Here is a 288,358-nt window from a genome sequence, read left to right as displayed (position 1 = left end):
ATGGAATTAAATTTCATATTTTTCTTGCATTTTCCTTCCAGACGGCCAAGGGCACCTGCAGAGGGGGAATGGAGAGGTAATTGCAACCCCTTGATTTCAAATTTTATGAAAGTAGAAATATATTATAAAATATTATACAGTCTCATCAAGTTCAATGCCGTAGCAAAGGGGTAGCGGGAGACGGTCCTGAGCGCCGAACGATCTAAGTGAGAAAAGTTTTAAAACAGAATGCTATGGCGGCCCGTGATATTATTTGCTATTAATGTTGGTTTGTTACGAGTTGGATGAATTGATTATGTAATACGTCGCTCCATGTGAAAAGAAAATATTGTAGATGGAAATTTTACATGCCATATGTATGTACATTCGGAATGCATTTATCATGCACTTTCTTTCTTTCAAAAACAGTTTGGGTGCTTGTTTTCCATTATTAACTAACAATCCTCTGTTTCAACACAAATGCGTGAGAACCGACTTCTACCCCCTTTTTGCATGATTTATGAAGATAATAATGCCTTTCATGCTACTTTATTACTATTATTGTGATTGTTGTTGTTGGCACGTTTATCCAAGTACTTGCCCCCGCCCCCCACCCCAAACGAGGGTAACGGCAATGCCCCTGGCTGGCTACGACCCTGGTGTTCGCAGTAGAAGAGTGTGTTGTTCGACTCGCGACCTCAGCGTCGAACGTGACATGTTTCAGTCCTGCCCTATATCACTATATACACGTATATTGGTTGTTTACGACATATACTTATGGATCCTGTGCCACGGAAAACCTATTTCAATGTGTGTGTGTGGGGGGGGGGTAGCAACAATCGTCGTAAATCTCATTTCATTGGTGATGTGGCTTACGAAGCTTTGAGTTCCCTTTTTTAAGTAGTGAAAATCTATTGCAGTTGGCAACACTGCAGAACGGTGTGGGTCCGGTGCAGTTTCTACTCGAAGTAACTACGTCACGCAGAGGGAGGGGCCTGCAGTTGATGGAAAGAACTAAGCCAAGCGTCAGGTTAACCTCGCAGCAGGCTTTATGTATCAATCCGCGCGAGAACTGAGCTCAGAATCTTCCGTGCCAGTCTTTCCTCAACCGCCGAGCTGCTTACATCGGAGGCACTGAGAAAATCTACAGTATTGCCAACCGCACAACACATCAAAACCCGCATGCATGTCAAGTGGATTGTATTTTTGCTTCTCTTTGTCTCCTGAAACATAACATTTTAAAAGTACTTTCTGCGCATATATTATTTAATAAATGTGTCATTAATATAAGAGCGAAACAACTTCTAAACATGAGAGCATGTGTGTATATTTCGAGCACGCAAAAATAAAAATAAACAAAGATAAAAGTATACAACGATAGGCCCCTCTTGAATTTAATGACAAATTATTGTTTTTGGTTTAGAAAGAAATAGATTTATGAAAAACTTGGTTGCTTCGTTCGCAATACATCCGTTACTGTAAGACACACGCACTTCAAGTTGTACCACCAAAAAAGCATCATTTGTTATTGGTGATATATACAATCCGGTGCATTGTCTGTCGCTATTACTCTGGTTTCAATTTATGAATCACTTCACTAAACCAGGATTCAAATCTTGGTCTGTCTATTTGTTGCTGATAATCACCCTTCCTTTTCTTTGCGCGGAACAGTAAATATGCGCCTTCAACAAAGCTTTCATTGCCGCCAGTAAATGAAACAATAAGCCTCCCCCTTCCCCTCATCGTCGGTTTCTTCAGCCCTGGCGGTGGTTTTGCATGGTGGTATCCTTCCATGGTTTATTCCCTCTTCCCCCACTCACCGAGTTGAAGGACGTCTCGTCCAAATAATAAACATGTTTCTTCTCACTGCGATATATTTTAATACCGCGGAGATTTTTTTATCGTCAAACAACAAACAATCGTTTCCTCTTGCTAAACTCAAACCGCAAATCATTCAACACCCGTGATACAATTCGTGTGCACATTGACGGCAAATCACCTCACGCCCTGTTTTACTTTGATCTTGTTGCCGCAAGGAGGATTATGCATTTAAAACAACTTGCTTGACTTTGAAGAACATTTCCTTTCGGATGAAGCCCAAAATAACATTCGGGTAAAACCGCGCGCTGAACAGGAGATTCAGCTATTCTCGCCGCTCTACAATCAACATAGGGTTAAAATAGTGGGAGGTGCAACACTGGTATCGGCGATTTCACACGCTCTGCAACGCATTCAGTCTCGCTCGACTCGCTCTAAAGTTTCAATGTCTCTTCAACGCATTACAGATTCGAGTTGGCGAATCTGCGGTTCTAAGTTCGTCTGCACAGTGATTGCAACCAATTAAGTCCATACCTGCTAATCAACGTATTATTTTGTCTGTATATTACAAATTAAATAACTGTTTTCTTGCAAGTATGCAGTTGTGTCGGAATAGAACCCGTCTCAGTGGAACTATATTCTTGCGCGCACGTTTGGATCTACATATGCTAAAACCTGCTGCAAGGTTGACCTGACGCAGGGCTTAACTGAGACCTACTAGGTATCGTAAGACTGCGGGTACCCGGCGGGTCTACAATGCCTGCCAGGAACGATCTGGGCAGGTGGCCAGACAAGCTGCTCAAGCGAGGGTGTTGCGCAGGTTGCATGGTATTTTAGGAGCGATGTCTCGAGAACGGGTCTGCTCCAGGTCTTGTGCAGGCCTCTGGCTATCCTTCCTTCAGACGTCCATGTCCCAACATTATTATACTTTCACCTAGAAACTTAGTGTAGAGGAATCTTATACTCTTAAAGAAAACAATGAATTTTCAAGCTGATTGAAATTCAAAGTAACTACGGGTACAGTGGCGCAACCACAGGGGGGGGGGGCAATGGGCCTTTCCCCTCCACAACCTTGGATGGAAATCAATTCTATGGGAGCAAACATTGAGGTAAAAGAAAGCAAGGTTAGTAGAATCTAAGAGTAGCAGGACAACAGGATACTGAAGATGAAATTAGTTTTCACGTCTATCTTGCATTATTTCTTCCAGATGGTCAAGAGCTCCTGCAGAGGGTGACACAAAGGGAAATTGCCCCCTCGATATCAAATTTTATACAAATAAAAATACATTTCGTAAAATGTTCTTGTTCGCTTCGCTCGGAATATCTACTTTTCTTACAGCCATGTCAAGTTCAGAGCCGTAGCTAGGGAGCGGCCGGAGTTGGCCCTGGGAGCCGAACGATCCAAATGAAATAAAATGTAAAAGAGAATGTCATGGCACCCCATGATGTTTTTTTCTATTAAATCAATATCATTTACAGTTTTCAAAAATTTGGATTTAAAAATTTTCTTGCTCGCTTCGCTCGCAATTTTGTTATTTTCTGTAATCCATTGTAAATTACCAGAGAGAGAAAAGTTATAACTACTAAGTACTTCAGACTATTGCTACTAAACAGTTTTGTCTCATATGCATGAACACAATTGTTTGGATGAAAAGGAGCGCGACGTATTTCAGATACAATTTATTTATTCGTTATGGTGCCTCTATGTTGCTGAATTTTTTTATATATATACCCATCAATGCAATGAAACTAAAACGGTGAGATAAAATGAGGTTTTTCTTTCCCGACTGAACTTTCATCAAGGTTTTGCCCCCCCCCCCCCAATCAGAGGGTCTGCGCACGCCTATGCACTGGCCATGAGTCCAGGGTGTATTACGTGGAATTGAGGTTGACATTTGAGTGTCTTTGAGAAGGGTCACCCCTTACACCCCCCTTTAAAAACGTACTACTACTACTACCTTGGAAAACAGAAAATTCCAGCAGCGTGTTACCAGAATAGATGCCTACAAGGAAAAGACGGGAAATTGTTAAGAATAAGTTGAGAATGTAAATAAGTAAGCATAATGTAATATATATATATATATATATATATATATATATATATATATATATATATGTATATACATACACACACACACACACAGAGTAAGTCTGTAACGTCGTATCGACCTCATAAATAGAAAAGGATTAATGAAAGAAATCTTTTCATGATGTGTTCGAACAGGAGAATATATTATATTTATCTATTTGGATTTGCGTATATATTTGCCAAAATATTATCTATAAACTTGATTTCAAGATTACTTCTCCTATCTGCTAATCACCTGAGGTTCAATCTATAGCGTATATTTTCACAGTCATAATAGAGACGAAAAAATTTAAATTGAAAATAAATAAATCTAACTAGCGTTTTCTGTAGAGTGGCAAATTCTAACATTGGTAGGTATAACTTTTAGTTTGAATAACATTACAATTATAGATATACATGTACAATATACACTTTAGATGTGACCATGAACGCATTATGTTGCTCAGAATAGCTCTAGCTATTTTAACAGCTTGTAAAACATGCAAGCTCATATTTACACGAGTCAAATATTACTCCTAAGTCTCTTACATAGCCGATTTCGATTTCGAAATTATTCATAACATATTAGGAAAAATCTGGTTAGATTTTCTAACAAACGTTAAATGTTTAGATTTATCTTTGTATCATATGAACGGGAATGGATTAATCACTTAGGCTATTAATTGGTGGCTGAACTTGAAAAATGAAAATATATCTTCCATAAAAAGAATAATAGTATATTCACGTTAAGGGGAGTTGTCATCATAACACGCTACGAAGCCCGAGGTCCCAGGTTCGAACCCTGGTCAAGCATGGATGTCTCGTTATGTTTGTCTAATCGCCATTTCATCAGAAATGACAGAAATGGATAGAAAGAAATAATATCCACGTTATGTTAAAAAGAATACGAATTCTTCAAACATGGCTTTACTTTTAAGGAGTGAAATTACAGTGGTGCAAGTGCAAAGGTGTGAATTGCTTCGTTGAACTTTAATTTCAAGAACATCGCGATGGTTAATTTGCCTGCGTCTCAATGTACAGTCACGCAGTAAAAATGACACCTAAAGTTGAAGGGAAGCAAGCATTTGAGGATCTGGGTATCCAATTTTTATTGCCGGTGACTACTCACACGGTGTATTTTCAACGAGGAGCTTGCAACAGTGCGTCGTTCACGAGACGTTGCAACGTAGCAATAGCATTACGATAAGCGCAATGATAATCGGAACTCATAACAAACGACGACACTGATTTCTTAGAATTTGCGATAGCTCGATCAAGGTAATACGTGCCACCCCACCCCTCATTGCACGAACACGATTGCTTCAAAACAATGCGATGACATCATTCCAAGCACTGACGAGTAATGACATTCGTGCAGTAGCTCTGCAACGTTGAATAAAGATGTGTTTGTATTCAAGGTACACGCAAGGAACAAGTTCTTAATTTGGTGTTTGTAATAAGCTGGATTGTTGCCGCAGGTGTGAAAAAAAGACCAGTGAGTTGTAGCAATATTACAGACATTGGCGGAAAGAAACGTCAGTAATTGAACGGAAGGAGTGAAGAATTATTGTGATCTGCAAGGAATAATGATCAGTGTCCCTAAAATCAGGTATTCAAAACAACAATTTTTATGTTATTTCCATTCAAATGTTCAGTGGCGACGTCGTGAAAATACAATTATCGAAGTTTGACAGATCGGGAAATTTTAGAACTGTGTAGACACATTCATTATACCTATAAAACGCGAATTTATTTTCTTGTTTTTTGTATCGATTAATGTATATACTAAGTAGCGGGCGAAATCACAAAAAAGAGACCGCATTTTCTCATCATAGGCGTGCGCACATCTTCTAATTGGAGGGGAGGGGGCAAAAGCCTTGATAAAAGTTTAATCGGAGTATGAAAAATTACAATCCCTTTACTTTCCGTCTCTTTGTTTCAAAACTCAATTTAATATAACACATTTTCATACATCAGATTCAAAATAATGTATGAGAAATTTATTCTACAGCCAGATAAGGTAACCCAACTGATGAAGAAAGCAAGTGTAAGAGTGTTAATAACACGCTGGGAAAAGAAGTGTGATAGTCCTTTCTACCTCGTTGCTTGGAATTTTAATCAACTTGAAAATTATTCATTTTTAAGATTACAGTATTGTTTAATAACGTCAATAACATCCCTATGCACTACCTTAAATTTCTTAATTGAAGATATTAAGGGGGCAACTGCCCTCTTGTCCCCCGTCCCTTGTGCACGCCTCTGATCGTCGTTAATGTGAAGGTTGAAATAAAGTTGTCAAATTGAAAAGTACGCTTTATACGCTTAGTCTTTTGCACCACTTTCGTGAGCATAGGCGTAACTTGGCGGGGCCAAGGTGGACACTTGCCCCTCCAAATTGCAGTAGTATTTAAATTTACCATTTAATAGTACTTTTGTTAACCATCTCAGACTTAAGAAGCAAAGTAATTAGTAATGTTTAAGTAGAATTTCGCAAAGGGACTCTATTTTTATGAAATAGAAAACTTTTTGATTCTGTCTCCCCCTCAAAGTTTAGCCCCACGTTTGATTCTTCTCCCCCCCACTCAAGGTTAAGCTCCAAGTTTGATTCTGCCCCCTCAAAGTTAGGTCCCAAGTTACGCCTCTGTTCGTGAGTTTTTAAGTCCGCTTTATGCACAGAAAGGCTAATCGGGACTTGGCCTACAGTTTAAGGTGGAACTGGGATCCTAAACAATATGTGCCTCCACCGGCTCCTGGTAAACAAGGTCTAGCATTGTGCAGGGGCAAAAGTGGAAATATGTGGGGGCAAGTGTCCCCCACACCCACTAAACGCCACCATCCTGGTAGCCTTGCATCAATGTTATAATGATTAATAATAATTACTATAATGACAGAAAAGTGCATTGAATTTAGGATTCAAAAATGAAGATAATAAATACTGTTATAAAACTAAAACTACCAAATATTTCAGCGCAAACAGTAGACCTCTGGAGCGTACCTCTTTCTCCACAACAAACGTATTCATTTTTGCAAGGACAAAACTGGGTTTTTTTTTTCCAAATTTGTTATTTTCGAAGCTTTTTATATGTTCATATTCAAAGATTTCATGGTTCGAGGAGGGCCATAGCCCCCCCTGACCCCTCCCCTGGGTACGGGCCTGATATCGAAACGGGGAAGGACAAAGAACATCTCCTAGCTTCATCCGTAGTTTCCGCTGCTGACGAGTATCGTAAAAATGACCCGTTTTGAAAGTACTAATGACTATCACATAGTCAACCTAATTCGTGTAATTTTGATGACTGAGTTTTTAAAAATATATACTTCTGTTCCACACAACTGCAATTTATAATCATATTTATGCAAGACAAACTATTCAAAGTTAAAGTTGAAAGTTATATATTTCATGTTCCACACATTCATAATCGCGGCTATTTGCTGAGATGATGTGATTAGCACCACTCTCCGGCAGCTTTTACCCCTCCCCGGGTACCCATTTGTCAGAGCCTATTTTAGAAACCTAAAAGCACTCTTTTCACAACCTAAAAATCCTAGGTCTAACATATATTTATTTGGCATCGGATCGAATACTGGGGTGAGATTTTTACGTATCTGATGGAAATCATCCGAAATAGGCGAACTTGATAAGGCATGTTTTGACATATTTTACCAATTTCGCGTTTTCACAACATATTTCTATAATTTTCTCGCAATATGACACATTTCTGCATAATTTCGTAATTGTTTTGCATATAGTCGGTTATTTTATAATTTATTCTTCATAACTTTAGAGGAACGGATAGTTTATAATATGTGATGGTCCTGTGAATCCGCACAATATAATTATATGTTTATTGAAATTATTAATTTCACATTATAGAAATTACTTTAGGTATTAACGGTTCAAAAATGTATAATAATTACTTTGTACAACGTTAATTATGTTTTATGTTATTTATTGCGCTATACGCTGTATAAACGAGACATTTGGAATTCTAACGTTGCTATAGCAACGAGAATCAATAGTCATTATGTAGCAATGGATATAATGGAATTGGAAATAGATAATAGTGAACTGCATGTTGGTCAGTTATTTCACTAATAACTAATATATACAGGGTGTTGCAAAATACCTGTTACAACGCTTGGGAGGTGATTCGACAAGTAAAAACAAGGAAAAAATGCCATGTGAAAAAATGTCGAAATCGGCACCGTTTTCGAGTGACAGGCGTGCGAAAATCGCCTCACACCATGTTTATGGCACAATAACTCAAGAAGGAAGAAAGATATCAATGTCGGAATAAAATAATACAAACAAAATCGTACGTGGCGAATACAATGGTGCATCAATTGAGGCCCAGTGTAAATTGCGCAAGGGGACTCTCAAAGAAAGTGGAGAATCCCCTGATGGAAAATACAAGAAATTTACTACTATCTTCTACATAATGTTGAGATCGGAATGTAGCCAGTAAAATATGGCGACGTATGTCCACATGTCTCACTACTTCTGGGACACCATCCCAAATGGAAAAAAATACGGGAAAATCATAAAAAAACGTTTTCAATCCCATAATGTTGACACACTACTTTGCAGTACGAAAAACGAAAGTTAAACAATGGCCGCATGTCGTCAGGCTGTACATACGTATACTACAAGAGAGCTCCCCAAAGAAAGTGGATAATCCTCGAAGGAATGAAGACGGAGAATGGCGAGAAAACGCACACAATGGCATGTAACATTTCCAGGCACAGCACATCTGGAAGGGATTCCACTGAGAAGCGCACAGCCTCTGCACATGCAGATCGACGGTATGAAGTACAGCGATATCCAGCATCTTCACTCGCACCTTTCCTAAAGGACACTATGCGGTGCTGATAGGGGCTCACAAACACCGGTATACTCAGAGACTTTGTTGAAAATGTCCGCCATTGACTTGAAGACAAAGATGACATCGGCGAAGCACTGATTGTCTGGTACGCGCAAATTCCTCTTTCATGTCAACAATTGTCCCAGCATCGGCACTAACACGAGCAACGAGATCCTCAGCACTTTCCACGGGGGTTTCATACACGAGCCTTTTCATTTCTCCCCACACAAAGAAATCCAGTGGTGTGAGGTCGGGGGAACGAGGTGGCTACTGTAAAGGTCCACCCCTGCCAATCCAACGATCGCCGAAAATACCGTTGAGTAAGGCCCTGGCTCCCCGGTCGAAACGTGCGGGGGCGCCGTCGTGTTGAAACCAGATACGTTGTCTACCTGCCAGTGGCACGTTTTCCAAAAGTTCAGGCAATGCGTCATGTAGAAACAACCGATAATTCCCACCACACAAAGTAGAGGGCAAAATGTACGGGCCTATCAAGTGGTCACCTACTACGCCACACCACACATTCACTGCGAACCTATGTTGATGATGGCGCACAATGATTGCATGCGGATTGTCCATATCCCAGACGTGGCTGTTGTGGCTATTGAACATGCCGTCCCTGGTGAATATTGCCTCATCGGTCCACAAAACTCTTGTTGGGAAATCTGGAATGGCAAGAGTTTGTTGCACGTACCATTGGCAGAAATCCAAGCGTAGAGAAAAGTACGTGGGCAGTATGTAGTGCACCTTATGCAATTTTTTATGGGTGCAACCCCTCCTCTTGAAGAACGCGGAACACATTGCTATGGTGGGTTTGTTGAGTACGAGCAATGACACGTGTGCTGGTGTCAGGACGGACTCGTATCGCGTCCAACACGTCCTCTTCAAATTGCACAGTGCGGGGTCTTCCACAATCCCACCTACGGGCTAGTAGAGATCCAGTTTCACGCAGTCGAGCATCAAGTCTTTGAAAGAGTGCATGTTCTGGTAACCGCCTATTGGGAAAACGTTCGTGATACGAACGCCGTGCTTCACGGCTGTTTCGGTTTGCCTACCCATAAACGAGATGCATATCAGCAAGTTAGTGGGTAGAATACTCCACCATTGTCCTGTTCGAGAACTGCCCAGCAACAGGGGCACTGTCCCTCCGAGTGACGGATCACAACTACCGTGATTAGCACCCCGGTAATGTCACACAGGTGTCCACGCAGTTGTTGCAAACCGAGAAAGAACACGGAAATACGTACTCTACGTACAATATTCCTTGGCGCAATTCATCCATACACACACGCCAGACTAAACTCCACGCTGCGAGACGCAGAACAGACAGGAAAAACAACGGTCGACTACACTCTCTACGTAGTATCCACCAACACTAATACGTAACAGGTGACCTACACTCACAGCGCCTCTAGTGGGGCTTTCTGTATCAATTAGTTGAAATCAATCTGAGCGTAATTTGATGGCATAGCGTCATTTTCGAGTGAATTTCCTATTTCCCGAGTGTGGGACGGTGTCCCAGCAGTAGTGAGACATGTGGACATACGTCGTCATTTTTTACTGCCTACATTCCGATCTCAACATTATGTAGCAGATAGTAGTAAATTTCCTGTATTTTCCATCAGGGGATTCTCCACTTTCTTTGAGAGTCCCCTTGCGCAATTTACACTGGGCCTCAATTGATGCACCATTGTATTCGTCAGGCACGACTTTCTTTGTATTCTTTTAATCCGACATTGATATCTTTCTTCCTTCTTGAGTTATTGTGCTTTACACATAGTGTGAGGCGATTTTCGCACGCCTGTCACTCGAAAACGGTGCCGATTTCGACATTTTTTCACATGGCATTTTTTCCTTGTTTTTACTTGTCGAATCACCTCCCAAGCGTTGTAACAGGTATTTTGCAACACCCTGTATACCCATAAACCCATAGAAGTTGTATCTTCACCTTCGCGTTTCAGTTCGACTTATTTATGAACGAAATTGAATCGTGCAAATGATCCGGATTTCGTGAGAAGCACAGCACAGCCACTGCTCTTGCTAAAGTTGTGGATGATATTCTCTATGCCATTGACAAACAGCAAGTCACTATTTTAGTACTTCTGGATCTCAGTAAGGCTTTTGACACTGTGCAGCATGATTTATTATTAGCCAAACTTAAATATTACAAGTTTTCTCCTTCAACATTAAACTGGTTTCAAACATATCTATTTAACAGACGTCAAAGGGTCGTATTACATAATTCACCATCTCACGTGTCTCAACCTATAACGCTGAAAGCAGGCGTGCCGCAAGGATCGATATTAGGCCCCCTCCTCTTCACCCTTTACACTACAGATTTGCAGCAAGTCATAAAATTCTTCACTCCACATTTTTACGCAGACGATACCCAGTTATATTTCTCAGATCATTACGCTTCGTTGGAACATAAGCTTCAGTCACTAAATTCTGACTTGAACATCGTCAGTAACTGGTGTGTATCTAACGGTCTTAAAATAAATCCAGAAAAATCCACTTTCATAATCATTGGTTCTAATTATTCAAGGTCGTTAATTAAAAATATTAAGATCGAGCTCAAAATAAACAATTTGCCCATTGTCAGGAATAACACTGCTAAAAATCTTGGTCTGATTTTTGACGAAATTTTTGATTGGACAGAACATGTAAAGACGCAATGTAGGAAAGCTTATGGAACACTTAGGAATCTGAATCGTTTCCGTGACTTCCTCCCTGCGGAATGCAAGCTAAGACTCATCCAAGCGTTAATCTACCCATTGTTCGACTATTGTGATAATGTTTACGGTCCTCAACTCTCGCAAAAGCTCAGTAAAAAATTACAAATGGTGCAAAATGCCTGCTTCCGATACATTTTTCAAGCAAAAAGATCCGATCATATTCTTCCATTCTTAAATAATAATCAGGTTCTTACCATGGCAAACAGAAGGAAGTTGCACTATCTCTGTTTTATACGCCGCATACTGACAGAAGGTAAACCACAGTACCTGTTTGAGAAGATGCATTCCCGTAGCGAAATCCATCAGTATGTTACCCGTAAGCGGAACAACTTCGATTTACCCCATCACTCTACCACGGCCTACAAATCATCTTTCTCCTTTTCGGCTCCCAAAGCATGGAATGCATTGCCTGAAAATATCGCTAGTGTAAATAACCCATTATATTTCAAAGGTAAAATAAAAGATCTGCTGCTAATGGAACAATGGCAGAGTCGGGGCACATACTGAAGGTATCAAGTCACTCACTAAATGGAATTGTATTATTGTATTATTATTACTATTGTCTTTTGTATTTCTAGTTTTTGTATGCAACTAATTCCTATGTATTTTTTTCTTTCTTAATTTTTTATTTTTTATTTGTATTATTATTATTATTTTTTACGTTTAGCTTACTGCTCCATAAGTTTATAATAATCTCATATGTATTATCATATTGACAAGGGTTAGGTGGCAGAGCAGCCGTTGGCTGAACCTCGCCCGCTGAATAAAGAAAATTTATTATTATTATTATTATTATTATTGACTAGTGAACGTCACAGTATAATTGGCGTTCCAGTATTGTGGAACGTTATCAGCACGATCTTGACTGATGTGTTTTACTCAGTGATCAGAACACTACATTTTATAAGTAGCTTCGCTACAACTACAGCTACTCTTCCAAAATGTAGCTTCACTACAGCTACAACTACATTTACCAAAAAGTAGCTCGCTACGCTACTCCTGTTCGCTACTTCGCTACTTTTGTGCTACTTCTGTATTAAAAACTTAAACAACTATATGGCTATTCAAAAGAAGCCCTAGTATGATAGTTCTACGTACTGAAAAATAGATTCCGTTATTTATTAACAAGATTCCCTTCATTCTATAATTTTTATAGTAGTGTTACTTCATTTACATATTTTTAATAAAGTGTTTGAGAATAAAGTACCTTTGTAAGTGGCATATCAATTCAAAAAACTAGGTCTTACACGTATCCGTGATGTTCTTATTGTCATTTGAAAAATATTTGTGACATACTTCTTTTTAAAATTAATTGGAAGAATATCACATGTATCGAAATTAACTAGAACGTGTTGCACAAAATGAGAATAAGATAAAAATGTGATATTTAGCCATTTAATCTTCTTAACTTAAACAGAATGTTATTTGGGGGATGGCGGATATTTGCTCGAACCTTGAGGATAGCTGTGGGATGCTTCTAATGGTACAAGTTTTTCTGTTGGAAATGCATCTCCGAAGACACAGTGGAAATCGTAATTGTCACCTTGTATTCAAAGGGCCCCAGGTTCGATACCCGGCGGAGGGCACATGGTGGTTCGTATCAGTCTCGATCAGCTGATTTGTGCATAAAGTGGACTCAAAACAAACACTAGGAAAGACCTCTAGTTGGGAAGATGGGATCCTCCTGCTCCTCCATTCCCCACTCTCTGTTCGTCATTCTTCCCCATTCTCACAATTAGCCAAAAGTGGCAGAAAACGGCCTTAGATAAGAAAATAAATAAACAAACAATGCATCCTCATTGCCATGATTAGAAAAAGTTACAGAAAAGGGACGCAAAAGTAGGAAAAATACATAAATTTCAAAACTGTGTATTTTAACAAAAAAAAATGTCATTTCTGCAGGAAAGTCAATAACTTGTACGTTTTTTTTACAATATGATAAAATATATTGAGGATACTGATGTGTAAACCCGAGTGTTCTAACATATTGTAATTTTAAAATTTGCGAACAAACATTATGACCAAAATAATTGTAATTCCAGAAACACTATCGTTCTTGTAACAATAATTTCTTGCCGGTGTGATCCTATACACTGACAATGATCAATGCTGTTAACCATTGATTGCTGGCACTATTGCTTTGTGAGATTAGTAGAAAATGGATCGCCCGTTTTTGCACTGTAAGTTGTGTTTTACACAGTAATTATCGATATTTTGCTGTCTGTTACGCCATCGATATCCACAGGATTTGTTCCAGGGGTGGCACAAACGGAGCACTTTTTCCTGGCGGTGTAGCAAATGCGGCATGATTCTCCCCAAAATAGCGATGCAGCTAAAATAAATAGCTATTAGCCGGAATATATGCATATATGCCAGTTAGTTATCTGGATATTAGAATTATTCAGATGCTAATGAAATAAATTACGCAGAATTTATAATCTGCGATATAAAGATATTTGTAATCTAGATTATCTGTATTTGCATGTAATGGACTTTGTCTTTTTGAGTCTCTTGCAAAAGTAAGCAATATTATCATTTATTTTTGACTCCGTTGCCACATTCAAAAATTACCTCAAAATGCTGAGAAAAATGTAGCTGTAGCGAAATTTTCGCGACAACTACAGGATCGTAGTTGATCGCCCAAATGATGCAGAAGCTGTTGATATTTTAATCAATCAGTTGGCCACATCTATTGAACAAACTATATTAGCTGCTACATTAGATAAAATGGATGATGTAATTGCGTTACTAAACAGGTTGGATTTAGTGAATTCAAGATAGAACAAGAGTCTTAATATTCAAGATAATGTACGTGAAAAAAATTCCAACATGATGGGAATAATTCAAAAAGTTTTACTGACAATAATAGTACAAGGGCAAAACTGAGAGTTCAAGGTGTTGCTAAACATTCATCGGTTACGAACTGTGATCAATATATTGAACATGAATGTTCAAGACGTTATGTTGTAAGACCTAACAACAGTGTTAATTTTGTTTCTTCTAGCGATGAGAATAAAGGAATTAAGCTTCCACGTACAGATGTTTCATCTGTTGCTGAAACCCAACAATCAAACTCCAGCCAGAAGACGATGATATTTAATAGAAATAATAATTTTGGGAAACCTAACCTAACTAACAGACCATATAATCGTTACAGACGTAATGGTGCAGGAACTCAAAATTTCCGGCAAAATACAAGTCCACAAAGCTCTCGATACTTCAACAATAATGGTAGATTTATGGGCAACAGTTTCAATGCCAGAAACGAGCAAGAACAACAGCAATTTACACTGCGTCCTAACTCTCAGGTCTATAACGATAATTTCCACTCATTCCAACCATGCAGTGTATGTGCCAATTGCGGATAATCGTCGTCTCAGTTGTCAACGGGAAACAGTCGCAATGTAATTGCAGTGGCGAATACTCAATTGAGTGAAAATGATCCATCTTTCGATCCAAGAGAAACTTCTTGTAAACAGTTCATTTCTTCTGCCCCTGAAGCAACATTAAACGAACGTTGCGGGTGAACGTGGACCAGTTTGCTCGCACTAATGTAAAGCAGGGTCCGTCTAAATCATATCGTAGTGATAATATAGGCACAACTTGTCAGTATGCTGTATTAAGTAATTCCGTTTCATCTGAAGTTGAGCATTGTTATCCGCTTTCAATATTTTTTCAATTAGATTGGTACGAAGAAGAACCTACTTGGAGTTTAAATGATACTGGTATACCTAATCCTATTACTGATCAACCTCTGATCACAGGAACAGTTTGTGGTATTGCCATACAATGTGTCATCGACAGTGGAAACCAGTGTAATTTGGTCAGTTATGAATTATGGTGTAGTATATAAGCAATTATCCCAACTGCCAAACTGGATGCAGTGGATCAACTTAAGTTGTTGCCATTTGCAGGACATCAGAAGTTTCGTGTTGCTGGTCGGAAGATTATAAGTATTTCAATCAACTCGGAAGTTTTTTCTTTGGAGATGTTTGTATTGAAAGAACTGCATGCTGAATTAATTCTTGGAATACCATTTTTAAGGCAATACAAAGCTGTACTCGATTTTAGAATAAATGAAATTAGTTTGTTGACTTCTACTGGTTCTGAATTGGTTCAGCCATTTAACTCTAGCAAGAGCACAACTGGTGAGGATCACTGCCAGATGCAAGAGGTTACTATAGTCAAAGAAGCAGAAAATTCACTTGTAGTTTCTTTAGAACAGATCACAACGAAGGTGCGATCGTGTGAATCATTCAACAGGGAGCAACAGTCTCAGCTTGAGAATCTAATAATGGAATATCATAGTTTGTTTTCTGATCGCTTCTGCCTCAGTGGTCGAGCTTGCATTTGATTGCATGTATTCTCATCAATGCCACTTACGCTCCAATATTGGAAAAATACCTGTCATTAAGTGTAATGTAATCTCGCGGGCTTCCTCAGTCACGCCGCTTCCGGCCCAGTGGGCGTCCAGCTTAACACCTTCGGAACAGTGAGAGATACTCGTTGCTTGTTTCAAAAGAAAGTACTAGACTTAACTGCGTTTTAATGGCTGAAGAGAAGAAGGCATAACACTTTTTGAAATTACATTCAATTACATACAATCAAAACACAACTTTTTTACTTATTTCTGTGTCGGTTTCAATTAGTAGAGGAGTCATTCCATGCCAAATCAACACAGATATGTGCAATTTTCAACCTCACCATCTCCGATTTTCATGAAATTTGGGGAGTTAAAACTATGCATGGATATTAGTAACTATGAAATTTTTTAGTTTCATTTGTCTTGTAATTGTTAAATTATTCAATGTCAAAGTTAGCAGAAAATGACCTTTTTGAGCCCGCTTAGTTATACTAAATGTGCTGCAACTCCGCCCCTATTTCGCCTAGGAAGCTCAAATAAAGCTTATTGTACAGGGAATTGAACAAGCTTTCCAGTGATATTTAACAAGCCTACCTTTGGATAAAAATATAATTTTGTCACGTGACCTTGACTTTTGACCTTGAATATCTCAAAACATGTCATCACCAAAAATCGTAAAAAAATATATGTGGTCCCTTATGTCATACTCTAAAACATATCAAAAAATCATTCTGCGACTGCAAAGGGATCAGAAGATACAAAATAATATGTGTAACTATGTGACTGATAAAAGCCTCATTACATGAACTATGACGAGTCAAAAGTCCTTTAACACCACCTACAAAATGTAAAGGAGTTATCCTGGTCATGAAAGAAATAGGTTAGGCACAGGGAGATCTCTAGCTGTGTGTGTCAAGCACAGGTCCGGCATATTGTTGACCGCCATATTGAATTCAACGCAAAAATTTCAAAGGAAAAGGGGTGATGTGATATATCAAATCAGGCTAGAATTTCACGAGAAATGAAGTAGCGAAGGTTTTTCCAACATATCTTTAGCCAGCAAAAAGTTATACGCATATCTTTTACTTACGATATATGCACATTATAATGTTGTCATATTCCTGTGAGCACACTCGTTGACGTCTCTCACACTCAAATAGAACATTTGGCAATGTAGCAGCAGCAGGTGAAACATCATCGCAAGCAGCAACTATGTCTTCTCTCAGATGGTCAATATCACGGACTTTAAGTGCATGCACCATTCTCTTCAAATGTTTCTGAAGGTAAAAGTCCTCCTAAGATGTTAGATGTGGGGAATGTGCAGGCCTTTTAATAGATCCCAGTCTGCCCATCAATCTACCTAGGAATTTAACATGAAGAAATTGCCAAAATGTCCACATAGTGTGGTCACACTCTGTTCTGTTTCAAAACTCTGGAAAAGTGCCATATCCCATAAGCAAGGATGAAAAACCTGTACACTTTACAAGTCCAAGAAGCCCTCACCATTTATGGTTCCGTTGTTGAATATGGACCAACCATTTCCGTTCTCCATACACTATACCACATCATTAGCTTACCAGCAACAACCATTCAACTGGGATATGTCTACTATAGATTATCAAATCACAGGTATTCCATATTTTTTTTATTAACTTCACCGTGAACATAAAAATTAGCCTCGTCACTGAAGAATTTTTCATTCCAATGGAAGTGTCACGTAATTGTTTGAGATACTTTTCCCAATATTCTTCACTATTCAACTATTTGGTGAATGTCGCTGATTAAAATCATATGCAATAGTGCGTATACTTCTTTCTCTTCGGAGATGTCAGCGTGATCTCGATGAGTTCCTAACACGTCACGAGCATTCTAATGCTTTGTTTTTAACACCTCGAAAAGGAGAAAGTGGTTACAAGCATGCAGTAATAACTTTTTGCTGGCTAGAGATAAGTTGGAAAAACCTTCGCTACTTCATTTCTCGTGAAATTCTAGCCTGATTTGATATATCACATCACCCCTTTTCCTTTGAAATTTTTGCGTTGAATTCAATATGGCGGTCAACAATATGCCGGACCTGTGCTTGACACACACAGCTAGAGATCTCCCTGTGTCTAACCTATTTCTTTCATGACCAGGATAACTCCTTTACATTTTGTAGGTGGTGTTAAAGGACTTTTGACTCGTCATAGTTCATGTAATGAGGCTTTTATCAGTCACATAGTTACACATATTATTTTGTATCTTCTGATTCCATTGCAGTCGCAGAATGATTTTTTGATATGTTTTAGAGTATGACATAAGGGACCACATATATTTTTTTTACGATTTTTGGTGATGACATGTTTTGAGATATTCAAGGTCAAAGGTGAAGGTCACGTGACAAAATTATATTTTTATCCAAAGGTAGGCTTGTTAAATATCACTGGAAAGCTTGTTCAATTCCCTGTACAATAAGCTTTACTTGAGCTTCCTAGGCGAAATAGGGGCGGAGTTGCAGCACATTTAGTATAACTAAGCGGGCTCAAAAAGGTCATTTTCTGCTAACTTTGACCTTGAATAATTTAACAATTACAAGACAAATGAAACTAAAAATTTTCATAGTTATTAATATCCATGCATAGTTTCAACTCCCCAAATTTCATGAAAATCGGAGATGGTCAGGTTGGGGCTGTGTTGATTTCGCATGGAATGACTCAGAGGGACCTTCCTGGTGGTGTAGGGGTAACGGTGTCGTATTGTAGCCAAGGCGAGCCTCGGTGTAGGCACATTGCTTCAGATCATATTCTCAACTGTGGGCCGAGTATCAATTACTCAATCTCAACATCATAAAGTAGACTTAGAACCGAAAATAAAATAAACCAAAATAAGAACCAGGATGGGACAATTTTGTCGCCAAAAGACCCGAGTACTAAACCTATCCGGTGGAGGCACATTGCGCAGTGGTTCGGATCCCACTTTAAACTGTAGGTCCAGTTCCGATTAGCCTTTCTGTGTATAAAGTGAACTTAAAACAGCAATTCAATTCTACTGAACCTGGTCCTGATTACAGGTTTTTTTAAAAGTTGACGACGAACATATAACTTTGGTTTTAATGAAGACAGGTAGTCGCCTTTTATGTCATTCTAAAAATCTTCGATGATTGATTGATTTGCTTTATTTCACTTCGCTTTTGTGCCACTTTTGGCTAATTTGCGAAGATGGGCATGAGTGAGGAAATTGATGAATGGACACTCACCTACATCCATGCCCAGGTCAGGATTCGAACCCGGGACCCCTGGCATCGTAGCGCGATGTGCTAACCACTCCGCCACGGGGGCCGGCAAGGCAAAAGTATTGGATGAAACTGTCATTCTGTGTGTTCTATTTTTGATGACCTTGAAATACAATCTCCGATGTTGAGTACCAAAAATCACGTGAACTTCGATTTTCATGAACTTTATACGAACAGTGAGTGTACTAGTTAGGCCTATGTGAACCTTGAATAAACTTTTAAGACTGTAAAGTTCTTTTGGCCGTTTCATGTTCTAGCAACACAGAATCGTCGAAGCATTCAACTCTTATCACGTTTTCCAAACTCTTCTTAGAATGTCTCCTCCTTAACCACGCCCCGCAGCCAGTCTTCATAACGACACAAATTCAAATAATGTAAGTAATAATTGCAGTATTATATGCCACGACAATAATTTACAGCATCATTAAACTCTCCCTTTTGTGCCCTTGCAAGTTATAACTCAGCAAGCAGCTTCGGGTAACGACAACAATTTACGTACGATTCTTGGACCAAGATGATAAACACTAGATGCTTTCCAAGAAATCTAAATGTAAGCGACGCAGTATCTGAATCTATAAATGCTTTCCTCAAACTGCTGTCAACCGCCTCCCGTCCCCGGCCTCTTTGACAGCACAAATCGGGCTAAATTCTAGGAAGTGAATGCAGCCATTGCACGAACATTTTTTGTAACACTCAACGCAAAACAGGAGTGGAATGTTCCAGCGTGATACGGTAGGTAGAGTTTGTCGGATCGGACCAATGAAGAGTTGATTATTTGTGAGTACGTAATATAATAGTTTGGATTAGTTTGCGTTTTAAGTCCACTTTATGCACAGATAGGCTAATCGTGCAATGTGCATCCCTTAATTACAAGGCGAGAACGTTACCACTACGCCATCGGGAAGTGTAAATGTAATAGTGATACTTTACTGAACTGATACTACTGTTACAAACAACAAGTCAAAATAAGACTCTTTTAAGTAGGACGTATTCACCACGTTTCATGAGAGTAATTTGAATGTTCTTATCTGAATTGTATCCTTTTCATTGCTTCATAGCTTCTTACGCACAATTTTCTATGTATCGAGCGAATCACAAAATTCTTGTACCAGGCCTTTAGATCAGTGGTTTTCAACCTTCTTCAGTCCGGGACCCAGCTTGAAGGATATTACGCTTCTTGGGACCCATAAGCATGGGCGCCGGCAGAATTACTTGTAGGGGTGTGCACCCAGTTTATAATCCTACTTTTGCTAACATCGAGTACTTTAAGAAGCCCTCGTTTACGCTTGCTGAAACAAATTACACATACTTCATTCTAGAGAAATAAATATGTAATTTTAAATACTAATTTACTCTAGTCTAATATCTAACTTAACTCCGGTTATGTTTCACCGAGATGCCGGTAAAAAGCAATGGTAGAACGCGAATAACAGAAATGTAGAGTTTACGTACAGTCACGGACACTGCTGTGTTGTAACGATTTCATTGAAAATCAATGCATTCATTACAACCCAGAACTGTCCGTGACTGTACAACATGAGTTGAATTTAAATTGTTAAAACAATATGTTCTAATAATTTAAATGTAATAGGTTTTTAAGACACACGAAATAAATTTTCAAGCCCGACTTCCCGACCCACCAACCGCCCCCTCGGACCCAGCAGTGGGTCGCGCCCCATGGGTTGAGAAACTATGCTGTAGAGTTGATTATGTAGTAGGAGGTTGGCGCAGGCTGAGCCATCGAGATTTCGGGGGGGGGGGATTTTTCCCTTCAAATAAAATAAAATTCAACATTTATATATTCTTCCAAAATATATGTAAAAATTTTACACCTTAAATGCACCATATTTAATCCATTAGATGAAGAATAGAAAGTATTTAAGAATATAATCGAAGAGAGGGGGGAGAGAAATATCCAACTATTACAACATATTAGGCCTTAATTGGCCCGTGGGTTCTAGGGAGCGGGATTCTGAATTAAACATTCGGGGGATAGTATCCAACTCTATGTCTCAGATTATGGCGGGTATTTTAGTTAGAGGGGGATTGAGCATTAAATTGAGGTAGACTGGGACAATTTTCGAAAATTCTGACTGTAGGAAGCATTTTTGAGGAAAAGCTGATTACGAATATTTTGTTTGCCACTTTCGATTTTGGTGTAATATGCTTCAAATCGCTAAAAAACAAAATGGCGGCCATATGAAATGCGTTCCTATTAACGTTTGAAGGAGCAGAAACAAAATAGTGATCTTGGTGTCAAACATTATGTTTTTGGGTATGCTGAATCCAAATATTATGTTTTCTAATCTGAAATTTTAAGCTGTTTGTTCCAAATCGCTAAAAAACAAAATGGCTGCTACGTGCATCCATGCAATGTTTCGTATCCATACTTTTGAACTATGGATAAAACAGTGTAACAGTAGGTTTTTAATACAGAAAAAAAGTATAGAACATTTCTGAAGTAAAGATGCAAAATGATAATATTATTCAAAGCATAAGACCATATTGAAATATTAACAGCACCAGTGTTAGATAAATCCCCACGTTATCCTTATTCAACCTTATTTTTCCTTCAAAAATAGTATAACATTTTTCTAGTCACGGATATTCATGCACTCCTTAGTGCCAGTATCCGCACATTTGCAAACTGCAGTACATACAAGCTGGCCTTTCCTATAGGAACATGTAGCGGATATACAACCACCCAAACATCCACAGGTGACAATGTCGTATCAGGGTTGTGGAATTGGTGGCAGCGATTGAAGTTTTGGAACGAGCTGTCCATCAACCATTTTTCATCCCAAGATAGTAGGTGGTGGAACACAGGTTTTGGTATGATCGACTGCCTCCACACCATGACTTGATAGTGGACCCGTTGTACATGAAACCGTAGAACATCGGTAGTGGGGCGGAAGGTGGGGGGGGGGGGGGGAAGGGCCGTGTTTGTGGTGTTTTTCCTTTGCTGAACAGCTTTACTCTGGCTTCATCACAGCTGCTTGCATCCGGTACATCATACAACTTGCATATGAACTTCTCTGCCATGTGTGCTGTTTCTTGTTTCAATTCGTCAACACCAAGATTTAGTAGATCATTATTATTAGTGTTAAATATTTTCCATGGTGTCTTCTTACTGATCCCAGCAATGTAGGATACTGTGTCGCATCCTGTTATGGCGTGGAATGAGATGAGAGTTTCGAAGACAGGATCCGTAAATGAAAGCTTCTGCCTGACTTCATGTCCTGGATTTTTTTTTATGTTCCTGCTCGCAACCACAATTTCGTACATTTCTTGTGAAATAACGCTACCAATTGCACTAATACATCTGCATCACGTGCTGAGACAACAATGTTATCAGCACCAGAATTAAGACAGTGAACTGCAATGCGCGTGTCCGCCTCTTCGTGGTTTGCCTGCAATCCTTCAATAGACAAATCACGATTGTTTGTTCGTACGTCATCCTCCTTGTGAAATCCTCCGGAAACCAGGAGCATTGTTGATCAAATGATTAGAGAGAAAACAGGCCAAATCTTTTTTATTCTCCGAGTTAGCAAGAAAGTCACTGAATTTGTTGGGGATTGGCATGGATCCATTTTCTATTACTCTCCTTGCTAAATGAGCATGTTTCAAGCGCCTATCCCTTGTTCCAGCCTTGATTGAAGTTGCGTTAAACCGATCAAAGGTGACATCAATCCTCTTAAAGCTTCTTCCCATAGAAAGAACAAGGTTAAGAAATACATCTGCCAGTTGACCAAAGTTTAAAAACCCCTGCAGGCTTTCCAAGTGCAACAACTAATGCTTGACCATCTATTATAAGGCATGACGCAGACGGAATTGATATATATCAGGTGGACAAATGCCATCCTTGGTCATCAAGTCAGCTAGAATGGCTTTGTTTCCTGTTCTCAGACTTCCGTTTGTGTTGGCAAGGGAGATTGGAATTGGCATTAGTTCATGGCACAAAATGCGATTTAGATCCACATTACGACCTGCCTCATAGGCAGTTACGAGGCGCTGGAGAATATTTCTGTCAGTTTTCAAAATGGTTTCCTTGCCACTTACTACAAATTTAACTTCATAGAGGGACTTAAAGGTCTTTGCATTTGACTTATGTAGAGGATCACTTAACTTGTGTGTGACTTTTACCAGGGGCCATCATCCTTTCCTTCACGAAGGTGTCTAGCTTTACCTGGCCCAGTGTTTCAGCTTTGAGGAGAGTATCTTGAATATCTGAAGTAGCTAAATCCTTTGTTTGTGGCAATGTTCTGGAGGAACTGATATCTTAAGATGATGGCTCACAGGTGCAGGTCTTTTCAAATTTATAAGTGGATCCATGGTTCTATGTTTCTATCATTCTGAAATAAAGTAAAAAAAGAAATATATGTATATTATAGGTTTAGTCATTTTTGCGGTTCTTTTGTGTAAAAAAGAGGAAAAAACTACAACAATTTTCAAAAAAGTCAGATTAGAAAATATAATATTCAGGATTCAGCATACCCAAAAACATAATGTTTGACACCAAGATCACTATTTTGTTTCTGCACCTTCAAAAGTTAATAGGAATTCATTTCGTATGGCCGCCATTTTGTTTTTTTAGCGATTTGTAGCACATAGCTTAACCTTTCAGATTAGAAAACATAATATTTGGATTCAGCATACCCAAAAACATAATGTTTGACACCAAGATCACTATTTTCTTTTTGCTCCTTCAAAAGTTATTTGGATCTCATTTGATATGCCCGCCATTTTGTTTTTTTTAGCGATTTGGTGCACATAGCTTAAAATTTCAGATTAGAAAAAATAATATTTGGATTCAGCATACCAAAAAACATAATGTTTGACACCGAGATCACTATTTTCTTTCTGCTCCTTCAAAAGTTATTTGGAGCTCATTTCGTATGGTCGCCATTTTGTTTTTTAGCGATTTGAAGCACATAACATCAAAATCGAGAGTGGCTAACAAAATATTCGGAATCTTCACATCAAATACATTCAGAAAATGTTGTTTGCCCGCTTTACCTCAAAAATGCTTCCTACACTTTTTACAGCCACATTTCTGAGAATTTGCACCAGGCTAAGGAGGGTATCCAATTCTTGTGTATAACTATTGTCTTACATTGTTGCGGAAATTCTGGTGTGGAGACTGAGAATTAATATTTTGGAGAAGGTAATATCCACTCTTCAATCAACAGTAAGTCTAAAATTCGCATGGACATTTTGGTGGTAGGATTGAGCAGAGGCGCAAACTTTAGATAAATTTGGGGGGGGGGCCAAGATCGACATAAATAATTCTTTATATATATATGTAAATATACATAAAATGTGTCCTTCTATGTGAATTGGGGGGGTCAGAAATTGTCTTGCCCCCAAAATCGGCGCCTATGGGATTGAGTATAAAATTTAAAGGGGGAGGTAGGAAGCTCTTGATAAATTGTTAAATCTTAGAGTGCCAATGGATTTCTGTAGTGGAGAGAGAGAGTTTGAACATTAAATTTTGGAGACTGTATTTAGAGATATAGTATCCATACGTTTTCGACCCCGAACGTGCAAAAAAGAAGCTGTAAAAGACTAAATATCTCGGGATCCTAAGAAAGTATTGACAGCCCATTAAATGAAAATTCTTGAAAGCCTGCAAGGAAATTGATGTAAAAATTTCGATATTCATTACTAATATCACTTCTTAAAATATAATGCTTAGTGTTGGTATACTGCTTAATTGAAAGCAGATGCATCATTTGGAACAAAAATATATCGAATCCGCATTTCTAACTTCTTGTCACAAGAAAAATTTACTTTAACAAGTTAAATTTGCACTGAAGATAGAATCTACGTAATTATTGTTATGGATTACTAAAATAATTATATTTACCCCAAGAAAACGCGTCTTAAGAATTTCTAGCTAGGGTTCTGTAATGTCTCGTGAAACAATTAATGAATCGGTCATGGCTAGAGCATGTTATTTGGTTTGCCAGGGTTGAATTTTCTACCTGTATCTTAAGTTGTGTAACAATTTGTGTTAAATACTCAAATTGTGAGTTTATAAACCCACTCACAAACACTTTTTATATTAAAAACTAAATATGCTGACCAAGGCAATAATTTATTTTATTATAAAACATAAACATAACGTTTCAACCTTCTAGCAAGAGCTTCTTCAGACTCTGTACCAAGTACAAATGTAACAAGATACAAGAATAGGACGATATATATACACAAACATCCTCCAGACTATTAGAAAGTTGTTCTGGAACATTCTAGCAGGTGGCTTTCCCTTGTCAACTGTACTTTCACGTAAAAGGCTAAAAATATTTATTTCCATTTAGAATGTGGTTGGACTCTTTTTATCTCACGATTTTTTTCCTTCATTCTTCTCTCCTCTTCTTTCCACTCTTTCTAACACCTTCCATTCTTTGTTTAACTTCAGTCCCCCATTCCAGTTCATTGTGTCTTCTTCACCTTTCTTCTCTATTTCCTTAGCCTCCTGCCATTTTCTCACTAGTATTCACTTCTCCCTTCCTATCTGCTTAGCCTCATCCCACTCTATGTCATGTCCTGTTTCTCTCGTGTGTTTAAATATCGCATTTCTCTCTCTCTTAAGTCGTACATCATCCCTATGTTGTTTCAACCTGTCTTTCAGCCTTTTTTCGTTTCTCCTATGTACACACTCTGACATTCTTTACATTTCACTTCGTAGATAATCCCTTCCTCTTCCTCTTCTCTGTTTTCCGTTTTCTTGTTTTCATTCTTCGCTATTCTTAAGATGCTTTTCCCTCCCTTCCTGTAAGTTTTAATGCCCGCTTTCCTAAGCACTTTGCATATATTTTCTGTGGTCTTCTCCATACTCCTTATTTCAAACCTCCTCTCTTTTTCTTTTTCTTCCTCTTTTTTCTTTCTCTTCGAATTCTCCCCTGCCACTTTTCTTCCTTCTTCTGTTTATGTCCAGTTTATCCTCCTTCTCATAGCCATTCTTTTCCAGCTGTTTCCATAGGCTATTTATTTTGCCTTGTTTTTCACATTCTTTCGTGCATATTTTCTCATTCTGTCCTCCATATTCTTTATAAAATTTATTTTTGTCACCTCACATCACTTCTTTTGTGGCAGAATACCCCTGCTGTACACTTCTTCTGATGCCAAGCGATTTCAATTTCTTGTCCTCTCTTCCATTTCATCAATATATCTAGGTAGCTTAACTTGTCTTCTTCTTCTATTTCGAGTTCCAATAATATCCCTCTTTCTTCATCTTGTATTTCTTTGGCAAAAATGTCGAGCTGCCTCTTCGTTCCCTTCAATATGCCAAAACAATCGTCCACATATCTGCAAAAACAGAATTATTTTATATACGAGGGCCACTATTTATATTTTGAGCCTTGGCAACACTGATTGAAGTTAGGCGCGATTTGACGTTTGCGCGGAATTGTCTGGCATTATTGACCATATCGTACTTCAAATGTTTTATCAATAGCTTCATTTGTGTTGTTTATGTTGCCTTGGAGATTGCGCGACAACAATAAAATGGAATTAACTCGTGAACATTTTCGTGCGATGATTTTTTACGATTTCGACGTGGATTATCAAGACAAGAGTGCATCCATCAACTTACTTCCACATTTGGCGATGAAGCCCCATCCTTTGCCACTGTGAAACGCTGGTATAACGAATTTAATCGTGGCCGCCATTCGCTCACCGACGAGATTCGCAAAGGTCGTCCAAAATCAGTTGTTGTTCAAGAAAACATTGATGCTGTGCAAAACATAATACTGCAAGATCGTCATGTGACATAATGTGAGATTGAGGCAACCATAGGCATTAGTTCCACCGACATATATAAAATATTACATGATCATTTAGCTGTGAGAAAGGTATGTTCTCGTTGGATCCCACACAATTTGACAAAAACTCAAAAAGACGCTCGCGTCAATTGGTGCAAACAATGCTCAATAAATACAATCGTGGTGCTTCAAAAGACGTATATAAGATTGTAACAGGTGACGAATCATGGATATATGCAAATGAGCCGGAACGTAAACAGCAGTTGTCTGTATGGGTGTTTCAAGATGAACCCAATCCAACAAAAGTTGTTCGCGCTCGAAGCACATCGAAACAAATGGTCGCCTATTTTTTAGGGAAAACTGGTCATGTGGCAACTGTGCCTTTACAGGAACGTAGAACGGTCAACTCTGAATGGTACACAACAATTAGAGGCCTGCACAAGACCTGGAGCAGACCCGTTCGCGAGACATCGCACCTGAAATACCATGCAACCTGCGCAACACCCTCGCTTGAGCAGCTTGTATGCCCACCTGCCCAGATCGTTCCTGGCAGGTATTGTAGACCCGCCGGGTACCCGCAGTCTTACGATACCTAGTAGGTCTCAGTTCGTTCTTTCCATCAACTGCAGACCCCTCCCTCTGCATGACGTAGTTGCTTCGAGTAGAAACTGCACCGGGCCCACACCGTTCTGCAGTGTTGCCAACTGCAATAGATTTTCACTACTTAAAAAAGGGAACTCAAAGCTTCGTAAGCCACATCACCAATGAAATGAGATTTACGAATGTTGTTACTCCCCCCCCCCACACATTCAAATAGGTTTTCCGTGGCACAGGATCCATAAGTATATGTCGCAAACAACCAATATACGTATATATAGTGATATAGGGCAGGACTGAAACATGTCACGTTCGACGCTGAGGTTGCGAGTCGAACAACACACTGTTCTACTGCGAACACCAGGGCCGTAGCCAGCCAGGGGCATTGCCGTTACCCTCGTTGGGGGGGGGGGGCAAGTACTTGGATAAACATAACAACAACAACAATTACAATAATAGTAATAAAGTAGCATGAAAGGCATTATTATCCTCATAAATCACGCAAAAAGGGGGCAGAAGTCGGTTCTCACGCATTTGTGTTGAACCAGAGGATTAGAAATATTTTTTTCAACACATCAATTTCACATTAGCTAATAATGGAAAACAAGCACACACACTATTTTTGAAAGAAAGAAAGTGCATGATAAATGCATTCCGAATGTATGTACATACATATGTCATGTAAAATTTCCATCTACAATATTTTTTTTTTCACATGGAGCGACGTATTACATAATCAATTCATCCAACTCGTAACAAACCAACATTAATAGCAAATAATATCACGGCCCGCCAAAGCATTCTCTGTTTTAAAACTTTTCTCACTTCGATCGTTCTGCGCTCAGGGCCGACTCCCGCTACCCCTTTGCTACGGCATTGAACTTGATGAGACTGTATAATATTTTATGATATATTTCTACTTTCATAAAATTTGAAATCAAGGGGTTGCAATTACCCCTCCATTCGCCACCTGCAGGTGCCCTTGGCCGTCTGGAATGAAAATGCAAGAAAAATATGAAAATTAATTCCATCTTGAGTACAGTAGTAATGGCAGCACTATGTTCCTACGCGTCAGCAAAAATTCGATGCGGATGGTGTTATGTTACATCCGGTGGTAGCGGGGTACGAGCGATTTTATTGTTGAGTCAGCAGAACGTGACTGTTGACATTGAAGACATCGGAAGCGGTGGGGGGAGGGGGGTCAATGGATTTGTCACGTTGTTTCTTGATGTATGCTAACCTAACACGTGCGTATGTTTGTGTGTGTGTGGAGGAAATGCGCGCGCAACCATTGCGTATGATTCAAAGACATGAAGAAATGATTTAAAGATGGCGCCGAAGGTGCTTTACCCCGAAAGCTTAGCGGCTAAGGTTATTGCTCTGTAAAACAAGAGGCATCGAGGGTTCGATTCCTGGTAGAGTCAATATTGATTGATTGATAGATTGAGTTAGTTTTTTAAGTCCGTTTTATGCACGGCAAAACTAATCAGGATTGGAGCTACAGTTGAAAAGTGGTGATTCGGACCACTATGTGCCTCCACCGAGTATCGAATCTGGGACCCCTTGATTACAAGTCGACGATGTCAATATTGAATGGTCTCGATTAGCCTGGGTGTAAATAAAGGCAACAAAATGTTTGAGTTCGAAAATCGAGTTGGGTTAGTGGTTAATGTTGTCATCTGGCAATGAAGAGGTCGCGGGTTCGATTCTCTAGGTAGTTAAATTAGGCCAATTGTTTAGTCCCGCCATTATAGGTCCCCGATTAGTCCATCTGTGCATAAATAGTGTTTGAATAAAATCAATATGGCGGCCTTGGGTTAGTGGTTAATGTTGTCGCCTGGTAATGAAGAGGTCGCGGGTTCGATTCTCTAGGTAGTTAAATGAAGCCAATTATTTTGTCCCGCCATTATAGGTCCCGATTAGTCCATCTGCGCATAAATAGTATTTGAATAAAATCAAAATGGCGGCCGCGTTTTGTGTTTAGCGGCGGCGGCGGCGACCGGGGCGCGGCGCGGCGCGGGTCCCCGATTAGTCCATCTGTGCATAAATAGTGTTTGAATAAAATCAATATGGCGGCCTTGGGTTAGTGGTTAATGTTGTCGCCTGGTAATGAAGAGGTCGCGGGTTCGATTCTCTAGGTAGTTAAATGAAGTCAATTATTTTGTCCCGCCATTATAGGTCCCGATTAGTCCATCTGTGCATAAATAGTATTTGAATAAAATCAAAATGGTGGCCGCGTTTTGTGTTTAGCGGCGGCGGCGGCGACCGGGGCGCGGCGCGGCGCGGGGCGGGGCGGCGCGGCGCGGGGGGGGTGTTTTTTTTTCCGCGAGATGTTTCAACCAAGTGGTTGAGGGTTCGATTCCCAATGTTGGTGAAAATTGGATATTCAAGTGTATTTGTGTAAAAGTTCCGATTAGCTTTTTTTGTGCACAAAGAGAAAATGAACTAATTGGAAATAGGATGTTTATGCTGTAATGAAAAGGTCCCGGGTTCGATTCACAATGTCAAATTGGCTGATAATGATGTTTTTTTTTTTAAAAAAAAAGAAGTGTGTTGAGTCCCCATTAGTATTTAGGCAGGAACAGATATTAAAAATCAAAACAAAATGCCTTTTGATTACAACGCAAAGACTTTACCGCTAATGTATAAAGATAAATTAGAATCTGTTGTTTTGCCGTGTGGGGCCCCAGTACCGATTAGCTTAAATGCATAAAGAGTAAGTAAAATAAGCAAGATGGCCGTCACTATTGTTTTGTGATCAAAGAGGAGTCACAGGTTCGATTCAATCAAAGGAGGCAAGATTCTATGTTTCAATTCCATGTAAAAGTCTAAAGTTATGTTTCGATTAACCTCAATGCATAAAGAGGAATTAAACAAAAACAAGCAAAATGGCGACAGATGTGATAAAAGAAAAATTGAATTAGTTTTTTATAGTGACAAGAAAAAATAGCGAATCATTGTTAGAAATAGAATGAAAATAAAGATACTTGCCTTTGCGTGTCCAGCGCTGTGCAGAAAAGCTCTCATGCTTTATCTCCGACAAGTCCACAATACACATTTTTTTTTATTGTATAGTTAATTATTAATGTTGTTATTAACACAGATTCTTACCAGTGTGAAGAAAAGCTCTCATGCTTTATCTCCGACAAATTCACAATACACACTTTTTCATTATATAGTTAATTATTATTGTTGTTATTAACACCGAGTTTTACCAGTGTGAAGAAAAGCTCTCATGCTTTATCTTCGACAAGTCCACAATACACACTTTTTCATTATATAGTTAATTATTAATGTTGTTATTAACGATTGTTACCAGTAAAAATATAAACCATGAGGATTTTTAAAAGGGTGATAAGTGAAAAAAGCCAAGACATATATTTTATCCCTGTTTATTACCAATATTTACAAAATTCAAAAGAGCCGCACACACACACACACACACACACATACATATGTAAAATGTTTATATTGTGTCACCAGTTTATCAGCATGTTATTTAACAAGTTTTTATTCTTCAAGTTTGTTCACTCACCCACATAAGGAATTGTGTCACTATCATATCCATTTTCGGCTGCAACCACTGAATTAAAATGTTTCACTATTTTTTCCACAAGCATGTTCTCGCAAAAAACAAACACTTCTTTGGAAAGTCTTTTTCCGTCGATGTTTTGTATAGACAAAGGCTCAGGTTTTGTACATCCATGTAGATGGGAAAGCACAAACTTCTCCTTATTACATGCATGGACAGGGGAAATATCTGTGCAACCGAAACATTGTTCGCGAAGGTCGAGAATGCAAGATTCCACACAGTTTCCAAAATATGATTTCAGATACGGCGACACTGTTTCACACATAACTTTCGCATGCTCGATGCACACAAATATCTTCATAAAGTTCCGCCACGAACTTTCTGCGATGAACACTATCTCCAGGGAACCGTAAGCTGGTTTCTTCCTTATAATGATCTGACGGCGATTGTACAGTGTGGTTATCAGCAATTCATGTTGCTCACTTAGTGGGTAGGAAACACGAGGCTGCTCACCTGGAATAGCGATGTAATTGTCGATTACTGGAAACAATTCCTGAAGAGTGTGCCACTCCTGCAACTGTAGTTCAACACCGGCCGCCCCGCTTCTGTGTAGCCTGACCACAGGTTGGAAATCCAGATGAGAGGAAAGTCCGATTGAGATAACTTTTGTTTTCGAAGCATTCAAATAGTAGATGTGATCGAATAATATCGACTGGCGTATAAGACTAGTTACTTGTTTTTGTTCTTCAGGTAAATGCTGATCGCTCTCTTTCTGAAGAACCCCTTTGAAATTAGTGTACGGTTGAAATCTTTTTTTCAACGGCATCGAAATAGAGGATTCCATGACTAAGAACTGCGAGATACTGCATGTCGCAGCGTGCAGGTATACATTTGAAGAAATGCGTGGGTGTGTTTTTGAGACGCATGCGCGCGTAGCAAACCAAGCATGTGCTGGACAAAAAAGGTGGAGGGGGCGGGGCATTACAAAGATCAATGGTGAGAGAAAAATCAGCAGAATATCATAAACGTCATATTGAGGAAATATTGGATAACAAATATTAATTAATTTAATTAAAGCATCAACCGCATTGTCGATCTGAAATTAGGTTTATAGACAGGGGGCAAAATGGAAAATATCGACGATGTTCTAGTATTGGATTGTTTCTGTATTTCCATCGGTATAATCCTCCACCACATTTGAAGCATACTGTTTTATCCTCTTTTTGAATGTAAAATAATCCTGCTTCGGACAGAGCTTCTACAAACGGGAATTCTTTTGATTGCCAGTTTCTGAAAGAGGACAATCTAGCATTGAAAGATCCCATCTCTGGATATTGCGTCATTGTTCTGTAAAGACACAAAACAAGATAAATATTATAAGTAAGCTGTTGTAAACTGTAACGCTACAAAATTATTAATATACTATTAGGACTATATGTAACTTGTATAAAATTTCAAACAGTATTTACTGTCAATATTTTCTAGTATACGTACCGAGTATTATAAATTTAATTTACGAGTCAGCAAATAAGTTGTTATAATATTGTCGTTTTTTATCGGTACTGGGAATAAAATTTGAAATTTATGCATGGGTTTACCAGAGGCTCTATGGAATAAATACAGAAAACAGTAATGCCCACAGTACACAGACCCGTAACTTTGTATCTGATGAGTGTTGTACGTATAGAATTTAGAGTTATTTTCCAAAAATCGCAAATGGTTATGCACATGTGGAGGTTTTCCGTAACTATCAAAAAATTCCCCCCCGGGAGTTACTGTCTATGTAAATTGCTACCCAGTGCTTCCCGGGGCTATCTTTGGGATCTGTATTTACAATCAACGCTGCTGGTAGTTCCACATGTACAGGTAATTCATTAGCTGCGAAAACCCCAACATGATGATTGTCAAAGGCTCTATTTGATATTAACCCGTGAAGCAAATTTAAAGTCGACAGCATTGCTGGACACTAAATAGTAATATTGTGCAACTCACCTTGTTATACAATTAATCCAGATGAATATCTCTTTGATTATTAATTTCCATGAGAGCGTCAAATTCAGAGTAGATAACACAAGTCACAGTAGATTCCAAAGCCGATTTGAAGTGGACTTCCAAGCTAACAGCCCCTTGCCGTTGAAGACTGCAGTGGGATATGGCACTTGCAGCTGCGTCTGGTGTTATATCGAAAACAAGTAATGCGTATCCCTGGGGGTATTCCTCACGCGATATATTGTTTCCTTCATCCATATAGTGTATCCCTGTTCCAGAGAATAATGTGTGATATGCTGTTATGTACTTGTTGTTTTCAAAGTCTGGTTGAAGTGGTTTGCCGGGAATTTGGACTCCATCAACATATAAAGTAAAGAAGTTGTAATTGAAATGTTGAAAATTGAATGGGTTTGTAGACAGTGTGCCGTTGAATGCATCGTTGGTAACAAACCCCACAACTAATCGTTTCGGAAGACGTCCAAGTATCACATTGTCAATTGTTTTTGAAACAATATCTTTTGGAATAGTTACAGCTTTAAGTTGTACTCTTGTTAGAGGGTATTTTGCTGTATGTTTTTGCAATATGCGATTGTGACTAAGTTTGATGGATGAACTGACCGATACTTTTCTCACATATAGTGTAGCATCCAGAATTTCCACTTTGCCTTCACTGTCATCTAATCCCATCAAGCAGAAAGTGTTTTTCGAAGGAATCAGTTTTATTCGCATTTCCACTCCATTGATCAAAAATTTCTCTTGATTGAAAATATCAGAATGCAAGTAACCAAACATATCAAATGTTTTACTCTGTTTTGTTAGTTGGTTACGTTTTGTAAAGCCTTTGTTGTCTTCCGAAACGTTATCAAAAGCGCCTGCTGTATCCTTGTACCACAATGCACTTTGGAGATGAGATGATTTTGCAGATATGTCATAGTTCAGTGCTTTTTCAAAATAAGACCTGTATGGGTGCATGTGAGATGGAAACGAGATGAGTTTGTTATTTAAGTAGATTTGTACTTCGCTGAACATTGCATTGAGAAAATCATTGACAGGTCCAATTGTTTTATCTGTGGGTAGCAATAACTGACCATTCGCTTTTACAATTCTGGCATCTATATTCAACATTGTGTGTGCTAAATCCATATAATCATCACCATGTCCAGGTATTACAAACTCGGTGGGGGCATTATCTGCCAGGGAACTAACAGGTTTGTATCCGATGGTGTGGTGTTCTAAGATGCTTGTCTGAGTAGGTTTTACCGAGAAAATATCCAATTCACTTTTAAAACACTCACATGATTTCTCCCTAATTAGCGCCATATCTAATCAAAAATATCTGATGTTATTTGAATTTTCTTACGGTTGCGTTTGGTTGTTTTCTTGGTGTTTGTATTGGCACTGGATCTCTTCTTTCTCTGAGCGATCCTTCCAGTTCGCTGTCCCGAAGCAGAGTGATTCCTTTTGAAATGTTTATGCCCCTGATAACCTGAACCAATCATTTCCTTGAGCTTTGTTTCAGCTTTTCTTTTAAGATTTGATCTGGCATCCGAAATTCTGGATTGTAGTGACTGTTTTAGGGGTGTTTTGTCTACAACATCACCTATCACATTTACCCCTGTTTTTAACATTTCTTTCCCTACAGCTTTCGCTCCTTTTTTGATAAGAGGCAAAGCTGACCGAAAAAGTCCTCCAAGAAAACTTCCAATGCCATGTCCTTTTTGATAGGCAGCACCGTAATATATGTTACCTACACCAGATCCAGCTTGTTGATGGTAGTATTGAAAATATGGGTCATTCATAATCAGAGCTTTTCACCACAACGTCTAAAATGAAGTTTCAAACACACTAGTCCGAAGGAGAATGGGATGTGTGCACCAGTGCTATCCCTTAAGTCAATTTCTATTTGTTCGAAATTATGTTTCTGCACTGGGATGTAATGTGGTGAATCGAAAATTTGCACACCATCACTTCCAAAAGTATGTTCCATAGGATTAATGTTTATAATACGTAATAGAGGGGCGACAGCATCTCCCACCATATGTGATTCCGCAATATCTGTGTAAATATACATCTGGGAAAAAATTTCTCTCACAACATTTGGAGGCGAGCGTCCAATTTTTACTTCTGATAGATCATCGGTCGGTTTAAAACCTAATATCCGTGCCAGTTGAGGTGACAATCGTACATTTATGTTTCTCTGCATGGTAGATATATCAACAGTCACATGTTTGTACGCAGAATGATTTCGGAGACTAAAATTTAATGTTTCAGAATATTTATTGATTTCTGCAACAATGCTGTTTATAGATGCGTAATAGCCTTCGGATATTCGAAGTTCGTTCCATTTGACATCATCCATAGATTTATATTGAATATAGTTGTTAAATCTTGTAATGTTTAGTATTGAATAAGGATAATGCACTTCTACCAATGCCATCTCCCATTTGTTGGTGTCCAACTCCACACGGTTCTGAAGCTTTGTGGTGTAATTAGTTAGAGTATTACTTGGGAAATATTTCATGGAACTGTTACTAGGCAAAGTAAGGTAGAAAGCGTTTGCTTTTCTCATGATGTGTTATGAAGGTTATTTGTACCACTGATGAGAATACCTACAAAAATTTATGCCTCTCTCTCTCTTTTTTTGACTCCAAAAACGATGCGCTAATCCAACTGTCAAATAATCTGGAGTAACCTTTCCAATGAACTAACAACTTTTTACTGGCTCCTTTACCTTTGGTCGCAAGGATTTTATCAATTTCATGCATATCCGGTAAGCGGACCAATTGCAACTCTTCCGTATAAAATGTTCCATCGATTTTATGTCCTTGTAGATCTTTTAATTCATACACTTGAGGATTTCTTTTCAAAATACGTTCCACCACAAATATTTCTCTTGTCCAATTTTCCATGTAACCTTTGTCAAAGCGTTTTTTGGTTTTTGTTATTCTCACTGTATCTCCTATTTTGAATGGCATCTTCAATGACAATAGTGGAGATGAATCAGATTTGAGTTTTTTGTCATACATATTGTGCCATACTTTCAAAACCTTCTCAGGAGTAACATCTGCTGGTGCCATTTTAATACTCGAGTGAATTTTATGATTATAAGCTTTCAAAAGCTTTGGGAGTACATTAACATAACAGCTGGTTCTTTGCTTAGTAAAATACTTCCACATGCGTTCCTTTAAAGTTCTGTTGAATCTTTCAACAATACTAGCTTTAATATCAGGATTCTTTGTTGTAAAATAAATTACATTTTGTTTTTTGAGATATTCCTGCACAATACTGTTGGTAAACTCACGGCCTTTGTCAGTTTGTAATTTCAAAGGTTTTCTTTTGCTTTGTTTGAAAATTTGCTGGAAAGCCTTTTTTATACATACACCAGTTTTATTTTTTACAGGGACAGCCCAAGCATGCCTGCTAAAAATATCGATAACTGTGAGTATATATCTGTACCCTTTGTTGTGATTCCGCAAACTCTGCATGTCATTCAAGTCAGCCTGCCATTGGTCATCGATATTATGCACAAAATAAAAGTTTCTCGGAAATCGACGCTTTACAGGTCTATGCAAAGTGTATGCAGTTTGCTTTGTCAACCAATGTTTGATTGTTGACAATGCTATGGATTTTTTTACAGCTTTCCATAGTGTTGAAGCTGTAGAATAGGATGCTGGATGAGATGGATTGTACCAGATATTCTCTAATATTTTTTCGCTCATGGTTTGTATCTTGACCAAACTGGAACAGTACGTTTACGTTTGTGCCCTGGAAATGATGATACAAAAGAAATTGGTTCCTTTTCTTCTTCTTCTTCTTCTGCTTCTGTTAATTCTTGTGCCTCTTCTTGGTTAGCTCCGGACAGCGGAACATGGCGTCCGGGGTTGCCAAAAACAATCTGTTGAATAAACTCCTGTCTCCGGGGGTTGCCTATATATTCTTGAGGAATATTAGATAACGCCAGAGCTCTATTGAATAGTTGCCACCCAACAGGATTGCTTGTTTTTCGTGGTCGAATTATATCCGATACTAGATCGACAATATTTGAGCCTTCAATTTTATTATTGTTAATAAAAACTGCCCCATATTTATCCCAATCAATATTACTATTATGTAAAAGACGTTCATACAACAGTTCGGCTTTTCTACGATACATGCTAGGTGTAGCAGCTAGAATTTCTTCTTTCATATCAGTCAACTTCTCAGTAGATTCTGTAATCGGTAGCGACACAGGTTCTCTTTGTTTTCGAGTAATAGACAGAAATTTTTGGAGCACAATACTGTAACGATTCCATTTTTCATCATCCGAAAGACCTTTGAGATTCAAAATTACTTGCATATCCTGATCCAATTGCGATAAGGATATAGACGGTGCAGACATAACAGGATGTCTCATGTTATCCATAAATTCTTGAGGTATTATAACCATTTTTTTGGCATGCTCCATGTTCAGATTTTTTTTTCACTTAAATAAACTTGATAACACACCTCCTATTAAAGGGGCTAATAACGCAGGTAAAAATCCTCCGTGTTGCACTAGTATCTGTTTCTTCTGCTTTGTAGAGTGTCCTTTGGCAGAGAGATTACGTATCACCTTCTTGTACCGGCTCAATCTTGTTTTCTGAGGTGTTGAAAGAGGAACATTCCCTTTTAGAACATTGTAACAACACTCACAGATTGAATTAACTAAGGAAGAATCAGCAGCTTGTAATATCGCTGTGCGAAGAGCTGGTTTAGCATCCGACAAAACTTGGAGCACTTTAGCGTGTTTCACTCTTGGAGCCATGATGACAGAATAAACGACTAGTGATTATGCTTGCTTTTTTTGTAGGAATATATACATAATTGATATCATCGTCGGGAAATATCCGGGACCGAAAACGTACTTCTTCCGGAGTGTTCTGCTTCAGATCAAACAGCAAATATCCATGGGGTTCAGCGGTGGCATTGTAATATGCATCTTTTATAAAATTTGGATTCTCCGGGTATACTTGTCTAGATAAATAATTAATTTGGGCTCTGTCTCTTGGATTTTTGAAGCATACAATATAATGACTATTTAAAGATATATCCCTATTCCCTTTTCCCTGATGGAATAGATTTTGAGTGATAAAGAAAAGACTAATATCACGATGATGACACCCTTTTGTAAATAAATCTGTGACTCTTTGATCGCATTCCCTCATCTGATCATCGATAATAATAAGATGAGGTCCAGAATTTGGCACAAATTGGTCAATATTAGGCATTCCTTCCCGAAATTGTACAAAACCAGGGAAATCATTGTATGCAGATTGCCATTCCCCGTAGCACACCAAAATATTGTTGAATTTTACATTTACCATTTGGGGTAAACACTGGAGAAAATGCTTCACAAAATATGTCTTTCCACATCCTGATGGACCAGCCAATATTGCAGAGAACGGGTGTTTCCACAAGCACTCCATTTCTCAAACTGTGAAGAATGTTTTAAATTACATATAATATAAAAGTCGAATGTTATGAATATTTTTCTAGTTGTTAGATTTTACTGATATGTTGTATCTTCAAATTACATATATATATATTATATTGGATTGTATTATATATATATATACACTTCATCAATAAATAAATATGCGTGTGTGTCTGTATATATAGATATATATACACACACACACATACAGACAATTTTCTTATAGTACAAAATTCATTTTACAACAGCACAACAAATGCCAGATAGCATTGTACGCATGCGCGTTTGTAAACCCCGCCTACATATTCCGAGCATCAGCGTTGTGTTAGATAGCTCTCCATTGTTTCAACAACGATAAACAGCTTGGTGGCCCAGATCAAATTGGTTCTGGAATCTACTGTGACGTGTACCGTCTACTTTGAAGTATAAAAAGGTGAGTTGCACAATATTACTATTTAGTGTCCAGCAATGCTGTCGACTTTAAATTTGCTTCACGGGTTAATATCAAATAGAGCCTTTGACAATCATCATGTTGGGGTTTTCGCAGCTAATGAATTATCTGTACATGTGGAACTACCAGCAGCGTTGATTGTAAATACAGATCCCAAAGATAGCCCCGGGAAGCACTGGGTAGCAATTTACATAGACAGTAACTCCCGGGGGGGAATTTTTTGATAGTTACGGAAAACCTCCACATGTGCATAACCATTTGCGATTTTTGGAAAATAACTCTAAATTCTATACGTACAACACTCATCAGATACAAAGTTACGGGTCTGTGTACTGTGGGCATTACTGTTTTCTGTATTTATTCCATAGAGCCTCTGGTAAACCCATGCATAAATTTCAAATTTTATTCCCAGTACCGATAAAAAACGACAATATTATAACAACTTATTTGCTGACTCGTAAATTAAATTTATAATACTCGGTACGTATACTAGAAAATATTGACAGTAAATACTGTTTGAAATTTTATACAAGTTACATATAGTCCTAATATTATATTAATAATTTTGTAGCGTTACAGTTTACAACAGCTTACTTATAATATTTATCTTGTTTTGTGTCTTTACAGAACAATGACGCAATATCCAGAGATGGGATCTTTCAATGCTAGATTGTCCTCTTTCAGAAACTGGCAATCAAAAGAATTCCCGTTTGTAGAAGCTCTGTCCGAAGCAGGATTATTTTACATTCAAAAAGAGGATAAAACAGTATGCTTCAAATGTGGTGGAGGATTATACCGATGGAAATACAGAAACAATCCAATACTAGAACATCGTCGATATTTTCCATTTTGCCCCCTGTCTATAAACCTAATTTCAGATCGACAATGCGGTTGATGCTTTAATTAAATTAATTAATATTTGTTATCCAATATTTCCTCAATATGACGTTTATGATATTCTGCTGATTTTTCTCTCACCATTGATCTTTGTAATGCCCCGCCCCCTCCACCTTTTTTGTCCAGCACATGCTTGGTTTGCTACGCGCGCATGCGTCTCAAAAACACACCCACGCATTTCTTCAAATGTATACCTGCACGCTGCGACATGCAGTATCTCGCAGTTCTTAGTCATGGAATCCTCTATTTCGATGCCGTTGAAAAAAAGATTTCAACCGTACACTAATTTCAAAGGGGTTCTTCAGAAAGAGAGCGATCAGCATTTACCTGAAGAACAAAAACAAGTAACTAGTCTTATACGCCAGTCGATATTATTCGATCACATCTACTATTTGAATGCTTCGAAAACAAAAGTTATCTCAATCGGACTTTCCTCTCATCTGGATTTCCAACCTGTGGTCAGGCTACACAGAAGCGGGGCGGCCGGTGTTGAACTACAGTTGCAGGAGTGGCACACTCTTCAGGAATTGTTTCCAGTAATCGACAATTACATCGCTATTCCAGGTGAGCAGCCTCGTGTTTCCTACCCACTAAGTGAGCAACATGAATTGCTGATAACCACACTGTACAATCGCCGTCAGATCATTATAAGGAAGAAACCAGCTTACGGTTCCCTGGAGATAGTGTTCATCGCAGAAAGTTCGTGGCGGAACTTTATGAAGATATTTGTGTGCATCGAGCATGCGAAAGTTATGTGTGAAACAGTGTCGCCGTATCTGAAATCATATTTTGGAAACTGTGTGGAATCTTGCATTCTCGACCTTCGCGAACAATGTTTCGGTTGCACAGATATTTCCCCTGTCCATGCATGTAATAAGGAGAAGTTTGTGCTTTCCCATCTACATGGATGTACAAAACCTGAGCCTTTGTCTATACAAAACATCGACGGAAAAAGACTTTCCAAAGAAGTGTTTGTTTTTTGCGAGAACATGCTTGTGGAAAAAATAGTGAAACATTTTAATTCAGTGGTTGCAGCCGAAAATGGATATGATAGTGACACAATTCCTTATGTGGGTGAGTGAACAAACTTGAAGAATAAAAACTTGTTAAATAACATGCTGATAAACTGGTGACACAATATAAACATTTTACATATGTATGTGTGTGTGTGTGTGTGTGTGTGCGGCTCTTTTGAATTTTGTAAATATTGGTAATAAACAGGGATAAAATATATGTCTTGGCTTTTTTCACTTATCACCCTTTTAAAAATCCTCATGGTTTATATTTTTACTGGTAACAATCGTTAATAACAACATTAATAATTAACTATATAATGAAAAAGTGTGTATTGTGGACTTGTCGAAGATAAAGCATGAGAGCTTTTCTTCACACTGGTAAAACTCGGTGTTAATAACAACAATAATAATTAACTATATAATGAAAAAGTGTGTATTGTGAATTTGTCGGAGATAAAGCATGAGAGCTTTTCTTCACACTGGTAAGAATCTGTGTTAATAACAACATTAATAATTAACTATACAATAAAAAAAAATGTGTATTGTGGACTTGTCGGAGATAAAGCATGAGAGCTTTTCTGCACAGCGCTGGACACGCAAAGGCAAGTATCTTTATTTTCATTCTATTTCTAACAATGATTCGCTATTTTTTCTTGTCACTATAAAAAACTAATTCAATTTTTCTTTTATCACATCTGTCGCCATTTTGCTTGTTTTTGTTTAATTCCTCTTTATGCATTGAGGTTAATCGAAACATAACTTTAGACTTTTACATGGAATTGAAACATAGAATCTTGCCTCCTTTGATTGAATCGAACCTGTGACTCCTCTTTGATCACAAAACAATAGTGACGGCCATCTTGCTTATTTTACTTACTCTTTATGCATTTAAGCTAATCGGTACTGGGGCCCCACACGGCAAAACAACAGATTCTAATTTATCTTTATACATTAGCGGTAAAGTCTTTGCGTTGTAATCAAAAGGCATTTTGTTTTGATTTTTAATATCTGTTCCTGCCTAAATACTAATGGGGACTCAACACACTTCTTTTTTTTTAAAAAAAAAAAAACATCATTATCAGCCAATTTGACATTGTGAATCGAACCCGGGACCTTTTCATTACAGCATAAACATCCTATTTCCAATTAGTTCATTTTCTCTTTGTGCACAAAAAAAGCTAATCGGAACTTTTAAACAAATACACTTGAATATCCAATTTTCACCAACATTGGGAATCGAACCCTCAACCACTTGGTTGAAACATCTCGCGGAAAAAAAAACACCCCCCGCGCCGCGCCGCCCCGCCCCGCGCCGCGCCGCGCCCCGGTCGCCGCCGCCGCCGCTAAACACAAAACGCGGCCGCCATTTTGATTTTATTCAAATACTATTTATGCACAGATGGACTAATCGGGACCTATAATGGCGGGACAAAATAATTGACTTCATTTAACTACCTAGAGAATCGAACCCGCGACCTCTTCATTACCAGGCGACAACATTAACCACTAACCCAAGGCCGCCATATTGATTTTATTCAAACACTATTTATGCACAGATGGACTAATCGGGGACCCGCGCCGCGCCGCGCCCCGGTCGCCGCCGCCGCCGCTAAACACAAAACGCGGCCGCCATTTTGATTTTATTCAAATACTATTTATGCGCAGATGGACTAATCGGGACCTATAATGGCGGGACAAAATAATTGGCTTCATTTAACTACCTAGAGAATCGAACCCGCGACCTCTTCATTACCAGGCGACAACATTAACCACTAACCCAAGGCCGCCATATTGATTTTATTCAAACACTATTTATGCACAGATGGACTAATCGGGGACCTATAATGGCGGGACTAAACAATTGGCCTAATTTAACTACCTAGAGAATCGAACCCGCGACCTCTTCATTGCCAGATGACAACATTAACCACTAACCCAACTCGATTTTCGAACTCAAACATTTTGTTGCCTTTATTTACACCCAGGCTAATCGAGACCATTCAATATTGACATCGTCGACTTGTAATCAAGGGGTCCCAGATTCGATACTCGGTGGAGGCACATAGTGGTCCGAATCACCACTTTTCAACTGTAGCTCCAATCCTGATTAGTTTTGCCGTGCATAAAACGGACTTAAAAAACTAACTCAATCTATCAATCAATCAATATTGACTCTACCAGGAATCGAACCCTCGATGCCTCTTGTTTTACAGAGCAATAACCTTAGCCGCTAAGCTTTCGGGGTAAAGCACCTTCGGCGCCATCTTTAAATCATTTCTTCATGTCTTTGAATCATACGCAATGGTTGCGCGCGCATTTCCTCCACACACACACAAACATACGCACGTGTTAGGTTAGCATACATCAAGAAACAACGTGACAAATCCATTGACCCCCCTCCCCCCACCGCTTCCGATGTCTTCAATGTCAACAGTCACGTTCTGCTGACTCAACAATAAAATCGCTCGTACCCCGCTACCACCGGATGTAACATAACACCATCCGCATCGAATTTTTGCTGACGCGTAGGAACATAGTGCTGCCATTACTACTAGTACCCTTTAGCCCTGCTACTCTTAAATTCTGCTAGCCTGTTTTTTCTTGTACTTTAATGTTTGACCCTCACCCTGACCCCCTCCGCTAGACTTAATTTCCGTCCAAGGTTGTGAGCAATGCACCCTGCCCCCTCTGGTTACGCCACTGCGTGCCTGGTTAAGGCACCATGCAATGAAAAACAATTAGCTTTCAGTGAGGAGATTTTTGTTTGCTCGATCATTCATTTAGATAAATGAAGCTGTAATATTGCGTGCATCTCCTGGCAATAAGATAAAAACTGCTTACGCTGAACTGAAATCGCTAAGTATATAAATTCTCCTTGGAGGAGAGAGCTTCTCTTAGGACTTCGTAGGATTTAGTAGCTACGTAAGTAGGAAACACTGGCTGCAGCCGTCCACGTGGTGATGAAACACCTGGAGCGCCACGCTGCCGGAGGGCTGTTTCCTTCCAGTAGGTTTTGCAGGCGCCCGGGTCTTGTTAAATGCCCAGTTACCTTGTAAGCGCAGAGTGCCTTGAAGACGAGGAACCCGGATAAAGACGCAAGTCGACTCATTGCCGTGGGCAGGCGAGCAGGTATACCTGTCCTCGCGGGCAAGCGGGCAGTGGGTAGGTAAAAGGCAGACTATGCAGGCCTCTAACAACAGTTTGTTTGCCAGAGGTTTTCGGTCAAATACGGAAAACAAACGAACGCCGTCGGATCATTCTTCATCAAGACAATGCCAGCTGTCACACACATCTCGTCTAACAACCGACTTTATGAACAGTCAAAAAATCGAATTGATGGGTCATCCGCCGTACAGTCCTGATTTGGCACCCAATGACTTCTTCTTGTTCCCGAATGTCAAGGATAAATTGCGTGGACAACGATTTTCGTCGGCGGAAGACGCCGTTGATGCGTTCAAAAACCATATTATGGAGGTGTCTCAAGAAGATTGGAAAAACTGCTTTGACAAATGGTTCGAACGAATGCAAAAGTGTATTGACCATAAAGGAGAATACTTCGAAAAACAATAAAGCAGTTTTCAATGCCTAATTCCTGTTTTTTTCATTGTTAGGCTCAAAATATAAATGGTGACCCTCGTATATATATATATATATATATATATATATATATATATATATATATATATATTTACATATTTTAAATTACTACATTTAACCAATCAGTGTGCTAGTTTTAAGTTTTTTTTCGGAAATCGAACAATTAAAATATATGGACAGTTTAACATGGTAATCCAGACTTCAATTATTACATATTCATCCAAAGTATTTGGGGGGGATTATGATGAACTATTTTAAGGGCGGTCTTGTGTGATGGACACTCTGCTTAGGGAGGAGGGGCAGATCAAGGACAGTGTTCAGTAAAGCTAAGAAAAAGTTATTTTCGGTAGACACGCTGTCGTAATTAAATACTTTGTGAGGATTACGATATGGTTTGAGGGTGCGAATGATTTGATTTTTGGGGGGGGACGCATGACATGATTTTTTTTGGCGGGGGATGCGCCATTGGTCTTAGGGGGAATGAGCACCCCTGCTTTTCGTCAACTGTATCTCGCATCGTTTTTTTCGTCCAATAAAAAATCAATTCTGTATCTATTTGACATTAATTTCCTTGCTCGGGCTGTTATTTTTATACAAATTTTGGTGATATTAATAACTAACTATCTAACTCTAGCCTTCCTAAACCCGAAGGTTCATGGCTGCAGCAACACAGGCCTTCCATCTCTCCCTATCTTGAGCAAGATCTATATACTCTTTTCCATCCCTACCGATTTCCTTTAGGTCCATCTCAACGTTGTCCCTCCATCTTCGTCTTGGCCTTCCTACAGGTCTCTTACCATCAGGTTTCCCAACAAGGATCCTGCAAACTCTTCTTTCTTCTCCAATTTGTGCCACATGGCCTGCCCATCTAAGTCTTCTTGATGTAATCATTCTAATAATATCGGGACATGAATACAAATTATGTAACCTTCTCCACTCACCTGTTTCCTCATCCCTTTCAGGTTGAAATATTTTTCTAAGGATTTTATTTTCAAATACTCTTAATTTATGTTCCTCTTTTAATATAATGGACCAAGTTCCCCATCTATATAATACTACAGGCAAAATTACTGTTTTGTATATTTTAACTTTTAGTTTTCGCAGATATTATACGAGAAGATAAAAGTTTATGAAGAGAAAAGTAACACGCATTTCCTGAATTAAGCCTGCTTTTTATTTCCCCTTTAATATAATTTTCATTTGTTAATATTATTGAATTTGAAAACTGGTTCAAACGAGATGTTATCAATAATTAGATATTGATTATTGCCTAACACTTGGTAATATCCACATGAATGTTGCACGGAGTGTATATATTTTTTAGTGCTACATTTTTTAAAAAAATCTTTCTCTTACATTTATTTATCTTTTCTTACAGATACGGAGACAACATGAATGAGCGCAAGTCCGAAAGAAACCTGGCATGTCTTTACTGCGTGTCGGTTGTCCTTGCAATTGCAACGTGGGTCACAGCAGACATTAGCTTTCGGTACTGGAGGAACAACACTTCGTGTGCCTACAATTCGGCTTGCAGCTGTTTCCTGTACGTGGGCGAAACGTCACTATGCCACTTCGTTATCTTCGCTACCATATCAGTTCTTATCATTTCATTAACTTTTGGTACCTACCATGTTTTCAAGTTCTTCCAACGAGATAAACATACAAGGCAAATTCGCATCGACGATAGACTAGCAAGTAACTTTGATTTCCTTTGCTTGCAAAATCGAAACGATCAGGCAATGACTGTTCGTATTCACAGCATACATCGAGCTGTGCCTTGGAAATCTCTGACTTTCTTGAACATTGTCGTTGGCATTCTGGTGCTTCTGACAGCTTCAATTTTCACGGAAGGATATTTCGAAAACTGCAAGTTGTATCGCCAAGTGCTGATCAAGAAGAAACCTCATTATGAAGAACTGATGAAAGAACAATTTCCGTGCAGTATGGTGCATCACCTTGTGGACCACATTCAAGATAAAGAGTATACAAGCTCTTACTTGAACATGACTTTGTGTTTGCAAATAGCACTGACTACGAACTGGTTGAACTTCATTATCTGGTTTCTTACTTCATTGTATAGCATCATTCTTACAAGAAGATACAATCAAAGTTGTAAGCAAGCTTGTTCTTCTTGGCCTGTCCAACAGTGATAAGCTATTCCGTTTCGTTACACAATACAATTTACTGGTAACATAATTGATTTCCCTTTGTACCAGCACAAACATATATATTTATTTATTCATTCCATTAACGACAAATGGAAATGTATTGTAAGGAGAAAAAATATTCACCAGTGTCAGTGTGAAAGAACATTTCTGATTTGGGGGGTTACAGATTTCCCCTCATACATACCCTAAGCATACACACATACATAAAGGAAGGACCATCACACGACTGAGCTTCGCATCCCTCCCCCTCCTCATCCACACACACACATATTTGGTTATTTTATATTTGCCGGTTCTGCATGTCACCACTAGCAAAATGCTGTGGCATATTTTGGAAATCGACGTTGTCGAAACTTCGATAAAGCTTCTGAAAAAAATGAAGCTAAAAACTACGTTCCGGGGTTGTCTGATTCTCAATTCTCATTTCCTTTCCAATGAGCTGACAACGAGCTTTCTGCAGTATCTCACGCATTCGAAAGTTGCATAGATATCTGTGAACTTTTCAGATAGAAATCACAAATAGTATGTCATAAAATATAATATGTAAAAAAATGTAAATAATCTTACTTGTAGCGAAAGTATACACATTTTGTAGATCGAAGGAAAATCCAATCTTGGGATTTTTTTTATCTTTAGCGCCAAAGATACAAGTGATTTAGCTTTCGATTGAAAGGTTTACAATAGATAATTTTAAAATATTTTCCGACAGCACATATCAAGTCATCTGATTCAGCATCACAATGTTATACTGTAACTGTACGTTTGTTTTGGGTAATTGTGACGCTTTCCGCTCCTAAGTTAAAATGCTTCCACCAGTAGCATTCTGCACTTGTCAAACAATTTACAATTTGATTGATGATTTTAGAAGGGTTGCAGAAAACCCTCAGCAACTCCCAGAAATTGAAGAGGGTGCAGTGTCACCCAGTTCCTGCGTCACTGCAATGCCATTCTGCTTTCATTCAAACGAAATAGTTAGATTACTAATGTACGAGCAGTAGTTGTGAAACTCATACCTGACTTCATTTCATAAATGAAGGTTCATTCTCGATGTAGATAATCTTGCCAAAGAGCAATAATGAAATATTACATGTTTCATGTGAATGAATGCAAAAAACTTTAACGTTCAGTGTTTCTATATGTAGCCTGCTCAAGTTTATTTATTCTGTGCTATCACCTAAAAATTTTCTATTATTCCTTATCAGACCAATTGTGTACCATTGTGATAACAACAATATGTCATTAAATGTCGTTGATAAAGTGTAAGAGAAAGACATATCCGTATTACTTTAGCTAGTGTGTAATGTTTCACCCCAGTGTATCATATTTTAAGTGTTTAAATAGTAGCATCCTTTCCTCGAAGTAATAATATAAGAAATATGTTGCCTCTATCATAAGAAGCTCTTATTATCTTATCTCAGTTGTACTGGTAACCAGGGGCTACCCACAATCAACCTGCCTATCTTGGACACTTAAAGGTTTGGTGAGATGTGTCTAATTTGGAAGAACTAGTATTTGAGGAAAATCACTTCGTGAGAAGTGTGTGTTTAGGTACTAGTGCAAAAGAAAAGTGATTTATCTTAGAAAGTTAACTGAAAGTGCGTGTTATTCCAATGCACTACCTCTTAAGCTGAGGAAATAAAACTTCTTGGAAGGTAGGTAAGTTCTATTTAATTTTCAAGTGCAAGATAACGCATCTAGTGAAATTCAGAAACTTCTTAAATAGCATGCTTTTTTACGTATAAATCAATGCTTATCTAGTTCGAATTATCAAGACCACATGTAGAAGTAAAGGGGGTGGCAATTGGAGATTTTGCCACAGGTTGTAGTGGAGAAAGAAAATCTAAAGTACTTCTGTACAAAACACACTTCACAGATTTGCTTTAAAGGTGTCCGGATTCAAAAATCAATTTACGATTAGACACTAAAACTTTAGCTTCAGTCCTGATGAAACTTATCTGGGTATATGCTGTAGACTCAAATTATTCGTTAGATTGTTGTCTATCATTTTCTCTCAATATCCTACAAAATGGAAGTTTTTCTACGTATTTTAAGGGGAACACTAAGTTTTAAGTAAACTCATTTGCCAATTTTACGTAAACTCATTCTCAGCCAACAGGTCACCAGCAGCGCTTGAAATGGACCGGAACGGCGTTCCCGTTCGTGAATATCTCGAACCTTCCCGTTCCGTCTCGTCAGAAACGGCAACGGACCGTTCCGGTTCTTTTAATTTTTTAGACATTTCACTACATTTCCTTTTCAGTGTGAACTAAACTGAAAATACTCTTTAATAAATAATGTTATTAACTCTAACATTGTATACACATTCATAATATGAGAGAGAGAGAGAGAAACGAAAGATACAAAAAATAGAGAAGAGAAAAAGAAAATAGGGGGAGAGAGAGAGGGAAAGAATAATAGAGGAATGATAAAATAGAGAAACAGAAGAGAAAGAGACAAGTGAGACAAACAGAGAAAGAAAGAACATTGAAAAGTGAGAGAGAAAGACAAGAGAAATTTAGAAGAAAAACAGACAGAAGGGGAGAGAAGGAAGATAAATAACAGAAGATCGTTAGATCTTTTTAACCTCACATATTTTGATTCATTTGAAATTTGGCATACAGGAAAATATGCAAAGTTTTAGATCCATATCTTTTGTATTTCTGAAATTACAGGTGTGCAAAATGTGCGATTTTGACTATTTTTTTCGTCGTCTTGTTAACTTTAAATTGCAATATTTCGGCAATCAGGGTATCTAAAGAAGTGTTTCAAACGGCGTTGGAAACATCTCTTTCACACGAGATATTGCATGTCTGTCAGGATAAAAAAAAACAATTGAAGATGGTGTAAAGAAAACTTAGGTAGCCACTTTCTCAAAAAAAGTGTCTTCTTTTTCTTCAAAAAAAATTGTGTCATACATACACTATTACTCAATAAGTATACAAAATTTAAAAATGGGACGCCAAAATGGGATCCGGAGTTATGTTAGATTTAGGTTAGTGTAGAGTAGGTTAGATAATGTATGATAATTGAGAACATATTTTGATATTTACATTCCCAGTACTTAGAAATACATGGTGATTCAAAAGTTCAGTCTCATAGTCAACTCCATTTTTAGCGCACATAGTGAAAAATTGAAAGAGGGAAAGTTTTTTTTTCTTTGCCCTGACATAGGCATGCTATCTCTGGTGTAAAAGAGTTCTTCAAGACATTTCCAATATGGTCTGAAAATCGCACGTTATGCACCCCTGTAACTTTGGAAATACAAAAGATATGAATCTGTAACTTTACATATTTTCCTAACTCAGATGGCTCTTTCAGTATGTTCAAATTAATCGAAACATGTAAGGTTGAGCGTTGAGGACTTGTTGATTTGACATGGGATGACCTTATAATTTGAGAGTTTGACTGTTCATGACCTGAAACTTTGAGAAAAATTTAGTCCTCTGAGAAGTACGACTGAAAACACGTATAGGGTCAATCCATATGAATTCATACAACCTGGTTGCTTGACCATTTTTAAAAAAGTTTATTTTTTGTGGGGTGTGAGCCTCATATATTGACAGTTCAGAACCACTCTTATTTTATTTTTACTATCACCGATTTGAAGATGGCGGGCATTTTTTTTATCATGGCGCGCGTCATTTTCTCCATTCGTAAGCAACAGCGGCAACTTTTTTTTCTCAGCTCTCGTAAGTCCTACGACAATGAGACAAAATCTGTGATGTTAAGCACATTATAGGCTACAATTATATTTATGTGTAATTTTCTAAATATTGTTCCTTCATAATAAATTTGAAGGTCAAAATTGTATATTTTAATCGCTCAAAATGACATTTTCGGACATTTTCGGACATTTTTTTTGGGGGGGGGAAGGCAGTTTCTTTGACACTTGAATTTTTTTTTGCAAGTACCTGTGTACCAATAGAGTATGTCAAAATTATTTGAAGCTTGAGACTTCAATATTTGTTTTTCTACAGGGTCATAAACATGTATTTTTTGTTAAAAGAATCCAAGTTCAGGGTTAAATATCTCTGGTGGGCAGTTGTTTAAAAATCTGAAATTTGTACACAATACAGTACTTCATGATAAGTAACTTCAGTAAAAATTTTGAGTTTGAGATTTAATTGGTTTAAGAGATACAAAACTCGTGAAAAATTCAACATTTTGCATTAAATATGGCATGTCTAATTTCATTTCTTATTAACATTTTGTGTTGAAATTCTGCAAACTGTAATTTGGAATGTCAATGAACAACATTACAATCCTGAAATGGCTCTGCAATAAAGTATATATACGAGGGCGTGCTGAAAAGTAACGCTTCCTATATTTTTATTTTCTTTGTTACCTTGTAAACGCCTTTTTGGATTTTGAGCAACCATACATTGCACTTATAAGACTTTCCGGCTTCTCAATTGAAGGTTTCAAACTTCTATCTGAACTATTGCGAGGAAAATGGCAGCATGTAACCATGCAATGTCGGTGAATCGCCTGAAGTAGCGTTCAGTGATCGAGTTTCTAAACGCAGAAAATGTGCTACAAATTGACATTCATCTGAGACTGAGGGCACTTTATGGGGATGAATGTGTAGACATCAGTACTGTGCAATCGTGGGCTGTTCATGCTCGTCAAGATAACCCCAGCTGAAGAAATCTCAGCTATGTGAGAGAATGGAATGTAAGGCCGCGAAATGCAACTGATGGAGGTCATCGGAATCGTGTTCAGCTGGGATTATCTTGACGAGTATGAACAGCCCACGATTGCACAGTACTGATGTCTACACATTCATCCCCATAAAGTGCCCTCAGTCTCAGATGAATGTCAATTTGTAGCACATTTTCTGCGTTTAGAAACTCGATCACTGAACGCTACTTCAGGCGATTCACCGTCATTGCAGTGTCACATGCTGCCATTTTCCTCGCAATAGTTCAGATAGAAGTTTGAAACCTTCAACTGAGAAGCCGGAAAGTCTTATAAGTGCAATGTATGGTTGCTCAAAATAACAAAATGCGTTTACAAGGTAACAAAGAAAATAAAAATATAGGAAGCGTTACTTTTCAGCACGCCCTCGTATATATACTTTATTGCAGAGCCATTTCAGGATTGTAATGTTGTTCATTGACATTCCAAATTACAGTTTGCAGAATTTCAACACAAAATGTTAATAAGAAATGAAATTAGACATGCCATATTTAATGCAAAATGTTGAATTATTCACGAGTTTTGTATCTCTTAAACCAATTAAATCTCAAACTCAAAATTTTTACTGAAGTTACTTATCATGAAGTACTGTATTGTGTACAAATTTCAGATTTTTAAACAACTTCCCACCAGAGATATTTAACCCTAAACTTGGAATTTTTTAACATAAAATACATGTTTATGACCCTGTAGAAAAACAAATATTAAAGTCTCAAGCTTCAAATAATTTTGACATACTCTATTGGTACACAGGTACTTGCACAAAAAATTCAAGTGTCAAACAAACTGCCTTCCCCCCCCCCCCAAAAAAAAATGTCCGAAAATGTCATTTTGAGCGATTAAAATACACAATTTTGACCTTCAAATTTATTATGAAGGAACAATATTTAGAAAATTACACATAAATGTAATTGTTGCCTATAATGTGCTTAACATCACAGATTTTGTCTCATTGTCGTAGGACTTACCAGAGCTGAGAAAAAAAGTTGCCGCTGTTGCTTACGAATGGAGAAAATGACGCGCGCCATGATAAAAAAATGCCCGCCATCTTCAAATCGGTGATAGTAAAAATAAAATAAGAGTGGTTCTGAACTGTCAATATATGAGGCTCACACCCCACAAAAAATAAACTTTTTTAAAAATGGTCAAGCAACCAGGTTGTATGAATTCATATGGATTGACCCTATAGTAAGAAGTGTATTATTTAGTGCTGATTACAAGTTTGGGAATTTTAAATGTAAGAAATAATGACATATCATCATTTAAAAAAACTTAAAATGTTGAAATTTTACATTACTTGCTAACATGTGCATTGTATACTGCGAATGATTTGTGTCGTTTTCCCTCATGGTGGTCTGGTAACCCTACCTCCGTCCCACACAAGGTATTTAAATTGTCTTAGTTTATGTCGTCCCTCTGCCTATTGATAATGAAAATGATGAAGGGACACTAATTAAGGAACACCCTTTCTGGGTCCGGGACTCGAACCCGGAACCTGGGCGTTGCGAACTTCATACGACGTGCAACAACATACGATTGCTACTATATTTTACACTAAGAGAGATTTCACACCGAAGCGACACGTTCAAGACTGGACCTACAGTTCAAATGGGGTTCCTCACTACTATGTGCCTCTACCGGTTATTGAACCCAGAATCAATTGAGTACAATGCGACGACTTTACCGCTTCGTCATCCAAATTTATTTATTTGTTAAGAAGCCTAGCCTAAACGTAATCGAACTATTACTCTTTATGCTTATGCCAGAAATTATTTATCAATATTTAATATCAAGAGCACATGTTAAATCATGTATAAAATTTTAAATACTGGAAAGGTATTTACGAGGAAAGTTATTCGGATCGGGGCATCGACTTTTAAAAAAACAATTTACCGAGTCAGTATCTCACAAAGGTTGATTTATCCAGGCTGGAAAGGAAAGCGAAAAGTCAAGTGTATACATTTTGAGGTTATACCGCGTTTGTTACAACCTGTCCCTTTTCCCGCGCTAGGGATCGCTCGGCAGTTTCGGTGCCAATGAGAAACGAGGAAAAAATCGTCTGCTGGGCAGCGAGAAGCGAATGGAAGCCAGAAGAGAGGCGCTTACGTAGACGCTGTTGCGACGTTGCGTATTTTAATTGGCTGCCTGGCTTTGACTTTCCCCAGCACGGAGAAAAGGGAGCGATCAGCTAGCGCGGGAACCGGGACAGGTTGTAACAAACGCGGTATAGTGCACATGATTACTTCATTTTGTCACGGGCAGCATGCCTCTCCCTAGTTTAAATAACTTGCATTAAGTTTACAACTTGATTTACATGTAGCAATGTCTCTTCTTACATTTTCTTCTGGTGACTAAGCCCCACGACAGGTTACGTTTGCAGCAACTTTTCTCATATATAGACCCAAACGTGAGCGCAGAATATAGTTCCTCTGCAATACTGCCGATTTTCTCACTGTCTGCGATATGAACAGCTCGGCGGTTGAAGCAAGACTTGCACGGGAGATTCTGAGCGCCATTCTCGCATGGATTGATACATAAAACCTGCTGCAAAGTTAACCTGTCACGGGGCTTAATAAACTGATTTCTGATTTCCATGGTCCTAGATAATGGGTACGTTTTCGCACACTCCCAACTGTATTAACACAACACTTACATATAAGGATATTACTGGAGATCCAATCGAGTTGCACGGAACAATGAAAACTCCATTCGACCGTGTTTAAAGTTTGCGCTCATTCGGTCAACCCGTCTCTACGCCTGCAACGAGCTGCGCGACCCTTACCATGTCAATGTCACGTGACTCTGAGGAACTTGAACCTTATACGCGTCCTAGCAGCGGGAAAGTCTCCCCAATACTACACTCTATTCCGGTAATTTCTGGAGCGAGCGAACGAAAACAAGTCTGAGCAAGTAGTGACTCGAGAGGTATCGGCCAATGAACCCGTGAAAGGGGGTGGGGGTTGGGGGTGACTGCGCCTACCAGCCATTTGTAGATGCGCGCAATGCTTCCCTCCGTCACGTCAACTAGTAGTCCCCCCTTCTATACCGATATGCGCGGCCTAGTTCTACATATTCCCGGGATAGAGTAGTGCGTACTCTCTGGTATAACGTCTGCTTGTTTACCTTCTAGCTGGAATCACGTAAGTAGAGGCATGCAGCTAGGGCGTCCGCAGAGGAGAGGCTTTCTCCCCTTCAGATACCTGCAAAAACATGGAATAGTGAAATTGAAAGATGGAAAAACGGATGAGAGGTGAAAGACACCAGATTAAGTGGCCTCTGATTGTGCATCGCGAAAAAGCACAAAACGACAAAGACTTGATCAACAAAGTGATTGATGTTTATGGAACAGAACGAATCTTAATTTGTGCCTAAACAGTCAGAACTTGACCACAAGGCTAAGGTATTTTCAATTCTATTCCAATTCTGTGATTTGTAAAATAATAATAATGAAGCCGACCTCCTTGACGGAGTGGTTAGCACAGCTCGATAGGATGCCAGAGGTCACGGGTTCAAATCCCGGCCTGGGCATTCTATGCGAGTGTTCCTTCATCAATTTCATCACATCACTCATCCTCATCTATGCAATTAGCCAAGTGGCAGAAAAACACAAACCAAATCAATATGATAAAATTGATGAACATCCACAAAGAGCATCCATGCGCAAGCCAGGATTCGTCGTAGCACATTGTGCTGTCAACTCTGCCACGGAGGTGGGCTAGAAAGAGTACAGAAGAGGTAGCAGTCACAAACAGGTGGGGAAATGAAACTGGAATTAATATCTATCGCAGAATATGCGGAGGATGCACCGCCTCCGGTGAAAGAAAATATGATTATCTAGGCATTCAGGAACACGATACAGCCAGGAAAAATTGTAATTTTCAAATACAGGGCAATTGACATCCCGGGAAAGAATGCCATGGAATGCAGTACATATTAAATAACGGATAACTGGCACCCACGTTTTAGAAGTTCCAATTTGGATCTCACTTTAAACTCTAGATCCATGCTTGATTAGCTTATCTCTGTAGAAAGTATTAAAGACTACTACTCGTTGTATTAATAACAATGAATCATCAGCAGCAATGGTATTCTACGTCTAGTACCACTTATATGGAAAATCTGGAATCAAATATATATCACCCCAAGGTCCGTAGACCGCTAGTTTCCCCCGCTCTTGAAGGTCTGGTCATAACTCGCCTTCTTTTCAGCACCCATGTTTACATCCCCGGCAGGGTCTCTGTGACGTCATCAGGATGAGACTTCGAGTGTCTGCTATCTCCAACACTGTAAAGAATTCAACGCTCTTGTTTCTAAGAGAAAAACATATATTGAAGAGCATCGCAACACAACTTAACACAGAATACATAGTAGTGTAAAATGCCCTATTACTGGGGCGAGAAAGTATGAGCCCCCTCAGGCAGATTTGGCTACACTTAAAACTAGCTCAAGATGTGCATATGAGCTTATTGCTCAAGTGTGGTACTCTGTCTAACCCAAGACTTTTGTAAAAATGCCCTCGGGAATTTCCCGTGAAAGTATGACCCCCCTCAGATTGATTTGCCTACACTTACAAAAGCTGAATCTGTGAGATTGTTGTCCATAAGCTTGTTAAAAATATGGCCTTCTTGATATTGTTTTTGCTACACTTAAAACTAAGCCAAGATGCTCATAAGAGCTTATTGCCTCTAGTGTAATACTTGACAGTCAGTTCAGAGTATTAATATGTTAACACGAATATTTTAATTGGGCACCAGGCCCAACTTGCATATCTAGTACTAAGACAATGCATTTTGCAGAAGCCTTCTAGAACTGTTCTGTGACTCTCTCATTTCTTACATCATAAACATATGATTTTTCACCTATAAGAATAACACTACATATGGTGTCATCAGGGAGTGTATCATGGAATTCACAGATAATTTTAATGTTTGTCCTGTCATTAACCACAACTTGTTTCCTTTTTGAGGTGTTGATGACAAACATGGGTCTCTGTGCTTTGAATTCATCTGGTGTGTAATACATGTCAGTATTGCCAGTAGTGACCCTTTTGTATGCTGTAAATGCTTCATATAATTTGAGGAAATCATCCTTGGACATGTTTAAATTATAATTTTCTCTAGGAAACACCTCATTTCTTCCATTTTTAAGATATATCTTAGTAGTGTAAGTTAGTTGTTTCAAAGCCATACTTTGTAGGTATGCATTTGTAGCCTCTTTTTTTTTATCAATTGAATATCAGTTTTTGACATATTTTGACAATTTTTTGTCGATGTTTTAGCGTTTAGCGATGTTTTAGCAAAATTTCCCTTTTTTTCCCACTCATACTTGGTAGGTATGCATTTGTATCCTCTTTTTTTATCAATTGAATATCAGTTTTTGACATATTTTGACAAATTTTTGTCGATGTTTTAGCGTTTAGCGATGTTTTAGTAAAATTTCCCTTTTTCCCACTCTTACTTGGTAGGTATATCACGATCTTACGTGATATAACTTAACCTATCTTTTTTTTATATTACGTGCTAAACTACACGAGAGCCTCTACGTGCTTTGACCTACTTTAGAGTAGCCCCAAATGGAGAGTTCACAAACCGAAAGTGGAGCTCGGAGTGGGGTTCGGTGAAGCTCGCCTTAATGGTTTTCTCTTGTAAGGCATAAGCTCCATTTTCTCGCAGTGTTGCCAACACCTCACTCGATCACGATCTTACGTGATATAACTTAACCTATCTTACGATTTTTTTTTACGATCTTCAGTGATATAACTTAACCTATCATTTTTTTTATTTGCACACCAAACTGTAGTAGACCCAAATGGAGAGAGTTCACCAACCGAAATTGGGGCTCGGTGGGGCTCGACTTAATGGTTTGCTCTTGTAAGACACAAGCCTTATTTTCTCGCAGTGTTGCCAACATCTTACTCGATCACGATCTTACGTGATATAACTTAACATATCTTACGATTTTTTTTACGATCTTCAGTGACCTATTATTTTTTTTTATTTGCACACCGAACTAACTTACATTATATTTTATATAACCTTGTTGATTTTTTTTTTTAGTATGTGGCAATTTTTTTTAGGATTTTTTTTTTTAAAACTGCTCCGTGACCCTCTCGTTCTTCACGTCGTGGACGAAGGACTTCTCTGCGACCAGGATGACGCTGCATAGAGTATCGGCAGGCAGCGCGTCGTGGAACTCGCAGACGATCTTGATGTTGGTGCGATCGTTGACCACCACCTGCTTCCTCTTCGTCGTGTTGATGACGAACATCGGCCTGCGTGCTTTGAATTCACTGGGCGCGTAGTACATGTCGACGTTTCCCTCGGTCACGCGCTTGTAAGCCGTGTAAGCTTCGTAAAGTTTGAGGTAATCGTCTTTGGTCATGTCGAGGTTGTAACTTTCGCGCGGGAACACTTCGTTCCTACCGTTCTTGAGATAAACGTTCTTGATCTTGCAGTCGTCGAACTTGCTGGAATCTTTTTCCTGATTGTTGTCCCTCCCGGTCTGAAAGAGCACTACGACGAAATCTAGCATGTCGAACTGTATGTTGTTGAACTGAGTCGTCACGTCGAATTCCATGTGACTTCCGGACGCCAACTTTTGCACGCACTGGTAACCGTGAAAGTGAATCGGTACCTGCGGACTTTTCAAGATCTCCGCTTTGTACTTGAGGGCGTAGTTCGTCTCGTATTCCACGATCGGCATTCTCAACTCCATGCTCCGGATGAAGCATTTGGCTGCTTCGGGTAAAGTGTTGGCTATCGGCGTGCCGTCGGCGTTCAAGTTGGTGTATCGCATCAGTGCGTCGTTGTCGTTGGCCGCTCTTCGAAAAGTGACGCGCAATCCTCCCTTCCACATGATCTCCTTGTAGTCCGAGAAGAAACCGGGCAGCAGACGCATGGGAAAGAGCACCGTGTGACTTCTCGCCGATATTTTGGTCCCCGCTTCGAACCCCCCGGCCTGATAGTACGCTGCGTCCGTTTTGGATAATTTCAATGTTCCCACCGCCGTCGACGTGATGCCTGGATAATCTATTCTGTCGATGACGGTACCGTGTTTCCTCACCTCCACCTGCGAGAACAGGTGAGGCACGAAGTTGTCCACGAGTATCAAATTTGCATTGGGCGGAAACGCGTCTCCGCTTTCCTTCTTCACCACGTCGAATTGAAGGTAGAGGTCCGCTCTGTGAGGATGAACGAACCCGTCGCCTACGTCCACGTCGTATTCGATCTCCCGGTTCGCTTCGTTCAAATTGGCGAACATAGGTTCTATTCATACTTTTTCTCACGTATAGGCGTACGTGATGAATCCGCAAACAGATTTGTCCTAAGTCTTATCGTTTCCAAGATAACCCCACTTCCGGTCGCCATTTTCGATTTCCGAATATAGGTTCTATTCATACTTTTTCTCACGTATAGGTGTACATGATGAATCCCCAAACAGATTTGTCCTAAGTCTTACCGTTTCCAAGATAACCCCACTTCCGGTCGCCATTTTCGATTTCCGAACATAGGTTCTATTCATAATTTTTCTCACGTATAGGCGTACGTGATGAATCCCCAAACAGATTTTTTCTAAGTCTTACCGTTTCCAAGATAACCCTACTTCCGGTCGCCATTTTCGATTTCCGAACATAGGTTCTATTCATACTTTTACTCACGTATAGGTGTACGTGTTGAATCCCCAAACAGATTTTTCTTAAGTCTTACCGTTTCCAAGATAATCCCACTTCCGGTCGCCATTTTCGATTTCCGAACATAGGTTCTATTCATACTTTTTCTCACGTATAGGTGTACATGATGAATCTCCAAACAGATTTTTCCTAAGTCTTACCGTTTCCAAGATAACCCCACTTCCGGTCGCCATTTTCGTTTTCCGAGCATAGGTTCTATTCATACTTTTTCTCACGTATAGGCGTACGTGACGAATCCGCAAACAGATTTTTCCTAAGTCTTACCGTTTCCAAGATAACCCCACTTCCGGTCGCCATTTTGGATTTCCGAACATAGGTTCTATTCACACTCTTTCTCACGTATAGGTGTACATGATGAATCCGCAAACAGATTTTTTGCTAAGTCATGAATTGGAGGGTTCTATGACAACCTATATTAATTCTCGTAAGAGAACAGAACGTGTCCTACGGGGCAAGTTAAGGGGCATGTGCATGGCCAAAGGGGAAGTTCCTTTGCGCGCTCAAGCATGATTTAATTTTATTATATTTTCAGATTGACCACAAAACAAGGTGTTGACAGGCAGTGTATATATATATTGTAAGAAGGTGTTTCATTATCAACCTCCACTTCTTGCAGTACATCCTGGACACAGCGTTGCAGGTTAACAAAGGATTTTTGGTCAGTATATTTTTTTTTCTTTCTTAAAACTGTTCGGTTACTCGCTCGTTCCTGACATCATACACAAAAGTTTTCTCCGCGATGAGGATGACGCTACACAGAGTGTCGGCAGGCAAGACATCGTGGAACTCGCACACAATCTTGATGTTGGTGCGATCGTTAACAACCACCTGCTTTCTTTTAGATGTGTTGATGACGAACATGGGTCTGCGAGCTATGAACTCGTTTGGATTGTAGTACACGTCCACGTTACCGGAAGTCACTCGTTTGTAAGCTGTGTACGCCTCGTACAGTTTCAGGTAGTCCTCTTCTGCGATGTTTAGGTTGTAGTTCTCACGTGGGAAAACTTCGTTCCTGCCATTTTTGAGGTAAATGTTCTTAATCTTGCAGTTGTCGAACTGGCTTGAATTTTTCTCCTGATTGTTACCCCTTCCTGTCTGGAAGAGTACGGCTGCAAACTCGGGCATGTCGTACCGAATGTTGTTGAATTGCGTGGTTACGTCAAATTCGAAATGATTGCCGGAAGCAGGTTTTTGCACACACTGGTAGCCGTAAAACTGAATGGACACTTGAGGATTCTTCAGGATGTCGGCTTTGTACTTGAGAGCGTAGTTTGATCCGTATTCTACCACTGGCACGCGCAGCTCCATGGACCTTACAAGACACTTGGCAGCGTCGGGTAGTGTGTTGGGAAGCAAGGTAGTCCCGTCCGGGCCCAAAGTGCTGTATCGCATCAGTGCGTCGTTGTCGTTGGCAGCTCTGCGAAAAGTGACGCGCAAACCACCCTTCCACATGATCTCCGTGTAGTCCGAGAAGAAACCGGGCAGCAGACGCATGGGAAACAGTACTGTGTGACTTTGAGTTTTGATTTTTGTACCTGCTTCGAATCCCCCTGCCTGGTAGTATGCTGCATCGGTCTTGGAGAGTTTCAGTGTTCCCACAGCTGTAGAGGTAATCCCGGGGTAGTCAACCCTATCGATGACGGTGCCGTGCTTTCTAACTTCCACCTGCGAGAATAAGTACGGCACAAAATTATCTACGAGTCTTAGGTTTGCGTTGGCAAGAAATGCTTCGCCGTTGTCTCTCTTCACTACATCAAACTTGATATACAAATCAGCTCTGTGAGGGTGAATGAATCCATCCCCGACGTCCACATCGTATTCTATCTCTCGATTCGCTTCGTTAAGGTTGGCAAACGTGCGACGGTTGGGAGGGAAGGATTGCAACTCGTAACTTTCGATTTGTTCCATGATGGTTATTTATTATATGTTAATCTCCACGACGGCAGTGGTCGCGGCTCCTGCAAAATCAACCACCTCCCCCTTCTCGTTTGTCACTGCTAATTCTATGTTGTCTATGCGATTACGAGATACAGGAAAGTATATCGGTGGGGAGGGTGTGTAGATAATTGGCTCCATGAACTCAGAGTTTGGTTTGAACGTAGCGATAATACCTGTCTGCTTGTGACTCCCTGGGATGCCGTCAGAGGATTTGGTGATCATACCTTGATCATTTTTTACAGAGCAGTTCGGGTAGGTTGTTATTTATAGACCCCACCCCAATTTTTGTTTTGTGTTCATGGCGATGGTCGTACCTAATGCGGCGACCCGTTCACCCAGCGAGGCGTCTCTGCTGACGAGTCTCCCGAAAGCTGCGTGCTCTAACTTTCTGTCAGCATCATGACGTACATCGAGATCGGTATTGATATTGTAGGCAATATCATAATCCTTGCATGCAGCATCCAGGGGATTCACACCCTTGTCGCCTCTCTCCAGTCGCTGATTAAGTTTGGTACCCGGACCGCAGTACTGGTAACCTGGCAAGTGTATCTCGAAGGGTAGCTTGTTGATGATGTCGTTTACGAGACCTCGACCTTCGGCCACGTTCCAAAATTTCGGAGGTAGGGTGTTGATGATTTAGATGAGGTACCCTATGCCTTTGTCGTCATTCACAATAAAGTTGGCAAGCTTGGAGCTAACCATGTCCACAATTCCTACCTTCTCGTTGCGAAAGTTGCTGTTGCCTGCATTCTCCTCTCCTGCAATAACCAACAACCTGTCTATGAGCTTGCGCACGTCGTCCACCCACACAAACTCTTTGGGCAGGGTGTTGTAGAGTTTGACGCCGCTGCCTGTTTTGACCTGGTTCCATATCGGCTTGATGAGGTTCTTGTATTTTTCGCCGCTGCTGGATTTGACGCGATTCTGCGTAGCGTCGTTGTTTTGGTACAAGGCATCCGTCATGATCAAAATTTCCTTGTAACTTTGGTAATCTTCGTCTGTGTAATCTCTTGGCTGCTTTTTGGTGATGAGTTCCCACAGTCCCACCGTGCCGGGATACCTGTTCCAGCTGTTTTTCTCACCCAAATTGAATTTCACGTCGTCACCCTCGAACGTGACTTTCGATTTTCCGATCTTCCAAACCACGCCCTCGTTGAGTTCCATGGTTGGGTACAATCCGAAAACCTCGTCTTTCTCGAATTTCCCGGTGCTTAGATAATCCCTCGCCAACGGTCCCAGCTCGACTACATTTTCCGAAGAGGTGCTGCCTAGGGCCTGACGTTTCGGTGGCGGCGCAAGTTCGTACGAGGTAGTGTGAATGCTGGATATGGGTGTTGGTATGGTATAATTTCGAGCAGTGAGTGGTACGAGCTCGTTGATCAGCTCTTTGTTTTGCTCGGTGACATCTTTGATTTCTTTACCCAGCCCGCTGATGGCATCGATGATAGGCTGGTCCTGTTGCTTTTTCTGTTCGTAAATTCCACGATTCTCGGATTTCCAACCCTTGAAGCGTTTTGACAGGTAGTCGCGCAGCTTCAAGTTGTCGTCTGCAAGTTTACGCTTCATTTTTTTATGTAGTTATTTATAATACGTCAAGACGTTTCTTGTAACGTTGCAACGTTTAGAACTAAAAAACGCTTCAAGGGTTGGAAATCCGAGAATCGTGGAATTTACGAACAGAAAAAGCAACAGGACCAGCCTATCATCGATGCCATCAGCGGGCTGGGTAAAGAAATCAAAGATGTCACCGAGCAAAACAAAGAGCTGATCAACGAGCTCGTACCACTCACTGCTCGAAATTATACCATACCAACACCCATATCCAGCATTCACACTACCTCGTACGAACTTGCGCCGCCACCGAAACGTCAGGCCCTAGGCAGCACCTCTTCGGAAAATGTAGTCGAGCTGGGACCGTTGGCGAGGGATTATCTAAGCACCGGGAAATTCGAGAAAGACGAGGTTTTCGGATTGTACCCAACCATGGAACTCAACGAGGGCGTGGTTTGGAAGATCGGAAAATCGAAAGTCACGTTCGAGGGTGACGACGTGAAATTCAATTTGGGTGAGAAAAACAGCTGGAACAGGTATCCCGGCACGGTGGGACTGTGGGAACTCATCACCAAAAAGCAGCCAAGAGATTACACAGACGAAGATTACCAAAGTTACAAGGAAATTTTGATCATGACGGATGCCTTGTACCAAAACAACGACGCTACGCAGAATCGCGTCAAATCCAGCAGCGGCGAAAAATACAAGAACCTCATCAAGCCGATATGGAACCAGGTCAAAACAGGCAGCGGCGTCAAACTCTACAACACCCTGCCCAAAGAGTTTGTGTGGGTGGACGACGTGCGCAAGCTCATAGACAGGTTGTTGGTTATTGCAGGAGAGGAGAATGCAGGCAACAGCAACTTTCGCAACGAGAAGGTAGGAATTGTGGACATGGTTAGCTCCAAGCTTGCCAACTTTATTGTGAATGACGACAAAGGCATAGGGTACCTCATCTAAATCATCAATACCCTACCTCCGAAATTTTGGAACGTGGCCGAAGGTCGAGGTCTCGTAAACGACATCATCAACAAGCTACCCTTCGAGATACAATTGCCAGGTTACCAGTACTGCGGTCCGGGTACCAAACTTAATCAGCGACTGGAGGGAGGCGACAAGGGTGTGAATCCCCTGGATGCTGCATGCAAGGATTATGATATTGCCTACAATATCAATACCGATCTCGATGTACGTCATGATGCTGACAGAAAGTTAGAGCACGCAGCTTTCGGGAGACTCGTCAGCAGAGACGCCTCGCTGGGTGAACGGGTCGCCGCATTAGGTACGACCATCGCCATGAACACAAAACAAAAATTGGGGTGGGGTCTATAAATAACAACCTACCCGAACTGCTCTGTAAAAAATGATCAAGGTATGATCACCAAATCCTCTGACGGCATCCCAGGGAGTCACAAGCAGACAGGTATTATCGCTACGTTCAAACCAAACTCTGAGTTCATGGAGCCAATTATCTACACACCCTCCCCACCGATATACTTTCCTGTATCTCGTAATCGCATAGACAACATAGAATTAGCAGTGACAAACGAGAAGGGGGAGGTGGTTGATTTTGCAGGAGCCGCGACCACTGCCGTCGTGGAGATTAACATATAATAAATAACCATCATGGAACAAATCGAAAGTTACGAGTTGCAGTCCTTCCCTCCCAACCGTCGCACGTTTGCCAACCTTAACGAAGCGAATCGAGAGATAGAATACGATGTGGACGTCGGGGATGGATTCATTCACCCTCACAGAGCTGATTTGTATATCAAGTTTGATGTAGTGAAGAGAGACAACGGCGAAGCATTTCTTGCCAACGCAAACCTAAGACTCGTAGATAATTTTGTGCCGTACTTATTCTCGCAGGTGGAAGTTAGAAAGCACGACACCGTCATCGATAGGGTTGACTACCCCGGGATTACCTCTACAGCTGTGGGAACACTGAAACTCTCCAAGACCGATGCAGCATACTACCAGGCAGGGGGATTCGAAGCAGGTACAAAAATCAAAACTCAAAGTCACACAGTACTGTTTCCCATGCGTCTGCTGCCCGGTTTCTTCTCGGACTACACGGAGATCATGTGGAAGGGTGGTTTGCGCGTCACTTTTCGCAGAGCTGCCAACGACAACGACGCACTGATGCGATACAGCACTTTGGGCCCGGACGGGACTACCTTGCTTCCCAACACACTACCCGACGCTGCCAAGTGTCTTGTAAGGTCCATGGAGCTGCGCGTGCCAGTGGTAGAATACGGATCAAACTACGCTCTCAAGTACAAAGCCGACATCCTGAAGAATCCTCAAGTGTCCATTCAGTTTTACGGCTACCAGTGTGTGCAAAAACCTGCTTCCGGCAATCATTTCGAATTTGACGTAACCACGCAATTCAACAACATTCGGTACGACATGCCCGAGTTTGCAGCCGTACTCTTCCAGACAGGAAGGGGTAACAATCAGGAGAAAAATTCAAGCCAGTTCGACAACTGCAAGATTAAGAACATTTACCTCAAAAATGGCAGGAACGAAGTTTTCCCACGTGAGAACTACAACCTAAACATCGCAGAAGAGGACTACCTGAAACTGTACGAGGCGTACACAGCTTACAAACGAGTGACTTCCGGTAACGTGGACGTGTACTACAATCCAAACGAGTTCATAGCTCGCAGACCCATGTTCGTCATCAACACATCTAAAAGAAAGCAGGTGGTTGTTAACGATCGCACCAACATCAAGATTGTGTGCGAGTTCCACGATGTCTTGCCTGCCGACACTCTGTGTAGCGTCATCCTCATCGCGGAGAAAACTTTTGTGTATGATGTCAGGAACGAGCGAGTAACCGAACAGTTTTAAGAAAGAAAAAAAAATATACTGACCAAAAATCCTTTGTTAACCTGCAACGCTGTGTCCAGGATGTACTGCAAGAAGTGGAGGTTGATAATGAAACATCTTCTTACAATATATATATACACTGCCTGTCAACACCTTGTTTTGTGGTCAATCTGAAAATATAATAAAATTAAATCATGCTTGAGCGCGCAAAGGAACTTCCCCTTTGGCCATGCACATGCCCCTTAACTTGCCCCGTAGGACACGTTCTGTTCTCTTACGAGAATTAATATAGGTTGTCATAGAACCCTCCAATTCATGACTTAGCAAAAAATCTGTTTGCGGATTCATCATGTACACCTATACGTGAGAAAGAGTGTGAATAGAACCTATGTTCGGAAATCCAAAATGGCGACCGGAAGTGGGGTTATCTTGGAAACGGCAAGACTTAGGAAAAATCTGCTTGCGGATTCGTCACGTACGCCTATACGTGAGAAAAAGTATGAATAGAACCTATGCTCGGAAAACGAAAATGGCGACCGGAAGTGGGGTTATCTTGGAAACGGTAAGACTTAGGAAAAATCTGTTTGGAGATTCATCATGTACACCTATACGTGAGAAAAAGTATGAATAGAACCTATGTTCGGAAATCGAAAATGGCGACCGGAAGTGGGATTATCTTGGAAACGGTAAGACTTTTTTATTTTTCGTAAAAAAAAACAAATATATATATATATATAGGCTGGTCCTGTTGCTTTTTCTGTTCGTAAATTCCACGATTCTCGGATGTGCGGGACGTTGAGATATAGTAGCTAAGGAAATAGGAGGACTAATAATAGGGACGGAACATGTCTTAGGAGGAGATGGGGTTTGCCGGTGACAACATGAACAGCAAGAAGTGTGACGTTTTAGACGTAAGTACATGTAAGTAATGCAAATACAAAGAAGCAGGAGAGCTATGAAAATTAAGAAGAGATAGGAGGTTGTATGTGCAGGAGATTTTACAAGGTCATGAGGGGTAAGTGCACGAGCCTTAGAAGTAAAACATAAGAAAAGGGGAATGTGGAGAAGTTTAAATTGGTATATGACACCTACAGTGAGACATGTGAGCCAGACAAAAATTATAATGATAGGAAAATCCGCATGTCTGTAAAGTGGAGTTATAGGAGGGATGTCAAGAACTTTATATTGGGAGAGGTTAAGGTGAGGGATATGAAATGTCCATTGTTTATGATAAAGAGCCGTTGCATTCACAAGTGGGGAAATTTTATAATGGGTGTCGAGTAGAAAATTGGGATTGTTAGTCCAGGCAGCAGGAAGGATATGAATGGTTCGGTGGATTGTTGAATGATCGAAACCGCAAGGAAAGATAGCATGAATTTTGATATCGGGGGTGATAAGTACATCTGTACGGCAAGCCACGTGTAACAATACTGCACCGGGTTCATGAAAAGTGGTAAGATTATAATGTAAAGTGGAGCCATTAGCATAAAAAAAGGTGATGGTAGGAGGAGGATTAATTATTGCATAAACATTTAAATCTAATTTGACCACATCAGTGAGGTGGGATTCGTGACATGTGTAGGTACACCCATTCATCGTATCAGCCACGGTTGTTGCTTGTATCAATTTGGAAAAACAGAAATTGAGCCCATCGTGTCTTCCTGTGTGAGAAGGCAGAAGGCACAATTTCTGTGTATGGACCTGACAATTTTCAAGGTCTGTACCACTAATAGTGACAACATTATGAGAATCATCAATGGCGATATACGATGGATTATGTGACACTACGCATGTTAAATTTTGATATGAAAAGGGGACAGGGATTGCTAAATAAAGTGTATATTTCTTCTGAGTGGAAGTGATAGGCACTTTCAACTCAATATTGACAGCATCAGCAGAAATTCTGCATTGGGACAGTGGTATCTGATAATACATGTCAATAAGTGTGAGAGGAATCGCTATATCAAATCCAGTAGGAAGAATATTTTTTTGAATCTTTTTCAAGTCTCGGTGCAGTGTTGTTTTAGATACAACATGTTCAGAGAGAAAATGATGTTTACAATTGCTAATGGTATTCTCATATTCAAAAAGGGTGAAAAATTGGCTAAGCTGCAAGGTTAGGGTCATAAATTCGATGAGATATGCCTGTGCTTGATGTGCATCTTTGATTGTTAAATTTTTGAGTTTATTAATCAATGCTTCCTGATTTCTAGCCAAACTATCAGAGTGGGTAGCATATTCAGTAAAAACATCCTCAATCTGATGTTGGAAAGAGTGAATTTCACCAGTTAAATTTTGATAGAAAATATGATTAGCTTGCAGTTGTAATTTAATGTTAGATATCGTTTGTTTTACTTCATGAGCATTTTGGAATAGGGGTTCTAGTTGCTTAGTAGTGGCAAAATCACAACAATAGTTAGCAATGCTACTGATAAAGCCAAGGAGTGCACGCTTTTGTCTAACTACGGAAGTGTTGGGGGTGGGTCGTGTGAAGAGGGAAAGGTGTGAAAAAAGGTGTGAATGAAAATTTTGGAGTTGGACCGCAAGTTTACATTGGTTGGAATCTTCTTCACCTTTATTGCACATGGCATTATGTAGTGTTGATGGGAAGTGTTGGGGTTTAGGCATTTGTAATTTCACATTGTAGTAGATGGGGATGGTATAATGATAAGGGATGGTTCCTGGTAGTTCTTTCAGATAAATTCCCGAGATAATTTTCACATGTTCAGTCGCCGTGGTGACCGAAAAAATTAGGGAAAAAAGGGAAAGTAGTAACATTACTGCCATTGTCGGTAGTGAACCCTGAAAGGGACAAAGAGACAATTTTAAAACTGAGTTTGCATAAAAAAAAATATGTATTAAGCATGAGATTTGTGATGGAAAACAAAATTGTTTTCCGAGTAAGCTACTCAAATAAAAAGGTAAAAGATCACTAATGAAAAATTAAAAAAGAGAAGGATTAACAAATTGTAATGCAAGAGATTCTCGAGACTGAATAGTTTATAATATAAACTTCTGCATTTTTATTTGTTTGTATTTTATTACCATTTGTTTACGTTTTGCGCTCCGCGATGTATTTGCTCGAGCCGAAGCGATTACTAAATCGTCAGCTGTGCGAGATTCGTCTACGGGTAGGTCGCGCATGCGCAGATACTTGTGCGAGTTGTTTTTTTTCTTACAATCTGCTTGCTGCAGACAGAAAAAAATCGCGAGTGGAAAATTCACGTACTCAACCAGTAGTCAGTTGAGAGACTACGTTCCTGATTGGCCGTTTTTACTTTCTACTTCTTTATTATTATTACTTTGTGGAATATTAAAAGTTTATTTTAGTCTTCGAACTTGCTTTAAAGTTAATTCCCGACTCTTTTATGTGTACAGTGTTGAGGAGGAGGGAACAGGAAGAAGAGGGTACTACGTGAATCAAAATGGCGGAACTTCCGTTTTTACATGTGCTCGTTCTTGTGTGCGGCTTGGTGAAAAAATCACGTTGCGAAAACAAAAATTGCGAAAATACAAGTATTATATTGACATGTGGGTGCGAAAAGATTATTTATAAGGTGTGAATGGACTGTGCAACGGTGAAAAATGGAAAAATTGAATATTTAAGTGACAGACTCGTCCGAGTCAAGGTGTCTTGGTTTCAAACGGTGAATCGTGATAGCATCGGTTTTCAGTTTGCCACGACCATCGGTGTATTCCACCAAATAGGAATTGGCGTCGTTTTGTGAAATTATTTTCCCGTGAAATTTGTAGGAGGAGGAAAATGCCTTGGGTACGTGGGGATGAGGGGTAGTGTCCAAAATATACACTAATTGTCCAGGGGAGTAGGTTGTTTGTTGTGTCTTTTTGTCGGCACATTGTTTTTGCTGCTCAAATCGCTTTGCTAAATGTTTGTGTGCTAGTTCTCGAGCGGCTTGGAGTTGTTCTATTCTCTGTTCATTAGAGTGGATAGTGGTGTTGGGATTAGTAGGGAGAACAGCATCTGCAATTAACCTAGGGTGTTGTCCAAATAGCAAAAAATAGGGGGAGTTGTTCATGCCAAGATGTGTACTTACATTGTGGGCATGGGTCGCGCTAGCCAAAAGTTCATGCCATTTACCTTGTTTTTGTACCACATAAGTTTTCATGATGGATTTCAAGTAGTGAAAAGATGATTCGACTACACCATTTCTGAAGTGGGCAGCGGTATCAACAAATTTTAATGTGACACCAGTAATTTTGGATAATTCCTGTATTAATTTGCTACAGTTGGGGGAGCTCCTGTCAAGCATAATCGTCTTTGGAAGACCAAAAATGAGAAAAACATGCGAGACAAGGGCGTTAGCTATTGAGTTGGCATCATGGTTGGGGAGGGTTGTAGTTATGGCAAATCTGGTACAATTGTCAACAACGGATAGAAAATATTTGTGTCCTGTGTCAGAGGTTGAAGTCAGTGGTCCACACACGTCAATATGTATTTGGCTAAAGGGATGACTAGCGGGTGGGCTCGTTTGCAGTGTATGTTGTACGGCTCCGTGAGCTCTTTTTGCTACTTGACATTCAGTGCATTTGCGTACTGCAGCGTACACATATTTCTTTAGATTAGGCCAATAGTAGCGTAAAGAGAGATGGGAGTATGTTTTAGCAGCACCTTGATGTGCGGCCATCATTTTGTTACAGTGAATTAATTGAAACACTTCTTTTCTTAGTTTTTGGGGAATACATAACTGTCTTCTATAACCTGGTGAGAATTTAGTGTTCCTATAAAGGATTCCGTTGTCAAGAACAAATGAGTAGGCTGTTTTCTCTAATTTGTGATCGGCATCTGGGTGGTTTTCATGAATTTTGATTAATGCTTGTAAGTATGGGTCCTCTCTTTGTGCCGTACCTATGTCAAAGTCATCGGATTGTAACATGAAGACTTGATTTAGTATGTCCTCCTCGTCTGTGTCAAGTGAAGTGTCTTGTGCTGTGTTGTTGGGCAAGGAAGGGGCTGGGTCTACAGGATTCCTCGATAATGCATCAGCAATACCATTCTGTGATGATGGGATATGGTGGATTTGAAAGTCGAACTCTTGGAAGAAGAGTGATCTTCGAGCAAGGACCCCGGACAACTGTTTTGTTGTTCTAAGGTAAGACAATGCATGGTTATCTGTGAAAACTATAAAGGGTGTGTTGATTAAGAAGAATTTGAATGATTTTAGGACATAAAAGGCTGCTGCAATTTCAAGAGAAAAGACATCTGCTTTTTTCTCAGTGTCTGTAAGGTGTCTGCTGCAGAAAGCTATCGGATGCAGTATTCCATCAGTATCTTTCTGCATAAGACAACCGCCCATACCCTGGTATGACGCGTCGATGTATACGCATGAAGTCTGCTTTGGGTCATAAGGTCTAAGAATGGGTTCGGAAATAATTTTGTCTTTTAATGCCTCAAAGCTTTTCTGATGCTCTTCATGCCAATGAAAGTTTACTTTCTTTTTGAGTAATTTGAACAGACATTCTGCGGGTTCCGCAAACCCTTGTACATAGCGTCTGATGAAATTGCATATGCCTAGGAAAGATTTCAAATTCTTCTTAGATTTAGGTGGAGGGAATTCTTTGATTGCACGCAGGATGTGATCAGAAATTTTAAATCCCTTTTGCGACACGAGATGGCCTAAGACTGGAATTTCCTCAAAGCAAAATTTACATTTATTTGGCCCTAGTTTCAAATTGGCTGCACGTAATTTAGCAAAGACTTTATGTAAAACTTGTAGCATTGCGTCAACTGAGTTTGTGTAGCAAATTATGTCATCCGTATATGCTGATATCTCGGAACTATCTATGCCAGATAGAGCCATAGACATTACATTGTTCATGACCTGACTACTTGTCTTCAATCCCATTGGCAGTACTTCATACTCGTAATTTCCACAATTACTAATTGCAAAAGAGGTAATTTTCTTCGACCTTTCTGTTAATTTTACCTGAAAAAATGCCGATTTAAGGTCAAGGGTTGTGTAATATTTCTTGCCTGCCATGTCTGCTAAAATGTTGTCAATGTTAGGTGTTGGGAGAGAAGAGGGCTGAATAATTTTATTCAGTGCCCGAAGGTCAGACACCACGCGGAACGAATTGTCTCGCTTGCGCACTAAGAGAACTGGGTGTCGGAATGGACTACCTTCTGACCTGCGAATGATGCCATCTTGTAAGAGCTTGTGAAGCTCAATTTTCATTTGCTCTTTAAGATTCAAAGGGATGGGGTATTGTCTCATATAAGGAGGGTGATTGTTGCCAATGTCAATGTCGTACTCATAAATTGGGGTTGTGGTGAGTTTATCGCCTTTCCAAGCTAAAACATCAGCATAATCAAATACTAACTGTATGATTTTCTGTTTGTCTGCTTCTGATAAGTCAGGGTTAATACTGATGCAAGATGGGTCAAATTTTTTCTGACTTTCCTTCAGTCTTGTGTTGTCTGTATTGTCTTCTGTGCATGCGTATGTCGTGGTAGTCATATCAGTGTTGGATGTGTCTGTCATGTCTACTAGAATGTCACATGGGGTTGCTTGGCCAAGTGGGGTGTTGGATTTGAGTGTGACTGGTTTCTCTGAGGGGTTATGAATTAGTAACAGAGGGGAAGAAGTGTTAAGGAGAGCATGGGGTATGAGGATATTGTATGTAAGGAGTGTTTCCTGAGAGGGTGTGAGTAGGATATTGTGGGGGAGGGGGGGAGTGATGGAAACTGGAACATATGTTCGGGTTCTAGGTTTTAGGGTTACATTTTCTGGGATTGTTACTAAACTGTGTTGGTTGCTAGTAGGGTGTAGTTTAGAAAAAATTACATCAGGGATGGTGTAGGTGTGTGATTTTGTGGGAAGGTTATAGTTCGGAATATGGCCTAAGCGTCTAAGAGTTAACAGGTTAGTACTAAGTGAAATGTCACAATTTTGTGTCTTCAAGAAGTCATTGCCAAGGAGAGGAGGTAATTCTTTGGATTGCACAACCCTAAAAGGGTGGGAGTACCTATATCTTCCTATGTGAAGGGGGAGTATTACAATTTCTGAGATAGGAAGTCTGTTGCCAGTGACGCCTTTAATAATGCTGTGCATTTGAATTTTCTTTGCATTAGGTGGAATTAAATGCTGAGGACAAATACTAATCTGGCTTGCGTTGTCAATCATAATTTCTAGGGGGTGATTATTTACATGAGCGTGAATGAAGAATAGGTTGTTTTTTTCAAGGATAGGAACTGTGTCAAATTTTGTCTTGCGTGTGGATCCGTCCCATCGATTCACACGGTTTTTCAGTTTAAATCGCCCTTGTTTTCATTGTTTGGATTATAAAAACAGTCCCTGGTAGAATGATTTGACCGGAAACAGATCTGGCATTGTGAAAACTGTGAATTTTGTCGCCCCCCGGCTGAATTGTTATTTCCACCTCGAGATCTGAAATTACGTCTCATGCCGCGAGTAGAACCTCTGCGATTACCATTCCCCTGGCCGTAAAAAGTAGGCCGGGTCTGAAATTGATTACTGTTATTTGATTGTATTTGATCTGCCAGGTTCTGGACAGTGTGACACAACGCTTCAACTTTATTTTCTAATGTCAAGGTTTGCAATTGGTTCGTGACTGAATCTAGTTGGTTCGCTGTTGAACCGCCAGATGGCAAAATTGCGTTGCAAGACTGGGAAACGGCCGCGCTGGGAGAACTAGCAGACTGCGTGTTTGGAGTTTGACTTGAGGGGAGGGAAGGAGAGGCTGTGGGCGTGGTTTGGACCTGCCACGAGTTGGTCGGGAGAGCTGCTGTTACTTGATAAGGTTGCTGCGAAAGAAAGTTGTATGGAGCTTGAGAGATCTGCGGGAGGGGGGTAGGGGGGGAATACGTCACGAATGACGAAGCAGGCTGAGGTGTGGGGAAAGGATGCGTGTTGCTGACCTGAGGTTGCGTACAGCTGGGAAACTGAGGGGAGGCTGTTGCGTAAATGGAATGCATGTACTTAGCGGCATCTATCAGTTTCATCGCTTCACTTTGTTCCTCATTGCGTCTAGCTTGAATCAGCATGTCTTGCCTTTCTTGATTCTGCAGATGTGCAATAAGAGAACTTGTGTCGGTGAACTCTTTGTCTCCTATCGCAGCGATGTGTTTAGATCGAAGTCCCGACACAACATAGGAAAGGATTTGGGGATTCGTCGCTTGCGGGAAGAATTGAAGGACGAGATTTTTCTTGCGAATTACATAATCATGAATGGGCTGGTTAATTTCCTGCTTTGTCTCTAATAAAATTTGGATGGGCATGCTGACTAAGTGACTGCCTTTAAATAATGAAATTAATTCTTTTTTGATTTGCGGAAAGGTGAGGGTGTTGAAGTTTGGCTGCTTCTTGAGATCGTTCAAAAATGTGAGCGCTATGTCTGCGAGGAACAATGGCAACATTTCGCGTTTTTTATTTTCCTCCCACACCAAAGCGCCCGCAATACTGTCGAACTTTTCAAAAAACTGCTCAACTTCTTGAGGGTTTTTTCCTGTGAAGGGGGCGGGGTATAAGCCATGGGGTATATTTACGGACATTCTTGACGGGGATGGATTGATAGTGGTAGGATTGATGGTGGTAGGGGTGTTAGTTTTAGGTGTACTGGTTTGGGGTTCTGGGTGTTTCTTTTTTCGTTTGGGAGTTTCTAGACCACCTAGAAACTGTGGATAATCGGGATGTTGAGCCTTGGATCTGGTTATTCGGGGGGAAGGAGCGGGGGAATTAATAGCGGAGGCTAAGGAGAGAATCTGATCAAGAGAACGGTCTAGCTCTTCGTGAAGAATAATTTGGGATTCGTTCATGCGAATTTAGGGAGGGGGAATTTTTATGCACTTATTCACAAGAAATGAAAGATAGTGAGCGGAAGAAAAAAAAATTACAAGTGGGGAGTTTATAATACGAAGTGTATTATCGAAAAAGAAGAATTTCTAGGGTTGCTGCTGTGTGCGGCGGGGATTTTAGATTATGGGGTTTTGAGTGACGTAAAAAAAAAAATTAAAATTTTATGGAAATCCACGGAGTGGAGCCGGCTATCTCCACCATGTAGCGTGACGTCGGGTAAGGTACGGGATCGAGTCACGCCGGGACGTAGCTCAGATAAATACAATAGGTCTTAAGTTTGACTTGGCTAACCACCTCTACCCTTAAGGAGGCTGATGAAGGATTGTTGGGAGCCTGTGTTGTTGAACGCTACTCACCCCTTGCTGTTGGTCTGGCCCTCGGCTTCTGGCGTCGGCGACGGTGACAGGTGTCCGCTGGAGAGATCGAAGATGACGATAAGAGACGGCAGGCAATTCGGCGACTTGTTTTATTCTTGCAGATTCTTCGGTTGGCTTAATCCGGACTGCTATGGACTTCTCGCTTGTTGCCGCCTCGTGCTGTCGCGATCTCTCAGCAGGCCGTCGTCCTCTTCTCGTCGATCAGTTTGGTGGTGATATTGGAGCGAAGTGAGAGATCGATTTACTGTCTCCAGCGGTTTTATACATTGGATTTGAGTCATAGGTTGGTGGACTTTGCACCTCCACTGTGCACCTGGGGTATCCCTGGATGCAGATGGAAATTTACAGTGGAGGTGCACTCACCGCTGGCGAGGGCCGTTGCCTTGCTGACTGTGCAGAGCCGAGTGGAAAATTCTTGTTGCTCGGCTCTGCATCCGGTGGAATGTGGGATGAATGAGCGTTCAACTTGCGAGCTTCTGAGCGATGTTTGAGGCAAATTAATGTTTCGACTTTTATGCTCCCAATTCCTTCATCAATATATATATATATATACAAAGAATTTTATTTCCTAAACAGTATACAATATATGGTTACATAGAACGATTATTTTTTTTTTTTATGTATACGGATAAAAGTAGTCAAGCTACTTTCGGAGGTATGTGCTTATGCCCTGGTACCTGAAAATTAACCCAGGGCGTCAGTTCCGTGAATTTTTTACGGATTCCCCCGCTTTTCTTTGATTCATCCTTGATTTCCATTATTTTTTTTTAATTACAATAATTCACTGTGACATTGGCAAGAACGTCCCAGTGTGAAGAACCAAATTTGTTCGGTTTTCCTGAACAAAGTTGGTTTCACATCATTCTACAAGGTAAGAAGATTAAGATAAAGGTTAGAAATAGTAGGAAGTAAATAAGTGTTAGTGTTTAACATTAATATTATTTATGATCACAGATACGATATTACATAAGTGTGTAATTGGGTGGGTAATGTTTTCTTAGGATAAGTTTTATTGTGTGTCGTGTGCATTAGTGTTGATGGATGAGATGAGGAATGGACATTAACACGATTCTATGAATGTTAAGCAGGGTCTATGTTCTAGTATGTTATGTTTGAGATAGTGAGAGTATTATTGGCTTTGAGATGTACGTATTAATAGTAGGAAGAGATATGAAAGAACGAGTGGTACCTGATGCAAGGAGACTTGCGGGAGACCAGCAAGAGTTGGTCGGACTGGGATGAACATCGGTACGACGGTTGGTACCCGGGACATCATCAGGAAGGGAAGAAGTAGGGAGGGATTTCCTGGGAAGTATCGGGTACATTAGTACGTTCGGTAGTGGAAATATAGAGAATTGTCAAGAATCAGTGAGAGAAGGTTGCAGTGTGTTTAGTAACGAGAATAAAGAAGGGGGTGTAAGATTACAATTTAAGAAAGAAACGAAAAAGAAGAATCTTGGTTAAATTCGGTTGGTTCCTAGGTCGAGTCCTTGCAGTGTTATCCTTTGCCTTTCTCCGGGGAGACGTAACCTTTTTTCGTTTTGGCGTATCACTGTCTTCTGTATTAGTGTCTCCTTCTTGATGTTCCTGTGGGAGGTTCTGCTTCATTATCCTCTTGGTGATCTTAGTCCTAAGGAGGGATGTCCTGTTGTTGAGTTTGTCGAAGGTGGATTCTTTGTGATCTTCTGGGGGGTATATTACATTCCGGAGGTAGGGGTTGAATGGGGAGGTGAGTGATGCCGGATTTGAAGAGGGAATGTTCCTCTTTCGACACCAGGTTTGTTAAGTTGTTTAGTGACGTAAAGTGCTCGGGATTTCTTATTAACTGGTACGTGTTGAAGTTTGGTAGCTTTTGTCTTAAATCTTCGATTTGTTTGTTTGATGTCTGGCAAAAGAAGGCTTTATGTTCCGGTGTGTCCGTCTCGGTTTTACATTTCAGGCATTTATCAGTCTGTCTGAGGTTGTGCTTATTTAGGTGTTGACCGTAGGGACCGTGTCCCGTTAGGAAATGTATGAGACCTCTCGTGGGATGGAAATGGTCCATCGAAAGTCGTTCTTTTATCTTTGGAAGGAAGCTGTGAAGTCTCCTTCCTTGCGTGGCTTGTGTCCATTCCTGTTGCCAGACGCTAAACAAGTGGTTGTAAATTTCTGGTACCGTGGCAGGGCGTATTCCAATTAGTTTATAGATTTCGTCCTCTTGTCCATTTCTAAAGTAATACTTTGATGCTCTAGTTTTAATAACGATTTCAATAGGCTGTAGGCCCGCAATCATGAGAAGAGCCAGGGTTGAGGTTGTTCTGAATGCACCCGTTAGGCGAAGTATCACTTTGCGTTGTGAAGATCTCAATCTGTTTTTAATGTACTGTTTACTGGTTTCCATGGCCCACAGGGGCGAGCCATAGGAAATAATAGAATTATATATGGTAATGAGATATGTTTTTATGTGTGATAGTGGAAGGTTGTAGTTTGCTGAACTCAATGTGGCTAGACTGTTTATAGTTGTTTCGGCCTGGGTTGTTGCCAGGGCTATGTGTCTGTTAAAAAACATCTTCTCTTGAAGAGTAATGCCAAGGTATTTAGCTTCTCTTACTCTTTTTAAATTTCTTTCTCTGAGTTTGATTTGAGGGTTTCTTTGTAACTTCCCCTTAAGGATAATATAATGAGTCTTTTCCGAAGCTATTTTGAGTTTAGCATGATCACACCAATTGGAAAACATATTGATTGCAGTGGATGCTTTATCTTCGATTTCCCTTCTTGAGTTACCGGAAGTGAGCATGATAATGTCATCCGCATAAGCTATGATCTGGTCTATGTCTGGATGGTCTTGTAGTTTCATAAGCGCAGGCTCCAAGTTAGTATTCCAAAGCTCGGGTCCCAGAATGGAACCCTGAGGACAACCTTTTGACGTGATCTTACTCATTTGTAGATCCGGATATTTGATGCTAATTTTTCTGTTAGAGAAATAACTTTTCAGAAGTAGGAAGAGTGTACCTGGGCAGTTCATATTTTTAAGTGTTTGAAAAAGGCTGGGCCACCACAAGTTGTCAAATGCCCCGGCGATGTCCACCATGATTCCAACCATGTACTTGTTTGGAGTGTTTTGTGTTGTAGACGATAGAAGGCGTAATGCATCGTCAGTGCATTTACCTTTCGTGAACCCAAATTGTATCCCTGATATGGGTTTGAGCAGGCGAAATTCTTTGAGTCTTTTTAGGATAAGTTTCTCGAAGAGTTTTCCCAAAACGTTGAGAAGGCATATTGGTCTGTATGAATTGACCCTGGTTTCATCTTTATTTGGATGTTTCTTGATGATTATTAAGTTTGCTTCCTTCCAGGTTTCTGGGAATATCTTCTGAACAAGGCACTCATTAAATAGTTGAGTAATGTAAGGCGTAAGTACTTGGGTGATTTCTTGTATTATTTCCACAGGAATTCCGTCTGGTCCCGGGGACTTCTTCATTTTCATGCTGCTTATTTCGTTTTCTACTTCCTGGGTAGTGAAAGGTAATATTGGTGATTCTGGATATGGCTGGTGATAGATTTTTCTTGTATCCTTATTTTCCTCGCTGTCGTTTTCAGGTTTGTCGTCTGGTATGAGATTCTTCATTAAGAAGTTGATGGTTTCTTCCAAGTCCTTTGTCATATTCGTGTTGTTCTCGTCATTAATTAAGGTGGAAATGGTTTGCGGTTTTTTTATTTTGCCGGTAGCGATTTTATACGGGGTACCCCATTTATTTAATTCCAGACGTTTTTCGATGAAGATATTCCATTGTTGTGTCTTATAATTTAGTAGCTCGGTTTCGTATTGCTTTTTTTTGGCACGGTAAATCTGGAGGTTGGCATTTCTGTATTGTGCGATGATGGATTTTTGATATAGTTTCCTGGCTTTTGCATTTGTTTCTTAAGGTTGGTTAATTTCTTTGGCCATGGCTTCCTCTTCATTTTCCTTTGGTTATTTCTGGGTGATGAATTTTCAATTGCTTGTCTGATGTTTGCAGAGAGTTCCTCTGCGAGCGTGTTGAGTGATTTTTGTTGGTCCAATTGTTCAGGGATAATGAGCTTTTCTAGGAATTTTTGATGATCGATTTTTCTCCAGTTCAATATGTTCTCCTGGTTTGTCTGTTCAAGCTGATGTTGCCTGTAGATTAAGTCGAATAGTATTATGTTGTGGTCGCTTGTTGTGGCGAGATCTATAACTTTCCAGTTTTGGACATCGCCCAAGGCCCTTGCATTCGTGAGTGTTAGATCAATGTTGCTTGAGGCGCCCGCCCTTCCCCTGTAGGTGGGGGGATTATCTGGCTGATTTTCGACTTGCAGGTTGTGCTCAGAAATGAATTCCTCCATGGCTACCCCCTTGGTGTCGGTTTCTTGGCTGTACCACCACGGAGAGGAGGAGTTCGTGTCAGCTGTGATTATGATCTTGTAGTTTTTGTACGCATTGCAGATCAGATCGATTTTTTCCAAATATGGGTCTATGTCATGGCTGAATTGAAAATAACTATTTATTAGGATCCAAGAACCATGCTCGGAAGATATTTGAGCGCAATTTATGTGTGTGTCACAAAATTGTGCTATTTTGGTGATTGTTAGATTTCTGTTTAGGTTAATTATTGCTGCCATGGTTTGATTGCGGTCCTGAATTGTGTGAACGTTGAGTGGAATGTAGGGAATTTTGTTTTTGGATGTGTATGGTTCTTGCATGAGAATTATGTCAATGTATTGCTCTTTGCAGTAATTGATTGTTTCAAGTGTTGCAAGCTTGCTTCTTCTGGTGTTGATCTGTGCAACGCGTATCTTGTCGTTATCTATGAGTGCCGTACTAATTGGTGGCATCGGGGCCATTCGTTTGTAGCTATGAACTCCATTCTCCCGTGTGCCCTTACAAAGTCCGCGTAAACATCGTCAAGTACCAGGGACTCTCCGCGACGTCCGAAAGCTGTCTCGGTTAGCCGGAGCAGCTCCTCTGTGTCGGTAGGAAGGTTGTAAGTTTTTAACGTTATCCTGTCCACTGCTTCTGGTATGGGGAAGGTAATAGTGTTGCCCTTGCTATGCTTCTTCCTGACTAGTAGTCTCAGTGCAGTAATGAGAATATCTCTCTTCTAGGCGTGAAAGTTTCAAGTTGTGTTCGAAGTTTCTATATATTAGGTACGGATCCGAGGGATGGGATGAGTGTTCTGGCGAGGGTGATGGAGGTTCCGAGTCAGTATCGAGATCGGTGTCATATAAGTCAAGTGTGTCTTCTGCAGTGAGTTCAATTTTCTTGAATGTGAGAGGGGTGTGAGATGATGTGTCAGATGTAGGTGTTCGTGTCAGAGCGGGTTTTATTACCTCAATTGGGGCAGAAGGTGTTGGAAAAGGGTCGTTGAGGATGGAATGGGTGTTTGTAGTGAATTTTATATTCTCCGATAGGTTGGACGGTTCAGTAGAGAGGTCGAGAAGGGTTGGGGGATTGAAGTATGTGCTATATGGGTACATGAAGGGGGGAGCTTCTGGGTTTAGCGTGGAAGAGTTTACTAAATCGATTGCTTTTTTTAGTCGGTATGCTGCCGCTCTTTTAGCGTTTCTTTTTCTTCTACTTGGTGGATTTCTTTTCCGTTTTGTTTTAGGGGTGTTCTCCATAGTCTGTCTTGTCCACTAGTCTTTGCCACATGAGGGTGTATGTTGGGCAGTCTTTGTTGTCTTTACTATTGCATGTTTTGTTCCTGTTTTTACATGGAATGCATGTTTTCGGTTGGTTTTTTTTATCACAGTGTTGGCGTTCATGATTCTCATTTCCACAATGGGTGCACAAGGGTTTGTTTTTGCAGTATTTTACTACGTGGCCCAGATCTCCACATTTCAGGCAACGTGCAACCACGATATAATCTTTGATGAAAAGAGATAGGAACGGTAAATATACGTTTTCTGTGCGAAGAAGGATTTTTCTAATTTTACTTGTGGTTTGTAAAACTAGATGTACTGTGTTGCTGTTACGGGGTCCTGTTTTAAATCTCACATTGAAATCATTTGTGTATTCTTCATATGGAATTGATTCTTGGAGATTAAGGCTGTAAAATTCTGTGTAAAATTCCTCTGGGTCTTTATTGGCCGGAACGTCATATATGATCAGAAGTGGATCCTTTTTTCGAGGGTTTTCTACTTTGATGTTGTGTTTAGGAAGATCTTTATTATTAATTAATTTCTCGGCTCCTTCTCTGGAAGCTGTTTCCACTATCACCATTTGATTTGTGGTTCTTATGCTTTTGATTTTGATATTTTCCCTCACTGGATTTACTGTGGTGGTCAAGATTTCCTGTATCTTCTTAGCATTCATTTTCCTGTCTTTGTCGGACATAAAGACAGTGTGCTTTACGGTAGATGTGGCTTTCTGTATTTGTTGTTGTTTGTCAGTTTTTTTTGTTGATACAACCTGGGAGTATAATACGTCTTCTCTAGGGGTTGCAGATTGGACATGGTGATTTCTATCTTGAAGGATTTTATTTACGGCGTTGAGTGATTTGTTCTCCGACACTGTTTCTTCATGTACTTGTTCTAATTTGCTCATCAGTTCTAAGAGGATGGATTTTCTTTCTTCTGATATGTTTTTATCTTTAGCGACGAGGGTAGTAATTTCTAATACCAGTTTTCTGTGCATCTCTAGCTTGATAGTCTGAGAAACGGGAACACTGTCTATTGAAGATACGCCAGTCGCATTGGAGTTTGATGTCTGAACGTTGGTGCCTGGTGTCTGGGAGGAAGGGGTGGCTGAGGGGCTGAAGGGGTTTGCAGGTGACGGGTTGAATGACTTTTTCCAGTGGTCCTGGGGCTGTTGTAGGGGCGAATCAGGCTTCCTTTTTGTCAGAGGTGAAGGTGGGGGGGAATGACGGACAGGGCCACCCTGTTCGAAACCAAAGTGAGTGTTTTGCTTGGGGGTAGAATTTTTGTTTTTGGGTGTGGCGCCACCGGTAGGAGCCATGAGGAGCACCAACAGTAGTCCAAGTTGTGCGCACTGAAGAAATCTGGATTAAAGAAGCCAATAGACGGAGAGCGGCCGTTAACTGCAATCGCACGGTCACAAACACAGGTTGCCCGGTGCTACGAGAACTCACGCGTATTGTATAGTATTGGAATGGACTTCATACTCTCGAGTGACGTCACGCTATGTGAATGTCCTTTGTAACAGCTGAGTGAGTGAGAATGACGTCGCGCCCCGGCAATGCACAGACCCCTCTAGCCGAGAATTACGCCGTGTCGTGGCAGTTGTATTTGTCAAATAAAACTGGAACTACTGTATTGAATTCGGTTCTGGGGGTCTCAGAATGTCAATCAGGCTTCTCATAAAACTACTATGTTTATTAACCAAGCTAACTGAGTTCGGGTTGTCTGTGTCTGGTTGTTATTTATACCACTGACATCCGTTAGGCTTAACTGACGTGGCTCCGTAAGGATAGCATGGGGATGTTTGTTTCGCAACAGTTATTTTGCTTAAGGGTGAATTCACTTTTAGTTTATTTTCAGATCAAGATTGGTCCTTCTTACGTGAGCGTTTGGGGGTGAGCAAAGCAAACTACTCCTTGGGTGAGCTGCAGGGGGTGTCTTTTGCGTTCATCTGCGGGCAACAGTATTCTCCATAAGAAATATATGGAGAGTCCACACGATTACTATTTTGGCAGTGTTTGAGAAAGTACTTACCGGAACAGATTGTGGGGGTATCCTGCGACCCAAGGCACAATTTACACTACCGCATGCTCCCTCACTTACACTAACACTCACTAATTACCACATATTTTGTCGATTTTTTACGGAGCACTTTTACGCATGAAGAAGTCTGCTTGCCACCCGCACACGAACGGTAAGACTTAAGACAAATCTGTTTGGGGATTCAACACGTACACCTATACGTGAGTAAAAGTATGAATAGAACCTATGTTCGGAAATCGAAAATGGCGACCGGAAGTAGGGTTATCTTGGAAACGGTAAGACTTAGAAAAAATCTGTTTGGGGATTCATCACGTACGCCTATACGTGAGAAAAAGTATGAATAGAACCTATGTTCGGAAATCGAAAATGGCGACCGGAAGTGGGGTTATCTTGGAAACGGTAAGACTTAGGACAAATCTGTTTGGGGATTCATCATGTACACCTATACGTGAGAAAAAGTATGAATAGAACCTATATTCGGAAATCGAAAATGGCGACCGGAAGTGGGGTTATCTTGGAAACGATAAGACTTTGGACAAATCTGTTTGCGGATTCATCACGTACGCCTATACGTGAGAAAAAGTATGAATAGAACCTATGTTCGCCAATTTGAACGAAGCGAACCGGGAGATCGAATACGACGTGGACGTAGGCGACGGGTTCGTTCATCCTCACAGAGCGGACCTCTACCTTCAATTCGACGTGGTGAAGAAGGAAAGCGGAGACGCGTTTCCGCCCAATGCAAATTTGATACTCGTGGACAACTTCGTGCCTCACCTGTTCTCGCAGGTGGAGGTGAGGAAACACGGTACCGTCATCGACAGAATAGATTATCCAGGCATCACGTCGACGGCGGTGGGAACATTGAAATTATCCAAAACGGACGCAGCGTACTATCAGGCCGGGGGGTTCGAAGCGGGGACCAAAATATCGGCGAGAAGTCACACGGTGCTCTTTCCCATGCGTCTGCTGCCCGGTTTCTTCTCGGACTACAAGGAGATCATGTGGAAGGGAGGATTGCGCGTCACTTTTCGAAGAGCGGCCAACGACAACGACGCACTGATGCGATACACCAACTTGAACGCCGACGGCACGCCGATAGCCAACACTTTACCCGAAGCAGCCAAATGCGTCATCCGGAGCATGGAGTTGAGAATGCCGATCGTGGAATACGAGACGAACTACGCCCTCAAGTACAAAGCGGAGATCTTGAAAAGTCCGCAGGTACCGATTCACTTTCACGGTTACCAGTGCGTGCAAAAGTTGGCGTCCGGAAGTCACATGGAATTCGACGTGACGACTCAGTTCAACAACATACAGTTCGACATGCTAGATTTCGTCGTAGTGCTCTTTCAGACCGGGAGGGACAATAATCAGGAAAAAGATTCCAGCAAGTTCGACGACTGCAAGATCAAGAACGTTTATCTCAAGAACGGTAGGAACGAAGTGTTCCCGCGCGAAAATTACAACCTCGACATGACCAAAGACGATTACCTCAAACTTTACGAAGCTTACACGGCTTACAAGCGCGTGACCGAGGAAAACGTCGACATGTACTACGCGCCCAGTGAATTCAAAGCACGCAGGCCGATGTTCGTCAACACGACGAAGAGGAAGCAGGTGGTGGTCAACGATCGCACCAACATCAAGATCGTCTGCGAGTTCCACGACGCGCTGCCTGCCGATACTCTATGCAGCGTCATCCTGGTCGCAGAGAAGTCCTTCGTCCACGACGTGAAGAACGAGAGGGTCACGGAGCAGTTTTAAAAAAAAAAAATCCTAAAAAAAATTGCCACATACTAAAAAAAAATCAACAAGGTTATATAAAATATAATGTAAGTTAGTTCGGTGTGCAAATAAAAAAAATAATAGGTCACTGAAGATCGTAAAAAAAAATCGTAAGATAGGTTAAGTTATATCACGTAAGATCGTGATCGAGTAAGATGTTGGCAACACTGCGAGAAAATAAGGCTTGTGTCTTACAAGAGCAAACCATTAAGTCGAGCCCCACCGAGCCCCAATTTCGGTTGGTGAACTCTCTCCATTTGGGTCTACTACAGTTTGGTGTGCAAATAAAAAAAATGATAGGTTAAGTTATATCACTGAAGATCGTAAAAAAAAAAATCGTAAGATAGGTTAAGTTATATCACGTAAGATCGTGATCGAGTGAGGTGTTGGCAACACTGCGAGAAAATGGGGCTTATGCCTTACAAGAGAAAACCATTAAGGCGAGCTCCACCGAACCCCACTCCGAGCTCCACTTTCGGTTTGTGAACTCTCCATTTGGGTCTACTCTAAAGTAGGTCAAAGCACGTAGAGGCTCTCGTGTAGTTTAGCACGTAATAAAAAAAAGATAGGTTAAGTTATATCACGTAAGATCGTGATATACCTACCAAGTAAGAGTGGGAAAAAAGGGAAATTTTACTAAAACATCGCTAAACGCTAAAACATCGACAAAAATTTGTCAAAATATGTCAAAAACTGATATTCAATTGATAAAAAAAGAGGATACAAATGCATACCTACCAAGTATGAGTGGGAAAAAAAGGGAAATTTTGCTAAAACATCGCTAAACGCTAAAACATCGACAAAAAATTGTCAAAATTTGTCAAAAACTGATATTCAATTGATAAAAAAAAGAGGCTACAAATGCATACCTACAAAGTATGGCTTTGAAACAATACACTTACACTACTTATGTTCTTGATGTTGCAGCTATCAAACTTACTTGAATTTTTTTCCTGATTATTGTGTCTTCCAGTCTGAAACAGTACCACCACAAAATCTGGCATGTCATATTGTATACTGGAGAATGAGTTTGTAGCATCAAATTCATAATAGCTACCAGTGGCAGGTTTCTGCACACATTGATATGTATAAAATTGTAAAGGCACCTGTGGATTTTTTAGGATATCTGCTTTGTATTTAAGAGCATAACTGGCTTCGTATTCAACAACTGGAATTCTTAGCTCCATAATCTGAATAAGGCACTTGCCTTCATCAGGTAGGGTATTAGGCAGAGCTTCCCCAGTAGAGTTTATTGTACTGTACCTCATCAAAGCATTATTATCATTGGCAGCTCTTCTAAATGTAATTCTTAAACCACCCTTCCACATAATATCTTTGTAATCTGAGAAGAATCCTGGCAACAGGCGCATGGGGAACAGCACTGTGTGGCTTTTAGATATAATTTTATCACCAGCCTCAAATCCACCTATTTTGTAGTAAGAAGCCTCGGTCTTGGATAATTTTAGTGTGGCCAAAGCTGTAGAGGTAATACCAGGGTAATCTACTCTGTTTATAACAACACCATGTTTTCTGATCTCAATTTCAGAGAACAGATGTGGCACAAAATTGTCTACCAATCTTATGTTTGAGTTAGCCGGATAATCTGTACCATCGAGCTTTACAACATCAAACTTGATGTATAGATCTGCTCTGTGGGGGTGTATAAAGCCATCTCCTACATCAAGATCAACCTCAATCTCTGTGTTATGTTGATTTAAATTTGCAAAGGTCCTCCTGTTTGGGGGGAATGATTGTAGCTCATAACTCTCAATATTTTCCATTTTTTTGTATGTATTTTTATTTAAATATTAATTTCTATGATTGCAGTTGTTGTGCCTCCAGCAAAATCAACTAATTCTTCTTTTTCATTAGTGACCATCAACTCAATGTAATCTATTCTATTATGGCACACAGGAAAATATAATGTTGGTGATGGAGTGTAGATGATCGGTTCCATAAATTCAGAGTTAGGTTTGAATGTTGCAATGATGCCAGTTTGTTTGTGAGTGCCTATGCCATCTGATTTGGTGATCATACCCTCGGCCACATTACAGTGAATATGGCTAAGAATTTAGGTATATTAATAGCAGTGTGTTTGATGGCTGGTTCAAGTTTTGTGTTGTTCTCAAAGCCTAACAGCTCTCCTATAGTACCCAGATCCACTGTTTCTGTAGCAGACACAATCTCTACTCTGTGAGTGACAGAATTTTGAGTTAACACTATACCTCTGGGTAACTGAGCATTTAGAGTAGATAGATTATATTGCCCTGGAGTGATGACAATTTTTTGATCACCAACTGCAATCTTGTTGTTGTGGTGTGTAATATTGGGGATCAAGTACATGCCATAAAATGCTCTGAGAGCTATTGTTTTGGGATATACTATATCATCATGTAATCTGAGTTTCAATATTGAATTTTGGCTGGTGAGATGGAATACTCCCATGATGTTTCAGATACCACAAGGCTTTTTGAAAATCTTCACTTGATGGTTTATTTATTTGAGACAGATATCTAAGAACAGATAAACACAGATGTCCACAATTAACATCTTTGAAATTTTGAACACGGGCATTATTGTAATAAAGATTAGTTGATTTTAGATATTTTACTAAATTTTCAGGTGGAACACCTCCAAATGAATCAAACACAAATGCCTCATCTTTTAAATATTTAAGATAACAAATCCAGTGAGTGCCCTGATTTTTGTACTTATCCAAATTAACTATGGCACACTCTTTGTTGAGTGGTTGTTCTAGTAAAGAATCAGACATGTACACACCTCTAAAATTTTTGATGCCCAGTGGCTTGATTAAAGCTTCAATATCTTGGTTTGTAAGCGGCTCTTGTTTTTTTAAACTTATTCATGGCTTTCTTAAGACCTTTGCCTTGTTTTTCCATGGCCAGATTATGGCGCTTCAATTCATCTAATTCTGCCTTATTCTTTTTGGCATTAATTACTGTTTTTGCTATAGCAGCTGATCCCCCAGCCAAGCTCCCCACAGCCCCCAAAGCTGCTGAAATAGCTGGGATACTAAATATAAATCCACCTATATGTGATTTTTTTCTAGATTGCTGTAATTTTTTTAATTGAGGGGTACTAAGTAATAATTTCATACCATGGCCCTTGGCAAGACAAGAATTTTTTTCTTGCGCTGCTTTTTTGTTAGAAGACTATCAATAGTTTTAAGAGATTTAAGACCTGCATAAGGTATCTGATACATAACACCCTTGGCCTTCATCCTAGGTTTATTATATACATATTCTGGGTTTACATAGCTTAATTAAGTGGCTTAAATTTATTTAATTTATCACAACCCCCACCCCAGTTTTTGTTTGGTGTTCATAGCTATGGTGGTCCCCAATGCTGCTATTCTTTCACTTAAAGAAGCATCTTTGCTTACAAATCTACCAAATGCAGCTTCTTCTAATTTCTTGTCTGCAACATGTCGCCTATCAAGATCAGAATGTGTGTTGTATGCTATGTCATGGTCTCTACAAGCAGCATCTAGAGGATTAACACCAGGGTCACCTCTGTTTAATCTATGGTCCAATTTTGTACCGGGACCACAATACTGATAGCCTGGAATGTGTAGTTCAAATGGCAGCTTGTTTATGATGTCATTAACCAGCCCCCGACCCTCAGAGATATTCCAAAATTTGGGGGTAGAGTATTAATAATTTTTATAAGATATCCAATCCCCTTAGTGTCATTCACTATAAAATTAGACAATTTGGTGCTTATCATGTCCATAATTCCAACCTTTTCATTGTAAAAATTGTGGTTGCCAGCATTTTCCTCCCCAGCTATCACCAGCAACCTATCTCCAAGTTTCCTGACATCATCAACCCACACAAATTCTTTAGGCAGGGTGTTGTAATGTTTGATTCCACTACCAGTCTTGATCTGTGACCATATGGGCTTGATTAAGTTGTTGTATTTTGCTCCACTGCTAGACTTGACTCTTTTTTGTGTGGGATCATTGTCTGGTATAGAGCATCTGATTTTATTAATATTTCTTTGTAGTGCTCATAATCTTGATCTGTATAGCTGCCAGGTCTCTTCCGAGTCATCAGTTCCCACAATCCAGGTGTTCCAGGATACTTAACAAAACCACCTCTTTCTCCAAGATGAGATTCTGAATATACAATTAGATCATCTCCCATAAATGTTACTCTAAAATTGCCAATTCTATGTATGATGCTACCATCACACTCTGTGTCAGCATATAAGCCAAAGACCTCATCTTTGTTGTCTTTAGGTGTGCTTAAATATTTTTGAGCAAGAAGACCCAATTCAATAGGATCCTGAGTAGCTTCAATTCTTCGAGGAGCAACAGGACTAGGTGTATGAATACTAGAAAGTGGGGTGATTGGATAATCTAATATGTTCCTAGCAGCTACAGGTACAAGCTCTGTGATCAAATTTTGATTTTGCTCTGTAACAGTTTTGATATTTTTACCTAATTCACTAATAGCATCAATAATAGGCTGTTCTGTTTGCTTGTGTTGTTCATAGATTCCTCGGTTCTCTGATTTCCATCCCTTAAATCTTTTTACAAGATAATCTCTTAATTTAAGATCATCAATAATTGGCCTTTTCATGGTTATTTATATATGTTTCAATGTCTAGAAAATTGTTGATTTTATTTCTGTATTTACCACTATTGGGTTTCCTTGTCATATCAATTGTGACAAACCCATAGCTGTCCTGGTTCCAGCACCTACTGCAAAACTTGGAAAAATCACTGTAGCTCAAGTCACCACCTACATATTCATCATGTATGTGTTTCAGGTTGGTATGATCTTGATGAAACACACGTATAAAATTGCTGTTGTCTCGGATCAGCTGCTTGGGTATTTTAGAAAAAGACTGTGCTAGGTAGAAGCAATCTATGTTTTTGTGCCGCCCCTGTGTAAAAAAATTTCTAACCTTGTTTTGATTATCCAGTATAATGTCATCAAACACAACAACAGAATTATCCAGACATTCATGGAGTGGCTTAACATCTGATTCAAAAGTGGCAATATCCAGTCCATCATATAGCTTCATCAGCTGCTGATATTTTAATTGTTCCAAACTCTTAGAGAAGACATACAAGTGCCTGTTTTTCCAGTCTAACCAGTTGGGTGCCAATAAAAAATTATCAATCATTAGTGTAGTTTTACCACAAGCCGATGGGCCAACAATAAGACATCTAATATTATCAGGCAGCAGCTTGCCATTTCTCTTAATCTGCTGTTCAGGATCTGGTAGTCTCTTTATAACATCCCAGGTGTTCATAGTATCACTTTGTCTGCCTCGATCCAGCTGTGTTCTGGGAGACCTAGCCATTTCACCAGTATCTTGTTGCCTTTTCTGCGGATGATTTTTCTATGAGATATGTGTCAGGCTGTTTAGTTTTGCTGAGTTCTTCTTCATAAAACCTGCCTTTGAGAATTTCTCCTCGGTGGTCTTTTATTATATATGTGTTACGGGTCCCAGGTTTAACTTGAACCACTGTAAATAATTCAGTGCTCCAGTTTCTGGTAAAGCCTCTTTTGAATATGTGCTTATATTTGCTGATTCTTACTTGATCACCTACCTTGTATTTGGCTTTTCTTGTTGTTGGCTGGTATCTAGGATAATAAACAGTACTGATCAATTTTTCCTCATCAGATGAAGTTACCTCAGAGGGCTTCATGTTGATTGTGGAATGGACCGAGTTGTTATATCTATCTAAAAGTTCTGGTAGGATACTGAGCCATTTATAATTACCTTGAAGGGTAAATTGTTTATACATATGATTTTTTAGGGTTTTGTTGAATCTTTCTACAATAGAGGCCTTGAGATCACTGTAACTCGAGTAATGTTGTATTGACTGGCTTTTAATAAATTGTTGGAACACCGAATTATAGAATTCTTTGCCATTATCTGTTTGTAGATAGCGCGGTGATCTTCCACTCTGATTGATGATTGTCCTGAAGGCTTCTGTAATACATGCTCCAGTCTTGGATTTGAGTGGCACAGCCCAGGCATATTTTGAAAATGTGTCTATGACAGTGAGTAGATACTTGTAGCCCTTGTTGATCTTGTCTAAGTTTTTCAGCTGTCCACTTGCCATCTCAACCAAGTCACACTGCCATAAATCATCTATGCCTTTTGTGACTACTGGCAGTCTCTTATAATTATGTCTGGCTTGTCTGTGTAATTCATCAACAATAATTTGTCTAGACATAGTATGTAAACAAGAATATTGCAACTATAGGGTGTTCAGCAGCTGATACTACAGGATTTTCTAAATATAATTTGTCTCCCATTTGTATATTAAATTCAAGAGAACCATCATCTTCAGCATAAGATGTTTCTAATGTATTGGGGTCTGTAAAATCCTCTAACTCTACACTGGTGACCTTTGGTTTGTTGTCAGCATTAGTTATTGATAAGGTAGGGTAGTGGTGTGCCTGTGGTTGTAGCCAATATTTGATCTTGATTGGTCTAAGTGTGCCCCCAACAAAAAACTGGTAATAAAATTGTGCAGGGGACAGCATATATATTTTGCCACCTGGTGTAAATGGTGAATCATATTCTTTGTTGGGGATACTGTACAATTCAAGAATTACTGTATGTTTAGGATTCTCGATTAGGCCAGTTATTTCTTTTTCTGCTGTAAGCAATCTACTTGTTACAGATTCAAGGTGCTCATTGATAGTCCTAACAATCTCATCGTGCCCTGGTTTAATTCTTATGTCTACAGCAAGTTTCTTGTATTGTTGGACAATCTCTTGAAGCTGTGTGGCAAAAACAGACAGAGCATTTGCTTGGTTGGATTCCATGGTCCCTAGCTGTTGCTTGATATTAGCTACAATTTGCTGTAAATTTTCCACGACTGCCAATTTTGAATTTTGAACTGTAAGATCATGAACTTGTCTTCTGATATCCTCAAACAAGGCATAAAGTTCATTAATATGTTGATTAGTTGGTAGAGTGGCCACTGTCTGAGTAAGTTGTTTGATCTCTGTCTGGATATTCTTGATATCTTCTGATTTCAATATGCGATTCACAGCTCTCTTAATATTTTTAAGTTCCTGTGATGTAGGCAGATTTGATACAGTATTTTGCAAAGATTCAAGTGCCAATTTCACACCATTTAATTCAGAAGCATCAGCCACACTTCGCATAGCATCTTGAAGCAGGGCTATGTCTGCCTGAGTAGGTGTTGATTGTTGTAAAATTTCAAGTTTTGTTTGGATATCATCAATCAAGTGATGAAAATGAGATAGCTCAGATTCAGTGTTGAGGTTTTCAAGTTTTGTGATCTGTTGCTGGACACTGACAAGGGTGTCTACAATACCAGGCAGGCGAGATTCTGGAGATTCTTGTACATTTGTCAGATCACCTTGTACTGCTGCTATTGTACCCTCAAGATGGGTTATGGTACTCTGAATTTTCCAAAATCTTCATATGTCTCAAGTTGCAGCTTGATGTTGGCAACACTACGAGTTATAGCACTCAGAGCATCCATCAGAAGATGGTAGGTTGTTCATAAAATTTTCAAGTGTCTCAATTTTTTCTTTAACCTCGGCTATGGCATTGTTCAAGGGGTCCAGATTAGGTATCTGTAGTGATTGAATCTGTTCCTTTAGAGTGGAAATTACTAGATCAAAATCTTCTTGTGACTTTAAGCTTTTGACAATTGTTTGGAGCTGTGTCTGGACATTATTAATCTGTTCTTCTAATTGTTGTTTCAATTGCTCAGAGTTGGTAGCCTGAGTCTTAAATTTGGCTTGAAGAGCTGCTACAGCCTCCTCTAAATTTTGAAAATTATCTAATGTGGCCAAGTTAGTATATTTTTGAAGCAGCAATTTGAGTTCTGAGTCAATTTTAAGAAGAGGGTCCATGCATTGTGATTGTAAATTTGTAATTTCTAGTTGAAGACTGGCATTGAGTGTGGTTTGTAAAGCTTGTAAATCACTTCTTATTTTTTTGACTCTGACATCAAGCATCAGAATCTCATCACTGTGATCTTCATGCCTTGTATGGCCAAATATATCATTAGGCATTTTTGTTTTAGTGGTTATTTATTATAAAATATCTAATTCTTAATTCTATAAAAAAGGTATAAGCTTGTCATAGGATCCCGGGACCTCAATATATAAACAATCACCAGCAGAAACAGTATATACAGTGCCAGAAATCATGTTTGAGTGCTTAATTCTATAAATATTTCTCCCTATTGAAACCTTGACATTACCCTCGGGGGTTGTAATAAATTGTAATTGACCACCTACAGGTAATTGGTAATGATTTAAATTATTGTTAAATATGTATAATATTTTACCTGTTCTATCATCAACATCTGTAAGTATGCTGTTCAGATGAATAATTAACAAACCACTTAGTTTAGATATCATAGATTGTATATCAGAAGAGGGTGCTGGTGTTGGCAGGTCCATAATAGCCTGTTTTTTGAACCCAAATAAGTTCATTGGCATGTTTATTTCTTTCAAATCATGCTCTGTAATTGGGCATTGATTACCACTTTTCAAATCACAATGCCCCCATGGTAGAGTACAGAAGCGTGCGGTAAGGAAAGGCGGGGCAAGCGCCGCTTGCGTTGTTTTTTAAAACACTTTTGATATTTAAAGTTCGTGTTTTTCAATGCCTCTATACACATTAGAATGGAATTTATTTACTATAAGATATTTACATTGCAGAATTTTCATGTCCTCTATTTTCTGTTCTTTTGGCTTGAAACATAAACCGGCTACACCCTTGACGACGTTGGGCGATGCGGCACGATTGGCCGCGTTTAGAAGAAGAGGACTGCTCGCCTTTCTCCCCGCTTTTCGAGTGACTTATGCAGTTCTTGCATGGACACTGTCCATCCCCGTTTACGAAGAAAAAAGGCCGAGGGCAAGCAACACCAAGACCGCATCTGTCTTTGGCAAGGATGGTGGAAAGAATTCGTCCACACGGCCACAAGTGTTGCTAACTTCCACAATTTTCTGTGCATCTGTAGCACCACCTAACACGGTACGATTTTCATGTTTGATACTCTATAGTAATGAACAAATTACATTATGAAGTTAGCCAGTGATCACAAGTCGTATGCTATTTATAAGAAATGAAATCACAGCCGGTACTTGAACATATTCGTCATGTGGTCGGTTACTCGGAAATATGGAGGGTATGTAACACTGCAGGTAGGGTGAAAAATGAAGGTTAATTTAGAAGCGTGGGTGCTGCTGTTGCGTGTTGTTTTTTACTGTGATATTGTGCTGTTCTTTTCTGTTCTTTGTGTCATGTTTTTGTACCTGGTGTAAAAGTACATTGAAAATTTCCGCCAGGGTTGACATACCAGAAGAGTCATCAATTTGCAGTGCTGCAGGTAAGGCCTTGATTAGGGACCTTCTTTCAAAACCATTCAGTTCGAGAACATATGGTGTAAACTTGGAGCTTGTGATTGTGAGTCGAGCGACCGTGTCCTGAACTGTGCACAACCAAACCAACTAAGAAAGATGGGAAAGTTTTCATTAGGCAGTTTAAAACATCTCAGTACAACAATATTATGTGGTCAGTGGCGTGCCCAAGAGGGGGTTGGTGGGGGTTATAACCCCCCCTTTGGCTCAATATTCCTAAAAAAAGAACGTCAATGGTAGGAAAATATGACAAAATGAGGGCGGACTACCAAGAAAAAGTATACGTAACCCCTCCCTTTCGAAAATCCTGGGCACGCCACTGTATGTGGTAGCAATGATTTTAATAAATTATTTTGTTGGCCATGTGTTTTGTTCAATACAAATTTAGGAACAAGCTACAGTGACTTGAGCAATTTTTATAATGCAGTGCAAAGACATGAACGTTCCCAGAATCACATCTGCGCGTGCATCCAACTGAAGACAAGTCATGATTCATAATTCTAGCCAAGTAAGAAACCGAATCCCGTCCGTTTATTTAAGATCGAAACTTTATGCTAATAGGATGTTTATTATTTTTAGGGTTAAAAAAGAACGTAATTTAATTTACAGTTACCCTCAAATATCAAGTAAATCACTATTTTCTTCATGGTTGAAATTTACAAGTTTATATCGAGAGGCTTTTTTCTTCTTTATAAACCTGCAGCGAAGATTTGATTTTACGGTATGTAAAATCAAGCCCGATACTTCACCATTATGCACATTATTGTAGATAGGGATGTGTGTAGGCTTATATTATATTTGAAATTGTTATAATTAACCAAAACGAAAAATTAACCCATCGCTTGCCTATCACGAAAGGTCACGGCACGCCCCTGGTAGAGTATGTATGCCACATGACAAAATACATCTCTTATCATCATGTGGGTCCAGAGCAATTTCTCTTACAATATTGGTAGTCAACAAATGATCCACACTCTGAATTCTGCATTCTGATGTTCTGATTAAACTCTGGATTTTGAGACAATCTTCATAATCTTTAAATTGGAGCTCTTTGTCCACAGTTACTCTGCCAATGCCCTTGGCTTTTTTGGCAACAGCACCACTACATGTTTCAAAACTGTACATCTTGGCCCTTAACCCAGCAAATGCCACAATAACATCACTAAGTGTCTCATCTTTTAACTTGCCAGGCAACTTTTTGTTGTGGGGTTGAATTTTTGTATGTTCACTAGTATCAAAATATTCAAGCAATGCAGGCTGTGATATATCTTGATAAACATCTTTTGTCTGAATATCAAGAATAAAGCTATCTGTGTCCATGTATATCAGTTTTACACAATCACCATAAATAGGCTTCAGCACATCATAATAGAGCTCTAGCATGTGTAATTTGGCCAATTCCAATATCACAGCCCCTACATAAATAGGCTTATCAAACTTAATCTTTGTTTTTTTCATGTTGAAGAGTGCCATATTCTCATCATAAATTATTCTGTAGTTGAAATTAGGCTTTGCTATCAATTTTTTGCTCCGGCTGGGGTCAGTAATTAATTTAACATCAGTATGTTTTCTGACATTTTCTATGGTTTTGCCATACACTGAATTTACCATCAATTTAAACAAGGTCTTATCAAATTGGCTCATTGCAGATGTTCGAAGCTCTGTGTTTGTATCAATATATGGCTTCAACCATCTTGAGCGCCTGAACCTCAAAACTTTGCTAACTTTGGTCACTTGAACACCATGATTCATTAGGAACTGGAGGTTTTTGTAATATATGACATAATCCTGTTTTGGCTCTAGAGTCATCATGAGTTTCGTCTGTTTAGAGCCAGGTGAACACTTAACCTCAGGAATTGGGGGCAGATCAGTAAATTCGTTGTGTAAATCATCAGGAATTGTCAGATCAACTTCTAAGAACAGGCCATAGTTACTGTCATCAAAATCCTGAAGATCTTCAATATTGAAATCTTCAACCCACTCAAGCCCTGCATATGGCAATTTATCCATCATAGCATAACCATACAGGCTGTTGGCATCTACATACAGTATATAATTTGATGGCAGTGCTGGATCATAATTGGGAATATACTTGTTATTTGCTCTGGCATATCTCTGAGAACATTGCACCATGCCTCCTCTTATACATTGTTCCATAAACAGATACATATCCTGATCTTGGATCAGATCCAATTGCATTTTAGTGTTTAAAAACATTGCAGACCATGCTAGGCCTGGAGCACTGTAGAAATACATTGGATCCAGCTTATAATTTTCCATCGAAGATTTTCTAAATGCCTGAAGTATATCAGCTAAGAGAGTCACATCAAGTTTTAAATATGCCTTATGATAATCACCAAATGTCTGGCATTTTAAATTGTTCCACATCAACTGGGCATGGTGATAATCATCATCAGTAATTCCAGATGCCCTGAGTTTACTGTAGAATGCTTGTTGTGGTGGCAGAGAATACTCATCAAATTTAGAAAAATCTGTAACATAGTCATATGGATATACACCCTTCCGCCTAATTAATTTCAGGTCCTGATTTGGAAACAAAGCACATGTGATTTTGTATTGATCATCAGATAATTGACTGGCCAGTGTAGCCAGGCTAGCCGACAGAATTCTGTAGGAATCAAGAAATCTTAAGTGAATGGGAACACCATTAACTTTAATTATCTTGCTAATAGCTATATATTTCTCATCATTTTCTGCTAAAATATTTAAATTCTGCTTGTCAAACCCCTCGTACCTGATCAGATGATGAAAATCATAATTAGATGCACCATGGCAAAATATAGGGACAAATTTTGGTCTCTGGATCTTAATATTACAGCTATTACAGAGGGCCATTTTGAATTTACCATCTGTATGAGAATGGTGATGCACCTTGATATTTGTATCTGAAAATTCAGAATCACATACCGGGCATTTTTCTGCATTGTTGAAATCTTCAATCTGATCCTCTGTTAAAGGCAACATAGGTTTTGATTTTAATAAGACATTAGATGCTATGTCATGGCATTTATTTTCTATTCTATGTGCAAATTCTTTGATGGCATCTGGTCCCATGTATAAATATTCTTCACTAACAACACCATCCTGTACAACAACAAAAACTAGAAGGCTCATGTAACTGGTATGATGTAATTGAAGATTCATCAGGATCTGGGCTGCATAATGCAAGGGGTTTGAGGTTTGATTCAAAATCACAGACTATATATGCTGGGTGTTCCAACAAGGCTTCAAATTTTTTGAATTTGGCATTTTCATTTGGCTTAGGCATAACCATATGAACAGGTTTATGGTTGCCACAGTATTTCAGATGCTCAATTAACTTGTTTTTAGCAATTTCTGCATTTTTTCCCGAACCCCATTTATTATTTTTTGACCATCAAATACAGTCAAACATCTTCTGCACAACTTGAATATTGTATTGGATTTGCCTTGTTGTTTTCTGACTAAAGCTTCAAGACTGTGTATCAGAGTGTAATGATATGTGCCATCCCCTTCAATTAGGAGCAGATCAATCGGAACAGCAGAATCATTATTAAGTGTACTGATTCTGAGAGGTGCTATCAAGCAATTGCCACGGCCAGTAGAACAAATAAAAACATTAATAGATAATTGTTTACCATTGATATCCCTGGCCTTTTTTTCAAATTTATCAATATTCTGAACAGACATTGGATATTCTAAGCCCTCCATGGCATCATCAAAATTGTGTTCATGTTGTTTATAATAACTTATTCTCTCAGGATTCCTTAAAACTGGATACAAAGCAGCTAAAATACACCACGGAAAACATTTCTCATCATTATTTTCTATGTTAACCACAGCTTTCTTGTTTTTAATATTGGCAGGTAATGGCAGATATGTAGATCCTTGTAATGGGCTGAATTCAGAAATATTAACATAGAGCTTGTGTGGAGTTCCGCATAGGCTCCATCCTGATTCTTTTGCAGCAAATTCAGAGTGTTTAATATTCAATTTATCTATCAAACTGCTTATTATTTTGTCTAAATTTGTATTTGAATATATAGCTACAGTTTCTGTTATGTGGGGCTGTGTAAATTTTGTGCCATTTGGTTTCTTATATTGTGTATACAATTTGAGGGACAGCTTATAAGAGCCATTTTGTGCATTTAGAATTGCCTGCACATCAGAATTTACACTGTTCAAAAAATTCTTAATGTCACATCTTGGCTCTGATACAAAACGGTGATCCCTTAGTTGGCCAGCAAAACTGCTATGGATGGGTTCATAGCGTGGCTGCTTTGCCGGTCTAGAACTAACAGGTGTTTCAAGCTTCCTTTTCAGACCAGATGTAGATGGTTGTGGGGGCAATATTGATGACTGTGCAGAACAAGTACCCATATGTTTATATGTGAAGTATTCCATGCTATATTTTCTATGGCATTTTGGGCATATTTTTGTGGGAGTTCTGCATTTGTCTGGATTACAATTCTTTTGGTGCTTGATGCAATAGAAATAAACCAGAAGTAGGCCACAAGTGGGCCGGAAGTGGACCGGAAGTGACCGGAAGTAAATATGTGTGGGTGTGGGTGGGTGTAGATGTAGCTAATAAGATTACACTTTACAGAGTGTTACACCAAAAGCAACAAGCTCTTATGAGCATCTTGGCTTAGTTTTAAGTGTAGCAAAAACAATATCAAGAAGGCCATATTTTTAACAAGCTTATGGACAACAATCTCACAGATTCAGCTTTTGTAAGTGTAGGCAAATCAATCTGAGGGGGGTCATACTTTCACGGGAAATTCCCGAGGGCATTTTTACAGAAGTCTTGGGTTAGACAGAGTACCACACTTGAGCAATAAGCTCATATGCACATCTTGAGCTAGTTTCAAGTGTAGCCAAATCTGCCTGAGGGGGCTCATACTTTCTCGCCCCAGTAATAGGGTATTTTACAGTACTATACATGAATGTGATGGTGCATAGAAAAAATTATAAGTGAGCAAAATCATAAATTTACTCACGGTTAGTGCTGGAAAGAATTGGAAAAAGAGCAGTACTGGATCCATTGTTTTTGCTTGATGGTATTTTTCCTTTTAATTTTTGGATCCTGCTGTTCAAATATAGAATTCGGAAAAAAATAATGTTCTTCCTTGACAAAACATGAAGTACTTTCTGTTGTTTTGTATATACGATTCTTTTCGTTTTGTATTGAACGAAGGACGTATTGAGAGGGGTCCGGACCTCTCCCCCGAAAGACTTATCAAGTACTAAAATTAGATAATGAAAAATATATTCGTTTAGCCTTTGTTGTATAATTTCCTCTGAACTTATTGGAAGCCATGGATTATATTGGGATATCACACGGCTTTGAAGGACATTACAAAGAAGATTAATATACATTACTACTCAATATGCATAAAATATTAATCAGAAACTTACTTTAATCAGAGCAGGAAGGATGTATTTAGGGGGTCCGGACCCCTCCCCAGCCGAAAGACTAAATAAGTGTGAAAATTAAATAATGAAAATATACTAGTTTAGCCTTTGTTGTATAATATCCTCTGAACTTATTGGAAGACAATATTTGGATCATACGACTTCGAAGGACAGGAAGGACGTATTTAGGGGGTCCGGACCTCCCTTCCCACCCGAAAGACTTAGGCCTATTAAGTACGAAAATTAAGCAATGAAAATATTAGCATTTGTTGCATAATCGATGGTTATTAATTCCCTTTGAACTTTTTAGAAGACAAGGATTATATTAGGATCGTACGGCATTGAATTACATTACAAGGAAAATTTATGTACATTATTACTCAAAATAAGATGCATAAAATATTAATCAGAAACTTACTTTTCTCCAACTGCATGTAACATCATTTTTGTTATTTGATAAATATTCACTTGCATTTATGTAAATTATTCCGATCTTAAGGTAAGCTACGTAATGAATATGCGCTGTTATATCTCTATTCTTATACAGTCTTTTTATTTATTCGTATAATAATAATAATATAATATTAATTTATGTATTGTAATTAGCATAAATTTGGTTTAATATAATTATTTTAATTAAAACATTATTATTATTATTATTATTCCTGAGACACTTGGTTTGGATCCCCCGAAACATATTTCTAGATACGTGTCTGTATTAAACAGACGAATCATAGGAGTAATCAAGATTCTTGTTCTCGATCTGACAGACACACTTACTGAGTACATTTTTCCTAGCAATCTTGCCTTCACACTAAGGATGGCCAAAAAATATCCAGATTCCGAAAAATCTAAAATCTCGATTCGGAAATTTTACTATCTGAATTTCGGGGATAGAGGTTTATATATAAGCACTTTTCATTTTTCAGGTCAAATTTATTAACAAAAATCTCAATGTGCTGCACTTTAAGTATCGCTTTTATCCCCCAGAGTATCCTCCAAGTACCCACTTTATACGATGCTGGCTGGGCGCCAGAGCAGCTTGAACATGTGCAAAAAATCCCGGTTCTCCCACCGGGGATCGAACCCAAGTCTCCAGAATGGTAGTCAGATCATAAACTCCATAAAAAGAAAAAGTTCGCATTTGGCAACCCCAACTTCACACGTCTTGCAAGAACACTGTTATCGTCACTAAGCTAGTGTAACTGGGATTATCATTGTAGGAACGGCGTCTTTCTTCAGAATCTTCTTTGCTGTAATTCCTACTAATTCGGATTATAAATCACATTCGTAACACACTGGTATAAAAAGAAAAATAGCAACCTGAAATTTGTCTTTCGATAGCATTTGCTCGGAACTTCTCATCGGACGGAAATATGCAGTAAGCAATATGGGAATTTTTCGTGTTTTATATATATATTTATGCGCTTGCAGCACAGTGAGACATTATTTATTGTCACCAGTGGCGTATGCTGGTTATAACGAGTGAATAATCTCAGACTCTTGATCCTCAAACTCCAAAAGTTTTCGTGCAATTTATGTCAGGATCCATATTGGATTTAGGAATATTGTGTCGGAATGTTTGTCTTATTGCTACGACCACAATCAATTAATTCTCGTTATTGCAGTTTAATATACGTGTAGAATTTCAAATAATAAAACAAGACAGTATTATAAAGCTATAAAGAAACAACCTGTGAAATATAAAATGAAAGACTTGCACTATACCGCGTTTGGTAGAACCTGTCCCGCTTCCCGCGCTAGGGAGCGCTCAACAGTTACGGTGCCAATGAGAAAAGAGGAAAAATTCGTCTGCTGGGCAGCGAGGAGCGAATGAAAGCCAGAAGAGAGGCGCTTACGTAGACGCTGTTGCGACGTTGCGTATTTTAATTGGCTGCCTGGCTTTGACTTTCCCCAGCACCGAGAAAAGACAGGGAGCAACTAGCGCGGGAAGCGGGACAGGTTGTAACAAACGCGGTATAGTGAAATAAAAACCCGCAATATTAATTTAAGTGCAAAATTCAACTTACTCCAGGACCTGATTACTTGTGCCGTATCACATCCAAAGCACGCTATTTGTCCAGTTGCACATCAATACGTGTCTGTGAGAAAGATTGCAGCTTAACAAAGGAAGTTATGTGACTTTTGGATTTTTCATGTTTGGCACAAGCGTTGCAAAGATTACAGTATCCGCCACGAGTCCATACATTCTTTTCAGCCCCGAAAAGAAAGCACGGTCAACAAAAAGGCAAAGCTTATTAACACTTATACTTCCTGTCAACCATGGTGTTTTGTCATAATTTGCTTGCGAAAATGCCTCACATATTCCCGATTTTTGTCTTTGTGTGTAGAAATAAGTCTGGCCTACCTGTATTAACAATTTGCAACTTCTCCTGAAAAGATCGTGTTCCAAAAGGTTTCACCAGCAAATCTTGTATCACATCCATTACCCTTTAACACAGCACTATCACAACAAACACTAACTCCTAAATAAATAATAAACACTAAGCACAGAACGAAGCCAATGACCGAACGCATTAAGGCTGTGTCCAAAAGGTACAAAGTACATACTTGAAGTACAGTCTTGACGGAAGTGACGTCACCTAGTGCAGTTCGAAAGCGCCAAGCAAACGAGTGTACAAGACCAGAGGACGCAGCACACGAGCGGTGCACACTTGCGATCTGTGCTTGCTTTTCATTTGTTAAAAAAATGGACGTCTGCAGGGCGATTCACGAAAATGACTACAAAATCGAGTCTACAACGAAGTAGTAGTTTTTAGTAGTAAAAGATGTAGTAAAGTGCGATTCACGAAACCGTCTACTAAGAATCGACTACATCTTTAATTGTCTACAGCGCACGGCTACAAGGAAAGTGGTGAACTTGGCGAAACTAAGCAATATCTATGGAAATAATCGATATTTTAATCGATTGTTGTGCTATTTCCTTGACATTATCGATGCATGTCGTACTTCGAGATTCCGAGAGTTGTTTGTTTACGCAGAATGCACAGAAAACTAGTTTAGTTTGATAAAACTGCGAAGTAATCGTAATGTACGCGTAGCCGCAAGTAATTTGTATAAAGTGAAAATACTCGTTGAATTAAAGCAATTGTGTGTAAATACACGAAATTTAATAACAGATGCTATGTTTTACCTTACCTTCTACTGTATGTCACTGTTGAAACATATGCGGCAGAACTAAGGAATAATATTTTGGCAACACTTTACTATACCGGAGACGGATTTCTTCAAATTTACAGGAGAAAGTACTTACGCAAATCATTTTCTGTAGCGTTGTTGATTTTCGGGAATGTAGTTTTGATCCATTTTAATGCGAAAGCATGTGGTTTTCTACGAAAATCTATTTCCGACGCGCTATTGCTGCTGCCGCCATTTGCTTTCTGCACGAGAGCACAATACGCTCTCGTATTTTCCGTATATGCTAAATTGAACGAAAGGAGTGCTAATTGAACCTAACCTAACCTAGTAGGCATACCTCGTCCCCGTGTTGGTTCGTGAGGCTATCGTGAATTTTTGGGGCTGCCAGTGAAAGTTTGTGGGAAATAAGGAACAATAGTAAGGACTCGTTTTTGTAATAAATAGACATTATTTTCGTTAGAAATTCATTATTTCACCTAAAGAAATGTTCCGCAATGCACGTTAGCAATGTAAAAAATTGCGAAATAAAACATTGATAGGTGTCTCCGGTACAGTTTATTTTAATTCGCGTTTTGTGCCTCTTGGCTAATTTGCGAAGATGGAATGAGTGATGAAATAGATGAATGGACATTCACAAACAACCAAGCCCGACCGGGATTCGAACCCGGGACCCTTGGTGTCGCAGCACGATGTGCTAACCACTCGGCCACAGGATCGGGCAGCTGATTTTTCATGCTTTGCCATTATTCGTAGCAGGAACGTCTACGTTTTCTTAACCTGTTCAAACCCATTAAGATTAACGTTGCCAGTTTCGTACGAACTGTTTCTCTTTACTCAACTTTATGCACAAATAGCCCTGCTGAGCAGCCATCATCTTATGCTAAGCACATTACATACACATTAAAAATAATACTAAAGAAATGATTTACACTTTTAGTGTCTCTTCTGTACTGTTTTCAGTACATCAACAGGTGTTTTGAAACATCTACTGTGTGTAGATTTTCAAGCAGATATGAAAAGAAATCGTTTATCATGAGGAATGACAATTTATATTTACAGCCAATATGTTAAAGAAATGGTAGGCGAGTTGTCCATAACAGTTTTTATTTGGTCTGTTCTACACAATGTAAAATTTAAATGAAAATGTAAAAAAAGTGGAGGACAATATGTGTTTCACTTCAACAGAATTCCATTCTTTAAAGCAACATATGATGTGGAATGAAAAAAATGAAAAGATATGAACTATTTGCCTATTATTTTTTCTCTTTGCTGTACATTAGATCTACTGTAGGTGTTTGGTAGAAAACCATTCAGTTTCAGTAGATTTCCAAGAAAACAGTAGAGTACAATTGATAACAGTTGTAAATAGAAATTCCCAGCTAATCGGGCCACTATGTACCTCCACTGAGTATCGAACCTAGTAAAGTAGAATCCGAACAATTGGAATCACTAGCGAAAATTAAGTTCAAGGTTCACGGATTACAAATATCACTAATTATTAGAACTAACTTTTGAATGTTTTTGTGCTCAAACATTGTTCATGCCTTGAACTTGGCCAAACTTTTAATTGATGAATAAAATATTGTCATGTTACATGCTACATTTGTACATATGAATTTGATTTCTGACTGAATGCACATACTACGGAAACATAAAAGATAGGCCTACATGTTACTTCTTTTTTCTTTAAGGACGATTTTCATGTCCCATGTTATACTGTATGGAATTCTCAGCAGCAGTCATTAATTGTTTGTTGCCAAGAAGATGGACTAGTACTGCCACCACCTGGCAAAAAAACAACAACATACATTTGCATTATCAATAAGCAGCTAGTGACAGCAACTTGGAGTATGGTAAAAGCACCAAACCATGACGTACCTAACCTACTCACACCTGCATCTGAGATCAGAAATAAATCAAACTTAACCAGCCTAACCTTTTCAGATGTTTGTTTTTGCTATCAGATGCATATGCTAGTAGGTTTGGTGTTTTTAGCATGTAACACCAAGCTGCTGTTAGCTGCTCATGTAATATCTATGTATAAGACAATCACTCACATCACATTTGCTTACACCTCAAATTTACAGAAATTTCATTCAATGAGAATGTCAAGAAATTCTTAAAAGTTACACACATCACAATTTAATACACTCCAGAATATACCTTGCATTCCTGTTGATAACAAAAAAAGAAATGTTGACATTTGTAACAATTTGGATTAGAAATCACGGAACGACTTGAGATGACCGGACCCCTCTCCGATTTTCTTCACATTTGGCATACTCACTAATTGAGGCCTCCTAATCACGAATCTGAAGTTAAAATTTGTCGGAAACGTCTAGAAATAGCAAAATAAGCGAAAATAAGGCGTTAGTTTTCGGAATGGAAACTGTCGATTTTCAAGAATTTTTTTTGTTTCACAAACAAATATATATATATTCCTGATACTACCACGACACCAAATTTTAACTATGTTTGCCTAACCTAACTGAACTAACCTAACCATGCGCCAATGGTTCGCAATTATTTCCAATTTCTAGATCCTGATACTACCACGACACCAAATTTTAACTATGTTTGCCTAACCTAACCGAAACTAACCTAATCACGTGCCAATGGTTCGTGAGGCTAGCGTCAATGGTTCGCAATTTCTAGACGTGACCGACAAATTTTAACTTCAGATTCGTGTTTAGGAGGCCTCAATTAGTGAGTATGTCAAATATGAAGAAAATCGGAGAGGGGTCCGGTCATCTCAAGTCATACCTAAAATCACACAATAATGAAAGAACCAACCATATGGGATTATAGATTTAAAATTAAAATGCTCTGTTCACATATTTTTTTAACCTATTTATTGATTTATTTATTGCATTGGTCTTCTGCTACTTTTGGCTAATCATGAAGATGGGGATGAGGAATGACATGTTTAAATTGACGAAAGGACACTCACAATAACATCCATGTCCTGGGAAGGATTTGAACCCTTAACTCCTGGCATCATAGCAAACTTTGCTAACCTCGATAACAGTTCGTTATATCGGAGACACATTTCTTCATTTTTACAGAAGAAACTACTTACAACGTTCATCGAGGTATTTTCTTTCATCCTGGAATCTATTTGACCGGGAAATCATGTATTTTTCAAGAGAAACATCTCAGCGACGCACAAGTGCCATTGCTTTCGCTACGTGAACTGGATGCTACATACGTTTGATGATGTAACCCCCTGTCCCCTGTCAGTTTCCAACCCCCCCTTTTTTAACTATGCTTGCCTAACCTAACCTTATCAGAAATGGTTAGTGGGGCTATCCGTCAGCTACCCATGCATAATGTACAATTTGCACACATGACGAACACGATAGTAGGTATTTTTCGGTAAAGAAGGTTGGAAACACTGCATACCTACAACAGTAGTCAACTTCTGCCCACCATATTGTGTGTTACGGAAGCGAAAAAAGGAATAATAAAAACTACTCTCTATATGAAAAATTGTGTTTGTTTTTGTGTAAAAAGCATAATGGCACCTTGAACTATGTTTCACAATACACAATTGGTAAGTACGAACCATGCGAAACACAAAATATCCAATTTTAATGTGTCTCCGATATAACGAACTGTTACACTAACCTCTTTACCTATTTACACTAGAATGCTTTGGTGCACCAAATTAATTTTAAAAAAATCATGTTCTAATGCAATTTCCTCTCATTTAAAAAATTACTAACCATTGTTATAACTGTATGTTTAGTCAAAACGAAAATAAATGTCTGATGAAAGGAGCGTGTGTTCTCCTGAAAAGTCACAAAGAAAAACTGTTTTCTTATACTTGTAATAACCGTAAACTACAGGAAAATATTTCCTCTCATGTATTAACTATTTTGAAAGTTATGTTGTTTTACAATAATTGCTACCACAATTTTTTAACCGTTAAAAGATAAGTAGTGTTACATAATTAAACATGAATGTGCTGAGGGGTTGCCAATAGAGGAAATATAGTGCTTCTTGTTTAGAATAGTGATATCCCTAATATTTTATATGCATCGAAAGATGTTTTATGCTGGCTGATACAGGATTTGAACTGAGAAGTTTATGTACAATACACTTCCCAAGCACAAATCCCATGCCGTGCCTTGCATTAATGCTCCTGAGTCTGGATCCCAGGGAAGCCAGAATGAACTTGGAACCTGAGAAAAATAAAAAATATATATATAGTTTGCACATGGTAATGAACACATAATCGTCACAACAAACTCTAAATGTTTACATGTGTTTGTGTCAGTACAGTGTACTGTTTTGTTCTAGCAGATAATATGTGCTCTATCTACACTATGCCCTAAGTATACAACGTGCTCTATCTACACTATGTCCTAAGTATACAATGTGTAAATAAAACCTGCTGTAAAGTACAATTTTTATCCACTTCTAATTTTTAAATGACATATGTTTCAACAATTTGTACTAATGCATGATCATTATAAAAATTATTTCATAATAAATGCATAATTATTGTGCTGTGAATTTTATTTATAAATTAAGTAAATGCTTAATAAATTTATGTAAAACTATATTTCACACAAATCTTGAGCACTGCACAAAGAAGAAAAATAGCTCTCATGGGACTTCATTGAAGCCCACTTTAAGAATTGAGACGGTTAGGTTGATTTGATTTGATTTGCTTTATTTTGCTTCACTTTTGGCTAATTTGCGAAGATGGGAATGAGGGATGATATGATGAAATTGATGGATGGACACTCAGAAACAGCCATGCCCAGGTCAGGATTCGAACCCGGGACCCCTAGCATCATAGCACGATGTGCTAACCACATCGCTGGCAATTGAGAAGGCGAATGGAATGGCATGGATAAATAACAATAATAAAAACATCATCACAACGATTGTACATAACTGGCAAAAATATAGGCTGCTATGATAAGTGGTGTGTGTACTATGAACATTTTCAATGCATGCGTTTGTATGATTTAGCAACCTTAAGTAGCCTATCAAGAGTTTTCATTTCTTTTCAGAAATGTTTTCACTATTTACTTTTGTCCTGTTACAGCCATCGATAACCTATGCACATTTTTTTTCACTTACGTTTGTGCTGTTGCTTCTCATCCGTCTGCCTGCAAGCATGTTCGTACAAAACCAAACTGCATACTCTTGGGGCTTGACTTCTGTATAATTACGATTTTGGCATGGCTTATGGGATGCATAAGATTCAAAATGAGTGGTTATTATTTATGGTCTGTAGAAGATGAAATTGCTGTTTTTAAATCGCATGAAATCCTAGGTAACAGTTCCGAATGTTTCATGATTTTTCACAAATTTTATAGGAGTATTAGGAAGTGTTTACAAAACTGGAAATGATTGTGGGAGTAAGTTAGAAACTTGGAGAAACTAATTAGCACAGTTAAAAGTTGCACAAAGTATTAATCACAAGATAAATTATGTTTTGAAATGTATTGTGCACGAGTAGGAATGCCTGCAAAGAGGTGCTAACAAATTATGCCTACCAAACTTAATATGCTCGTGGAAGTGTATTTTCATATAAATTAGTGCAAGATATGGATAATTATTATTATTACTAACTTGGATTACAGGAGGTTGAGAGAAACAATCCTTTTGTTGGGAAAATGAGGTTCCACAATTTTGATCAATCCGGCACCTCCTGTTCAGTGACAAATTACTATGAAGATATTTTCGAAACAGAAAAACGATTTCCGATATCTCTAAGATGTGTTTTAAGTACACGCAAATGCCCACTGTCATTTCCTTCTGCTTTTCCAAAACGTGAAACACAGATTATGGGCCATTTTGGTAGCTCTATTTTCTTCTTTGAAGTTGGATGTCATACACAAACACAGAATATGACGAATGTAGTTCGCTGTAGCCCGCTCTAGGAGGGTTAAAAAGGGTCCTACAAGAACTGTCTACAACTGTAGCCCGATATGTAGTCGACTGTAGCCTGTAGACCGCTGTAGACAGTTTCAAGAATCGCAAATTCAGGAAATGACTACAAATTTGACCACAAGCCTGACGTGGCTACATATTAGACTACATATCGGACTACTAACAGTTCGTGAATCGCGCCGCTGAAGTCAATCAGCTGGTAGTTGTAGTTCTTCCATTGTGTGGAAATGTAAGTAAACAAGTTTTTAAAATACTATGTAATTTTATTTATTGGTTTTATTTATATATGCGTGGTTTCTTTCTTCTATAGTGAGAAGGTGTTTAAAAGTGAGAAAACAATTTCTTTTCCCGCGATCGTAAACCATGTTGCGGAATGTGTGAAAATTAATTTGAAAGAGCAAATTTCTTTCATATTTCTATAATTAATAACGTGCTGTGTTATATAAACTGCACGCCGAGTCATGTGTGTGTTGTTCACGGAAAACAAGAGTGGCACATACAGTCGATGTTTGATATTTTTAGTTTCGAAGCAACTTTTGTTGCATTCCTCACTTGTGTTGGCGCTGCAGTCGAAGTGCAGTTCGAAAGCTTTCCGCTTCCAGGCTTCAAGACCGCACTGCGAGTATGCTCTCGAAGTATGCTCGCTTCAAGTATGGTCTTGCAGCTTTCGGACACAGCCTCAGTTTCACGCGCCAAACTTCTGTTGTTGTGTTCCTGGCTCAGAATGAAATTCCCTATGAATGATAAAAAAAAATATCCCTTTCCGAGCTCGAAATGGCAGGTTTTAAAAGTTCGAATCATTGCAGGTCAGAGCCAGAATTTTTTTTCAGGATGGGGATCATCCCTTATTAGCAGCCTCCACATAAGGTTGAAACAGTGGGGTTAGAAGTCCTGAAGATGAATCTCAAATTATTACAACGTATTATGCAAGATGTTTAATCCTGCTAATGAAGTAAAATTAATTACCACTATACACTTTTTAAATTACATATTTGTAGGATTTCGGGGAGGGGGGTTTCAGCCCCCCCGAGTCCTCCACCTGGCTTCGTGCCTGATGTGTTTTTTTTCGTTTTATGTTTAATTCGTTCATCTTCATCACTATTAATCTAAAGAGGCGGAATATAGCAACTTAAATTAACTAATATATATATATATATATATATATATATATATATATATATATATATATATATATATATATATATATAAATATATAAAATTTATTTTTGATATCTTTCCCTTTAAAAAATATTCAGTTCCGAAGTATTCTCGCTGCTTTTGAAGATTAGAGAGGAGAAACAATCACTATTTTTGTAAATACAAGGATGGGGGGAGTCAGCATATAAGTGCTTTAATTGCTTAAGCTTTGAATTTTAATTTAGTTTGCTTCATCTTCAATATTTAAGCTTTTTCCTTTTGATAAATTTATGTTCAAGTAACAGAAATCAGCAAGACAGAAGCAAATGTAAAGTGAAAATTAGCGTAGAATTGGTTTGCCCATGTTATTCAATTTTCCTGTTCTTCACATTCTACCGGATATGTTTTCCCTAGTTCAGCGGAGGAAACGGAAAAGACTGAAGGTTGAGAGTGCGAACGGTGGACTCTCACAAGAAAGAGGTTACCCTGGGAAGGGAATCACAGCGCCAGAGAAGCAGTGTTTCCTCCCCCTCTTTTCTCTCTCCTCCCTCCTCGCCAAGGGAAGCGGGATGAATGACGTCAGGGTGAGATTCCCTGAAGTCATTCCACCGGCTGGAGAAAGGTTCCCGGACATTCAGCGGCAAACGGTTGGAAGCATTCGCGCGCTGGAAGCAAAGAAATGTATCCATCGAGATTGGTTTGGAAGAATATTGCGAAGATATATATATATATATATATATATATATATATATATATATATATATATATATATATATATTTAAAAAAAAGAAATACAGCCGGGTCATCTGCGATTACCTAGATGACCCAGAATATACGCCGCTGATTCTCACCCAGACTACAATATGAAACGCATAAAAAAAATACTGGAAATACAGGAATAATATAAGCGCAAGGAAAGAACATAGAAACAAGTTTCCCTTGCTAAAACTAGCGGATACCAAACTTTCCCCAGCGATCTGTCATTACTATGATGTCACAGTTTTACAACCATCTCGGCTTGCTCAAAAGGGTCGTTATGAACAGACCTTCCAAACCAGGCGGCAAACAAGTCAACGGGCCTTGATATCACCCCATCTTGGATTTAGATAAATTGCTTAACATTTGCACTATAATACTACCAGTTGAAGGAAACAATCAAAAAGGTACACAAGTTTTTAAAATTAAACCATATCTAAACTAAACTCTGTGGTGCAACAGCCCTCGAAGGGCAGGGTCTGGCAGAGCAGCTTTTCATTGGGTGACGCATGGCCATCCAATCGGATCTCATCACTGTTTTTCTGGCTTTCGTGACTGGAGCCCGTTACTTCTTCTTTTTAAGTAGCTTCCCAATTGTCTTCACGATGCTGAATCAATGCTGACATTTTGGGGGCTCCCACCGGGAATCGAACCTGAGACCGTTCACACCAATGGCAAGAGCAATAACCATTTGGCTACACGGGAACCCTTAAACCATACCTACTTTCCTTAATTTAAGAGTTACATTATGCAATAATAGAAAACAATTCTTTTCCATCATAAAATCCTTAAAATTTTTCACAACTAGTACAATTAATAAGAATATGCTCAGGAATAACCATAATTAGAAAACATGTATTGACAACAATATAATAATCAGGGTGTGAAATCTTAGGTGCACTACTTTCCCACCACCACATATCTTGTCCTAAAAATCCCCTCACCAAAAATTTCCTGGGAGGGAAGAGTCTTTGTTATGGCAACAAGGATAAAGAATTAATTTTGAATTCAAACATATGACACTAATGATAGTATCGACAACACACAAATAACAAGTCTCTGAGTATGTGTATGTGTGTTGCTCTCTCTATAGCTCTGTCTCTCTGTCTTTCAAGACACCATTGACAGATTGCACCAATAACAATATATGAAAAATAAAACAAGAATGCAAGGCAAATCTAAGTACGAAATCTAATTTATTTATATTAATAGAAAGCAAAAACCAAACAGAACTTTTATTTAATAAAACCATTAAACTATTTTGTAATGTATTGACATTTTTAACCAGTTGGAAAATAAATTAATTATAACATTTACTTATGCCATTATTATAACTTTTATTTATCAAATCTTTTCAGATTTAGAAGAGTGAAATATGGACTCATACGAAGCAGAAAAGAGACTGTCTTTTCTTTATTTCCTTTCACTTCTTCTATCATTGATTGCTTTGGTCACATCTGCAGTAAGTTTTAAGCACTGGGAGAAACAACTAGATACCTGCCTGCATATAAAAAAGAACGACTGGGAAGAAGAACTTGAGGAAACATGTACAAATGGATGTCTGTTATACGGAACTGAAACTTTCACAAAGTTCATTGGTGGGGTCACGGAAATGTGCACTTTTATCATGTACTCACCAGTACCGGTCATGATCGTTTCAGTTCTTTTGGGTGGTTTTCACAGTTATCGTGTTTGTATAGTGCTTGTCAAATCGAGGAAGAAAGTAAAACGAACTCGAAGATCCGGTGCTTCTACCACACGGACATACGATGCTGAAGATATGGACAGAAGAAATTCCAGTTTGGGTTGCTGGACTCCACTGGCTTTGCTTTGTGCACTAATGACAGTACTAGTATTAGTGACAGCTGCCATACTTACTGATGGTTACTATGAAACTTGCAAGGAATATCGCAAAGCCGTGGTGAAAAAGTTGCCCGCAGAAGGTTCAGTTGTGGATCTTGTGCATGAACGTCTTTCCTGTGGAGCCATTTTGGAGTTTATCGATTACGTTGAAGCTAACAATTTCAAAAGTGAAAGAATTCAAACTTCCATCTGTTTACAAATGGCTGTATCAACAAGCTGGTTAAATTTTATAAACTGGGGTGCTATACTTACCTACAATTCTGTTTTGGCTAGACATAACAGGAATATTTAATAACTAATAAAAAACCTGTTTCAGCATTTGTATATAAATGTTACAATTAATAGTACAAATGCATTAACTGACGAACACTGCAAATGGTAGTATGGAACTTTGAGAAAAATTAAAGTAAGTACATGGGGAATCAAAATATTAGCTACTTTGATTGAATGGTGACGACAGTTATAGAGGAGCCGATTGAATTCACACTTTCAATCAAATTTTCTACAAATAAATAGGCATAAACTCTTCCACATACTAAGAAAGAATTAATATATCTATCAGAGGATGATTCAATGGCATGACATATGTCTTGTGCAGTATACACCTCTGGATTGTAATGGTTCCACTGAAAGTCAATGGGCTTGTTTACATCAAGAAATGTCCACGACTGTACACTAAACATATTTTTTTTGTTTACATTTACTGACAGATTAGGCAACTGCTTCAGGCAGTGATTTATCCACACACCCCCTAACACCCCCTCAAAAATATTTCAGAAAGGCCAAATATATGACCACTTTACCCCTAAATTTTAACCCCAGGCACAACAGCCCATGAGGGCCAGGACCTCACTCCCACCTAACGAGGTGGGACATCATCAGACCAGTTACGGGATGACATGTGGTCAGCACGACGTAACCCAGTCTTTGTTGTACATTTTCTATGGCCCGGTTACGCTACTCGTTTGTAGCTCCCCAATTTGTTCACGATGGTGGCCACCCCCACCCATCAAAACTACAAACCTGCAGTGTTCCTACAATGCCACAGACGTCCTGGGTTTGAATCCCAGCCTGGGCATCAGTGTTGTTTGAGAGTGTCCTTTCATCATAACATCACTCATCCTCATCTTTGTGATTAGCCAAAAAGTACCAGAAAAGCGAAGTAAAATTAAGCCAAATTTATTGTGTTCAACACATTCAAATGTGATTTTTTTAAACAATTATTCTGCACCCAAAAAATGTTATATTATGAAAATATTTTGCAATAAATATTGTAAATGATTTTTGAAGTCACTTTGTCTTACTTAATGACCATTATCTTACCAAGAAATGACCCTCCCCCATAAATAAACAAATTACATTTCATATGAACAGCATTCAAATATTTGAAATTTTAACTGGCTGAACAAATAATGGCAAGTATCTTTTATAGTTACTTTGTGCTTGAAATTTTATTGCAAAGTACAGATAATCAATCATCATTAGTTATAATACAATAAATATATAAAGACTTACATGTATTTTATTTATGTTTCTGGTACATAATAGGAGTCTTCATATACAGTGGAACCTTGATAACTCTAACTTTAAGGGGGGGGGGGGGGATCGAGATATCAAGGATTTCGACTTACCAAGGATCGAGTTATGGAGGGACAAAATCGCTGACTTTGAGTTGTAGAGGTCCAAAGTTTACTACACTTCGACTTATTGAGGTCCGTGGGACTAAAACTTCGAGGTATAGAGGTGATTAAAATTTAACTTCGACTCGGAGGTTTTCCATAGTCCACCTCAGGCCCATAGCCAGGCAGGGGCCAGGGGGGGCTCAGCCCCCCCCTTACATTGTCGTTAGCACCTGGTCATTAGGTAAAACTATTGTATAATTTGTTTGTTGACAAGTGAAGATGTAGATGGCGGATATTATGTGGTCATAACTTGATGAAAGGACAAGTTCACAGAACGAAGATCAGCTATCACATTCCTTCATCTTGTTTATGAACTGAAGTCTAATAGCGGAAAGTACAGGGTGTCTACAAATGATTGATAGTGGTTTCATGAGAAACTCAACAAGTTTTGTGACACGTTACAAGTTGTGGGAGTTATATGTTCGCCGTGGCGCCATTGAGCATATTCGTGACTTTCCAGAACTTAATGCTTTTTGTGCAATCTCAAAATTTAGAGTTTACGGCCCCTTCTTCTTCAGCGAACAACCATTACAGAATACGGGTATCTTGACATGTTAGAAAATTGGCTCATGCCACAGTTGGATACAGACAGTGAGAACTTTATCCACCAGTTGGGTGGTGCTCCGACCCAGTTCCATCACGATGTCCACAAAATCTTAACCACCAGAGTATCAAACCGATGGGTCGGTCGTTGTGGAAATGATGATCAACAACTGCTGTCACTGCCTCACGGTGACTTTTTTGTGTGGGTAGTTGTGTGAAGGATCTAGTGTTTGTGCCTCCATTACCGACTGATCTAGCAGAACTGCAGGCTCGTATCATCAGTGCTTTTGATCGAATTGATAGGTACATGTTTCATCGCGTTTGGGAAGAACTTGATTATAAAGTTTATATCTGCAGAATCACGAAGAGGGGGAAATCGAACACTTGTGTCACAAAACTCGTTGAGTTTCTCTACAAAACTGTAAAGTTACTTCACAATATGTTCAATAATACACATACAGTAACATTGTGAAACTGCTTCAATCATTTGTAGACAACCTGTATTTAGTAGGTTGTATAGAGTTTAGAAAATTCTTGCATAGCAGGGCAGTAGCCAGGCTGAGATCCCCCTCGACATTAGGTAAAATTATTTTGTATAATTTGTTTGCAGTAAAGATTGAAAATGTAGACAGCAGATATTATTTTGATCACAACTTGGTGCAACTTGGTGAAGGATAAATTAACAGAACATAAACTTCATCTTGTTTATGAGCTGAAGTCGAAGTAGCGGTAATTATTTAGAAGATTCTCTAGACTAGAATGTTCTTTCACAGATGTGCTTCTTTATCCGTACAATTTGCTGCCCCTGTTGTGGTCTCTCCGGGAACTTTTCTAACGATGGAAGCGGCCCCGGCGCTCACCCAGCATCGAATAACATGGGTACCTGGGGGAAACCCTGGGGGGTAAAGGCGGTCAGGGGCGTGATGCTGATCACATCACCCCCACTCATGACCGGATCAAGAAAGTGTGGGGCGTTACCCCCACACCCCCTATACGCCTTCATGGCGTGGTGCTATGCACAGGGGAGCACTTTACTTTACCTTTACGTTGTTGTTTCCCGTTTAGACAGAAATCTGTGACTTTGACGTCATCATCCACATTCCTTCCATATATGCTCCTAAGTTTTGGGAACGAAGGGAAGTTTTATCCCTTCAGCTGGGGGGTGGAATGTACGGTAGGCACTATGATTGAATATTGTGCATTTTTTTTTGCATGATATAAATATCTGTATCATCAAAAGTAGTGTGTAGTGTGTAATAAGGGATGATGTCAATAGCAATTAACACTTCAAGAGATATTTTAGAAGATACCTATAGAAAAATGTACTAGTTGTGTGATATTTCTAAAGTTTATATTAACTTAATGACCCCCCCCCCGCACACCCACACACAAATAATTTACCTTCATTTAACACTGTTAAACTTTCGAAAAATTGACTTGGTAACCCGTGAGCCCCCCTGGAGATCAATTCTAGCTACGGGCCTGGTCCACCTTCGAGTTATTGACGTGAAACGGCATCCCATAAACTGTACAAAAGTTCATCTTATCAAGATTTTATTCGAGTTGTTGAGGTTCGACTTATCAAGGTTCCACTGTGTTTATATCATTACAACAAATAAATGATGAAACAAGAATTCAGCTCTGCTTGATTGATTTTAATTTGAAAAATTATTAATATGCTGGCCAGGGTACTTTGATGTGGTGGCATCGATTACACTCTCTTCCATTCCAAGCTCAAAAAGATCCACATCCTCAACAATGACTTCTTTCTAGCTTGACCACAACACAGTGCAAATGAATGATACAATACACTCAAAACATTGAAGTCTTCATGCACAGTTAGAAATGAATGGATGTCCTAAATTTAGCATGCAACAAAGCCTAGTTTCCTTGCCATTAGTGATTCCACAAAACAATCCTTTCACCTTAGCATCCAGAGAACACACACAATTCGAAAGAGAGTTTCCAAATAGCTTCTCTTCCATGTGACCTATTTTCTAGTTAATTTAAATGTTGTAAGGTTAAATGTAAAAGTAAAAAGTAACTGCTACAGTTACTTACTTTTAAAAGTAGCTAGTTACAGTTAGAATTCCTCAACTGCATTGCAAGTAACTAGACTTCCAAAACTAGTTATTATACATCATAACAAAAGCAGCAGAAAGTGTAAAACTATTCCCGGGATGCATTTTCCCCTCACCAGCACAAAAAAAATTAAAAAAACAGTTTCGATTTGTAACCTTTTATTATTTTTATTACTACACAATTATTATCGAGGTTTCGTTATGCACAAGTCCAAATATGGTACTATTGTATTGATGATAATGTTTCTCAAAATCGTGATTGAGCTACAGCATCCAACACACACATTTTTTTCAAAAATAAAAATGAAAAAGCCTCAAATCTTGTAGATTCCAAAAGAGCTTTGATGTGGGTTCTATGAATTTCAAATTTTGGTCTAGTTGAAATCTTCAATTAGCTACTTCAAACTCTTTTACATTCTTCAGCTAAAATTAGTTGACCCAATTGGCAAGAGATGACACTAATGTTCACATGTCTACAGGCAAAGAAAAGCTATCATAATTGAAATAAAGACAAAGGTTTGACTTAGTAGCAGAGCTGATTAGGATGCTGACGTGAAATCCGTAGTCCTAGGTTCAAACTGCAGTTTCACTGACCACACAACAGTAAAGAATACAGAATAATAGCAAAATACCTATTTCTTGCTATAGGTGACAAACAGGCCAGCAACATATTGCAAAATGACAAGAACACACAGAAACAATATGCTGACTGCTGGTCTAGTGCTTTAATGTATGTAAGTTTAGCCATCTCAGAGGTATAGGTAATCTATTTTTACCTCCAATTTTATAATTTGAGTAATATGTTCTTAATAGTGTATGGAACAAGCATTTTATGAAAGTACAAATTTTTCATGATAAAAAGCAACCATTACTGGTGATTCCACATCAAATCATGCAGGTGTTGGGTCACGTTCTCTTGGATTTTGACCACATTTGGTTGCAGGTGTGGAATGTTCCTGGATGTTCTCTGGAAACAAGTTATAATAAGACATCCATTGAAGTGTAGACCGCAGCATCAGTGTTTGTGCTATTAGCAAGCGAGGTGGTCACGGCCGTATGTCAGCACTGTAGACTGTCTGTGAATCAAGCATGCAAGTTTCCGTAACTAGCTTAAAAGAGTGATTTATTTAGGACATGGAAGTTTTACATCTGGGAATCTTGTTTCAAAATGCCTTTGAATTTCACATGCAGATTGAGTTAACACATATAAATCATAAACAAACGTGGTATAGTAGAAAACATTTGCTGAGCCATAACAACACTTTGCAGTTGAATACACTAGAAAAAAAAATAATACATAACAAGCACCCTATCACTTCACAGTGACCAGACTAAAAGACAGGCCACACAATAGAAAACAAGGACCCTTATCACTTCACAGTTTCGTGCCTACTTTTAGGATCTCTGTTAAAAAAAACTGGTTTCTAGACCCCTCGCAAGCTTACATTAGTGGGTGTCTTAATAAAGATGTATCAAAATGTATGTGCATCAAAGGTGACTAGTTTGAACACCTCCTTCTTATAAATCTGGCAAGTAAATAACTTTTTAAAATAATTACGGAAACTGTTGTGCACTTGCTTCATCGACACACTATGATGCCGATAAACGGCTGCAAGTGCCTTCTTTGTGGATAGGGCAAACACTGATGTGGTGGGTCTACACTTCAATGGAATGCTCTGTACGAGGGTCACTATTTATATTTTGAGCCTAACAATGAAAAAACAGGAATTTGGCATTGAAAACTGCTTTATTGTTTTTCGAAGTATTCTCCTTTATGGTCAATACACTTTTGCATTCGTTCAAACCATTTGTCAAAGCAGTTTTTCCAATCTTCTTGAGACACCTCCATAATATGGTTTTTGAACGCATCAACGGCATCTTCCGCCGACGAAAATCGTTGTCCACGCAATTTATTTTTGACATTCGGGAACAAGAAGTAGTCATTGGGTGCCAAATCAGGACTGTACGGCGGATGACCCATCAATTCGATTTTTTGACTGTTGTTAGACGAGATGTGCGACAGCTGGCATTGTCTTGATGAAGAATGATCAGACGGCGTTTGTTTGTTTTCCGTATTTGACCGAAGACCTCTGGCAAACAAATTGTTGTGTACCATTCAGAGTTGACCGTTCTACGTTCCTCTAAAGGCACAGTTGCCACATGACCAGTTTTCCCGAAAAAACAGGCGACCATTTGTTTCGATGTGCTTCAAGCGCGAACAACTTTTGTTGGATTGGGTTCATCTTGAAACACCCATACAGTCAACTGCTGTATTGCATATGCATGTATCCATGATTCGTCACCTGTTACAATTATATACGTCTTTTGAAGCACCATGATTGTATTTATTGAGCATTTGTTTGCACCAATTGACGCGAGCGTCTTTTTGAGTTTTTGTCAAATTCTGTGGGATCCAACGAGAACATACCTTTCTCACAGCTAAATGATCATGTAATATTTTATATATGCTGGTGGAACTAATGCCTATGGTTGCCTCAATCTCACAATATGTCACATGACGATCTTGCAGTATTAGGTTTTGCACAGCATCAATGTTTTCTTGAACAACAACTGATTTTGGACGATCTTCGTGAATCTAGTCGGTGAGCGAATGGCGGCCACGATTAAATTCGTTATACCAGCGTTTCACAGTGGCAAAGGATGGGGCTTCATCGCCAAATGTGGAAGTAAGTTGATCGATGCACTCTGGTCTTGATAATCCACGTCGAAAATCATAAAAAATCATCGCATGAAAATGTTCACGAGTTAATTCCATTTTATTGTTGTCGCGCAATCTCCAAGGCAACATAAACAACACAAATCAAGCTATTGACAAAACATTTGAAGTACGTTATGATCAATAATGCCAGACGATTCCGTGGAAACGTCAAATCGCGCCTAACTTCAATCAGTGTTGCCAAGGCTCAAAATATAAATAGTGGCCCTCGTAGTATTGCATTCACTTGGCAGTTGTTTGTAAACTGTTATCCAACACAAAATTGCATTTCAGGATGAATGGCTACATGTAGCTCAAGGCATAGCCAGTGTTCTCTCAACTGCAAAAAGTTGGGCAGTAAATTTCAAAATAGATTGCCTCGCTTATGTGTAAAAACACAATCACTAAATTTTAGAAGGATGTAAAATAATTATGGAAGCTCAAAATATCCAACAATAAGCAAAATCGATATTGGGGGGAAGGGGTTGTATGTTCTTATTCAGTTTTGAATGCATTAAACACTCAGTCAAAAAGTATTCAAAATATTTCACTTGCTTGACCAGACAATATTATTATTTATTCTTTATCTTCAAAATAAGACCAATTGCAATAGCAGTTGAAAATACTGGGTTTCGTAAATGAGCAATTGTAAAAAATCCTAAAATCGGACGAATTTGATTTTTATCCAAAAGCCTTGCAGGGATTTCATAAAAATTACCCACCTTTTCACCAAAATTTTAAGAGGTCAAGGATCAATGTGAAATCACCCTTATGCTATAACAATTAAAAATAACTGTTGCAGGCCCTTTATTATATTTAATTTTTCTTGTATGTACGCATTCTAGAATTATTTCTCTTTTCTTTTATGCTTGTAACAACCATAGACTACAAGAGACATAATTCTATTATAATAAAGTTGATCAGGTAAACACAGGTAAGAAAAATAAAACACAAGCACACACATATTTATCTATTTTATATTTATATATATTTTTCTGTATGTATATATATAGAGATTTATATTTATATATGTATATATATTTACATGATAAACTTCATAACTTCAAAATCTATTAACATATATAACAAATTACTCTCTTATTTGTCTTAGTTTCTTCAGCTTTTAATGTGGCATATTTCAATGCATTTTTAATTACTACAATGTTGCTGAAGGAACTACAAAAGTTATCACATTAACTTACTATTCCCTGCAATTCTTCATTTAGTTCATGCACGTCACCTCACACATTTCTATTAACCATATACAATATATCTTGTACAGTGTTTAGCTGCCTTTTCAAAATAGTTTCTAATTACCAGAAATAATAATAACAACAAAAAGGTCAGTTGCTGAAGGAAGAAATGCATACAGTAGCAGGAATAGGTGGGTGTCGTGCTTAAATGCCAATCAACGTTCTGGCGTGCCAGCCTCAAAATCAACCCTTCTCATATTCTGGACAAAAATTGGAACTATCCTGCCTTCAATACAGTTTTCTTATAGGTTGGCATCCTGTACAGTGGGATGCATAAGTATTACCATGCAAATTGTCCATCGCCATGTTTCTTCTCTTTGTTTTGTGCAATCACAGCTTCGAAAATTAAAGCAAAACGTCAAACAAGCTGCTGACAACTTCCGTTTAAGTCTATATAATATTATAATCCCTAAAAACAAGTAGGATGCATGAGACAAAATGATGAAAGGAGTCACGGACAATTTGCCGAGCAAAACTTGTGCATCCCAATGTACAGTTATAAAAAAAGAAGCTCTTTTTGCAGAAATTATCAAAATTATTTTCTTATAACATTCATTAACCTCAATGTGTCACAAACATATCAGAATTTGTACAATTAAATATATTAAAGAAAGCTAATGTGCATGGTTGACACACTGCAGGATACATGTTATCCACAATTTACGGAACAGCAATATATACTGTACAATGTCTTCTCTTTTGAACGGAATCGTTTTTAAACCATAATATTTACAACCATTGCTAATTATGGTTGCCATATAAATGCAGCAGAGAAGACAAGAACCAACACTTTTTATTTTTCTTCTAGATTTTTATCTATTGTACTTAGTAAATTCAGCAGTTAGTGTAAAGAAGATTCTAAAATTATAACATATATTTTTGTGCAAAATACTTTCTTTTTTACATTTTCAAGCATAGGATACATATACAATGTTAAAGAATGAAGCAGTCTTTTGTTTTTAAATTTTCATATTTCTTTAGTGTATTCCAATGAATTATTTGCATCGCAGTAAATATACCTATCTCAAAGCAATGTAAACTAACTATCGAATGTTTATGCCGCAGTTAGATAACTATGCTATTTTTATCTGTTACATATATTAAGAGATGACCAATGTAATTATTTCAAGAAAAAACATTTTTAAAAAGTAACTTAAACAAAAGAAAATTTCAAAGGCAGGTTTATAAAATTGTAGCATTCTTCAAAATAATGATTATTATTGTATATCCTTATGGAGTTTATGCACCATTTTATTTTCAAAAATGATTCAACATAATGAGTACAGGCACACAAAGTAAGATATATAAATAAAAATGAATTTTTCACCTCATGTATACACGCATTGTATAATTCTTTTAAAACAATGGCACATTGTTATTAGGAATATCTAACATCTCTTCTTTCATATATTCAAAATATGCATTTTATAAATAATGTAAAATTGTGAGTGTCAATATGAAAAAACTAAAATATAGATGGTAAAGTGTTCAATTAACTGTATTGCAATGCTCAGTTTAGACTTGCATCACAAATTTCCTGATTTTTTGCACGTACAAACTCTTGAGACTTCAATCTACATAATTCAATGGCAGTTCAAACTGATCATAATATGAACATAGAAAAACGTAACATAAAAAATACATTGGAATGTTTTAAAATGCTAGAGGGAAAATGTGAAAATTCACATATGCTGGACTTATATGGAATGAAGAGTAACTGAACATCTTGTGGGACAAACATGAAGTTTAAAATAATGTTTGCTGTCTTTGATCAAGTATTGTTTATGCTTAATAGCTAGAGGCACATATTTTTGGTAAATAAAAAAGCAAAATTTCGGTATAAAAACTGAGTCAATTTCGGGTTCAAAAGCGGTAAATAAAATAAAATATCGGTGTTATAGCGGTGAATAATCACATAAAAAAATGCTATATAAAATGACATTTTGGTTTTAAAATTGTGAAAATAATCCTAAATTTGATTTAAAAACTACACTTATTCCACAGAATTAACATTTCACTTCTCATAGCCCATTTATGTAGTTATCCGAGTATTAAGTTTATTTCTGTGTAAAGGAGTCAATTTTTGTTTCTCCAATATTAACAGCAGAATTAATCAATTTTCCGGGAATTGCATAACTCTCAGGATAATTCAGACCTTAGAAGGTGTCGCGTCGGTGAATAGACCCTAAATTTCGTGTTTAAGAGTTAATTTCGCTTTTTGCAGTTCATTTCGCATTATTTCGTGACAAAACATGGTCACAAAATGCATCTCACACCTTTCAAAAACATTAAAAATTAACACTACAATGTGTTTTTTCAAATTTCGTTTTTTCGTCAAAAACGAAATATGCTTGCCCCTATTAATAGCTAATAATTAAGTGCAATAATTGAAAACAGACCAAACAGGCTGAAAATATTATCCTTGCTTTCTACTTTGGTTCACAAACAATTTCCAGCAACAAAATAATAATAATAAAATACTGACATGCATTGCTCATTTATTACGTGTTTTTCTCTCTAACATAAAAATAACTACTCAAAGAAAATTACCATTGTTATGGACTTCAAATTTGGACAAACTGAAAGAAAGTTTCATCATAATATTGCTGAGGAGTATGATCACCACACATCTACATGAGATTCCTTACAAGAACTAGCAACATAGAAGGGACATATGGTAGTCACATGCCTCATCAAGATTGTGAGGAAGATAAAGTCAGACTTCTTTCAAGATTGTCTGGAACTATACTGAAAAACATGCTGAAGTTCATACAACTTACATTCTATCCTTAAAAAACAGCCTTGCATTGTGCATTGCCTCTTGAATTTTATCATTAAAATGCTTCTCTGCCAAAAAAGAAACTAAATTACCGTATTTGCTGACTTATTTCTTATTTTTAAGAAAAAACTTCATCACTAAATTTATAATTAATTTACAGTATTTCTAATATTAAGTAATATGTAGTTCAACTTTCAACAAATAACTTGCCTAATTTAACTAGGAAAGAATACATTTTTTTATCTTCTTTGTCACACACTACAAGGAAGCACGAAATAAATAATCTAACTAAGAATGGACAAAATTTCCAGAAATGAAGGTAATTAAAAACTGAGTACCGGCGAATGGCGCACCCTGTTTTTCGGGCCTAGTTTTAAAGGGAAAAAGTGCATCTTATATGCTAGCAAATACGGTATATGAATTTTAGGGTGGGGTATAACAACAGAAAATGAGTTCTGACTGCATGAATCAATTATAGTCAATGCACAGACAAATTGAAAGTACTTGCATTTTACAAACAAAACTCCATTATCACTGATGGTTAGAAACTAATACAGAATATAGATAGACATTTTGCTTCAGTGGTGTTGCAATGGAAAAGCAATATTCTAATGCGTATGATTTCCATTACATTTAGCTAACATTGATATACCAATGTCTCCAATAATTTATTTTTCTTTTATGTATATATATATATAGCACAATGAGATAGAAGCAGAGAGAAAAGAACATGTGCATGAAAATCCAAGACTGTTAAAGAATGAATGAATACAGAGTTTGTAATTTCAAATTACTAATCAATGTGTTGTACAAACATCATGAACAATATTTTTTTTAATGTATTAACATAATAAAAGAGCTCTCATTGACTATTTTGTACTGCTTCTCCAACAGAGTTATAACTCATCTCCACTGTATTACAAATTTGCCTTTTACTGTATCTTGAAAGTGATCAGATTTCTTTACAACTGCATTACAATTTTCTTTAAATGATTATCACCAAATGTTACAGTAGACATTTCCATACATTTGTTCTTTAATTGAATTTCTGCACCCAATGTCCATACTAAAAATTAACTCTTCTTTGGATTCTTTCCAATACACATTTCTGAGCCAACTTGCTACATGATATAGGACGATCATTAATAGTTCTCTTAAACTGGGATACACATCCATATTAAGGCTGAGTCGATACCACTTTCAACTAATACCAATACTTGTACAGATCGCCTCTCATTCTGATACAGATGGTTGAACAATCAAAAACTGTTCAGAATTTTGGAAGTTCTACTATAAAATTATACCATATCGATTTACCATAGTTTAGCTTTAATATTGTAATCGGAATATCAAAAGAGGTAGCATTTTATTATGAAATTCACTTTTGCTACATAATGTTGGTGCCAAATTAAATAAAATCATGCATTTGGCATAATTTGCAGGATATACAATGAATGCATCGTGGAATTGTTGTGGACACCGTAAGATATCTGGGCCCCGGAAAAAAGTATGGACTGATACTTTCGGATACCAATACCTTTGATATCTGCTGATACTATACATCTGTACTGGCTTAGTCCTAAATGTAGTTATATCTCAAGAGTCCGAAATAATTTTTAACGGCACTGTTATCACCCTATATCATATCCAAACATTACAGATACACAATTCACATCAGAAATAAATTGTAATACCTATTCCAGTGAACTCTAGGTTGACAATAGCATCAATAGCTAATAACTGAACAAATGGACTCGGTAACAATCTCTGTAAATGTAATAACAAATACGTCATTCCATTCATGAGACTATTGCAGTGGTAACACTGTTTTGTGATGTCAACTATCTAGCAACAAGGTGCAAGATGTTAACATTAGTAATGTCGAAAGACAGTTGAATCTTACGTTCATGCACAATTTAATATTTTTGGATTTTCAAATCAATGCTGTTGCTGTTCAATAACACAAAGGAAAAAGTTTGGTTTTTCTACTTACTACAAATTTATTACAAATCCAAAGTTAATAGATCTGCTTTAAACAACTTTCTTTCAACAAAAAAATATTACTTTAAAATTATTAATTTTCAGACTTATTATTTTCACTGTAATTAGCGTATCTCAAAATACATACTACAAGAACCGGAAATATCTTTCTACTTGCAACATGCAAATAATCTAATACTGCTGTCACAAGGTACAGGAAGAAAGCTAAAGTTACATAATTTCCTAATGATGCAATTGCATTTCCACACCTGATATATAATCTGAATGTATCACGCAAACAAGCACTTCTTAAATAATTACAATATCAAGTACAGAAACCTAAATTATCACATTTTGCAGATGAAAAATAAACAATATCTCAAAAGTGCACCTTCATAATGTAAGGAGTGATCAAATGAAAGGGTACCTCACAAATGCAAGATTTGTTTGCCAACATGGATCAATGACACTTGTCCTCCAAAAGACAAGCCATCAAAACTAAACTTGAGGGTACATTCAGTGGTTGCATCATTTTGCTGCATGACAATGTAGTATTGCAAAGTATACTACACGTTTGTTAGGAAGTGCTTAGGCATCCTCCCTACCATCCGGATTTTGGCCTTAGTGACCTCAAGACACACCACTTTGCATCAGATGAAGAGGTGGAAGCCAACTGGTTCAACTCGCAGAGGAAGAACTTCTTCTAGAAAGCAATTTATAGTCACAACCTTCTTTCCCAGCCCAGCAAATAACTTGTAGTGTATGGTGATTATGTCTAGATTTATCATGAAATACAATTGTTTCACTACAAGGCATCTTTTCATTTCATCCCCTCTCATATCTTGGCAAAAAAGGTAATACAGTATTCAGAGTTTTTACCAGCATAATTATTTATAAGAAATATTAGGATTGAGCCAATACTAACAGATTCCCTCCAATATCAATGCTTGAAAATTATAACAATTAAAAGTTGTTCAAAATATTGATTATTATTATAAGATTTGCATCAAAATATTAAATACCTGTTACGTAATCACAAAATCAATTTTTCCCACAATGCTGGTGCAAAATAAATGTAAATTTTGAATCTTTTCTAATTCGCAGCATAATTACACTCTGCAAAAGTGTTGCGTGGCACTTTTGCAGACCCTGTGAAACTCCTAAATGCCAGAAAAGTAGCAGCTGATACATTAGCATTGGCTGTCCCGATGAATACTTATCGTTTCCACTCATTTTGGCAAAACAAATTCCCTGTTCTTCTAGATTTTGAAACATTCTTCAAATCTCCAGACCATTCTGTATGCTTTAAGTTTTTAAGTGTTAAACTGCACTTGTTTTTCAAAAGAATAAAATTTATTCAACATTATTAAAAATAAATGAACAAAAATAAAGTATTTAAACACGTTTATATATACATGTAATATCGCACATGAAAAAATATAGGTCACAAAAAATGCTGACTATCATCATTCAGAAATCCTGACAAATACACACAAAAAACACTTGATCCCTGACTTTCCAGGTTTTCAAAATTCCCAGCCTTTTCACTTGTAGTTTTATTTCCCTAGTTTTTTCAGGCTATTGGGAACCCTGCTTTCATTTTTTTTGGCGTATGCTATTACCTGGAGCTGAGAGGAAGTGCAAAGAATGGATAAAAATGTACAAAAAACGTCAATGTTGTGTTGGGTACAACTAACTGGTTAAACATTACGAATGTACTAAAGCAAAGGTGTGTCTGTCATCGACATGCTTTAATGCTGTCATGAAGCACGTAGGAGAGACAGAATCAAAAATACATTCAAATGAGAAATCGACCTGCTATTTGAGGATAACATTGTGTCAAAATGTTGCTTTGACAAAAAAAAAGTGAGGTTAAAATGGAATATTTCCTTTCTTATTCTGCAATACATACTTTTTTTGGCAAAGGGTGTATTATATGAAACACAGTTTCTAGTTTAATAATCAACATAAAATTCCACTCAGCCTTACGTGAATGAAAACATAATTTAAAATGTCCAATTGGCTTTTTATACATAATACTTGCATATTATTTTAAAAGCATTAAAATAAGCATACGTTAAACTGTACAGTTTCATTTTAACCTTGAAGATGTTACAAATCTATTCTCATATCTTATGTTAATTCCAAAGAGCAAAAAGGCCTTATTATTTAAAGACATATTGCAACATGTTTCTCAAGTTTAGTTTATCAATATATAAAGTTTGGTCACCCCTGATGTGTTCTCATTCTCTCTCTTTTTCTCCATCCCTATTCTCTCTCATTTCACACAAGCAGACAAATAGGTGGTATCTGATATTACAAAGTTTAGAGCAGGATTTCAGTAACACAAGCTTCAATTACATTAAAACACAACAGAAAAACACACTTAAATGCACCTAACTTGCTGAATATTTCATTCATTTTATCATGTTCCTTTCACTGATGAGGGGTCTAAATTAAGCGTACTTCTTTTGTAATGTCTTTGTATCTATTGTCCTATTTGAGCAGAAGTCCTTCCTCTATGAAGATAGATGTAACATAAGAATGCAACCAAAAAAGAAAAAAAAAACATATACTGATCTCCTAGAACCAGAAATAAATAGCTATCAAAGTGCTATAAAGGTACATCCACTTAAGGAAAAAATCTTTCCATTACAACAAAAATAAGTGGATCTGAATCTCAACTCTAATTCATTTCCATGATATAAATTTCACTGCCATGCACTAATAAAGAAAAAGTGAAGTTTTAAATTTAGCATGGTTAAGTTCTACATTATTTGTTACAATTTAATTTCCCCAATGTTTCTTTTTTACCAGAAACTTTTAATCTCTACCTTGAAAAAAAAGGACATAATGATATTAATGGGATACACAATGCTTCATGCATTAAAATGAACATGTTTACTTTTGACATGATGCACTTGAGAGATGTAGAATCAGTTAAATTTAAAAGGATAAATGACTTTCCTACATTATGACTTGTTCATTTAAAACACCCTGACTCTTACGTAATGTAAACTAAACAGTCACCTCTTCTAATTCCGTACTGTGTGTACATGTATATGTAGCTACCACGAAGCGTCACTGCTTGATACGGAGCATGTCTCTTTCTTGAATTATTTTACAATACCTTCTTGAAGTTTTCACAGAGCATACCAACTATTCACAATAATTAATATTTCACACATACAAAAAAAATGTTTGTACATAATGTAATACAAAGTATCTCAAAACAAGAGAAGTTTATACACAGTAACACTTTTACCTTCTACTAACAAACTCCATATGTAAGAATTACACTGGCAATAATAAAACAACCACTGGTAACTCAACCATCAGACAGCAATAAACCAACAGCAACATCATGAAACATAGAAACTGAAAACATAAATACTATTTACACATATTTTTGACAACAGCTCGATGGGAAAAAAAGAAAGAAAAATAGTCTTGCAATTTCACATACATCCAAACCTCATTTTCATCTGTTGAAGTTACAGTTTGCTCAGGCATTTAAAGGATACATTATCCTACAGTAACACACATGTAGGAATATAATTATGTAGAATGTATAAGCACAACCAGCTGCTCCCCATATTTAGCTTCATGAAGGCTACTGAGGACGCATATCATTCTCAAGCACATAAATGCACTTCCTAATAGAGTAAAGCTTTCAAACTAACTATTTAAAGCTTTCAAACTAACTATTATCACATTTCAGTATTAACAATTGTAATGGAAGTTTTATATGTGCATAATCCTCACCTCCAAAACAATCATCATCATCTTAGAATGAGCCTGATTTAATTCCAAAGCCTATGATGAAGCATGCTATTTGGAACATATAAAACAACGCACTGCCATTCTGTTATTTTTGTTTCTTTTCGAGTAAATATATGTTCAACTGTCTTTTCAAATTATATCACACTTTATGAGTTCAGTCTTTCAGATGTAACTGTACTAACCTGTCATAACATATGATACGACTGACTATGTTGTCTTGGAAGTGAAACTCAGGAGAACGGATTGCTCCTTCGCTTGAGGGAGCCATACTTATCTACATTGCACTTTTCTTTCGGCAAAACTTCATGCGGAAGGTACGATTCCAGCGGCTGGTCGGCACCTTCGTCGCTTAATATATCTTCAAAGCTCATGTTCTGAAAGCCACCTCCATCAGTCCTTACTTTCTCACTCTTTTTGGATTTAGACTTTTTGGCCGACTGCTTGCTCTTGACTTGCGCAAGCTTGGTTGGTAACGGTGGCTGCGGCACTTCCTCTGGACAATCTTCGATCAGGTGGTATTTCGATTTGTCCTTGGAACGCTCTTTCTTCAGAAGGCGTGGAGATACGCGGGTGTTCTCCGTCATCCCAGATGCTTTCAAATTCATTGCCTCGTGGTGAGAACAGCTCCCCAGAGACCTCTGAGATATCAACTGCGGCTTTGATGCATTGGCAAGGCCTGACGAGCTCACGAAGGGCAAAGAATGGTGTCGCTGTTGGGTCAGAATCTGCGAAGTCATTTCCGTGAATGGCACTGCTCCGAACAGATCCTCTCCTGGACTTTGCATGTTAGTTAATGCAGGTCCTGTGTTTTCTACCTGTCTCATGACCATTGGCAGATGGCTTACGGTGACTACATCAGACGTACCAAGATTTCCCTGCGAGGGACTCACCAGCTGTTCATTTACGATGGAATCTGCTGGAATCTTTGTATTGAAATGAAGTCTAAATTCTTCCATGGGCAGTGCATGGTGATGCAGTTGTTGCACCGGCATGCATTTGGCAACACTTTTTGGCTGAGAAGCTACCACAGTAGGAATCACAGGGACACTTGAAAGCTGAGTTGTGGATGTAACAGCACTTGACTGAATTCGAGATGGGTTGTGGAAAGGATTCTTACTCAAGCTGCTGTAATTTACCGAACTGAATGGGGAGGAACCAAATAGATCTTTGTTTTCAGGAACATCTTCATCTTGCTCGGCTATTGTAGGAACAGAAGGATTTGGGAAATGAATATTTTCGTAATCGTGATGCAAATCAGCCTTAGGTATGCTGTCACAAGTTTCCGTAGGGAGAGTGTTGAGATTTTCGTAGCGATGGGAAATGACTTTACTGGCTTGTACATCAGGAACTGTTTCAGCTGGTCCACTAAAAGGAGTCTGAAGAGGCGAGTCATCAGTTACCGGTGGATTGTCAAAATCGACAAGGGGGGCAGTGGATATCAGTTCTTCGGGAGTGTGAGGTTGCGACCAACCAGCGGTAGGTGTCGCTGCTGGTGGGGTAATGAGCGATTTGCCGAATATGTCCAGTGGAGACACTGTCTGACTTGTAGGCTGACTCTGACTCTGAAACATCATCTTCCTTTTGTTGTTCTTTGAAGGTTTCTGGAATGGCGCCAGCGCAAACACATCCGATTGTTCCGCTGACTCGTCTGACTTCTTCCAGAATGTTCCTACACTGTTCTTGCTCCCGGGACGATCATTCTTCACCTCAGCTGCACTTGCATGGACAGTACTCTTTGTCTCTTCATCTTGCGTGTCTAGTTCATCATCAGCTAGCAAAGGTTTCTCGCCGTATTCATGCCCTACAAAAATATCATGCCCATATTCTTTACCTTCAAGACTTAGGACATTTTTGGTTTTATGGCCACTTTTGACCCTCTCCTGAACTCTCTTCTTCGAAGTTGGGGTGATCTGAAGTTTAACGCTCGCTTCGTCTTCATGAGTTGTTACGCTCTCGCACTCAGCATGGTACACCGAGGATCCACACGTGATACTTTCTGATACATTCTCCTGATCGACATACTTATCATCTTCTTCATCCTCATTGCGTGCACGGAGGTCACTTGCAGAGCCAATAGAATCGTTATCTGAATAGCTACCTGCTGCCGTAAGTGAAACGCCTTTTGCGGATGCCTGAACTGACTTCTTGTTCCTTTTAACACGCTTAGTGGAAGATTTTGAAAGCTTTCTCTCCCTCTGAAGAGTTACATTGTCTTCCTTGTCTCCATCATTATCTTCATCCTCATCATTGTCATCATCGTCATCATCATCTGAAATGTCTTCTTTGTTGAAAGTGAGCTTTTCATATTTTGAACGGTCTTCAGCGGGAGCTCTTGCAAAAGGTGACGTGCCAAAGAGGCCTTCTTTTGATTTCAAATTTCCTTCTGCAGCTTCTTCTGGAGATGAATTACTGCTACGATCCTGCCATCCCTCGCTTGGGCTCTCCCTCACTTTTTGTCCTGAAATTAATGAAGCAGAAAGTGTTAGTTGAACAAGAATAGTATAGGCAGGTGGGATAAGTGTGAATTATTTGAATATATTTTAAAGGAACTATATAGACCACTTTCTAAGAGGTGATTTGGTGAAGAAAACCTTTGAAAAACTTGCAATAGAAAAGTGATAAAAGTAAAGAAAGAATTAAAATACTTGTATTTTTGTTACTTTACATTGTTTTCTGCCCCTTCAGGTGGTGTTGGGGATGAATGATGATTACATGAAATTGATAAAAAGACACTCACAAAGGAATGCCCATTTCCAGGCTAAAAATCAAACAAGAAACCTTTGGTAGCGAGATCCTGAGTCTAGAATTAATGCTAAATGATAGGAAATTGAATAAAATTGGATGTACATATACAAATGATTAACTAACTGAAGTATAGAAATGATTAAATATATATTGGCCATTAACATTACTATTCATCAGTACAAGTTCTACAATTTTCATCTAAATCAGATTACTTCGGAATTGATTTGTTTTGGAATAACTGTGTTATATTTGGTACTGATGGGTAAATTCCTTACGCCATTGAACAAATCAAGAGGTCTTTAACCCTTCAAGCCGGGAGTTAAATGCCCATCAGCCGATGCGAGAGGCGGTAATTTTAAATCACCAAAACAGCAATTTTCGCATAATGTCACAAAATTGAACATATCCTAAAAGCCATTTGCTCAATTACAATGAAATTTTCAGGACTTGTAAACGAAACTTCACACTACACAAAAATGTATAAATAATGGCATTTGTACTATAATAACAAAAATAATAATAAAAATAAAAAATTACATGTTGCGTTTACAAAGTACTCCTTCTGTCTTGTGTTCTTGTTAGTTTAGAAGTCCAACGTTGTGTGGTACAATTTAAAATATGCTTCGAAACACAATCCTACTTCACTATCTGAACACCAATAAACACTTTTGAACTATACTCATAAGCATAAATATTCCCAGAACAAGATATATTTCTTCCACTGTAACTGGTTGCCATTTGCGCATTCGTGAACGTGGTTTCAATGTGCAATGTTGAATACAAGTGTCGGCATATAAGTAAGTTTCTCCGACAATGAGTTGTACAACTTGTTTGTCAAAAAACAACAAAAAGGCATCAAGAACATTATTGACTGCTTTTTTGGGGACCGCACAATCCACAAAACGCAAGTTTATTTGCTTTGAAAGAGTCGTCAACTTCTTTCCAGTTCCAGGTTACATTCGATGAAGCAACAGGTGAGGATGTAATGCCATCTAATTCGCTTTCACTATCATTGACACTATCTACTTCCTGTTCTGCATAGTTTACTTCACTTTCACTTGTAGATAGAAATGAATAAATTGAACCTTCACTGTAACTTTCCTCTAAAAATGCACCAATTTCGTCCGCTTCGATGCCCTTTACCTGCTCGTTCGACGCCATTTCTCAGCTGTTTTTTATGTAATAAAGTGATGCCATCGCATATAATTTCATGTATTTGGAAGCAAACCAACAGACAGCAGAACATTGCAGTCTACTCTTGAGTTACATGCGTTTTCATTCATATAGGAAAACAACAGATGGCAGAATATGCATCATTTCGTCACTACTACACGGGACGTATACGTGTACGTCGAACCGCCTATAGAAGCACTATGAGGGTCCGTACACGTGTACGTCGAACCGGCTTGAGGGGTTAAATAAATGCATGAAAGCTCCTGTGGGGTCTCAGTATTTTTATTTTTTTTTCAAGAACATGAACAAGTCCAGAGGAAAAAATTAGGTTTGGGAACTTCCCTTAATTCACTCCTCTCTCTTTATCACAAGTCAGGACAAAAGTGGAAGTGATAAGAGTAACACTCCTTTCAAATATTTTCGATCAGTTGGGTTATGGTTGATACTACCCAGCTAGCCATGAAGATACTGACGACATATTTGCCAGGGAAGAAAATATTTGGAATAGCATAGCTGGGATGAGCACCATGGAATTAAAGAAAAACTATACTCTTGTTGCAAAAAAGGATCACATGAACTTTTATATGAAGCTTGCAATTCATGTGCAGATTTCTCAGGGTGTCTGAATTTTTCTTATTTTATGTTTCATTTCTGCCACTTTTGGTTAATTTACGTAATGAGGATGAGTGGTGATTAGATGAAATTGATGAAGGGACACTCACATAAAATACCCAGTTACACGAGTTTCGTTTCATCATTCCACAAGGTATTAATAAGATTATAGTGATCAGTCTGAGATTTAAACCCAGGAACTTCAGTGGCCAGATGGCAAGTCAGCCACTTAATGTTTGACCACTAAACCAGTGGTATAGGTGCCAATGCAGTTTGGTACGTATCATTTTCCTTATTTTCTTACTACAGCTAATATTTAAACAATTTGCTTAAATGTAGAGGAACATCTACTGTGCATGTCAACATTTAACATATTGCTGGGAAGTGCTTGACAATCCATCCTATAGCCCAGATATGTCAATCTTATAACCATGATATGCTTGACACTTGGAAAAAGTTTCTAGGAATACAGAAGTGACATTGAAGTGATATCACACTGCATTTCAGTGGCTGCATGCACACCAGCTTCTAAAAAAACCTTCCCACATTGAAGGTATTTGTACGTCCTTGGAAAAGCCAAACAAGCAGATCCATTTCTTGACTTTTTAACATCAAAATTCTTGGTCATATCTCAGCAGCCATACAATGTAACAGCAAATATAAAACTGTCAGCGTTTTCACAATAGTGTACATTTGAACATTTGTCACCTTTGTAAAGAGCCTTGACTTTCTGATGATTCCATCAAAAGTATTTTATTAATATAAAATACTCGTAATAATTCAATTGGTATTACGTCAAAACGTGTCAAACTGGAATCAACTTCCTTCTCTTATGTTTAAACAGATGTCACTTTTTAACAATATCATCTTGTTCACAATTGGACATGCAAAATCATAATATCTGTTATTCTTCTTTGAACCTGTCAAAGACCTATCAATTTTCTTGAAATGGGATAATAATTACTTAATACTTTGTTTTAGCCATGAAAAATGCTAGGGAGATAAACTACAGATTTTATTTTTCTCAACATCATGTTTCAAGAAATATCACTGATCACAAGTCTACAAAAAAAAATATATATATATTTTTCTTTATTTGCCAAACATTTTTGAATGAATTTATGGTATTTTGATTGTGCTGAATCTAAAATGAACAACAGTTTTCCAAAGTTTCCTCTAGTTTTTGAGATACTTGATATCCTTCAATTTTCAGTTGATCTCAGTAAGAGCTGTAGGTGTTGACATGAAATAGGTCATGGCTTTTATTCAGGATTTTAAAAATATTACTCTAGTCCATCCATTGCACAGAATATATTTATTACAAGTTCATTTTTCATTATTTGTTTTATTTCTCTTATTGAGGGAAATGAAACAAAGAGTTCTTCAAGAGCATGTTGCATAAATGATCCTGATGGATTGTGCTGCATTTGTGGTGAATATTCTGTGCAGAAACAAAGAAAAGCATCACTGACTTTGTAAAGGAAACATATCTTACATATTGAAGTAGTTTATTAAGTCTTGGATAAAGGTGGTGAGTGTTTCATTACATCAATAGATCCTTTCATGGACTGAGTATTGAGAAAATAAAAACTGGGATCTAGGATGGGTCTCAAACTCGTAAACTCATTAATGATTCAAATCTCTCAGATTTTAAGAATGATATTGAAGCTTCTACATGATTCAGTTGTCAAGAACTTCTTCAGCAATCATAAACATGAAAACTATGAAGAACTGGTGCAAAACCTGCTCACAAACTTCAAATATTTTGATATTAATGTGAGCATAAAGATAAATTTCCTCCAAATCCACTTCGACAGTTTTCCAGATAATCTTGGTGATTTTAATGAGAGGTCCCACCAAGATATAAAGGAGATGATGGAGGAAATATTTCAAAGCAGATGGGACAGATAAGAGATAAATGATCAGTGGTGTTGATTAGGAGGGGTGTGGAGGACATTACCCACCCACCTGTTGCCTCCTCACTATGGTATCTTAATGATAAGCCATGTCTACTAAGGGAGACTAAACTGCCCTTACACCTGCCCCTCCTCCTCACCGTTGTGGTACCTAATCGTCGCTAGTGTGGCAGATTATTGCTGGGTTCTTCAATGTGATTGTTCCCACACCCTACACATAAGAAAATCTCAAACTTTTTCTTCATCATTAAGAGTGATTAACAATGAGATTTCATGCTTTTTATGTTTTTAAAGGGCAGCTATTACTCAAAAACTAGAGCCAAAGTAGAAAAACTGATATATTCGAAATCACAATGACAAAGATAGCATAAAATGACTCTAATCTCGTTGGGAATAAAAAGTGTGTTTAGCAGTGAATTAAAACTTTTTTTGGTACAACTGTTGTCTAAAATGCACTACAAAAATTTACTTATAACAATTCTACTAAAATTACATTCAAAATTGAAATTAAATAGAGAATTTCTGCAGTTTTATTAGATACTTTTCTAATTATATTTATGGATTGGATTTTTATGGAAATAAATATTTTTCTTTAACACTAGGGAACAAATTTCAACTTCTTTTCTGTATCCTGGATGAAATAACATGTTCTCTACTAATGTCATTGCGAGGAATTCAGAGAAAGTCTGAAAATTTGTGTATTACGTCACATTTCTGAGATATAAAGGGTGCTCCAAAAGTCACAGAACCGAGATTTTGAATGTTCTTAACTTTTGTACAAAAAACGATAGACATATGAACCTTGTACTATTAGTTATTAATTTTATCTATGTGGATATTCTATAAACATTAAACACGAAAATAATTATCTACATAAACGTTCAGTATGGAATAAAAGCTTGTAAGGTGTAAAAAAATATTGTATGAAGGAAAGAAAAACATGGATAAAAGACAGATATGGAGTCGTTTGCAATAATTTTTGATGTGTGTCAATGGTCTCAATGGGTATTTAGTGGTGGTGTCATTGCCTTGTAATCAAGGGGTCCCAGGTTTGATACCTGGTGGAGGCATATAGTGGTTCAGATTCCACTTTAAACTGTAGGTCCAGTCCCAATTAGCCTTACTGTGCACAAAGTGCACTTAAAACACCAACTGTAACGAAACCAACTGAATGGGTATTTATGGAATTGAAAAAATAACTATACATTTTTATGCATTCTATGCATAGAAAGTAAAAAAAAAAGGAAAAGTTCCCTTCCCCGTGCATGTAGTACCATGCAATGAAAGTATATTAATCAGAAATGTAACACATTAGGGTGATATACCCAGCTAAGGGGTTCTTTCAGTCGACATAGTGTATCACAGCACAGTCCACTGTGTCACTGCACAAATCAAATGCTGTAAACTGCATGTTCATTTATTACGATATATAACAATATATTTTATTCTAGCAAACAGTGTCACAATAAACCTCATATACCAACAAATAAGACACAACTGAAGGTATACATGATGATTTGGCAAAGAAACAGTTCGCAGTGTTGCCAGATTACAAGAAAAGTGGAATTCAGCAGTGCATATATTACCCATATTATAATAAATATGGCTTCATGCGTATCTCAAAAATGGTACGTGATGGAGAAAAATGAGAAGCAAATCCGAAATTAGTGAAGAACACCTATTCACTTGTTAGTCTTTTCCCTAGTGTTATCAGACATGAGCTCATAATTAAGTTGCAAATTCTGAACATGCTATTCTACAGAATAGATGCTATATGTTATTTCACACACAACTCATATTTTCCAGTTTATCATATTTTTCTTATTTTATGTTGCTTTCCTTCCTCTTAAGAGAGAAGTGATGGTCCAGCTGATAGGGAGACAATGCCACATGAGATATTCTGGTTCGATTTCCGGGATAGGAAATTGGTTGGTTGGTTGATTTTGTGTTGTAAGTCCACATTATGGACAGAAAAGCTAATCGGGATTGGACCTACAGTTTAATGTGGGATCGAACCTGGGACCCCTTGATTGCAAGGCGACAACGCTACCACTGCGCCATCGAGAGGTCCTCCGAGATGGGGAGATGGGAAATTTTCCCACCATGTTCTTGCAACTGTTAAATGGGTACCTGGGGGCAACCCTGGGAGGTAAAGGCTGCCAGAGCATAGTGCTTATCACATCACCTTTACAATGGCCACAATCGTGAATGTGTGGGGCCCTACCTTCACACCCTCCTATTTGCCTTTATGGCACAGTGCAGTGAGCAGGGGGGGGGAGCATTACCTTTAGATTAGTCACAAAGAGGAGAATGAGGGGGTGATTAGATGATGGTAACCATTGGTGGCGAGAACCTTTCCACTATATCTTCTACATAATTATTTCTCATTATTTGCTTGTAAGCATATAATTATGCCTACTGTCAGAAGAAACTTCAAAAATTTTAGATTTTCTTCAGTTTTGTTAATATTTCTACACACTGACCTGAATAACATTTTTCTTATGATCCTGATTACCAGAGTCAGTGCTGATTTCACTTTCTCTTGTATGGTGTTTTTCACGAGATTATTACAAGAGCTAACTCACATACTCTACTTCTATCTAACAACCATGAGCAATTTTTAGTTGTAGGAAACATTTTGAATTCTGAAAGTTTTACAATTACTCTGATTACTGTGTACATTAATTATTTAGAGTATGAATTTTGATATGCTACATAAAGTACATTGTACTTCCTGCAAATTTTTGCTAAATGTTTCCTCTGAAAAGTGTCCCGACTTCATCTGCGTAGACTGAAATACTAGTTAACCTTTTGTGGACCGATCATAGATAAATTCACTAGCACCATGAAGTAGCAATTAATGTGCCATTTCTTGAAAACTACACACCGTATTTCAGTTACGTTAGTGTAAATGTGAAAGTTTGACATACTCGAATAACAAAACAATATCGGCATTGTTACAATTATTAACAAACAGATTGAAAACGTCCTTTGTTACCCCATAATATTATGAGATTATTAATTCTAATTTTGGAGGCTACATGTTTGCATAAAGCAATGTGACAAATTTACTTCCACAAAATCTTTTCTCCCGCCTGTCTGTCTGTCACAAAAATATGGCATTTTTTCAATTTTATGGGTCGGGGCCTCGCAGATGTGGATAACCTCTCTCAACAGGACTCTCCCAGTGTGCTGTGATGTAGAAAGAAAAAAACATAGCTCGAGAACTAACTGTCGAAGAGAGAAGAAATCAGTTCTTTTTTTCTTTCAGAATGACAGGGCTTTTAGTGGAGGTGAAATTTATAAATTGCACCTCCCAATAATAAAAGTTAATGGAAGAAGAAGAGAATTGACAGATTTTTTTAAAACCATGGTATTCAGCATGTTCCTGTAGCCACCACAAGAGACTAAAGTGAATGAAAAAGTATGTAGCAGTGGTGCATTCCTACATCCACACAAAGTTGCATTGAAAATAAGCTGATACTTCTTAAAAAAAAAATGTGTAAGAGCAGAAGTGTTGCCAGCTTACGGAAACAAATCTCCAGAATTTTGCTTCTAGTGTCAGCCCTGTGGATGTTGGATGGATGAAATATGGAGAGGAGCACGTCGAAAGACTACTCTTTGAGGATATGTAATGCCTAGACACATGCATATTTCATTTTTGATGAAAACATGAAAAGTGAAATAACACATTATAATGTTCATTTTTCATGTTTATGAAAGGTGTGAGGTGCATTTTCCTACCGTTTTGTCATGAAATCATGCAAAATGAACTGGAAAATGTGAAATAGACTCGAACACGAAATTTAGAGTTTATTTACCGACGCAACACTTTCTGAAGTTTGAATTATCCTGTAAGTTATGCGATTCACGGAAAATTGATGAATTCTGCTGTAAATATTTGAGAAGCAAAAATGGGCCCCTTTATACAGGAATAAACTTAATACTCTGGTAAAGGTAAAAGGTAAAGTGTTCCCCTGTGCATAGCACCATGCCATGAAGGCGTATAGGGGGTGTGAGGGTAAAGCCCCACACTTTCTTGATCCGGTCGTGAGTGGGGGTGATGTGACCAGCACCACGCACCTGACCACCTTTACCCCCCAGGGTTTCCCCCAGGTACCCATGTTATTCGATGCTGGGTGGATGCCGGGGCCGCTTCCAACGTTAGAAAAGTTCCCGGATTTGAACCGGCCGGGGATCGAACCTGGGACCTTTAGCATGGTAGTCAGACGCGTTACCGACTGAGCCACCGCGGCCACTGTTGCAGCTTAATACTCTGGTAACTACATAAATGTGTTATTAGAAGGGATATGTTTATTTCATGTAATAAGTGCAGTTTTTAAATCAAATTTAGGATTATATTCATAATTTTAAAACCAAAATGTCATTTTATTGACCTGTAATTAGATGTATTCCCTGAAAGTGGTTAAAGTAGAGGCAATTTGCAATAAATTTGACCATATGATACCCCATCCGAAAATTAGTAGTTTTCAAGATAATCGAATTTCTATTTTTTTTTAAATTGACAATTTTCCACATAAAAATGCGAATTGAGAAAAAACAGCACATTGTATGGCACATATGTCAGTGTTTTCTGATAACTAACAAATAAGTGGTTGGTTGGAAAAAGTTTGTCCCAAATAACAATCACATGTAAGTAACGGGTGGGTCTAAACTTACAAGTGATGATAAAAAAATGCACTCTTAGTTTACTTGGCAACGTGTTAATAACAAAAATGGTATGACACGAACCGTACAAATTACTTAAATTACTTCCTTGTGTCATCTGCTATCCAACAAGGTACACATGTTGCTAACATTCACATTTGTGTACAAGAAATAATACTTCATTCATCTTCATGTGAATGGAATCAATGAACAATACAATTAAAGAACATTTCATGTCTTGCTCAAAGTGGGCACCTCCGTTACGAATGCTGGCACGCAGGTTTTTATGGACATTTGGTCTCGTAACTCATGATGTGATGGTGTCCTTGATGTGTTGACCAGCTGTTAAGATCCTCTCCCTGAGCTCTTCTTGCGAGTTTACCGGTGTCTTGTAAACTAAGTCTTTCATGTGGCTCCAAATGTAAAAGTCGCAAGGCGTCAAATCGATCGGGGGATCGAGCTGGGCAGCCATCATGCTGATAAATCGTGTCACGTCTTATAGCTAGAGGCACATCCTCCAACAACATTGCCATCCCGTTCCTCAAAAAATGTTCATAAGTGATGCCATTTAAGATTTGGGGCAGGAAAAATTGCTCGATCAAATGATTGTTGATGATGCCTATCCATACTTCTGCCTGATCGTGCAACAGTGGCTGGATGAAAATTACCCAAAGAAATGGACTGGCCGAGGCGGCGCGATTCCCTGGCCAGCTCGAGACCCCGATTTGACGCTTTGCGACTTCTACATTTGGAGCCACATGAAAGACTTGTTTACAAGACACTGGTAAACTCGTAAGAATAACTCAGGGAGAGGATCTACATTCGTAACGAAGGTGCCCACTTTGAGCAAGACGTGTAATGTTCTTTAATTGTATTGTTCATTGATTCCATTCACATGAAGATGAATGAAGTATTATTTCTTGTACACAAATGTGAATGTTAGCAACATTTGTACCTTGTTTATAGCTGATGACACAAGTAATTTCAGTAATTTGTACTATTTGTGTCATACCATTTTTATTATTAATATGTTGCCAACTAAACTAAGATTGGATTTTTTTATCACTACTTGTAAGTTTATATCCACATGTTATAGTCCAGCACAGATATTTCTGCCGTGCGATGCGTGACAGAACTAAAGAAGCAGTGTTGCTAATGGAGCAGATAGAAAAATCGCTGCAGTGCACCGATGCACAGCTGTTACATACAACAGGTCTATCTAACGTTGAGTTTTAAACGTCATGCATTATACCAGGACTAGGATTAATATGTACTAACAAGTGGCTTTGTATGTAGCTACATACATATGGTCTAAAAATTCGCAAAATATGAACTAACACATACGTAAAATTACCAAAAATGCTGCAAAGAAGACTTCTTCATACGATTCCTTATTTGAGTGATTTCAAACAAAATAAAAAAATATTATTTTTCATTGAATTAATGCACTGGTGGCATTCTAACTGTTCACTCCCAAAACCCGTATACACTGGTACGGAACTGCAACGGCAGATAACAACATGCCAACGTGTTAAACCGCGACAATTGGACCACAACGCACCTCCTCAAGCAATATTATTATTTCCTCTTTGTGAGCGGCGAAAGTTGGTTGCTTTGTTCTACATTTACAAACGATGCCAGCTTCCACAACAACAACAAGTACATATACTGCCACTAGACGATAAGCTGCGTGGCTTTTTCTTTTGCTATGAACCAGGGCTGGCGCTAGTCATTTTGCCTTCCTGGGCGGTGGCGGTAGATGCCGCTCCATTTCGAACCCCCCCACCCCCCGCCATTACACAGCAACGGGAAATTGAAAATCAATATATTCCTCAGTAAAACATCAAAATATAAAATAAATAATGAGACTTCTTATGCTATTTCTATACTATTAAGCGCAAAAGAATATCTCGCTCGACCACAGTTTTCAATAGGCTTATTTTTTTCTTCTCTTCAAATTTTGCCGGCCTGGCCGGTGGCACGGTTCGCCCACCACTTCCGCCGGCCCTGCTATGAACTTGGTCACCCATCAAAGCATGGCAATTTTAACACAGAAAACAAAATGCATCGCATTAAGCAGCAAAAATGACAGCCTCCTCTTCCTCCACCTAAATCCCATCTTTCGCAAACTCTCTTGACTTCCCGTAAAATGTATGTTCGCCTGTAATTTGACATGCAATTTTTTCAATGTTGGCACTTCATTTTCACGCAGAGCGTAGTCGTATATGCACCTACGGATAACGTTTTCATCGAAAGCGTCCACTGACGATTTGGTCGCTGGTCTTTGTCGTTCTTTCCCGGGAGTGTGGAATGATATGGAGGGGCCTTCTGACATCTCAAGAGATTGTCTTTCGTTCATGATAGCCCTGATTGTTCGTTCAGGAACTCCAGTCGCAGCCGCTGCTCTCTTGCCAAAATGCTGTATTGGGATGCTAACACCTTCACTGGCTTTCTCCTTCATGAACTCGTGCATGTTGCTTAGAATTTCCCGAGCTTGGCTATGCAAGGTTTTTGATTTCAACTTTGACAGAACTGGAGGCATTATGTAATTTAACGTTCATTAACAAACACACACTTTCACATACACACACGCAATACACGCACACAACGTCAAACCGGTAAAATACTTAGTATGAAATAAAAATATGGTGCTTCCAATCCAACAAAACTCACCGTCATTTTACCTGCCTTTCCCCTTCCGTGACAGAAATAGTGCTTCATTATTACAGTTGGCAACACTAGTTACTAGCTAGCCAATGAACATGCACTGCATAAAAGAAGCAACCACTACGCCGTGCTATATTGCCACATTACCGTACCTGCCGAACGGTGTGAACCGCGAGCTGGAGCGCTATTCAATTGTTTTCAATGATGTTTGCGCGAGTGTGTCCAGGAATGGAATGACAATATGGCAACAATAGCGAAGGTTTTCGAGCAGGGTAGAACACGTGATACTAAGAGAGAGGGAGACGAAACGAAAATTGGTATCTACGCAACGGCAAATTTATGTGTGTTGTACTCTACTTACATGTGATTGTTATTTGGGACAAACTTTTTTTTACAACGAACCACTTATTTGTTATCTATCAGAAAATGCTGAAATAAGTGCCATACAATGAGCAGTTTTTTCTCAATTCGCATTTTTATGTGGAAAATTGTCATTTTTTTTAAAAAAAAAATAGAAATTCCATTATCTTGAAAACTAATTTTCGGATGGGGTATCATATGGTCAAATTTATTGCAAATTGCCTCTACTTTAACCCATTTCAGGGAATACATCTAATTACAGGTCACCCTGTATACTGCTTTTGATCCGATTTTTCACCACTATAACACCAAACTTTTATTTTATTTTCCGCTTTTGAGCCTGAAATTGACTCTTCTTGTACATAAATTTCTTTCTTATTTAACACAAGTATGTGTCTCTAGCAAAAAAAAAAAAAAAAAATTGAAATCATGCAACATTTTCAAAAGTTTTCATTTTTAGAAAATTTCGAAAATTGGGGCCTTCGCACCTTGACTCCTAATTTAATTGCCACATGTCATTAGTGTTCTTTTGTTCTCATTATGACACATAAACATGAAATATGTAAGAAAAAAGTGGTGATGAAGGAGTTATAGCCCATTTTATAAGATCTCTCCCATAATACAGTGTTATTCAAAAAGAATGGTACAACAGTAAGGTTAATTTATTTTTAAGTGAAAAGAGATACAAAAGCAATTCTGATGGGAAAGAAGAAATGAAGGTTGTAAATTTATAGCCAGTGGTTGTATTTGACGTAAAATCCGCTAGAGGCGCTACTTGTTGTCGATAGCTAAAATGGCAACAACGAAGGTAGAGCAAGCATATTGCGTAATGGAATTTGCATGAACAGGGGCAGTTGTTACAGTTCACACACCCTTTCGTGCGAAATTCAAGAAACTACCACCACATAGACACTGCATTACCACAGGACCTGGATAATTTAAAGCAGTGCATCTCTGATGCAGTGGAGCTGATAACAGAGGATATGTTGGAACGCGTCTGACAAGAAATGGATTATAGTTTTGACACCTACCAGGGTGCTCATATCCAACATTTGTAATTGCCCAGGTAAATTTACAACCTTCCTTTCTTCTTTCTCACCAGAATTGCTTTTGGATCTCTTTTCACTTAAAAATAAATTAACTTTACTTTTGTACCATTCTTTTTTAATTACCCTGTACTCGGAGGGGAAACAAAGGTCTTTTTAAAACTCCACTTGTTTAACAATCCCTATATTGCTTTGTAATTTGAGTATATCGTACCTTGTAATTTGAGTACCTCATACCTTCATACGTACTACTACAAAAAAAAAAAAAAGGCTGAAATATCACTAGTAGTTTTCAAGAAATTCTGTTGACTTGCGACCTAACTTTCTGATCTCACAAATAACTTGGGACTGCAATAAAATCTTGTGTTTGAGTCCCACAGGGTTTGTTGATTGCACATCTTTTTCCTACATTCAGTGTGTTGCAGATTGTTGGTTGACAATACAAGAACAAATGTATATGTGCAAGATTCATTCAAGCCAGCAGCTCTCATTTCGCACAATACAGTTACAGTAACTCTTCTTTGCAGCTGTTTACTAATACTGCCCCTTCTAAATGATCTTGTCACGTAATGTCCAATCCAGCTGTTTCCATTAACTTCAACCCTACTTGTAAAACTGCCAAACAACTTAAGATCTACTAAAACAATTTCCACACTTAAAAATTCAATAAAAATACTTTCCAAAGTACAGTAGAGCGTCGATTATCCGAACATCGGTCAACCGAACGACCGCTTAACCGAACTGTGTACTCGCTCGCACCTGTTACTCTCCCACCCTACCGTCCATCATCCCCCTCACTCCCAAACCAAGTTTCCCACAGTAGTCGCCGCACTGAGCCACCGCTGGCGGAACATTGCTTCTAATGGGGCCTTCATAAGGCGCTGCTGACCGGCCAAGCCGCCAGTCGCTGTGTTTCAACAATCAGCACACTTCTGTCGGTGTATGTATTGTTCATGCAAAATGCGTATGTAATATGTACATATTTTTGTTTAATAAACTGTACCACATACTATATATTCCTACTAAAGTTGCCTTTGTACGTTACTTTGTAATACTTAAAGAGATGCCTGTTTTTATGAATAAATTTACTGTACAGTACTTCTTTTTGGCAAATAAACATGTACAGTTCGATTATCCGAACAAACCAGTTTTCCGAACACCCATGTCCCCCAATTACTTCGGATAATCGACGCTCTACTGTACCTGTCTTTTAAAATTCTCAAGTTTACAATTCAACTCAAGGCTGTTTGTAAATATAGAAATATTTTTCAGAAAATAAATGTGCTTACCACTATGGAGCAGTTCAAGTATTAGAATTTGTAACTGAAGAGAAAGCTTTTGAAGTTGGAAACACTGGGCACCAGATAATATGGAACCTAGAGAGTTAAGTTTGTAAGAAGGAAATGTTGATTGATTGGTATTTCAAGTTCACTTTATGCACAGTAAGGCTAATCAAGACTGGATCTACAGTTTAAAGTGGGATCCGAACCACTATGTGCCTCCACCGGGTATCGAACCCAGGACTCCTTGATTACAAGGCAATGACGCAACCAGTATGCCATTGGGGAGGCACAGTGGAACTGTTGAGAATGTAAATTATCTATCAGAACTTTACCCAACAAACCTCATAACATTATCAAAATATAAACTGCATTGCCTTCAACATTATTGGATGCCCAAACTTCAAGAGAGGAGGAATGTTACAGAATGAAGATCAGTTTATTATCAATATAAACTTCATTATGTATGGTGTGGAGTAATTATAAACAATTGAGCATCAAAAGTTTGCAGAAGGAATAAAAACAGTGGAAGAGTTTTGGGCACAAATCATAATGGAACGCACATTCAAAGGAAATATATTAGGGATGGGCCATCATTAAATTTTGGTTGATGGTGATAATGTACCGATATAAAATTCCATGTGGTCTTTGAAGAACCTGAATGGTTCACTGACCTCCTTATTAAATAACTTACGTGAAATTTAGAAAATTTCACACTTCCGCATTGCACAGTTTAATGGTTAAATCCTATTAATTTCGAAGATCCACTGTCTTGTGAATGAAGACTGTCTTGTGAATGAAGACAGTGGATCTTTGAAATTAATAGGATTTAACCATTAAACTGTGAAATGCGGAAGTGCGAAATTTTCTAAATTTCACGTAAGTAATTTTAAACTGCGTTTACCGCAACCATCATGAATCCTTATTAAATGTTTGTTTCCAAGTGACTACAGTGCAAATGAAGTTGCATATTTAGATATTAACTTTTAAAAAAATTAGGGCATGGAGATTATCCATGCAAATTATACCAAAATGGCAAAATTTTGCACTGAATTGGATTGGTAAAATAAATCTGTAATTTTACTGATATACCTCTATCGGCCAATACACTACCAATTAATTTATCCCATCCCTAACAGATATTTTCCTTGTTTTACCCATCCTACAAATGTTTCTTCCCATCTTGCTTTTATGCAAAATTTAAACAATGAAACAGTGATGTGATGTCACTGACAGAGTCTGTTAATGCAAACTACAGAAAGGCAATGAACTGGTATTTAAAGATGCTAAAAAAAAACATGAATCAAACTAAAGAGAATATTGGTATCCAGATAACATGTAAATGAAGTGGAAACAGTTTAACTTCAATACTCCTTCAGCGAGATGTGAAAGAATGAAATCGGAATTGAAGGATTTGCCACTCTTGGTCCTACACATCAAAAAATTATTGTAGCTCTGCAAATGAGCTTTCAGGTACATTTCATCACCACCACATACACAAAATGTGCAAAACAATGTTACCTGTTTCAAATGTATATGGGTCATTCCATGTCAAATCATCCAGAATTTTGTGAAAATGTCACCCACCATCTCCGATTTTGATGAAATTCAGTATACTTATAGAACTTTTCATGCTGATTACTAAAATGACAACTTTTTTGAGATTGGTCAAGGGGTTCAGGGATTACGCGATTTTAAAAATCTCCCTGTACGCTACTTGCGGCTCCACTTTGAATGACATGCATTAGGCTATAAATTTTAGTATCTTCTCTCAGGTTTGCCGTAGAAACTTCAAGTTTGATTTCTTTTGCTCAGGATAGTGTAAGCTTTCATTTAAATAAGGTTTCTGATCAGTGTATCAATAATCATGTATTTTATGTATAGTTTCATGTATTTTTTTAGAAAAATAAATGACTAACTTCAAGAGCGAATTTCGTGCAATGCCCCCCCTTCAATTTCACCCAAATTTTATATACAGGTAGCTGAGAGTGGGTACTAATGCTTGATGGAAAAATTGGGATGGGCGGTTCAGAGACAGGGTGATAAAAAAATCATTTGCATTAAAAGTTAATCTTATTAAAAATACTTATGTATTTAGCACTAAGTCTGAAGTACAATATGTTTTGAGGTATCACATTCAAAATTTCTGTTCACTATGTGTGAAGGTAAGCATAGGCGTAACCTGGTGGGGGCAAAGGGAATCATTTTCCCTATCCAAAATTTATAGATTAATTAAAACCTACAAATAATAATTGCAGTGGAACCCCGATTTCAAGTTCCTCGATTTTACATTTCCCTGCATTTTACATTCAATATTGGTGGTCCCAACATAGCAAATTTTCCTCGGTTTTACATTTTCTCGCATTCTAAGTTTTTTCAGCTTGGTCCCCTGAACAACGTAAAATCGAAGTTCCACTCTATCTAAGTTAGTTTCAACTGTCTTCAATTTTTTAAAAAATATTATAATCATAGTCATTAGCATTCCCAAGCTTAGCAAATTTTCTTCGAGAACATTCTTTTTTTTTTGTGCATTTTATCTCAATATGGATTTTTTTTATACTCTTCACGGAGATACGTAATATGAAGTAAGAATTAATAATACACATTTGTGCTGATTGAAGTTTTTCCAAATGGAGCTTTTCTTGCCACATACCACAGAAAATCTCCTTGTGATGGGGTGGTTGGAACACTTAGAAGACTTGTATAGACATCAACAGCACCAAGTAACAAGTTCAGCAATGAAGTACCAATTCCATAGAAATAGTATTCGAGGCATAAATTTCTTATTACTCACGTAAGGTGAAATTATAACAACCCGCAGTACAATGTGTCAGCGATTGCAAAGTACTATACAACAGCACCAGGAAGATTAAGTATGCACTGTTTTGAACTTAGGCTACAACTTATTTACAGTGTTCGGTAAGTTACTCATTTAAAAAGTAACTCTGTTACAGTTACTGGTACTTTGAAAGTAACTGAGTTACTTTACAGTTACTGTGAAAGAAACTTACAGTTAATGATCATTGATTTGTGTAAAAATTACAAATTGTGTTTCTAGTACATAATCCGTATGTCATCATAAACCTACATTACTACTGCAAATAAATGATGAAACACAGAATCAACTTTGCTTGTTTAATTAAATCATTTGAATGCTGACCACGGTATTTTGAATATGGTATCATTTATTCCACTTGCACCTATTTCTTTCTCCTCCATTCCAAGTTCAACAAAATCTAAAGATCCACTCCTTCGACGATGACTGTTTCCTAGCTCGACAGTCCACCTAAAACACTGAAGTTTTCACATACAAGTAGATATGAATTGAAGTAAAGCGTGGATGAAGTTAGCATGCAACAAAGCATAGCTTCCTTGACAGACCAGCAATTCCAAGAAAATCCTTTTACGTAGCATCCAGAGAAGGTAAAGATATATACTTTTTTTACAGTTGGGAACAGAAAATGTGAACGGCACAATTTATAGTGCATGAAATTTTTGGCAATGCATAGAATACAATCGAGTTTTCGGTACTATCTTCATGGGCGTAACTTGGGAACTTGGAAACTATCTTTGGTTGAGAGAACCAAAGTTTTCAGTCCCATAGAAATAGTGTCAAAGATTATTTGCTAAATACATTTGAAAAATCACAATAATTACTCTTTTTTTGTTTGTTCCTCAAGTGCCAGAAGTTCACAAAATATATTTAACTTGTAGGTTTTAATTAATTTATACATTTTGGATAGGGAAAATGATTCCCTTTGCCCCCACCAGGTTACGCCTATGCTATTTCCTTCACACATAGTGAACAGAAATTTTGAATGTTATACCTCAAAACATATTGTACTTCAGACTTAGTGCTAAATACATAAGTATTTTTAATAAGATTAACTTTTAATGCAAATGATTTTTTTATCACCCTGTCTCTGAACCGCCCATCCCAATTTTTCCATCAAGCATTAGTACCCACTCTCAGCTACCTGTATATAAAATTTGGGTGAAATTGAAGGGGGGGCATTGCACGAAATTCGCTCTTGCAGTTAGTCATTTATTTTTCTAAAAAAATACATGAAACTATACATAAAATACATGATTATTGATACACTGACCAGAAACCTTATTTAAATGAAAGCTTACACTATCCTGAGCAAAAGAAATCAAACTTGAAGTTTCTACGGCAAACCTGAGAGAAGATACTATAATTTATAACCTAATGATTGTCAGTCAAAGTGGAGCCGCATGTGGCATATAGGGAGATTTTTAAAATCGCGTAATTTCTGAACCCCTTGACCAATCTAAAAAAATTTGCCATTTTTGTAATTAGCATCAAAAGTTCTATAAGTCTACCGAATTTCATCAAAATCGGGGATGGTGGGTGACCTGGCCTGGATGATTTGACGTGGAATGACCCATATATCTTTATTTAACAAAACTAATTTCTACTCTTTCCAGTTATAATCTATTTTGACCTTACATGATAAAGAATAAAAACTACTATGATGAATCAGTCACATCCTTCAATTTCCATCTCATTTACTGTTGAAGCATACATAAAAGATAAACATTAAGATCTTACATGGTGATAAGATGTATTGAAACTAGATTGTGTTTATGAAGTTGCTAGCAATGCAATATAGGTAAGTCACAAATTTGGGATGATCCGACACTAAACTCCTTAAAAATTTATGACATTTATACAGTGTCTACATGTGCAATTTGTATTAATAGATTGCAGAGTAGGTAAATTTGCATTCACTTGCTCAAATATACCATATTAGGATGGTGTAATTAAGTTGGGAGAACAGTGCACAAAACATACTGCCAAATGACAAAAAGTACAAATTTATAGATAATTTTGCACTTTTAGTAACACTTCTCTACTTTACAACAATAATTGCAAATCATGTTTTGAGAAGCAGTAAATGCAGTGAAATATTTACAAACACAAAACATGTACTTGCATAATTTGTGTAGCTATTTATTTGATGTTCTATAAATTTTAATGAACACTTCCACTATCTGTATTGAAATTCGTTTTCCAAACAGGCAGTCTCCTGCTAAACAGAAAATTCCAATGTGGATGGTCAAAGTAGCCACCAAAATGAATACAGTGCCTATGAAATTAGATGACGAACACAAAACATCTAAGGAAACCTTAATTCACAGCTCTATTGCGTAACCTCTACACAAGAGAAATTGGTCTAATATGTAGGTAATGGTTCCTTGTAGGCAATCATTGGTTGCCAATTCAGAACTACAGCCCTACCGTTTCATTATGTGGTTTGGAGACTTGGATCTGTTTTAGGGGAAGGAGGGGTTGTGTGTTACGAAGATAAAAATAAATAAAGTCTCCCAACCCTCAGAATAATAATTTTAAAAAAACTCTAGTGGTTGCATGTCCAAACTTAGTTCCCCTCCTCAAAAAAAGTTCCCCATTCTTATAGTACCGGCACGTTTACGGGATGTGGGGGGGGGGTATATGACCACACATATTCTTGATCTCTGCTATTTTGGAAGTCATGTGATGAGAACCATGTTCCAGCTGCCTTTAACACCCCCCCCCCCCAGGGTTACCCCCAGGTATCCACTGATTTGAGGCTGGCTGAGCCCCAGAGCTGCATTATGTGGGGACAACCCTGGGAATCGAACCAAAGTCTCTCGCATGACAGTCAGACAACATAACGACTAGATAACATGTATGTAATGGAACAATAAGATTGTTTCCTGAATTGCGACAAATATTACCAACTTTTGGAGTATGTTGGTGATTCATGAAATTATATCTGCTTATTCATAACTTACATTTTCTTCGATCTGAAATCACATTAAAGAGTTTTCCTGTGAACCTGTTTTGAAACACCTGTTTTTTCTACATTTAGAGACCTTGCATTTTTTAATAACGATAACTTTAAAAAAGTGCTGACCATTGTCTGGATGTAGTTATAAGTGGATAAAAGAGTATACCATATATTTTTTTATGCACAGGAAGTCACAAAATAATCTAAATTTAGTTTTCTTACATCGATTTTCGGGCAAGTAAATCAATATTTTGTGCTGGTTTTTACCCATGTCACTATCTGCAGCCATTTTCAGTTGGTAAGAGGGAAAGTTTAGATGCCTAGTTGGCCACATGTGTCGAGTGCTGGACTCCGCTTCGTTCAATCAACAGTCCTGGGTTTGAGTACTGGCCCAAGTATATCCTCATGAATTTCATCTAGTCATCATTCCACCTCATCATCACGATTAGCCTAATGAAGCAGACAGGCAACATAAAATAAGAGAATTGCTTATATAAAAAATGTAAGGTTTAGGTACATTGTTTTTTTAGTCTTTTAGTGGACTGTTTACAATAAAAGGGCACTTGTGACTAATTTAAAACTTTTCACTCAACTGTTCTTTTCGTAGCAATTAAGCTGGTAATGAAGGGACAAACTATCAGATGTTTCTTGCTGAATGTTATGTAAGTAACATAAACAGTGTTTTAAATAGAAATAGTTAACAATGTTATTTGAAGTACCAGATAGTCTCATGTTCATTAATTTCAGAATTCTGTTTTGAATTAAAAATTATGGATACTCGATTTTGGACTAATTAAAAATTAACCAGTACACTCGACGCACCTCGCTGTTGAGTCTAGTAACAGTGCATGGAATACTGCCACATTCAACTCACATTGCTACTCCGTTGAATATTAATCTGTGTAAAATCAGTTGGTTGCACAGACCTTCAAAACAAGACCAATATCGTATTTGTACGACTGACTATCCAATACTAAAAAAAAGTTGTTCCACAAAATTGATAAGAATATTTTCTTTGGCCGATTAAAAAATATGAAAATTTAGAACTGTATTTAAATTTAATCATGGTCAAATCACACGTTTTTCATTTATAGAATTTCAGAGACATCCACCAAAAAACAGGCACTGTTTTGTTCTCGCGAGGATAAAAATCGAAGTCATACTAGAAAAAATTCGTTGTCATACATTGGCACAGAACTGAATAAGCTAAATTTTGATGTAATTTGTTTTTATGTATGTCTACTGGTTAATTTTTAACAGGGGTCCAAACTGAAGGATCCATAATTTTTATTCCAACAATATGATCTGTATTTAGTCCATATGGCTAAAAAAACATGAATTTTGGGGAACTGCCTATATTGCATTGCTAGCATTGTGCACAGCTGGTTTAAAACTTGTCACAAGTTTTGTTTTGCATTTGGCATCTTTCTTAACACTTTACCAAGGCTACACATAAGGTCAAACACATCTTCTGATTAGGGCTGTCTCACAAAAGGTGGAAACAAAGCATCTAAGAAAGCCACAGAACCTAGGAACATTAACTACCACATTTCACATAACTACTCTACCACCACCTTTTCTGGAACACCCCTAATCAGACTGGCACTCAGAGAAAAGGGAAGGAAGGAAAACACATGGTTTCTATAGCAATACCATTTATTGCTGCTGGATACACAGCTTTACAGATCGAAAGTTGGATCTGGAAATCACTAGCAAGCAGAATGGAAGAAAAAATGACCAGGGGGTTTCCAGATAAGGTTGTGGAGGGTAGCTGAATAACAAAAAGCATGCAGAAATCAACTAACCAACTAAAAGAACACATTGTTTTTCCATCTACAATCAGCAGAAAAAAATGAAAGATGTGTGTGTGTGTGTGTTTATACATATGTTAAATTACTCCATTGGTAGACAAAAAACCAATGCACTTCATTCCATTATAAAGAGCATTGTACACCTACTGACCACACCCTCTTGTAGCGACGGACTTCTTTCCAAATTACAATCTGTTACAGTCCTCGCATTATTTCTCACAAAAAAACATAATTTCAATTTTCAACCTTGTTACATTACACATTCCTAATACAGCAGAACCTACATTTTACATTTTTCATGGGACCAAGCTGAAAAATCTTAAAATGTGGGAAAATGTAAAATCTAGAAAACTTTTATAGCATTTTACAATGTTGGGATCATCAAGATTGAATGTATGATGCAGCAAAATGTAAAATCTGGGAACGTAAAATTGGGGTTCCACCATATTTATTCATTTTAAATATTAAGTTTATTGTTTTTCAGTAACATAAAATCAATAAAATTTACTATTCAACTGAGAACTGCATTGCTAAAGCAAAATTAAAACGCTAAACAGAATACAATCAATCGGACTTATAAATAGTACAGTTATCCAAAGAAACACAAAATAACAATTACAAATTCATATAATTTTTCTTTCTTCTGCTTCTTGCAACCTCCTGTAGATTCCAAGTAATTTCATGACAAGAAATGTATTACATTTTCTGCACTGGAGAGTAAACTCAAACAGGAGGATCGATTACTAACGAATGCAATCTCGTTACATATAAATTATAGAGCATGTTTTGCTTTGTATCCTAAGAATATACAATATTATTGATAGTCACTACACAAAGCACAAGCCTCACCTCAGGAATTTTTAGAACAGAAATTCCAAACATAGAAAATGTATTCAAGATTAACCTCTTTCTCTATCTCTACCCCTCACATGCATTTACATACACGCTAGCACACACACACACATCCTATATATGTACAACTACAGGTCACAATACCACTGCAGGGACAGCGCAATAGATGTATATCTATATACATCTCCCAAAATATATATGTATATGTGTATGTATATATATTATATGACCAACATGCAGACAATTTCAGCACACATTAAGTTATTTTTTTAAGTCACATCTATGTTTATCTCCTCTTGTACATATATGCTCAGCTCGTAGTATTTACAGAAGTATATACATACACAACATTATATACACCTATGAACACTTTACTTGCAATACCATGAAATTGGATTTTAGTGATATATATATATATATATATGTGTGTGTGTATATATATATCAAAAGAACGTTGCACATTTGTCAAATATTGATATTGCTTACGTAAGAGCACTTCTGCTTTCATCTTTCTCTCACATTTGAAGTAGGTTTAAATCTGTGCATTGCCATACATACATTTCTCAAAATACAATAATGACTGCATAAAGAGTACATAGCATACAAATAAAAACCAGACCATGTGGAAAACAGTCTAAATTAAGGTCAATGCAAGGTTTAAAACATGTTTGTCACCCAACCAGAATTTCTTCAAGTTCAAACTCTGAACCCAATATATTGATAACATCAAACTTTAGTGTCTGCATGCTAGTAAAACATATAATTGTGTGTATCATATTTACCATAATTTAGACATCTGTGTTGGTCCTTCATAAGCACTAAATACAATGTGAACATCAATTGTGTTGTATAAAAAAAAATACAAGATGAAAATGAACCCAGACATGGTTCAAAGGTCCTCTACAGTGTAATATATGTATGTGTAGCAAGTCAGTTGAACAATATGCACACCATATATGTACATAGGGGCAATTGAGGTGCAAACAAATAATTTGCATTAAAGGAGAGAATATGATTTGGCCAAATTAACAACTGGTACAAAGAAGACACATGGGTGCATGGTGGGGGGGAGGGGTAAAGGTCAACAGGGAAGCAAAATTCCAACGTAAGGATGGAAGAAGTCTTGAGTAATCCTTATTTTGACAGCTAAAGGCAAATACCCATTCAAACTATTATTTGTTGAATTAATTAATTTTGTTAATCCACTTCTTTCATGTGCAGGCATGAAGACCATCTATGCCTTTATGTTTTACATACACCTTGTCTGAATGACACTAACAAATATGAATACAGGTCTTTTTTTTAATAACTATCAGAGAATATTTATAGCCAATGGCCAAATTAAAACAAAACAGCAAACAACTCAAAATCTACATTAGTTACTGCAAAGAACCTAAGTAACCGAAAACTATGCTCGGAAGATGATAAATGTTTCTTGTTCCTTCTGTATTAATCCTACATAAGCCATTAGAAAACATTGTTGAGTATGCTTCTAATCCTTCATTTTCTACAGGCGTTCAAGGTACTAACAATCCTGCACATGTGGAAGACCAAACACTATTTTGTAATGAAAAATTTAAGCTGCACATGTAGTTATCTTATAACGGACTGAAAAGTTATGGCTCAATCAGGGAGTGAACTTGGATTTTTGGCTTGGTAGCTCAGTGGCAGAGCATTAACACAAAGTGTGCAGATCCAGGTTTGATCCCTGGTAGAGCCATGATTTTTGTAATTTTTCAATAATTCTGTGTGCTATAAACTAGGGATGGGCATTTGAATTAGATTCCAAAATTATTCGAATGCAAATCCTCGATTCAAAACCCGAATCACGCATTCGAATCCCAAACCCCAAATCCTGGATTTGAATCCTGAACCCTGAATCATCGATTTAAATCGTGAACCCCGAATCCGGATTGGAATATTGAATCCTGAATCCTGGAATTGTTATCCAAGATTTGGTTCTGCCAATCCCTACTATAAACTATTTCACATAGCTACTTCAATCTGAAAGTGGTTTTTCTCTCGTTTTGTTTATTATACTTCACTAAGGTGACCTAAGTGTGACCGGTAGAAGTGTTTGCAGTACTAGATAAAAATTAACTAATCTGTAGTTAAAAAAACTTTTACAGTATTCAATACGTTTTCACTAATTATGTATCTATTATCCAATAATATACATTGTAATAAAATAGTGAACTGCATAGCTAAAGCCATTTTGGTTTTCTAAGTTTGCATATGGGAATACAATTCCCTGTATAATTGTCATAACAGATGCAATGATTAGCAAAATCATGTATACCTCCTGTGAAAGCTTCTTGGTTACATGCATGCAAGTAATAAATATCTTTGACGGGCAAAGAATCAACTCGTTTATAAATCAAGCTAATCAATATTAAATAATTACCAATCAAAAACAAGTAAAATTAGCAAGCATACTTGCACTACTAAAATATTTAAATCTCCCTTTGCATCAAGGAATGTGTGTGTTACTTATCCTATAGTGTATAGCAAGTGCCAAGACAAAATAATGACTCGTATTTGTAAGGATCAACATCAGATTTACACTTTTAGAAATAAAAAAAGTTTCTGAAGTAAAAAAAAACAACAGTTAAGCCTATTACAACCTTTGTACTTCAATTGTAACACAGTTACCCTCACTTTATCATTAGGTTTAAGCATGACTTTTAAACAATCAAAACAATTTCCTTATCCTAAACAAGGCTTCATTTACATACTCTTCGCTGACTATAATATTCTTTACACCACCAATAAAAATATATAAAACAGAGACCTCCGTAACAGTATAAATAATAGCACAGTATAACTATCATGAATCATTATTCACTAGGCCTCTTAAGCATGTTGAGCTAAACCTTCATCAACAGTGACACGTGTATAAATTACAACATAAACATAAACTAAATCATTACCTTTAATCAAATATATATTCCATATTGCTTCTAAAATTTGTCTTGCTAACGTGAGAAAATCATGCTCAATTCATTTCATCTATCAATAAAAGCACAGTAACACTTCTATAATGAAATTAAAATAACTAACAATATATAACAATTCCAAAGGGAAACAAAATCGTTGTGTTGAGCATAGGAAATAAACTCTTTCCTATTCATCTTTAAACTAAATTAATAATTGCATATAGGAAGATAATAATTTATAAAAAATTAAAAAGTAGTAGTTTCTGACACTGTGACCTTAATAAAATAATAAAACAAAAAAGGATGGAGGACATTAATAAGGTTTGTATTCTGACTTGAATCTGCACACTACCCTTTCCAATCAGTGAACTTAATTTTCTGACTGATGTATTTACAGATTTCTAGACCTTAAAGTTAATGTACAATCCATTGGATATTGTGATAGTTGATACTTTCCTTAAAGGCAATTAATAGAGAGCGTGTGTCACAACATTCTTTTCAAGTTGCATGGTAGAATCAGTCAAGTTTTTATTTGACAGGACTGGGCAACACTGCAAGTTATTTCAGCAGAGGTGGTGCAGTCAAAGAGGTCTTTCTGTTTTAACCTGAGGATGTTTGCAGTTGCATCTGAACATTCGAGATTAAATGAAGAATCAGGTACATATGTATACCTTTGGTGAAATATTTCAATATCTTGATGGCAAGAGTATGTGATGTTTTATGTCAGGGTGCTCTCTTTAAATTCCAAAAATAATAATAAATGGCAAGTCTGAGCATTATAAAAAGGGTAAAAATTTGATTCTAATGGTTTCGTAAGTAGATTATCCAGTGCTCTTGTGACAGAGCTTAAGTGGTCCCTTAAGCTGTTTGACCCAGAATGGCCCAGGTTGCTACAATGACAAGTTCAAAATTCGAATTACGAATATGATATCAGCCAAAGATATTCTAGATTGTGACCTAGGTTCAAAATAAACACCCAAATTAATAGGCAGTTAAACAGAACAATTACTATATTACGTAAGAAATGAAAAGGCAACTTGTTCACACAAAATCTATATTAGTGAAATTAGTCACTAGGCACAAGACAGATTGGTAATCTACTGGCATCGGTTCATGTAAGCATGTCTGTGTATCAGGTTGAACGGTCTGCAAATCCTGCCATTTCGTTATTTATATGAATATGCAGGTATAATTCACATGTCCTGGTTTTGTAAAGTAATGTCTAAATATTATGTTCTTTTCCAAAGTTAAAATACATTACAGTCACCTGGTTGTATTAAGGAGGGTAGTGAACCATTCATGCTCTTCACGGAACATCTGCAATTATTATTGGTTGGTAGAATACAGTGGAACCTTGATTTTACATTTTTCAGGGGACCAAGATGGAAAAACTTAAAAGCAAGGAAAATGTAAAATTGAGGAAAATTTTATTACATTTTGGTATGTTGACAAACAAAAAATGCTAATTGCAAAGCATTCACCAATCAAAGCCCATGAATGAAATTTTGAAGCTTTAATGACTAGATAAGTGACAAGTGCCACCTATGTAAAAAATTCCGACCTTGGATCACCCACTTCAGGAATCAAACCTGGGTCTCCTGCATGGCAAGTCAGACACCCTACCGATTAGACCACTGCAGCTCCTGATGTCCCCAATAAAGTATCAATATAAAATTTTCCAATAGCAATAACCGATCCAATATAAAATTGCAAATATTCATAATAAACCTTAATAAATCATTCACCTCAATGTATATAACCAGTCGACTGAAATACATTACTCTATATTTTACCATTTACTTAAAAAAAATAAGGATATGTGAATTATTCCTTCACATTCATAAAAATTACAAAATTAGTTACAAAAATAGTGGATTACCGATTCATTGATATGACAGATACTAACAGAGTACCATCCATTCCACTCCTAATGGAAATCTATCAAGATAGACAAGTCAAAAGAAAATGAGCATAAGGAACATGCATATCATAATTGACAGACAGAATGTTGAAAAACATGGGAGTCATAAGAGAATGTGCAACTTGAAGTAGTTAAACTGTGATTGCTAAGTGACAGGAAGAAAACACATAAAAAAATGTTATCAACAAACCCAGATGGAATCTTAGGAGGGGATGTATATACTCACGATTTGCCCTTGCCAATTAAAGGAAGTATGGCTATGTTTATTTACTAAGCGTTTAATAAAAAAGACACTCCAATCTACAATTGTTAATGTTTTACAATTGCAAAAATGGCAAGAAATCATATATATATTTTCCTAAGTGGTCATAAACTCAAAACTCAATTAACTTACTGAAAAGTTGGTGAAAAACTGAGGTTCAAACCTGATGAGCTTCAAATTTTAACTAACCTTTTAAAAAGTTTATATCAATTCTCTGTTGACCAATAAGCTATTCTAATAATTGAGTGGAAAAAAAATACATGGAAGGCAAAATATTTCCAATTTAATTATTTACATTCACTAAAGCAATAAAATCACATACTGTGCATACATTTGCATGACTATTAAATAATTGGAACTAATAGTAACAATGGTGTGTACCCTGGTAGAATATTTAATTTAAGATTAAATTTTAAAGCAAGCAAGCAAAAACTCTCAAATATAAGTTTTCCAGAAACATGTGGAGGAAGAATAACTGCAAGAGTCGGAATTAGTTGATAGCACGTAACTTCCAAGTACTTGAGATGTCTCAATTATTTGTATCCATTATATTCATGCATAAACTAGAATTCTACTCCCCCATTTCTTTAAGAGTGCAGAAAAAATACAAATCTCAGTTAGTCATATTTACTCTACTATACATTAGAACGCTATATGGAATGTTTTACATTAAAAAAATCTACTTTACAACAAATTACACACTATATATATAAATAACAAAGGTATTATTGAGCAATAAGATTATCAAATCAAAAATTACTGATTCTCTGTGGCAAAATAAAGCTTTCATTTTTCCCACTGTCATTATCATATACAAAATTACATATAATCAGTTAAACAAAGCTCGGAAATCTTAAATAGAAGGATCTTTACCAAAAAGCATATTCCTCTAAAAACAAACATTCCTTAAAAGTAATTTCCTAATTAACGATATATACATATGATTATAGTAGTAGGTATACTTAAGAAAAATCAGTCTAACACTAAGATTATGAATGCATTCTATATTCTACAAGTTAGGCTAAAGTTTAAAAAGAAATGTATTACTCATGTTAAGCCATATGCCACGTTGTCTTATATGCATCAAAAACAAGATGATAAAGTACATCTCAGTCAACATGACTAGCACAAAAAAGCACCATAATAAACAAAACAAATGTTACCCAAAAATATTATTTTTCATCATAAGGTTTCTTCAAAATTTTCTTCTCGGCATAAGCATAAAAATATAAAGGTATACTTAAAATATTTATCTTTCACTCATAAAATGAACAATCCTCTGCTATTTCTGAAGTAGGGTAACAAAACAATATTTTATTTGGGGGAAAAATGCTAACTTTCTCTCAGTAGATGAATAACATGCTACAAGTGTGGAAGACATTTATGGCATATTGAAATCATCTTAACCACAGCCTTAAAATAAATATTGCACATAAATTCATTGTATATTACGCTATAATAAAATCAAAAGGAAGTTGCATGCACAAAGTTAAGAGATCGGTTGCATGTAATCAGAGAGCATAGGAAGGCATAACTATTCAGAATTCACAGCAAGGAAGAATTAGCACAAAAAAAGACATGGACTCTGAAAAAGGAGAAAGCTAGAGAAGGCTCTTTCCCTCTTACACGCACACATTCAAAGTGCTATTGCGAATAACTAACAATAACTTCATTTTGAAATTTGTTACTGCATAATGCAAACTTGCAGATCTCTTCTTGGCAACATGTGAATTCAAATAGTTACATTTGATTACCATACCTTTGTACATATAGCAAGCAAAAATCCATTATTCATGATGCCAATGTGCACAAAATGCTAGAGATTAATATGTACTTTAATGTGAATGAAATATGATCATATTTCACCAACTGTTTCAATGCACCTACTTCTTCAATCACTGAAGATTTGTTGGTTCTTACAATTTAATTTTAATTTACCATGTTAAAAGAAAGGAGGTGTGCTAAAGATGCTCCACAGAAACACAATTTCACTCAAATTAACATACATTTAATCTCTAGGCAAACAGAAGTTAGAAAATAATTGATCAATTTCTTCTGAGCGATTCTCATAATTGGATATATATTAAACTATTTGACATTTTTGCTACTTAATATGCAGATAAAGATATGTTAATCAAATTGAGTGGAACCTCAATTTTACGTTTTTCAGCAAATCAACCAAGATGAAAAAAAAACTTACAATGTGGGAAAATACAAAATCTGAAAAAAAAATTATGGCATAGATCTTTTTTTCTTATTATTGGGATCATGAAAATTGAATATATACTGTCGGAGTGTAAAATCAGGGTTCCACTGAAAAACCCATACTTTTGATCTTCAGACATTTCTTGTTCAAATAAATCAACTTATAACAATGAAGTGAAACCTCATTAATACAAAATCTCCTGCAACAAACATGTCTTCATTAAACTTAGGCTCCTCCATATTGGATTTTCTAAAGGGAGAGGAGGGACCTACTAGTGGACTACTTTTCCAGGAAGCAACCAGCAAACATTCTTGTTTACACTGAATGTCATAAATTATTTTTGTTGCCTTTAATGAGGATACCTTCACAGCCCTGGCAACTGCAGTTATTGTTTAGTATTCAAGGGATTCTGGGTTCATTTCCTGCTTCATTTGGTTCTTAAATAAAATTGTGGATCATTTATTCCACCCATAAATTAAATAGTAATGCATGTTCTTAGAATGGTATTTTTAATATGGTTTTTGCATAAATAAATATTACACAGTGGTGATTTGATATTCAGAACGATATGAAAGAATGCAAAAATTAATAAATATATATATACAGGGTGTTGCAAAATACCTGTTACAACGCTTGGGAGGTGATTCGACAAGTAAAAACAAGGAAAAAATGCCATGTGAAAAAATGTCGAAATCGGCACCGTTTTCGAGTGACAGGCGTGCGAAAATCGCCTCACACTATGTGTAAAGCACAATAACTCAAGAAGGAAGAAAGATATCAATGTCGGATTAAAAGAATACAAAGAAAGTCGTGCCTGACGAATACAATGGTGCATCAATTGAGGCCCAGTGTAAATTGCGCAAGGGGACTCTCAAAGAAAGTGGAGAATCCCCTGATGGAAAATACAGGAAATTTACTACTATCTGCTACATAATGTTGAGATCGGAATGTAGGCAGTAAAAAATGACGACGTATGTCCACATGTCTCACTACTGCTGGGACACCGTCCCACACTCGGGAAATAGGAAATTCACTCGAAAATGACGCTATGCCATCAAATTACGCTCAGATTGATTTCAACTAATTGATACAGAAAGCCCCACTAGAGGCGCTGTGAGTGTAGGTCACCTGTTACGTATTAGTGTTGGTGGATACTACGTAGAGAGTGTAGTCGACCGTTGTTTTTCCTGTCTGTTCTGCGTCTCGCAGCGTGGAGTTTAGTCTGGCGTGTGTGTATGGATGAATTGCGCCAAGGAATATTGTACGTAGAGTACGTATTTCCGTGTTCTTTCTCGGTTTGCAACAACTGCGTGGACACCTGTGTGACATTACCGGGGTGCTAATCACGGTAGTTGTGATCCGTCACTCGGAGGGACAGTGCCCCTGTTGCTGGGCAGTTCTCGAACAGGACAATGGTGGAGTATTCTACCCACTAACTTGCTGATATGCATCTCGTTTATGGGTAGGCAAACCGAAACAGCCGTGAAGCACGGCGTTCGTATCACGAACGTTTTCCCAATAGGCGGTTACCAGAACATGCACTCTTTCAAAGACTTGATGCTCGACTGCGTGAAACTGGATCTCTACTAGCCCGTAGGTGGGATTGTGGAAGACCCCGCACTGTGCAATTTGAAGAGGACGTGTTGGACGCGATACGAGTCCGTCCTGACACCAGCACACGTGTCATTGCTCGTACTCAACAAACCCACCATAGCAATGTGTTCCGCGTTCTTCAAGAGGAGGGGTTGCACCCATAAAAAATTGCATAAGGTGCACTACATACTGCCCACGTACTTTTCTCTACGCTTGGATTTCTGCCAATGGTACGTGCAACAAACTCTTGCCATTCCAGATTTCCCAACAAGAGTTTTGTGGACCGATGAGGCAATATTCACCAGGGACGGCATGTTCAATAGCCACAACAGCCACGTCTGGGATATGGACAATCCGCATGCAATCATTGTGCGCCATCATCAACATAGGTTCGCAGTGAATGTGTGGTGTGGCGTAGTAGGTGACCACTTGATAGGCCCGTACATTTTGCCCTCTACTTTGTGTGGTGGGAATTATCGGTTGTTTCTACATGACGTATTGCCTGAACTTTTGGAAAACGTGCCACTGGCAGGTAGACAACGTATCTGGTTTCAACACGACGGCGCCCCCGCACGTTTCGACCGGGGAGCCAGGGCCTTACTCAACGGTATTTTCGGCGATCGTTGGATTGGCAGGGGTGGACCTTTACAGTAGCCACCTCGTTCCCCCGACCTCACACCACTGGATTTCTTTGTGTGGGGAGAAATGAAAAGGCTCGTGTATGAAACCCCCGTGGAAAGTGCTGAGGATCTCGTTGCTCGTGTTAGTGCCGATGCTGGGACAATTGTTGACATGAAAGAGGAATTTGCGCGTACCAGACAATCAGTGCTTCGCCGATGTCATCTTTGTCTTCAAGTCATTGGCGGACATTTTCAACAAAGTCTCTGAGTATACCGGTGTTTGTGAGCCCCTATCAGCACCGCATAGTGTCCTTTAGGAAAGGTGCGAGTGAAGATGCTGGATATCGCTGTACTTCATACCGTCGATCTGCATGTGCAGAGGCTGTGCGCTTCTCAGTGGAATCCCTTCCAGATGTGCTGTGCCTGGAAATGTTACATGCCATTGTGTGCGTTTTCTCGCCATTCTCCGTCTTCATTCCTTCGAGGATTATCCACTTTCTTTGGGGAGCTCTCTTGTAGTATACGTATGTACAGCCTGACGACATGCGGCCATTGTTTAACTTTCGTTTTTCGTACTGCAAAGTAGTGTGTCAACATTAAGGGATTGAAAACGTTTTTTTATGATTTTCCCGTATTTTTTTCCATTTGGGATGGTGTCCCAGAAGTAGTGAGACATGTGGACATACGTCGCCATATTTTACTGGCTACATTCCGATCTCAACATTATGTAGAAGATAGTAGTAAATTTCTTGTATTTTCCATCAGGGGATTCTCCACTTTCTTTGAGAGTCCCCTTGCGCAATTTACACTGGGCCTCAATTGATGCACCATTGTATTCGCCACGTACGATTTTGTTTGTATTATTTTATTCCGACATTGATATCTTTCTTCCTTCTTGAGTTATTGTGCCATAAACATGGTGTGAGGCGATTTTCGCACGCCTGTCACTCGAAAACGGTGCCGATTTCGACATTTTTTCACATGGCATTTTTTCCTTGTTTTTACTTGTCGAATCACCTCCCAAGCGTTGTAACAGGTATTTTGCAACACCCTGTATATATATATATATATATATATATATAAATCAAAGAAGGTAAAAGGAAACCCTCACCAGACAGTAGAAAGATTCAAAATTTTCGCTAATTTATAGCATCATCGGTGTGAGAAGAAATAGACGGAACCGGAAGTTGGGGCACTGCAGAGTTGCCAGGTCCCCATCGAAGAAGAAGCGGTGCGTAGAACGAAAAAAACACTGTTTCGTCACCAGGCTCGTCGTAAACTGCGAGTGTGTAGGAAGAGTTGGGAGGGCAGGAGGGACGGGATGGTTTGGGGGGGAAGGTGGGTGAGGGATGGGTATTACTGGGTGGCCTTGTTCAGGCCAGGTGGAGTGGTTGCACTCATGGCTGATATATAGGCCCTTTCCCATCTTTTGCGAACAGAGGTGTTGGCTGGTTTGGGTAGGAGATGGATGATCGCTACCCGGAAGCAGTCGTTGAAACTGATGTTGTGGTGGTTGGTGTGGACGGCGACAGTGAAGTCCAGGTTGTGGGTGGAGGAGCGGTGGTTATCGATGCGGAGGTTGAGGGCCGTTGATGTTTCCCCCAGGTAAAAATCACCACAGATGTTGCAGGTGAGGATGTAGATAAAGTTTGAGGCATGGCAGGTCCCTTTGGGATGGAGGGTAAATTTGCCAGTGGCCGTGTGCACCTGGAGGGTGTGAGAAGTGATGAGGATGGGGCAGGTCTTGCACCTGGGGCGGTTGCATTTATGGGCAGGGGGGTGTTGGATGTGTGGTGAAGGAGTGTTGTGGACCAGGATGTTTTGGAGGTTTGGGGGGCGTTTGAAAACCAGCCTGGGTTTGTCGGGAAATATGCTTTTGGTTTCAGGATCACTGTGGAGAATTGGGAGAAGAGAGTGCAGTGTGTGCCTGATTTTGTTGAGGTGGGGATGGTATTGGGTACACCAGGCCCTGGTTAACCGTGGATATCCCTCCATCCTTGTCACCAAGCAAATATCCCGAGCTGCCTCACACACCACTACCACCAAGAAACCTGCTGCCACCAACCCACCTGCACTCATCACCCAATACCATCCCCACCTCAACAAAATCAGGCACACACTGCACTCTCTTCTCCCAATTCTCCACAGTGATCCTGAAACCAAAAGCATATTTCCCGACAAACCCAGGCTGGTTTTCAAACGCCCCCCAAACCTCCAAAACATCCTGGTCCACAACACTCCTTCACCACACATCCAACACCCCCCTGCCCATAAATGCAACCGCCCCAGGTGCAAGACCTGCCCCATCCTCATCACTTCTCACACCCTCCAGGTGCACACGGCCACTGGCAAATTTACCCTTCATCCCAAAGGGACCTGCCATGCCTCAAACCTTATCTACATCCTCACCTGCAACATCTGTGGTGATTTTTACCTGGGGAAAACATCAACGGCCCTCAACCTCCGCATCGATAACCACCGCTCCTCCACCCACAACCTGGACTTCACTGTCGCCGTCCACACCAACCACCACAACATCAGTTTCAACGACTGCTTCCGGGTAGCGATCATCCATCTCCTACCCAAACCAGCCAACACCTCTGTTCGCAAAAGATGGGAAAGGGCCTATATATCAGCCATGAGTGCAACCACTCCACCTGGCCTGAACAAGGCCACCCAGTAATACCCATCCCTCACCCACCTTCCCCCCCAAACCATCCCGTCCCTCCTGCCCTCCCAACTCTTCCTACACACTCGCAGTTTACGACGAGCCTGGTGACGAAACAGTGTTTTTTTCGTTCTACGCACCGCTTCTTCTTCGATGGGGACCTGGCAACTCTGCAGTGCCCCAACTTCCGGTTCCGTCTATTTCTTCTCACACCGATGATGCTATAAATTAGCGAAAATTTTGAATCTTTCTACTGTCTGGTGAGGGTTTCCTTTTACCTTCTTTGATTTTTACTTAGCCCTTTTGGCCCTCCTTGCTTTTATCCATTATATATATATATATATATATACACACACACACACAAATAATGAAGGAGACAGTAAACACTTACCACACGAATAGAAATAATTCAATATTTCGCGATCTGAGTCGCATTTTCAAGAAAGTAGAAAAAGATCAACGACACTTTGAGTAGAGGCACAGAATACTGACCGTAGCGTCTCTACGGTCAGTGTTGCCAGAAACAGTTGAAAGGAAACACGAAATACTTTAGCCAGTGTTTACTGTAAGGTGGGTGGGTAGTTTCGGGGAGGAGAGGAAAGAGTTACTGGTTGGCTAGGTTGAGTCCGGGGGGTATAGTGGCGTGCATGCCTGCTGTATAGGCCCTTTCCCATCGCCTGCGGAAAGATGTGTCAGAGCGGGGGGGGGGGGGGGGTAAAAGGTGGATGATGGCAACACGGAAGCAGTTATTGAAGGTGGTGTTATGGCTGTTGGTGTGGATGGCAACTGTGAAATCGGAATTTCCTTCACCAAATCTGTTTGTCACACACGTTTCTTACATTCATGCCTCTTATTAGGCCTTACTCCCAAAAGCCTGACACCCAACCCAAACACCCTTTCTCAGCTATGCCCCCGATATTCAACCCAATATTCGCCCCCTAGCGAGAAAGTTTGCTGCCGAACTAACCCTAACCATGTACAAATCACAGCTCAACCAGACTCGAGAACTCTCGATTTCCATCCAGTCCCTCACCAAAATCCTCCTACTGACCCCAGGCAACAACAACAACCAAATAAACACACTCTGGAACCTTTCCCAGTCCATTGCCCACAACCTGAACCAGAAACACCTGCAAAAACTTTCCATTCTCTGCAGACAAGCCCTGAATGCAGGATGCACCCTCCCCCTCCCCCTCCCACCACAACACCAACACAAAACCACATGTCCCTTACTTCCAGACCCACCCTTGCCGCTACCCACTCCACCCCAACCTACCATCTCTAACCCTGCCCCTCCCTCCCACCACACCACAGAAGAGCACCAGTCCTCGGACAAAAGATCCTCCCAGCATACTGACATTCCTCACCCCCAACCACCCACTGACTGCACCTCCATCTTGAACCTTTCCAACCACAACCTCACAACCACCGAAATTGACGTACTTTCCAAAGGTCTTACCTTCTCCCCAGCCTCCAACCCTAACAATTTCCGGCTATTATTTGACATACAAACTTTCGCCCGCAGACTTAGGTGGACATACTTTTGGGCCAAGAATCCCCCCTCCAAAGCTAATCCTTCAGACATACATCCCAGTCTCCTCCAATTCTGCCCCCTTCCCCCCATGATCCATCCCCCCTCCCTTTCCAACAACCACCCCCTCGAAAGATACATCACCTCTGTTGTCAACAATGTTTCCGACAGTACATACCTCCAAAACCCCTCTTCCCACCACAATCTAACCCCAGCCCAGCACCAAGCCCTCCGGTCCCTCCGCAACAACCCAGATATCAAAATCCTCCCCGCAGATAAAGGGTCCACCACAGTAGTCATGAACTCCTCTGACTACGTGGTGGAAGCCTCCCGTCAACTCTCTGATTCATCGACCTACAAGCCCACCACGGTTGATTCATCTACCACACACCTAGACAAAATTCGGGATTTTGTCCTCTCCCGAGGACCCCCTGAAGGCCTATCCAATTCCACCATCTCCTCACTCATACCTGACAACCCCCGCACCCCCACTTTCTACCTCCTCCCGAAAATTCACAAACCTAACAACCCCGGGAGACCCATTGTGTCCAGCTACAATTCACCCACTGAACGCATTTCAGCCTTTCTAGACTCTCACCTCCAACCCCTCGTCCAAGCCCTGCCCTCCTACCTCCGTGACACCAACCACTTCCTCAACATCATCCAAAACTTACCATCCCTACCACCCAACACCATCCTCACAACAGTTGATGTCACATCCCTTTACACAAATATTCCCCATGCCCATGGCCTCCGTGCCACGGAATCATTCCTTAACAGCCGACCCAAACCCCACAATCCCAGCACTCACTTCCTGATACAACTAGCCAACCTTGTACTTACCTGCAACAACTTCCCCTTCGGTGACCAACATTACCTGCAGATACGTGGCACAGCTATGGGTACCCGCATGGCCCCCTCTTATGCCAACCTGTTCATGGGCAGGCTGGAACAGGAATTCCTTGACTCCCAGCAACTGAAACCACTCCTCTGGCTAAGATTCATTGATGACATTTTTCTCCTCTGGACACATGGCGAACCCTCCCTCACAACATTCCTAAACCGACTAAATGAGTTCACCACCCTCAAATTCACCTGGTTCCACTCCAAAGACCAAGTGACCTTCCTCGATGTGGACATCCACATTGCGGGAGACCACTTGGAAACATCCATACATATCAAACCAACCAACCAGCTCCAGTATCTCCACTACTCCAGCTCACACCCCTACCACACCAAAAAAGCCATCCCATTTTCCCTTGCCCTCAGAGGCCAGCGCCTCAACTCATCCCCCTCATCCCGCCAAAACTACAACCTACGCCTGCACCAAGCCCTAACCAACCGTGGCTACCCCTCCACCCTCATCAACAAACAAATCACTAGAGCCAACTCCCACAACCGCACCAAACAACCCAAAACCAACCCTCCAACTCTGATCACCCAATACCACCCTCACATTACGAAAATCAGACATACCCTCCACTCCCTCCTCCCCATCCTGCACAGTGATCCCGAGACCAGAGACATCTTTCGGGATAAACCTAGGGTCGTCTTCCGTCGCCCCCCCAACCTCCAAAACATCTTGGTCCGAAACACCCCCACCCCTTCCCCCAGCCCACAGGTGCAACAAACCCAGATGTAAGACCTGCCCCATACTCATCACCTCCCCCACCCTCCTGATCCCTACAGCGGCAGGTGAGTTCACCCTTCACCCTAAGGGCACCTGCCACTCATCCAACCTAATTTACACCCTCATCTGTCAAATCTGCGGCAACTTCTACCTAGGAGAAACCTCCACCCCCTTGAATCTAAGGATAAATAATCACCGTTCCTCCACCCAAAACTCTGATTTCACAGTTGCCATCCACACCAACAGCCATAACACCACCTTCAATAACTGCTTCCGTGTTGCCATCATCCACCTTTTATCCCCCCGCTCTGACACATCTTTCCGCAGGCAATGGGAAAGGGCCTATATAGCAGGCATGCACGCCACTATACCCCCCGGACTCAACCTAGCCAACCAGTAACTCTTTCCTCTCCTCCCCGAAACTACCCACCCACCTTACAGTAAACACTGGCTAAAGTATTTCGTGTTTCCTTTCAACTGTTTCTGGCAACACTGACCGTAGAGACGCTACGGTCAGTATTCTGTGCCTCTACTCAAAGTGTCGTTGATCTTTTTCTACTTTCTTGAAAATGCGACTCAGATCGCGAAATATTGAATTATTTCTATTCGTGTGGTAAGTGTTTACTGTCTCCTTCATTATTTGTATCTATCCGCCCTTCTGGCACCATTTCACTGACCGTAGAGACGCTACGGTCAGTATTCTGTGCCTCTACTCACAGTGTCGTCGATCTTTTATCTACCTTCTTGAAAATGCGACTCAGATCGCGAAATATTGAATTATTTCTATTCGTGTGGTAAGTGTTTACTGTCTCCTTCATTATTTGTATTTATCCGCCCTTCTGGCACCATTTCTAACCCTATTCCTGTATATATACATATATATATATATATAAAAATCAAAGAAGGTAAAAGGAAACACTCACCGGACAGTAGAAAAATTCAAAATTTTCGCTAATTTCATAGCATCATCGGTGTGAGGAGAAAAAGACGGAACCGGAACCGTCTATTTCTCCTCACACCGATGATGCTATGAAATTAGCGAAAATTTTGAATTTTTCTACTGTCCGGTGAGTGTTTCCTTTTACCTTCTTTGATTTTTACTTAGCCCTTTTGGCCCTCCTTGCTTTTATCCATATATATATATATATATATATCATCTCATAACCTCCATGGGAAGTTTATGGATATTTTATTGACTTCAATGAATACATTAAACCAAAAACCCTAACTGACATTAATATTGGGCAAATGTGTGTGTAAAAAAAAAAAAACAACCTAGAACCTTTTTCTTTATGACAAGATTATATTCTCTGTATTTTCCAATACTAAGTATAATTGTGTGCTTATAAAATTTAAACAGTGCTGATTATCACAAAAATGTGATGTGCATAACTTTCTTACTTGACAGTTACTAATTTATATTTTTCCAAGAGAAATAGTTTTAAGAGAGTTAGATCAAAGTAAATTGTTTGCTTAAAAGAGAGATAGATTGATATAGTTCTTGGTTGTTCGAAGCATTTAAAAATACTTTTTGGTGTGATGTTTCACAAGAACACAACACAAGAGGAATATGGCCACAGTGTAAACAATACGTACATGCAAGACAAAAGTGTGGCATGAACATGCTATTTCTTTTTGGATACGTGCACAGAAGATTCTATCAGACACATATCTCCAACTGTCTCATAGTAAATGTTAAATAATTATGTTTTTTCCCCCAAATTTGGTAAGTGCAAAATAAATTCAAGCAGTATCTCCTGAGATTGATTGATAATGAGATTTCACTGCAGCCTTGTTCTTCCTTAAAGATTATACACATTTCAATTACATGCCTATTAAACAAAAAAAATATATTTATATAAATTTGATTATACATACTCAATGACTATTTGCGTAGATTACACTTTGCTCTTGTCACAGTAGAATGACTCATGTCAAACATTATCTTTGGTAAAGTTTCAAGTTTGTAAGGTATGTCTACCAAAGTATGCTATATACTGCATTTTCTATCAATATAGCTATTACTTGTGTATTTATCCACTAATATGCAAAAACATATTTTCATTATAACAGAGTAAAACTATAAATATGATTTTTTAGACTAGATGAATAATTTTATATAAAATTCATTATTATTTACCTCCACTGCTTTGACTTTTCTTCAATGACTGTTTTTCTTTGCTGCTATGCTTTACTGAAAATACAAAGAAAATTATTGTTTTAGAAGTTTTGCTAAATCAAATCTGCTAATAGTATTTCATACTAAGTAGAATAAAAAAGATAAAAATTAATGATGATGAGAGCATATCTTTAAATGTTGCAAACCACTCAGGATGGGAGGTTGCAATGACATGCTTTTCAAGTGCCCAGGAATAAATTTGGTTTAATTATCTTGCACAATGAAAAGGCTTCCATTTGAATTAAAACTTTCAAATTTATCACCCGAACAAACAGAGTTAGATGAAGAAAGATTGAAAAATTAAAATGTTACAAAAAAACAAACAAAAAAACTACACTTTTGGTACATCACTATGGTCCTTGCAGTGAACCAAAGTCAATGCAGGAAATCCTAAGCTGTAGGTACACTGAGAGACAAATATTGAGGAAGATATTCAGACCTGCAAGAGGAGAAAATCAGTGGAGAACGAGATATAGAAGTAGCATGCCAAAATTAGTAAATTACAATGTACAGGACATGTAATTCTAATTAGTACAACTAAGTTTCCAAGGCAACCTGTTCAGACAGACCTGTTGGATACTCATGGCTAGGGCTTGGAAGTTGAGGAAATATCCTTTTTTTTTCTTCTAGTGTCCGAAGACGAGGCCCAACATAATATATGTTCATTTTGGGTCATTGTAGGCCAGAAAAAGGTGGGTTTTATTTGTCCTTTTCTGCCTTTTTCAGCGTTTTTTGGCTTATTGGTCCTTTTTAGCCTTTTTTTAGGTCTTAATGGCTTTTTTTTTGCAACTTCACCTTCTTTCAACTACGTTTTTACTGCCTATTCTCAATTCGAATCATCATCAGATCATCACCATCACCTCTTAAACATCCTTTTTGTAGTAAAGAAATGAAATAAAATAAATAAATATATTTGAACCATCCCTGAAACGAGGGAAAAACATTTTTGGACGACTGAAGCAGGTATGGTACAAGGTCCTTTAACCGTAACTTGTCTGGAAGGTCGTGCTGTAACTGGCAACTTTCTCTTGTTTTGAAGCTTTCAGTACGTTGTATATGACCATATACATTAAATATGTAATTAAAACTGAAGTTATTCATTGATTTGGATCACATTTATACATCCTTTTTTCAGTTTTTAGGTCCTCTTCTTTTTATATTTTTAGGTCTTTTTATATGTCTTTTTTTGGCAATTTATAGGTCTTCAACTTCCGTGCCCTACTCATGGCACAGATGGCTAGGGATTTCCTCCACTAAACCCAAGTATCCTCAACAACAACAACAAAAGCAGTAAATATCCCCACACAGAGAATATAATAATAATCATACTTAATTCTGTAATATTTCCATTCTATTTTTAAAAACACAAACTTGTTCATGAAGCAAGTATTGTTTCATGTTCTCAAATGTCATGAGGGTAATGGATAACAACATATTTGACAAATATTTTAGGTGTTTGTTAGTGTTGTACATTTCTTACACACACACACACGCACGCACGCACGCATGCACGCACGCACGCACGCACGCACACGCACACACACACACACACACACACACACACACACACTATGAAGGAGACAGTAAACACTTACCACACAAATAGAAATAATTCAATATTTCGTGATCTGAGTCGCATTTTCAAGAAGGAAGATAAAACATCAACGACACTTTGAGTAGAGGCACAGAATACTGACCATAGCGTCTCTACGGTCATTGTTGCCAGAACCAGTTGATAGGAAACACAAAGTACTTTAGCCAGTGTTTACTGTAAGGTGGGTGGGTAGTTTCGGGGAGGAGAGGAAAGAGTTACTGGTTGGCTAGGTTGAGTCCGGGGGGGTATAGTGGCGTGCATGCCTGCTGTATAGGCCCTTTCCCATCGTGTCAGAGTGGGGGGGGGGGGTAAAAGATGGATGATGGCAACACGGAAGCAGTTATTGAAGGTGGTGTTATGGCTGTTGGTGTGGATGGCAACTGTGAAATCAGAGTTTTGGGTGGAGGAACGGTAAACACTGGCTAAAGTACTTCGTGTTTCCTATCAACTGGTTCTGGCAACACTGACCGTAGAGACGCTACGGTCAGTATTCTGTGCCTCTACTCACAGTGTCGTCGATCTTTTATCTACCTTCTTGAAAATGCGACTCAGATCGCGAAATATTGAATTATTTCTATTCGTGTGGTAAGTGTTTACTGTCTCCTTCATTATTTGTATTTATCCGCCCTTCTGGCACCATTTCTAACCCTATTCCTGTATATATATATATATATTTATATATATAAAAATCAAAGAAGGTAAAAGGAAACACTCACCGGACAGTAGAAAAATTCAAAATTTTCGCTAATTTCATAGCATCATCGGTGTGAGGAGAAATAGACGGAACCGGAACCGTCTATTTCTCCTCACACCGATGATGCTATGAAATTAGCAAAAATTTTGAATTTTTCTACTGTCCGGTGAGTGTTTCCTTTTACCTTCTTTGATTTTTACTTAGCCCTTTTGGCCCTCCTTGCTTTTATCCATATATATATACAGTCAACTCTCGATTCTACGACCCCGGGTATAACGACCCTCTCGAAGTAACGACCCTTTTCCCGGGAACCGTGAAAAATTTAGAAAAAGATAGAAAAATTTGAAAAAAAAAAGTTGAAAAATTGAAGGAAATCGGCCGAAAAATGCGTTGTTTTTTTCCCCACTCATTTCCTTCACGAGCGCTCTACCGCTCACAATTGGATCTGAACTAAAAATAGGCACCACCACACCATGCTTGAGTGATATCCAATAGCACTTGACCTCTGCCCTCCCCTCCCTCAAGTGCACCAATGTTACCCCGCACCCGAAGGCCGCTACACAACGCGCCAGGCTTGTTTTGCCACGCTTGCTCTTGGATACGCGAGAAGAGAAGATCGAATGTGCTTGGATGTTATTTTAAATCGACCTTTTGTTTCCTTGTCCTAAGAGCTGCTGAAAACTCGCGGGGAAGGGTGGGAGCAGCCCGAAATGACTGCTGGACTTGCAGTCTTTGCCAATGTGTATGGCAGGTCAAGCTCTTTCATCGATAAATACACCACCTTGAGAGATAAGATCGCAGGAATGTTCGAAAATACAGATGTGTGGCGCCTGGAAGTCTGTCAATTCAGCAGGTTCCCGTGAGTGAGCAACTCTCGGCTTTGTAGCCGACAACTTCCGGTAACCGCTTTCATTCAAAATGTGTTCTTTGTTCCCTGCAACACTTCATAAAAAAGCGAAACTGTTAGAGATAATCAAAACCACATAGGTGAACTAAAGATCGTCAACCCGCTTAATGTGTTGACATTAAGGTTTCCACAAAAGTTTACTTCGATCTTACGTGCATCATAACTCCCGTTTCCCACTTCATATGTTTTCCTAATTGTGTCGATGTAATATCTGCTAAAAAAGTGTTCCGTTGGCTTACTGCCTTCTCCCTCTTTTCCTGTCAGGAAACGTAAGGGGGGGGGGTGCGATGCAGATTGTTTCAGCCACGATTTTGTTGCTGATGCGGGCTGATTCCAGGCGAGGGTGAAAAAGGACCCATCCCTCTTCCTTTCCTTTGACGACTAAAATGGGGCAACCAGTTCTGGATATAACGAACAAAAACCATAGAACAAGTAAAACAAAAAGGGACCCCCCCTTTCCCCAGCTCATTCTCCGCCACTGGTGTGCACGGCAATGTTGATAATTGCAGAATTCAGTTGTTTTTTTAAAATTTATTTATATATTTTTTTTAATGCTGTTGTCTGCATAGGAAATATTGCCCGTATTATTGTCTGTTGCATGGTAAAACGGTAAAACGTAAAGCAAGGGTCATTTCTTTCTTCTTTACACTGCTGTTAATCCGTCTTGGACAGTTGCGTTATCTTTAAAATGCTGGGACTTTTCTCTTCCGCCACCTGTTGCTCGAAACTTCCAGCCGGTCTCTTTGTTTTTCTGATGCAGCTGGCGCCAGTGTTTTGTCTAGCGTCGGCTAAGCTCTTGCTTGCAGATAACAGCGATGACTCATCCAGCGCGAAGAAAAAAGTTATTGTTTTGAATCTCGCAAAGCTGTTTTGATTTGACGATAAGGACATTCGATCTCCAGAAAGCAAAACAAGAGTTAAAATAACTTCATGTTCTGCGCCTTCTGATAACCACAACTGTTTAATTTACCTTTCTTCAGAACCATTCATGTGGAGGAAAAAAAAAATTGTGTTCAATGTAGGAATGGTCGCTGAGACTGATTAAAAAGACATTATTCAAGGGGAAAACGTTTGGAGGGGTGGGTGTTTCACATCGAGAATACTCCTAAATCCAACATTAAATCGTCGATTAACGTGAGAGTAAATAACGATCTACCATTTTGAAATGTGAAAATGCGGTTTCATAAAGGTTGTTTTCAGTTCATTTTATGCTGATGGGCTAATCGGGACTAAATATACAGTTTAAAGTGAAATTCAATTCCAAACCCGAATGATTATCAACTGCCACGTTGTTTAATGACCTGTCCTACAATACGCTTTGGGTGAAAATAGATCGCAAGTTGCGCGTTTCCTTTTTCACGCTGGATTACAATGCAAGTCAAGGAAGGAGTTTGGACTGCTCCCTTGAATGGGGAAGGTGGGTGAATGAAGTTGGTTGAAGAAAAAAGAAAAGTGACTTTTTTTTTACGATGTATTTTACACAGCCGAACCAGAATGAAAATTACAGCCCTGCCTTTATTTTTTTTGTCTGGTACCTAGAGAGGTTGTGTTGTTTCTCCCGAGAGATCTAATCTTACCAGTTAATCTTGTAACAGACAATGCTCCAGTAAACCCGTATAAAATCCAACATTCATTCTGCCCGATTATCTCCCGACTTTTGCTGGCACCAGTCTGACTGGTGTCAAGATTCTTCGAGTTTCGCTTGCAATAAGCGAGAGATTGTTTTCCTTTCCATAGGTCTCAGTGGAAACGGGTTTCTCATTAACTAGAATTGTAAGAATTTCCTGGAAAAGCAACGACTGTGTACAATTGAAACAAAGTAACATTATTTTAAATTCTCTTTTGTGAAAACTTTTTCATGTTCTATTTTCCTTCTCACAACACGCATCCTGTGCATAACAGGTTGTATAACTACCAGGATAAATGGTGTTACCATCTCCTAGGCATCTTTGTGTCCGTTTGAGCTCCCTTTAACCTGAAAATTGGTGCAAATTCCAATAACGACCCCTTCGAAATAACGACCCTTTTCCCGGGAACTGTGAAAGGTCGTTGAATCGAGAGTTGACTGTATATATATATATATATATATATATATATATATATATATATATATATATATATATATATATATATAATCATCTCATAACCTCCATGGGAAGTTTATGGATATTTTATTGACTTCAATGAATACATTAAACCAAAAACCCTAACTGACATTAATATTGGGCAAATGTGTGTGTAAAAAAAAAACAACAACCTAGAACCTTTTTTTTTTATGACAAGATTATATTCTCTGTATTTTCCAATACTAAGTATAATTGTGTGCTTATAAAATTTAAACAGTGCTGATTATCACAAAAATGTGATGTGCATAACTTTCTTACTTGACAGTTACTAATTTATATTTTTCCAAGAGAAATAGTTTTAAGAGAGTTAGATCAAAGTAAATTGTTTGCTTAAAAGAGAGATAGATTGATATAGTTCTTGGTTGTTCGAAGCATTTAAAAATACTTTTTGGTGTGATGTTTCACAAGAACACAACACAAGAGGAATATGGCCACAGTGTAAACAATACGTACATGCAAGACAAAAATGTGGCATGAACATGCTATTTCTTTTTGGATACGTGCACAGAAGATCCTATCAGACACATATCTCCAACTGTCTCATAGTAAATGTTAAATAATTATGTTTTTTCCCCCAAATTTGGTAAGTGCAAAATAAATTCAAGCAGTATCTCCTGAGATTGATTGATAATGAGATTTCACTGCAGCCTTGTTCTTCCTTAAAGATTATACACATTTCAATTACATGCCTATTAAACAAAAAAAATATATTTATATAAATTTGATTATACATACTCAATGACTATTTGCGTAGATTACACTTTGCTCTTGACTCATGTCAAACATTATCTTTGGTAAAGTTTCAAGTTTGTAAGGTATGGCTACCAAAGTATGCTATATACTGCATTTTCTATCAATATAGCTATTACTTGTGTATTTATCCACTAATATGCAAAAACATATTTTCATTATAACAGAGTAAAACTATAAATATGATTTTTTTAGACTAGATGAATAATTTTATATAAAATTCATTATTATTTACCTCCACTGCTTTGACTTTTCTTCAATGACTGTTTTTCTTTGCTGCTATGCTTTACTGAAAATACAAAGAAAATTATTGTTTTAGAAGTTTTGCTAAATCAAATCTGCTAATAGTATTTCATACTAAGTAGAATAAAAAAGATAAAAATTAATGATGATGAGAGCATATCTTTAAATGTTGCAAACCACTCAGGATGGGAGGTTGCAATGACATGCTTTTCAAGTGCCCAGGAATAAATTTGGTTTAATTATCTTGCACAATGAAAAGGCTTCCATTTGAATTAAAACTTTCAAATTTATCACCCGAACAAGCAGAGTTAGATGAAGAAAGATTGAAAAATTAAAATGTTACAAAAAAACAAACAAAAAAACTACACTTTTGGTACATCACTATGGTCCTTGCAGTGAACCAAAGTCAATGCAGGAAATCCTAAGCTGTAGGTACACTGAGAGACAAATATTGAGGAAGATATTCAGACCTGCAAGAGGAGAAAATCAGTGGAGAACGAGATATAGAAGTAGCATGCCAAAATTAGTAAATTACAATGTACAGGACATGTAATTCTAATTAGTACAACTAAGTTTCCAAGGCAACCTGTTCAGACAGACCTGTTGGATACTCATGGCTAGGGCTTGGAAGTTGAGGAAATATCCTTTTTTTTTCTTCTAGTGTCCGAAGACGAGGCCCAACATAATATATGTTCATTTTGGGTCATTGTAGGCCAGAAAAAGGTGGGTTTTATTTGTCCTTTTCTGCCTTTTTCAGCGTTTTTTGGCTTATTGGTCCTTTTTAGCCTTTTTTTAGGTCTTAATGGCTTTTTTTTTGCAACTTCACCTTCTTTCAACTACGTTTTTACTGCCTATTCTCAATTCGAATCATCATCAGATCATCACCATCACCTCTTAAACATCCTTTTTGTAGTAAAGAAATGAAATAAAATAAATAAATATATTTGAACCATCCCTGAAACGAGGGAAAAACATTTTTGGACGACTGAAGCAGGTATGGTACAAGGTCCTTTAACCGTAACTTGTCTGGAAGGTCGTGCTGTAACTGGCAACTTTCTCTTGTTTTGAAGCTTTCAGTACGTTGTATATGACCATATACATTAAATATGTAATTAAAACTGAAGTTATTCATTGATTTGGATCACATTTATACATCCTTTTTTCAGTTTTTAGGTCCTCTTCTTTTTATATTTTTAGGTCTTTTTATATGTCTTTTTTTGGCAATTTATAGGTCTTCAACTTCCGTGCCCTACTCATGGCACAGATGGCTAGGGATTTCCTCCACTAAACCCAAGTATCCTCAACAACAACAACAAAAGCAGTAAATATCCCCACACAGAGAATATAATAATAATCATACTTAATTCTGTAATATTTCCATTCTATTTTTAAAAACACAAACTTGTTCATGAAGCAAGTATTGTTTCATGTTCTCAAATGTCATGAGGGTAATGGATAACAACATATTTGACAAATATTTTAGGTGTTTGTTAGTGTTGTACATTTCTTACACACACACACACGCACGCACGCACGCATGCACGCACGCACGCACGCACGCACACGCACACACACACACACACACACACACACACACTATGAAGGAGACAGTAAACACTTACCACACAAATAGAAATAATTCAATATTTCGTGATCTGAGTCGCATTTTCAAGAAGGAAGATAAAACATCAACGACACTTTGAGTAGAGGCACAGAATACTGACCATAGCGTCTCTACGGTCATTGTTGCCAGAACCAGTTGATAGGAAACACAAAGTACTTTAGCCAGTGTTTACTGTAAGGTGGGTGGGTAGTTTCGGGGAGGAGAGGAAAGAGTTACTGGTTGGCTAGGTTGAGTCCGGGGGGGTATAGTGGCGTGCATGCCTGCTGTATAGGCCCTTTCCCATCGTGTCAGAGTGGGGGGGGGGGGGGTAAAAGATGGATGATGGCAACACGGAAGCAGTTATTGAAGGTGGTGTTATGGCTGTTGGTGTGGATGGCAACTGTGAAATCAGAGTTTTGGGTGGAGGAACGGTAAACACTGGCTAAAGTACTTCGTGTTTCCTATCAACTGGTTCTGGCAACACTGACCGTAGAGACGCTACGGTCAGTATTCTGTGCCTCTACTCAAAGTGTCGTCGATCTTTTATCTTCCTTCTTGAAAATGCGACTCAGATCGCGAAATATTGAATTATTTCTATTCGTGTGGTAAGTGTTTACTGTCTCCTTCATAATTTGTATTTATCCACCCTTCTGGCACCATTTCTGACCCTATTCCCCCCCTCCCCCCACACATTATATATATATATATATATATATATATATATATATATATATATATATTTGGCATGAGCAAGACTCACTTCACTAGAGTTCAACATTGACTGAATTTGATATGAATGTTTTTACCTATGTCATCCCTGTACTTAAGTCCACTTTATGCACAGGAAGGCTAATTGGGAATGGACCTACAGTTACACAGTGATTCGGATCCCACTTGAGTCTCCACCAGGTATTGAACCTGCTATGTTATCCCCATGACCTTGCAAAAAAAAAAAAAAAAAATCTCTCACTGATTTTCTCAGCTAGAAATATTTTCACATCATTCTTTATCTTGAAAATGCTACAATAATGTGTAATGAAAATAGAGGATGTGTGCTATTTTCTCCAACGATCATTGGTAACATATGTTGGCAAGTGTAAAGAAGGATTTAATAAATAAATAGTGGTGATTATCACAAGCTTAAAAGGAAGACATTTAAGTTCACCCACTCATAAATGTATGACAGTGAAAAAAAAATATTGCAAAAACGACGAAAATACAGGAAAAGTGGAATGTGGCAGTTGTTTCGATAGCAGGAAATCTGCAACATGTTGAAAACCTGGGCACGTATGCAAATCTGCAGGACCTTTGTAAGTCCCCATGTACTTTTTTTCAGCAATATAAATTATTTGCAAGACATTTGGATGAATGCATCATATGTCGGACAAAGAGCATCATGCAACATCAGGACAGGGTTTTCATTATGCAGATGCATTATCTTATTCATAATGAGATCTTTCCCGAAACACCAAACATTGCTGTGATATGACCAGCGAAGGTCTGATACCAACGATCTTACTACATTTCAAAATGTGTTAACCCATGGTGTACCAGCCCATGAGGGCCAGTGACTACCTACTGACTGCCAGCCTAACTCCCTACGGGGTGAAGTGTGGTCAGCACGATGAACCTCCAGTCGTCGTCGTAGGTTTTCATGACCAGGTTACGTTATTCATTCGTAGCTCCCCAATTTCCTCACTATGGTGGGTAGCCATACACTGGCTGAAATCTCAAGAAAAAAGTTTGTTACGTTTCTCTCCCAGGAGACAAACCAGTGTGCATCCTGTAGCCAGAGCTCACAGGCCGACATCTAAGATGGGCAAGATGCGGGGCTTAACGTTCGATCTTGCAAAATGCGTAGCTTTATATGAAACAGGATATGATAAAATAATTCCCGCATCTGGTGTGACAGCAATTATTATATTTAGCGTTGTGCTCAACAGTTCGTAATCATTGTGTCAGGTGAAACTAGTTTCTGGCATGTGAACATGGCAACATACAGTAGATTCCCCATTATTTAACACTACAGACTGGCGGATAGTTGCCTAAGATAAACCACCTGATAACACGGGCTAGGCATGCATAAGAGCTAGTACTATTATGGCCACAACTTTTGGAAATCAGTAAATTCAGCTGTGATCACCATCATGTTCTATCCATTTTTCTTGCTTTGTAGGTAGAGCCACATAATTATGATCAATAAAATATCAAGATTTCGGTACAAAAGCTGAGTACATTTTAGGATCAAAAGCGATATATAAAATGGTGAATACAACCCTGAATTTGATTTATTGTAAAACTACACCTATTACACAAAAACATTTCCTTCTAATACAGGAAAACTTCATTAATACGAAGTTCAAGGGACAAAAAAATGTCAACTTCGTATTCAACGACTTCGAGTTATCCAAACTTTTCAAGATGGCACCTGTTTTCAGGTGTAAATAAAGTAGAGTATAAATTACCCCCACAAAGGATGTTTTATACTTGGTGATAGCTTAGAAAATAAGCTTTATATGTACTATATAACAATACTGTACATTTTAAAGAAAGTGTAAAAAATGTTACACAAAAAGAGAACACTGAGCTTAACGTGGACACAAAGATTCCAAGGAGACTGTTAACACCATTTATCCTGCCTAGTTATACAAACCATTTAAAAAATGGTATTTTCTTTAAATTCTGCAAAGTCGTTGCTCTTCCACGAAATTCTTACAATTTTAGTTCATAAGAAACCTGTTTGCATGGAGACGTACGGAAAGGAAAACAATCTTGTTTATTGCAAGAAGTGAAACTCGGAAGAATCTTGACAGTAGTCACACTGGCGCGAGCAAGAGACGGGAGATAATCGGACAGATTGAATATTGGATTTTATGTGCGTTCACTAGAACATTGTCCGTTACAGGATTAACTAGTAAGAGAAGATTCTCTTGGGAGAGAACACAACCTTTCCCTTATAACCGATGTGCCAATTACCATTTCCATGTGCCAATTACATATCCCCATCGGTCTTTCTACGCTTTCCCCCAAGATCTTATTTTCTGCTCTCTGAGAAGAAACCCAGCTGCCTCGAGAAACCAGCGTTCGTTCCCATGAAGCCTCCCATATATCACCGCCCCTACTTCAAGGTGAAGGAAACAGTGTGTCCGGCAATAAACTCCCATATCTGTCCCGTTCAAATTCATCTAAACTCTGGCTCACGTCAAGATAATTTCAAGCCCAGATGGAGCCTATCACGGAACTTCGGGCATTTTAAAATTTAAAACCCGAGGAAGGCTTTCCCCCGTGTCGGAAACAAAGATCCTCTGTTTTCGAGAGAGTTTGCAGGTGGCCAGGCTCGGATTCGAGACAATCGCCCTACACATGGCGGTCCCAACGAGATGCATAACTTCCACGATCGCCGCCCGCCAGCTCGGCTCAGGGACAGCTCGGTGACAAGAGTGATTAGTACAGAATTTTGAACTTCAACCCCGCCAGAACATTTCTCTTCGTATCTCTTCGCTTCAGTGGGATTTTGGCAGCCAAGGAAGGCATAACTTTAACGAAGTGTCCCAGTTGCGAGCAATAAAAATGGAGTTGTTAGTGATAAAAATTAATTAGAACAGATGCTTTTCATCCTCGAGATCAGCTCTCAAATAAGGTGCTATTGTGTTTTTATGTTAAGCGATTCTCACCCTTATCACCCCTGTGTGTTACGATTCTCACCCCTACATGCAGAAGTGACCACGTGTGGGCGGAGCAAAAAGTTCAACGACCAATAGAGTGAAGGACAATTCTTTGGAGAACGAAAAGAAAAGACGAAGTAAGGACTTAGAAAACACAGTTCGATTGGACAGTTCGATTGGGCAGTTCGACATTCACATTTTAGAGAGACAGTTTTAGAACATTCACAGTTAAAACTTTCAGCACCTTTGTAGGTCAGAGAGAAACTGTTTTATCTTCTCTGGACCATGTTTAGATTTCTAGCTTTGTGATTTCAAATTCTTTAACCTAACTGGTTAGGCATGGTGCTAGAAACACAGCGTTTATGTAAAGCATCGACCATCAGCGGTCTGCGCTGCTAACTTGTTTGACCCAGTGCATTATGGGTCCGCGAGTGTTTTGTCTTGTGTAGATGAGCGACCAGAGGTTGTAAGTATTTCAACAGAAATGTATTAAACATTATTTCGTAACATATCTCAGTGTCCAGTGTTCTGATTTCTGATTCTTAAATTCATGGTAAATTTGGCTAGTAAACGAAGACCAATGTAGAAGGAACATCACCGTCCTTTTCCATTGGCCGAACTTCAGACCGTTCACACGATGAATAATTCCGTGTAGCATTTAAGTTGGTACATTTTAAATTTCTCCTTACATGAAAGAACATCCATGCCTTAAATAACGTAACCTTGGTTCGAACCCTAAACGCCCCTTCTTATTTTTAATTACTGTTATAAATGGCTTTTCCCGAACAGGGACTTGTTTACAAAGCCAAGTTGTCATTTGTTATGTACCGCTAAAATTCTAAATTTGCCCTAAACTTTAAAAGAAATCAGGACACTACAGTAGTTTTTGCATGCCTCGCGAGTGAACTAACTTCCGAGTAGCATAAGTTAATAAAGTGAAAACGACGAGTTGACAATATTATTGAAATGCACATACGTAAAAAGTGAAAGTACAAGTAAAGGGGAACTATGGAACTAAAAGCTAATTTTGAGGGCGAGATAACTTAATCGATACCATGAAAATAAAGTATGATAAGTTAATAGACGACCATGCATTAAGAATTTCTAGTGTTGTTTTATAATGCCAGTTATAATGCTTATAACTAAGAAAAACTATAATTGAAAAATGGCAGCATCAATGGAGGGACTCAAGGACTCCCTGAATGAAGTTTTAAAAGCAATATGGCAATTATGCAGAAAGGTGGATTCAATTAATGAAAAACTAGATCGAAGTTTGGAAGAGAGTAATGAAAAATTAATTAAAGAAAATGAAGAATGGGGAGACAAAATAGATGCACTCTTAGAGAGATATGATGATGAATTAATTGTTAGTGAGGTACAGCAGGCAGAAGTTAGGCCTAATCAGGATAATGCTATTGTTTTGGATTTTAATAGAGCTAAGAAGCATAAGTTTGCTATTAGTAATAGAGTAACTTTTGAACTAGGAGTGAGGGGGGATATGACCCACTTTAAGAAGATTATTGCTGATGAATTAAGGCTAATTGAGTATGGTGAAATAGGATGGATGTACCGTAATGGGAAGGTTAGGAGTAGGCTGCGTAGCTTTGAAAGTTTGAGGATTAATGAGAGAAGGGGAATAGGGGGTAAAGTAGAGAGTAATGGCAAGAATAATGCATCTACATTAATGATAGCTCAAGGTAGCACGTACGTGAATGAATTAATGAAACCCCTCTTTAATTTGCCTGCCAGCAATGAACTGGTCAAGGGCAGTAAATGGTCCAAAGCTAGCGTTAACCTGACCAGCAATGAAAGTATGTCACTACTCATGAAACTTAAATGTAGCCAATTACTTCTCCAACGAGTATTACAAATTGGTCAGGATTAGTCACTTCTCTGTGAAGTTTGCAACTATATCAACACAATGCAATAGCTCTCGCGTCGTGCCATGACGCGACCTGGCACGGCTGCTTGTCTTATGGCTGCCACTGGGCTACCACCCTACCTCTTCGCTCGTTAACTGCGGAGACTTTTTCATGCCTCCGCGCAGGCCTCTGCGCTCAGGCCAGGTTATGCTGGCCCAGAGCAAGGGAGAGAACAGCTGGGGATGCAGCGCAGGAATTGAGGCGGCCGTAAGCTGGAACGCTTAGGAGATTCGAACCTCCTCGTTCGTAAATGTATTAATTTAACTATATTTTGGCAAAGCAAGTGCTATTTCTTTTTCTGAGGGTAGAGCCATGGCACGGAAGCTCTCCCCTTAGAGCCGCCGCTGATGAGCAATACATTGTATAATTTATCGCACGAACAGCGATGTGTATTAAAAACTAAAAGATCGACACAGTTTTTGTCAAGTAAGTTGGTGAAGTCCTCATGGTAGAAGTTCAGCCTGTGCCTGCTCTACCACTTAACCCGCAAAACTATTATTTTTTTATTATTATTATTTTTTCGTTAGTATCTAACTGCTTAATATTGTGCCAATGGAAATGTTTAGCATTTATTTGATAACTCTTAACATAGAATGGTCTGTGGATAAAATTATTTTAAAATGTTTATCACCATTCCAAGATGCAATAAACAGTGGTCTGAATTACTGAACGGCACTGTTACGATAGTAGAGTGTACGATAGTTGGATCATCCACCCACCTCCGTGTCAGAGTGTTTTACACAGCACGCCAAGAAGACAGAGGTCACTGGTTTGAATCTCGGCGTTAGCACGGGTGTTCATTATGAGTGTCCATCAACTTCATAAACATCATCACTCATATTCATATTCGCGATTAACCAAAAGTGGTAGAAATGAGAAGTAAAATAAAGCAAATCAATCAGTAGTTGGATCGCCCACAACAATGACGTCTACTGTTGTTCAGAGGCGCTTGTGATTCAGGTAGGTTTTCTAATGACTTGCGTCATACCGAAAAGTATAAAACACCAGAGTTCAAAACATTTGTGGCATAGTGAGGCATCTCATTTTCTTTGAAACCCATCTGACTTCAGGCAAAAAAAACAATACCTGCGCCAACTAATTCCATAAGTAAATTATTAAGCAAAAAAGGGCCGACCCTTCCTTCAGACTTGGCGTTCCCAACCGAAATGCCCATGCTACGCCACTGTCTAGCACTGGTGAATATTTCCAAGGTGGCACATTCAGCGGGGAAAGAGCTTGACCTGCTATACACATTGACAAAGAATGTCAATGTCCAGCGGGCTGCTTCCCTTGAGTTGTCAGCAGCTCGTAGGACAAGGAAACATGTCAAGGTCAAGTTAAAATAACGTCCAAGTTCTCTCGACATTCGATCTTCTCTTGTCGACTTACGCAGGTGTCTACTTCGAATTAAGCGAAACCAGTTTTGCGGAAGGGTCTTGTAAACAACTTCGTATTAAAAATTATCCGTATTTCAATTTATCCGTACTGAAATACATTATAAATCCTATCTTATCGGCTGAGGAATGGGAAGAACTTCGGATTAAAGGGTACTTCGTATTAACCAATATCGTATTAACGAGGTTTTCCTGTAGTATATTTATGTACAGGGTGTATCAGAAGTCCCATCCCACCCCTTGTAAAATCTGCTGTGATGTATTTTCATGAAATTTGATATGGACCACACATAATAGGCCTAGGGGGACACCTTTTGAAGTATGTCAAGCAAACAGCCGCCATCTTGGTTCCGCCATCTTGAATTCAAGTTTTTTATTTAAAATGATAGGTGATACATGACCATAGGCTAGAATTTCTTCAGGATGTCAAATCTAAAATCAGATTTCATGTAACTTCATTTGATGAAAAGTTATCGGCAACTGAAAGTGATGTTTACCTGTTTGTTGCAGGTGCTGAACCATGCCGTTAACAACTGAGGAACGGATCCAGATCGTCAAACTGTGGGGTGGGAGAGGTGCCCGTGCAGTGGCTGCCGATTTCAACCTGCGTCATCAGTTATTAACCAAATTCCAGGCGCGGGCACTGTCTTGGACACACCGCGTAGTGGACGACCGCGGACAGTCACGGATGAAGAAGCTACGGCAATGTTGGCCTCCTTCTCGATGTTACCGCAGCGAAGCACACGTCGTATAGAAATGCAATGTGCTATGAGTCACAGTTCAGTGTACCGGGTGCTACAGAGGCACAAGTGGCATCCGTATAAGGTGAAAATGCAGCAACACCTCTCCGAGGACGATCCAAATCGCCGAGTGCAGTTTTGCGAGTGGGCTATCGTGCAAGTACGGCTAAATCCAAACGTCGCTATGCAGATACTCCATCCCGATGAAGCAAACTTCTACGTAAATGGGGAGGTGAATAGGCAAAACATGCACTATTGGTCGCCTGACAACCCTGCATAGACAGATCCCTCTAAAATGACCGGTGCAGGGAAGATTATGGTGTGGACAGTCTTATGGGAAACACGGATAATCGGTCCTTTCTTCATTCAAGGAAATTTAAATCCAGAATGATACCTGGGGATGCTACAGAAACAGATACTGCCAGCTCTGATGTCGGAAGATGGTATATTTCCCAGGTATTTTCAACGCCTCCCCATTATGGCATCCAGGTGCATCAGTACCTGGATGAACAATTTCCTGGGGCATGGATTGCTCGACGTGGGCCCATTGAATGGCCTGCCCGATCACCAGACCTAATGCCAATGGACTTCTACCTTTGGGAATAGGTTAAGGCATACCTCTAGCTCTGTGTCCACAGACATTGGGAGAAGCGTCTGCACACGTGCATTGCCAAACACGGACAAGATGTGGAGCACATTCTGTAACAGGTAAACATCACATTCAGTTGCCAATAACTTTTCACCAAATGAAGTTACATGAAATCTGATTTCAGATTTGACATCCTGACGAAATTCTAGCCTATGGTCATGTATCACCTATCATTTTAAATAAAAAACGAATTCAAGATGGCGGAACCAAGATGGCGGCTGTCCACGTGACATACTCCACAAGGTGTCCCCCTAGGGCTATTATGTATCGTCAGTGCTCGAAAAATTTTCTTCAAAGCTAGGCGCCAGCTCTGAAAATCAGGCACCAGGAAACCACCTATTAGCAATTGTGCATACTGCAGTATGTTTCAAAAGTCGCGCAATCCAAACTTTGAAAATGTATATAATGACAATCGTAAGAGAGATTTACACCAAGTTTTCTGCACTAAATTAATCCTGCAGGCTATCACTGGGTTCATAAATTTAGGTTAGCATTTATCTAAATAAAAGCAATTACATTATTTTAAAAAACGTTGTTAATTTGCTGAAACCTTCTGAGAACTGATTTTCAACAAAAAATACCAACTCAAACAATTTGTGGGATCATATATTGGTGTTTGACTGGTTTTAAAACAGTTGCTTTGTGAGGTACAGCAGAAGCAGGGAATTTTTATTGGAAAACCTCTTGCACATGAGTGTAAGAATGAGTAGTAAAATACTCTTCAGCAATGCACATGCACTGCTCCAATAAATACGCCATGCTGAATCAATTAAAAAACAGGCACAGTAGCAGCAAAAGTGAGTGAAGAGAATTCAATGTAACCAGAGGCAGTCTAGGATTCTCTCAGAGTTCAATTTCGGCACAAAATCTTGATTTACGATTTTTCACGTAAATGTATAGCCAATACTTAAGACACATGTTGCATGCGACTGTTGGCAATATTTCGACCTGCTTGTGTTGCCATATACGTAGATATGTCCCAAAAATGGCACTTTTCACTTACCCATAATATCGCCAGTCAAAAATTCATCAAATGTTGCACATGACCAATATTGGTCGCAAATGACAGACTGACATGGCATCAGTCATCAAATGTCTAATTATGACCCTTCGATAATTTCTTACATATTTTTCTTACTCAGAAAATTTCTGAAAAATTTTGAATGTTTCTTTCCGTCAGTTATTAATTTATATAATTTTATGTACGGAGTAAACTGATAATTTTAAGCATTGAAAAATATCTCAATGGATGAGGCTTTATAATGCAGAAAACCAGGTGTAAAAATCACTTACGGTTTTCAATATATATATTTCCAAAGTTTGGGTTGTGCGACTTTTGAAACACACTGTATAATATGCTGAGCATTAACCCTTAGTACGCCGCACGGTCTGACGAAAGTAAGCCCAGTGTCGCCAAGGCATTGAGCGGGAAATTTGAATTCGTATACATAATGGAGAAAAATCGTAACAACTCGGGCACTATGGGACCAATCTACTTCGGATAACTTTTGTTTTGCAGGCAATACATCGGTGCATGCAACCATGTAAAATTTGGATGCCCCAACCATGGGGGGGTTACGGGAGGGGGCTGCATCCCCCGAATTTCAATGAAAAAAAAATAAAAATTTGGAGTTTGCCCCCTCTTCTCCAGCTACTTTGGGGAGAAAACCGGAACTTTTGCTTTTTTTTTTTCAAAGAATGGACCTTCCGCAACAGAATGAAACTTGATTCATGTTCGTGGGTGCAATACAATTTGAATAATAAGGCAAAACGTAAAACTCTAGCGAATTTTAGCCAATTTGCATATTATTCATAAAATTGTTATAACTGACACTATGGGACCAATCTACTTCGGATAACTTTTGTTTTGCAGGCAGAACATCAGTGCATGCAACCATGTAAAATTTGGATGCCCCAACCACGGGGGGCTTACGGGCGGGGGCTGAGCCCAAACACGTGACATATTCCGAGAAAGGAGGGGGTGGGGGGATTTGGAATTTTCGAAACATGATTGCAAAACATGTTCCCGAACGAACTGTCAGTGTTTCAACCTCAATATACAAATATAAGTGTGGCAAACCCTCGATAATTGTATCTAAAGCTGTTTGTAACATATGTGTTACAGCGGCTACAAGGGACATACTTTTTTTGTAACATATGTGTTACGGCGGCAAACTAAGGGTTAAGGTATTCAAAACATCGTTAAATTATTTGAGAAAGCAGGAAATGGGGTTTTGGGGACGAAGGGTAAGAAATTTTTACTGACTCTATGGAATGTTCACAACGTTGATTAAAAAACAAAATCATTTGCTAACTTACACTGTACTGAAATTTGAACTTAGAATCATCAACATTTCGTACATATTACAGCAAAAGATCACAGTCGCCAGGCTGAAATCTTTAGTCGCCATGGTGACATGGCGACCGGGATTTTTCGAGCCCCGTGTATCGCCCATATCAAATTCCATGAAAATACATCACTGCAGATTTTACAAGGGGTGGGAAGGGACTTCTGATACATCCTGTAGTTATCAGAGTATTAAGTCTATTACTGTGTAAAGGTGTCCATTTTTGCTTCTCAAATATTTATAGCAAAATTAATCAATTTTACATGATTTGCATAACTCACAGGATCATTCAGACCCTGGAAGGTGTCGTGTCCGTGAATAAACCCTAAATTTTGTATTTTGCATCATCTCATGACAAAACATGGTAGGAAAATAAACCTCACACCTTTCAAAACCATGAAAAGTGAACATTACAGTGCATTATTTCACACTTCGTGTTTCCGTCAAAACAAAATGTTTGTGCCTCTACCATACTTATCTTTGCTGTCCATCTTGTTGTTCTAATACAGATCCATTGTCAGAAGGAAATGCACATCTTAGAGGGGTATTAACCATTTTGCAATCTTTATATCTTGTGAACATGTACATTGCCAAATATAGCCCTTTCAGATATTTCACTTTGGGTGGGTGAACTCTTACGCCTTCCTTGCAAGATCAATAAATGCACTTACCTGGTAGGCTGAATGGAGCAGAACTAAATGGATCCTCCGCTACATCAGCAGAAGACATGACAAGACTTTCTCTACTTTTCACATTAGAAATACCTGAAAAACATTTACATTTATGAATCAGCATTTCTGTTACAAGAAGGTAATCACAGCAAAGATATGTTCGTAAATTGTCCACCACTATTATTATCATCATTATTCTGCATTTTCCTCGTATGTGTTTGCATGGAACAAAATTATTCTGATTTTAATTAGAGCTGAGTGATACTCATGGATTTCCAATGTTATCTGTTATCCGCAACAGACCTATGGAGGGTACCATACAAAAAACATGAATTAGCTAATTGACTTCTCATCTCTTCGAGAAACCCTGTAGAGACTCTTTACTATTAGCTGGTGAAATACAATCCGTGGTTCCCTACCAATAACAACCACTTTTTACATCCTGTGATGAAAGGCTACTACCCCCACCCCCAAAAAAAGAGGGTCCTTACATCTCCCAAACATTTATATAGCTTTTGGAGAAACAGCTCTCCAAGCATCAGAAAAAAGTTTTTTTTTTTTTGTTTTTTTTTGACAAAGTGCACATAGGCACCAAGCATCAAAGCCAAAAAATTACAAGCAAGAAAAGGCATATACATAATAAACATCTTAATAGATTGACAAGATATGTATGTAATTAAAGTAATTCATACAACTACTGGTACTTGTAACATTTACAGTAAAGTTGTTCAGAATATTTAAAATACTTAAGTACCCCATTACAACTACACCATATCAATCTAACAGCATTTTACTTCAAAAGTTAATAATTTCACATTTGAGACAATAAGTATATTAAAATAGCTCAAAATTGATCACAAAATCCAATTCTCCACATAATAATTGAGCAAAATAATGTGAATTGCAAATATTGAATAATTTCCAGGATATTTGAACTCTGCAAATGTCCAACATGGAACTTATGGACTCTGAAGAAGTATCACCAGCTGTGATATTAAATTTGAATCAATACTTTCAATATCAATATCACTGGTATTGACAAATAGCAATATATTGGTATAAGCTAACCCTAAAATAGATCTATGTGCATCTACCACTTTTTACATAATACAAATCTAACAAAAATGAGTAAATAATAGTTTCCTAAATTAAGAACATAACTGTGACTTACTACTTTGAGAGCCTCGTCGTATTTTGTCAAATTCAGCTCCAAAAATATGGTCTTCAGTCAACTGGTTAAATGGAGTGGAATCTTCGAATGGGTTCCAGTCGGCAATATCTGCTGACAATGACCTTCCTCCTGATGCACCTGTGTTTGTTAGCTCACTCTGCAAAAAAACAGGAATCAGGGTTGGTTATTTTAATAATTGAAGATTGTTGTCACCATAAAATATCACAAGTAGGCACTAAATACTCATAGGACTTCACTGTTTTCACACACAAATATGAGTCAAAGACTTCTAACTTAACAGAACACCAAGGGTAATCTTTTGCTACCTCCCTTGGGTACAGTTCTTTATATTTATGCCACGGCTAGTATCTACAGGGTAGGGTTCTTGTTAGAAATGAAATCAGACAGTAAGCCTACCAATGGAGACAGTTAATCGATTATATTATATCTTTCTTTGTACATGAAGATTATAGTTGAGAACACATGAGAATAGATTCAATATGGAAGTAATCGGACTTTTACAGAAATTTCAATTGCTATAGTTCTTATTTGCTTGTTGTCGATTTCACATTCACTTGTGTGGGCTTCCTACGGGATCTGGCTCTTGACGTGGGCTTCCTTCTGGATCTGGACTTTGGCTTCCTTTTGGATACAAACTGGGACTTCCTTCTGGATCCGGGCTTGGACTTCATTCTCGGACTTATTTCTTCTATCACAAATTTTTGCTTTATTGATTGCCCTATTTGACTCGACTAAACCCCAGAAAGTTTTGCCTTTTATTTTCACAATACTAATATCAAGTCCAATCTAGTAATCCAGCTTGGGGCGTGGATTAGAATGCACCACCAACTATACTGTTCCCAACCACAAATGTAAACTTGGTGCTGCGGTTGACAAAGTGCTCCCAAGTCAGTGTAGCGATCTTGACGTGCAGCCAGAAAGTGCTATGGGTCGCAATCGGAATGCGCCGCCACTGATGTAATCAAAAATTCCACAAAGAGGATCGTAGTAAGCCAACAGATCAATAGACCTGTTAGGAGACACAAATTTATATCAGTCTTTTCACTTCTTTACATTTCGCATATAGTTGCATATGAGCACCTTGCTAATTTTGCCATTATGTTTATTAATTTGGTCATCTTTATATATTTTCTTTTTTTTTTTTTCTTACATTGTATTTTATTATTGTTCATCTTTCTAATTTACTTTTATGTCCAAATACACTATCATTTGTCTATAATGCAGCGATCTTGTTTTTTTTACCTGCCTAGTGCTGCCATCTGTTTCACTTTAGCAACTATTTACAAGTCTTAGGCCTATTGTGTACGTAACACTTTAAACATCAGGGTTGAGCAGATACCACTTAAACTGATGCTGATATGCTTACACATTCCCACCAATAATGGTACTGATGCTTTAAAATTGTAAAAATTAAAAGTTATTCAAAATATTGATTAATGTTAAGCCTTCCACTCCATTTACCAAAAGATTTGTTTTAACATTTTCAAGAATTGCATCTGAACATTAAAATACATATAAAAACAAATCCAGTTTATCATGCATAATAAGATGCAAATTTTAAAAAAAACCTCTGAATTTTGCATAATTTCCAGGATAATTAGACTGCAAAAAAAGTCATGTGGCATTTTTGCAGCTTAATTATCTGAAATTACAAAATGCAGAAAAAATATTGACCGGTATTGTTAAACAAATTCCAACCATTACTTTTCAATGGCACAGTGTGGGTAGAACACACGGTTGCTGCACCATGAAAATGACATGACAATATCTAGTTTTGTACCTTAGCAACCCCCTCCCCTATTCTCCTGCAGACTTCCTTTGTTTCCAGTGGCGGCTAGCAGCTATTATGATGGGTAATGCCAAAAAAATCTTCACTAGCATATGTCATAGAAATCTAATGAAAGAGGTAATTTAAATGGAACTTTGTTTACTAAACTGCAGACAAAAATTCAGAGTTCCTAAGATTGGTTTATTTTACTTCAGATTTGAACTACTTTTGGCTAATCACGAAGATAAGGATGAGAACACTCACAAAGAAAACCCATGCCAAGCCAGGATTCAAACCCATGATCCCTGGCATCGTATAATAGTGTGCACAAAGGTCGGCCAGAATTTCTAGGAAATAAATGTGACTAAAATTTCAACGCTCATAACCTTTACCACTTCTTTTTAATAGAATTTATGTTTAAATATGGCATGAGACGGCCAAGTTGTTTAACTTTTAATTTAATATCGTATAGTTAGAGGCACATATTTTCGGTAAATAAAAAAGCAAAATTTCGGTACAAAAACTGAGTCAATTTCGGGTTCAAAAGCGGTAAATAAAATAAAATATCGGTGTTATAGCGGTGAAAAATTGGATGAAAAGTGGTATATAAAAAGACATTTTGGTTTTAAAATTGTGAATATAATCCTAAATTTGATTTAAAAACTACAGTTATTCCACAGAATTAACATTTCACTTCTAATAGCCCATTTATGTAGTTATCAGAGTATTAAGTTTATTTCTGTGTAAAGGAGTTCATTTTTGCTTCTCCAATATTAAAAGCAGAATTAATCAATTTTCCGGGAATTGCATAACTCTCAGGATAATTCAGACCTCAGAAGGTGTCGCGTCGGTGAATAAACCCTAAATTTCGTGTTTAAGAGTTAATTTCGCTTTTTGCAGTTCATTTCGCATTATTTCGTGACAAAACATGGTCACAAAATGCATCTCACACCTTTCAAAAACATGAAAAATTAACACTACAATGTGTTTTTTCAAATTTCGTTTTTTCGTCAAAAACGAAATATGCATGCCCCTACGTATAGTACCTTGGAAAACTGTGTATCTAATAATGTTCTAATCTGACTCATCTTCACTCACTACCCTTTCTTTCACACACCATCGGACACTTTCACTTCACTAAAAAGAAAAACACTTAACAATTACACACACTGAGTGGAACACTGTATTCTCCCCTTGCTTTGTTTATAATTTGCAACCTTAGCACGGCAGACCGTACATCACCAACCGGTGTTACTAATAACTAAAATATGATTATCTGCTAAATGAACTGTGGATCTACAATTTTTAAAATTCAATGCAAAAAACAGTGTGATTTTTTGCAAATATTAAAGAAAAAAATCCCCTGGTGAAGCGAATTCCCTTTGATATTTAGATAATTCCTTTTAACAGAAAATGTATTCAATATTGTCAACGTCATTTGCAACATGTGTGTGTCTGTGTGCACGAGAGCAAGGGATATGTCTTTTCTTAAGAAATCTATAACAAAAAAGTCTGGATGGATCTTTACATGCATCTATCTAAATGGTTATGTAAATTTGGGAAAATATTATGTTTGTTCTTCCCAAGTAGGCAGAAAAGTATCTTTCTCGCGAATTACTTCTCCAACCAGTATTACAAATTGGTCAGGATTAGCCACTTCTCTCTCTGAAGTTTGCAACTATGTTAACACAATGCGAAAGCTCTCGCGTCGTGCCAGCCAAAAATTGGCTCTGCTGGTTGTCTTATGGCTACCACCTCCTTCCCAGTTTCCTGCGGAAACTTTGTAATGCCTCTGTGTTAGCTCAGATAGCATGGAGGAAGTGAGAGAATAGCTGGGGATGTGGCATAGTGATTGAGGAAGCCGTAAGCTTGAACACTTGCGAGATTCGAAACTCCTTGTTCGTAAATGTATTAATTTAACTATATTTAGGCGAAGCAAGTGCTTTTTCTGAGAATAGAGCCATGGCATGGCGGCTCTCCCCTTAGAGCCACTGCTGTTTGTTTCTGGAAAATAAGAGGGGTTAAAAAAAATCACTATGGAATCTACAGGAGAATCCACCACACATCACATACACAACTGGAAATAAAATTACACTAACAGTCAGTGCGTTCACCCACTTGCATGAAATTTTGTACTCTGGACTCCAAAAAATACTACTACTATCATCTACCATTGCATCACTGCTGTTCAGATGGCAGCCCCAGTCCCAAAAATTCTGAATAATACCTTGTACACTGTACATTAGTATTGCAATGAGCATTTTTCACTCGAGCTGCAAATAGTTCACATGGGCAGCACTGGATGGCATACAGAATTGATAGATCTTCCACTTGAGTGAAAAAATATTAGTATATGTATTTCAGTCATTTGTCTATGGTAGTGGGCCCTCAAATATGTATCGTGAAGTAAAAGACTAAGTGAAATCGAAAAATAAATGAACATAGATATAATCTGCATGTTCAAATGCAGTGTTGCATATATTACCAATATATGTGAAAATGAAATAAATTATTATGGGCTCAAACCGCATACGCTAACATTTTAGGTTTCTACGATTATTGTCACATTAAAATGATGTTCGATTGAATCTTAGAACTGCGTTTTGTTATTTTGCAGAATATAATTATCCATTTCAGTAAATGAACAATGATGTACACGTGTTGCACTGTGATATGATATTTGTCATTGCTTAGGCAGGTCTGTCAGCATGTGTATCCATTTTACATTTCGGTCTGTAGATATTGCATACTATCGTATGTGTTGTATTCGAGTCTTACATAATATATTCAGAATTATGATTTAGAATTGTAATCGCATAGAGTAGTTTCTTCCATGTATGGGTTTTAGGTTGACAGTGCTGCTTATTACTCTGAAATACGGGACATTGTCAATCTTTCCATTACGAATGAGGAACACTTGAGCGTGGGAGACCTGACCAAGTTTGAGCAAGCGAAAGTGGCCCCATGCAGTACTCTACTCTACTCTCTGCAGATATACTTACATGTGATGCAGAAACACCAACAAGATGCCTGTGTGGTTCTCCGGAAGGCTCTGGAATGTTGCTGGGAGGAGTGTTGGATCCAGAACGGGACTTCACTGACGCCTCATAAGGAGCAAGGAACTGGCTGGTTTCATTTTGATAAACTCTGCATCATATCAAAGAATAAAATTAGAACAATTGCACATCTATTCACTTCTAGCAACATCAATATTGTTGTTTTAAATTCACATTCAATATTTGGAACTACAGAACTATTAAAGTGGAACCTCAACTTTATTAATATACACATGCAACGTGCTTCTGTCCAAATTCCAGATGGTGGCAGTGGTCACCAAAATTAATCGAATTAAATGAACAGGTATACTATGACGGATTGGTAATAGGCCCTGAAGTGTTAATAATATTGCTCACCCTTGAATGTGTGGTAGGATAGTAAATGCCTCGCAATTAACAGACATGTAGCAGCAAGTGATGAATTTATGCACACACTGACTTGTCAGTGATCAAATCATTGTTTGAAATGCTTGATTTGGTACAACAATGAGAGTTATTTTTCAAAATTAAACATGCACCCAAGAATTAAATTGTTGCGATTCAAGAGTTGCATTTGAACTTTCTCAAAAGTAGGACTAGAAATCCTTATTCGTTGTACAAATAACAAGTCATGCCTTTGTTTCACATTTGATGCACCGTAGTCTGCAGAACACAGGAGTAAAGTGAAAAAGATAGTATTGCGCATGTTTACCAAAAAATAATCCCATGGTTCCCGCTTGCTTTTTGGTGGTGCTAGTTAGTATTTCACAACATTGTTGTACCTAGCATGGCTATACATCTTTAACAAACATTCGAAAAGCTGTGTTCTAAGAATCCGTCCATTTTCGGTGAAAAAGAGCTGCAAGTGTCGTGTAAGTGCAGCACGTGGGGTGCAAAAAAAGCTCCGCAGATTGGACATGATGGTTGTCGTGTGAGGCGAGAATGAAAGCAGCGACATTTGCAAGTTTTGCAAGGTTGCAGTGTTGGTCAGGCTGAAAAAGTATGATGGCCTGATTCTGAATAACGACCGTGCAAAATGGAATGTGGTATTCTTCGCAATTAGTGAGAATCCTGTAATGTCAAAAAAGAAAAAAGGTGACCGTGACATCACATGGATTAACAGGTAACACTAGGACAAGGTAAGAAGAAAATTTACTCTTGTCATGTTCCTCGAAACCGTACGGAATAGTATGCAGTGGCTTTGTGGAATATTCAACGTTCACTCTCAGTTTACTAGTTGCTAGGAACTGCAACTACCTCTCACCTGATCATAATTGTGATGAAAATAATGCCCTGCATTCAATAACATGTACCTAATATACTTACGTAACTAAAATGGTGCTAATCACGGCTACGTGATTCTCCTTAAGTATAAATCACACGACTTGGAGATCACATAAATATTTTCGATGTGCAAGTCTTATTGCATAAATCATAGAGTTGACATCTGATTTGTGTCAATGGTTGGACTTATTGAATACACAAGATGTTCTATCATTAATGTGGAAGAAACAAGATGATGTAATATTATTTTTGGAAATTCGAGAAGAGGCAAATGCTGCTTGAGTGAATATAGTACTCACAGAACAATCTCATATTTGTTTTAAATGAAAAAGGCTTTATGGGTATAGACATTTTATCACCCTGGATTTACATTAAGCCTGTCTGTATTTCATTCAATTAATCTGTTTTAGTTTTATATAGATTTCAGTGAAAACCTTGTTGGTTATGTTGATGAAAGTCTAAGAATTAAGACCATTGGTTCTGGTCTATGAGTATTGAAATTTAAAACATATTTACTTTACTTACGCAAAAATTCTGAAATTTCGTATTTTCACGTTGCACAATTTAATGGTTAAATCCTATTAGGGATGGGCCGATATGAAATTTTGGCCGATACCGATAAAGTAACGATACCGATATTCTACCGATCCGATATAAAATTAGAAATGGTCCTTGAAGAACCTGAAAGGTTCATTGACCTCCTTAATATATGTGTGCTTCAAAGTGACTGCAGTGCAAAAGGAGTTGCATATTTAAGACATTTACTTTTTTAGAAAGTAGGGCACGGAGATTATTCATAAAAATTACAACAAAATGGCAGAATTTCGGACTAAATTATTGTATATTTATCGATATATATCAGATCGGTAAAATAATCGGTAATTTTACCGATAAACCAATACACCGATATGCCTATATCGGCCGATATCGATAGAGTACCGATTAATCGGTCCCATCCCCAAATCCTATTAATTTCGAAGACCCTCTGTCTTCATTCACTAAGGGTACGGCGACTTGAATGAAGGCAGAGGGTCTTCGAAATTAATAGGATTTAACTGTTAAATTGTGCAACGTGGAAATATGAAATTTCAAAATTTCACATAATTTTAAAATGCATTTACCGCTTTCATCATGAATATTTACTTTGTTTACAAATGTAATAAACATCATAATTATTCAAATACTAAAACATCATAATTATTCAAATACTATATCTTTCATACTGATACCTGAATTGGATATAACATTGCCCTTTTTTGACACGTATAATCTTTTTTTATTTTTCAGCAGATGGATAGCCATGTGCAAACGAGGTGTTGACGTATCATTGTGTAATGCATGTGGGATGGGATCATGAGAAATACTTAGTATCTGGAGACGTATTAAATTCCTTTTCCCACTTCACGTTTAAAGAACATTTACACATGTGCATTACTGTTTGATAAAAGAAATAAAAATAAAAAGGGGGTGATAAGTTTTCATTATTTAAGTACAATTATTAACAGTTCACATAATTCCTTCGGACAGAGAAAGTGATTACCAATGTAAATACCAGTTCTACTTATATATTTATTTCAGTGGTACAGGGTGGTCAGAAAGTGAGCAACACATGTACTTACTTGGTTTATGATTCCACAAACTTTAAAGTTCTCCTTAAGTGAAACTGGAATTCTAAATTGCATTTATAGATGTCCTTATGTAAGATCCAGTACAGGATGTTCAAAAAATAGATGGTTAATATTATTATTATTTTGTAATTTTGAAATACAGTAATTTTAGTCATTCCCTTTGCACAAACAATCAAATTTTGTTAGACCTCTGCACTGTGTTACTCCAAACGCCACATCTCTCGCTAGCAGATGGTGGTCACGTGAAAACCGGTTTGAATTGATTTTTTTGTGTTTATTTTTGTTTTTGTTGTTGTTGTTGTAGAAAATTGGAAATTGTTAGGATTGAGGTTTGAGTTTTCAGGTGACATGAGGATTAGGCACCTCGCCTAAGATGGCAGACCATTGTAATAATACGTTGAGATATGCAAACTTGTTTTTTGCCTGAAACACAATATTAAAAATAACACACTGTAATCTTCATTTTCCATGATTTTGAAAGCTGCAAGGGGCATTTTTCTACCATGTTTCATCAGAAAATGATGCAAAACACATTAGAAAATGATGCGAAACAAACTGCAAAATTAACTCTTAGTAAAAACAGAATTTAGTTTATTTACCGAAGTGGCACTTTCTGAAGTCTAAATTATGCTGAGAGTTATGCAAATTATGGAAAATTGATTAATTATGCTGTAAATATTTGAGAAGCAGAAATGGATTCCTTTACACTGGAATAAACACAATACTCTCTTAACTACATAAATGTACTATTAGAAGGGAAATGTTTATTTTTGTTTATTTAGGATTAGGTTCACCTTTCGCATGGCCATGGTGCAGAACGTTTATGTCCCAACATCTTGATCTTTTTATTCACCATGGATACGTAAACACGTTGCATGTGTACGTTAATATCTTATAGTGTCTAAATTCCTGTAACATGAAATCAACTTTTATGTTCTCGAGTTTTACATTATTTTCACACTATATACGTTAGATCTCCATGGTCCAATAAAGCCTTGTGTTCAAAATATTTCCTGTCTTTTATATTTTAACATATATTAAGTTTATTTGTCTTGGTTCCCTGAACAACGTAAATTGTAGGTTCAACTTAATGGTATCTCAGAATAATATTCCAATAATGTTACTTTTCTGATAAATACATTTCTGGCAAATGAACTGGCAAATTTTAATGCATATATTAATTAACACTTTTGTTTGTAAGTTACACAGAATTCTTAATGTTTTATACAAAGAAATGAACTTTCAATACCATTTGTGCCAAGAATTTCCTCAGAATGCGAGACTTATCATTGTGACTAATCAATATATTACATACATTTCACAACTTTTACATCTATGATCATTGAAATCAACAAGCATAACAAATATTAGTAATCCTTGAAACAGCAACAAATATATCATTAAGATACAATACAATCTTACTTATTAAATGCAGAAGTATCACTCATATTTCTTCTATGGCCTTTTGAAGGAACAGCAAGTGTAGGGGAAGGGGGTGGCGTAACTGCTACAATGTGCTGTGATACAGACTCAAGCTTGTGTGTTGCTACTCTGGGTGCAGGAGCGGTGGGAGCCTTGAAGACATCTTTGTCGCTGCCTCCACTTGCACCTTCCTCTCTAAAGGGATCAGGAAAACCTGCAACATACACAACACCTACATGCACCATTAATTGAACTCTAAATTAAAAACATTAGTGCTACTAAATGCTAAACCTAAAATTACTGAAGAAAGATTGTCTTGGGCTATCGACCAGGTGAGTTGTGGAAAAGGTGAAGGTGAAATGTGTGAGGTGCATTTTCTAACCCTGTCTTGTCACAGAATGCTGCCAAATGAACTGAAAAATGTGAAATAGACTCTTAAAACACAAAATTTTGAGTTTATTTACAAGCACAACATTTTTTGAAGTTCGAATTATCCTGTAAGGATAATATGCAAATCACAGAAAATTTATTAATTCTGATGTAAATATCTGAGAAGCAGAACTTCCTTTATACAAGAATAAACTTAATACTCTGGTAACTTCATAAATGTGAAATTAGAAGGGATATGAGTATTTTACGTAATAAGTGCAGTCTTTAAATCAAATTTAGGATTATGATCACAATATTAAAACCAAAATATCATTTTATATACTGCATTGGATCAGATTTTTCACCACCATAACATCGAAATTGACTTATTATTTTAACTGATATTTTGCTCTTTTAATTACCAAAAATATATGGCTCTACTGATTCATCACAAAAACTCTGCAATATCACCTATAGGGATGTCCAAATCTGGATATCGGATAAACTTCTGGATATTGGATATTCTGATATCTGGATATACAGATTACTTGGATATCCGAATTGGATTAACCAGATATCCGAATTATCCAGATATTCAGATTTCTGAAATCCTGATTATCCGAATGTGTGCATTATCCAGACAGTTTTATCGTTTATCCATTGTACGGGATATCTACATATTATATTATTCACCACGCCTCTTCTTTCACTGTACAGACTTTCTACAAAAACCATCAAATCTGCATTATCTGGATATTCAGATATCCGGATTATCCATTGCACAAAAAATGGATAACAGATAATTTTATTTCATTTGATTTGGTTTATTTTACTTCGATTTTTGTGCCACTTTTGGCTAATTTGCGAAGATGGGGATGAGTGATGATATGATGAAATTGATGAAAAGACACACACAAACATCCATGCAAAGGCCACGATTCGAACCCGGGACCCCTGGCATTGTAGCACGATGTGCTAACCACTCCGCCACGGGGTCGGCAACAGATAATTTGAAATTATTTACAGATATTCATTGCAAAGCGTCAAAAGAAAATTCATAAACATATCTAAGCAAATTGTCTACACTGCTAAATAGTTAGGAAACTAGGTAAATACCTGAGGGTGGAAAGAGAGCTGCATCTAAGGATTCTTTGCTAGCTTTGTCCAGGCTTGAATTCCCTAATGCACCAGCAATTGGAGTCGGAGTCACAATCCCTAATGCACCGGCAACTGGTGTCGGAGTCACAATCCCTAATGCACTGGCAATTGGAGTCGGAGTCACAATCCCTAATGCACTGGCAATTGGAGTCGGAGTCACAATCCCTAATGCACCAGCAATTGGAGTCGGAGTCACAACTGCCACTGGTACAGATGGAGGAGGTATCGAGGGTGGCTGACTTGGAATGGGTTGTTGCTGGGGCAGGGCAGTCGCAGTGGTAGCACCGGATGCATTAACTCTGTCATACGGAACAGGAGGTTGAGTTGGAACAGTCGGGGAAGGAGAAAAATATTGAGCCGGGGGGAAATTTCCATGGGGAGACGTCACCGGGAAAGCCTGCAGTGGCGGTCCAGAGTTTGAAGGGAACGATGCATTGTTTTGAACCGGAAGATGGGGAAGAGGCTGCTGAGAAGGAACACTTGGACTTGCTTGAAGAGTCATTGGTGGCGGGACCGGCCCGGACACCATAACTTGCTCACTAGGTTGGTTGCTGTACGTTGGCACGTTCCCGTTTACAGTCACGTTACTGCTAGGTGCTTGCGTCACTGGTGGGTTCAATCTGCGAGTCGTGCTTAACGACGGTTGCGGAGGCAATGGAAGGGCACCTACAGGTAACGAATGGCCACCTTTTGGCCTCTGCCTCGGAGCTACACTGGTTCCTTCCACCATTGGGGCTACAGTTTGTTTGGTCACCTTCACTGATGTTCTCTTGGCTTCAGTCTCCATCATTGGGCAGGGAAGTTGATCAACGTTTGGTATGGGAGACTTCTGTTATAAATAAGAAGAGCATTTAGTGGAAGAAACATTCCATTAAAAATAAATGTTAACACTTTCTTAAAAGATCACACAGCTACTGAGTTACTTTGAAGAAAGTAAAATAAAAACTTTGAGAGTTTTGTTTATAGTACTTTGAAGCAAGATCTCCCACCATGGGAAGACCAACTTTTATATTTTAGCCTGGTTCTGCTTTTCCCTTGTTAACCATCTTTATTTAACTATTTAATGTTTAAATTTCTAAAACACACTGGGAAAGACTCAGAAATGGGTCCAAAACATCGGACTGAAGTTGATCTTTTTAAATTTTTTGAAAAATAATTTCTAACGATGAAGCCCAGAATTGTTACATTTTCCAGATACCCAATGAAACTGACACTGATGTTTAGAATTTTCAACCAATTAGAAATGGTTGAAAATACTGATTAATATTTGTGGGTGAACATACCTTTCCAACTATAAGCATCGATTTACCAAGAGTTTGCTTTGAAACATTGAAGAATTACATCAGAATATTAAAATACCAATTTTGTAATCACAAAATACAGTTTTTCACACAATATCAGTATAAAATTAATTGCATAATTTTCCAGGATAATTAGTAGGGATGGGCAGATATGAAATTTTGGCAGATATCGATAAAGTACCAATATAAAATTTAGCAATACAGGTAACTGATATTCTACTGATCTGATATAAAATTCCAAATGACCTCCTGAATAAATGTGTTTCCAGGTGACTGCAGTGCAAAAGAAACTGCATATTTGGACTTTACTTTTTTTTTAAAGAAAGGCAAGGAGATTATCCATAATTTTTTTTAGCAAAATGGCAGAATTTTCTACTACTAGGGACGTTCAATATATAAGTTTCACTGTGCTATAAAATATTGTATAAAGCAATGCCATTAAAAAGAAGCACATGGTTGACAAGCGCCATCCTTTGTCTACAAGAAACAACGATCGATTCGTTATCAGACGTGAAGGTGCATGCGCTCAAGGGCGAAAAGTAAATGCTTGTTCGGAAAACACGGGCTCGCGTCATAAGGAGTTCAGAAGCATGGATGCTAAGGGTGTTCTGCTGATGGACGTTTTGGAGCAAGGAAGAACAATTAATGCTGACCGTTATTGTCAAACATTGGATAAACTGAAAAACGCAATTCGACATAAGCGACCAGGTCCCCTGTCAGCTGGTGTCATTCTTCTTGACGATAACGCTCGCCCCCACTCAGCAGTGCAAACACAACACAAAATTGAAGAATTGGGGTGGGAACGGCTGTCCCACCCTCGATACAGCCCCGATTTAGCGCAGAGTGATTTCCATCTTTTTCCGGTGTTAAAGTCTGAATTGCAAGGTTACCGTTTCGAAACAGATGAAGAAGTGAAGCGTAATGTGACAATAGTGCTCAATAGCCAGAGCCCTGATTTTCTTGCAAAGGGTACGGACAAATTGGTGCAACGGTGGGATAAATGCCTGAATCTCTATGGGGATTATGTGGAGAAGTGAGGAAGGATCCTCCTACACATGTATGTATAGTTTTCTAATGTATCTTAAAAATAAAAATTTTTACAGCATACGGAAACTTATATTTTGAACGACCCACGTAAATAATAAGATATTAACAGATATATTGGATGGGTACAATAATTGGTAGCTTTATCGATAAACTGATACACTGATGTGTCTATATCAGCCGATACCGATAGAGTACTGATTAATCTGTTTCATCCCTAATATTTAGACTCCGCTAAGTGTTGCATGGCATTTTTACATACTGCATCCCAATCCTAACTTTCTAAAATTGTAAGAACAGTAATATTGGATTCATGTAGGAGCACGACAGAAAAATTATTCTGCACGAAAGATGTAATACGTAATTAGAAAATCTGTTCAGCATGTGTTTATAGACATGTCTAAAATTCACTTAATGTAGAAAATTCATGTGTATAATGATCATATCAGAATTACACAATCGGAACTTGAACCTATGCATTTTTATGCATGATACACTTCCATGATCCTAAAATTCAAGTATACTTTCAGTATCTTATAATCATCGAACTCGTGTAGTACTTTTTAATTATATTCAACTACTTGATGAAAACAACAAAATGTTATGTGCCATTATTGTTGATTGCAGGCAGTTAGTTTCTAGGATGAAATTGAATATAAATGCAAAAGCAAGTCACAATATCATAAGTCTTAGCGGTAATAAAACATACTTAATTCATAAATAAGAATAACGCTTACATGTAAGTTCTGAACAGGACAGTCTTTTCCAAAAATTGTAAAGGCTGCATGCGAAACTTGAAAAATGTCGGGACGTTTGTCAGAGTCTGGTTCAAGCATATATCCTGAAATGTAAAAATTCAAATGACTATATTTGATATAATTCTAAGAAATAGCTGTAAACATTATTTTACACATGACATATAGCTGTACATATTATTTTACATGTTACTTATGTTGTGGGGAAAAACAAAAAAAATCTAGGGTTCAAGAAATCACAGAATCCTCAGCCCCCCAAAAATACTTTTCAACAATTTTTCAACACTGACACTAAAAGCAGTTAATTTACTAACATATGTTAGTGTAGAGAATCTCCGAGTTGATAAGTAGGGTAGCATACAGAGTGAAACATGCATTTTATGCTAAATAATACTGCAAACTCTCTCAAACAATTTAAGAGGAAAAATAGCTGTCAAATGTACAAGAGTCATTCATGTACGTAGAAACCAGAATGTATTTTTTGCATAGGTACAGACAAAATTGTGACCAGTAAAAACATTAACCTTTTGATGTAATCTTCCTCTACTTTACAGCAGTTCTATATCAACGTATGTATTAATACTGGCAGAATAGAAAGATTTGTCTAGACACCTGAAACATGCTAACACAGGCTAGTTAAGTTCCATTCCATGTTTGATCTGACTCTAATGTGTGGAGATATACCCACTCCCATCAAGTGGCGAAGCATCCTATGAGGCCAGGAGGCCATGCCTACCCACATCATTATTGTTTTAAAGGTGTCTTTACTTATTCCGTCAAAACATATGTAATGCAATGCAAAAGTTTGGAATTTTCATTTATGATTGATAATTACAAAAAAATTCTAACCCTGTCCAGTTTACAAACTTTCCACGGATTGAGGCACATCTGCTGGGGCCTCTTCTCTTCACATTCTGTCGTACAGTCGTATGTGCGGGAAGCCTAATCTCACGAGTACTGTACATATACTTATAATGTGCTCACGAGCCCGGCCTCACCGTGTTACCCACAAGGACGAATAGAACATCAGCATTACTGCATTTCCACCAGGGTTGGAAATTTGTGGTATACCATCATTTCATATAAACATTAGCCTGTTTTTGTGCAGATATATTTCTATCTCATTCTCCACATTTTGTACGAAATTTAGGTTTTCCTTGCATTCATCTACAAGATTAAGTGAAACTGAAAACTATGGAGTACTGTAGTTCTCACTTTGTTTTCTTGTCAGAGTGCGCGATCTTGAGTTTATCATGCTCTTAAAGAAAACCCACAGCTGAACACGAATCCGATGACCTCCATCAGTTCTAGTTCCTGGCCTTTCACTCCATTCTCTCACATAGCTGAGATTTTTTCAGCTGTGGGTTTTCTTTAAGAGCATGATAAACTCAAGATCGCGCAGTACTGATGTCTAACACATTCATCTCCATAATATTCCCTCAGTCTCAGATGAATGTCAATTTGTAGCACATTTTCTGCGTTTAGAAACTCTATCACTGCACGCTACTTCAGGCGCTCCACCGACATTGCATGGTTACATGCTGCCATTTTCCTCGCAATAGTTCAGCACCCCCTGGCGATAGAAGTTTGAAACCTTCAATTGAGAAACGGGAAAGTCTTATAAGTGTAATGTATGGTTGCTCAAAATCCAAAATGCGTTTACAAGGTAACAAAGAAAATAAAAACATAGGAAGCATTACTTTTCAGCATGCCCTCGTATATATACTTTATTGTAGATCCATTTCAGGATTGTAATGTTGTTGATTGACATTCCAAATTACAGTTTGCAGAATTTCAACACAAAATGTTAATAAGAAATGAAATTAGGCATGCCATATTTAATGCAAAATGTTGAATTTTTCACGAGTTTTGTATCTCTTAAACCAATTAAATCTCAAACTCAAAATTTTTACTGAAGTTACTTATCATGAAGTACTGTATTGTGTACAAATTTCAGATTTTTAAACAACTGCCCACCAGAGATATTTAACCCTGAACTTGGATTCTTTTAACAAAAAGTACATGTTTATGACCCTGTAGAAAAAAAAATATTAAAGTCTCAAGCTTCAAATAATTTTGACGTACTCTATTGGTACACAGGTACTTGCACACAAAAATTCAAGTATCAAACAAACTGCCTTCCCCCCCAAAAAAATGTCCGAAAATGTCATTTTGAGCGATTAAAATACACAATTTTAACCTTAAAATTTATTATGAAGGAATAATATTTAGAAAATTACACAGAAATATAATTGTAGCCTATAATGCGCTTAACATCACAGATTTTGTCTCATTGTCGTAGGACTTACCAGAGCTGAGAAAAAAAAGTTGCCGCTGATGCTTACGAATGGAGAAAATGACGTGCGCCATGATAAAAAAATGCCCGCCATCTTCAAATCGGTGATAGTAAAAATAAAATAAGAGTGGTTCTGAACTGTCAATATATGAGGCTCACACCACTCAAAAAATAAACTTTTTTAAAAATGGTCAAGCAACCAGCTGGTATGATTTCATATGGATTGACCCTAGAGTGAATTACTATAATAGGAAGTTTAAACACTGCAGTTAAAAGAAAGTACACAAACTTAAATGTTGCATTGAAAATGTGTTAAATTCTAGTTTTGATTACTCTTCATAACATGATATAATTAAAAAGTATAATGTACAAATGGGAGCATATGTTACAGACCATGATGTTATAAGGGTTTGTAGAGCACATTCTGAAACCAGAAATTCTGATGATTGATTGATTGACTTCTTTTGTTTTATTTTATTTCACTTTTCTGCTATTTTTGACAAATTGTGAAGGTGAGGATGATATAATGAAATTGATGAAGGGACTATCACAAAGAACACCCAGGCTGGGATTCGAACCTGGAACCTCCGGCATCATAGAATGCTTTGCAGATTCTGGATATGAATCTACAAGCATTTTCCATCATAATCATCATACACTTTTATTTTATTTTTGTCAGGAAATCTGGCCATTATATTTTGACAGAGTGAGTCCGTCTGATTTTGGGTGATGCCCCTGAACAATTTAAGTTTTCCTTCTAGAAGTTCCCCTCTCTCTCGTTCTCCCTCTCATATCCAAACACACACATGAGCATGAGCACACACAGTGAGTACTGTGAATACAATAAAATACTTACTCATTAGACAGTGCACGCCTTTGGAATACTTTGAATTATCAGGTATAGTAAAGTTACCGCTTTGAATAGCTAGTGTGCTTTCTCCAAAAGGAAGAGAGAAAAAACATAATTTGTATAATAAACAGCCCAATGCCTGAAACAAAGAAGATTCATCAGTACATATATAAATTTAATATAAAAATTCTTAGTATTTATAGATATTAAAAAAATTAAAACAATTCAGATCAAGTGTCCATTTGTAGTACACATGACATTTCTTCAATTGTACTTCTTACTTTAGAAAACAAATTTAATTAAAATGACTATGATACCACAACTGAATTTTAACCTGACACTTCTGAAAGCAAGTAACACAGGAGTAAAGGACGGGTTTATTGAGACAGGCAACTGCCCTAGATACCTACTTCTAAAGATGGGCCATCCACAGAAATTTAAAATAATTCTTCTACAAATAAATGCAGATACCTTAACAAAAGGTAAAGGTATAAAAAACAGCAAACATAACCAAAATGCAGTGGAACTCTGATTTTATGTTCCTGGATTTTACATTTTCCCACTATCAATGTCGATGGTCCCAACATAGCAAACAAAATGTTATAAAATTTTCTTCAATTTTACATTTTCCAGATTTCAAGTTTTTCCAGCTTCTCGTGAAAAACGTAAAATCAAGTTTCCACTGTATTACAGATAAAAAGGTAAAGGTAAAGTGTTCCCCTGTGCTTAGCACCATGCCATGAAGGCGTATAGGGGGTGTGGGGGTAACGCCCCACACTTTCTTGATCCGGTCATGAGTGGGGGTGATGCGATCAGCATCACGCCCCTGACCACCTTTACCCCCCAGGGTTTCCCCCAGGTACCCATGTTATTCGATGCTGGGTGGGCGCCGGGGCCGCTTCCAATGTTAGAAAAGTTCCCGGATTTGAACCAGCCAGGGATCGAACCCGGGACCTTGAGCATGGTAGTCAGACGCGTTACCGACTGAGCCACCATGCAATACATTTTTCACTTTTTCAATGAGATATAAATAAACTGCTACACTTTATAATACAAATAGATATACTTCCATTGGGCTGTGATATTGAGTATCTTTAGAAATAAATTAATATTTCAAAATCTTAAATAATACACAATTACATTAGGTTATGCAACATCTGCTACATGCAATCAGGAGAAATTTAATGACCCTAAAATTCCTACAATTTTTATTTTGGCAGGCAAGCCAAGCAATAGTAATACAGTGAAAACTCGATTTTACACATTTAAGCCGAACAAGCTAAAAAAAACTTAAAATGCAGGAAAATGTTACATCGAGGAAAAGTTTTATAACATTTTTCTATGTTCAAACCATCAAGATTAAATGCAAAATTCAGGAACATAAAATCGGGGTTCCACTGTAATCATGAGGCAATACACAATTCAAGGTTGCTTCTCAAGATATGGGCTAACTTATGTGAATTTCAGCACATTTTTCATTAAGTTTGTAACAGTAGAAAATTGCACCAGACTACATATACCTAGTCATATCATAAATTATGCTACAAAGTTTAGACAGGGATGGCAACACTGGTTGGCAAGGTAACCCTGCAATGTTGGATCAAACAACAACCAGTATCATTATGTGTTTGGCTGTGATAGTACAAAGGTGAATTTTACTGCGAGTCGAATGGAGTGGAGTGTATACGAGAACCATGTGGCAGTAATCGCACTGCACAAAGTTGGAAAATCACCATCGGACATTTTCAACACCCTGAAAAAGCTGAATATCAGCAGGATGTTTGTTCCATGGACCATCAACAGATACGGTGACACAGGGACAATTGAGGACCGCCCCAGGAAAGGTAGACCTAGCAGCGTGAGGAGCAAGAAACTCGTGAAAGCAGTGGTGGAGAGGATTCGACGAAATCAGGAAACAAGCAGTGATGGCTAGAGAGCTGAACATTTCGAAAATGTCGATGTCGCGTGTGCTCCAGGACTAGGACTCCACGCTTATCGGCAAAGTACTGGTCACTTCCTCCACAGCTTAAGGTCCAGAGGGAGCAGAAAACAAAAAGACTCCTTCAGCATTACGCAAATAGTGGCCACAGGAGGATCATTTTCACGGACAAAAAATCTTCACAATTGAAGTGTCTTACAATCATCAAAACGACCATGTTTATGCCTCGACATCCCAGGTAGCTCGTGAAAACACGCCATGGATCCTCAGAGGCCATCATCCCACCTCAGTGATGGTTTGGTTGGGGGGGGGGGTTGTATGATGGCACAACTGACCTCCACTTCTGTGAACATGGTGTGACAAACATCTGCAAAAGTGTGCCAAGTAACAGTGTTGGAGCGACTTGTGAAATCGTTGACCTGCACCATGTTCAACAATGAGCCGTGGAGCTTCCAGCAGGACTCCACACTGGCCCACAAGGCAAAGACCACACAGGAGTGGCTTCAGAGGAATGTGCCTGATTTCATTGCTCCAGCTGATTAGTAATCCAGCAGCTCCCGACCTCAGCCCATTGGACTACAGGTTGTGGTCTGTTTTAGAGGACATGGTCTGTAGGAAGAGGCATCCAAGAGTGTCTCAAGCGTTCTCTTGTGCAGGCAGTGGCGGACTTTCCTCTAGAGACCATGCATGCTGCAATCGATGACTGGCCGCAGATACTTCGGGCCTGTGTGAAGGCCAGAGGTGGCCATTTTGAACAGTGATTGGCGCTCTGTGTTGGCAAGACCTGTACCTTTGTAATAACCAAATATTATACATTAGCTTGCTCACTGTGCCTGTAGTTCATTACTAACTTTGTTAACAGTATTTATGATATGACTAGGTACAGTGTCTTATTGGGTCGAATCGCCTGCAGAACGGCAGCTGGCTCAGCAGAAAGTAAGATTACGTCTGCTGGTAAACAGGATGCAATATCCACGTAACTGGAGCCGCTAGCTATGTAATGAAATAAGCTCCTACAATTATATTGACAGTTGCGACCTGTCCTGACCTGACCTGATTACCTAAATTTGTTCACACACAAGTATGCGAACACTGTCTCGGTGAAACAGGAACATCTGGAAAGTCTGCTGCAAAACATAATTTAACTTCCCTAGAAGAATTTGTAATGACTCAAGAGTCATGCATAAAAGTGCGTTGTTTCAAACTGTATGGATAGCGTGGCATTATTACACTACAGAAAAACACCAGTAATACGTACACTAAAACAAAACAATCTAAAACACTTGTTAACACCTTACTATCTAAGCTATCTGGATAATGAAGCACTGACGCATCCAGTGGCAAGTCGGCATACAGCAGTTGTGATCTTACTTCCCGCTGTTCCGCGAACGACTCGACCGAAAAAGGCACTGCAGAACAGAGGCTTGGACAACGAAGGAAGTAGCCAGAATCAATATGTAGACAGAGGGTACAGCAGGGAAGAGCAGAAGAGTAGATCAGGCATGCTTGAGGTGGGGCCAGAAAAACTTCCAGCAAAAGCATTCACTGCACAAAGAATGGGAATATGGCCATAGTGGAAAGATTTACATACCCATATATCTGCTTTGGTTGTAATAGGTTTCCCACAGTACATATCAACCATTTCTGGTGCACGGTAAGACAGTGTTGTGTATTTCTTTATCTCATCTTCAACTGCCGCAACACCATGGACCTGAGGATTCAGAATTTTCCCTGTTGCTGAGCCAAAGTCACAAAGTACATAATTTCCATTATCACTTAATAATATATTTTCTACCTGTAAATAAAAGGAAAATAGCCATTATTGAAGTTAAAACAAATAATATACATAGTTTATATGAGTAAGTTTGCCTATTAACTACTACAGACAGAACAATGATATGCATTTCTTTACATAATAATGCAATCCATTTGTGGGCCAAATTACATACTAGGAATGGAACAATTTGAATTTTTTGCCAATACAAATAATTGAATATAAAAAGTGTGGGGCCCTAACTCCACACCCCCTACATGACTCCATGGCGTGATGCAAAGCACAGGGGAGCACTTTAATTATACTTTTTTTCTTACCAATATAAAATTAACCAATATTTTACTGATTCCATTTAAAATTGGAATTGTTCCTTGAACATAAATGGCAGGCCTAACCTCATTAATTGAAGTACCTTGCCATGAGACTTCAATGGGTCTCTAGTGTTAAAGCTTTTCCTGTCATGAATGAGGAGGCTCTCCTGGGTTAATAACCATGTTAGTTCAGAAGACTCGAAGCCCCTGAGAACTGTCTGAATGGCCACTACTGTGAGAACACCTGCATTAATCACAAATTAGCAATGCCACCAAAACACTTACCTTTAAATCTCTATGAATAATTGGAGTTTGACAGTGATGCAAACGTGAAACAGCTTCACATATATCACAGAAAATCTGCAAAACTTCTTGTTCAATAAAACCAGATTGCAACCTGAAAAAAAAGGATTGATTGATTGATTTGATTTATTTTACTTCGCTTTTTATTAGGGCTGAGCCAATACCACTTTTAACTAATACCGATACCGATACTCTCACAGATTCCCACCGATACCAATACTTGAAAATTACAATAATTAAAATTTGTTAAAAATATTTATCAATATTGGTGTGTAAATATTCTTCTCCAATTATATGCATCAATTTACCAAGAAATTTGCTTCAGAATATTCAAGAATTGCATCAGAATGTTAAAAGAGATATAATGCAATTAAAAAATATAGTTTTCCATGCAAAATCGGTGCAAAATATAAAGAAAGTTTGAATCATGCATAATTTCAAGGACAATTACACTCCGCGAAAGTGTTGCGCAGCATTTTTGCGGACCCCTTTCAACCGATACTTTCCCATACCGATACATCAGCATCGGTATCGGCTCAGCCCTACTTTTTATGCCACTTTTGGCTAAGATGGGGATGAGTGATGATATGATGAAATTGATGAATGCACACTCACAAACACAAATGCATAGGCCGGGATTCAAACCCAGAACCCCTGGCATCGAAGTGCGATGTGCTAACCACTCTGCCATGGGGACTGGTCAAAAAAACAAGGACATTTCATTTATGCATAATCTAATAATGTCAGAAACCATGGATGCAAGTCAAGTTTTTGTAAAAGTAGGACTTAACAGTCCATCAAATTCTACTTTATTCCATTAATGTTCGAAATGTCCCTTAATTCCACTTTATGCACAGATAGACTAATAGGAGCTGGACCTACAGTTTAAAGTGGGATAAGAACCACTATGTGCCTCCACTGGGTATAGAACCCGGGACCCTTTGATTGCAAGGCGATGATGCTACCACTGTGCCATCAGGTGGTGGTATCTAGATATTATCAATAGTTCATGATTACTTGAGACTATTAAACTATTGAAAAATTCGCCTTGACGGCTGCCAAAGGTCTAGTTGAGCCTTAATACTTCTACAGGTTTTTTTCTTTCTTTAAGAACTTACAGAGGGTCAGGATACTATCCCCTTAAGATTAATACTTTATAAGATGTAACCCAGTTACTAAAGATATATCTGCGAAATATTTCGGTGGCCACCATCCACTTGGTTAATACATGTGCTTGTCTTGTCAAACTTGGTTTTAAAATTATTCAGCAAAAGCATGAGTTTAACATGCAAGCATGGTATGATTCATGAAATATTTCTAACTATATGTTTATATACTCACCTTCCATTCATCATCTGCAATACATGAGTTCTACAATAAGGCATCAAGAGAAGAACTTCATAAACACCATTCCCTGTATGAGTAATACTAGAATCAACATATCCTATGATATTTTTGTGGCCACTCAAATTACTCTGAAAAAATGAAATGGGAAAGTATCGTTAAGCATATTTTTAATATGCAATCACAATGTTTGGCACAAAAAAAAGTTTGAACAATAGAAATACTTCAGTGTAAAGAAAGATTATCAATAGTCAATTTTGTTCTTTTTGACAGCAAGGAGACAAAGCTTGCAGTAACTAAAACTAGAAGTAAAAAATCTCAGTGCAACTCATTACAGCTAACTTTCTCACATACTGTCCACAGATCACTGAAGCGTTTGGTTGAAAAAAATATGAGCATTAAAAAAATTACTTGGTAAATGAAAAACAAATAAGATTTACATTTATTGAAAATAAATTAGAAAAATGAAGTATTCCAAAAAAAAGAAACCAATTGAGAGGAAGAGGAGAAATGTGTTTTTAGTTTTAATCCTGGCAAGTACACAAATTTTGTGTTTCACAAGTATATAAATGCTTTTACAAAATTCTGAGTCTTTTCCATGAGTATAATAAAAAGTGTGTCTTTTTCATGAGGAAAAGATTTGTTATTCTTTTTGCTCCTGAAAAATCTAAATACGTTTGTGAAGAGTGGGCTGAATACAGAATTTCCAAACAAAAATACATATTTTATTTTTTTATATTAGTATTTCATTTAAAATGCACATGGTCACACAGCTTTTAAATCATGAACAAAATTGTTTCTTCACCAAATTATCTCTGATACTGTTAACAAGAAAGTTTATTTAATTATTCTATTTTGATTGAAAATATTGGTTCAAGAGAAGATTTCTGAGAAGTAAATTCAACATAGATGAGATGTCCTAGGGTCTGGGGAAATGCCAAAAATTTCATCTAAGGACAAAAAAAATCCCTGTAGCTGATGTGAATCATAACTAGGCCTCGGATTTTAGGTTTTTAACCTATTTTTTCCTATACAGGTATGTAAGAAATAATAAGTTATGTCAGCATTTCATTAAAAAATGTAACAACTGATGAAGTTATACAGGGTGTTTCTAAAGGTCGTTTACAACGCTTGGGAGGTGATTCCTCACACGAAAACAAGCAAAAAGTCTAAGTTCCATTTTTACGACAGAGGCTTCGTTTCCGAGATAGGAGCCTCGCAAAAGGTGACAAAGTGAACGTCACACCTAACTGGGACGAATACTATCACAGATAGAGAGGCGGTTCCAAGGGAATCATAAAGGAATCGTATGTGCTCAGTCCGGAAGTCACTATGAAAAGTTCACTGCACGCATGCGCAATGGAGTCCTCAAAGGAATTGGGGATTTCCAGCAACAACAATGCATGGAAAAGGTATGTAACGCAGCAAGAAGGACCGTGACAATGAGAAATGCGTTCAAGACAACACATCCCGACCTCAAACATCAAAACATGACCACCGAACACAAAATCCGAAAAGTTGAGCACGGTTGCATACCCCAGTTACACGCGAGGAATGAACGAATCATGTCATGTGGCATACGAGAGACAGGAGGAGAGAAAGAAAAACACAATATCAGATGATTGCGACGTGTATTTTTACACGCGACAACTACGTAATATCCCCCCCCCCCCCCACACACACACAACAAACAACAAATGCTACAATATCTTACGCACAGACAGTCCGTGTCACTGTACACCAACTGAAGATGTCACTTTCACCACACAAAGGGGGTGGGGAGCAATACCAAAAGTGTTCGCACGCGATCATTGTGACGTAAAAGAGACCAGTTTTGGAAGCGCTGCACAGGCAAGTCTGGCTCTCGTAGTCTACGTTTGACCTTCATGACTGCTGTTCCCGCGAGAGGAGCTCGAAGGGTTGGTTCTCTCCGGCAGTCGTCCCAATCGTGTTGCAGGTGCTGGGATATGATCAGCAGTTCGCTCTAGGTTGTCATACGCATTGAAGAGTACTAGTATGTTGCATTGAAAGAAGTTGACGTGGTGGAGTGGGCAAGTCAAGTATCGCAACAATTGGTCTGTGGTGTTCATACGGTGATACGGCCAATTTGTGCAGTGTGCCAGTGTTAAACAAAAACAATACTTTGCAGTTCCAGCTCCCTATTACACAGATGGCTGCGTATACGACCCAGCAGCTAGCAGACATGCATCTCATGTATGGGGAGGCACGTGGTAATAGCCGTGAGGCAAGGCGTCTTTATGGAGAACGCTTTCCACATAGACGTTTACCGTCTCACACCTTCTTTCAGGTAGTGGACAGTCGACTGCGTGAAACAGGGTCAGTGTTACCACCGCGACAAGAAGTTGGAAGACCCCGAAGTGTACGCACACATCAGTTTGCAGAAGATGTGTTAACAGCGGTCGCAGAACATCCTGGCACCAGTACGCGAGTGCTCGCTCGGGCACGAAACACGTCTCATGTGAATGTTTGGCGAGTGTTGTCAGATGAAGGAATGCACCCTTTTAAACTGCAGAAAGTACAAGAACTGTTACCTCGTGACTTTCGCCCTCGTATGGAGTTTTGCCAATGGTTGTTGCATCAGCTGGACACAAACCCTCACTTCGGGGCAAACGTATTGTGGACAGATGAAGCCATTTTCACCAGGATGGATGTCTTCAATAGTAGAAACAGTCATGTATGGGACTTTGACAACCCACATGCACTTTTTGTGGCCCATCACCAGCACAGGTTTTCAGTGAATGTGTGGTGCAGGATAGTACATGATCATTTAATTGGACCATACATTCTCCCTGTTCGCCTGAATGGTCGCACGTATCATGCATTTCTTAGTGAGGTTCTGCCTGAACTGTTGGAGACCGTACCTTTGGCACTGCGGCAAGAAATGTGGTACCAACACGATGGTGCACCAGCTCATTTCGATCGTAATGTACGACATTTCCTGCATGACGTGTTTCGCAATAGGTTCATTGGTAGGGATGAGCCTGTGCCTTGGCCACCGAGGTCGCCAGATCTCAACCCTCTCGATTTTTTCTTCTGGGGAGAAATGAAAACCCTCGTATACGACACACCTGTCACATCAGCTGAGGACCTCGTTGCTCGCATCAACGTCGCTGCCGCGACGGTAGCAGATACACCTGGCTTGTTTGCTCGTACTCGACAATCCTTGATTCGTCGCTGTCATCTCTGCGTAGAAGTAAACGGCACACATTTTGAAAACCGTCTGTGATTATTGCCCTCGGCAAATACCAGTGAGAACACTTTTGGTATTGCTCCCCACCCCCTTTGTGTGGTGAAAGTGACATCTTCAGTTGGTGTACAGTGACACGGACTGTCTGTGCGTAAGATATTGTAGCATTTGTTGTTTGTTGTGTGTGTGGGGGGGGGGGGATATTACGCAGTTGTCCCGTGTAAAAATACACGTTGTCGCAATCATCTGATATTGTGTTTTTCTTTCCCTCCTCCTGTCTCTCGTATGCCACATGACATGATTCGTTCATTCCTCGCGTGTAACTGGGGTATGCAACCGTGCTCAACTTTTCGGATTTTGTGTTCGGTGGTCATGTTTTGATGTTTGAGGTCGGGATGTGTTGTCTTGAACGCATTTCTCATTGTCACGGTCCTTCTTGCTGCGTTACATACCTTTTCCATGCATTGTTGTTGCTGGAAATCCCCAATTCCTTTGAGGACTCCATTGCGCATGCGTGCAGTGAACTTTTCATAGTGACTTCCGGACTGAGCACATACGATTCCTTTATGATTCCCTTGGAACCGCCTCTCTATCTGTAATAGTATTCGTCCCAGTTAAGTGTGACGTTCACTTTGTCACCTTTTGCGAGGCTCCTATCTCGGAAACGAAGCCTCTGTCGTAAAAATGGAACTTAGACTTTTTGCTTGTTTTCGTGTGAGGAATCACCTCCCAAGCGTTGTAAACGACCTTTAGAAACACCCTGTATAGTGCCTAAATCAAGCACTTTTTACGTTTTTATGTATTTTTAAAGGTTTTACAGAATTTTTATGTCACACAGAGGCATTTGCTTTGTTTGGTCACAAAAAAATTCAATGAGGAACGTATTTGAAACATACTCTGTCGCTTTTCTATCCTCCAAGTCCATGGTGATTTTTCAAAGTTCTAAACAAAGCAAAATAGCTGGTGCCACTGTCACCTGTACAGTCCAAAGTGGTCTGATCTTGCTCACTTTCGCATCACTTGAGTGCTTTGTGGCATTCACACCTTGCAAACTAACATTTCAGCACTGAAGTTTGCACCACTGACTATGTTTCGTTGAAAGATTATTTTCAGCATATAAGATGGTCCTCGCAGACAAAATTGCGGAGTTTGATAGTGGGTAACATGAAAAAAGATTTTTGCCGAACTATATGGCGAAGAGTGGATTTAAATAGCAAATTTCCAATTGTAAGTTCTGCCATTGCCGTAGGGTTAGGCAACACACATGACATTATGCAAGATAGTGCGTATTTCAGGATATAGGTGATCCATTTTCATTACAGGTGACTATACCTAATCAGCATTTTTCAGGAATTTGAACTATTTGAAGTTATTTTGAACCTACTTCAAGATTTTTCGAGCCTAACAAGATTTTTCAAACCTATTTTAGGATTTTAGCCTATTTTAGGAATCTAAAAGCACACTTTCTAGAACCTAAAAATCCGAGGTCTAATCATAACATTAAAACACAATACTAAACACCATGGTGGAATGAAAGCACTAGAGAGGCAGTGAAAAACAAAAATGATGCATTTAGAAAATAATTCAAAGTTAAATCACAAAATGCAAGAAAAGGGTACATGGCAAAGAAGAAAGAGGAAAGTGGATGGAAGAATGGGCCAAAGAGCTAGAAGATGATGTAGATGGGAACAAGAAAGTATTGTATGGATTAGTGAGAGAAAGGAGAAGAGAAAGGGAAGACAGATGTAAGCTAAGGGATGAAAGGGGAAACGTTGTAGAAGAGGATGAAGAAATAAGGGGAATGTTGAGAAATTGCTGAACGTGAAAAAAGGAAATGAACATGAAGTGAAGGAAAAAATTAATCTCACATGGAAAGAAGTGGAGGAAGCTCTGAAGAGAATGAAGAGAGTTAGAGCACCTGAAGTACATGAAGTGCCAGTGGAAATGATACTAGGAGCAGGAGTGATTTGTGTGCAGTGGCTGTACAGTGTGTTGAAAACAGTGTAGCAAGAGAGAGAAGTGCCAAGAGATTGGACAAAGGGACTAATAGTTCCTATATTCAAGAAGGGTGACAGAAAGGAATGTAAAAACTACAGAGGAATAACACTTATGTGCCACTCAGCAAAGGTGTATCAGAAAATATTAGAGAAAAGAGAAGTAACAGAGCTGAACATGAGAGAGGAACAGTATGGGTTTAGAAGAGGCAGGTCAACAGTAGATCTCATATTCACCATAAGGCAATTACAAGAAAGGCACTACGAGAATGGAAATGATTTGATTATGACATTCCTAGATATAGAAAAAGCATATGATAGAATGAACAGAACAAAGATTTGGAAGGCTCTAAGAGAGAAAGGGGTGGAGGAAGAGATAGTGTGTAGAGCACATAGAAGGCCAACCAGAGCTGTGTGAAGATGCCAGTAGGAAGAACAGAGTGGTTCAGTGTAAGTAATTGACTAAAACAGGGAAGCACTCTTTCTCCACTGATCTTCATAATTGCAATGAATGCAATTAACGAAGATGTGAGGAAGAAGATAGGAGAGGAAGAAATGAAGGCACTGTTGTTTGCTGATGAGTTGGTAATATGGGGAAACAGGAAAGAAGAAGTACAGAGACAGGTTGATAGTTGGAATGAGGAAATCAGAAGAGCAGGAATGAAATTCAGTGCAGAAAAGAGTGATGTGCTAATAACTACAAGAAACAGAGCCAGAAATATACCAAGAATAAAGGTGGCCACGGAAGAGTTGAGGGTAGTGGAGAGTTTCAAATATCTAGGAATCATAATTGAGAGGAGGGGAAGAACCGATGAGGAGGTAAACAAAAGATGACAAACAGGTGGTGGACTATCAAAGCGTTTGAAGATTAATAGGGACAGGGATGTACCTATGAAATGCAAGAAGGTAATATGTGCCGATAATTATGTGTGGAGCAAAGACTTGGACACTGACAGAGAGAGACAAAAGAAAGATGCAGGCAGTGAAGATGAAATCAGTATATTTGGAAGGATAGAAGGGATAGAATAAGGAATGAGGAGATCCGACAGATTGGGGGGGGGGGGTGAAGTTTCAGGGCAGAATAGATCAGACACAGATGAGATGGTTCGGACACATGAAGAGGATGGATGCAGAAAGACTAACAGTAAGATCTTACAATGCACAAGGAGTGAAAATAAGGCCAAGGGGGAGACCAAGATGTCGTTGGAAAGAACAGATAGCGAAGAGTGTTAGGAGAAGAGGACAAGATTGCAAGACCATGAAAAGAGAGGAATGGTGAGAGGAGTTTACCTCTCAGAAGAAAATGCAGATGCTTGACTTCTATGCAGACCCAGCGAAGGATGATGACTAAACAAAACAAACATGTTAAAAATAACTATGAAAAATAAATACTTGAGATTAAAATGGAAAAAAATAATTTCAAATACTATATAACTCTGACATTTCAAAATATTCCAAGTTCACAAAATGAATTATCCTGATTCTCTGTGAATAAATATTCAATAGCTCACATCATTTTTAGTGAACAAAGAGTACATATTCCACACCCATTCAAGAACATTCCCTAACATCCCAAACTCAAAAAAAGCAAGCACAAGAACAATTTTAATTATTTGCGTGAAATTTACTTTTTACAACTCTCTATAAAATTTTCATTTCCTCTAAAGTGCTACATAAACCACTTTATTAAACAAGGATTTAATAGTCATTGCCTAAAACTGGAAAATGATAAATGATAAGAAAGAATATTACTTACAGCTATCTGTATCTCACGTTTTGAAATGCTGAGGTCATGTTCATTGTTTACATACATACGTTTCAATGCATACCGTACACCATTACTGGCTTTTGCTAAAAACACAACTGCAAAGCCACCTGAAAAAAAAAATAAGATCATGCATTACAACAGTAATTGAAAAACATGTTTTATTCATGTTAATTAATTGAACTTTAAAAAGAACTTTAAAAAGAAGTAAAAAATAATACTGTGATCAGGAGTGAGTTTTCACCTGTTATCCATTGCTGTCACTGACACTTCTCAGTTTTAATGACTCTCTTGAACATCAGCAGTATTGTTACAATCTAAATTGCCATTATTGAACAAGACAGTTATTGGAATTCAATTTCATAATTCATTTAAATGAGGCTTTATCTCAATACCTTTTATTCATGCGTAATCTTCTGACTTGTACAGGTGTCTGATTTAGCTAATCAAATATTAAAACAGGAACACACTATTGACAACAGCTTCTGGAAGTTTACATATAAAGAGAAAGTCTAATAAATTCAATAAAAATGTGTGAAGTGAAAATTCAGTTGGGTTGACAGAGGTACATGGATTACTGGCAAAAGGGATATGTTTTTAGGATTGAATGATTCAAGAAATTATATTAAAACATTTACCTATTTATTGTTTTTTTATTCATAACATTGGACATTAACATCCCTCAGTGGTAGATTAATAATAATTTCTGGTGAGGTTAAAACAAAAGGAGAGAGAAGGGAGGTTGACTCCCCACGTGAGGGTAGCAGAAAACAGGTTGGGAGCATGTCAAATTTTTATAACGGTTATCCATACAGATTCCTGTTTTACTTTGTTGTGACATTCTTCACTAGGCATATCTTGATTTGTTTGTTTCTTCTTGATTTTGAAGAATAGTTCAGTGTCATTGTAAACATGTGTTAACTGGTGTAAAATCAGTATTTGTAATAAGGTAAACTGAGCCAAAAGAGGAATAAAATTCCAGTGGCACATTTGCAGCAGTCTGAGGTTCCATTTATGGTTGCAATTTATGTTGGATGTTGTATCTGACAAAACGTTCTTCATGACAAAAAAATTTCATACTGAGACATCCAACAATTGAATTCACAAGAACATGATGCATGTGTGGTTTGCTGGATGTTGAGAATGACAAATGTCGAACCGTGATGTCTGGCAAATATCTCAGTCTAAAAGTTTGTCCGACAAAATGTCACACCACATCATCAGACAAAAAATCAGGTAGGATGAAAGTCCTAATTTCTTTCCATGTTCCTTCAGAATTCCCAGAAAAATGCTGCAGGCTTCCTATGATGCCTTTTGACATCCAAAACTCCTATTGCATTGTAATTTGTGTATGTCATACCTTCATATGTACGAGGGTCGTTCAAGTCAATCGGGGACTTTTTTTTAAAACAAATAGAAGAACAAATTTCAACGTGTGGTAACTGGATTTATTTTTCCACATAACCTCCTGCTACAGTTATACACTTATCCCAGCGATTAACTAACGACTGGAATGCTTCGGCATAGAAAGATTTATCATTACGGCGGAACCATTGTAGGACAGCATTCTTCACTTCATCACCAGTGTAGAAATGTTTTCCTCTAAGGAATTCCTTCAGGGTTCCAAACAGGTGAAAATCACTTGGTGCTAAGTCAGGACTATAGGAGGGTGTGGTAATATCTCCCAGCAGATTTCCTGGAATGTTTGGAATGTGCGTTGAGCGGTATGCTGTCGTGCATTGTCTTGCAAAAAGAAAACACCCTTTGTGATGAAACCCGGACGTTTCTTCCATAAACTCTTATGCACATCACGCAGAACACTGCGGTAATACTCACTGTTGATAGTATAGTATTGATACTTGCAATTTCACGACAGGTTATGCGACGATTGTCCAGGATCAGCTGCTCCACGTGCTGAATGTTCCCAGGAATGACTGGCGTGGGCTGTGATCCACCACGACCAGGATCGTCAGTAATAAAGATACGGCCATCTTTGAAGCGCTTACACCATTCAAATGTCTTACTGCGACAGAGTGTCTCATCACCGTACTGAGCCTGAAGTCTTCTGTAAACTTCAGCAGGTTTTCTGTCCTCGTTCACTAAAAAACTTCATCACAACACGCTGTTCCATGTAGACGTCCACACTGTTGTCCGCCATCTTGAATAACGGTCTATGCAGAAGCACGGGAAATAAGCGCTGCCTACCAGTAACAGCACACAGTTGCCACTTCCTACTGCATACAAAACCTCCAGCCTAGGCGTCTATTTAAGCCTGGAAAAAAAATAAGTCCCCGATTGACTTTAACGCTCCTCGTATATAAACCCACCGCAAAATGACTTCAGACCTCATAACAAAAGCACAAAAAATACATGTGAAAAGCTATTAGATACAGCAAAAAATGCATACATTAGTACAGAGTCATGTTGCCTTTATTTTTTAGAACCATTTGGATGCGCTTGGGCATGGAATCAATCACAAAGACTTCGGAAGTAATTTAAGTTCAAGTCAATGCACCACATTTTCTTTAGTTCTGTTTGGAGGGTCTGTAGGTTCTGAATCATCATCTTTCCCAGGAATTGTTTCATACAATGCCAACAATTTTCAATTGGGTTGAGATCAATTCCGAGGCCACTCTAGCATCTTTATCTGTTGTTTCTCAAGCCATTTCCTTACCTTCTTAGCCGTGTGACAATAGTGTTATCATGCATGAAAAGATCACACTCGTGGATCTGAAGCATATCCACTAAATGGTCCTTAAGAACGTTGATATATCGGTCTACCTGCCCTACCCATTTCACCTGAAAATCAGCCCCACACCATTACAGACTGGGAGTGCTTAACGGTCTGAACCGTATACTTTGGGTAGTATCGATCTTAGCAGCTCCCATTCGGAACAGTTGGAATGAGCTTTCATTGGAAAACATGACTTTCCTCCACTGTTCATATCTCCTTGCAAAAGCAAGATGGTCTTTCTTCATGCTGGTGGCTTCTTAGCAGCAGTATGATACGGAAAATCCAAGTCTTTCTGTAAATGGTGCTGGGTCATGCGAACACTAATGTTTTCCAGCAGACTCGGGTGCATTTCTTTAAGTTCTGATGCTGTCAGTCGAGGGTTTTTCTTTATTTCTCTCATTAGGACAGCGTCTGTAGATTTGGTTGTTTTTCTTTGCCTCCCACCACCGAATTTGTGCTTTGGAATGACAGTCCGAGCCAGGCCTCTGGCGGCTGCCAGTACCTTCATTATGGTTGATTTTGCACGACCTGTTTGTTTACATCGTCTTTATTGGGACGTTTTCACTTTACCATGCAATAATGCTGGCTTTTTCCACACTACTACAGTACTTTCCCGGCATATCACAAATACACCTGTACAGTAGTCAAATATCCAACACAAATACAGTAGGAAAATATCCACCACACAAAAACACAGCAATTTGTCACACACACTACAGCAGAAAGTCACCCTTCCTGTGTCAACTAACAATAGAAAATGAAATGCTCACTTATCAGCAGTAATACACTGTTGCCAGATATGTTCATGCAGAAACAATTTAGTTTTCGGAACATAATAACACTAGATACAAGGCTAAAAATTGATAGACCGCTTACTACGGCACATTTCACATGAGGTCTGAAGTCATTTTGCTGCAGGTGTAAATGAACAAAAAAGACAAACTGAAATATTACCTTTCTTTCAGGGAAATGAAATGTTAGTTGCTGTTTCAGTGTGCTGGTGGACCAGCTGTTCAAACATCGCACATGTAAATTTTACGTTTCCAATGATGTATGTGCAATTTTACACAATGTTCCCTCATTTTACTATTTTTGGATAGCTATAGGTGGTTTGAAATTATCAGATATTCTTTACAAACATAACAGAACCACTCGAAAATAGGGCTGAGCCAGCAGATACCAGTAGTATCGGCATCGGTGAGTATCGGTTGTTTTTCATTTACCAATAATATCCGATACCAAATATTTTCAGTGGCTAGAAAAACGGGCAAAGGCAACAGCTCATCTCAATATTTGTCCTTTTTAAAAATTTGTTCACCCTTCCTCGTGACAGATTGGGAGACCAGCACAGGAAGTTCCATAGATTTTCCTAGAAACACAGGATAAAGCCCCACCCTACAGGGAAGCAGATGGCAAGATCAAAGGCATGGGTAAGTGAAAACTGAACCCAAATGTGACCATGAAGGCATGTAACTGATTAGTTAATGCTGTGGGAAATCATTCATTGCCAATTCTTGCTTGAAGCTCGTGGATGTTTTTAAACCACCCGCCGCCCTAATGCTGGGTTAGGTGGTTACGGAGTTCTTGGAAAAGAGTGATGAAGATCACTGTGAAATTAGCTTTGTTTTATCTGTGTTCAAGAGGGAAATGGATTCAGCAATTTCTTCTTGTCAGTCTTTTGTGCGACTGCCGGTATCGGCCAATGAGGGTTATTTATTTCCGCAGAGATTAGATTGGGAACATTCAGCTTTGAATGACAGTACTAAAGAAGATTGAGTTTTTGTTTCACGTCCACTTCATGCACAGATAGGCTAATCGGGACTGGACCTTCATTTTAAAGTGGGACCAAACCACTATGTGCCTCCACTGACCGAGTATCGAACCCAGGATCTATTAATTACAAGGTGACAGCGTTACCACTACACCATCGGGGAGGCCCCTCTAAAGATTTATGTACACCACTACTTACAATAATGTACCATAATTCTTCTTGTTATTCAATAAATATTCAATGTTTTTTTTACTTTTTTGACATTAATTGTCCTGCCATGACAGTTGTTTTTACACAAATGTTAGCGGTCGTAACTACACGTAAGCTACATGATGAATATTTCCTGTTTATCTCTGATTTGATAGCATATTTTTACTAGTTATGTAATAACTATATTTTCTAGTCGAGAAACAAAGAACAAAATAGGTATTAACATTGTCTTTCCTTCGTTTCTTAGTCTGTGGTTACAACAATACTCCATACGCATTGGAGAAATTAAGTACTAATTAATTAATTTACATCTTATTATGAATAGACCTATAATTATATTAACATATTAAATAGAAACACTTTTATTATTATATTTCTGAGACACTTGGTTCAGATTGGCTCCCCAAATATATTTCTAGATACACGCCTAGTGATGTGACGAGTTAGTATGACTCAGTAACTAGCCTTCGTTATTTTATATTGTAATTATACAAGTATCGGTAGGAATTGGTCATGGTATCGGTATCAGTAAATGGTGGTATCGGCTCAGCTCTACTGGAAAGTAAAATTACCAACTTTCAAGTCAAGTGTTATTGCAAAAAGGCCATTTGCCAGCAAGATTTTTCATTTTCAGTTCAGGATACATTGTTTCTTTACTGATCTACATTCTTCTCACTGCAAATTGTATGGACATATCTTAAAACCAAAGCTTCTCTTTCTCAATAATACTGATGAATTTGACTTTTTCGATTTGTAGTGAATTATTTGAATTTTCTGTCATTCAACATTTTGCCCATTGTTGCAAGTTACATCCAAATTCCACAACTGACATTTTTCATACTATTCATATTTGGAAATGTTAAATTGACACAGAGATGTAATTTTCAGTGTCTGGTACCATTAATGAGAATGTCCCCCATGTATTTCTTCTAGGAAATTAAATATGTCTTATTTGGAGGTATCCACTAGGATCAATTTTACTGTAATTATATTGGAAGAATAAATTTTATCCCTAATAAATATGCCATAATTTATTTGTTAATATTTAATTCCAAGGGTTAATATTAATGTATAAAATATTAAAAATTAGAAAGAAGTAAAAATTTTGAGCAGGACATAGACTTTTATAAAAGGAATATACTGCACTGTGGTCTCCCAACAGTTGAGAACCACTGTACTAGGTGGCCAAAATACATCACGACTTGATGATATACTTGAAAACCAGAGTACAAAAATTTTATGCTCAATACAAATGTAAACGGTTTTGATAATAGATTTTCCACTTTAGATAAAGTTCAATATAAAATAGTATAACTGAGGTTATATCTGATAAGCAAGTTAAAAGATGAAAAACTCAATATGCTGACCAAGGCAGAAATTTAATTTATTATAAAACAAACTAAACGTAACGTTTCAACCTTCTAGCAAGGTCTTCTTCAGACTCTGCCCCAAGTACAAATGTAACAAGGTACAAAAAAGGAAGATATGTGTACACAAAAATACTCCCCTCCAGACTATTAGAAAGTAGTTCTGGAACAATCTAGCAGGTGGCTTTCCCTTGTCACCTGTACTTTCACCTGAAAGAGAATGTCGCTGGACTCTATCTCACACTCTATTTCCTTCATTCTTCTTCCTCCTTCTCTCTTGTCCTTTCCACTCTTTCTAACACACTCTTCCATTCTTTGTTTAACTTCAGTCCCCCATTCCAGTTCATTGCATCTTCTTCACCTTTCTTCTCTGTTTCCTTGGCCTCCTTCCATTTTCTCACTAGTATTCACTTCTCCTTCCTATCTGCTTAGCCTCATCCCACTCTATGTCATGTCCTGTTTCTCTCGTGTGTTTAAATATTGCATTTCTCTCTCTCTTAAGTCGTACATCATCCCTATGTTGTTTCAAACTGTCTTTCAGCCTCTTTTTCGTTTCTCCTATGTACACACTCTGACATTCTTTACATTTCACTTCATAGATAATCCCTTCCTCTTCCTTTTCTCTGTTTTCCTATTTCCTTCTTCTGATATCTACAAAATCTTTATTATTTATTTAAAACTTACCTGCCTAACCTAACTACGAAAGCATTTTTGAACAAAATCTTCAATCATTTTAGCAACAAGAAGAAAGTACACATCTGAACACCGCATGATAAACAAAGAGATTCCATGAATGGATACCATTAACCCCTTCGTATCTCACACATGTGACCTAGGCAGGAGGGCAGTTCATACTAAAAGATGATAGTAAATGTATGGTTGTTGGTAAGTACAGAATTACACAGAAGTATATGGAAGTGAAACACCTGTACCAAGGAGACATGCAGTAAGTAATTGCTAAAACTCCACAGTATGTGTTAAAAGACTTAAATCGAAATCGAACCATGTAAAAAATTTATATGTAGCATGATGATATTGCAATAAAACAAAAGAAACCTGGGCCCACAATTTATCTGGTGAATAATAACTAGTGGAGCTAATCAGTACAAATAAGTTTCTCCAAAGTGCCGCGGTGGCTCAGTCGGTAACGCATCTGACTACCATGCTAAAGGTCCCGGGTTCGATCTCCGGCCGGTTAAAATCCGGGAAATTTTCTAATGTTGGAAGTGGCACCCACCCAGCATCGAATGATATGGGTACCTGGGGGAAACCCTGGGAGGTAAAGGCAGTCAGGGGCATGATTCTGATCACATCACCCCCACTCAGAACTGGATCAAGAAAGTGTGGGGCGTTAACCCCACACCCCCTATACCCCTTCATTGTCGGTTGCTATTACGGACACTTTTTTTTTTCAAATTTCTGGACGTGGCCCCCAAATATTAACTGCAGATTCGTGATCAGGAGCCCAAAATCATTAAGTATGCGAAATATGAACGAATTCGGAGAATAGTCCGGTATTGTAAAATTGCTCCAGTCTTTGTTTTGATTGTCTGAATTGGAAAAATAAATCATGTGAAGAGTAAAACTCCGATAGCATCCCAACGGATTTCTTCATTTTTACACAAGAAACTACATACCGAAATGAGTTTCTGTAGCATTTTAGAAGTTCTTGTTGGTATTTTCTTTCATCGAGAAAAACCGATGTTGTCCATATATGCTAAATTGAACGAAAGGGGTGCTAATGGAATCTAACCTAACAGGCCTAACCTAACCTCATAGGCATACCTCGTCCCCATGATGGTTTGTGGGGCTATCGTGAATTTTTGGGGCTAACATCAATGGTTTGCGAGGTTAACGTCAATGGTTTAATAATTACTCTTTATGTCAAAAATTGAACTTTTTTCGTGAAGAAAGCAAAATACCACCTTAAAGAATCTTTCGCAATGCAGAATAGGTAATAACGAATGTTAAAAATGACGAAATAAAAGAGTGAGAGGTGTTGGGATGCTATCAAAGTTTTACCAAGTGAATTGCACAGATCATATTGCAATGGAGTAAAGTTTTGTGGCCTCAAAATTGTGTGCCCAAGGTCCAGATCTAACCTCGTCCTGTACATGATAAACAAATGCACACAGAATATTTTTTACCTACGAACACCACTACTACATGACTATACTAAGTTTCTGGAAAATTCGTAGTAAACTGGACTAAGAAACGCTTCATTATTGAATATTTACACTTACCTTCAGCTAGCACATCTTCCACTGTCACGTTTATTCTTCCTACAACAAAAGTCTTTCCAACGAAAGTATTTGGCTCCTTTGCTGTATTGTCAATTTTAGTTTCTATCTTAGAAAAAAGCTTCTTCATTTTTCCTAATTAATAAGTTACTTTGGGCGCAACTTCTGCTATGATTTTGGTCTTGATATCGAGTGAATAGAACTGTTCCTTAGATTTACTACAACTATAAAACTGAATGAAGGCATATATTTACAACTTTGACTATACATAGGCTTACAATTTCATGGCCACAGGAGATTCCAGTGGCTAGCCAACATGCACAAAAGCAGCGCATTGGCCCACTCAACAGTATGTCTTTTCTGGAATCAATTTACAAACTTCGTATTTTTCCTTCATAGCTTTGCACAAGTACTCCAAACTTCACTGTCTCTCTTCATTTTCGCCTGAAAGGAACAGATCACTTCTCCTCCTCCTACAACACAGATCATAAACAGTTTTTAACCCTGACACAAGCAAGATGGCCACTTCCTGGAACGTCACTAAAACCTGATTGATATTTATCATCACCGAACGAAAACGGAAGTGATAGTTTCCCTAGGCCAATTTCTATCATTTTTCACTGTTATTTTAGTTCAATCAAAAAGAAGAGATCAAAGTATTAAATGTTATTTTCTTTTAAATATTGAGGTATGATAAATAAATACTTCAGATCAGTGATGACGCCAGGAAAAACATTCTGTTGAGGATATATTTGGGGGGGGGGGGGGGGCAGACGATTCAATGCACCCAAATACCATACAAAGGTATGGGGCCCAGTGGCGGGGCGTGACCTTTCCAACAGTGTAAGTCTAGCATGACGAAGGCTATTTCCCGTTGTGCTTATTTTTGGGCTGACATGGTTAGTGATTTATCCACACACATCGACCCCTCCCCCCCCAATTTTTTCAGAACACTTCCCTGGAATTTTTCACCAAATCAAAAATTCTGGATATCTGATAATTAAGTCAGTGTTATTCATATCACAATGAGTAACGTATCGATAAAAAATATGCAAAGTTAGATAAAATGAATAATAATAATAATAAACAAACGAAAGCAGAAGGAAACAGAAAAGTGCTGAATACTTTTTACAACCGCATAACCAAGTATCAGCTCCGTAACATGAATCGCAAAATCGGCGCACTTTATTTTTCGTTTCTGTTACTATGTCTGCTAGAGAAGGAAGGGGTGGGCCTTCCTATGTCCACAAGTTTCTTCTTGGCAGCAAAATCCTTGCTGGACAACGGCGTCTTCAACAAGTTCTCCACCCCACCTCACAATCACACTCATTTTATTCCATAATGCACTTCACTACTGTATCACACCACAGCACAGGGACGACATTCCGCTTTTCAATAGATGGAATTCGCAAAAGCAATACCTCGAGACTTTAACAAACACACAGCAAGAAGGGGGAAACAAAAAGAAACCAGATCAAAAATCGGTCACTGCTCAAAGCAGTGATCTTTCGGACTGTGAGGGGAATATCCCTTTCGGATATAAATAAATTCCCTCTCTCACCTTAAAATTCCCTATATTTAGTAAAAAAAAAATATAAAAGAAATGCTCACAAATTGTAGGGATATATCCAGAAATTTCTATCAAAGGACATGTAAGTGCTTTCTTAGGATAGTGTAAAACTAAAAGCAAATCTAGCACCTAAAAGATCAGAAACAGGCTTTTCGTACGTTGTTCGAAGAGTGTTTGAATCACGGACTATGTAATTAATAATATTTAGTTCACATTTGACATGAAATTTGTAAAATTGGTTTAATCTTCAGTTTTCATTAACATTTATTTATTTATTTACTTATTTATTTCACTTTTTAGCTCAATTATTACCAGCTGAGTTCATACATAAACGGAAAACAGAGATCTTAATATGTCTAATGTTTATTCTCTCCGTCAAGCGAAAAACAGAAACAACAAGAATTTAGCACATCAATGTGTATCTAATTTTCCCGTATCCCGCTCATTTCTCCTTCTTCCCCTTCCTGTTAGCTTTTTGCTGCAGAATTCCCTGTTCCTGAAAAAAAAAACCTCCATGAAGCACCACCGGCTCAAATTTCCTTTGCAGTCAACCATTCATACCGGACAACGCTGGAGCCCCTCCTCTTGCAGGACCTGTGTCTCGCGTCCGCGTATTCAGTGAAGCCAACCCAAGCATAATGGTGCAAAATCTCGCACAAGTTTAAAAAGTCGTTTGTAAGTTGGAGATATAAATAAAACAACAGGGCCGCTTTTCGTTGTGGTTGAATTTTCTCAAACTTTTCACATAACGTGGAACCCATGCCGTTGGTTGAACCATTCGAATTTATATTTGTTTTTGTTATAAATTAATATTTATAATATGAAAATCCCAGAACAATTTAGTAGTATGTAGCATAATTTCGGAGTTTAAACGACACCATGGATATCCAGAAGGGACAAGGCAAGGAGACACTTCCTGAAAAATGAATGTCAACCAGTGGCGTCTCCTGACCCTGAACTCCAGGCGTTGGCAAAGAAGGAATGTTAACCCCTCCCCCTCTCATTTCTGTGAACCAATATTACAAATTTTCTCCGTACCTTTTTGGTGTAAATTTATAAATATTTAGAAAAACATTAAATTACATAAATTATTTTAAATGAAGTAAATACTTCATTTAAAGTATTAATATATTTGAAGGGTAAGGAGACATTTAATATGTTCAATACTTTGCCATACAATTAATTTTTAAAGCACGAGTTTGCAACCAGAGGGGTTGGTGGAACTCCTACCTATCACCCATAAAAAAAACACCGTGGCCCGTTCATTGAAAAATCGCTAAAATGCACATTCTTGGTTTTTCCCCTTACCCTTCATTTATCCTTCCAAAAAGTAAAATTTGAAAAATCAACTGCTCATTACTTGGTTACTTGAATTCCAGTCTATTCTTCTTTCTTTAGAGAGAAATGCTCTCATCACCGTCTCATAAAATTTGGATTTATCCCCTTCTCGCAGCTTAGAAAGTAATTCTTTCTGGATGGAGATAAGACTTAAATTCGTCATCCGGTTCTGAGTTTGAGTAGATCGGCAGAATGTGTGGATCCTCTTCAGTGATGAGAACGATCTCTCGACAGATGACGTCGTGGAAGGAATTGTTGCGATCAACACTGCTAATTTATATATTTATGTAAACTCACCCACTAGATTCGTGATAATTTACAATCTCAATTGGTGTTTTCTCTGATCCTTCAGTGGAAGCATACCAAACATAAAGTTCATTCTTCTGCAGTTTGGTTAAATTAAACACACTGCCATAAATTTCCTACAATTTATGTACGAGATGGTGAGGAAAGTTTTCTCTTTTATTCAAGTTTTGTGGGATTTAGTAAATCAAAATATTGCAATTTTTCAATTGATGCGAATCTAATTGTTATCTGGTTGCTGATATTATCAATGATTTCAAAGTAAAGCCTCCGGCAGTGTCTTTCTGTGATTCGTTGTTCAGTCGCCTCCTTTTCATTTCAACAATCTCTTCCTCTTCTACTGCACCAGTTATAGAATTCCATAGTGTTTCGAAATTCTCACTTTCCTTTTTCAGCTGTTGTTGAAATTCAGTTATTTTACTACTGCAATACAAAATATCAAAATTTTTAGACTGCAATATACTGAATAATACGTCTGAAAAGGCAAGCAAGTTGGATAAAGCCTTTTTTAAAAATATATTTTCGAAGTCCTTCAAGAAGCTAGAAAATCCTCTGGAGTCATTGCAGTCAAATGATCGAAGTCTCCACTTTCACTAACATGTTCAAAAAACATAAGCAGTGCTTCTTTGTTGTCATTGACTGTCCACACTAGCCTAGAGGTAAAATTTCATCTGATAGGAGCTAATGACGGGAGCTTTCTGGACATGAAAGCAGAAAGTTCGTGTAACCTCTTTGGAGAATGAGATTTAAGTGATTTAAGACCACAAAAGAACACCTTAAGCTCTTTTTTACATTCTAACGATTGTTGCAGCACCAAGTTCATTACATGAACATAACAATGCGTATAAAAAGCTTTCGGATAATTTTCCAAAACTTTACTTTAAAGGCCATTCAAATGACCACTCATTACAGAATACCCATCGTATGTCTGGGCAATTAATTTATCCCCACACTTATATTTATCCATTATTTCAGTCACGTGACTAAAAAGAGCTCCTGCAGTTTTATCGGCGCTCATGTCATGAAATTCAAGAAATCTTTCAATGACTTTTTTCCTGTGAGGCCGAGAAAAAACGTAACACTGTTGACACCTGAGATTTTTTGCTAATGTCTGATGTTTCATCGACCATGATAGCCACAAAGTCTGTGTTTTGAATTTCATTGTAGATTTCATCTCTCAGAACATCCGAAACTGAATTTATAAAATCATTTTGAATGCCTGCCGAAGTACCGCGAAAAACTAGAATTTAATAAATGTTATTTTAATGAGGGATCAAACTCGGCACTTGCAATAAGGAATTCCATGTAATTGCCCTTATTTAGAGATGCTGCATTTTCCTCATGGACTCGGAATGGCAGTTCTTGCTTTGCTAAACAGCAGACGGCGTTATTCAACCTCTTTAATATTTCCCTGTTCTCTTTTACTTTTTCATTGTGTAGCTCTATTTCAGTTTTTCGTTGAGTATCCAAAAGAACGTCAATTCTAGTAGGGGTGGCAACAAAACTACTAAATTTAAAGAAACGTTATTATAAAGATGCAATTCAGACTCGCTGTGTTTTCTCACTGCAGTATTGAGATGATTCAAATCCGCATACCCTTGATAATTCCCAACACCCTTTTTAGTCTAGAATAATAAACATGTCCAACAGGAAAATTTATTCACCATATCACACCCGCAAAGCCAATCTGAAATTTCATAGAGTTCTTTTCGAAAATGTCTCTCAAAACCTTTTCCAGCACAACTTTTTCCTTTAACACATGTTGACATCGTGAGATTCGAACATGGTCGACTATTGTCAATCACTTGTTTCTTCTCTGAATACGAAAGCGAAGAAAATAAAATATTTAAATACTTTTGCACAACACTTTCACTATTCTCCAGCTTAAAATAATCACATCACTTCACACCACACGTTTAAAAAATAATGCACAACAATCACGAGCAAAACAACGCGGAACGCGGGGCGAGCGTTGGGAACAAATACAACGCCTTGAGATGGTAACCATGGTGGTGGGTGGCAGGGTGCGCATGCGCGGTCATGCTATGTTTTGGCAGTGGTAAGACGTTGAATTTCCTCGCAACGCCCTGCCCGTCACGGACCGATCTGCCTGCCTGACAACCACTGCGCGCTGCGCCGCGTTCGAAAACTACCGGACGCTCGTGACTGACAATTGAAGAAAAACGCTCAAAATCGTAATTTATAAAAGTACAGATACTTTCTTCTTTATTTCATTTTCCTTTGGCCGTTGACACACGACTTACACACCCAGAGAAATCGCAACTGATGTCAACCAATGGCGGAAGAGTGCTAAGGACGTGCTGATCGGCTCCGGAGAAGATTGTAAAATTCTGCTGGACATCGGGCTGCTGGCTGATTCTTATCTTCACACAAGGAAGAGGTAGTGTCAAGGTTCAGGACTGACGTGTGCAAGTGCAACTTCAACGTTAATTAAGAGAAAATATTGGAATAATTATCTGACGCTCGTCGCAAGCCATAACCACTGTGCTTCACGCCTACCAACCCAAGATGTCTCGTGCTGTGGCCAAGGAACTCGGCGACCGGCTAGAAAGCTTCGAAAAGCAGGTGCGTGGCGAGCTAGACGATTTCAAACGAAAAATTGATAGTGAAACACAGTCAAGAAGCGGGGACCTAAGTGCTACGTACGATTCCGAAGGAATGAAGAAACTCAAAGACGAGCTGAGTAAATTGGAGGCACGGTTGGAGGAAAGTTTCAGAGTGCAAAAGGACGACTTTCATTATTTAATGGATAGGATAGAATCGCAAGAAGATAGGCTGGACGATTTGGAACAATATTCAAGGCGCGAGTGTCTCCTTATTCACGGAGTGCAGGAGAACGTCCAGGAGAACGTGGAGGAGAAGGTCCTGGACTTATTCCGAAATAAGATGCACGTCGACGTCAAGAGTGACCAGATCGCGAGGTGCCATCGTTTGGGAAAACCAAACCGTAGCATGGCCGAGGCCGTGCAGGAAGGAAAACGCTGCATTATTGTTAAATTCGCAACCTACAAAACCAGGCACTCCGTGTGGTCGGCGAAGAAAAAGCTAAAAGAAGCCGGGTCGCGAATCTACATAACCGAGTCGCTGACTCCAGTGCGACAGGAGATGCTGCGGGCGGCGAAAGAGAAGTTCGGGCGCCGCGCGTGCTACACGGAAGACGGCAGGATCGTGGTGCGCACCGCTACCGGCAGGAAACTCACCATTACAAGAATGAAGGAACTATCCCGATTGGCCCCTGAGCCTTACCCCTCAAAAGACTAGACCCATACACAAGACTGCTCGGACTCCGTAGCCACTTTAACATTAGTAACCCGTTAACATTGAAATACTTTTAATATTTCTTTTATTTTTATCATTCTATATTTCTTTTATTATTATTATTACTAGTTATATTTTTTACCGTTGCCGCATAATAACACGTACTTTAAGTTCTTCACTAAATCATATTATTATTAGTGAATCTGATTTAGCAACAAAAGTGATTGCGTGTGCGCTCGTTTTTGTTTTTTTTTTGTTTTTTTTTCGCATATATATTCAACATTCTTTTATATATATATATATATATATATATATATATATATATATATATCCTTGTCCTATTAAGAGTGACGTAATGAAGAAAATGTGTGTAATCGTGTTACCTCAGTGCCCAAATATCAACCTGCCCGACCTGTCATTTGTTCCACGAGACAAGGTAAGCCTTTACTCTTTAATAGCAAGTATTCAATAGTTGGTAAGCCTGAAAACATCCAAAGTTTTTCACTGCATTCCTTGCAAGGGCTCAAATGTGAGGACGGTTCCCGTTAACCCCCGAGGTAATGACCAGCTGCTGGGAAGGGGAGGGCCAAGCAATCACTCATTTTTCCCAGGGGGTGCTCGTTCGGCGGCGCAGATCGTATGCGCAGTTGTCCGTGGATGCATGACGTCACCATCGAAGCACTCGGCACGGAAAAGGCTGGTTCCTTATGCAAATATTGAGAAATTTGACAACGAATATCTTCTAAAATATAGTAGCAAGGGAAAAGCTACAACTTTTACTGTTAAGATTCATCCTTTCTAATCAATTTATCACAGTTGATTCAAATGTGTAAAATGGTTTTCAAGAAATCGTGTTACGAAGGAACCCCTGTTTTGTTCTCTCCAGGCTTCCAATGTAAGGGAGTTTTAACTTAAGCGCGTTGGATTTCTCTTTGCTCTATGTTTTGAAATAATATAATTTTGTTCTTGTCAACTGAAATCATGCCTAAATGCTATGGAAAGCTGTGAAAAGTATTATCAGAAAACTAACGGAATAAATCTAAAATATCACAGCTTGATTGATATAAAAAATGCGAGATTGCCCATTTTTGTGAAAAAGGCATTGTGCGAGATCTAAAAGCAAAACTTTATAATATTGTATGTAAATGTAAGGGTGTAATAAACGTGACTGCTTCCCAGGCACGTATCCAAGGGGGGGGCTTAGTGGGCTCAAGCCCCCCCGAAAGTTTTCGGTTTACAATAGATAAAATGAGATTTTTTGTTTCTTGGGGTGTCAAATAAAATAATGTGACGTTAATTTAAGGAAAGAAATAATTATCGAGGCAAGACGGAGAATATTTTATAACCCTGTTATTGGTAACTGCTCGTATCCAAGGTGGGAATCAGGGGGCTCAAGCCCCCCTTCAGAAAATTTTCAGTTTACGCTAGATTAAATTAGGTTTTTGGCTTCTTGAATAATATGGTGATAATTTGAGAGAGATAATTATCTAGGCAAGACGGAGAATGTTCTATAAGCCTGTTATTGTTAATAGCGCGTATCCAAGGTAGGGATCAGGTGGTTCGAGGCCCCTCCCCCCCGCTTCCCAAGGAAATTTTTCAGTTTACACTGATAAAATTAGGTTTTTGACTTCTTGAATAATGTGACGATAATTTAAGGAGAGAAATACTTATCAAGGCAAGACGGAGAATGTTCTATAACCCTGTTATTGTTAATAGTGCGTATCCAAGGTGGGGAACGTAACTCGTGGACTCCCCCCACAAGGAAAGTTTTAATTTTACACTTGATTAAATTAGGTTTTTGTCTTCTTGAATAATGTGACGATAATTTTAGGAGAGAAATACTTATCAAGGCAAGACGGAGAATGTTCTATAACCCTGTTGTTGATAATATTGCACGTAAACTTTTCTTACGCTTTCGGTGTTGTCGTAGCGAACTTGAACACTATGTAGAAGAGACTTGTCAGCATTTGGAAGCTGCACAACAAAGGTAGCGCCGCAGGTAGGGCGATTCGGATTCATCGTAATTTTTTAATCTCTGGAAAGCGCGAGAGGGAACGTTCTTGAAAAAGAGGAGTCGAACTACTGGCAATATTTACGAATGGTGATATCTGCGGAACGTTCTAGAATATAATGATGATATTAATACGCGGCTTCAATTTCCCGGTTGATCTGTAGAACAGAATACGTGGAGACTTCAGCAGGCCCGTAGCTAGAGGGGGGGCAGGGGGGGCAACTGCCCCCCCTGAGAGCCTGCTCTGCCCCCCTGTGGAAAATACAGAACACATTCCTACTTCGAATTCTCACTAATCTTTACAATTATATCATGTGTTACTCTAGCAACATTACAAAGACACTTATTGATTTTGTGATTTATTAGGCTGTATGGGATTCCGGATAATGTCGAATCAGGATTGGAGGGGGGGATTCCCTTCCAGATTAGACTTCGGGAAATTATTTCACTATTTGCAGTATCTAGAACAGTTGTGACATTTTGAGTAGTATTGTATTAAAGGTGCCTAATGTGTTTGGATGTTTTTCTTGGATGTGTTGCTATGAACTTTGAATTGCTTAAATTTTTGTTTCCCAAGTCTATCTTTTGGTAATAGTGTGGTAGAGAGAGGGTGGATATTTGATTTTTGTTACTTTGCGTTGCTTTTCTGCCACTTCTAGCTAATCGCAACAATGAAGGATGACATGAAATTGATGAAGAGACACTCATAAACAGTGCCGCAACTACAGGGGGGCAGGGGGCATTGTCCTCTCCCCCTGACCTTGACAGAAGTCCATTCTAGGGGAAGCAAACATTTAAGTAAGAAACAAGACTAGGAGAATCTAAGAATAGCAGAACAATTGGATACTCATGATGGAATCAATTTTTACGTGTTCCTTGCATTTTTCTACCAGACGGACAAGAGCACTTGCAAGGGGCACAAAGGGGCAATTGCCCCCCTCGATTTCAAATTTTATACAAATAAAAAAACATTTCGTAAAATTTTCTTGCTCGCTTCGCTCGCAATTTCTACTGTTGTATTCTATTCTATAGTCCAAGATCAGAGCCATAGCTATCTATGGGGCGGCAGGAGTCGGCTCTGGAAGCCAAACGATCTTTATGAAGAAAAAAATGTTAAACAGAATGCCATGGTGCCCCGTAAAATTATTGCACCCTATTAAAATAATTTATTTCTATGCAACTCAATATGAAATATTACTGATGACACTGTAATCCAAGAAGTCATTTATCAATCAAGGGATTCCTATTTGTTTGTCAGGTGTTAAAACATGTATTTCAACTATACTACAATTCACACAATATTTTGCAAAATGGTTAACGTAACCAGTAGGCAAACGTCTGTAGTGATGCAAGAGAGAAAGAGAGTCTGTGGTGGACTAAGAGACCCATGTTTTAATGTTTAACAAGTACAAAAAAAATGTATTAGCTACAAATGTTTACACAATTCATCAAAGTGTAGATAATATGTAACCATCATTATTTAATTAATTCTATTTTCTTGCATAACACAACACAATGGTGTTGTTGGATTCTCATAAGATTCCTTTGTGTGTAAAAATCTTGCATACTAGAAACTAGAGGGAATCATTATGAAGCATGATTTATAAAGGGCTCCCTTAATCAGTTCTGCAGAGAGGCTCAAAGTTGTTGGTGCATATTAATAATCTATTAACATTATCGCCTGTAAATATCAAGTAGATACAGTCCCTATTAGCCTACCTAGGTATTTATGTTAAACTTCATATTCTTTGGCAATCTGGAAAGGTCATTATTGAAATATTGCTATTTGATGTTGCTCGAAGTTCGTTTGTTCGTTGCAGTTTCAAGATATCATCCCTTTCTGTTACTTATCTCTTTTTGTGGAGGGGGCAAGTGCCTCCGTGTACCCTGTTATATCTGCCAATGCGACACAATATATTAAAAATTTGCCCCCTCTAGGATTGACTTTGCCCCCCCTACAAAGAATTCCTGGCTACGGGCCTGGACTTCAGAGGTAAGTGTGACAATTCATACAGTCGATTAGTGATCAGTCAGTGTCCATTGGTTGCTTTATAAGATCTAGTGATTCGAAAATGAAATGGACTAAATACCGTAAAGTAACGAAGTCTACCACTAGTTCCAGTTCGGTCCCAAAGCTAAAGACATTGACGACAGCGGAACTTCGAGTAGTGCTGCGAGTAGTTCGGGTCGAAAGACGAAGAGATCGAAGGTCTCTCTCTCTAAAGTGAATATTTCGGCAGTATCGGGCTGGACATTGGAGCGATTTATTAAAAAAGAAATAAGCTGCACAGATCAACTGAAAATCAAAGTTTTGAGTGATGATTTGGTTGTACCAGGACCAAATATTGTGTATGCAGTCCAAGAATTCCATGGCATAAAAAAATACTTTTGTTTAAGGCTACTGGGTTCGACACACAGTCAACAGGCAATTTTGGACACTTGCGAGTGCTTAGGCATGAATATGAACAATTTGGTGGGTTTCGGCTTTTATAAGAGCTGCAAACATGGGAGGACAAGACACATTAGTGGTGTTCAGGCTCGAATGAGAGAGAAATATTTGTGAACTGTCTGATTCCAGTTGCCAGCACAAAGTTTCAATCTTGCGTTGTCGAGTGGATTGTGCATTCCGTGCATGTGTAATAACTTCGTAAAAACACTTCTGGTACATAGATGTTTTGATGCCTGATGAGAAGAAATGGACAAACATACATACATACTGAGATGGTTCCGGCACACAATATTAATGCATGGAAACAGAGGAGTTGAGTGGTAGAAAATGTCCCGATTTCACGTTCTTATTAAAATGACAGCCTTAAACGCCGCACCCCGTGGCCGAGTGGTTAGCACATCGCGCTGCGACGCTGGGGGTCCCGGGTTCGAATCCCGCTCGGGCATGGTTGTTTGTAAATGTCCATTCATCAATTTCATAATTTCATCCCTCATCCCCATCTTCGCAACTTAGCCAAGAGGCACAAAACGCGAAGTAAAATAAGACAAATCAAACAAACAAACAAAGACAGCCTTGAACAGTGGCGACGATTTAGGAGATAGTTTCTCCCCATTCTTTTGCCTCCACACTATCATACTATGGCCTCTTAATGCTTGTCTCCTTGTCCACCCCCCCCCCCCCCCCACATTTTGGAACCCAATTGCCACCATTGGCCTTAAACATACAATTGTGATACCCCTTTAAAAAATGGTATTCAGCCACCGCCCCGAAAGGAATTCCTGGATACGTGCCTGCTGCTTCCCGTAAAATATCACTGAACTCTCCGTTCTTCTTCTTCTGTCTTTTCTTTGGCGCCGTCAATAGCTTCAACACGTTGTTTTTTTATATATATTTGTCACATATTTGTTTTAATTAGTATTCTGCTCGTTCCGCCACCTGAACGCAGCAGCTACGGCTCAAAGGGCAGTGTAGTTACACCGGAAGAAGGCTCGGAAATGGCAGGCTTCAGAAGTTAACTCATCCAAATTAAATTAAACAGGTATGTGCTCTCTCTAAATTTAAATCATAGTTCACAAATAATTTGATTAAAAGTTTTAAAAGTATCTATTTTACTTAATAGCGTATTAATTGGTGCATTCTTCTCCAGCATAGCCATAGGCAGTGACCACACTACGTGGGGGGGGGGACAGGAACGCCCCCCAATTCTCGTTCGACAATTTCTCTCTCTCTCTTATCTGCCCCCAGTAAAACGACGGAATAATAAAAATGATTGCCCCGGGAAAATATGATTTTACCCCTCCATCTTTACTATTGCGCTGTCACTAGCTACAACATATTTTGATTTCTATTGTTCCCACATATTTATTTTAATTTTACTATTGGGAATCATATTCCACTGTGTTACCTCACGTAGCCACCCCCCCCCCCCCACACACACGTACGACTTCAGTTGTAAGTTTTAGACTAAGCTTGTCAAATATCCACTTATATCTTTGTATTCTTGAACCATTTAAAAATATATATATATTTCGCCCCTTCTTCTGGACTATTTCATAGGTATGTTTTCCCACTGGAAGCCCCTTTGCAGATCGAGATCCGGGGCTATAACCTTCCCAAGCCACCGTCCCCTCCAAAAACTCTCTTGGCCTCATGAAAGACAAATATATGTATTTCTACGAAATATTAATTTGACTTGGCAGTTTCTTTTTTAGAACAGAAATAAGTTTTAAATTTTAATAGCTTATAAATTTACACTAGCAATTTTGAGTAAAGGTTTTGCGTAACCCTAAAAGTACATTTTGAAACTGCAAGGTCAACTCTCGATATTTCAGATATATTAAAAATTTTCATCACAACGTCTTGTAATAATTATTTGTTACTTCAATAACCTCCTCGCAAATGTTTCTCGCATATTAAAACATAGATGCCAATTTCTGTTTATTTCCTTGTAATGCTGACCTCCGTGGCGAAGTGGTTAGCACAACGCATTACGATGCCAAGGGCCCCCAGGTTCGAATCCCCGCCCGGGCATGGGTCTACTTTCCTTTCTTCAATTTCATCATATCATCACGCATCCTCATCTTTGCGATTAGCCATATGTAACAGATAAGCGAAGTAAAATAAACTAAGTATATTAATCAATTATTTTTTAAAACTCTTTAATTCTTCTTTAGCATGCCACGTTTTTGTTAAAATTATATTACGATTTGTAAAATGACGAAATTCTAAAGGAGAACACGCGAATTTCTTTGTAGCGCATCGGTCAGAAAGTTTCAGGAATATTCATTTTCAAAATACATTTTTTCACATGTACTTTGCCCCCTTTTAAAAGTAGCGCGTTTTCAATTATGTTACTAATCATTAAAAGGATGCCTCAATACCATCTTGGAGGATGACAATTATTATTTTCCCCCTCCTAAAAGTAATAATATACTTTCGCTCTCTGAATCTCCCATATAAATGCTAGGGGCCGTCTGCTTCAGCCGAGCTCACTGCTTCTCCGGCGACGTCACGCGTTCGTGTAAGATCGGCAATCTTCGGATGGCTTTACCTAATCTCTATATTCCTTGATTTTTCCGTGTCGCTCTCGCGAACGTCAGATCTCTAGTTCCGAAAATGGACGAACTGCGGCTTGTTGTAAAAGAGGGAGACTTCGATTTGATTGTCATTACAGAAAGCTGGATAAAGGACGGAACACCACTATCTCTAATTAGTATACAGGGTTATGAAACGCTAACAAAAAATAGAACCAAGAAAAACTGTGGCGGAATTGTAGTTTTTCATAAATCTAACTTAACTGTTCGAACAATAGAGACTAAAGTAAATACTGAAGGCATCGAAACATTAACTTTGATTCTGAAGTTCATGAATAAACAGTTTGGTGTATGTTCCATATACAGACCGCCCAATGTCCCATACACAAAACTTACATTGTTCGAAGAATTAATGTCCGAAATCTATCCACTAGTTGATAATCTCTTCCTCTTAGGAGATGTAAACTGCGATTATCTCACCCCGAATAAACCAGAAACACGGCTTTTAAGATCGATTTTTGATTCATTTGGTCTAACGCAAATAGTTAATAAACCAACCCGTATCACCGAAAAAAGTAAAACGCTGCTTGACATCATAGCTGTCGACAATACAGAATTACTGTTTAAAACTGACGTCACTGTCCCAATCGGTAAATCAGACCACTGCGTTGCGTACGCTGATTTCTTGTTGCAGAAGCCGGAACCTCAAGCGAGTTACGTTTATTGTAGAAATTTTAATACCTTCAACGAAGAAAGTTTTGCAAAAGATATAACTGATGTAGATTGGTCAAAGCTTTACTCACTTGATGATGTTAATAATAAAGTGGAGTTTTTGACCTCAAATATACAAAATGTTTTTGACACGCACGCACCTCTAAAAATCGTAAAGCACAATAAGAAAAATGCACCGTGGATCACCAGTAATGTTAAATTGTTGATGAGGATCAGAGATAACGCGCTACGAAAGTTCAAACGTTCGAACAATCCAAGCGACTGGCAACAATATAAAGAACTCCGGAATTTTACAACAACTGTCATAAGACAAGAAAAGAAATGTTATCTTACCTTCAAATTTGGCGGGAAAAATCTAAACCGGAGAGAAACATGGAATGAGTTGAAACAATTGGGTATTGTTAACAATAAAAAGCCTCACGATAATACATTCTCTCTCATAAGTACCACTGAAGATTTAGATGCTGTTAATGACCATTTTGGTAAAATTTGCAATGAATCTGAAATTCCTCCTCCACTTAAGGCTCAGCAAATAAATCATTTCGAGAACAAAACCTGTTCCACCGCTGAACAATATTTTAGCTTTACTGAGGTAACTGAAAAGGATGTACATAGAACTATTTATAGTATACGCTCAAATAGTTTTGGAGTAGATGGTATCAGCACTAAAATGCTCAAACTTTCTTTGCCTTATGTTTTATCTCCGCTAACGCACGTCATTAACTCCTCTCTTTCCAGTGGCGTCTTTCCTGAAATGTGGAAAGAAGCACGAATCCTGCCACTTCAGAAAAAGCAGATCGCCACTTCTTACAATGACTTTAGGCCTATCAGTCTTTTGCCTGTGCTATCTAAAGTACTCGAGAAAATAGTGCATTCTCAGATGTTAAACTACGTCAACACGAATAATTTACTGCCCCCGCTGCAGTCCGGATTTCGTGAGAAACACAGCACAGCCACTGCTCTTGCTAAAGTTGTGGATGATATTCTCTATGTCATTGATAAACAGCAAATCACTATTTTAGTACTTCTGGATCTCAGTAAGGCTTTTGACACTGTGCAGCATGATTTATTATTAGCCAAACTTAAATATTACAAGTTTTCTCCTTCAACATTAAACTGGTTTCAAACATATCTATTTAACAGACGTCAAAGGGTCGTATTACATAATTCACCATCTCACGTGTCTCAACCTATAACGCTGAAAGCAGGCGTGCCGCAAGGATCGATATTAGGCCCCCTCCTCTTCACCCTTTACACTGCAGATTTGCAGCAAGTCATAAAATTCTTCACTCCACATTTTTACGCAGACGATACCCAGTTATATTTCTCAGATCATTACGCTTCGTTGGAACATAAGCTTCAGTCACTAAATTCTGACTTGAACATCGTCAGTAACTGGTGTGTATCTAACGGTCTTAAAATAAATCCAGAAAAATCCACTTTCATGATCATTGGTTCTAATTATTCAAGGTCGTTAATTAAAAATATTAAGATCGAGCTCAAAATGAACAATTTGCCCATTGTCAGGAATAACACTGCTAAAAATCTTGGTCTGATTTTTGACGAAATTTTTGATTGGACAGAACATGTAAAGACGCAATGTAGGAAAGCCTATGGAACTCTTAGGAATCTGAATCGTTTCCGTGACTTCCTCCCTGCGGAATGCAAGCTAAGACTCATCCAAACATTAATCTACCCTTTGTTCGACTATTGTGATAATGTTTACGGCCCTCAACTCTCGCAAAAGCTCAGTAAAAAAATACAAATGGTGCAAAATGCCTGCTTCCGATACATTTTTCAAGCAAAAAGATCCGATCATATTCTTCCATTCTTAAATAATAATCAGGTTCTTACCATGGCAAACAGAAGGAAGTTGCACTATCTCTGTTTTATACGCCGCATACTGACAGAAGGTAAACCACAGTACCTGTTTGAGAAGATGCATTCCCGTAGCGAAATCCATCAGTATGTTACCCGTAAGCGGAACAACTTCGATTTACCCCATCACTCTACCACGGCCTACAAATCATCTTTCTCCTTTTCGGCTCCCAAAGCATGGAATGCATTGCCTGAAAATATCGCTAGTGTAAATAACCCATTATATTTCAAAGGAAAAATAAAAGATCTGCTGTTAATGGAACAATGGCAGAGTCGGGGCACATACTAAAGGTATCAAGTCACTCACTATAAGGAATTGTATTATTGTATTATTATTATTATTGTCTTTTTGTATTTCTAGTTACTTTTTTTTTTGTATGCAACTAATTCCTATGTATTTTTTTCTTTCTTATTTTTTTTTCTTTTTATTTTTTTATTTGTATTATTATTATTATTATTATTATTTTACGTTTAGCTTACTGCTCCATAAGCTTATAATAATCTCATATGTATTATCATATTGACAAGGGTTAGGTGGCAGAGCAGCCCTTGGCTGAACCTCGCCCGCTGAATAAAGAAAATTTATTATTATTATTATTATTATTACAATTTCATTTCAGTCACATCAAATTGTTAATTATTGTAAGGGCGTTGCAGAAAAATGTTAACTTCAAATTGAATTAGTATATTTTGAGAAGGGAAATATACCTAGTTTACCGCAACCCCTGAAAAAATACTTTGCTTAATCCTCCCTGGTGGAAAGAAATACTGCGGACGTCCATGAACAACACTTTTTTCTAAACATGAGGTTTGCAACGCTGCTGTAAGCCTCTGTCCGTAGGTTTACACACCTAGGGTTTCGACGCGCTCTTCTCCCTATATTCCTTGCTCTTCTCTTCCAGATACGGTGGGCGACGGTAGGCACTGCTCCTTCGCGGTCAGAAATTTGTAAGGCAACATTCAGACGGCTTACAACTTTCCCAAAGCAAAAGGCGGGAGTTCTCATGTGCCATCTGGTGCTGAAGTGTTGCAATCTAACAAACAGGATCTCGAAGACTGGTATCGGGCCGAGATGAACTTTGAAGTTTTTACGAATTTTGCCATATAATTACATACATTTTACTATAACTAACGAAGTGTAAGCCCGGCTTACACGGCTTACATGGACGCTCCGCGCCTGATGGGGCCCGTTCCGAAAGTCGCACTAGTTTAACGCGTTAAACGAGTTATGGTAACTGGCTGTCCCGTAAGTGCTTCCGCGCATTTCGTGAGTTTCATTATGCTGTTCCAAAAGTCGCATTCCGTGCGTTTCATGCAAGAACGAGATTCACCAAACACACGGGCCAGGAGGCTGGTTTGTTCCGTGAGAATCGTCTGCTCCTTGCAGACAAAGCGCGTGCTGATGGATTCAATCTGCACTAGTTCGGAAAATGTATTATAATTTTAACAGAGAACGATATGAAGCAACGTGCACAAGATGAGTATGCCTTGACCGTTCTTAGAATGTGATTAAAATGAGTAACAGTGTTCACAGTAGAGTATATTTATCCCATAAGGACATTCCTTCCGCTGACGCCATGTGTAAACTTTCTCTAAACAATACGCTGCGAATGCGCTTTCGCCTAGAGTGTCCCATAAGTCTGTAAAATAACTGGTTTCACCAGATTCACGAGCCCAGTTATTTTCGTTGAATGCGTTCATTTCATCATGGTTTCATTAAGACTTTCGGAACGCACCCATGGGCGCGTTCTGAACAGGCCCGTAGCCAGGAATTCTTTGTAGGGGGGGCGAAGTCAATCCTAGAGGGGGCAAATTTTTAATATACGGACGGTGTCACATTGACAGATGTAGCAGGGTACACATAGGAAGTTGCCCCCTCCCCCAAAAGAGATAAGTAACAGAAAAGGGATGATATCTTGAAACTCCAACGAACAAAAAAAAAAACTTCGAGCAACGTCGAATAGACGGTGTTAAAGGCGGAGCTACTGCGGAGCATCAGCACTCGTCTGGTCCCCCTCGAACATCCGGTTATGCTTAGGATGCTATGGACGTTAATACGAAAGGGCAAAGTGGTGATTCTTTTACAAGGAAATAGGGTGTCAGCTGTGTAGCATATGGTTGCACAGTTCGATCGGGAACAAATTTATTGAGTCAAGTATCACTTCGTAGGTTTCTGAAGGACGTAGAGAGACGAAACCTGTTGATACAAGCAGAACGAGAAAGGACTGGTACCCGGAAAGGATTTTTACGACTTGCATTTTGTTACAAACATGTTGATCGTTTATCTGCGTAATGTGTTGTGGTGAAAAGCACGCCTCTTAGTGAGGTTTCAAACCGAAGCGACACGCAACAGCAGTGGTTCGTACCGACGTGACAAGCGACACATGCCCATTTAGTTTATAAACAAGCATTTACCGCTCATGGGAAATCAAGTCTCAGGCGGCCCAATACACGCCATTGGGAATCTGAGCGACACGTGCTGCTTGTCGTGTCGCTTCGGTTCGAAACATTTCATTGATCACTGAGGATTCACTTTATTTTAAGTGGCACGGAGATTACACACCGAAGCGACAAGCAACAGCCCATTTACTCTAAAGGAAACAATTCACCTTGCATACGAGTACAACAGAGCGAGGCGACACGATGTATGGTACTGAGAAAACAACAATCCAGTCCAAGCGACACGTAAGGAAGCTTTCAGACTGCAGCGATACGTGTCTCTTGGAAATCAATATTAAAAAATAAACAATATCTTCCGAACGACAAATTCCAGGTGTCGCTTGTCGCTCGGACTGGGACGCTTTATCAATACCGTGCATTGTGTTGCCCCGGCCTGTTATTTGCGCAAGCGTGACTTGTGAATGGTTTGCTTTAGATCGAATGTTTCTGTGCGAAACCCCGATATCGCTTGTCGCTTCAATCTGAAAACTCCCTTGTTGCTTGAAGTAAATTCGTGCAAGTGAAAGTGGCATGCCATATCATAGGTTTTCCCTAAATCGCTCAGGCGGAAAGGTGACGTTGAAAGCACATATATTTACTAGCATTTGTTATGTGTCATTACTTCTGCAGATTTGTTGGCAAAGATTCACTTAAGCATACTTTATAATATAATAATATCACTTGTTTTATAGAATTATCTTTCTCACTTTTCCATTTACAAAATAATTCAATATATTTAAACGTTCGTCTTGCGTGTACATGAGATACCATGGGCGTCCGCAGGATTTTACGCAGGGGGGGGCAAGAGCTGGGAGATTCGATATTTTTAAATCCAAGCCAAATCCATGCCAATCCAGCCAATTACGTGCTCAGAAAATGTTTAACAATTGAAAGGGGGGGGTTATGGCCCAATTTTCCCCCCCTTGTACGCTAATTTCTGTTTCTCCATTTATTGAATGTTATCTTTAGTAGACAATAAAGATTCCATTTATTGCAAACAGACAGTGCAATAATAGCAATTATTATATAACATTGAAAGTAGAAGTTATTTCTATTTTAATGAAGATATTAAAATCACTATTCTTACCTTAGTCTTGAAAAAGAAACTGCAATCTCCTTGGTGATTCCTTAGCAAATGCTGTTATTACATTTGCAACAAATGCTTCCTTATCCTTTTGTATCTTGCTACGATGGACACTCATCATAAACAGGCCGTCGAGCCTGTCATTGCACATCGTTGCACGTAACCAAGTTTTCACACGCCTCAATGTGCTGAATGACCTTTCCACTGTACAAGTTGTGGCTGGCAGTGACATAGCAATATTTACGGCCTTTGAAACAGCAGGGTAAAAAAGCTTTGTTTGTTCCAAAATGTCAATGTATTCAATTTTGTCTTTGGCATTCCCTTGTTCATACTTGTTTTGCCAATAATCATACCAGCATTTTGCTTCGTTCACAAAATTGTCCAAATGATAAAATTCCTGAATTTCTGCAATAATTCTATTAAATTCACTGGCGGATAAAGTTTTCATATTTTGAGGATGTAGCTGCAGGAGATTGTAGCTTACATCATTTCTGTCTGAAAACCGTGTGCGTAATGATGAAATGAGTGAGTCCAAATATGGAATATAAATTGCTACCCGGTAATAAACTTCTGGCGATGTAGCTGCATGGTTTGCTCTGTGTGACTGTCGAACTGCTTGTCGTGGAATGGTTATCTCAACATTAACGCTAGTTGCTATTTCCTGTGTTTGTTGCAGAATGTTTTCAAACTGCTGTCCTGCTTCACGTCTGTGCTTAACAAAAACTTCCACAAGCTCCTTCAGATGATTCCGAACTGCGTTGATATCAATGGACACACTCTGGAGAATATTTGTGATTGGTTCTAAAGCACCACTGTACATTGCTACAATTTTCAAAGTTACAATGAAAACAGGGGTTGTTGCAGCACACAACAGATGGTGAGCCCTGTGTTTTGTTTTTGAATTTCCATTGTTACTAAGCTGCTCTAGTGCCTCAATAATTACAGTGAAGTTTTCTGCAAAGAGACGAATGCTTTTGTATTTCGACGACCATCTAGTATCCGATAGCATCGGAATGTTGGGGACCAGCTTCCGTCTCAAAGTGCTTTCACGGAAAAAGTTAATTACTTCTTTTACAGTTCCGCATGTATTTCGTATTTCACTGACATCATTGAGATCATTAATTACAAGATTAAGTCTATGAGAAGCACAGTGGAAATATAAAGCATGAGGATATTTGTCGTGAATAATTCTCCTCACACCATTTATCATCCCGGACATTACGGAACACCCATCAAAACCTAAACCTACACACTTGGACATGTCAACACCCCACTTGGATAGATAAGACAGAATAGTTCCTGCTACTGCTTCAGCATGTAGTTCGTCAAGCGGCACAAATCCAATAAATTCTTCACGCACTTTTAGGTCGTTCTCATCCACAAACCGAAGTCCAAGGGAAAGCTGTTCTGTTCCAGAAATGTCTGCTGTTTCGTCGGCTAACACAGAAAAGGCACAAGATGTATTCACTTCCCGAAGTAACTGCTCTCTCAAAACTTGACCACCAATTTGTATTATTTTATTCTGCGTGCGAACTGAAGTGTACTTTGCATTCGCATTTGCCGTTTTTAAATGTTCATCTAAAACGACATCACCACATTCGACTCTAAATTCAAGCAAATCGTGTAGAACACCAGCGTTAGAAGAGTTTCCTCGCAGTGGTAGGTCATGTGTGGCACAGAAGATGATTGAAGATACAATTGGAAACAGTTTCTCCCTGTTTGATTTAATTTGATCAGCAACAGCCGAATCAATCTGTTCTATAATGGTGCCCTGCTTACTGTTCATTGTTTCCGCAAAATTCTGGGAGCGTTCTACAGCTTCCTTATGCCACTCAGATGCCATGTGATTTTTACACGCTTCGTGAATATCTTTAAATTTTGCAAATGCCCTCACAATAAAGGCACCTTGAACTCCTCGATGGAGTCTTGGTCTGAATACAACACAGTGTCGACACAAGGCACCTCTCTCTTTTGCAGAGTACACAAGCCAAGAACTGTACTGTTCAAGCCACTTGAACAAAAACGGACGCTTTTGTCCCTCAGCCAAATCACCGCGAAAGTCGTACGAAGAACTTGGTGCCCATGGTTCAGCTATTAACTTCATTTTATCGCTGTCATTTAATTCACTGTGAGAAGATATTATCAAATATCGCCCTACATCATACTTACAGCTTATGCTATCAACAGAAGATATTGCACTGTTTAGTAGTAATTCACTCCCTTCTGTTGAGGTCACACACTTGTCACTCTCCCCTCCACACACACTTTCCTTGACACAGACGGCGTTAGCTGTTACATTTTCCCTCGAAGAACCCAATGTACCAACAATGTTATTTGTTGACTCTGTTCTTGGACGTTTGAAAAATTTCCTAATGTCCATTTCTATTGTCATACAAAAAGCACTGGCACTGCCTTCCAAAACTGCACCAAATCAAGCACAACTACACGCACTTGTCACGAACTCGAACCACTCTGAAGTGACACGACAAAGGAAAGAACAAAACTCAACTTTCACCCTGGTGCCAAATTTAGAAGCAGGAAAAGACAAGCAACCCTCTTCGGACCAGTCCAGTTGTCGTGGAATGTGGGGAGGTGGGTGCATGATGAACCTTACAGAGATTAGAAATCTTGCTGCCTTTCATTATTTGTGTGGATGAAATATATTTCTAAACCAAATATTTTAATTAACAAACTTAGGCAGGAATATTTTAGGCAATCTACCCATTTAATTTAAAACATTTTATTTTCCTACGAAAAATACACTAAAATGAATGTAGAATTAATTGTTGAACTTTCTGCTTCACCGTACTTACAATTCATGTTAAAGTATCTCCATAGACACACTAAAAAAATCACTCAAAACTCGTGTTACTTTGCATATTCATCGGAACATTTCTCATTCAATACGGTAATGCATATAGACCGATTATTTTTGTAAGTTTGTCAATTTATCTCATTTCTTATCTTTCTAGATTAACGTGACAATAGGGATGAATGGAAAAATATTTAATTGATGAAAAATATCTAGCACAAAATTTAATTGAAAATGCAAGTTTCTGAACAGCAATTTGGTCAATTTCCAGGGGGGGGCCACGGCCCCCCCTGCCCCCCCTTGCGGACGTCCATGTGAGATACTTGTATGTACGTAGATTCTGTAGTACGTGTCACACTTACTTTTTGATTCGTTCTTATCATTTTGCGACGCACCTTAGAAAGAAATTGTTTTAATAGGGTGCAAATAATTTTACGGGGCGCCATGGAATTCTCTTTAACATTTTTCTTTCATATAGATCGTTTGGCTCCCATGGCTGACTCCCGCCGTCCCATACCTATGGCTCTGAACTTGGACTATAAGAATAGCAGGCATTGCGAGCGGAGCGAGTAAGAAAATTTTACGAAATGTACTTTTACTTGTATAAAATTTGTAATCGAGGAGGGTGGGCAATTGCCCCCTCTGTGCCCCTTGCAAGTGCCCTTGGCCGTCTGGAAGAAGAATGCAAGGAACACGTGAAAACTAATTCCATCACGAGTATCCAATTGTCCTGCTATTCTTAGATTCTCCTAGTCTTGTTTTTTTTACTTCAATGTTTGCTTCCCGTAGAATGGACTTTCATCCAAGTTCGGGAGGGGGGAGGGAGGACAATGCCCCAGCCCCCTGTGGATGAGGCACTGTTTATGAGTGTATCTTCATCAATTTCACGTCATCACTCATTGTTGCGATTAGCAAGAAGTGGCAGAAAAGCAACGCTAAGTAACAAAAATAAAATATCCATTCCCTCTCTCTACCACATGAATCATTATTACCAAAAGGTAGACTTGGGAAACAAAAATTTAAGCAGTTCCAATTAACACATCCAAGAAAAACATCCGAACACATTAGGCACCTTTAATACAAGACTACCGTACTCAAAATGTCACAACTGTTCTAGATACTGAAAATTGTGAAATCATTTCCCGAAGTCTGAATCTGGAAGGGAATCCCTCCCCCCCAATCCTGATACTACATTATTCGGAATCCCATACACCCTAATAAATCACAAAATCAATAAGTGTCTTTGTTATGATGCTAGAGTAACACATGATATAATTGTAAAGGTTAGAGAGTTCCAGGTAGGAATGTGTTCCGTATTTTTCACGGGGGTGGCAAAGCAGGCTCTCAGGGGGGCAGTTGCCCCCCTCTAGCTACGGACCTGGTTCCGAAAGACGAGCGAGTTTACGTGTTAAATGACTTATGGCAACTGGCCGCTCCATAAGTGCTTTGTGAAAATTGTGAAGTTCTTATGCAGTTCCTATAAAGTCGCAAGTTGTTCCTCCTGCTCACAACGTTCTATCATTCTATCAGTGGCGTGTCGTCCCTTGGGGCTTAGCCCCTAAAGAAAAACGGACGTATTCACGTAATTATCAATCACCATAACGCATAACTATCACACAGTATTTTAAAAGGCGATTTTTACGCACGTAAATTCATCGTCTGTTGCAATGGATACGACAGCGCTCCTAGCGGCATTGATGTCAATTATCGTTTTTCAGGGCAAGTCGCAAAGGAAGGCGTGGCCTACACCGACCTACGCTACAGTGAAGGTCACATGCTAGCAGAGAGAGGAGGGGAGAGTGCAATGGATTTCAGTGCTGATTCGGGGCTAGTTCCGTTGCGTTGCGTTCGATCTCGCGTGTTGTTCTGTAGTGTTTTGTTGGCTTTCATTCGCTATGTTTGAGTGAGTTTGGCAGGGTTGATGTTCGAACACAAATTGATGAAGGACATAGGCTGTCAATTACAAGACACAATGAATTTGTCCGGAAAATAGGCATATATCAAATAGAATTATCGATTGCTTAAAATTCTGTGGTCGACATGAACTTGCTCTACGAGGACATAATGAAAGAGAACAATCTTTAAACAGAGGCATCTTCCCAGATTTATTATCCCTTCATAGAAGAGGGAAAACTAAAGAGGGAACTTCGTGTTCTTTATTGTAGTAGTGAAGAGTTGATAAACATAAACTCTATCAGTAGATTGCATTCATTTTTTATTTAAAATTATTTAGAGGGTACCTTTTCAGAAACAGTAAAAATGACAAACATAGTTTAAATAACTCCAGTGGCAACAGCTGAATCTGAACGATGTTTCAGCACATTGAAGCGTATTAAAACCTGCTTAAGAAATGCAATGGGACAAGACAGACCAAATGCCTTGGCACTTGCTTACAATAGAGATAGAATACATTTCAAACATAGAGGGCTTCATCGAAAAAGTAATAACAAAATTTGCTGAGCAGAAGAACAGGAGTCAACGTTCGTAGAAAGGTATGTTTCACAACAATACCTGTTTCTTTTGTAATCACGTGAATTGTCATTATATTTTAAATTCTTTAAAAAATAAGTCCAGTTTTGTAGTTTAGAAGAAGATAAATACCCGTTTTATTTGTAATTCATGTAATTTGTCATTACATTTTAAATTCTTTCAAAAAAGTAAGTCCAGTTTTGTAGTCTAGAAGAAAAAAATACCTATTTTTTGTAATTCATGTGAATTGTCATTATACAGCGTGTCTACGCTAGAGGGATCGAGAAATAAATGCTCGCCATTTAAAACCAGATAAGGATATTGCTGTATTTTTCATATGACAGGAAAGGGAAACTCTCCGAGATTGTGCAACACTGTTTTCAGACAGCTACACGGTCGCGCATGCGCGTCAATTCGCGATTAAAATTACCACCTGAGCGCTAGTGTCGCTTCCAATATGGCCGCTCTAAGTAGGATTGATCTTTGTTTACATTCAGCAGTAGTACAAAAGAGCAGCGTGTTGTCATGACTGGTATGGTAGAAAACGTTTAAATTACGCATTATTTTTAAATATTGCGAATGCGATGTGAATTCCAGGTACTCTAACAAACGTGAAGCTGTACTGAGAACGAAGCATTTAATTATGATAGGCAAAAATAACACGGAAAATGCAGACGAAACTATGTATACGCACTGGTTGTCCAAAGCAGTGCTGTATCATCTGCACGTCATGTAACTGGGGTTCTCGGAAATTATTTGAAAATAAAGGAATTGAAATTGACCTGTACTTGAAAAGCTGGGAGAGGAGAAAATTGCGAACATATCGTTGCAGTTCTTTCTCGAAAGAGAAAGGCTGGTTTAATAATAATATTCACGATTTCATGACCAGGCTATACTCACTGAAAAAGGACATGGTACTGAATGAAACAGTAACATTAGCATATCCACTTTTTTTCTGGTTACATTTGACATTAATTCATTCTCAAACTATTTTCATCTTCCCTCTTAATCGACTTGCATCTTTTCCAAATTTCACACATACGTAACACCGGTAATACATGGACGCATTAGTTAAGACGCTTCATGATTTTTCGGAAAAAAAGCTTCATTTATAAAGTACAATTTAAAACTTTACTTTCATGGAAATATATATTTATCTCTCGATAAATAAAGTAAGCAAACTCGTACATTCTTCGTAATTTCCTTGCCGAATTACAGTGTTATATCCAGGCGCGTGCCCAGGATTTTCGTAAGGGGGGGGTTATGAATCTAACACATTTTCCAGTTCACAGGTCAAATTTCTTGTAATAAATTAGATAATTAATATACTTGGATTTTACCCCAATGAACGCAATCAATGTATTTGGTATGGATGCTTCATGTTTTATTGCATCATATAAAAGCACCTGCTTGAATATTTCCAAATTATTAATATTTTATATTTAATTGCTCAAATATAATTTTTAAACAAAAAGTATGTGCACTCAACATTGTAACAACATTAAAGAGATTAAGACTACTTGATGTCTTAAAGACAGTAATAAATAAGGTACCACAGTTCAACAATTTAAATTCTGAAATTTAGGCATCGAGGTTTCTGTGTGAGTTCTGACAGTATGTCGTCACAAGTAACTTTTATATCACGGTGAATGTTCAGAGCAGCTAACCCATTTAATCTTTCTTCGCAAATGGTATTTCGAAGATAGGTCTTCAAGTGCCTCAAAGTTGAGAATGATTTCTCATTTGATGTTGTTGTTACCGGGATTGTACATAATATGAGCAAACGTGTGTTTACCCAGGGAAATATTACTTCACTGCACATATCAATTGCTTCAAGAGCATTTACTAGACGTCTTTGCATTGCTGCAAGATGACGATACCACAGTTTCATTTCAGTGTGAGCGTCGTCGCCTTGTAATCAAGGTGTCCCGGGTTCAATACCCGGTGGAGGCTAATAGTGGTTCGGATCTCACTTTAAACTTTAGGCCCAGTCCCGATTAGCCTTACTGTGCATAAAGTGGATTTAAAACATCAATTCAATCAACATTGTACTTGTTGTGGAGATGGTTTTGCTAAATATTGTGTTCATTTTTGGCATTGTATTATTATATTATTGGTCAAAACATTTGTTTGACAGTCGACAAACAAATACGAACCGCTTCAGTAATTAACATTTTCTACTACAGTGTCATTAATGTGTCATATTCATTTTCATATTAGGTCTATGGAGAGGAATTTTGTATAATGTTAACGTTATGGAACTGCGAAACCAACTGTTGAAGGGGCCACTCCCCCCTTCCGCTCCGAAGCCCAGTACAGCACCACAGAATCTGTCACTGAGCCCGACAAAATCTTGCCAGACAGTGCTCGAAATGCAAATTCGTAGCCGAAAAGGGAGGGGATGTTTGATCGATTTTGGAAATACGAGGGGGTACATCCTTGTATGGATCAACATGGAGACAATACAGTAGGTGGAGGATGCTCAATATGAAAATTATTCTAATTGGGGGTATGATTTGTGAAACTTTCTTAACTGAAGGCAGCATCCCCTACTTCGACCACTGATGCCAGAAAAGATGCTTTCAGAAAATGAATTTATTACTGCACACGTATATTACTTATTGTATTTGTTGCGTTTGTACAAGAGAAATATTCAGAAGATTTGTAAGGAATATTTACAGTTAATAGGATGCCTATCTAGTCTATCCCGTGTCGTAATACAAACTTTATCCCTTTCCTACAAAATAATAAAACTGTCCATGCCAACCGTGATTTTATAATGTGGTTGCATACATATACACTAGCGACATTAGTGCCACTGCTCCGACGCCAGGGTTTCAAATACCTTGGTGGATCTATAAGATAGGTAATATCGTTTTTCGAGGGTTCGTGAACAAAACAAAAAGTAAATGATTTTAAAGTCCATTTTATATTCAGATACGTTAATCGGGACTGGTCTTAAAGTTTAAATCGGGATACGTACCACTGTGCAATGCACCTTCACAGGGGATCAAACCCAGGACCTCTTTGATTACACCACCATCGGTGAGGCGCCTGAAATCATTGAGGAAACTTGTTCATCATAATGTTCTCTCGCCCTGCGAAAGTTTATTGGTGATATAGGGTGACATCCTACACACGTCTTCCAGACATACACACGCGGGCACACCCCTCCCCTGCACACACACGATTGTATGCTTACAGCACATGCTGTGCCCTCCCAGAAAAACAATTCTAAATCAGCCTATGGATATATCTGCTATCAAATAATGAACGTCACTTACCTCGACAGTTCCTTGACATAATTTTGCAACAAGGTTTGCAATATCTTCTGTTATGCCTTCTTGTTGAATATCAAGAGTCTGAAAGTTCGCACGTTTCACTCTCGCAATTCGGATGGAATTCCTCTGAACTTAAATCGACCTTTTCTGACGTTCTATTTGTGGAAGGTGAAGCTTCAACTTCCATTTTTTGTTTCCTTTTGAAATAATCTAATAATGTATTTCTCCTCTTTTTTCTATCCATCTTTAGTTCCACGTCAAAAATCTATTACACATGCAGAAACGTAACACACAACACGACCACTTCGACTTGCTACCTTGCAGACTGCAACTCGCTACAACCCCAGTGAACACCAGGACTTGGGAGAAAGATACCGGGCGGTCGAATGTCTGAACCATGCATCCAGCTTGGTTCAGCTCAAATTACGTCACCAGTGTTGACAGCAACCAGTAGTGTCAGTGTCAGTAGTGTTGGCAACTGCTAAATTATTTACGCACAAATTCAAGCGAGATCTTTCACACATGTTACAGGAAAATTCAATAAACTGAAGGCTGGAAATTGGTTGCGAAAAAAATATCTAATTTGTAAAGAGCACAAGAGTAAAACGTATAATATTTTGGCATATTAATTGCTTTTATTTTGTTTATGAAACTGACTGGGCCAGTTGCGCTATATAACGCATCCCTCCCTTCCTCCCGGCATGCTATTGTACAAAACATCGATTGCCTACTTCGTAAAACCATGCCTCGCTACTGCCTGCAACAATTATTATTATTATTATAATTATTGATATTTTGAAATAAATATGCATCCAGGTGCGAAATAAGATTTTGACTTACTTTGCTACTAATTGTAGTGATTCAAATCTCACAGAACTTTGCTCTGCTGGTATAAATGGTATAAGAAGGGGAAAGAAAGAAAAGGGAAGTTAGCAGCACTGTCGTAACAGGAAAGGGAGGGTCATTCTCCTAAGAGGGTCATCGTGGGTGAAAGAAAGGGGAGGAGGGATTCCTTCAGTTCGCATTCCAAGGGTTGCGGCTCTTTTCTTGACCATACTGAGAAGGAAATTCTCCTTCCTTTTCAGTGACTAAGGAATGAATGAATGCTTGTGCATTGCTGTAACTCAACTCCAATATTATCAAAAGTAATTGAAGAAGCAATACATTTCTCATTGCCAAATGTAAACATTTTACAATATTGGCAGTTTATGAAATAAAATGTATTTCTGCTCTGATTTTTTTAAAATGACGAAACCAATGGGGGGGGTTTTAACCCCCACCAACCCCCCCCTGGGCACGCCACTGGTTATATCCCCCATACCAATCTTCTGTCAATTACGTTTTCCCTGATTTATTAACAAATTTCATTTTGTTGATTCCACGGGGTGGAAACACATGAAAACTTTTAATTTGTTTTGACCCATAAAACTATTTAGAGCAAAAAAAAAAAAAAAAAAAAAAAAAACTGAACAGTAGACCTTACTTTCTCGCATATTCACCATGCTTTAAACGACTTCAACACAACGTATCCTACTTAGAGTACTTCCTGAAAATCCCGGCAGATGGCATATCGGTTAATTTTAATCGCGAATAGCTTTTGTCTCGAAAGGAAGCCAGGCGCCATTCACTACAGGGGGTGCTATTCCGGCTTCCCGCGCTGCGGCGGCACGTGAAGGTCTTCTGCTAGAGTGACGTCAAAAAGGGGATCCCTCAGCTGCGGTCCGCTTAATAACATGTAAAATCATACAAGTTTATCGCCTCATGGAGGCGATTATAACTCTTGGGAAGCAATGTTTATAACATGTAGTTCTTCTTCACTGCTTTCCCGTACCTTCTCAAGTTAACTGAGGATGGCAAACGAAAAAAATTCATGCTGAATTCAGCAAAAAGGGAATCCATGTCTCTGGTTCTTTAACACTATTTGTCTATACTTCTACACGCAGCAATAAAGTTGGTTGGTTGGTTTATTGGTTGATTTTGTGTTTTAAGTCCACTTTATGCACAGTAAGGCTAATCGGGACTGGACCTACAGGTTAAAGTGGAATCCGAACCACCATGTGCCTTCACCGGGTATCGACCCCGGGACCCCTTGATTACGAGACACAGCAATGAAGTTAAATGATTATTAGATGAGAGTCTCATCTTGAGACGAGCACAATAGATAGAACACCCGAAAAATCGTAAAGTGAAACAATTTGAAATGCCTGTGTGTGCTGGAGGGGGGTGGGAGTAGAGTCTCGTGCGCATATTTTCATGCAAATAGTTTACTAACTTAATTAATTATAACATGGACATAACTGCAACAGGATCGAGAGAGTAAGATTGAACGGAAAGGATTACGCAAGTCCCTCTACATGTATATAACCGGTCTCCATAACAGCATAACGCTTTAGGAAGCCAGAGGCCCCAGTTTGAACAATAGTAAGGCATATAGCAATGTTTGTCTCATTCTCCACGCATTAGTTCATCATTCATCCTCAAAGTAGCGATCAACCCAGTAGAAATTCGTCTTTAAATGAACGACACATACACACATATTGATTTGTTATTATTTCGTTTTTCTGCTACTTCTGGCTAATCGCGAAGATAAGGATGAATCGTGATAAGATGAGGTGGTTGAAGGGACAATTATAAACATGTAAGGACGAGCTCCACCAAGGATTATAATGGCCACGAGTCCAGACACCAGAGCCTCGCTAGTCACTAGTATGTAAAATACAGTTCAGGGTGTACTACGTGCAAATTAATACAATTGGGCATTCAGGATATATATATATATATATATATATATATATATATATATATATATTGTGTGTGTGTGTAACGACCCTATATTTAGACTTTTTTGTAGTCTTTGGGTCCTGTCGAGTTGCATCCACGCGGGAAGCTCCAAAATTTCGGTGTTGTGTGTGTGTGAGTAAAACTATTATTATTATGAAGTTACAGTTACGCAATAATAAACTTCTAAGCCGTATGAATGCAAATATTGCCATCAGTTTCAATAATACGAATGTCTATAACAGTATCCTTCTTATTTAATTTTTATTTAACACGTAGTGTTTTTTTTTTTTGATACGGAAGAAACATGCATCAAATTATGCCAATATATTCTACATATATTCATGTAGTGTTGTATTTTAAAAATTTCCAGCAGTAGAATTTCAGCAACTTCTTTGCAGGGGCGACTTATTGTTGACAAGAATTAATTGAAGTTACTGCTGCATAACATAATAAGTACGAGTATATTGCAAAATCATATAGAAAATGTAGTGGGCGGAGGATGTCTATGCAATTTATCCTAATGGGGGAATTTTCTTTAAGAGGATTTTCTTAACTAGAGAGATAGCATTCCAAAACCTTTCCCTCTTCGAGCACTGCTGCCTCTCCTGTGAAAAAATCTTGCGGGCGTCCTTGTCAAATTGCGTCATTACGAGGCAAATATTGTTTTCTTATTTTTGGGTTGCTTTCCTGTAACTTTTACCTAATTGGAAGGCGAGGATGAGTAATGAATAGATGAAATAGATGGACACCCGCAAAGGGACACTATGTCCAGGCGGGACTCGAGCCTTAAACCTTCGCTGGGTAGCGAGATCGTTACTGAACCAATTAACGTTCTCATCAATTTCTATTTTGAGGGCTTCCCGGATGGCGTAGTGGTGGCGTCCTCGCCTTATAATCGAGGGATCCCGGGTTCGGTACCCGTTGGAGGCACGTAGTGGTTCGGATCCCACTTTAAACTGTAGGTACAGTCCCAATTAGCCTCAATGTGCATAAACTGGACTTGAAACGCCAATTCGATCAATCTGTCTTATTATTTCACACGCTTTTTGACATATAGAGCAAACTAGGGCAATGAAATGAAAATGAAAGATGAAATAGATAAGACACACAATGATACACACACATGCCTCAACCAAGGTTCGCTTCTGAGTTCATAGAGCGTTACGCTAGCGATTTCTCCAGGTAGGGATATACGATAGACGATTTGACGTACACCGAGGGGGTTCATACCTGCAGTTAGGAACATTCAAATGGAAAGTAAGTGCTTCCAGTTTCCGAAAGCGACATGGCTTTCATTGTTCGGTATAAGCCAACTTCGAATCACAGATTTCTCCCAGATGTCAGAAAAATCTGCAGGTCTAGTAGTAGCGATCAGGTATTCGTTTACAGAAGTGCTTTTGCTGTTTGTCTTGAATACGAGTATTAAAACGAGCAATTTTAGGTCGTATTACGTGTATTCGGTGTCTGTACCATGAATAAGCGTGCCAAAGGTAAACATTCTTGTGCTCCCCGATGGCGTAGTGGTGGCGTCATCGCCTTGTAATCGAGGGATTCCGGGTTCGGTACCCGGTGGAGGCACGTGTGACGAACCCTGAGAGGTGAGAACTCCCAATCAGAATGTCAATGCCTGGTGGATAGGTATACTAAGTTAATGTGAACAATTTAGATGACATCCCAATTACAAAACACTGAAATCACACCAAATTCTCACACGTGACCCCACCCATCTGATCGGTAACGCTGGTAGCCGTGTTAAAGAATTACAACGATTAAGCTTAAACAAACCAAAGAATCTTGACCAAAATTATTCTAAAAGTTTATGTTCACCATTATTGACCTCAAGAAGTATAAAACCGCAGCAGAAATGAACTTATGCTTTATACTAAATTCCGCTGTCACCTGTCCACCCTGTATATTAAAATGAACCCATCTCCGTTGACTTATTGACGCACCCGAAAGATGAACTTAATTTAAATTCTTTCCCGATAACGAATACGCTAAGGTAAAAGTAAGTAGCAATTTATTGAGTTATTATTCATGCACGAGTGACCAGTAAGAAGTGAACCCCCCACCTGTAAGAGATCACTGACATTAGTATATGCACATGGTTATCTTACATGAATTGAAATCTGTAAATTAATAATATTCACACTAGAGAGTTGATTTATGAGCATTTATTAACTAAAACAATTGCAGAAATAAGATCTGCTGGGTTTTATTTTGAATTACGACGAACACATAACACAACATTCTGTGTAAGCAACAATTTGCACCTTACCAACATGCCAGACAATGGCGTATTAATACGTGAATATCAACGGATGTGACCGCTGTCTTTTTCCTTAAAATCGATCACACCATGCTCATTGACACCGTCAATTATTACATGTGAAAATAATCTGAAAAATTACCAGTTTAGATCATTTTGACGTTGCTGACGAATACAATTTTATACCATTTCAACGTATGAAAACCAACAATGAAATTTGTCTATGTAAGTTTTAGCAGCCTCAATTATTGACAGCTAACGGACGTAAACATACGTTACAAAATCTCTCATTCGATATGAGGTAACTTTTGACAAATATCACAGAAAATAATGAATGGAGCACAATAAATTAAAATTATATACAATAATTAATATTTACACAGTCTTAGGCAGCGAGAGATTTCCTCGACAAGATGGCTACCTCAAGCATATGCTTCGCGCTCAAATTAACGACGTATTGAGTTCCGTATTATGGCCATAATATACGCACACGAAAGCTAGCTTAAACCACGTATAAAGCCGATGAGTTTCATGTATTCTCAGTTGGATTTGAGTTTATCCGTAATCACTTAGATAGAAAAGGATTCCTACTTACAATGCATCCGGGTCCTTCAATTTGTGAATATTGAGCGAAAATAAAATTCACATATCCGCTCACACCTTCACTTGCGCTCACAAATTTCTCGTGAAACAGGTAATCTTATCCTTTGTGGGTCATAGGCATCCTTCAATTTGGATGGATCGCCTATAAATGGACCGATATCCCTTGATATCTGCAGCATCAAAACAGCTCACTTCTGCGTCTACCATATTTTCTCCCCGAACTCCTGAATCGCTCTTCCGCGACCCGTTCCTCACGTTCAGATTCCAACCTGCGATTTCCGGCAACAAGTCCAATTCCCAGTGCAGAACTGCTTTCACATCCAACGTATATCCGAGAATGATTAAAACCCATGGTTTAATCTTTGTTTTTCACAAACTCGCCAAATCACATTAAAGAAAGAAGCATTTTCTTTCTGGATCCCGTTCGGAAATCAAGATCAGTTGTTACCAATGAACCGTTCAAAAGATCTGTTACTCGTATCGCGCTGCACAATGTTGTCAACAGATATAAAGATTTTGCTCTGTGAGTCCTCAAGAATATAAGCATGCGCGCAGCAACAGCCGTGGTTAATTTTCAATAATCATTATCAATAATATAGAGAAAAACATGAATACAGTTGAATATAATATGACTCGTATAACGATACCCGTTATAATTGGTGCCCAACAAGAGGCTGAACCCAATTAACACACAATTTCTTATTCCTTACAACATCCAACATGAAGGTACACTCAAACACAAATTTACATACCATAACAAGATTAGTATTACACTACATTTACAATATTAGCAATCATCACTCAATATCAAAATATTTACATATATATCAACTTTTGATTATAGAATCTTTACAATATGTGCGAAGTTCAAATCGCACTGGTCACTCAACACTAGTGTACCTCAACTGGTGTTGATTTGCAATTAAATCTCACGATGGCACGCAGTCCCTACAAAAGGTATTGCCCACTTGTTTAAACAGACCAACGCTGGCAAACGCTAATTTGAACCATACAATCACAATATCCACCACATCAACTGCATTGATATCAAAGAAACCTTAAAAAAAAATATTGACTTTGTACAAGCTCGACGATAGGCTTGACATCCTACTCGATGCCCAACACCTTTGTGCAAATCTAATTGCGTTTCTCGCCAAGCCGCAAAATTTATTTTCCACTTACGCCCCTTTCGATCAGTGAAGTGAACTCTACCTTGAACTCAGCAAGATCTCTCCTATCAGATCACCTCCATTCCTAACTCGACCCAAGTCTGTGCACAAAAGCAAACCACCGACTTAAACTACCGTATGAAAAATGATTTAGAGGGGAGGAACAATAGGAATTAACCTCATGTTCAAACCCGCCGCGAAATTGTACCAACTTGGCATCATTGCCCGCCGCAGGCACTAACTCACTTGGCAAACAAGAATATCCTACCCTTACCCTCTAATCTTCATTTCCCTTCAAATCCCTGACCAAGGAATCTCCTTGCTCACAGGTACTCTTCAGGTTCATCAATATTTCCTGAACCCCGTCTTGCATGTACTCTACCCAATACTTCAGCTTGTCCAAGGAACATTTCCATAATTTACAATTTTCTATTGATTGATTATCATATCTTTCCCCTGTAACACAATCAATCAATGCCAGTGTGGAATTACCACTATTTTTGATGCAGAGATATGGCCCAACAAAGAGTTCACAATATTTCTTTATTACCTTATCTCTCACACCGCCAGAATTTTGATTTTTAATGAAAACCAAATTTCCTACTTTAACGTTAGCTGGCTTTTTCGCATTAAGTTTTCTCAACCTTTCCTGTCTTTTGCCGAAACTTGTTAAGTTTGACATAACCAATTTGCCATCCCAGGTCACATTATCACCCACGTCCAAAAGCGGTATGCCGGTCAATCTCCTCGGCATATTTAACCTGAGTTCCGAAGGCGAAAATCACGTTTAAATTTTAATTTTACACAAGATAAGCGTTCAAAGAGTTTCTATAAAATTTGAGAGCTTGATCTGCCAAATAGCCAGGAAAATGTTTTTTCACAGATACGGATCCATGTTCGGACAAACTCAGCAACCTTAACTGAATACGTGCAAGAAGAATTATCTGATAGACAGAAGCAACAACATACAGTTGATGACACCAGCCCCGTAAGTACGCGGCGAATAAATTCTGTCACCTAATGTTTCATCATCATTATTGTTAATTAGGTATTAACACCACAAATAAACCACGACACTTGTCATGAGCGAATCAAAAGTAAGTTTCCGTAGGACTCATAACTTCACGTTGCCGTCCCAAATTTTAGATAAAGTATGTTCGTATCTATTGAATATTGACTATAACAGTTAACCTTTATTATAACCCTGTAATCGTCATTGAGAGACACATTCTATTACAGAAGCTCCAAGACGGACTCGTGTCAGGATCAAACCATTATTATGCGGCAAACGTCCTCTCGACATTCTTCCGTTCTCACATAACCTATGCGTGGAGACATCTTTAAAAGGATGAACAAATACGACAACTAGTGTCCCTGATGTTCCCCTACGTTCCTTTAGAACGCCCAAATTCTCAATTTTTACTACAATAGGTTCGTACTAAAATTTCACGACGATACTACGTAGTATGCACATTAGCAACAGATTTGAAATGAAGCTGCCTACGTCATGGAAACGAAATCGAATCTAAGGCTTATAGAGAAGTCACCTGCTTCTAAATGATGGTGAAGTACCATAACTCGACATAAGCTTCATTCTTTAGAATTTCTGCACTTAATTGTCCTAAAGATTTCTAATCCTGAGCTATTAGCTTGACACAAGACCCCCAATGAAATTACGTATCAAAACCAAATTAACATTAAAAAAAAATATTTATACTCAAAAATTCTTTCTAAGCACCCCCAAAGATACACAAATTATAATATTTGCCCATTTAAAATATATTACGTGCAATATTTACATTTGTACAAAGCAAACTTACTACAACTGATTAAAGAGTGATGATGGCTCCGATGACCTCACTAGGCTTCATCTTTGAGCAATCATACTCCCCCGATCCTATCTCATGCCATTTTCTTCTGACATGAGTACGATGCCAAACCAGTCGTACTCTGTACAAAAGAGACAATGCCAAAAGAAGACAAATACTAGAAATTTCCCCCCAAACTTTTGTTCTGATATTTTTCCGAGGACACTTCTTTGTTTTTCTTTTCTTAATATGGCTAGGATGTAGGGGCGCTCTCCCTCCCACAACCGTTCGACTGACTCCAGAAGTTTTCTTGGCATGCGAGTTCCTACGTGATTTCATTTTAACTCTGATGCGCCCCCTTTGCATGACTGGATAACTAGTTCCTAATTTATTTGATGAATCGACAAGTAACCTACTAGCCTTTCTTATGGGCATGGAGACACATATTGGGCCACACCAAATACAACTTCGGGGTTCGTTTACTGAATTCCGCAAAACAGTCTGCAGTGGATAATCAGACACTGGTTCTAAATCGTAAACCGAACGATCTTAAGCTACGGACAATAGAGGTGAGTCATTACTAGGCTTGGACAAGACAGATTTGTTCTGAGCTGATACTGCAACAGTGTGTGGGCTATTCATTTTCACCCTACCTACAGGACATCCTGCACCAACTTGCATAAAGCAGACATGCTCACTCAACGAAAAGGAACCTTGATAGCAACATTTAGAATATTCACCCAAGGAAGAAACTAGCAAGTTTAGTTTTGGGATAGGAACAACATTCGAGCAGAAGTCAACAGCCAAATGCTTCTTCCTGTTACCTGACACCCCAAGAACACACTCCTCGCCTACCAAACGTTTCCCATCATTTCCATCGTGATATTTTTGTTCTAACGCTACGTTCTGGTTAAGTTCGCTAGTCCTCTGTGCACCCTGCATTTCCGAATCCCACCTATATGCCAGCTCCTCATACTTCTTATCTGACCATTCTGCCCTGTTCATAAGCTCAACCCTGTATTGAGAGACCGTCAAAGTGAGATCATGAAGACCCTCACTTGTTTTGACTACATCTTGTTGCAAGTCTAAGATGCATTTGCTGGTATCACTGAGGTCTGACTGAAGTTTTCCCACCAACCTACTAGTGTGAGCAGTAAGTTCAGACTTCAGCAATTTGTTACTGTCATCCAATTCTGACTTCAGTAATTGGTTACTGTCATTTAATTCTGACTTCAGCAATTGGTTACTGTCATTTAATTCTGACTTCAGCAACTCAATACTTGCTTTTGACGCTTGGAACCGTTGATCATTCCTTTCATCACTCTGCTTGATGAACGCGAACAACGATTCCAACGTCACAGGTTCGTCTTCCGTTCCCATTTTGTTACCAAAAAATTAAAATAAAAATTTGCTTAATATCTATAAAACTTTCAACACTGAGTCTCATAATCTTAATGTGACGAACCCTGAGAGGTGAGAACTCCCAATCAGAATGTCAATGCCTGGTGGATAGGTATACTAAGTTAATGTGAACAATTTAGATGACATCCCAATTACAAAACACTGAAATCACACCAAATTCTCACACGTGACCCCACCCATCTGATCGGTAACGCTGGTAGCCGTGTTAAAGAATTACAACGATTAAGCTTAAACAAACCAAAGAATCTTGACCAAAATTATTCTAAAAGTTTATGTTCACCATTATTGACCTCAAGAAGTATAAAACCGCAGCAGAAATGAACTTATGCTTTATACTAAATTCCGCTGTCACCTGTCCACCCTGTATATTAAAATGAACCCATCTCCGTTGACTTATTGACGCACCCGAAAGATGAACTTAATTTAAATTCTTTCCCGATAACGAATACGCTAAGGTAAAAGTAAGTAGCAATTTATTGAGTTATTATTCATGCACGAGTGACCAGTAAGAAGTGAACCCCCCACCTGTAAGAGATCACTGACATTAGTATATGCACATGGTTATCTTACATGAATTGAAATCTGTAAATTAATAATATTCACACTAGAGAGTTGATTTATGAGCATTTATTAACTAAAACAATTGCAGAAATAAGATCTGCTGGGTTTTATTTTGAATTACGACGAACACATAACACAACATTCTGTGTAAGCAACAATTTGCACCTTACCAACATGCCAGACAATGGCGTATTAATACGTGAATATCAACGGATGTGACCGCTGTCTTTTTCCTTAAAATCGATCACACCATGCTCATTGACACCGTCAATTATTACATGTGAAAATAATCTGAAAAATTACCAGTTTAGATCATTTTGACGTTGCTGACGAATACAATTTTATACCATTTCAACGTATGAAAACCAACAATGAAATTTGTCTATGTAAGTTTTAGCAGCCTCAATTATTGACAGCTAACGGACGTAAACATACGTTACAAAATCTCTCATTCGATATGAGGTAACTTTTGACAAATATCACAGAAAATAATGAATGGAGCACAATAAATTAAAATTATATACAATAATTAATATTTACACAGTCTTAGGCAGCGAGAGATTTCCTCGACAAGATGGCTACCTCAAGCATATGCTTCGCGCTCAAATTAACGACGTATTGAGTTCCGTATTATGGCCATAATATACGCACACGAAAGCTAGCTTAAACCACGTATAAAGCCGATGAGTTTCATGTATTCTCAGTTGGATTTGAGTTTATCCGTAATCACTTAGATAGAAAAGGATTCCTACTTACAATGCATCCGGGTCCTTCAATTTGTGAATATTGAGCGAAAATAAAATTCACATATCCGCTCACACCTTCACTTGCGCTCACAAATTTCTCGTGAAACAGGTAATCTTATCCTTTGTGGGTCATAGGCATCCTTCAATTTGGATGGATCGCCTATAAATGGACCGATATCCCTTGATATCTGCAGCATCAAAACAGCTCACTTCTGCGTCTACCATATTTTCTCCCCGAACTCCTGAATCGCTCTTCCGCGACCCGTTCCTCACGTTCAGATTCCAACCTGCGATTTCCGGCAACAAGTCCAATTCCCAGTGCAGAACTGCTTTCACATCCAACGTATATCCGAGAATGATTAAAACCCATGGTTTAATCTTTGTTTTTCACAAACTCGCCAAATCACATTAAAGAAAGAAGCATTTTCTTTCTGGATCCCGTTCGAAAATCAAGATCAGTTGTTACCAATGAACCGTTCAAAAGATCTGTTACTCGTATCGCGCTGCACAATGTTGCCAACAGATATAAAGATTTTGCTCTGTGAGTCCTCAAGAATATAAGCATGCGCGCAGCAACAGCCGTGGTTAATTTTCAATAATCATTATCAATAATATAGAGAAAAACATGAATACAGTTGAATATAATATGACTCGTATAACGATACCCGTTATACACGTAGTGGTTCGGATATGGAAAAAGTTATTCAATTTGAGATTGTGTTTGCATCCTTCCATGGGTCAACTGTTTCCAAGCAACATAAAGTTATGGACACTCTAAAGACAGTACTTCAATCGAAATTTCCTGAAGTTAACGAAAAGATTATTTCCCTGTATGTCAGAACAAGAACTTTTATTAGAATTCGACATTAACTAATGAAACTCAAGTCCATGGAAGCAAGTGCAGCGAGAAAAAGACGACAGTGGGTAGCATCGTCTTCAAAATCATAAGTCTCCAGGAAGGGTAAGTTGTAATGAATTTTTATTCTTACTGATATTTATTTCCGTCTCGGCCTCCACCGTATAGTGATTAACAAATCACATTGCTAAACCAAGACAGAGGCCAGGCCTATTGTTCATGTATTTGTTATTTGACGTTGCTTTTTTACCACTTTTGGTTAATCGCGGCGATGAGTGTTGATCACATAAAATTGATGAAAGGGCAGGCACAAAGAACATCAATGCCCACGACGTGACTCGAAGTCGGGAACTTCAGTGATGGGATTCAAAGTCGAACACCGGTTGACCAGATTCGCCATCGAGCTGGCACGAGTTTCTTTGAATTTATTAAGGGATTACGCTTTCCAACGACATTGCATTTTATCCATTTATTATTTATTTATTAATTTCTAAAAAACATATTTTGATGTTACGGTATTTTAAACACAAATCATTTTAGGTAGAATATTTCTGCAATTTTACCATAGTGTAAATCTTAATGTAAGCGAAAGCATGTTTGCATCACTAGTTAAAGATTTTCACATCTACAAAAAAAATATATCCAAAACCCATTTCCACCTCACTAAAAGATTATGTTAATTCAATTCAAATTGTACGCGGGTTCAGTGCCATGAATCTAACCTTTACTCAACAGAATGAGACTGGTTCATAGAATGTATCGCCGAAAATCAATTTCGCTGATATCCCGTTGTCGCTGTTCTATTTTCATGAGATACGAGCTCCAATTATCATTTTAATCCTTCGTTTTAAAAGTTATTCAAACACAAAAAAATTATCGGGGGTCATTTTAAAGTTTTTTTTTACTTCATTACTGTCTTCATTTGATTTTTTGATTTTCTAAGAATTTTGGCGGGCTGCAGCCCCTTAAGCCCCCCTGCGTACACCAGTGCTTGCCACACTCATCTAGCCTACGCTCCCATCAAATTTATCATTTCATCATTCATTTTTATTGTTGCGGTTACCCTAAAACGTAGAAAAGCGACGTCATATAACAACAGCGACATCCTATGTATACTAGATATATAAATTATAATGAATAAATTATTAATAACAAACATCTGTGAAAATTTGAAGGTATGAAGGATAATAAGTATTGGTGTGGTAGCGAAATATTTAATACGTAAAATTGTATTTATTTACCCATACGCAACTTCAGATTTCAATGTAGGGGCGATATAAGAGGATAGTCGTGATTACTTTTTGTTTGATTTGTATAACGCCATTCATTGTAATTGCGTGCTGTAAACTTCTTCATATTATTGCCTAGGTCTTATTCCTTGCGTTTTGCTTATTATTCTGCTGCAAATGGTCAATAGAACCAAGATACGGACAATTAAAAATGAAAATATTTCCCGTAAGCTTCCATTGCTACGCGAGCCTCGCCACTTGACAGATCCCCTTGGTCGCGTCAGAGCTCGTTGCGGCTTCTGACCAATGGTAGAGCTCCGTGTCTCGGAATGCTCTTCCTAAAATACTTCTATATTCCTTGATTCACTAGTCGATCGCGCAGTGGGAAACATGTGGACACCGCAACAGAAAGTTCAGTGCGTGTTATGGCTAGCAGAAGAGAAATCTGTTACTCGGGTTCAACGCCGTGTTCGTCGTACGTGGAATGTGGATCCACCTGGTCATAAAGCGATTCTCCAATGGGACAGAACACTCCGAGAAACAGGTTCTTTACTACCGCAAACCGGCAAACATGCGAAAGTGTCTGTGAATGAGGCAACAATCGAACGTGTGAGAACGGCATTTGCAAGGAGTCCAAGGAAGTCTATCCGAAGAGCTAGTTCCGAACTTCAAATTCCTAGATCGACTATTCACAAGGTCTTACACAAGCGACTCCATTTGACTGCTTACAAGATCGAGCTTCATCACCACATAAAGCCAAATGATCGTCCGCTTAGGGCACATTTTGCAGCTGAAATGCTTCTGCGAATTGAAAATGACAACTCGTATCTGGACAAGATTGTTTTCTCGGATGAAGCAAGCTTTCATTTATGCGGCAAAATCAATAGGCACAACTGCCGGATATGGGGTTCAGAGATTACCCATGTTATTCAAGAACATGAGAGAAACACGCCTAATGTGAATGTCTGGTGTGGATTGACGAGGAACTCTGTCATTGGACCATTCTTCTTCTTAGAGGCTACAGTCACAGGACATGTGTATCTGGACATGTTGCAGAACTTCGCCATAGACCAATTTCCCCCAGGATCGATTTTCCAGCAAGATGGAGCACCGGCCCATTATCATCGACAGGTGCGTGACTTCTTGGATGAACGTTTCCCCGATATGTGGATCGGAAGAGAAGGAGCCCTTGCCTGGCCACCCAGGTCACCCGATTTGTCCAGTTAGGATTTTTTTCTGGGGATATGTTAAGGACATTGTTTATCAAGGAGACAGACCAAGAAATTTGCAGGAACTGAGGGGCCGCATCACAAATGCAGTAGCGCTTGTGACTCTTGGCGGGAAGTTGAATACCGTTTAGATGTGTGCAGAGCCACCAAAGGTGCACATATCGAGTTGCATTGAACATCATCTGAAACTCGGTGAGTTTTGTATCAAGTAAAAGTAAAAGTTTATGTTACCAATACATTCTGTTCACTATAAATTATCACTTATTTCTCGATCCCTCTAGCGTGGACACCCTGTATTTTATATTCTTTAAAAAATAAGCCCCGGCCAAATTTGAGGCCACGTGACGCCACTGCATTCTATGGTTCTATATTTGACCATAAGCTCAACGACGGGTATGGATCGGTTGGCAGGTGCATTATCATGGAGAAGGTACCATCAGTGGCGTGCCGAATGGCGGGGGGGTTGGTGGGGGCCATAACCCCCCTTTAGCCAAGTATTCTATCAAAAAAAAGAACGTCAAAGGAAGGAAAAGATGGCAAAATGAATACTGACTACTAAAAAAGTGGACCTAACTCCTCCTCCTTTCAAAAATCCTGGGCACACCCAGGGCCGGATTAACCTATGGGCTACTGAGGCAATTGCCCCAGGGGCCCCACGGAATGGAAGCTGTGAAGGGCCTCCACCAAAAAATATTTTAACCAGCTGGCTATGCTTGTGAAAAATTACATAAGAAGTTGTATTTAAAAAAAAAAAAAAAAAACTTCCATATTGTCGTATGTCTACATTCTTCTGGATCCAATTGTAGCACAGCTCTCAGTCGATCTATTTGTAGATATCTGAAGCTCAATATACTTTATACCATGGATTGATTTGGCTGTGGTGTGGAAATAAAGCACACTTATTCAAACAATCAATTCTCAGATATGATTAAGATAATAAATAATCCTACGAAGTACATGACTTTCTTTCGTTTATACGAGTATTAGAACTGTGAGTTCTAAGCAGTAGGGCAATGTCAAACATCAGGAAGACATTCCAATGGAACTGTCTATGTATGATATTGTATGTAAGGACCCGTTCCGCAGTACATTTCCCAATGTCGAATTTATCTTTAGAATGTATTTGGTCTAAATGGTAACAAACTGCAGCAGAGAAAGATCTTTCTCAAAAATGAAATTGAGGACTAAAAGTGGTAAACGTTGTAAGTGCCAAAAGCGAAAGTGTTGGGAAATCGCATCGTTCGTTCACACTAGTGACTTTTTACACGCCCTTTGAACTACTTAGAGGGCTACCAGCCACTTTTCACGTTTACAACATTATCAAGCATGGCACATTTCACAGTTTAACGTGGAAAACGGTGTTTAAATTATTGTGGCACTTACAGCATTTACCAATTTTAGTCTTCAGTTAGTGAAAAACAGGCTTCGTGCTGCCATGGGACAGGATCAATTATCCAATCTTTGTTTATTAAGCATTGAACATGAACTTCTTCGTGAATTGGACTTCGATGATATAGTAGATGAATTTTCGGCGAAAGAGGCAAGAAAAGTGTGTGTGCTATAAATGTTAAGCTTTTGGGAATTTTCTTGAAGAAAGTGCAGTTTAGGCGCGGCTCGTGCATTATTTATCCGGGGGTTCACTGAAGTCATGTGACATATATTCAATTTCCGCAAAATAGACTTCCTTCGCCTAACAAAAGGATGGGGGGAGGGCTTAAAAGATTTGTCCAGAATTTTTTCATCTGCGAGTATAAGATTTTGTAGTATGGGTGTGCGAATAAATTTAGGGCTGAAACTACAATAAATTGTGCCTTTATGAAAAAAGTGGAGTTTTGTTGGAATATCATGGACGTCCTCAAGTATGGGCAAGGAATATATTTTTTCCCAGGAGGGGCAAAAAACACTCCTTCAGTCTTAAGTTACTGCAATGCTTTTATAATAATTACAAAAAATTACTGTGACTGAAATTAAATTATATGCGTGTAATATATAATTTTTGGTTGACATTCAATTTCCATGGGGGGGTGGCCCCCTTTCCCCCTTCCGGACGTCCATGCCGACTAATCAGAACTGATCCTACATTTATTAAAGGGAAATGGCAACTAATGGCATGTGCATACAAGAAATCGAACCTGAGACCCTTTCATTGATACGCGACAGCTTTGTACAAATTTGGGGCTGGTCGACCAGCACACGCTTTTTTTCAGTGGAGAAGGAAGTTTGTTTACGTTAATTATGTACATTTCTATCGGTCATTTCCTTACCTGCGTGGACAGCAACGCCTACACTGCTTCAAATGACATAACCTAGGTTAAGCCCATCCCTCGCTTCACTCGCAGCATCACTTAATACTTTTCAAAAAGTATCCAAGCACTTCAAAAACTAACAAACTTGAAATATTGACACCGAGCGACAGCGAATCACGTCTTCGCGCCATTCTTTCTCTCTCGCGAACCCGAAGCGTTTCCACCTTTAAGGAAGAACCTCTGAATGCATGGACGAGCTATTTTGGTAATGTATCTCCTTTATTTTAATTCGTTGCATCTGATTCCAGCTTTTATTTGTTTCCACTCATCCATCTCTGCCACAATCTTGCATTTATTCCAAGAAGTTCGGTGCAAAAATGATACAAGAGAAGATTGAATATGTAACGTGTGCACTTCTAACTTGAACCCCACACAGCAACACTGGAAGGGAGGAAGCAGCGAGAACGGAGCCTTGTCCCGTGGCTTCTGCGAGAGAACGAACTGCGCATGACCGTTGGGTGGAGACATAGGTTCTGCAATATCCTGTTCCATGTATTTTGCCCTATACCCTCCTAGAGCTTCTGCTCCCGCGCGAAGCTTTCACAATGGCACGAGCTGTCCTGTGGGGGTTCAACTGAGGGTCTGTATCAGGGCGGCCGATTCGCGGTTTTTTCTTCTCACCAAGAGAGTTCGTCGTGTTACGGACACAAATACATGACTTATTGTGTAGATTTTTTTAGCGAAATAATGTGAAAATGTAAAGACATTGTTTATTGTTCATTCTCGAGGTGATTATCGTATATTACTGGGGGTTCACTGATCCTGTGCGCTATAGGGCCAACCGCGCCTGGTGCAGTTACTACAATTTCCACAATGAACCTGTCGGTAATTGTCTAGTAGATGGACCGTGCATATGTAGTGACATATTTACTCTTAATTGTAAATAATATGATTTATAATAAATGATGTACGTAAATACAGTCTACTGCTCAGTTCTCTGTTTCCGTCTGAACCCCCTTAATATTTACTATACCGAGTGACGTGCGGTGACGTCGACACTTGGATAGCAGTCAGTGGCGTGCTCAAGGGTGTGGGAATGGTGTGGATCTCACATATATTCCTAAAAAAATGTCAATAACAGGAATAGATTGAAAAATGATGAAAGAGTACTAAAAGAAAGTACACGTAAACCCCACCCACATTCGAAAATAAAAAAAACGATTTGATTTGACTACTAAGCCAGAGATCCTGGGTTCGAATCTCAGCTTGGCCATGAGTATTCTTTGTGTGTGTCCCTTCATCAATTTTATCGTATCATCTTCGCGATTAGCCAAAAGTGGCGGAAAAGCGAAGTAAAATAAACCAAATCAAGCAATCAATCGATGATTAGATTTCATTTTTGTTACTTGGCGTCGCTTTTTTGTCACATTTTGTTAACTGCGAAGATGATAAGATAAAATTAATGAAGGGACAAACACAAAGAACACCATGCCCAGGTAGGGGTTCAGACTCGGAACTCCTGCTATCGTAGCACGCTGTGATACCCACTCCTCTACGGTTGGTTGATTTGGTGTTTTAAGTACACTTTATGCACAGAAACAAACAGGTAACAAAACACACTTTTTTTGTAGTTTCTTCAATAATATTCATTTGGCTTTTTGAGTTCTGAGATACATTTTTCATTCCAAATTATTTCATTATTCACTGCAGAGTACAATACATAGGACAAGAATGCGCACTCATCACGGGTTCGAATCCTGGCCTGGATTGTTCATATAAGGTCCCTTCATCAATTTCATCATATCATCACTCATCCTCATTTTTGCGATAACCAAATGTGGCAGAAAAGCGAAGTAAAATAAACCAAACCAACAACAATATGCCCAAATAAATACATCCATATTTATGACAGTTAGAGGCCAAGAGTAGTATATTTAAATAAAACACTACTAAAACGAGAGTGAGAGAGAGCCCGAGCACATATTTGTAATTTAATCATTATATATTCCATACTTGAAAAAATAAAAAATAAGGAAAGCATAATATTATTGTCTGCGTTCCCATTTCATAAATAATAAAACTACATCCCATATTATACATAGATATTGTACAACGTGTAAAAGGTTGTGTAAATACAGAGAACATAAGTACTGCAGAAAATTTTACCCTGAGTTCTTTAGAGGATTTACAAAAAAAATCTATGAGAAACCAATCCCCTATCTGTGCTATAGGAGATAGACTAGGGGACCTGAAAGCCTTTGCTTTCAACCATTGCAGCTGGGGGTGAGGAGACAAGGGAGGTATAGGTAAAAAATGTCATTTTTCCTTTGGGCGGCCGTTTCTACCTGGAAACTGGTAAGGCGGAAGGAGAGCGAGCTAGGGTATCCAGCCAGCTTTGCCCGCGGATCACACCGATGGACAAGAAGCGCGTGGAAAAGAAAGTGTTGCATATGAACTGTGGCTTTAACAAGACAATAAATATTGTGATTTGAATATAATTTGAAATGTGATATTGATCGATCTATCTCTGCTAGACTAGCTACTCCTCAGTGCATGTCACTGACTATACCTAGTCTGGCCATAAATACTGTTACAAACTTTCGGCTTGGACTGTACATTTGGTAGTCAGGCTCATGTACCATGATTGTGCTGAAGTTCACTCCAGACCATTGTGTGTTCATCTGTGAAAGAGCAAGTGTGTATCTTCTTGTGCTTAGGATGGAGTGGGACGAATATGAAAACAGAGTAAACTTAATTGCTCTGCATATAGTTGGGAAGTCACTCACTGAGATTTTCCAGCCCCTAAAAATCCCGAAGATCAGCAAAAGGTTTGTGTTTCAGGCAATCCAGAGATTCACTGAAACTGGTAGCATGAAAGATTGTCCAACAGTTGGTCGACTTCACACCGTATGAACAGTGGCGGCTGTTAAAGCAGTGGTGGCTCGCATCCGCCGAAATCCCATCCGGAAGCAAGTGATAATGGCACAGGAGCTGCATATTTCACAACAATCAATGACAAACAATGACTAGCTACTCCTCAGTGCATGTCACTGACTATACCTAGTCTGGCCATAAATACTGTTACAAACTTTCGGCTTGGACTGTACATTTGGTAGTCAGGCTCATGTACCATGATTGTGCTGAAGTTCACTCCAGACCATTGTGTGTTCATCTGTGAAAGAGCAAGTGTGTATCTTCTTGTGCTTAGGATGGAGTGGGACGAATATGAAAACAGAGTAAACTTAATTGCTCTGCATATAGTTGGGAAGTCACTCACTGAGATTTTCCAGCCCCTAAAAATCCCGAAGATCAGCAAAAGGTTTGTGTTTCAGGCAATCCAGAGATTCACTGAAACTGGTAGCATGAAAGATTGTCCAACAGTTGGTCGACTTCACACCGTATGAACAGTGGCGGCTGTTAAAGCAGTGGTGGCTCGCATCCGCCGAAATCCCATCCGGAAGCAAGTGATAATGGCACAGGAGCTGCATATTTCACAACAATCAATGTTCAGGGTACTCAGCTTACCGGTGGAGTACTGGAAATTTCCTGACGACACAAGTGAAGAAGCAGAGGGAACTGAAATCGAGACGGCTCCTGCAGCAGTATGTTGCCAATGGGCATTGCAGGATTCTCTTTACTGATAAGAAATAGTTCACCACTGAATAAAGTTTTAACCGCCAAAATGAATGGGTGTATGATTCAAATTCTCGAAAAGTTTGTGAGAGAGTTCCTAAAAATCAGAGATGCCACCAGCCCTCCTTAGTCATGGTTTGTTGGGGGGGGGGGGGTGAGCTATGAAGAGTTCCACCAGGCCTCATTTTTTAGAAAAGGGCTTAAAAGCCATGTGAAAGTGTATACGGAAAGTGTCCTGGACCCTCTAGTAACACTGTTGAACCAAACAATGTTTCACAATGAATCATGGATGTTCAACAAATATTCTGCCCCAGCTCATAAGACAAGGATGACGCGACGGTGACTGGAGACCAGTGTACTCCATTTCATCTCCACTTTTGATTGGCCATCTGATAGCCATGATCTCAGTACCTTGGACTTCAAACTGTGCCCACATCTAGAGGGGACTGTCTGCAAGAAGACGCACCCTAGAAATGAAAGTTAAAAGCACTCCTTGATAGCAGCAGGGGCGGACTTTCCCATCAAGACCATCCGTTAGATGCAATAGATGCCTGGCCAGGGAGACTTCGAGCCTGTGCGACGGCAAAAAGTGTGCATTTTGAAAACTGATTGGTGCTATTTGTGTGTAATATATGTAAGTGTAACATACTAAAAGAACATTTAAAAATTTGAAACCATATTCAATTTATTCACAAAATAGTGTGTAACAGTATTTATGGCCAGACTAGGTATATTGTAGTTAAGGTGTTCACTCTTCATAATATACTGTAGACATTTAGACGCAGAATTTTACTGCTGCTATATATAGCGCTACAATTTTCGTCCTGTAACTTTATTTTACTGCGCTATTCTCCCTGCAAACCTATCTGCGATTTGTTCGATTGTGAATGACAACTGATGCTAAAATCAGGTCTACCATTTCAACTGATGAAAATTGGTGGTTAACATATTGAGCTAATAAAGCTCCTAGTAAAAAATAATGAAACAATGGGGGACCCCCACAAGACATTTTGCCCAGAGGCCTCCACAAACCTTGATACGGCCTTGGGCACACCACTGGATAATGGGTACCATGGTCTGCTGCCACATGCTCATGGGAGTCATGGCTCTTTGATTTTCAAGGAATTGTCTATTCGAAATTCATTCCAGAGGACAGAACAGTAGCAAGGAGCTGTTTTATATTGTATTCCAGATACAAACAAGGTTCATTGAATAACCTATTTATGAACGAAGTGTGTACAGCAACACAGCACTGTGGGTGGCCATCTTGTGCACACTGCACTGTTGCCAGCCACTGGTATACATATGTTACATCTCCCTTTTTTTTTATTTTACAATACTGACTAAACATACAATACATACAATTATAGGCGCCGAATCCATGGGGCTGGGGGGGGGGGCTCGAGCCCCCCCAATGTTAATGTAGTTGGGGCAGAGCCCCTCAAATAATTTTGCTTAAGAGGATCTAATGTATTATTTTGCTTCTCTTGTAAATTTTACTCTTAACTTTAAATGCATATTTGAAATGTTCTAGACCATCAACTTTGGGGGCTGAGACAGCTAAACCATTAACTTTGGGGGGGTTATGACCGGAGACAGCAAAACACATGACTCATTACTATATACTACATAAGTATATAATTATGAGCATTGTTAAAATTTTTACTAAAAAGAGTTTCAAAATAACGAGGTGATATGACAATTATACCAGTATGTTGTTTAGTGAATTCTGAACAATTTGAGGTCGTAAACACTACTTTCAGGCAATATTGATATGTATGATATTTAGTTATCCTCGAAATCTCTTCCTCTAGTCCAAAGAATGAGGGGAAAATAATTCTAAAGTCTTTGAGTTTATTTAACACTGGCTTGCAGTAAAGTACGCAAGGAAAGCTTATGAAAAGTCTGTATTGCGAAAGCGGGAACGGCTATGAACAAATGCATTATTGCTAAAGCATGGCGTGCTATGTGTTTTTTTATTATTGCAAAATGAAATTTAAGAAGTAAAATATTGTAGCAAGAACAAAAAAGTAAAACTATTTTCCTGCGATTTGTGTTAACATTTATCTAAATAATTAAGTAAAACTGTTATATATTGTAAATATTCGTTATTTTTATGGATATGTCAACACTAAGGTTATTTGCATCTGTCACATGTCCTTTCTTTACAAGTCTGTTAAGGACATTAACCCTCCGTAACCCGCACTGAGTGCCGCCTTTTCTAAAATTTTGAATTATTTTCCTTATCAGTGCAAGAAAGGTCTGGAAAACACTAGAAAACTTATCTATACTATTCCCACGAAAATATAGAGGCATTCGAACCTTTTTTCTGGCGTTTTTCAGCTGTTTACATGCCTCAAAAGTGACCTGTCCCCCTTAAGTGGCACTCAGTACCGCGAGAGGGAACGTTTCCTATGTAAATCATAGCACTCCAGCCATGAATTTGGCGGATATATGAAAAATGAAACAACGGTACATTGTTCGGAATGAAAAAATTAATTGTATACAGAAACCATTGCAGTACCCATACGAAATGTCGGAGTTGTCAAAATGTATTGACAAGTGACAATATTGGTTCCATTTTATTTGAGTTTGTATATCTATTTTCACGTATATCTTGTAAAACAAGAAGAAACATTGAGAGTTGAAAATTGTAATATTTTGTAAGTATCTTTGAGTTGTACTTAACTCATTTGATTGCTTTTCAGCAAGTCAGCAAGACTGAGAATTTTGGAACAAATTGTTCCTTTCTAAGCCCATATAAGTTGTATGATTTCAATTCGTTTTGAAAAATATGTTGAACGTTTTTGATAACTACGTTGAAAATTTTGTGAATGAAGAGTTCATTTTTTAGTTCCTTTATTATATGACAAAATTTTAATGACGCGTATTTTGGGAATAATATTTTGGTGCATTTGCTTCAAGAGTCTAAGCGTGTACTTCTGTGTCATTTCATCTAATGTGTTTAGTTTTAGTTTTTGATTTTAGTTTAGCTAATAAAAATGTCCACGTGCGGGACATTTGTGCTACTATGAGGGCGCGGATGACTTAGGGTTAAAACACACCCATGCTCTCGCTGGGACTCGAACCCAAGATCTCCGGATCAAAGCGAGTTGAGTTGAGTCGACCACCCAACACGCTCGGCTACCGAGGCAGGCATAAAACTGTTAGGTTGGCCTCTTAGTGTAAATACATAAAAAGGTAAAGTGCTCCCCTGTGCTTAGCACCATGCCATGAAGGCATATAGGGGGTGTGGGGGTAACGCCCCACACTTTCTTGATACGGTCGTGTGTGGGGGTGATGTGATCAGCATCATGCCCCTGTCCGCCTTTACCCCACAGGGTTTCCCCCAGGTACCCATGTCATTCGATGCTGGGTGGGCGCCGGGGCCGCTTCCAACGTTAGAAAAGTTCCCACATTTGAACCGGCCAGGGATCCAACCTTGAGTATGGTAATCAGACGCGTTACCGACTGAGCCACCGTAGCCTACATTTCAATAAAAATGTTAATTGTTATCTAAAAAAAAAACAAATGAGGAGACACAAAAGACATAAAAAGACTTTGAAACATTTTCTAAACATTTTTCATGTTACATTTCATTTGCATGAGGAATATAATAACTGCTTAAAAACTGCTATATGAAGACGTAATTTTTAAAAAAGGGAGTGAGTGAGTCATTCATTCATTTATTTCAGTGATCAGAGCACCCCCAATAATTTTGACAAGTCGGCGCCCCTGCATACAATAAATCATTATAGATTTTATGTGATATAGTCCTTAAGTTTTTCTGGTTGATTTATTCTTCTACTTCTACTTCTTCTTGTGTAAGACTCACTTTGTACATCAACTACTCTATTGTCAACTGAGTTGTATGATTCAGAACTTATCTGTGTATTTGCATTTGTTTTATGTAATTCAGAATTTCCGTGTGTATCTGCATTTGTTTGTGTTGGTACCTTCCAATTCACCATCAAACATATTACTACTAAATGTGGGTGGATTACATGAATTTCTTAAATGTAACTTGTTTCTTCGAAGAAGCTGGTAATTTTCATCCTTGACTACATAGGACCTAGGAGATCCTGCCACCCATACCTTATCTTTGCGAACCAAACAATTTTCATTTGAATGAAACTTAGGTCTGTTATGTGCAGACCGATCAAACTTTACTTTGTTTTTGTGCCAGTAATTTTATAACATTTGATTGTACCTCAGGCTTAAGTAGCTCCTTGCTAATTGGTAAACGTGTTCTTACTCTCCTGCTCATTAACAATTGAGCTGGTGTTACATCTAACCCTAAAACAGGAGAATTTCTATATTCCAACAGAATGTCTGAGCCCTTCTCATGACATCTCCTTAACATACCCTTGCTATTCCAACTGCCTTTTCCGCCAACCCATTGGATCTAGGATACCTTGGACTACTAGTTACAAAATTAAAATCCGAACTCCTTGCAAACTTTTTACATTCATATGAGCTAAATGGCATGTTATCACAGATTCTGTGGGATTCCGTGTGTTGTGAATATAACTTTCAGCTTATCAATTACCTCTACTGCAGTTTTATTTTGGAGTTTTACTACTTCCAACCACTTAGAAAAATAGTCCATAGGCTCTAAATAAGATGTACCTGCAAACTCAAAAATATCTATACCTACTTTCTCAATTGAATGTGATATCAATGATTCTTTACAATTAGCTCTTTGAAATTTTTCACAAACCTTACATTTTAAAATTAAGTTTTCAATGTCTGATGTCAATCCTGGCCAGTATACTATTTTTCTAGCTTTCTATTTAGTTTTGACTATACCAAAGTGACCTTCATGCAACAATGACAATAATTTGCTTCTTAAACCCAGTGGAACAATTACCTTATGACCTAAAAACACCAATCCTTCCTCCACATGAATTTCACTACGGAACTTATAATACAACTTCAACTCTTCAGGTACATTTTTTTTTGTCATCAGGCCATCCAATTACATGATAGTCTATTAATTTACATAAAACTTGTAACGGTCGGATTGACCATTACTGGCCAGCTACAAGGTGTAGGGTTAAGTAATATGTTTCCATGAGTGTATTTTTATGTTATTATTGCATGTAAGTGTGTGTGCTTATTGGATTGTGCTTTGCTGGATGTTAGATTCCCCTGTTTTTTACCTCCCCGGTTGGGGGAGCTAGGTGTCTTTCAAAAGACAGTTGGCAGTGGAATTTTCCAACCCTACGGGGTCCACGTCCACGGACGTTTACCCCGGCTATAAAAAAGGCCAGTGGGCTTTAGCGAAAAAACAGTGTTTCCCCATGGATCGGCGAAAGAGGAACGTCTCCTCAAGTTTAGTCCACTTATGGTGGCTAGACTGGATATAATACTGTAGCATCTGGTTGTGCCAGCCCCTGTTGCTGTCCCAAGTCCCCTTTTAGAAAAAGCTTTGATTATGTGGATATTTCCGTATTTGATTAATTGATGCCCAAAAGAAGGAGTGAAGGCGTAAGGAAACACATTTGTAACGGAATATCATTTAAGCTGAGGATAGGCCCACCGAGATAGTTATGCTAACTCGGTGGTAAGCGAAGTGCCGATGGTTATGCCATAGGTGCGCAATTATATTGATTTAGAGATTTGGTAATTTTGGTCTATGCAAGACACTCATGGAAACACTCTGTAAATTATGTATATATATAACTACGTATAATAAACCAATATATCCTACCAGAATGTTATGATTTCAAGAACAACGGTACTGTCCATTTAACCAGTTGTATATTTACTTGCTGTATATGTGTAAACGAACCAGGGACATAAAAATATAAAATGTTATGTGAAACCCCGCCTTTTGTAATTCTGGCGCAAATATAATCTGCTCGCTTGGCACCCAGGGTGAGGTGAAAGGAGAGATTGAGGGATTAAGTAGGAAGTAATCCAGAGGGCCGGATAGAAACGAGGGATAGGGGGGCCGACACTTTCACACACTGGATCACTTTCTGTGAACTCAACAAATTCTTCCTTTCTTGAATCACTTATTTGTAAGTGTTTAGTTACAGTATCTACAACTTCAGACAAAAATGGATCACTTGGGCTATTCCCCTTTAGATATGACCTTCACAATAAATCTGCTATATGCATGTTTTTACCTTGAAGATACATTACATTAAGACTGTATTTTAATAATTTTACTTTCATTCTTTGTAATCTGTTAGACATCACACTTGCCACCTGTGTCTTCATTATTGAGACTAATGGTTTGTGATCAGTATGTACTATTACCTTCCTACCATATACATAATAATGGAATTTTTCAACCGAAAATACTATAACCAACATCTCTTTTTCAATCTGTGTATAAGATTTCTCTGCTTCGGTGAGACTATGCGAAGCATATGCCACTGGTTTGCCCTCTTGCATTAAGCAGGACCCCAAAACCTTCACTTGACACATCACACTGAATAACAATTTCTTTTTTAGCATCATATATAGCCAAAACTGGAGTTGATGACACTTTGTTTTTCAACTCTTGTAATGCTTTACTGTGTTTTGGCAACCACTGCCATGCAACATTGCTTTTAAGAAGTTCTCTTAAAGGTGCTGTTAATGTAGACATGCCAGGTATAAACTGATGCAGATAATTTACCATACCAAGTATTCTTTGCAATTCCATTTTATTTGTGGGATCTTCAATGTTCAGAATTGCTTTTACCTGTTCCTGATCCGCTTTTATACCATTCATACTAAAGACATGACCAAAATACTTAACTTCACCTAATTTGTGCTGTACTTTTGACGGATTAAACTTTACATTTAACTTCCTTGCTCTTTTCAGCAACAGTTTCATAATTTTATCATGCTCTTCTTCATTTTCTGTTGCAATTAGTAGGTCATCAAAGTACACTGTAACCCCAGGAATGTCACTAATTTTTTTTTCATTAATTCTTTGAAACACTTCAGGTGCCAGTGCCAAACCAAATGCCAGTCTTTTAAATCTATAACACCCAAACGGTGTGCTAAAAGTACACAGTTTACTTGATTTCTCATTTAGTTCTACATGATAAAACCCATCCTTTAAGTCAAGCACAGTATATATTGATTTATTATTTAGCCTTGTACTTACTTCACCATTAGGCTTTTGTATAATTACTAAGTTACTAACCCAATTTTCTGGATCTTTTACTTTACAAATTATACCTTGTTTTTCAAGTTTTTCTAAACTCTGTTTCGGCTGTTACAAGACTTACCTAGTTTCTTCAGATCTGTGACAAAACTGTCAAAACTTTCACTTTCCTACTGTGAACGAGAATTAAAAACACATCGTTCCACCACTACTTTCTTTTTTGGATTTGCGTAATTTTCAAACTGTTGCAGCACACACTCAAAATTACGTTGATCCTCCTCTGATAACTGAAACGTGTTGAATAACTCAACTGCGTCATCGCCAATCACATTAAGTAATATAGCCACTTTAACATTATCGGGTTTTGCTTCATGGCCTGCAGCCAACATATAAATTTGAAACGCCTGTTTAAAGCGACGCCAATTCTCACACAAATTACCAGGGAGCACCAATTACTTCGGCACTTTTGCAGACTCCATGTTTGTAGCCTTCACAAGTCACGTAGGCATCACTGGAATTTTACCCGGCCAGGAACTTACAGTATAGATGATGCATCAAAACTGCACAACTTTCTTCATTCGGAATCTGTCTGCTTCACCAATCCATCCATTTTCCACGACAGTGCCATGTTTTATATTGTATTCCAGATACAAACAAGGTTCATTGAATAACCTATTTATTAATGAAGTGCGTACAGCAACGCAGCTTACTGTGGGCAGCCATCTTGTGCACACTGCACTGTTGCCAGCCATTGGTATGCATATGTTACAATATGTATGTGTAAGTTTCACGGTAACAGTTCCGTATATCGGATATTTTGTGTTTCGCATGGTTCGAATTTGCCAATTGTGTATTGTGTATAGTTCACGGTGCCATTATGCTTTTTACACGAAAACAAACACAATTTCTCACATACAGAGTGATTTTTTTTATTCCTTTCTTCGCTTCCTTAACACACAATATGTCAGCCACATCTTGACTCACGTTGTGGTTATGTAGTGTTTCCAACCCTCTTCATGGAAAAATACCTACTATCGTGTTCGTCACCGGTAGAAATTGTACATTGTACATGCACGGGTAGCTGACGGATAGCCCCACAAACCATTATGCACGGTAGCCGACGGATAGCCCCACGAACCATTATGCACGGTAGCTGACGGATAGCCCCATGAACCATTTCCGATAATATTAGGTTAGGTTTGGTTCGGTTAGGCAAGCAGTGAAAAAAAAAAAGGTGTTGGAAACACAGACATGGGCTTACATCATCAAACATACGGAGCATGCAGTTCACATAGCAAAAGCAATGGCAATTGTGCGTCGGTGAGTTATTTCTCTTGAAAAATACATGATTTCCCGGTCAAGTAGATTTCACGATGGAAGAAAATACCTCAACGAACGTTTGAAAGCTTGCAGAAACTAATTTCCGTAAGTAGTTTCTTCTGCAAAAATGAAGAATTGTGTTTCCAATATACAGAACTGTTACCAGTTTCACAAAGCCTATCTTGCCTGTTGGAAGGCTGGAGGGAGGGGGGAGAATAATGCACTTTGGTCTTCATTATATTTAATTTAAAATAAATAATGGTGTGTCGCCAGACTTAGAATGAGTGGTATACGCAGAAAAAGTTGCATTTCTTTAATGGCTTACATGGCAGGACCGTAGTCTGGGAAGAATGTACACCGAAACTTGAGGGGGTTAAAGGAATCTGTCCACTCTGGAAGAATGTCTTTCATTCAGCAACATTTACTCATATGCTTATTTGATAATTTTCGGATGTGCGACATTCTCTTGTACTTGGCAGGTAGACTTTATATGCAATAAATGTACCGTAGGCACCTAATCATATTGAATTACACTTTCTTTCTCACACACACAAATCAGTATTCAGTTCAGGCAATCATACATATAGTTTCTCAATAAAGATAATATTTTTGTTTACTCAGCAATGCTAGTGACATCTAATAAGGATAGATGAGAACTATTTTGTTTCCCAGTCACAAATTGTTTCACAGCAGGGTTGGTAAGTTTATAAATACTTGCTTTAAACATGTTTTATGTAGCCTTGTTTAAAACACATTTTGATACTTGATGTTTGATAGTCTGTGGTTATTTGCAGGTTTTGTAACTTTGTCTTTTCATTCATTCCATGTTATTTTGTTTAGTGTGAACAGAAATCTGTTCAGTGGCTGAAAATATATACTAAATTAACAAAGACACATATAGTGATGAATACCCGTGGTGCACTTTAAAACACCGGCTATGTTCTTTTTAAGTGTGTTTATAACATTCTTTAAATTGAATATTATATGGATGAAACAATTTTGTTTCTCACTTAATACACTGCACACAGTTGTTGGTAAATATTTTGTTGCATTCACGAAAAATGTATTTTGAAAAACAGAGTAGCCACCTTATGAATAGAATGGGGCCTGGCAACTGTGCATTAGTTGAAGATTCTTGAATAGCCTACATGCGATATTTAACAAAAATAAGTATTTAAAAAAAGTTAATCAAGCATTTACTTTATAACTAGGAACATAGTCCTTTATTGGATTATTAACAGATTCCTTGTTAAACATTATTCTTAGAAAATAAGTCTTCTTGGCATTATGTTTTAAATTTTTTATCTGCTTAAAACGTGTTTTTTGTTCTTGATTAAAATACTGTTTAAAACATGTTTAAAAACAAAAAACACAAATGTTGCCAACTCTTGTTTGCCAGTGCTTCCAACAACAGAAGGATCAATAAAGCAAGTGCACAAGGATTCTACTTTCAAGGTGTTTTGATAAGCACTGTCACATGTCCTGACTTTAGTGGTATACGAGGGCCACTATTTATATTTTGAGCCTTGACAACACTGATTGAAGTTAGGTGCAATTTGACGTTTGCACGAAATCGTCTGGCATTTTTGACCATAACGTACTTCAAATGTTTTGTCAATAGCTTCATTTGTGTTGTTTATGTTGCCTTGGAGATTGTGCGACAACAATAAAATGGAATTAACTCGTGAACATTTTCATGCGATGATTTTTTACGATTTTCGACGTAGATTATCAAGACAAGAATGCATCGATCAACTTACTTCCACATTTGGCGATGAAGCCCCATCCTTTGCCACTGTGAAACGCTGGTATAACGAATTTAATCGTGGCCGCCATTCGTTCACCGATGAGATTTGCGAAGGTCGTCCAAAATCAGTTGTTGTTCAAGAAAACATTGATGCTGTGCAAAACCTAATACTGCAAGATCGTCATGTGACACACTGTGAGATTGAGGCA

The 288,358-nt window shown here is 38.5% G+C and overlaps 3 protein-coding genes across 6 annotated transcripts; 1 reads left to right on the top strand and 2 right to left on the bottom strand.

The window, feature by feature from the left end:
- Window positions 1-46,538: 46,538 nt before the first annotated feature.
- LOC145994926 (uncharacterized) lies at window positions 46,539-112,947 on the top strand. Of its 2 annotated transcripts, none has more exons than XM_083131422.1 (2): window positions 46,539-48,210; window positions 111,083-112,947. In XM_083131422.1, the coding sequence occupies exon 2, from the start codon at window positions 111,100-111,102 to the stop codon at window positions 111,877-111,879; it is 780 nt and encodes a 259-aa protein (XP_082987548.1). In that variant the 5' UTR covers window positions 46,539-48,210; window positions 111,083-111,099; the 3' UTR covers window positions 111,880-112,947. The 2 variants fall into 2 exon arrangements, with proteins under 2 accessions (XP_082987548.1, XP_082987549.1); XM_083131423.1 differs by having other exon boundaries at window positions 46,539-48,214.
- A 6,717-nt stretch (window positions 112,948-119,664) lies between these two features.
- On the bottom strand, window positions 119,665-229,713 carry Nak (Numb-associated kinase). 3 transcript variants are annotated; one of them, XM_083131419.1, is made up of 15 exons: window positions 229,247-229,713; window positions 220,913-221,031; window positions 213,952-214,085; window positions 212,593-212,704; window positions 211,814-212,017; window positions 208,290-208,422; window positions 205,120-205,223; window positions 201,996-202,866; window positions 200,511-200,742; window positions 196,144-196,288; window positions 191,353-191,509; window positions 190,182-190,274; window positions 177,182-177,235; window positions 170,837-170,890; window positions 119,665-130,862 (listed from the first exon to the last, which is right to left on the bottom strand). In XM_083131419.1, the coding sequence occupies exons 1-15, from the start codon at window positions 229,371-229,373 to the stop codon at window positions 128,635-128,637; spliced, it is 4,767 nt and encodes a 1,588-aa protein (XP_082987545.1). In that variant the 5' UTR covers window positions 229,374-229,713; the 3' UTR covers window positions 119,665-128,634. The 3 variants fall into 3 exon arrangements, with proteins under 3 accessions (XP_082987545.1, XP_082987546.1, XP_082987547.1); XM_083131420.1 differs by having other exon boundaries at window positions 200,511-200,724; XM_083131421.1 differs by having other exon boundaries at window positions 229,522-229,713.
- A 19,151-nt stretch (window positions 229,714-248,864) lies between these two features.
- LOC145995080 (zinc finger MYM-type protein 1-like) lies at window positions 248,865-251,240 on the bottom strand. Its single transcript, XM_083131613.1, has one exon. The coding sequence runs from the start codon at window positions 251,238-251,240 to the stop codon at window positions 248,865-248,867; it is 2,376 nt and encodes a 791-aa protein (XP_082987739.1).
- Between the last annotated feature and the right edge of the window lie 37,118 nt (window positions 251,241-288,358).

The sequence above is a fragment of the Lepisma saccharinum genome, chromosome 11 (genome assembly GCF_977018435.1).
Source record: "Lepisma saccharinum chromosome 11, izLepSacc3.1, whole genome shotgun sequence".
NCBI lineage: Eukaryota > Metazoa > Arthropoda > Insecta > Zygentoma > Lepismatidae > Lepisma > Lepisma saccharinum.
The sequence above is the reverse complement of the archived record's forward strand: the minus strand, read 5'-3'. Positions and strand labels throughout refer to the sequence as shown.

Excerpts from the sequence above, each read along its gene's own strand:
- LOC145994926 (XM_083131422.1), top strand. The coding sequence starts at position 111,100 with ATGGACTCATACGAAGCAGAAAAGAGACTGTCTTTTCTTTATTTCCTT.
- Nak (XM_083131419.1), bottom strand. The coding sequence starts at position 229,373 with ATGAAGAAGCTTTTTTCTAAGATAGAAACTAAAATTGACAATACAGCA. Across the intron at positions 202,867-205,119 it reads GTCCTGTTCAGAACTTACAT|AAGTCTCCCATACCAAACGT; the intron begins GTAAGCGTTATT and ends TATTTATAACAG. Across the intron at positions 191,510-196,143 it reads TTGGTGTTTCTGCATCACAT|AGTGAGCTAACAAACACAGG; the intron begins GTAAGTATATCT and ends GTTTTTTTGCAG.
- LOC145995080 (XM_083131613.1), bottom strand. The coding sequence starts at position 251,240 with ATGGACATTAGGAAATTTTTCAAACGTCCAAGAACAGAGTCAACAAAT.